Source organism: Pongo abelii, chromosome 8, assembly GCF_028885655.2.
Source record: "Pongo abelii isolate AG06213 chromosome 8, NHGRI_mPonAbe1-v2.0_pri, whole genome shotgun sequence".
Taxonomy (NCBI): Eukaryota; Metazoa; Chordata; class Mammalia; order Primates; family Hominidae; genus Pongo; species Pongo abelii.
In genome coordinates, this window is record NC_071993.2 from 54,992,358 (window position 1) to 55,205,553 (window position 213,196).

Sequence of the window (213,196 nt, forward strand, 5' to 3'; positions counted from 1 at the left end):
TATTTCAAAGGGAGAAACAAAAGGCATTTTTTTTTTTTTTTTTGTGAGACAGAGTCTCGCTCTGTCACCCAGGCTGGAGTGCAGTGGCGTGATCTCCGCTTACTGCAACCTCCGCCTCCCAGGTTCATGCCATTCTCCTGCCTCAGCCTCCCAAGTAGCTGGGACTACAGGCGCCCGCCACCACGCCCGGCTAATTTTTTTGTATTTTTAGTAGAGACGGGGTTTCACCATGTTAGCCAGGATGGTCTCAATCTTCTGACCTCGTGATCCACCCGTCTCGGCCGCCCAAAGTGCTGGGATTACAGGCATGAGCCACCACGCCCAGCCAGGCACATGTGTTTTTATGAGACAGGGTCCTGGAAAGGTTGGGGTCTACTGGGTCCTGCGGGTCCAGGTGAGCTTAGTCAAGATGGAGAATTTAGGTCACCTCAGACAAGTGTCAATCTGGCTGAGCCATGCCTCTTACTGTTACTTGACAGCATCCTGTGTTCTCATCTCCTCTTGATGCCTCACACTGGGATTCCCTGGATGGAAGAGCCTCTCCTACTGGAGATAATGCCTGGCAAGTAGGTGTTCCGTAAATGGTGGGCTGGGTAAGCTAATGACTAGAGCGTATCATTTACACCATTTCTGTCCTCTGAAAATGCAACATTCATGGCCCTCAAAGTGTGACATGAGGACACTGCATGCAGCGCTTTGATATTATAGTGATGTGAGCATGGGCTCCGGTGCCAAATACCCACATAGCATCCTGCCCTTACTGGCTGCCTCACTCCCCGCAAGTGCCTCAACTCTGGGGCTGTGCCCTGTCATCTGTCCTGTGGGAAGCCTAATGTCACCTGGCAGTGTTGCTGGGAGGATTTGGCGTGTGCATGCAGGGCAGGGGGTGGCGAGCGCTTGGTGAGTGCTGGCTGCCGCCATCATCCTGACTGGCACCAGGCTCAGCTCAGCACCCTGGTGTACAGGTTCGTCAAGTCAAGCATCTGTCCTTCATGTCTGCTGGAATGGCAGCTATGTCTCTAGGCAAACATACCCAGAAGAGTTTGATGTGAACCAAGTGCTGTGTTTCCCTCGATTTGATGTGTTGCAAGGAAAAGATATTCTAGAACTTGAAGCCCACCCCCGACCCACTTCCAGTGTGCAGCTGAACCAATGAACCCACGTGCTGACCCCGAGGCTCCCCATCCCCACGGCCACGGCCACCACCAGGCCTGGGCCCAGAGAAGTGCTCTACTCCTCAGTCCCTTGTCTCCTTTTACCACAGACCCTGCCCCTTGTCTCCTTTTACCACAGTGGACAGACATTTATCAAAAGCTCACTGAAAGAAGGGAAAGAGGAAATAATTATAGAAAAACACGTCTCTACCAGGCATTTTGGGCCAGCTGCTGCTGGTTTCCTAAACTGGTGAGCTTTTTAACCAGCTGTGGCATGAGTGCAGGGGCTTGGGATTTATGAAACCATTGGGTTAAGAACCAATGCCCAGATAGCATAGAGATTTAGCTGTCCTGGAGTGGGGTCATCAAGCCAGCTTGTCACATGCAGCAGGGGCAGGATCCGCATCTGGGCAGGCGGGCTCCAGAGCCTTTGCTTGGAAACTGCTGTGTTCTGCTTGAGAAGCTTTATGGGAATAAAAACGTCTCCTGCGCAAAAGCTGGGGGATGCTATGTAAGGTAATCATGTTTGGCATTTTTCAGGACTTCTCAAAGACTGCTGTGCATTCCTATGAACCTGCCTGCAACTCTCTCCCTGTCATCTGGGTCATGCTAAGCAGTGTACAGACATGCTCAAGAGTTCCCATCTTTCAAAAGCTCTCTCTTTCCCGTTCCATTATCAAAATGGAAGTCAATTCATGTGAGTTAATGTAAAGCTCTCAAATCCTTTCCTATTTCCCTTAGAATAAAAATAACCTCTCACCATGGGTGATAGGCCCTCAGAGTATCTGGCCCCTGCTGGGCTTTTCATGACCCCATCCTACCCTACCCCACTTCTTCACAGACTGCAACACATTGTGAGACCCCTGTGCTCAAGTGTTGCGGGGCTTGCTTTGGGAGACAGAAGTAGTAGCAATGTGGCTGGTAGAAAAGGACGGCAATCCTGGCGCAAGTGGGGTTTCTTGGTGGAGGCAGGAATAAGGCGACACAGCAGCAGTGTGTGGCAGTGTCACGGCTGCTTAGCTGGGAACTCAAGACACCCGTGAGATAATTACTTAGGATATTGGGAGGGCTCTGTAGGGGCCTGGGGTTCTGCATCAAAAGGAGAGGGAGAGAGTCCTGGAAACGTTGTTACTGGCTCCATTTTTACCCACAGACCAGGGAAACATGGATATATGGGTTCCATTCCGAAATTCCTTCAGGAATAAGATTCATTCCTGATCCATCATTCAAAAGCCAATTAAGACAAGGAATCTTCCTTTTCTTTCTATTTCTGTTTCTCACACACACATACCCTTAAAATTGTATTTTAACTTTAAAGAACATGTGCATTCATTTGTTATTCTTTTAACATAAGCCAACCTTTGTTTTTTCAGTGTGAGACATTCACAATTTCCAGTATTTCTTTTAAAGTCAAACACAAGTTTTACGACACTGTTGAAGTATTCTGAGAGCAGAATCCCAGATTCTTCCCATTTCTCACTATTGCATGTTTCACTCATCCATACTTAATTTGACAATATTTTTTAGCAACGTGCCTCTACTGAGTCTGTCTAAAGCATTCTAGGGTTTCGATGAATCAATTCCCTACCTTTTCATGTTCATAATTCATGTAATTCATGAGTCTACTTCATATTAAATGATGTAATTACAATAACAAGTACAATGGGAGTCTGTCCGTTTGGGACCAGGTTCAGCAAATGTAACTCAATTGAGAGAAGTGGGTAGTGGTGGGGATACTAGAGCCCCCCGACAGGTCAGCCTCTGTCACTCAGTGTGCCTGACAGTCAAGTCAGATGTTTTACAGATAAGATGCCCAGTGCTGGTTACATAGAGATTGGAGAACAGAACTGAATATTCTTGCCAATTCATTTTGAGATAAGAATGCCATTTGCAGATCCTACTTAGCCAACATGGGGCAGATGTGGCTCAGGCATTCATGAGCTCCTATCCCTAATGGGGACTCAGCAGGAGCCTAAGCCTTTGCCAGGATTAGTGGTTGAGACAGACAGACAAGCTTCCTTTCATCATGGGAAACCCATTTCAGTCTCCTCCGCTCCTTTGATAGCCTGGTGGCATTTTCTCTCCAGGTCAAAATCAGCAGAATTCCATGGCTGTGGCGAGAAAACTCAACAGGGTCATCAGAACGCACTGCTGTTCCCACCCAATTTCTCCAAGCCTCCGTTTCTCCTCTGAATATGGATAATAGGGCCAATTTTCTACTTCACTGTGTTGCTGTGAGGACTCAAAGTCACCTCATATTCTCTTCTCTCTCCTTGAATAGAGGGGAGGGTAGCATCTCAACCCCAGGGAAAAATCCCATCACCCAGATAGCTGGCTCGCTGTGTCAGTGGCCAAGCAAAGACAGACGCCACTCTCCCCAGCCCCTCCTGAGCTCCAGCATCCAGACCCTGATGCTGCTGAGGGCCCTGAGCAGGTGCCCGCCTCCTGGTGGACGAGCCCCTGGTAGCTGCCTGGAGACAATGTGTAGCTGGCCACACTGTGGGAGCTGCCCTGCCTGCCTCGCCCTGCGGGCCTGCCTTCCTAGTAGGAAGCCAGCACTTCCTGGGAGCACTGAGCCCCTGGCATTTAAAGCATCAGATGTGGGCAGCGTTTATACCTGACTCTAGGTGGAGCTGGTTGGGCCTGAGTGACATTTCTAGAGGCTGTGGTCAGAAACTGGGCGCTCTGGTGACCACTGCTCCCTGAACAAACCCCTGCAGGTTACTGCTCAGGGGCAGCGAGGGGCCAGTCACACATCAGGACACCGTGAGGGGAGCAGGTGAAGACAGCGGTCTGACACTGCTGGGCCCAGAGGCGCTGCTGTGCTGCCTCCTGAAGCACAGTCCAGGAGCTCCAGCTGGGCCTGGCCTGGGTGCCTTGTGGGTGGGAAAGGCTTTCTGGAGGGATTTGCCCTAATGGAGCCTTCAAGTCTGTGGATGAGCCAGAGGAGGGAGGTGAACAGCAGGGAAGGGGGGGCTGGAAGGGAGCTGGGCAGGCGCCCAGAGTGAGGCATGGGCACCTGGAGTATGGTGAACAGACGCTTCCCATGGCCTTGGCTCAGCCCTCCTGTACAGTGGCCACACTTGCCCACACCTCGCTCAAGCACAGCATCTGTGCTGGGTGCCCACTCAGGCTCTGGCCCTGGAGCAGAGCTAGGGCCACGGTGGAAAGACCAGGGGACCTCCCAAGACAGAAACTAGATGCAGAGGTCCAGATGGCTAGGGGGCGGGGGGGAGTAAAGAAAGGCATCCCACCTGGAGCATGCAGACGAGAGAACTGAAAGCACAAGGCTGCTGCCCCTCGGGGGGCTTCACATCCCACTTCACAATGCCTGTACTATTCCACCCAGGGGCATACCTCAGGGGGCTCCTAGCCCTTGGAGAAACAGGAGCGGTCCTGTATTGTGCCCTGTATTGCGCGGCATGAAAAACGAGCCAGGTAACAAGGCACCATGCTTTGTGAGCACATTTAATAAAGAAAGCTGACTGTTCTCGGTGGCTGCCTGGATCCTGGGTGCCCTCCATTTCTGTGGCCATGAAGGACATTTCCTGGGTAAGGGCTAAGCGCTACTCTTGGTACCGTCCCCTTCTGACCCTCACCAGGAGCTGCACGGTTGGAGCAGCATCTGATCCCACCTGGAGTGTGTGGGGTCCCAACAGTCCCCACAGAGGTATCAGGATCTCTCTCTCTCCAGCTGGCTCCAGAGCGCCTGGCTGCTCCAGAGATACAGAGGCTTCTGACTCCATACATGGCTGGAGACCAGCAGACGTGGTACAGAAGTGAGCTCTGCCATTCCTTTTACTTTGGGGCCCTGGCACCTTTTGCCCCAACAGTCAAGCTTCCTAGTGTCGAAAAAAACTCCTCCATTTCCCTCTGCAACAGCTGGTTCCTCCTCTCCGCGTCCTCCCGCGCCCGTTCAGAGTTCCGCAGCTTTATTTCCAGCATGATGTATTTTTTCTTTTCCTGGTCCAGTTCTTCTTCTAACCGAGACATTCGTTTTCTCAGGTCAGTACTCCCTTCTTCGATTCTGAAAAGTCAAGGAGAGATGCTGTTTGACACTCTGCGGGCCAGGTTCACTGTCCCATGGGTGTACCCTGCTTGTGTGCACTGTGGGTTGAAGGGTCAGGCCAAGCCATGGTGGCAGGAGGAAACCCCGGCTCATCTACTCCTCACAAGAACCCCAGTACTTCACCCATGAGCAAACTGCCCCCTGCCATAGCTCCCCTAGCTCCCCTGGGCCTGTGATCCCGAAATGCCAACACAAGGATCCATGCCTTCGGTGCCTCGCTCGGTCCGCATTTGCCCCTCCAGTGCAGTATGGGATCCCTGCCAGCTGGTAGGAACAGTACAGGCCCCTGCATGGGGAGGGTGGGAACTCGGACTGTCCCCTGGCCTTTGCGCCTGTGCTGTGGCCTCCCCTCCCACAGCTCCCTGCGGCTCCCCACACTGTCCCCACGATCCAGCCACACGTGGTGACCCACAGAAGATCCTGTGGGGTGGTCACTTCCATTCCTGCTCGCCCGTCATGTTCAGCTCAAGCGCCCCCTCCATGATGCTACTTCCTGTGATCCTCCCCAGCAGGTCACAATGGTGCTCCTCTGCGCCACCAGAGCCTATACCACACGCTTCCATGCAGGCTCATGCCGCAGTGTGCCAAGGTTGGCACGGCCGTCTTTTTGACCAGACGACGAGCTTCTGTCTGTCCAAAGGGACACACCTGAGCCCAGCCCCTGGGAACATATGCTGGATTTTAACGCCCAGCCTGGTGACCTCTGAGCCACATGGCTGTGGACAGGACACAAACCACAGTGAAATGCAGAGGGTAACTGCTCCTCAGAGCACTGGTAACCATGGACTGGAACATGCCAGGGTCCAGCACAGCACCTGATTCGTGGTGCATGATGAACAAACACAGATTCCCCAACCCACCAAAACGAAGCCTCCATCCTCATCACTGAGCCTGAAGCATGGCCTGAGCCCTCCCCACCAGGAGCACAGACAGCTGTCAGAGAGAAGCCACCCACCTCCCCACTGCTGCCCCTGGCTCGGGCCTGGACCTCCCCTCTTCCTTCTCTGTCAGGCTCAAGACTCCAAGCCCCAACTACACGCTGATGACCCTGCACCATTTCATCAGCATCTCTGACTTAAAGGGCCCTGACCCTCATCTCCAGACCACCCTTCCGCAGCCCTGGTGCACTCTTGGTGAACACCTTCCCTCAGCTGCTCAGCTGAACAATGATGTCCTCCCCTGGGTCCATTCTTTTTCTCGGCCCCATATCTGATCAGTTAGCAAAACCTTTTGGCTCTACCTTCAAAATAATGCTCAGCACCTGGCCGCTTCCCCCACCTCCACCTGCTGCCCCATAGGGCCACACCCCCCATAGGTCAGGCCTAGACTCCCACACCTCCTAACTGGTCTGTTCTGCCCTTGTCCCCTGGCAAGCTCTGCTCGGCACGGCATCCAGGTGCACCTGTCAAAGTGCCCAATGTGCCAAGACCCTCCATCGGCTTCTCACTTCATTCTCATCTCACTCCACGAAAAATCAGAGCATTGCCCCCGCCCCACACATCTCCAGTCCCCAGCCCCTGACTCTCCCCGCCTGCAGGGGTCTTGGGGTCAGTGCTGGCTGCAGCTCTGGGGTCTCCTTCCTAGGGCCCTCCAACCTTCTACCCTGAGGCTCCTCTCCGCTCCCCTCCATGCTGCTCTATATTCCCCTCCTTCATCTCCCTTCTAACACACTGTGTATTTTTAAAAATGTATCGTGCTTATGGTCTTTGTCTCCCTGCAACCCAAATAAGAATGCAGACAGAGATTTTGATCAGTTTTCACCCCAACTGTGGCCACCTGCACAGCATCTGGTACTTCACAGAAAACAGGTTCTCTTTTGGGAATGCACGAAGGAAGGCTGACTCCCCAGCAGGGCCCTGGGGAGGGGCTCTGACCAGAGTCCTAGGAGCCAGGACAAGGCCATCCTCACCCCACCCCCCACCCGATGGCTCCATACTTCCAGAGAACAGGACACACATTCCCCAGTCACCTGCTGGACAGGACAGGTGCTAATGCCCTCGCCTTCCTTCCTGTGCTCAGAGACCTTCCTCACTCTAGACCCTCCCTCTAACCAAGACAACAACCCAGACCACTCTGCTAGTGAGTACAGTCCCTCCACAAGGGCTACCACTGCTGTCCCTTTTCCTCTGGGAACCTCATCTTACCTCCAGCCAGCAGGCAGGAGTTAATGTGAGCAGCAAAGTTTCCCGAGCGCTCTCATCCACTGTGAGTCACTTAATACTCAGGACAAATGGGTGAGGTCACTGGGGCCCAAAGATCCTGCCAGGGACACTCAGCCAATCCCTGGTGGAGCTGGGACTAGAATCCAAGTAGTCTGACCCGGAGTCCAACAGCCCTGCATCTCCCTTGAGAAACCAGGCCTCAGAGCAGGCCGGAGGAGCTCCAGGCACTCAGCACACAACTGGCGCAGCTGGTCCAGCCCAGCCTTCTGCATGGACAGCCTTCTGTATGGTAAGACTTCCCACATACCCTGTAGTTTGGTCTGTGAGCTCATCTGCAGCAGATAGCATCTTCTACTATATTTCTGGAGGCCCTTGGGTTCTGCGGATACTATTTCCTTTCTCGGCTCCATCCTATGGGTCCTTCCAGCCCTGCCTGGCTCAGGCACTGCCTGCTGTGACTTCCCCCAAGGCAGAGGCCTCTGCCCTCAAGGTCCCTCTCCTGTCTCTTCCTTTTGCAGACACCGTGCCTGTACGTGCCTGGCACTCTCCATCACCCAGGGAACAGCTGTCAGCAGAGCAAAAGGGCAAGGGCTGCCATTCCAGCTCCCAGTGGAAATCACAGGCTCAGAGTGGGTGGCAGGAATGCCTTCCACATCCATCCACTGCCTCTAATGGATAAAGGAATTCCCTGCTAGTGGGTGGGACCCAGGTGAACAGGTCGGCCGGCTAACGGGGACCTGCAGCCAGAGGGGCCAAGGAGTCTGAGATGCTAAGGGAAACTCCCTGCGCTGGAGAACCTGGTCTCCAGGAGCTGAGGTTCCTCACTGCAGAGGGGAACCCGGGTCCTCATGGGAGGCTGGAACTCTGGCCCTCTGTTAGTGAGATTGTAAGCCTCAGGGTGCAGCACAACCATCCTGTGACAAGGGCGGGCATGAGGGCTTGGTTCAGCAGGGAAACCGGATTCTGATCCCATCAAGGAAGGGGTCCTCACTTCCAGCCTGGCTGGCCTGGGGCCTGGGCACTTCCTGGCGCTCAGCATCCAGGCTATGAGCCCTTATACTGGGACAAGCCTGCGACCTGCCTCCAGGGGCCGCCCCCTCCCTGGCTGCAGACTGCACACTGACTCTGTTTCCACCCCTGCGGCAAAGGTCCCCGGCAGGCTGGGCAAGCATTCCCACTCGCGTGGAGTCAGCAGGCCTCTGCAGCGCTGACTGCGTGCCAGACTGACTGCGTGCCAGACTAACTGCGTGCCAAGCCTGCCAGTCCCAGGGCTTTCCCAGAGCGAGGATTCCCCTCTCTGAGGCTGGCTTCCAGGACCAGCGGCCCAGAGGTCAGGGGCCGACGCCCATGTGCCAAGAGCACAGCTCTCCCTGCAGGCTCCGCCCCGTCACAGGAGGCTCCACGGGGCAGCACGTTACCTTTTCACACTCCTCTCGTACTCAGTCCGCTGGCGGCACAGCTCGGCTCTGAGCTCAGTGACCAGCCCCTGTAAGGCCTCGGAGCGGCGCGCATGCTCCCGGGTGGGGCTGTCCGGCTCGCTGGGCTCGCTGTTGCTGGCACCCGCGCCCGCCTCGTCCATGCTGTGGTCCAGGTCCAGGGACTTGGGGTCCTCGCTGCTGCTGGGGAGCGGGGAGGGCTCCAGGGCCCAGTCGGTGTGCAGGGAGCTGCGGGCGGACGAGTCGCTGGCGCGGCAGGCCGTGCAGCTGCTGAGTGAGCCCCCCACCGACGACTCGCTGGACGAGGCCCCGGACCACGCCATGCTGGCCACGCTGGGTATGCCGGGGACCAGGCCCGGCGCGGGCACATTGTCGTAGGTGGAGAGTCTCTGCACGGAGCCCGAGTCCTTGAGCCGGTCTCCCGACGAGGCCCGGCGGTGGCCGCGCAGGGAGGACAGCCCGTTCATGAGCCAGTTCCCGCCGGAGGAGATGATGGGCACCTCCAGGGATGAGCCGCCCCCCTTCGGGCTTCCCGATCGGGACCCCGGCTGCCGGAAGGAGGACTTCCAACTAGGCAGGGTCTGCACCTTCTTTCCAGGGCTGCACCGGCTCCCCGGCCCCGTGGGGGCTGTTCTGGAGAGCACCGCCACGGCCGCCCCGTCCAGGGAAGAGGTCCTGTGCGCGGGCAGGCCGGGGCCGCTGGGCTCTCCTTGGCTGTCCCTGTTGACCTCCTCGGAGCCCCACCCCACTGCGCATTGCGGGCCCCCGCGCGGGGAGGTGGGCCCTTCTGGGACCGGTGCCGTGAAGAGCTGGCTGTGTTTGCGGATGAGGACGGTCATCAGGTGCTGGACGAGGGAAGTGCCTGCCGGGAAGAGAGGCGGAGAAGGGCCTTGCTGCCAGCCACTCGGCCCAGGCTCGCTCTGCCAGTCATGGAGAAGCTGCAGCTTCGTGGGAGCTGGCCCTGTCCCCAGAGCCAGGCCGCCCCTCAAGGGAGCCTTCATCCGCCCAGAAGAAAGGACCACACACCCTCCAACTCCAGGCAGGACAGCAGGATGGGGCCGCAGAACCGCCTTCCTCAGACACAGAGCCTCAAGCAGGGAGGAAGCACTGTGCCTGCGCCACGCCCTCCTGCTGGGGTGGGGTGAGGAAGCAGGCACCAGGGCTGCAGGGTGAGCAGGTGGCAGGTTGGAACTGGAACCTGGGACCTGAGATGCCAGAACTCTCTCGGCTGCCCCATGTCACCCCCCTGTACTGCTGACAACTGCCATGCCTGAATGTCCACACTCTGGGAGCATAGAGCTCTGGGACAGGGAATAGAGCCATCTTTCCTGTGTGGGGTCACACACATCCAATTGCACACACTGTGCACCCCGCCCACCCCCTAAAATCCCCCCAACAATCACACGTACAATGCACCCCATCCACCCCCAAAGTCCCACACACACAAACAACTGGACAATGCACCCACCCAGCCTCCCCAAATCCCCCAACACACAATCGCACATACAATGCCCACTCCCGAAAATCCCACACACATAAAATTACACACACAATGCACTCTGCCCAGTTTCCCCAAAGCCCCTACACACACACAAGTGAACACACAAATCCCCCACCCAGCCTCCCCAAATCCCCCCATATACAATCTCACAATGAACCCCACCCACTCCCCAAAATCCCCCACACACAACTGCACACACAATGCACCCTCCGCAGCCTCCCCAAATTCCCCCATACACAATCGCACACATAGTGCACCCTTCCCACCCCCCAGAATCCCACATACATATAATCTTGCACACACACAATCCCCCGTCTCTAGGCCAAGGCCCCTGAGATGCAGCCCTCAGTCCTGGGGACTCAGTTCCTGCGGTGGTGGGGTGGGGGCCCGCAGCGGAGGTGGGCAGTGCAGGAAGGACCAGGGCATCTACCCAGCTGCCTCATTCCCTCCTGCCACCCTCACCACAAAGGCCAGACGCTAGGAGGTCCCCCGGGTAGGAGGGAGGGCTGAGTGCCAGGGTGGACTCTCCCACTGAAGTTGACTAGAAATCCTGGAAGAAGTCAAGGAAGGCATTCTGAGGCCAAGAACCTAGGTGAAGCAGGAACTCCATGAAGCAGGCAGGGCAGGCCTCCCCCCTCAAGCATCTGTACCACCAGGCAGGTGGGAGCTTGTGTTTTCCTGGCCTCAAGGGGCCCTGGGGTGGGAGACCCAGCCAGGGCAGACCAAAGTGGGGACTTGAGCAAAAGCACTCCGCCATGTCCCTCAACATGGGATAAGGGGCAAGAACAGCCTCAGCTGTGGGCTTCCTGTCTGAGCAGCACATCTCTCATGCATACTCCACTGGGGACAGTGTTCCATGGGCCCTATGAGGTGGGCTCTCTTTTCTATGGCAGCCTACACCTGTGCCCTTTGCTAAGTCTGGCTGACTGGCCTCAGTTTCCTCATCTAAAGTGGGGGCGATTACCACAGCACAGGCTGGTTGTAAAGCCTGAAATGAGGTGATACAAAGCACTTGGTAGAAGCTTACTGAAAGCGGCTGCTGTTGCTGCTATTTTTCATCACTTATTGTTATTTATCATAGAGAAATTCTCCAGGGTTTGCAAAGCTGACATCCAGGAACCTATGACAATTGCTTAATTGTAAAAGAAAAGCAAACATGTCTGTGTCCAAGGGCAAGAGTGCTGACCTCTCCCATTCCTCCAGCCTCTTCCATCCACAGAAACCCCTGGCCATTCTAATTGCACCCAGTGACCTGCTGTTGCCCATCGCAGGGCAAAGTTCCTTTATATCTTATAGCTGGACCTCATGGGGGTCGGGGGGGTGAGGTCTGCAGAAGTTCCTGCCAAGTCTGCAGAGATGGAGATATGCCACCTGAGCCACCCCTCCTACTGGCCTGGCCCTGGGCTGGGACGGTTCCAAGGACTTGCCCCGGACCAAGATGAGCCCAGACCCCAGCAGCACCCAGGGCCACCAGGTGCACCTCCCACTTACCTTCCATGATGGTCACTGGGTCCTCTACCTGTGGCCGCAGAATGTTAGGTCCAAAAACGGTTGCCAGATTCTGGACACTCATCTTGTTGACGTTTGAGTATGCCTGAACTTCATCCAGAAACCTACAAAGTAAGGAAGCAGCAGTCATCAAAGAAGCAAGTTCTGACGCCCAGTCTCCTGTGCGCGGCCTGGACGCCCCACCACACCCCTGCTGAGCCCTGCTGCCTGTGGGCTTTTGCCCACTGGGTACAGCCTGCCTCTGCCAGGCTCGATGAGGGCAGGCTTCCCCTGGGGCCCAAGAGGGCCATCAGAAGTAAAGGTCACTGGGACAAGGGCCCACTGCTATTTGTGTGAAAGGAGGACAAAACTCTGCACATTGTAGTGGGCGCAAATTCTGGGAAGTCCCAGACCCCAGTCAGCGCTGCCCCTGCATGCCCCTTCTCAGTGTCTAGGATGGGGATACATGAACGGTTGGGGTCAAGGGGCAGATGCCTGGGGGGACAGGATGGCAAGAGACACACAGGAGGGACAGAGGGTATGTCCCTTCTGGAATTATCTACCCAGGGCTGTTTAAAACCAGCTGCTCCCATGGGACTGTAAGCTTCGTGAACTCAGGGTCTGTGCTTTTCCACTGCCTGCTTCGTCCACGCTGGGTGAGGCTGTGCAGGGTGGGGAATGACCCGGGCCCCCCTCTGACAAGGAAGAGTTATGTGTCTCGCTGTGGGGCTGGGGGAGTGTGGAGCCAGTGCAGGAAAGTGTGGTTCCCCTCCTGCCACGCCGCTTACTTGCAGATGTATCTGAGCAGGTTGTAATTTGCCTGAGGAAGGTTGCTCACTTGTTTAGCCAACTCCAGAGTGCCCTTAGGAATGGAGAACAGAATTTCAAACACCGGCAATGAGGCCCCTGACCCTTCTCTGACTGCGAGGAGGGGTAGGCAAGGAGAAGGGAGGTGGGGGCTATGGCAGCCCAGCCCCAACGGACCAGAGGGCTCCACCACCTCCACCTCCCCTCAAGGAGTGGCCAGGGCCCAGCTGTGACCTCCCGGGAATCTAACTTGCTTCCAAGGAACTGGTGTGAGGGGTGAGCCTCTGCGGGGCCCGTGGAGGAATGTCAGGGCCAGCACTCAGCTCACTTATCAAGACACAAATATTTGCCAGATAATGAGCCCTCATCTCCCACATGGCTGCAGGGAAGGCAAACAGTCCTTCCCTGGCCCTGGGCCACCTGGGGCTGCAGACCAGCACCTGCACGGGTGGGGACGGGAGGGCTGGCTCATCTGTCCTGGGAGCCAGCTCAAATTCTTTTGGGAAGGAAGCAAGATATAAATAAAAGGTCTCCCTGTTTCTGAGCCCATGACAGGCCTGAGTGGCCTGAGTCGGGTGTGGGGAGTGTGAACACCTACCGGTGTGGCAGCCAGAGCTGGGGACATCGGACCCACCCCTCCCAGGGACCAAGGCCGCAGACAGGTATGGCTCCAGACAGCAGGATGCCCCAGCCCTCCCCGACCTAAGCAGGATGCCCTGGCCCCTCCCCCACCCGAGCAGGATGCTCCAGGCCCCCACCACACCCCCAACACAGAGCAGGCCTCCACAGGATCCATGTGCCATGAAAATTCATAAAAAGTCAGAGTCTGTGTCCTGAGTCTACAGGCTGCCACCCAGCCAGCCCATCTCCCAGGAGCTATCCCCAGGAGCCACTGACCTCCCCCTCGTCCTTCGTGAGCAGCTGGGCGCAGCTGAGGAAGTCCTCATACCTGGCGAAGGGGACCACGGGCTCGGGGAGCTCCCGCAGGTACAGCTTCAGCAGGGAGGCCACCGTGTGCACGTCTGTTGTGCTGTTGGGGGGAAGAGGACAGGTGTGTGAGGTCTGGGATGCCAGGGGACTTCAGGGGTGACTGGTACCCCCTGACGCCAAGAGGCAGCCTCTGGTCTCAGATGCATTCTTGGGCGCACTGGGGGCTGTATCTGCGGCCAGCTGCCCTGGTCAAGGAAAGGCCAGTGCTGCTTCTGGGAGCAGTGGATAGAGCTGGGGCAGGGACGACTAAGTATCCATGGCCAGGAGCTCCAGCTCAGGGACCACCCATCATGTCTAGGCACCTGCTCAGAATCCCTGAGTCTCATGTCTGTGTCAGTCCATCCAGAACCTGCTCCTGTCCTGCGTAGACTGCGTAGGACTCCAGGGACTAAGAAGCCACAGGGCCCTGCAGGGCACAGCTGCTCCACCCTAGCAGCTGCCCTGGGCCAGAGGAATCAAGTGTGATGCAGGTCAGGTTGCACAGGGGAGGGCCCTGGGACATGGGCCAGGGAGCCCCTTCCACAGGCCTGGTGGCCATCCCAAGGTCCCCTGCAAGACGATGTGGGAGCTGCCTGCTCTGCAGTAGGAACAGCTATCCTGCAGGCCCTCCATAGGTGCTGCCAACCCTCAGCCCGAGCTTGTCCTCTCCGCTACACTTGACTTTGGCTGGAGTGGGAAGAGCTGCATCAAAGGCACCCACAATGCAGGGCTGCTGGCTCCTTGTCGGGGAGCAGGTATCCGGGTACCAACCGCAGGAGCAGGTCGGAGGTCAGGCCCTTTCCTCTCTTCCTGTCCACAATGGTGACACCTAGGCTTCTAAGCTCATCACCCCCTCTCCAGTGCCCCAGGAGTCCACTCCAGGCCTCAGTCTCCTGCTCTGGCTCGGAGCTGCCAAGGCAGAAGTAGACCAGTTGTGGATGGTGGTGGCAATGGGCCGGGCATAGTCCTTCCCTGGGTCCTGTGTGGGGTCTGCAGTTCAGGTCCTAAACGAGAGCCTTGGCATCTCCTCCGAGCTTGCATTCCAAGCAGTAGATGGGCCCCAGGTTGTTCATCGGCTTGTCTAGGACCATGGACTTAAACCCTGGGCTGCATTTCCCTCAGGAAAGATGAGACCGGGGCCAGGAGACTGTGGCTGTGCCATTATGCTATCACCTGACCCCAGATGAATCCCAGGCTAGGCTCACTGAGATAAATACCTTCTGGCCCTGACATTTGGGATTCTGGGGTTCCATGTATCCATATGCACCCCAAATCCATATACCTGGGGGCCCTCCTTGCCTGAGGCTCAATGACTCTTGGTCTGGCTGGGTCCAGGCAGCCCCCATCCCACCCTCCTTCCATCTCCAGCCAGGTATACTGCTACCACACCCTCCTCAGCCTTCTCCTGGGCCATGTTCCTGGCCAACTGCCCTGGGTACCCAGGCTTGAGCCCAGCAGCCCCTTCCCCACTGGGAGCCCATGGCTTCAGTGGCAGCCTGAGTGGAGCGCGAGAGACTGGGGGAAGGGCAGGAGGCAGGGAAGTGTGGTTGGGAGCCAGCCTGTATGTCTTCCTCTTTTCTGCAGCTGGGGGGATGGGAGCATTTCTGCCCTGGGTGAGTGGACACAGAGCCACCCCTCCTCTGCAGACCTGCCCGGCTGCATCCCTGCCCCGCGGGGTCCTGCTGCTTGGCCCTGCCTGACCCCCTATCTGCTCAGCACCTGAGCTCTTACTTCCTTTCCTCGTCCCTCCCTCCCTCCCTCCCTCCTTCCTCACTGCAGTGCCTTTCCTCCAACAGCTGTCGCCAGGCCTTTTCTTGGGACTTTTCCCTAAACTGCTGTCCCCTTCCCCCGCTCCAACAAGCACCCAAGGAGAACTCTGTACAGCCCGTGGCCCTGTGGGTGCCTCCCCAGCCTGTGGGCCTCCCAGCATGTGGCGACATTAGTGCAGGCAGAGGGTGGGGGCGGGGGCGGGGGCGGGGGCGGGACAGAAAGGGCAGCAGCTGGTCAGGGGACGAGGTGCCTGCCCTGGGGGCAAACCGGCCCTGGTGGTCAGTGCAGCCCACAGCAAGGTGACCCTCCATCTGCAGGTCCCTCGTCACCTCTTTGTACCCAGGGAACCCCCCGCCCACGCCAACACCGGCATCTATGCAGGATACGCCATGCCTCCAGCCTGGCCCTGACTCACCTCACTCCCCTAGAGTCCATTTCTCATCACCCAGCCCCACTTCCTCGACCTGCCCCCCAGCCGGGCCACCTGCTTCACCCCACCTGGGTGTCCGCAGGGCTCCTCCCTGAGCAGCCCAGCCCTGCCATCTGCAGCACCCTGGGAGGTTCCCTACCACTAGGCCCGGGACTGGTGCCCCTGGTGTTTACTTGTTATCTGTCAAGACCCACCCCTCTTAGAATTTCTAATGCATGTGGGTGCCCCTCCACCCCTAGGCCTCCCAGTGGTCCCTCCCTCAAAGGATAGCAGCTGAGGGAGTAAGGAGAGCCTGGCGGCCAGGAGTCCATGCAGCCCTAGGCTCCGGCCCACAGGAGGCCATCCTCAGAGCTCAGCAGCAGGGTGGCAGCCCGGGAGATGGACAGCCCAGTGCCCAGGGGACACTGTGCTGGGAAGGGGCAAGTATGGGACAGCTCCAGGCACTGAGGCTTCCAGGCCTGGTGAGGCTTTAGCAGAAGAGAAGCCCAGGACCTGGGGCCAAAGGGGACCTTCTTATAGAGATGAGCAGGAAAGTGAGGAGGGGGCTTCATGGGGAAGGGGCCAGGACAGAAGCCAACACCCTGGCAGGCAGGCAGGCTATGGCCTTGGGAAGAGAGCTCCATCCCGGGACCCTCTGTTGGAAGTGGGTGAGGAGGGGACCCTCTGTTGGGGGTGGGTAGGGAAGGGGACCTTCTGTTGGGGTTGGGTGGGAAGGGGGGCCGCCCTCAGGGGTGGGTGGGGAGGGCCCCTCTGTGGGTAAAGCTGCAGAGCCAGAGGAGCTGCCATGGAAATGGTGGAAAGTGGGAAGGATGGCCTCAGATACCCCAGGAGGAGTTTCTAAAGGGAGAGGAAACCAAAGCCCAGGGCCACCGTGGCAGTATGGGGGTCACTGCTGAGATGGGGGTGGAGGGACAAGGCCAACATGCCCACTGTGGAGATGGCCCTCCTGACACAATTCCAGAAGCAGGGTAGAAGCAGCCAGAGAGGGAGAAGGCAAACAAGGGAGGGCTTCCAAGACATAGGGAAGGCTGCCCCAGGCTGCTGGGAGGCCGAGAGTCAGGTCTGCATGGAACCCACCCTAGGGTGCCCAGCTGCCTCTCAAGGAGGCTTCAGCAGGCAGGCTAGGTGGAGAAAGGAGGCTGAGCATGCCAGGAACCACACCTTGGGAGAGCAGGTGTGCCCAGGTGGAGACCCGCCCAGCAGGATGAGAGAAGCTTGGCAGGGTGAGTGAGGCGCGGACGGCCTGCGCCACTCCAGGGAGACCCAGCAGAGTTTGAGTAGGGGAGTGGCAAGGTCTGATCTGTGTCTGCAGAAGCCCCTCAGGTAGCATCAGGCACTAGGGCAGAGCATCTGATCCTGGGGAGCTTCCTAAAGTCTCGGTTCCCAGGCCTTACCCAGGTGACATTATTTGAAGCAATCTGCAACCCTAACAGGATGGAAGAGGCCTGGCTGGCCGGGGTTCAGAATGGACGACAAGCTCACTGAGCGTCAATACTGGGATGGAGCTTCACAAAGCTCCAGAGGAAGGGTCCCCCGTACCTCCCTGGGCAGAGCACTGCTAGGGAACAGTGGTCAGTCCTGGACTCCATATCTAAGGAGAGGAGCTGACACCCTCCCCTGGCTGCAGTGACGGGCCTGGGAAAGATCTGAGGGGCTGAGTGTTCTGCCCCCAGAGGAGAAGCCCTGGGAGGCCAGGGCTGCCTGCAGGTCCTGGTGGGCCCATCCTGGGGCAGATCCAAGAAGACAGGGCAGAAGCCCCATGGAGGGTAGGTTTTCTTGATGTAGAAAGAACTCTATGAAAAAACTGTCCCATAATGGGTGGGGGCACTGTCAGGGGAAACAGAATCCCCAAACGGCCCTAGGCTGGGGGTATAGTTGGCTCCACCCAGGGGCATCCAGGGCCTGGGTAAGCCCCCATGATGGGTAGGATGGACATGGCCCCAGAGCAGATGGAGGAGACTCGCTCTCCTGTCCCCAGAACCCAAGAGGAGGGGAGCCGAGCTGCTGTGCCATCTTGCCATTGATAGAGCCTGGGGGTAGGTCACTGGAGGAAGCACGGCCAAGAGACAGACCCCGCAGAAGGCCTGGGGTCCCGGATGCAGCTGCGCCTGGTCTGTCCTCACATGGCAGCCAGCAAAGGTCCTTTTCCTCCTGCCTGGGTCAGGTTTATTAGCATGTGCAGGGGAGGCAGGCTGTGTGGATGTGAGCTGGCCTCGTGCATGGCAGGCATCCATCCTGAGAGGGGACCCCGGGCTGGCGGAGTGAGGGTGTGCCCTACACTCTGCCCAATAGGAGGGCTGACCCACCATCCTGTTGCCAGCCCACCCCTGCCCACTGGAGCTGGTGTCCGGGGCAGGAGCCCCTGCAGGAGGAATGGACAAGTGGCTCCACCTTACCCCCAATCACGAGCTCACCTGTCAAACAGTGGCTTCTCCCCACAGTCGAAGGAATCCTGCAGGTCCCTCACCAGGTTGGCCTGGCCCGGCATGCGGAACAGCCCCTCCTCAGTAAGCCCGCGCTCCCGGATGAAGTCCACACACTGTTCCACCAGCAGGGGCGCCAGGCGGGGGCCATACTTCCGCTCGTGGTGGACTGTGTCCTCCAGGCGCTGCCCAAAGATCCCTGAGCACAGAGAGGAGCTAGTCACACCCTCCACCACCCAGCTCAGTGTTGGGTGCTCAGGACAATGGAGGGCAGGCGCACTGTTAGGGCTAAAGGTGGCTCCTCCTCAGGAAGCAAATTACACACTGGGAGGATGCATACCAGGAGGCTGTGCCCTGGCCGCCCGGACACATGCCGGGAGGACGCACACCAAGAGGCTGGGCCCTGGGCTGCCTGTGGACAGACAGCAGGAGGGAGCAGTGAGATGGTGGTGTGACCTGGCCCATGGAGCTTGCCCAAGCCAGGAGCAAATGGCCCCTGGGAGTGTGCATTATGCCTGTCATGGATTGGTTTTGCAGTCATTCCAAATGAGAAGCCATCCAATGCCCATCAACAGCAGATCTCCTGTGTTCTATTCTTACCATGGAACACAGTGCAGCAATGAGAATAAATGAGGCACAGCTCACTGGACAAGACAGATGACATAGTAATGTGAAAACCATAGTCATGACTCAGCATCAATCATCATTAGGAAAATGCAAATCCAAACCACTATCTGATACCACCTCACACCCACTAGGATGGCTACTGTCAAAAGATCAGATAGTAACAAGTGTTGGTGAGGATGTGGAGAAACTGGAACCCTTCCTTGTGCACTGCTGGCAGGATGATAAGATGCTGCAGTTGCTGTGGAAAACAGTACGGCAGTTCCTCAAAAAATTAAAACCAGAATTACCAATAATCCCTCCCCTGGGTATATACCTAAAAGAATTAAAAGCAAGGTCTCAAAGAGATACTTGCACATCCATGTTCACAGCAGCATTATTCACAGTAGCTGAAACATGGAAGCAAGCCATGTGTCCATCAATGAATGAATGGAGAGCCAAGACGTGGTATTTGCATACAGTAGAACTTGATTCAGCCTTAAAAAGGAGGGAAATTCAGACAAGTGCTACAACATGGGTGAACCTGAGAACATTATGTGAAGTAAATCATTCACAAAAGGACAAATACTGTGTGATTCCCCTTATATGAAGAACCTGGAGCAGTCAAATTCACAGAGACAGAAAGTAGAATGGTGGCTGCAAGCGGCTGGGGACACGGGAGATGGCAAGTTAGAATTGAATGGGCACAGAGTCTCAGCTTTGCAAGATGGAAAGTGTTCTGGAAATGGATAGTGCTGATGGTTGCATGATAATTCAAATGAATGTAATGCTGCTGAACTGTGTGCTTTAAAAATGAAGACAGGAAATTTTATGCTAAGTGTATTTTATGAAGTGTTTTAAAAATTAGAAAACAAAAAAACAATCATCAGAAACAAAAGAAGCCAAACCCCAGGGTGCACACTGCATGACTCCATGTATGTAAAGTTAAAGACAGGCCAAACCCATCTGTGCTGTTAGGCCGGGACATGGTTACCTTGATGGGTCAGTGACTGGAAGGGTCTCAAAGGCTTCTGGGGTCCTGGTAACACTGTGTCTCTCCCCCAGCACTGCTTACCCAGTTATGTTCCTCTTGAGAAAATTCACTGAACTGTACACTTATGACTTGTATGCTTTTCTGCATGTTACTCTTAAATAACATTAGCAAGAAATCAGAGAGAGAATGATCTAAAACAATACATGACAAGACACCAAATGAGGAATAGAGGGAGAGAGGAAGGAGGCAGAGGAACTTCTGAGAAAATCTATGAAAACTAAATATATCACTAGGCTAAGAGGTTCCTGGCAGCCCAGGCAAAGAAGGGAAGGAGTTGAGATCCATAAAGCTGTCTATACCATGGCACAGTAACTAGAGAAACAGACTTGTGCCAGCCCCTAAGCTCTACAAGGTGAGTGCCTGACTCTTTGGAGTGCCTGACATTATTCACACCCACTGTGCAGAGACCTTCACTGCAGGGTGGCTTGTGGGGTGTTCCAGGGGCAAGATGCCAAAGCTCCATGTCCAGGCTTGGGACTTCTCAGAGACCTGGGCACTGAGCCAGCTAAAAGTGAGGCTCCATTTGTCTCACTTAGCTTCCCACCCAGGGGCTATTTTGGAATAAGATACATCGGTCCCTGATACAGTGCCTGGCACAGAGCAGAACACAGTAAATGCTCCTCCTCACCCTGCTTGACCCAAAAACAAAGTGTATAAAACCTGAAAGGCGAAGACTCTTCCTTTGAGAACACATGCCCACATGGGCTGCACCTTCTGGATACCAGCAATGCTTTAGGGAGAAGTATGTATGCACGTGTGCATGTAGTGTGGGCTTGTGTGTGCATGTGTATGCACATGTGCTGGATGTGCGCTTATAAACATATGTGCATATGTGTGCATGTGGGCTTGTGTGTGCATGGGCCTGCACACGTTGGGGGGGGGGCACATGAGTGTGAGGAGAGTGCCGAAGTAGCTACACACGGTGTTGTGGTGCCAGGTGCTGTTCTGAGCATTTTACACTCATCAGCACATTTAATCCTACCCATCTGATAACTTAGGGACTGTCACTATCACTAACCATCATCATCATTATCTTGACTTTTGCCTGTTCAGTTTGTAGGATGTCTGAATGGAGAGGCATGGGGGCTTAAGAATGTGCCCAAGTTCACTCAGCATGCATGACAGGGACAACGGTCCAACCCAGGCAGTCTGGCTCCAGGTATAGAGAATGTACTCAGCCGCATGGCTGCTTGGCACCCACGTTGGTGTGGAGATACCTATGTGAGGCATCCCCCAATCCAGCACCAGCAGTTCCTGAAAACATGGGTCATGTGAACAGACAACAGGCAGAGGTTGCAATCCTAACACGAAGGGAAAGCTGCTCCCACCTGGGACCTGGTGGACAAGACCAGGCGCCCCTGCCCAGAAATGGGGCCGAAGGGGCCATTCATCAGCCTTGAGCACAGGGGGTGATCCTGCTGCAAGCGTGGCCTGCTAGCTGCCTGGGACAGCTGTGAGAAGCCAGTCCGAGGAGGTTCCAGGGCCCACCACTGGCAGCATCCTGGCCTTTCCACCATCCCAAGAGTGGCCCGGGCTGGTCCAATGACACTGAGCCCCTGCTCTCTCTCACCTCAGTCAGGGCTCAACATCTGATGCCTAACAGTGGGCCACACAGGTCCACAGATGTGCCTGTTTAGCTCAAATGATGTTTGAAACATTTTTAAATTAGTTATTTACAATCAAGAGATTTCATATACAAATCTGGATTTTCCCAGCTTCTCTTAAAAAATCCAGACGTGGTGACACCAGGCCTGAGTTCCAAAAAAAACAACAGTTGCAGAGCTCAGTGGCATCTGTGCCCTTTTGACAGGACACACACTTGCTAGTTCTCCGCAGTCCCCACCATCCCCTCTCACTTCCAACCTAGCCCATGCTTCGCTCATGTGGTCTTGACAGGTATTCGTTCACCTCTTCTGCTTTGACCTCTGGGGCACAGACTTCCCCCAAGGACAATGGGGCCAGGATAAGTAGGAAAGGTAGCAATGGGAAGCTACACCTCTCAGGACCAGAGGCCTCTGCTAGGACCTCAAATGAGCAGGCAGTGGGCATCCAGGAGGAAGTGCCCATGGGCAGAGGGTCCCATGAGGGGAGGGGCTGACCTGGCAGTGCCCCTGGTGCCTGCCATCTGCCTCTTGCCTCCCTCCCCTTTCCTCCAGCTCTGCCCACTACTTGAGTGGCATGAATCCGTCTGCCTTCATGGGCCTGTGAATGGGTAGGGCCTTCTCCCTGGGTATCGCTTTCCTCTTTGGTCTGGGCAAATTTCCTACTAGCCCTTGGAAGAAAGCTCAGAAGTCCCTCCTACGTGAGCTGCCCCAGATCCTCCCTTCAGCTTTCCCTCCCCTCTGTCACAGCCCTGACTGCCACTACTCCAGACAGCGTGAGGACACTCCCCTCTGCTGGGTTGCTGAACTGCCCAGAGCCACATGCTGGGCTTGCAGCAGAGGCCAAGGAGAGCCAGTGAAGGAGGGGACCGAGCTCTCCAGGGCCGCCACCCATCTCAACTCACAGCGTTCAGCCCCACCCTCAGCTCACAGCTGACTGAAGGCCACAGTCAAGGAAGAGATACATGGGGGAAAAATTCCAAAATTCTCTCTGGAAGCCCATGGAGCATGGGTAATTCCACCCAGCCATCTATTGGCTCCAGCCCTGCCTGCTGTCCCATCTCCTACCCCCAAAACTCCTGCTGTCTATCTGTCCATCCACCTTTCCATAACCCCTATACTTTGTGCCTGGCCCCACTAGGAATTAGAGAGCTGCCCTGAGGGCTGTAAACATATAAATCTCCCTGGGGCCTCCCCTGCTCCCTGTTCCCCCACACACGTCTTCCTCAGGATAAAGCCTAAACTTGGCAGGCAGGCAGGCAGGCAAGGCCCTGCCCCACTCCCTCCACCAGACCCTAGGGGTGCAGAGCCTGGGCCAGCCTACCATTTGCACAGTGCCCGCACATCCAGGCAGCTCCCAGCCCCAGCACAACCACTACCCCTTTGCTCCCCCATGGCGCCTTCCTGACCGCTTTCCCAAAACAGGGATGGAAGAGCCAGGAAAAGGACATCCATAGGGTCCTGGGCACTTCTAGAGAGAACAGGTTCAGGGAGGAGGTGATGCTGAAACCAACGTCTAAAGATGAGCAGGAGGTAGCCAGGTAGGCGGGTGGGGGTGCAGAGCACATGACAGAGGAGCATGGGCGTCAGAGGGCAGGGGTGAAGGAGCATGGTTGGCAGCACCCTGCCCTGGCATGGTGGGGCTGGGGTGGGGACACGGGAAAGTAGACAATGTTCAAGGCCAAAGGTCACAGAGACAAAGATTCTGGGTCTGCACCAGCACTGGTCTGGTGCACGTCCTGGCTAACCCACTGAGGAGACGAGCTGCTTCCCTTTCCTGGGGCTCAGTCTCTCCATCTATGAAATCTATAAAATGGGATGATCACACCTGTCTTTAGGGGGTGCTATGAGGGCGAGACTTCCCTGAGGCCCAGCCCCCAGGTACCACAGGCTGCAGACTGGCCCCACATTCCCAGCTGGCCACTGGAACCCTTGGAGGGGAGCTGCCAGGAGCTGTGAGAAGGTCTCGTTCCAGCTCAGCCTCCCAAGAGGCTTCCTTCCCCGCGGCCCTCCTGTGGGAGGCACCCTGTGCTGGGGCTTCTGGGCCCGGCCTCCCTTATTAGGGGCCTCACCAATCCCTCCCCTCATCAGGGTCTCTCGGGAGCCTGGCAAGGCCTGCCCCCGCCTGGCTGAACTCCCTCAGCTCTCCTGGCACCCTCGGAGGGGAGCCTTGCCAAGAACTAGTTCCAGTAGGTTTGTCAGCTCCCTGGAAACCCAGCCATCGTGTGGGTTCCTCGAGGTCCCAGCCCATGCTCTTCACAGAGCACTGGCTCTGCCACGGCAGGGGAAACTGGCACAGGCTGCCTCTCCTCTTGATGAACTTGCTGCCAGGCCTCCCCCGCCAGCGTTCCCTTGGCAAAGCCGTCCCTCACTCCCCTCCCCGGGAATCCCACACCGGAGAGGAAGCCCAGGCAGAGCAGTCCGCTGGCTCCAATCCGCGTCCTCAATGACCCTGGGCACTGTCCTAAGCCTCTCTGAGCTGGACTTGGCCACCTCCCGGGGTGTGAGCGTCCACGGGAGATCGATCACACCAGGCACCCGGGAGAGGAGCTTTGAAATGCGGCTTTCTCCGGACCTTGCAGGGTCAATTCCTGGACAGGTTCTGCCTGCCTCTGAGTCCCACCCCCAACGCCGCACTGGGGAAGGGAGACCTGGGATTCCCTCTTGGAGCTGATCCCGGAGCAGAGTGGAGCTGCGCAGCAGGTCTGCTTCAGTAATATGCCTGCTTTTCACTCTTACAGGAGCGGGCAATGACATAGTCTGGGAAGAGGCACAATGAGGAAAGTAATTCTAAAATTCTCTCTAGAGACTCCCAAACTTTGGGTAATTCCACAGTTTCCCTCTTGGCTCCAGAACCCCAACACTCACCATCTTCCATGCAACCACCCCACCCTTTGTCCGTCAGTGCAGGGACTCACTGGCCCGCCAACTCTGTCACTTCCAGGCTCTGCGCTAAGTATTAGAGAGCTTCAGAACTGTCCCCAGGGCTGTAAGCGGTAAGATCCACCAGCCAGCCGGCACAGCTGAAAACTCTCCTGCTCCCCACACGTCCAGGCCTGGAGGAGCACAGCAGAAGCTAAGCTCACCTGGAAGGGTCCTGCCCTGGGCAGTCCACCCCAGGGCAGAAGTGATTCCCTCCTCCTGGGGCCGCCGGTCCCACACCCTTTCCTGTGGGCCAGGTAGGCTTAGGGTCAGAGCCCGAGGCTCGGATCCCGCTGGGTCCCCTCCGTAGTTTGGGGTGCGGAGGGATCCTTTGCAAGTCCCTGCGTCCCTCCCAGACTCTTAAGTCCTCGTCTATACATGCGGAACGCCCACAGCCAGCAGGAGATTGGAGGACGCCTCCGGTCCCTGTCTCTTCCCTCGGACACGCACGACCCCCGCCCCCTGGGAACCGTCCGCAGCACCAGATCCGCGGTGACACCCAAACTCCCCCAGGCTCCCCGCCGACCCCCGCGAGACGCATGCGCGGCGCTCTCGCCCGCTGCGCCGGTCCTGGCTTCGAGCGCCTCTCTGGCCCGGAGACTCAGCTTCTCCGGCGGGCCCGGGGGCGCCCGCACCCCGTCCCGCCCCTACCTGGGGCGGCGGGCGCGCAGCAGGCGGGCAGGCGGCAGGGCGGCCGCGGGCAGGCGCGGCACCCGGAGTAGGCCCGCGCGGCCGGCATCAGGCCCATGGCGCGCCCAGGCGCGGCGGCGCGGCGGCGGCTGGAATGCCCGGCACGCGCGCAGGTAGCGTCTTGCCCGCCGCCCGCCCGCCCCGGCCAGCGCCGCCCCAGGCCCGGACCCTGAGGCGAGGGAGGGCCCAGGATCTGTGAGTTGCCTGGGATGCCACGCCCGAAGTCGGCCTCCGTGAGGGATCTCCAGTGTCAAACTTCACACCCTTTCCCCTAATGCCCCACGTTCCCGGGCACCGCAGGAATCCCTTCCCTCTTTGCCCAGGACCGGCTTTCGAGCGCCCGCTCAGCCCTTCGCCTGGGAAGCAGGTGTTCCAGGTGAGGCAATGGACGTCCAGGGAGGTTAGGTAACTGAGTCTGGGTCACCCAGCAAGGAGGAGGTGCTGGCTTCACAGTGGGGGTCCAGGCTTCAGGCCCTCCTGGCCTCTTCCTGCCTGGGCATCCTAGTGCCAGAGATAGTGGTTTGGACTTGACATACAGTATGCCCCTGAGCAATCTGAGGGGTATTAGCTCCCCTATATTACAGAGAATCAGAGAGGTTGTGTGATTTGCCTAAGGTCATACAGCTGGTGATGGACCTTCATTAACACCTACATGATCTTTCTGCAAAGCCTGTATTCTCGGGTTAGGTTTCCGAGACCAGCCCACAATCCCCATACTTCCAAAGGGTGACGGCTGGAATGGGTACACCAGGAAGGCAGGTGGACAGAGAGGCACGGCTAGGGGCAGTGCAACGCCAGTAGCAGGGATGGGAGTCCCAAGGGTAGGAGGCCAGAACTCTTAAGGGAGGGATTTGCGGCCCTGGGGCTGGAAGAGGCTGGGGCCCTTCTTCAAGCTGGACGTGCAGAGCTGGGTCACGCCTCTTGCTCATTCTAAGCAGAGCCTGGCCTAGGGTGAAACAAGCCAGGCGCTCACCACAGGGGCACAAGTTAAGAGGCACCCAAAACCTCACTCAGTAACTAGGATAAACACTTTATTGTAATATTTTTAAGAATAAATATTAGGCAAAAAATCTTTGATGAACAAAAGATCAAAGTTTTCAATACAGACAGGAGCAGCTATGCACTTGCTCAGGCCTTGAGGGTGAGTGCCTCCCACCCCAATCCCACCACACTCCTGCCTTTATTTCACATGTTCGCATTTGACCATGGATGTGGTTGGCTGAATAATGCCCTTCCCCACAAGATGTCCTGATCCCTGGAACCTGTGGCTGTGTTATCTTACACAGTACAAGAGACTTTGTAGGTGTGATGAGGGCTGGAGAGGTTAACCTGGGTTATCTGAGGGGCCAGGTGCAATCATAGGGGTTCTTTTACGAGGAAGGCAGAAGGAAGTTTGACCATAGTGGAGGCGGCGGGGGCAGGTCAGAGGCAGAGACTGCAGTGCTGAAGCAGCAGCCAAGGCCTTGCTGTAGCCCCTGGAAGGTTAAAGATACAAGGAACTGCTTCTCCCCATGTCCTACAAGAAACCAGTCCTGCTGACATCTGGATTTTAGCCTTAGAAGACTGGTTATGACTTCTGACCTCCAGAACTAGAAGATAATCATGTTGTGTTGTTTTAAGCTGCCAAATTTCTGGCAGTTTGTTAGAGCTGCAATGGGGACCTAATATAAGGATATTTTTGTATTAATGTTCATTTTTTAAAAGATTACAATAAAATATCTTGATTACTGAGTTTTTTTGGTGCCCCCTTACATTTTGTGCCCCAGGCCAGGGAGGATCCCTAGTCCTGGCCCTGACACTAAGTATGGGGGCTAAGGTCCTCAAAACTGGGAGTGGGGCCGTGGAGCTGTTTTCTCCCTCCCCAGAGCTCAGGTGGACATGAGGGTGCCAGGGCAGGTTGGTGCAGGGTGTCACAAGCCAAGGAATGTCTGCCCTCCACCTACCAACAGAGCCTGGCATTCCCATGGCCCAGGGACCTGCCAGCCCTGAGCAGCCCTGTCCATGTTAAAGAGCAGGGGCCAAGGGCTCAGCAGAAGCTCCCACCAACCGGGGGCCAGCAGGCTTCTCTCAGGTGGGCAGGCAGGGTCTGGTGCCCACGTTTTCTCTGCTCTGAGCCATGGTTTCCCTGCCTGCGTCTTCAGAGTCAGACTGGCCAGTCTCTGCAGAGTGCCCTCCACCCCTACCCAGGAGCCCCACATGGCTAGAGGCCTGCAGGCGCCACCCATTAGAAGGCTCCGACAGGCACTGCCACATTGAACTCCAGGTGAAGCCCTAGCCCTGCCAATGCCCACCCCACCTCGGGGGTGGTTTTTAGCGGTGGGGCCTGTTGGGGATGGGAGTGCAGAGACAGTCATGAGACTGCCTTCTCGGGGCAGGGCTGGGGAGCTGACAACCTGAGTCTGTCCTCTCACACAAGCAACCCAGTAACAGTTGGCCTCTTCACTCTGGATGGTCTTTGTCTCTGAGCTGTGTGTACAACAGCTCCCTGGCTAGGGCTGGGATCCAGGACCTCAGAGACTGCCTCTTCCCTCAGTCTTAATTATGTCCGCCTCCGCCATCAAGACAACTCAGATCTAGTGGGTAGAATGCGCTGAGGCCTACCTGGCAACAGCATCCAGCGATGAGCTTACCCTGGAGGTGGGCTGCGCTGCCCCCAGCCCCACTGTGTGTTGTTAGGTAAGTTGCTGAACCTCTGAGTCTCTGCTGCCTCCAGATTGTACCAAACTCCTTGCAAGGGCAGCCCATAGCCAGTGTGAGCTCCCTTCCTCTTCCCTCAGGGTGTGTGGGCTGAAGTCCTCCAGGGCCACTTGGAACAAGCTGAGAGACAAAGATCCCAACCCTAGGACACCCTGAGGCTTCCTGGCATCCTGCTCTCTACAGCAGGCAGCCAGCACCCAGGCTCTGCACTCCAGCAGACCTAGGTCGAAATGCCAGCTTCCCACTTATTTGTGGTCTGGACAAAATGCTGGAGCCTCCTTGATTCTGTCTCCTCACCAAAAGTGGGATATAATGGGACTGATTTCACAGGGCTATTGTCAGGCTCAGCAGGGACACAGAGTCCAAGACAGGAAATGCTGGGGTCCCCAGGGGTTCATCCCCATCTTAGCAATAATTGAGACAAACTCTTTTCTGGTTTTGTGATCTGAGGTCTATTGAAACCAGACTGAAACCAAACTGGCCAAGCTGATGGGCATTTCTCATCAGAGCTGCTGAGAAGGAAGGGCTTAATGAACCAGCAAGGTGGTTAAAAGAGTGTTGAACGTTAGCGTCCTGACCTTTGCAGGAAGCAGTGGTGACAGCCCCCTGTAAATCACCCCGACTAGCTTACCAGGCTCTCCATAGATAAGGCAGCTGCTCTGGCCTTTGTTCTGGTAAACAGCTCTGTGGCTGTCCCATCAGCGGCAGGGGAGGGCGGCTGTGGTTGGAGGCCATTTCCTCTGCCTTGGGGATCCAAGTTCTCAGGCTCCTGGGGCTCTGGCAGGGGAGAAGCCTTGAGCGCTGCAGGGGAAGGAGGCCCAAGTGTGCTCTGAACACCCTCTATACCCAGAAGAAGCCAGGCCTGCCCTCTATGGGCCTGGACAGGATCCAAGGTCCATAGGGACATCTTCTCCACTTGAGTACATGGACCCTCAGGGCCCACTAGAATGGACAGAAGGCACCAGAACTAGTCTCAAGTACCCCTTCTGCTGGCTTAGTGACCTGAGGCCTAGCCCAGGTCTGCAAGAGTCCTTTCTCTCCCCTTTTGGAAGGGCTGCCTGGAAAAGCCCAAGCCCACTGGCCAGACAGGTTGACATTCACAGGAACTAGAAATAAGACTGTCTTCTTGAATCTCCCAGTAGGGCTGGGATATAGAGCAAGCAGTGCTGGGGGAGAAGTGGTCCACTTGGCCTCCACCACTGGCAGCCTGGCCTGGGGGTAATCACCTCTCACTCTGAATTTGATTATGCCTCCAGGGCTTCCTTTTAGAGATGTCATTCCATCAAATGATGACCACTACCAGCTAACAAGGTTGCATTGTGTCCCACCAGATTGTCCCAAGGTTGGATTTTTTCCATGTCACATGTCCTGCCCTAGGGCTTCAGGGGGCTGTATTTCTCCCTTTTCTTCCACCCATGATTCCAGAGGAACCCAAGGGCGGGAGAGTTGACTCCTGGGGGTCTGAGAAAAGTCTCCAGAGGCCTGTGATATTCCCACACAGCCAGGCCAGGGCAGTGCAGTTCTGATGATGACCACAGGCCTACTGCCTGTCTCCGGCCCCCATACCCCGCCCCAGCACCAAGCAGTCACTCTGGGCGGGGACACCTTTTCCCAGCTGGGCTCCTTGCCCCAAGACTGCCTTCTGCGCTGCCACTGGTAAGGTTGGGACCAACAGCTTCAGGGCTTTGCTTGGCGGTGCCTGCTGGCCGTAGTGGAACTGTTACCACAGTGCTAGTTAGCACCAGTCCCAGCCCCCAGACTTCTGAATCCAACTGCCCGCTCAGCGTCTCCACTGGTTTAATGACTCATAGACACCTCAAACCTAAACGTGTCCAAACAGAGCTATGGTCTTGCCATAGCCTCCCAAACCAGCTCTGTGCTAAGTCTTCCCTTCTTACTTCATAACAACTCCAGCCTCCAGATGCCCAGCCAGACACCTTGGAGTTAGCCTCCACTGCGACCTTCCTCACATCCACAGCTAGGAGAGCTTATCGTCCTACTTGCAAAATAGATTTGGAATCTGATCACTTTCACTACCCTGACCACAGGGAGAGCACCCCCTTCTCTTGCCTGGATTATTGCAAATTCATCTCCAGCTCCCTCTTGCACAACTCTGGTCAGCAGGCAGAGTGGTCCTCTTAAATGATGTATTACATCAAGACATTTCTTGGTCAAAGCCCTCCAATGCCCCCTCCTCATTTCAGAGTAACAGCAGCCGGGCCAGTTGTGGTGGCTCATACCTGTAATCCCAGCACTTTGGGAGGCTGAGGCGGGTGGATCACGAGGTCAGGAGTTGGAGACCAGCCTGGCCAAGACAGTGAAACCCTGTATCTACTAAAAATACAAAAATTCACCGGGCGTGGTGGTGGGTGCCTGTAATCCCAGCTACTCGGGAGGCTGAGGCAGGAGAATCGCTTGAACCCGGGAGGCAGAGGTTGCAGTGAGCCCAGATAGCGCCACTGCACTCTAGCCTGGGTGACAGAGCAAGACTCGGCCTCAAAAAAAGAAAAAAAAAAAAAAAAAAAGAGTAACAGCGGCTGGGTGTGGTGGCTCATGCCTGTAATCCCAGCACTTTGGGAGGCCGAGGCATGTGGATCATTTGAGGTCAGGAGTTCGAGACCAGCCTGGCCAACATGGTAAAACCCCTGCTCTACTCAAAATACAAAAATTAGCCAGGTATGGTGGTACGTGCCTGTAATCCCAGCTACTCGGGAGGCTGAGGCAGAAGAATTGCTTGAACCCAGGAGGCAGAGGTTGCAGTGAGCCAAGATTGTGCCACTGCACTCCAGCCTGGGCAATAGAGTGAGACTCTGTCTCAAAAATAAAATAAAATAAAATAAAACAAAATAAAGTAACAGCTAGAGTACTGAAAGGGGCCCAGGAAGCCTCTACCTTCTGGCCACCCCCATCTGGCTCCCTTCCTCACTCCCTCCAGCCCATCTGCCTCTGTGCTGGTTCTAGACCACATCGGATGTTCTGCTTTTGCCCAAGCTATGGCCTCAGTCTAGCACACTTCCACTAGATGTCCCCTTGGCTCACTCTCTCACCTCTTTCAACACTGTATGAACAATGAGATAATACTTCATACCTGTTAGGATGGCTATTAAAAAAAATCCAAAAAAAACAGAAAACAAGTGCTGGTGAGGATGTAGAGGAACTAAAAACCTTGTGTACTGCCAGTGGGAACATAAAATGGGGCAGCCACTGTGGAAAATGATCTGGAGGCTCCTCAAAAAATTAAAAATAGAATTACCATATGATCTAGCAATACCACTTCTGGGTATATACCCCAAATAATTGAAATCAGGGACTCAAAGAGATATTTGCACACTCATATTCACAGCAGCATTATTCACAATAGTTGAAACACGGAAGCAACTCAAGTGTCCATCAATGGATAAATGGATAAACAAATGTTGTATATCCATAAAATGGAATATTATTTGAGCTTAAAAAAGAGAGAAATTCCAATATTCCACATAGATGAAACTTGAGAACATTATGCAAAATGAAATAAGCCAGTCACAAAAAGACAAATACTACAGGATTCTACTTATATGAGGTACTTAGAGCAGTCAAATTTATAAAGACAGAAAGTAGAATGGTGGTTGCCCAGGGCTGGAGGAAGGAAGCCAGAGTTTCAGTTTGGGAAGATGAAAAAGTTCTGGAGATGGATGGTGGTGATGGTTGTACAACAGTGTGAATACACTTAGTGCCACTGAATTGTACACTGTACACTGCTTTCTTCCCTGCTGAGTCCTCTGCCTGCATGTGACAGGTCTCAATAAGTGTTTGATGAATGAATGAGGACTGTTTAGTACTGAGAGAGCGCTGAGCACTTTATGTCCATTTTCTCTCTTAATTCTTATGACAATCCTGCAAAAAAGATATTATTCTTCCTATTTTGCAAACAAGGACACAGAGGTACAGCGAAGATAAGAGGTGTGCCAGGTCATGCAGCAAGCAAGTGGCAGAGCCAAATCACACCTAGACCCAAGCCTGTTGCCAAAGCCTCACTCTGCCTCCTCTCACACTTCAATGCAATGGGCTTGGCTAAGCCCCTTCCTATGCATATAAATTCCAGGCTTTACGGGGGCTTGCAGACTCTCTGCAGATAACCAGGCAAGGGACACACATGTTCAAGCACCCACCAGATGCTGAGGCAGCCCTGGGGACCCTGTGACTATTGTCTCCCTTCTCTCTCCTCTCAGAGAGAACTGGCAAGGAGACAGCTGGCAAGGAGGTACTGCCCCATGCATCCTTCTGGGGCTGTGTTCCCTGAACTGGGCGTGGAAGTTCAGAGATCAGTTTGAGGAGTATTGGCCTCTTAACAATATCAAGTCTTCTCATTCCTGAACATGGGATGTCTTTACTCTTATTTAGATCTTTTTCAATTTCTTTCAGCAATGCTTTGTTATTTTCAGAATATAAGTTTTATACTTTTTTTTGCTAAATTTATCCCTAAGTATTTTACTCTTTTGGATGCTCCTGTAGATGAAATTTTCTTAATTTCGTTTTCAGTTTGCTCATGGCTACTGTACACAAATACAACTGGTTTGTATATACTAATCTTGTATCCTTCAACCTTGCTGAATTTTTAATTAATTCTAATAGTTTTTTTGTACTTTCTGTATATGAGATCATGCCATCTGCAAACAGAGATACTTTAATGTCTTCCTTTTCAATCAAGCTTCATTTTATTTCATTTTCTTGCATAATTGACCTGGCTAGAACCTCTAGTACAATGCTGAATAGAAGTGGTGAAGGCAAGAATCCTTGTCTTGTTCCCGATCTTGGAGGAAAAGTACCCAGTCTTCCTCGATTAAGTATGATATTATCAGTGGGCTTTTTGTAGATGCCCTTTATCATAGAAGTTCCCTTCTATTCCTAGGGATAGAATAGAAGTTCACTTCTATTCCTAGTTTCTGGAGTGTTTTAATCATTAAAGGGTGCTGGATTTTATAAAATGCTTTTTCTAGTCTACTAAGACGGTCATGTGTTTTTGTCCTTTATTCTGTTCATATAGTACATTAATTGATTTTCAGACATTAAATCACCCTTCCATTCTTACGATAAATCTCATTTGGTCATGGGGTATAATTCTTTGGATTCAGCATGTTAGTATTTTGTGGATGATTTTTGTATCTATATCCATAAGAGACATTGGTGTTCCAGCAATAATTCTCTGTCCCTCCTGCACCATCAATCTTTTGCAATGATGCTTTGTCTTCCAACTTAAAAAAATAAACAAACTTCCTCTTTACCTCACCTCCTCCTCCAGCTGCTGTCCCCATTTTTCTCTTTCCCTTTTCTGCAAACTTTTTGAAAGAGTTGGCTATGCTGACACTCCAATTCCTCTCCTATCATCCTTTCTCTTTCCCACTATTACCAGGCATTCCACAAAAGCCCCTTTGCTCAAGTCACCAATGACTGCTCAGCTTTCACCCTCTGGTTGATCTATCAGCAGCACTTGGCTGCAGTTGATCACTGCCCTTGTTCCTTCACTTGGCTCAGGGACCCTGGTGGCTTCTGGCTCTGCTCCCTCTTGGGGCTTGCTCTCTTTCTCACCCCCTCTGCTGTCCCTCCACCCGCTCTGTGCTGTCTCATCCAGCCTCATGACTTCAAACCCCATCTATGTGCTGGTGGCCCCCTAAATTTATCTCTCTAGCCCAATCCTCTCTCCTGATTTCTAGGCTGAAATATCTACCTGCCTACTTGACATCTAAACTTGAGCATCTTATAGGTATCGCAAACTAGGCCCATATCTTCCTTCCAAATAGCTGCAGTTCCCGTAGTCTTTCTATCTCAGTTAATAGCTAACCCATTAGCTTCCCATTGCTTAGATCAAAACATCTCAGAATTACCCTTAACTTCTCTCATTCATTCTCATACACCTCTCATCCATCTTAGCAGGGGAATACCACTGGCTCTACCTTCAAAATAAATCAAGAATTCAATGACTTCTTATTGCCACCACCACTGGGCCAGGCCACCCTTACACTGTTGTGTAAGGAGCTCCTAACTGGCTTTGGTCTCTTCTCAACATGGCAGCCAGAAGGATCTTGGTAGAAGATGGGCCAGGCTCTGCCACTTCTCTGTTCCATGCCATGAGGTGCTAACAGCTCTACCATGATGACAAGGCCATTCATTCTTTGGTCTCTCTCCTCCCCTTTGCCCACTCTGCTCTGGCCACACTGGCCTCCTTGCTGTTCTTCCGGGATGGGCCCCCTACTTCTGCCTGTGCTGTTATCCACCCTTTCTTTCCTTCTACTCAAAAGTCACCAAACCCTAACCCTATCTCTTGTGTTCCCCTCCCTGCCTCTTCTGTCCCCACTGTGCCCACCACCATCTAACCTGCCATGTGCCTGCTCAGCTGGTCACCCGCCTCCTCTACTAGCACGTGAGAACCATGAGGCCAGTGCTTGTCTCTCCAGCTCGCTGCTGTCTCCTCAGCCCCTAGAACATTTGCAAGTCCATTGCAGACTGGCTGAATGACCAAATGAATTCCCAAATGAGAGGCACTCCAGCTGTGGCCATAGCTTGGTGGGCTGGGCAGGCCACCAGAAGTGAGGCTCCCCTGACCACTGGCCTGCTCCCATTTCTCAAGGGGATGGCTGGGCTGTCCCATTTGCAGCAGGCACGCTGCCCACTCCTGTCTGTCAGAGGTGGCCTGCCGGTGCCAGAATAAGCACCCCAGGAAGGGCTCAGGGGCTCTGTTACAAAACAGTCAAAGAAGGACTGATCCTCTAAGCCTCCTTCCCGGGGGATGTGGGCTAATAACAGCTCTGCCAGAAAACCTTCAGGGGCTAACTGAGCCCACCTGCCAGCACCGTGCATGCCCAGACATGTCTGGCATCGCTAACTCCTGAGATTTCTGCATTTCTTCTGTACTCCCGGGAGAAAGGAGATAAGTGCCTTTGATGGCAGTTCCTGTTTTAATGGTTGTGAGTTCTTCAGCACACAGCCTGGGAAGGCAGATAAATGCCAGGCCCGGGGAAGGGGTCAGTCTAGGGTCTATGTGGGATTCTGCCAAAGATCCCCAATTCTGGGCAAGCAGAAACGGAGATGGACATGTGGCTGGGGAGCCAGGCCTGCTGGGTGCTGGTCTTGGTGCAGCTCTTGGACGGGCTATTTGGACCAGGACCAAGCACAGTCTTTGAGGTCAGAATATCTAACTCCACTTCTCAGTGCTGCCCCCTAGCCGGCTGTGTCATCTTGGGCAAGTCATCTCACTTCTTTGACCCCAAGTTTCTCCCTTTGTGTCATTTATTTTTTATATGCACACATCTAGAAAAGCACTTAAAGCATAAATGTGCAGATAAACATGTCATTGTAAAAGGAACACCTGTGTAACTACCCAAGCCAAGCTAGAGAACATTTCAGATATGTATGCCCCTCTCCCATCCCATCTTAACCTCTTCCCTCCTCCCTACTATCCTGACTTTCATAGCATTCATTTCTTTGCTTTTCTTTATATTCTGTTGCCTATCTATAAATAACATAGTTTACTTCTGCCCTGTGTTTCAACTTTATATATGTAGATAATACAACATGTTATTTTGTTTGTTTGGGTTTAGTTTCGCACTGCTTTTAAGATTCATGCATGTAGGTGGCACTGTAGTGGATTCATTCCCATTGTTGTGGAGTTTCCCATTGTAAGACTGAGTCATAGTTATTCATCCATTGTACTGTTGCTGGGCACTTGGGTTAGTGTCAGGCTATCATCAATAAGGCTGCCATGAACATCCCATGTATCCAAGTCTCCTGGCATACCTGTGCACACATTTCTATGTGGGACATGCTTCATATGGAATTGCTGGGACACAGGTGTGCACAGCATCAACTTCAGCAGACACTGCTGATTTCCCTAGCAATATGTGCAAGTTTCTATAGCTTTCTATCCTCATCACCACTTGCAACTGTCTTTTTCATTTAGTCATTCCAGTGGGTGCATACAAGTATCCCATTGTGATTTAATTTGCAATTCCCTGATTACTGATGAGGTTGTGCACAGGAGCCTACGTTCACTGGTCATGAGGATTTCTTCTTTTAGGAAATGCCTGTCCAAGTCTCTTGCCCCTGCTTCTGCTGCCTTGTCTGTTTTTGCCTCATTCATTTGTAGGAGTTTGGGGAGTAATTTGATGACCATATGTGTTGCAAACACCTTCACCCAATCTATAGCTTATCTTTTCATTTTCTTAATCTACCTTTTACAAACAGATGCTCTTCATTTTATAAAATATAATTTATCAACAATTTCATAATAGATCAGTGTTTTTTTGTAACTCATTTAAAAATTCTTTCTCTACCCCAAGATTATGATAATGTTCATTCCCTGGTGCTCAAAAGTGCCACCTGTCATACATCAAAGTCCAACTATGTAAGATTCTGCTTCTGGGCTCTATTCTGTTCCACTGGTTCACTTTCAGCAACCTGGAACCAAAGCCACTGCGAGGCTGCAGAAATCCCTGGGTGGGCTCAGACCTTTCCAGGCCATTAATCTAGGGCCCTAAGTCAAATGTGCTGCAACCTTCAGGGATCAAGGAGACCAAGGCTGACAGTGTGATATCATTCATGAAACCTGAGAGAACAACTTTCACTCTCAACATTATATTGACTCTTCCTTGTAAGGGATTTATCATTCAATGAAAGGTGGTCAGGCAGACCATAGCCAGGGGTGGGAGAGGAGAGTGGGCAAACAGAGGAGCAAAGGAAGGGGCTCAGCCTATGTGGCTTGTGAAATCTGGAGATTGGCTCAGAGCCCCAAAAGGTGAGTCCTTTTGCCCAGACTGTGTGCTGATCAAATACCATAGGGAGAAAGAGGACATCCATAGCTTGTGTGGTCAGAGCCCAGCCAGCTTTCAGACCCCCAGTCTCCACATTCAGCAGGGAGTCGGTGGCCCTGGCCCCAATTCCATGGTGATCCCATTATGAAAGATCTTTTCATGACCCCTTCTTATGGACACCAACCTAGAGATAGCAACTGCACGGTTGGGAGTCACCTTTCATTTCTGTCATACCCCATGTCCAGACCATAGGCAAAACCTGGCAGCTCCACCTTCAGGATACACCTGCAGCTGGCCACTTTGCACCATCAGCTGCGTGCCCACCCCATGGACTCTCCTGGCCTGCTGGGTCTACTCCTGTCCCTCTATGGTCCACTCCTCATGTGGTGGCCAGGGAGCCTTTTTCATAGATCTGACTGAGGTCCTGTGTGTCTCCTGCTCTGAGCCCTCCTGGTATCCCACTGTATATAGAACAAAATAAAAAATCCCCACCAGGACTCCATGGCCTTGGTGACCACTCTTACCTCAGGCCCTCCCACTCTCTTGGGCTTCACTCCCTTGGGGCTCCGGCCTTCCTGACATGCCTCGTGTTCCCAAAGCTCGTCCCTACCTCGGGGCCTTTGCACGTGTCCATGTCTCTGCTGGAATGCTCTTCCCCAGCATGCCCCTGGCTCCCCATCGCTGCATTAAGCCTGCTTGGCCACTCCACCTAACCACACCCCCGCCATCCTCTCACTGAGCTTCACTGGCTTTGTGGCATGTCTCACCCCTGGACACCACGAGACACATGTCCTTGTCTACCATCCCTCCCACAGAGAATGGAGATGAGGGAAGGTGGAGGTGTGGCCTATCCTCATGAATTCCTTACCCCTGGAATAGAATCCAGTACATTTAGATGTCTAATACACAGTTTTCAATAAAGGAGGAAGTGAGTACACGGCAGCCGTTGGGTGACTCCTGAGGGCTGGCACAGGCAGGGGGCATGATTACCTGGAGGCAAGGGTTCTAGAGGGTGGGCATGCGATCTACGGGCAGTACCTCCGCCCAGCGGGGCCCAGATGACCCGGCGGATGGCCTGCACCCAGTCCTCCATGTCACGCTGGGAGCTGGCCATGAGTAGGAGCGCCTCGGGGTTGGCCGGCACCTTCTCCCGCTCCCCGGCACCACCTGCAAGACAGGGAGACACAGGCTTACGCAGGGTCCCTGCCCACAGCGCACTCTCCATCCCCGGCACTAGTCAGCGTCACTCCCTGTGGGATATTCCCAAAGTCCTTCCAGCAACAGCTGAGCTTTGCTTTTATCTCACAGTCCATCCCTTTCACACCTCATACCTCTTTTTTTGGAGCCTTTTCCCATTTTCTCTTTTTTCCCTTAGTCTCACTTTGTTATTTTCCCATGCCAAAATAGAAATAATTTAATGCACCCCAGGACACTATTAGAAAATAAAGCATGCAGATGTTAGGCCAACTCAGAGACTTTCGGTGCCCCAGGGTGGCCTCACTTTATGCTTTGTTTCAAATCAATTTTGCCCATTTTAAGAACACAGTTAAACGTCACTATGTGCTTTTAACTTTGGCTCGGAGATTAGGGCCTCCCTTCCCCATCCTGAAGACAAGAGTCTCCGTATATATTAAGGTCACAGAGGCTGGATGTTAAACCAGGATGCAGCACAGTGCCCCAGAATTCTCCACCACACCCATCTCATGGCTAGACAGTGGATCGGCACCTAAAGGCAGAAGAATCGGAAAACTCAAACAGTTGCTTGTGAACTGACTTTCTCCTCTTTGGTTCTCAAGTTTTCATGTGTAAGCAAATTGGTCTTTGGGAAATACAAAAAACTATTTATACTGAACTTTACAGGTAATTTTAGGGTTTTCAAGAACGAGTTTGTCTTTATACATCCTATCCCTGACATCCCAGGACTATCTGCCAGTAGGGTGTGAGATCCACAGACCTGTGTTCCCAGGGGGTGGGTGGGCCCAAGCCATGCTTTGCTAGAGCCTGTGACCCAGGGATGGAGAGCAGACAGGACCAGCACTTACTGAGCACCTGGTACATGCCTGGGACCCTTCTGGTAAGCACAGCTGCCACATACATGCCCTCCTGGGGTTCTTTATCCTCCACAGTGACTCCGTGAGGAAGGTACTATTTCCAACCACATTTTACAGATGAGAAAACTGAAGCACAGAGGAATTAAGTAACCTGTTGAATGCGCACAGCGAATGAGTGGCACAGCCAGAGATTCAAGTCCCGGCTCTGGGCTCTCAGCCACCCCACGCTCCCTCCTGCCATCTCTCCGCCAAGAACTGGGGAAACCAAGCAGGCTGCTCTGAGGGCTGAGGCAGAGGGCGGGGCTATGTCCCGGCTGAGGGCACCACAGCGGGCCTGGGGGAGAAGCGGGAGAGGCCGTGGTGCCTAAGGCTCAGGAGCGTGAGGAGCAGCCAGGGCTCTGTGATACCCTCTGGAGCCCTTCACTACGCAGGTAAGCCCTGCTCGCCGGGGCTCAGGCAGCCGCTGGGCAGCAGAGCTGTGGAGTTGGGTAGGAAGGGAGCTGGAGGCTGAGACAGCGGAGCCCGAGACAGCGGAGCCCAACTCCAGAGGCTGCTCGGTTGGCTGCTGTGGTCACTCACAGGACTGTGGGCACTGCCACCTACCGAGGTTGCCACCTGGAAGCAGCTGTGTCTTGGGGACAGCAGTGCTGCACAGCATTTGGGCTACGAAGGCTGGAATGGCTGAGTGTGCGAGATGGAGAGAGGAAGCCAGATGCCACCAGGAAGCTTTTTTATGTCAGCATTCCTAGAAAAATATCTCAAGATGACTTTGAAAAAAAAAAAAAAAAAAGGAACCTGGAGATCCACAGCTCCAGGAATTTGTGGTTACTTGGTTTGTCCTAAATATTCACTTTTGTACCTAATCTTGAATTTCTTGTTTGAAAATTATTTTCCCTGAAGAGGGCCACCCAAGTCATACAAGCTTCAGGCCCCACAAAACTTGGATCTGCCCTGCCCAGAGGCTGGCAGATACCCTCATGTCCAGCTGTGCCCCTGTCCTGGGTCCCGCCCCAACGTGCTCTCAGCCTGTCTAACTTTTTAAGTATTTATATATTTTTTATATATGCATAACTGTTAAGGAAATGGCCACACACTGTTTTGCAAAGTGACTGCTCCATTTTACTTTCCCGCCAGCTGTGTATGACAGTTCTGGGACCCCCACATCCATACCAACACTAGCTACGCTCAGATTTTTTACTTTCAGCCATCCAAATAGGTGTGCAGGTGTTTGAATTTGCATTTCCCAAATGACTGATGATATTGGACATCTTTTATGTATTTAGTTGCTATCTGTGTGTCGTCTTTGGTGAAATATCTTTTCAAATCTTTTGCCTATTTTTAAAATAGGTTATTTATTTTCCATTATTGGTGTTGAGAGTTCTTGACATATTCTGGATATAAGGCCTTTACCAGACATTTTCTTTGCAAATATTTCTCCCAGTCCATGTCTCTCTCTTTTTTCATTCTATTAACAGTGTATTTCCAAGAGCAGAAGTTTTTAATTTTGCAAAGTCCAATTAATCATTTTTTTCTTTTATTGAGTGTGCTTCCTGTATTGTATCTAAGAAATCTTTACTTCATCTAAGGCCATAAAAGTTTTCTTCTAGGTTTTCTTTCAAAAGTTTCACAGTTTTAGGATTTACATGTAGGTCTATGAGTTACTTTTTGTATATGGGAGAAGGTATAATTGAAGTTCATTCTTCTGCATATGCACGTTCCAGCCCCACTTGGTGAAAAATCTATCATCTCTCTACAGACACCAGTGAACCTCCATGTGCAATTGTGCTATCTGCAAATAGAGAGAGTTTACTTCTTCCTTTCCAACTGGGAATCGTTTCTTTCTTTCTTCTTCTAATGACACTGACCAGAGCCTCAAATACCATGTTGAATAGAAGTGGTGAGAGCAGACATTCTTGCTTGTTCCTGTATCTTATGGCAAAAGCATTCGGCTTTTCACCATTAAGTCTATCTGCTGTAGGCTTTTTGAAGATGTCCTTAATCAGGTTGAGAAAGTTCTTTTCTATTTCTAATTTGCTAAGAGGTTTTTTTTTATTGATACATAATATTCGCACATAGTTATGGAGTACATGTGATGTTTTGCTACCTGCACAGAGTGTGTAATAATCAACTCTAGGAATTTGGGGTGTCCATCACTTCAAGTGTTTATTATTCCTATGTGTTGGGAACATTTCAAGTCCTCTCTTCTAGTTATTTTGAAATATGCAATACATTGTTGTTAACTATTGTTACTCTACCCTGCTATGGAACATTAGAATTTATTCTAACCCTATGTGTGTACACATTAACCAACCTCTCTTCATCCCCCTCTCTGCTCGACTCTTCTCAGCCTCTGGTAACCATCATTCTAATCTCTACCTCCATGAGACAAACTTCTTTTCAGCTCCTGCATATAAGTGAGAACATGCAATATTTGTTTTTCTATGCCTAGCTTATTTCACTTAATATGCTGGTTCCATTCATTGCTGCAAATGACATGATCTCATTCCTTTTCTATGGCCGAATAGTATAACATTTTGCATATATACCACAGTTTCTTTATCCATTCATCCACTGATGGACATGTAGGTTGATTCCATATCTTTGCTATTGTGAATAGTGCTGCAGTAAACATTGGGGTACATTGACGTATTTATGCCTAGTGTTCCATTATTGGAACGCTAAGCTTGTGGGAGTTATGCGTATCCTACTGCTCAAGGTCACTGCCAAGGTCTGATTTTTCCCCAAAAAATTTGCAACCTCTGGCATAAATGGGTTAATTCCTTTGATATACTGATTTCCTTTCCTTTGGATAAATACCAGCAGTGGAATTGCTGGATCACATGGTGGTTTTACTTTTAGGTTTTTTGAGAAATCTCCATACTGTTTTCCATAATGACTGTCTTAATTTACATTCCCACCTACAATGTATAAGAGTTTTCTTTTTTCAGTGTCTTCTCCAGTGTCTATTATTTTTTGTGTTTTTTATAATAGGCTTTCAAACTTGGGTAAGATGATATCTCACTGTGGTTTTGACTTGCATTTCTCTGCATTTTTTTCATATACCTCTTCACCATTTGTATGTTTTCTTTTGTGAAATGTCTATAGGATCCTTTGCCCACTTTTTAATGGGTTGTTTTGCTAGTTGAGTTCCTTGTATATTCTGGATATTCGTTTCTTGTCAGATGAACAGTTTGCAAATATTTTTCTCCTATTCAACGGGTTGTCTCTTCACTCTGTCGATTGTTTCCTTTGCTGTGCAGAAGATTTTTAGTTTAATATAGTCCCACTTAGCTATTTTTGTTTTTGTTGCCTGTGCTTTAGGAGCATTAGCCATAAAGTCTTTGACTAGACCAACATCCTGGAGTCTTTCCCTCTATGTTTTCTTCCAGTAGTTTCATACTTTCATGTTTTATGTGTAAGTCTTTAATACATTTGTAGTTGTTTTCTGTACAGAGAAATGTGAGAGATGGGGTCTAGTCTCAGTCTTCTGCATATGGATATCCAGTTTTCCAGCACCACTTATTGAAGAGGGTGTCCTTTCCCCAATGTATGTTCTTGGCACCTGTGCTGAAAATTGGTTGGCTGCTGAGCCACGTTTTTATTGGGAATGGATGTTAGATTTTGTCAAATGTCTTTTCTGCATCTATTGTAATGAGAGTATAACTTTTTAGTGTGTTAATTGATAAATTACACTAATACATTTTCAAATGCTGAACCAATCTTGCATTCCTGGGAGAAATCCCGCTTGGTAATGATGTATTATCCCTTTTATATATTGTTGCTTTGATTTGCTAAAATTTTGTTAAAAATATTTTATGTATTTTCATGAGGGATATTGGCCTGCAGTTTCCTTTACTTACAATGTCTTGGTCTGGTTTTGGTGGCCTCACAGAATAAGCTATTAAATATTCCCTCATTTTCAAACCTAGAAGTTTGTAGATAATTGCTATTATTCCTTCCTTAAATATTTGATATAATTCACCAATGCAGCCATCTAGGCCTGGAGTTTACTTTGTGGAAAGGTTTGTAATAACAAATACAATTTCTTTAATATATACATCTATTTCTTCTTGAGTAAACTTTACTAGTTTGTGTCTTTCAAAGAATTTGTCAGTTTCATCTAAGTTATTGAATGAATTGGCATAAAGTTGTCCATAATGTTCCCTTATTATCCTTTTACTCTCTGAAGAAGCTGTAGTGATATTACCTCTCTCACCTTGATATTGGTAATTTCTGTCTTTTTCCTTTTCTCCTTCAATCAGCCTTGCTGGAGGATTACCAATTTTATTGATCTCAACAAATCAGCCTTTTGCTTCATTGACTTTGTTGTTTTTATGGTTAGCAAACTTGTTTTTAAAGGACTAGATGGCAAACATTTTAGGTTTTTAGGCCATATAGTCTCTGTCACAACTACTTTACTCTGCCACTATAGTGCAAATGCAGCCAAAGACAATATGTTAAGGAAAGGTCATGACTGTATCTGTGTAAACTTCATTTACAAAAACAAACAGCCAGCCCGCAGGTTGTAGGATGCCGACTTGGGTCATAGTTCATTGATTTCCATTCTGATATTTATTTTTTTTTTCTTCTGCTTACCTTGGGTTTAATTTGGTCTTTTTCTAGTTTCTTACAGAGTTCAGTGCTATAATTGTCCCCTGAACTACTACTTTAGAGGCAGCCCCCAGATTTCGATACGTTGTGTTTTCATTTTAATTCAGTTCAAAATACCTTCTAGTTTCCCTTTGGATTTCTTCTTTAATTTATGGGTTATTTAGAAGTGTGTTAGTTTCCAGATTTGGGGGGATTGTACCAGAATATGGTATATCTTGCTAAGTGTTCTGTGTGCACTGAGAAAAATTATTCTGCTGTGGTTGGGTGGAGTATTCTATAAATGTCAATTTGCTCTAGTTGAAAGTTTTGTTCAAATCTTCAATATCCATACTGATTTTTCTGTCTACTTCTTCTATCAATTATTGAGAGAAGGCTATTCAAATCTCCAATTATAATTTTAGATTTGTCTATTTTCTCTTTGTATTTCTATCAGTTTTTGCTTCAGGTAGTTTGAAGCTGTTATGGAGCATAAATATTTAGGACTGTTATGTCCTCTTGAAGAACTGACCTCTTCATCATTATGAAATGACATTATTTATCCCTAGTCATATTTTTTACTCTGGTCTGAAATCCTCAATATAAATATAGCCATCCAGTTTTCTTTTGATTAGTGTCAGTATGATGTTATCTTTTTCCATCCTTTTAACTTATTTGTGTCTTTACATTTTAAGTGCATTTTTAATCAGGCATATAGTTGGGTCCTGCTTTTTATCCAATCTGATAAGCTTTCTTTATAATGTGATTATTGGGATGCTTAGATTTAAGTGTGGCTTGTTTTCTATCTGTCCTTTTTTCTTGTCTTGTTTTGGATGGAGTTTTTGTTTTTTGTTTTTAATGATTTCATTCTATCTGCTTTGTTGGCTTATTAGTAAAAATCTCACTCTCTTCATGCTATAGGAATTGCTTTAGGGTTTATGGTATACATCTTTAACTTATCAGTCTACATTAAGTGATACTATACCCCTTCATGTATAATATAAAGATCTTACAAGATTCTACTTCCATGTCTTCCTTCCTGACCTTTTTTGCCATGGTTGTCTTACCTTTTACTGGTATACTTTGTTATACATCCCATAATATATTGTTGCTATTTTTATTTTATCATTTTATTATTATTATTATTATTATTTTGAGACAGGGTCTTGCTCTGTCACCCAGGCTGGAGTGGAGTGGTGCAATCTCGGCTCACCGCAACTTCCTCTGCCTCTTGGGTTCAAGCGAATTCTCCTGTCTCAGCCTCTTGAGTAGCTGGGATTACAGGCACGCACACCACGCCAGGCTAATTTTTGTATTTTTAGTAGAGACGGGGTTTCACCACGTTGGCCAGGTTGGTCTTGAACTCCTGACCTCAGATGATCCACCCGTTTTGGCCTCCCATGTTATTTTTACTTTAAATCTTAACATCTTTTGAAAATATTTAAATTATAAGAGAAAAGCATATATTTACCCATGTAGTTACCACAGTGCTTTTCATTCTGTTGTGTAGATTCAGATTCCCATACGGTATTATTTTACTGCTGCCTGGAGGTCTTCCTCTAACATTTCTTGGAGTATGCAGCTATTGGTGATGAATTCTTTCAGCTATTGAGTGTGGGAATCATTAATTCATCTTCATTTTTGAAAGATATTCTCACTGGATAAAGTCTTCAAGGTTGGAAATGTTTTTCTTTCACAACTGTTAAGATGTTGCTCTACTTGCATTGTTTCTCATGAGAATTTTGCCATCATCCTCATTTTTTGATGTTTTGTGTCTTTTTTACTGTTTCACTAGTTATGGGTAATTTGATTATGACGTGCCTCGGTGCAATTTTATTCAGGTTTCCTATACTTGGAACTCACTGAACTTCTTAGATTTGTGAGCTTATAGTTTTCATAACATTTGGAATATTTTGGCCATCGGTACTTCAAATACGTGTTTCCATCCCCTGTCCCTGCTTGAGATTCCAGTTACATGTATATTACACAACTTGAGGTTATCCCGCAGCTCGCTGATGCTCTGTTTTTGTTAAATTTTTTTGTCTCTGTGTGTTTTATTTTTGTATAGTTTGGTAGCAGAATAACAGCCCCCCCAAAGACATCCACATGCCTGTCCCTGGAACCTGTGATTAGGTTAGGTTACACAGTGAAGAATTAAGGTTGCAGATGGAATTAAAGTTGCTAATCAGCTGGCTGCTTTGAACTAGGAAGATTATCCTAGATTATCCAAGTGGTCCCAAGGTAATCATAAGGGTATTTAAAAGTGGAGAGGAAGACAGAAGAGGAGTGTAAGAGAGAGATGTGACTATAGCAGAAGGGATAAAATGTGAGAAGAACCTGATCTGTCATTTTTGGTCTTGAAGGTGGAGGAAGGGAGTCAGGAGCTGATGAATGCAGGCAACCTCTAGAAACTGGAAAGCTCAAGAAAAATGGATTCGCCCTCAGACCCTCCATAACGGAATTCAGGCCTACTGACACCTTGATTTAAGCCCAGTGAAACCTGTGTCAGACTTCTGACCTACAGAACCATAAGGTAAATTTGCATTGTTTAAGCCACTAAATTTGTGGTAACATGTCACAGGCCAGGCACCAGGCACAGTGGCTCACGCCTGTAATCCCAGCACTTTGGGAAGCTGAGGTGGGAGGATTGCTTGAGCCCCAGTTCAAGACCAGCCTGGGTAACATGGCAAGACCCCAACTCTATGAAAAATAATTTTAAAAAATTAGCCAGGCATGGCATGACCAAGCCTGTGGTTCCAGCTACTAAGGAGTCTGAGCCCAGAAGTTCCAATCTGCAATGAGCTGTAATCACGCACTGCACTCCAGCCTGTGCCACAGAGCAAGATCCTGTCTCAATAAATAAATAAATAGTAAACAATGTGTCACAACAGCAATAGAAAACTAATACAGCTAGTTGCTATTGCTATGTCTTCACAAATCTTTTCATGTTAGTGTGTCTAATCTGCCATTAACCCCACTCAGCATTAGTTTTCATCTCATACATAATAGGTTTGATCTCTAGAAGTTTAATTTAGGTCTTTTTAAAAAAATAACTTTCATGTGTCTACTTTTTGATCATATACAACACAGTTAGAAAAACTGTTTTAATGTCTTTGCTAATTCTAAAATCTGTGTCATTTCTGGGTTTGTCTCAATTGATTGCTTTCTATTTTTCTCCTCATTATGGGCTACATTTTCCTGCTTCTTTGCATTCCTGTTATTTCTAATTAGTTGCCAGACACTGTGATTTTTAAATGGTTGGGTGATGAATGTTTCTGTATTTCCGTAAATATTCTTCAGCCTTTTTCTGGTATGAACTTAGATTCTTGGAAAGAGTTTGATCCTTACAGATTTTGCCTCTAAGATTTGTTAGGTGGATCCAGAGTACTCAGTACAGAGCTAATTATTTCCCACTACCGAGGGAAAACCCTTCTGTGTATTCTGTCCTACGCCCTACAAGCTGTTAGGTTTTATGGTCTTGCAGGCAGGAACAGGTGCCATGCTTTGCCTGGCATTAGTGTGGGTGCTGTTGCCTCTGATCCTTTCTGGTAGTTCTTTGCCCAACCTGGGGTAGTTTTCCTCACGTGCATATGGTGATGAGTGCATGGCTCAATTCTCAAGGCATTTTTCTCTCTGTGCAGCTCTTTCCTCCTCAGCAGCTACCCTGCAGACTCTAGATGTTTTGGTCTGTCTGGACTTTTAGCTCTGTCTCTTCAACTCATGGAGTCCAATGGGCTCCACCTGGATCTCCCCTTCCTGCATACAGCCTGCAAACTTTCTCCAGGCAGTCAGCTGGGGCACATGTAGGGAATCACCTTGTTTCCCATCTCTTGGGGGTCACAGTCCTTCCCTAACGTATCTTGAAAGCATTGTTTCCAATATTTTGTGCTTTTTCTTTCTTTCTTTTTTTTGGTTGTTTCAGGTGGGAGGGTAAATAGGTCCCTGTTACTTTATCTTGTCCAGAAGTGAAAAACCTATTACCATGCCTAAGGGCCTACTCTATATGAAACACCCTGCAAGGTGCTTAATAGGCACAGTCCCAGGCAGTCTTCATAGACACCCTAGGAAGGAGCATTGATGACCCCATTTGACAGGTGGAAAAACCGAGGCTCAGAGAAGTTAAGAACTTTGCTCATGGACAGGCAAGTGGAGGTGTTGGAATTCAAACACGGGTTTGTTCGCCCATAAACTCATTCTGTTTTCTCAATATAAAATCTTCCTTATGGCAATAAAGGGGAGTGCAAGGAAGATGAAATGGGGGATTACAAGATTACAACAAACTTGGGGACTTTCTACAGTGTTCCATGGTTTATGCTGACCTTCTTCTCTGTAACTTAGGAAACATTAGTATTAGCTTTACTTAAATGAATAAGAATTACACTGGCAAATATTTCAGGAATAAATTCATTATGAAAGATGAGGGTCTATTATCACAGTTCCTGGTTTTTCCTCTTTTTTAATTGTCTGTGTGGTCACTGTGTTTCCACCCCATCCCATTACACATGACAGACTTCTGAGGCTCTCTGTCTCTTTTTTTTTTTTTTTTTTTCTTGAGACGGAGTCTCACACTGTAGCCCAGGCTGGAGTGCAGTGGCGCGATCTCGGCTCACTGCAAGCTCCGCCTCCCAGGTTCACGCCATTCTCCTGCCTCAGCCTCCCAAGTAGCTGGGACTACAGGCGCCTGCCACCACACTCGGCTAATTTTTTGTATTTTTAGTAGAGATGGGGTTTCACTGTGTTAGCCAGGATGGTCTGGATCTCCTGACCTCATGATCCACCCGCCTAGGCCTCCCAAAGTGCTGGGATTACAGGCGTAAGCCACCGCGCCCGGCCCTGAGGCTCTCTTAAACAGTGCTTAGGGTCCAACGTCTATGGGTCAAACCTCAGCTCCCTCAATGTGGAGCACAGTGACTTAATTTCCCCAACTGTCAGACTCATGCACCCGTAAGGGGATGAAACGAAAGGCACCCACCTCATCAGGAGAATGAAATGGGACAGCCCCTTAGCTTAGCCCCTGGCAGCTGGCAAGCACTCTCTAAGTGTTCCCTTTTATTATCATATTTAAGTACAGGATAGAGGGGGATTTCTCAGCCTCAGCACTACTGACATGTTGGATGAGATCATTTTTCATGGGGTGTGGGGGCCTGTCCTGTGCATAGTAGGATGGGCAGCAGCATCCCTGACTTCTGCCAACTCTCGCCCTCCCAGGCTATGACAGCCAACAGTGTCTCCATACATTGCCAAATGTCACTTGGAGCCCAAATGCCCCGGTTGAGAAACATTGATACAGAAGAGCCAGATCTCTATTGCCTATGAGTCTAAATGACTTACAATTCTATCGTCCTGTGACTTCCCACAGGCACAATGTGGCATGTCCAAAAATTCTAAGTGCCGCTTCTATCAAACTAGCTCCTCCTGTGTTCCCACTTCGGTGGCCACAACTAGGTGCCCAATGCAGGACGTTGGGAGCCCCCTGGACTCTTCCTGTCCCTCACCTTTACACTGACCCCAGTCTCCCTGGTGGGCCCATCCGTTCTCAGGCTTTAAATGCTGTCCTCGTGCTGATGACATCCAGATTCACTGCTCCCCTGACCTCCAGACCTGCGGGAAGTCCACCTCCCATCTGCCTACACCCTCCGCTCTCAGGTGAGGGCAACTCCATCTTCTGGTTACTCAAGTTGAAACCGGACACATCCTTGCTCCACTCTCTCTCACCTCTCCTATCCATTCCTCTCAGCAAATTCTATTAGCTCCTCCTTCAGAACATAGCTGCAATCTGGTCACTTCCCACTGCTCACCTGGTCTGTGCCACCAACACTCCTCATCTAGAGTGCTGCACAGTCTCCAGGCTCCTTCCTTTATCCCGACAGTCTATTCTCAGTTGAGCAGCCACAGAGACCTGGTAGAGGCCTGAACCAGCTCCCCAACCCCTGCTCAACATCCCCCAGCAGGCCCCTCTCAGCAAAGGCCTCACAGTGAGCCTGAAGGCCCCTCACCCCTACTCCTGCGACGTCATCTCTGGCCCCCCTCCCCTTTGCTTTTGCCAGTTCTCAAGCACACCCGGTATGCTCCTGCTTCACGGTTTTTGCACCTGCTGTTCTCTTGCTCCTGCTGTGGCCCAGAAAGCTGTCCTTGCAGCATTGGCCCCCTTCAGGTCTTTCCTCAGATATTATTGGGGAATCTTTCCTGACCACCCTATTTAAGCCTCACCATGCATCACCCACCACACCCCATGCTCCTTCCTGGCCTGAATTTTTCCATAGCACTGATTGCAATCAATACACTCTGTATGTATTTTATGCGTTTACATGACATGCTTATTCATAATGTTTCTGTTTGGCCCACCCCGACTCTGTCTGTTTTATAGGCAACTCCAGCACAGCCAGCAGAGCCTGGCATGGAGAGGACATGTGCTGAGCCTGAGATGAATAGGAGGTTAGTGAGGGTGGCAGCGGCAGAACAAAGGAGACTGGCACACAGGAAACCCTCGTGTAAGGCGGGCATGACACAGACTGATGAGCGTGAGTAGTGTGAACACTTGTGGGATCTTGAGGGAAGCAGTATCACTATTCCCATTTTAAAGAGAGGAAACTGAGCCCAGAAATGTTTAGAAACAGCCCAAGCTCTAACTATGAGCTGTGTGTGTATGTACCAGGGAACTATGACCCCAGGAAGTCTGGCTCCTATCCCAACCCCACTTTTCTCACTGCTTCTGCCTATGGCTTGTTCAAGGGCACCAGCCCCAGGTGACCAGCACTTTTTGATTCCAGCCAGGCTTTCTCCCCTCTGAGCTCCTGAACTTAAGGATTTCCTTTTGAGACTCGGGGAGAGGGGGAGGCTCGAAAATGCAGGGGTCCCAGGACAAGAACTGGCTTTCAACTTTTCCATATAAACATTTTCATAAGAAAAAGAAAAAAGAGTAACTGATATGTGTGAAAGCATTTTGTAAGCCACTGGGACTTATTCCATGATGTTCAGGTGAAAAAGTTGTCAATTGATCAAATTATATATCTGACTTAACCCTTCTTTACCAAGGTTTATTGAAAAATATTAAAAAAAAATTTTTTTTTTAAAAATATTTTTTAAAAGTGGCAGCAGCAATGTATGATTTGTCACAGGGCCCACTGTCACTCTCCTGGCTGCCTAGAGCATAGAAGCCCTCAGAGGGCCCTAGCAGCTGGGTGTCAGGGGTGAAGGCCAAGTGTCTAGATGCAGCCGTCTAGAGCAGTGTGATCCAACAGAGATATAATGTGAGCTACATGTGCAACTTTCAAATGTTTTAGCAGCTACACTCAAAAAGTAAAAAGGAACAACTGTATTTATGTTTAATGTATATACAAAATAAATTACTTTCTTTTTTTTTTCGAGATGGAGTTTCACTCTTTTTGCCCCAACTGGAGTGTAGTGGCACAATCTTGGCTCACTGCAACCACCGCTTCCCGGGTTCAAGTGATTCTCCTGCCTCAACCTCCCGAGTAGCTGGGATTATGGGTACCTACCATCACACCCAGCTAAATTTTGTATTTTTAGTAGAGATGGGGTTTCATCATGTTGACCAGGCTGGTCTCAAACTCCTGACCTCAGGTGATCCACCCACCTCAACTCCCAAAGTGCTGGGATTACAGGCCACTGCACTCAGCCAAAAATAAATTACTTTCAATGGCAAAAACAGCAATTACTTTTGCACCAACCTAATATTTTGTTTATTCCAATATATCTACAATAGTAGTATTAATTTCAACATGTCAATTAAAATTATTGAGATATTATACATATATTTGTACAAAGTCTTAAAAATCTAGTGTATATTTAGCACTAACAGCACATCTCAATTTGGACTAGCCACATTTCATGTGCTTAGCAGCCACATGTGGCTGGTGGCTACAGTGAGGGACAGTGTGGACTGGGGCTGGCAGTGTATGTTGCCTTTGATGGGCCATTATTTTGGCAACCACACTCTCAGGCATCCTGAGACCTGCCTGTGTGTGTGGTGTTAGCCCTGGGCAATGAGCCAGCTGGAGGTTCCTGCACAGGATCCCCAGCGGCGGCCTCACCCTGCCAGATGTACCAGGCTGAACCTCCCTGCTGTCCTCCCAGTCTTCATTCATGTCTTTCATTTCTCTTTACCTGGTTGCAGCCACCAAACACCACTTCCCTTTCAAGGATTAATCGCCCTCCCCAGTCTCCTAGCCTGGTCCTCGCAGCCTGCCAGTGACTCCAGCTATCCACTTACCCCTGGGCAGACGCCTACTCCTCTTCAGATGCCTGATGGGCCAGAAGGGCATGGTGTGGAGCAGTGGGGGCTGCAGCGGGAGGAGCAGTGGCCAGACACACCTATTGGGGTGCAGAAAACCACCAGGTGCACAAGGCACTTCTCCACTGTGGGGCTGCGGCCACTCGGCTGCCTGTGTGCTCTGCCTGTGGGCACCAGGCTGAGGCCTTTTGTCTCTCCTGGGGAACTTCTGCATTTATCAGTGCCCAAAGGCTAGGACTGTCTGGGGCGGGGCAAGAAGGACCTGCTGGGATCCCCGCCAGTGGGAGGTCGGCGTGATTGTTCTGCATCCGCATCTGTGCCTGCCGCCCCGTGCGCTTGTCCTGCTGTGTTCTTGACTCCCTGGAGGTGGGGGGAGTGTCCATCCTATTTATCTGGCATGTGGGAACCCCAGCTCAGTGCCACTAGCTTTATGCCTCAGGGTTCTCTCCAGGTGGACCCACCCACCAGGTGGTGGAGGTTAATGAATGCATGGGAGAAGCCTGATATAAGTGCTTAGTTGCCACATGGTCTTGAGATAGTTACTTAATCTTTCTGTTTCCATTTTCTCATCAGCAAAACAAGGCCAATAACTAAACCCACCTCCTGGGACTGTGGTGAAGATGGAATGAGACCAAGAAGCCAGAGACTGGGCACAGCACCTGCACGTGGTACTTGGTAAGCACCCCCATATCCTCTAAGATAGGCACATGGTCTGTGTCACAGAGAAGCTGACGCTCCATGAGCTTTCAGTGGCCTAGGGTCACCACGCTGGGAAATGGCACAGCCAGGATTTGAACTAAGCTGTTGTGGATTTTGTGCGCCAGTCAGCTGCCACCCTTATGGTGTCTCCTTTGCCTCTGGGACAAAGGGAGCAGGAAGCAGCTCCTTCACCTAGCCTGGTCTCCTCTCCTCCAGCAGCAGTCGCTCCTCCCAGGATGTGGTGTCAGGAGCTCACACCTCAGGCAGCCCTGGAGGGCAGAGGGAGGCAATGGGCACCAAACTTTGCTCAGCAAGTACAGAGCAAGGGGCTACGCCTGTGCCGATGCCACCTGTTCATCTGCCCATCTCCCCCATTTCTCCATCCATCTGTCCACTTGTTCATCTGCCCATCTATCCATCTGCTCATTTGTCTACCCATCTATCTATCCATCCATCTGTCCATCCATCCACCCATCTATCCACCTCTCCAACAAAGAAAAGCAGCCTCTTAAGGGCAAATCACAACTGCTGGAAACCCTTCAGAGGGCCTACTGTTTTTGGAATAAAACCCAACTCTGATGTGACCGTGGGCCTCCAGTTCCCTCGGACCACCTCTCCTCCCCCTGGCCCATGTCCTGCTGTCAGCCACTCTAGCACCCTCTCTCCCTCAAGCTCACCCTCTTCCCACCAGAAACTTTGCATTGTCTCGGGTGCTCCAAATGCCCTCCCACCTTCTTGCATGGCTGACTCCCTCTCATTTTCCAGCCTCAGCTCAAATGTACATTACAGAATCCTTCCCTGGGTGAGAGCCTTTGTCAAGGAGCTGCCCCCTCCCACCCAATTAGTCTTACACGACTTTCTCTATAGAACTTATCCTGATTGGAAAGCAGCTTGTTTGTCTGCATACGTGTTTACTGCCTGTCTCTGCGAAAGGAATGTACGACTTATGAAGGAATGTATGACTGTTCTTCCTGGTGTCCCCAGGGACTGGCCTAGTGCCTGGAAAAGGGTCGGGGTTCAGTGAATGGCAGCAGTCACAGTGGGGGATGTGGAGGGCTCTGGGAGGTAACAGGCAATCTCTCTTAATTAAAATATCCAGCTTTGATTGAATGCTCACCATATGCTGGGCACCATCCTAAAAGCTTTCGTGTTTTATCTCGATGTCCTCACAACCACCCGATGTGGTGTTACAATGATGATACCCAATTTACAGATGAAAACACAGAGGCTACAGAAGGTTGAATAATTAGTCCAAGGTCACATGACTAGTAAGATATATCTTCCCAACTGCCCCCGGTCACCCAAGGGAAATTAGTTGCCAACTGGTGCCTAAAGCACTGGCCACTCACAGCCTACTCTTAATAGCTGAGGATCTGAATGCCCCAGGCAGTCTGGCTGCAGAGTAGGTGCTCCAGGCTCCATCCCTTGGTGGGCAGCCTCTGCAATGGCCCCCAGTGAACCTGCCTCCTGGTAGTCAGACTCTTGTGTAATTACTCCTCGTGAAGGTGGGCAGGACCTAATAACTTGCTTTTAATGAATAGAATGTGGCAAAAATTGACAGGATGTCACTTCTGAGATTAGGTCACAAAGAGACAGTGGCTTCCCTCTCACATTCCCTTCGTTGTTCTCTGGCTTGCTGGCTATGATGAGGCAGGCTGCCCTGCTGCGAGCTGCCCGAGGCAGAGGCCCATGTGGTGAGAAACTGAGAGAAGCCTCCAGGAACAGCCAGCAAGGGACTGTGGTGGTCTGTCCAGCAGCCCTCAAGGGACTGTTCCTTACAAATAGCCGTGTGATTCAGCTTGAAGTGGATCTCCCACCAGTCAAGCCTTCAGATGAGGCCACAGTTGCAGCCAATTCTGTGATGAGCCTGTGAGAGCCCCCAAGCTACAGGATGCAGCCAAGCCACACCCGGATTCCCGACCCACAGAGCTGTGGGATAATAAATGTTTGTGTTTTAAGCCACTAGGCTTGTGGGGTAATCTATGATGTAGCAAAGGTGATGTATGCAATACCCATTTTGTCAAAACATAGCCTGAAGCACAACTGTCCCCCTTGTGGTCGGTTGCTTTCAGAGGCCTGGACAGTGGGGCTCTGGTGGTATGAGGATATACAATCCTCACATCTCTTCCTGTACCAATAAAGATGGGGACGGTAATAACATTAAATAACAACAGCAGCCTACTATGCACCAGTCGTGTGCCACATATACGCAATCACATAGACTATGGCATTTTATCCTCTCCATAGCTTGTGAGATAGATGTCATGATTCTCATTTTACAGATAAAGAAACTGAGGCTCAGAGAGATGGACTTTGTTGCTCATAGTCACATAAGTAAGAACTGGAAGAGCAAGAATTCCCCAGAGCTGCTGCCTCCAGGGCTGCCTGTTCTGGCCGCTCTCTTCACCTTAGCTGCTGGACCTGACCTCCTTCTCTAGAATCTTACCTAATCCTTATCCCCAGGTGCCTGCTGAACAATCGCCTGGTGCCTGCCAGAATATCTGCAGGAAGACAGCCGGTAACACTAGGTAAGGAAGTCTGTACTGCCGTGTGCCGGTTGCTACTTTATGGAGTCCCCCTCCTAGTTCAGTGCAGTAATGGAGGGGGGCTGCATCTTGCCGTAAGGAGTTCACAAACCTGGCTGTGGAGGTGCTGTGTAATACACCTCTGGAGATTGGGGGGTAGGAACCAAGCTGCCCTATCTGCCACTGGACCATGAGCTACTCATATTCGGCTTTCTCAGGTCCTAGCTCAGAGTGAACTGGGTGTACCGGATTCCTTGGGGCTCTGTGCAGGGGGTCCAGGGCCCACTGCTCCATCCCCCAGGGCAGCACTGCAGTGGGCCCTGGGCCCTGACTCTCCCAACTGCCCATGGCTAGTCAGGAGAAACTGCATGCTGCTGACCTCCTAGGGGGTTGACACCTCCCACCTGCCCTTAGGTGGTGATCATGGGACCTGGACAATCCACTGCCTGCACATACAGGGCTAGGGCCTCCCACGGAAAAATTATCAAAATGGCAAGATATGCTTGCTCAGCTGCAAAAGCAAAGCCCACTCCTGAAGGAGAGCAGGATCCTGACCTTGTCTCCCCAGGGTAAGCCTTGGGCCACAGCTCTGTCTCCTTGGCATGGGTGAAGAGTAGGTGGGGTTCTCCAGGGCAGCTGGGCTTTCTGCTTCCTGCCTGCCCCTCAGCAGCGCTCAGCCAGGGATGGGAGGAGGCCGACGACTCACTTCTATGTTTCCAGAAAGTGTTTTTATTGCCATAAATGCAGAGAGAAAAGGAGACACAGAAGGCAGAGGGGAAGGAGGGAACAGGAGGTTGAAGAAGGAGTGCTGGTGGTCAGTGGACGCTGTGTAAGGAGTCGGCTGTCTGAGGCCTCACAGTGTGCTGCAGTACAAGCTGAGCAGGCTGGGGAGGAAGGAGCCCCTCCAGGAAAACAGCTCTGGAAAGAAGAGGCAGGGCACTACTGGGGACACAGGAACAAAGCCAAGGAAACCTGGGGTCTCACCATCCACCTGCCCTGTCTTCCAGGTCCCCCTTGGCCACAATACCTCAGTCCCAGGTGCAGCTCCTGCCACTCGCAGCAACCACAAGGCCCAGGGGCTCAATAAGCGGACCCCTCTCACTCTGCTCCATCCCCCAGGGCAGCACTGCAGTGGGCCCTGGGCCCTGACTCTGTTGCTGTCTGTCATGGGGTAGGAGAAGGTGGCCATTCTAGGGTCCTCCAGCAGGGCTGAAGAGATAAAGGGCAGAATATCAGGAGGGGAGGTGATAGGCTGAGAGCAGCAGAAACTTCAGGTTTCCATGGTTCCTCTAGGGCTCTGCCTCTATCTATCCTTTAGAGTTGCTGTGTGTGCACTCCAGAGAAAGAGGATGCAGCACCTCGGGCCAGTCCCCAACTTTCATAAGGCTCTCTGCAGGTAACATCTACCTTGGCCTGTCATCATGAGCCCACATGCTCTGTTTTTTGAGAAGGAAGATGGGATCCTGTGGTGAAAGGAGAAAGCTGGCCCGAGCAGGACAGGGCCCAGAAGAGTCTCCCATTACCTACTCTCGCACCTCTGCAGGGACCACGGCAGCCACACTGCATAGCTGTACCAGGGCACCTAGAAACCTGGTGAGTCCCTCTCCTCCTTGGGGTGTGCTGGCGAGCAATGAAGGCCCCTGAACAAAAATACTGGGCACCTGTTGGTCCTCAGAGCCTCCGGGTTCTCCACATGATGGCCCTTCTGGGCCCTTGCCCAAGCCAGAAGCCAGTGAAGTGAAGTGGCCTACATGTAGAGGAAGCCACCCCAACACCCCCACCAGTCCCAGCACAAGGATTTAGAGCCCTCTGCATCCCCAAGCAGTGGCCCCGCTGCAGCCTCCCTCGGCCCGGCCCCTTTGTGGAGTTCTCATACCTTTGTGCCCTATCCTTTGTGGAGTTCTCATACCCGCTCTGCACACAATAGCACCTCTTGATGTGCTAGAGCCAAAAGTACAATTGTAGCTGGCCTAAGAAGGGCAGCAGCCACAGAGTCCATACTCAACATTTCAGAACCCAAAACGCGCAAACAAGCAGGCAATGACAAAAGCCAATCCAATACCAGAAGCAACATCACGACCAAAGCAGGGGAATGGGACACCAGGATACACAAAGGTGATGGAATGACAGGCAGCCATTGAAAGAGGTGCATACCTATCACTCATTAAAGAAGATCTGGAAAGAAATGAAAAGCAGTTCTATTTTATAGGCTGCCCTAAGACTAGAGATGCAGCCACTGAGACCCAAGGGGAGCTTCTTGGAGGGACATCTGAGAAAGGCTCCCTCCTGTCTAAGAAGGACTCCACCAAGAGACCCTCTCCATGGAAGGGACGTGTCCTGCCTGTTGGTTACTTGGTGGTCATCTTGCAGCCACTCCAGCCAGCAAGCAGAGCCAATAGTCCAAGGCGGGTGAAGGGGCAGGGGGAGGCCATGTCCTCATTGACAGTGCTGGGGCCCTGAATCACCAGCCTGGGGGGCCGCCTCCCTCTGGGTTTCTTGGTCTGTTAAGAATAACATAGCTCCTTTGATTTTGGAAGGTTACATGGGCTTTCCTGTTTCCTGCAGCTGGAAGCAGGATGGTACAGACGGTGTGAGAGCCACAGGCCGCCTGCGTAGCTGCACCACCTCCTCCCCAAGCTGCCAGGCATGGGCAGGCCTCGCTGGCTTGCTGGTGCACACTGGCGGCCTGCAGCTCACCAGTCTAAGGGGAAATCTGAAAAGACACTTGACAAAACTGAACATCCATTTTGATAAATATGCTTTGTTAAATGAGAACAGATGGATTCTTCACCTGGATATACTCAAAGCCAACACTGCATTCAGTGGAGAGACAATGGCGGCATTCCCATCAAAGCCAGGAATGATACAGGCACGTCTACTGAAGCCCCTGGTATAGAGCATTTCCCTGGAAGGGTTCACCAATCAGACAAGAGAAAGAATGGAAAACTGTGAAAGCTGGAGAGGAGGGTGAGCTGTTATTACTCCTGCTGTTAAATTATTTTTCAGGGTACTTGTTTATATGTGTGGAAGTTCTAAGTCAATGAACTGAAAAACCATCATAATCAATAAAAGAATCCAGTAAATCAACTGGGTACAAAATTAATATATAAAAAGACCAATCTATTTGTAAATTAGGAGAAACAGAAATGCATTCTATGTATATAAGTAGGAAAACAGAGATGCCAGCAGCATAATAGAGATGCCAATTCTCCCTAATTTGGTCTATTAATTTAACACAATATGAATAGCATTTCTTTTTAAACCAGATAAGTTGATTCTTAAGGTTCATAAGCAAAAATAGCAAGTGCACTTTTGAAAGAAAACATAGTGAAGTCCGACCAGCCCAACCAATTATTAAAAGAGAGTATAGAGGCTGGGCATGGTGGCTCACACCTGTAATCCTAATACTTCGGGAGGCCAAAGTTGGAAGATTGTTTGAGGCCAGGAGTTCCAGGCCAGTCTGGGCAACATAGCAAGACCCCACCTCTGTAGACAATAATAATTAAAAAATTAGCCACATGTGGTGGCACACACCTGTAATCCCAGCTATGCAGGAGGCTGAGGTAGGAGGGTAACTTGAGCTCAGCAGAGCAAGAAGCTGAAATAAGCTGTGATCTGAACTCCAAACTGGGTGACAAAGCAAGACTCTATCTCAAAACAAAACAAAACAAAACAAAACAAAACAAAACAACAACAAAAACCTGAGTAGAGCTACTCAGAAATTAAAACAGCACTGGGTGGCATGACCAGAGAAAGACTCACACACATATGGGAGTTTGGAATGTTTAAGGAGCTCTTTCAAAGGGATGAGGACAGGTGGGATTCTCTAATAAATGGGATAGGGACAATGGGAGAGCCACATGAGGAAAAATCAAGCTGAATCCTTATGTCACAGCTTACAACCAAATAAAAATACACAATAGATCAAAGATTAAGGCCAGGAGCCATGGTTCACACCTGTAATCCCAGCACTTTGCGAGGCTGAGGCAGGTGGATCACCTGAGGCCAGGAGTTCGAGACCAGCCTGGCTAACATGGTGAAAAAAACCCGGCTCTACTAAAAATACAAAAATTAGCTGGGCGTGGTGGCGGGCACCTGTAGTCCTAGCTACTCGGGAGGCTGAGGCAGGAGAATTCCTTGAACTCAGGAAGCGGAGGTTGCAGTGAGCCAAGATGATGCCACTGCACTCCATCCTGGGTGACACAGTGAGACTCTGCCTCAAAAAAAAAAAAAAAAGATTTAAAGTTGAAAAATGAAACTATAAAAGTGCCAGGCTCAACCATGGGAGAAATTTTGTATAAAATTTTGGAGAAGGCCTTTCTAAGTATGACTCAAAAACAAGAGACCACAAAAGAAAATGTAACTACATAAAAGTTAAAAATAGTTGCAAGGCAAAGAAAAGAAAGTGAAAAGACAAATGGCAGAAGGAGAGGGCCCAGCTACATATCCATAAAATGGGATGCTTTGCAGGTATTAAAAAATGAGGGTGTACTTTATGCCCAGATTTGTTTGAATATGTACAAAGTATCTCTGGACAGAGAAAGAAAACAGTGACTTTTTCTGTGGATGAAGGTGAGTGGCTGGAAGGCAGGGAAAGAGGGAGACTGGCTTGTGCCTTCTGATAGTTGTACTATTTGTTACCTATTTTAAAAAACAAATGAAAATGAGGTTTAATATAAAGTGACAGGTGAAATAAGCCTTCTCACACCACGTGTTCCAGGTGTGTGGGTGAGGCCAGTGCAGGGCCCCTGAGGCCTCCCCATGGGAGGTGCTCTTGGCTGGTTTACCAGCATCTCAAGGGAGGGGTTGCAGCTGAAGGCACCCACCTGATGGGGTTGGTGAAGAAAGTGGGCAGACCTTCGAGCTGTTGCTAGAAGTAGATTTTGGTTTTGACAATCTCTTTGGAAGAATAATTTGAGATCTATCAACCTTTTAAATGACCCAGTAATCTATTCCTAGAAATTTACTCTTCAGATAAATTTGTACATGTGCATAAAGAGGTAGTAAAAATAACTGGGAACAACTTAACCTTTCTTCAAATTAAATAATGTATTGATTAAATTATGTACATCCAAAAAAAAAAAAAGAAGGTGGTGAAACTGTGTGAAGTGATACGGGATGCTCCGTTACTATGTGGAAAAAGTATATGGATGATATATACTCAGAGGTGCACAGATCTGCATGCCTATTTCTGGAAGGAGGAGCTGGACACTGGGCCCCAGGCTGGCTCCCAGAAGAGAAAGGGGGGTCTCAGGAGTAGGGGAGGAGCAGCTTCCTCTCAAGAGAGGCTCTGAAGTGCTGGCATGTGGATTCTCATAGGCACAGATAACTGTCTTGAGTGAAGATTGTGTTTACTTTCATTGCTGAGAGAGTCAGGAGCTCGTGTTTGGTGCTGGAGAAGTTAAGCCAGCCCTGTGTTTTGAGTACTTTTAATTTAGGAAAATGCCCCAAATGTCCTCCAAATGGTTTCAGCTCCGTTCCCCTTTCACTAGCTTATAATCATAGCAGAGTTTCACTTCTTAAAACCAGCCTCTCCCTGAGAATCTTCCTTTGTGATTCTGGGGATGGTGGGGCTTTTAGGGGGTTGGTGTGTGACCTTGCCCTGGGCAGTACCCCGTGGGGGAAGGAGGACTCTGATTTTTCTCCCAGGGACAATTGCAGAAGTGAAGAGTGTGGGAACAGCTGGGGAATGCCCAGGCACTGCCAAGGGGTGGTCTCTGCAGTGCAGTCAGAACTTTCCCTTCTCCATTGAGAATCTTACATCATGGCCTTACCCTGTTGTCTTCAGGACATTTCCCAGTTTGCTGCTTCCCACTGGGCTCCTGCGTGATGAGCGGAGAGCACCTTTCCAGCCCCAGCCAGCTCTCCCCATCTCACCAGACACTCCAGGCGCCCTGCCGTCTTGCTTATTGCCAGGAAGCACCACATTCTTCTTGCCTCCAGGTCTTTGCACATGCTGGTGCCTTTCCCACCTGGCCACCTGGCAAACTCCTACTCATTCATCAAGACCCAGCTCAAATATCCCTACTTCTCCCTCACCTTCCCCAACTGTTGCCCCTCATCCACTCCCAAATTTCCATATCCCATTCTTCCTCCCATAAATATTTATTGATGGTCTACCATGTGCCAGACACTGTGCCACATACTGGGGACACAGCAGTGACAAAAGCAAGAGTCTCTGCCTCTCAGAGAATGTGGCCTGGTAGCGGAGACAGGCATTAACCAACATCATCAACAAACTCAAAGCAGCCAATGCTAGGAAGGATCCTGGGGGCCTGCTGGGGTTGGGGATGAAGCCATAAATTCAGAACAGCATCCTCTCGGCCACCTCCACCCACGGCTTGGGCTCGCCTGGCTCTGAGGCTGATTGGATGAGGCCCCCTCGTCTCCTGACCTTGGAGAAGCCAGGACTTGGCCAGGCCTCAGCAGTAAGAATGCGTGGCTGAGACTGGAAAACACCAAGGAACGTGGTGCCATCGCTGATGTAAAAATATTCGGAGGGAGAAGGAAATAAATTAAAATAGCAGCATGTTAAACGGAATATGTTAACTGTCAGCTGAAGACCATGTTCTGAAATGTTCAAGAGAGGGGTTGTGGGGACGAATGGGTAGCCTGGTGGTTAGACTGAAAAAAAATGTAACTGATGCTGAGTGACCTGGAGGGAATAACGGATGGCTCAACTCATTATTCTAAGGAACAAAAAAGGAACATTTATGAGGCACCTACTCAGTGCCAGCTTCCAGTGTCAACCTGTCCAGTGACTCTGTGGAGGGGAGGGGTATTTATTTCTACATTGGTACAAACGAAGTCAGTCTCAGAGATTAATGAGGCCCCACACCTGCTGCTGCGGCTACTGCTGCTACCGTCACTGGCACCACCACCCTGCTAACACCACACACGTGCTTTGTGAAGCTCCTCTCCCAGCAACTCTGGGAAGTACAGGCTATTATCACGCTGTCCTTCCCTACCATCCCATGGTACAGGGAGAAGCCCAGGCCACTGGGGTGAACTTCCCAAGCCCAGGAGGCTGGTAAGTGATGGAACTGCAATGTGCATCGATGTCCCCTCCTCAGCCCAAGTCCTGCTGGCACCCACCTGGAGTGCCCCTTCCCTAACTCCTGCTGGAGTGCTCTGCTATGAGTGAACACATCAACATTTGCTAAATGAGTAACTCCGAGCAATGTGGCCTAATAGGAAGCAGATATGAACCCCGGCTGGCCTATGCCTTTCTCTACTTTGGGTTGCTATTGAGAATGTTTTCCCCCAACTAACAGTGTGTCTTAACCTGGGTTCCCTAAAATCAAAGCCTGAGGAAAAGGTTATTGTTCAGGAAGCTATCCCAGGGAGAAGTGCAGGATGGGGAAGGAGGAATGGGAAGGAGGGAGAGCCCCACAGGGAAGCTGGATAAGCTGCCTGCTGCCCTGGGGGCCTGGGAACTCCATCTGGCCTCATGAAATGTGTGTCAGGACTGCCAGTCCTGGGACGAAAAGGGGAGGAGGGATCCACTGGCTCCAGTCGTCCAATGGCCAAGGGTGATCCCTTAGCTCCCCACTCTCCAGAGGGCTGGACCCATGCAGGAAACCTGAAGGGCAGGGAGGCTGATTCTTCCAGTGAGACCACAGGTACTTCCCAAGACTCTGGTGTGTGCAGGATGCTGTGCTTGACATATGGGGTGGCCTGGAGGGGGTGTGTGGGTGAACAAGGGAGACAAGGCCCCTGCTGTCCTGGAGAACCAGCCAAAGGACAGGGAGCCAACCAAGGTTGCAGGGAAAGCTCAGATGGATGGGATAACAGAAATGGGGTGGGTCAGGAAAGGCCACTCTGGGGAGGGGATCTGGCTTTCTTGCACAGATCTGGTCTGGGCACAAAAGGATGAGCAGGGGAGGCGGTTGGCAGATGGGCAGGAGAATTGCAAAGGCCCCGAGGTGGGAAAAGTCCTGAGCTCTTCTGTGGGGCTCCGTGGGCTGAGGAGGGAAAGAGTGGGTCAGGAGCTTAGACAGGAGGTTCTGGTAGGTGTCCAGGGGAGGGAAGCAGAGGCTGGGGCCACATGGGCTGGGATGCAGGTGGTGACAGGCACCCAGGCTCAGTGCCTGTCTGGATCTGAGACTCACCAGAACTTGTTCATAAGTTGGGGGTAAGCTGAGAGAGGGGGTGGGAAGAGTCCTGGTAGTGATGAATTGAGAGGAAATTTGAGACCATGGGGTTCAAGCACCTGGGTGTGAGTGGAGCCTAGGCAGGCAGAGGGGCCCAAGCAAGCAATGGGGAGAGGGGGTGCCCCAAGTCCCACCACACCCTGCTTCCTCTGTCTCCAGAAACTGTACATTTTATTTTATTATTACTATTATTTTTTAAGACAAAGTCTCACTCTATTGCCCAGGCTGGCATGCAGTGGCACAATCTCGGCTCACTGCAACCTCCGCCTTCTGGATTCAAGCGATTCTCCTGCCTCAGCCTCCTGAGTAGCTGGGATTACAGGTGCCTGCCACCACGCCCAGCTAATTTTTGTATTTTTTAATAGAGATGAGGTTTCACCATGTTGGCCAGGCTGGTCTCGAACTCCTGACTTCAGGTGATCTGCCTGCCTTGGGAAACTGTACACTTTAGACTAAATATAATAAATAAATAAAAATCAGTCTGTAATTGTAAGCATCAAACAAAATATGCTGGTGGCATCACCCCACTCCCATCCCACTCCCCTAATCCATCCCCACCATGAGACCACGCCCAGCAGCTCCAAAAGTACAGATGCAGGAGTCCCATGCGCCTGACTCTGCTCTCCTGGCTGTTGGCCACTGAGCTCCATCCCCAATTCTGCATCACAAAACCTCCCAGGGCCAGGCTGGAGGTGGCTCTAGAACTCCTCCTTGTGGTTGGGGCAGGACCTGGCTGGCCATTCCCAGTTCCTTCCTGGAAACCTAGGGTGGGTGGATGGGGATCCCCTGGGAGGATTTTTGCCTCCCCAGAGGTGTGTTCAGACCGCTTCTCCTGGCTGGGATGGAGAGAGGGGTAGGCCAGGAGGGCTGCCTGGTGGAGGCATGCTGGAGATGTAGCCAAGGCCTGTAAGGAGCCTGTAAGGGCTGGTTGGAGAAGCTGCAGCCCAAGGGAAAGTGGCTTGCCAAATGGCAGAGGCCACCAGGGCCTGTGGCTCTCCACACCTGTGTTCTACCGGCCCAATACTCCATACCCCAGTTCTGCCCCCTCTCTGGCTTGTCACGCAGACATTTGTTGAACCACAAAATCTACAGGCATCTGAGAAACTTCCCTAATTTGATTTGGCCACCATGTATCTCTCACCGACGCTCCTTCCCTCTTCACGAGGGGTTCCTGTAAGGTCAGGCAGCAGTGGGCCCTCCTCGGCAGCTGGATGGGACCTCAGGGCCTCAGCTAATGTCCTTCCCACTCTTTTTCACTCAAGTTCTTTAGGTTCTTATAAAAGCAACATATAGTCAGGCACCGCTTAGTGACAGGGATACATTCTGAGAAACATGTCATTAAGCAATTTTGCCATTGTGCAAACCCCACAGAGTGTGCTCACACAAACCTAGACAGTACAGGTACTGCACACCCAAGCTCTATAGTACAGCCCATTGCTCCTACAGTACAAACCTGCACAGCATGAGACTGTGTGGAATACTGTAGGCAATAATAACACGATGGGAAGTAATTCATGTATCTAAACATAGAGAAAAGGTGCCGTGAAAATACAATACTATAATAGGATCACTGTCACATATGCAGCCTATTGACTTAAATGTCATGATGTGGCACATGACTGTACTACTTTTATAAGCTGCCTCCTTCCTGGAGGCCAGGTATAAGCATCTAGACACGTAAGAAGTACCCTTGCTAGTGCTAGGATAGAAGTTTCACAGGTTCCCTGTCATCCAGCACCATTCCCTAGCACAACACCAGGAGGCAGCCATTCGCATGGTAGTCTAAGTGCACGCACCCCCCCACCAAGGCAGCCACTCTCACTGTAGTCTAAATCAATGGTGCCCTCTGGAGGCAACATGGTAGCTTATGTGAATGGTGCCCCCTAGAGTTATGTGATACGAGGGCCTAGATGTTCTCGTATTCAAGCCTGTAGACAACCTTCAGGAAGGTCTTATTTTTCCATTTTCTGCAGAAGGAAACTGCTCAAGCAAGAAGGCCAGAGCTAGGATTTTATGCTTTGTCTGCTAGACTCTTAGTTCAGCGCTATTCCCCTTTGCAAAGCTCACAGGGCTGCGGAGCAAAACCTGAACTCCTCCAGCCTCTCAGGGCCTCCCACGCCCCCCCACCAGTCCCCTGGCAAGATAGGGTTCAGCACTAATTTTGGGAAACACGCTCAAAAATGACCTTGTTCCCAAGGGCCATCATCATCTTAGCCATCCTCATGTGAACTTGCAGAGCCAGAAAAGCTGCCAGACCCAGGGTGAATCCTGTCCCTTCCATACACAGAGCATCACAGTAACACCTGGTTTATCTAGAAATCACCCATCTGTCAACCTCATCCATCTAGAGTCCAAGGGCACGCAAAACAATGATTGGGAAAGGCCAAACAGGTGAAGGTCCCCTATGAGCCAAACGACTGACCTTCGAGGGCCTTACTTGGGGCTTGCTGACTCTTACTTTGCATACATTTCTAGCAAGTGCAGTTCACTGCTTTATGATATGCAGTGAATTAGAACAGGCAGTTAAAAAAGGACTGGGAGAGCTGACAGAGGCAGCCATGCTGATATCAGGAGGTGATGGCTGACAGCAAGAGAAGAAACAGGAAACGCCAGGACTCAGAAAGGTTAGCCTTTTGGGGAAAGGGTGAGTAACATCAACATAAAAAATCAACCGTGCAGGCACACAGAGTGAAAAGTGAAAAGTCAGCCTCCCTCCTGCCCCAGACTTCTGTGTGCTGGGTCCTCTCCCACAAAGCGGCACCTGTGAGCAGTTTCACGTGTCCTCATGGGACAGTCATCCACCCATGTATCCATGTGCTGAGGACACCAGAATAACAAGCAGTCAATCCTGAATTTGCTCACAACCTCAAGTGGGGGCAGCCACAGGCTAAAGAAATCACAAAACCTCCCATTTACTTTGTAATTCACTTAAGGATAGGATGCCACCAGTAACAGCCCCCACTCAGCCAGACACAGTAATTACACCATGAGCAACTGAGGCTCGGAAATGCTGGGGCGTGGGGGTGGGGGTGGGGGGGATCTGAACATAGAAATGCCAAGTCCCTTGCCTGAAGCCCTGCAGTTGCTGAGTCATGTGGACCTGCTTGTCTTGGAGGCACCTGCTTCTCAGGGCATCCCTGCCTTCCACTGGGATGGTCAGACTCCAAGTGTCAGGGCTCAAAGGCTGGGGTGGCCACTCTCCTTACTGAGGCGGGTTTTGTTCATTACACAGTAATGCTTTGAGAATCCCAAAACCACCTGTGGGACTTCAGCCTCTGGCCTGGCTTTCACCCCAGGCATATTTGCACTCCCAGGCAGAACTTCCCCATCAAAGGTCACTTTTCCTGCTGCAGTTGGGTGTAACAGCCTCACCACTGCTCAGGGAGCGGTCATGTGTGCCTCATGACCAGCTGTTACTGGGGACATGTTGGGGACCTGCTGACGACACGTGGCTATACTTTTAGAAAACTCAAAACCCCACTTCAGTGCGGCTGGCATGGCTGCCCAGCGAGGGCTGCTGGGTCCTGGCTGCCTAAGCCTTTCCCACCTGGGAGGGGGTCCCAGTCCCATCAGCCACTCCCAGATCCACTGTGAGGTCCACTGCAGGCCCTTGTCTTCAGGCATGGGCCAGGACCAGCAAAGTCATCTCCTTTTGGAGCAATGTCTGGCTGCCTATGCAACTCATGGGTAGGTATCCATGGGAAAAGACAAAAAAATGGGAAGTCATCAAACCCTTTGAACAGATGGGCACACTGCCAGGATCTCTAGCCACACCCGCATCCTGCAGGGCGAGGGAAGGCCACAGCAGGCTTCCCAGCCAGGCAGCTGTGTGAGGAAGGGCCTGAGGGTAAATTGTGTGGGAGGCAATGCCCAGGGCAGGGTACATTCACATAGCAAAGGCTCTGACAGGTCCAGAAGCTGGGAAAGCCCTCAAACTGCTATACTTATCCCAGATACCACAAAATGCATTGCTAACTAACAGTGACACCAATCAACATGCCAGGAGCAAGCGTTCCTAAGGATGCCCTGTGGGTACCACTGGGGCAGGGGAGAGAGATGCAGTTGGTGAGGATACCACTGTTATCTAATGGGAAACAGAGGTCTGCCCACAGGGGAAGGCAGAGAATGCCCGCGGCTTTGAAACTGAATGCTAAATGCTTTATTCTCCTGGGTTCCCCCTGTTATTCTTTGCTCATTGTCAGTCCACCCAACTGTAGCTGAGCAGGCTCTGGGCTGAAGCCTGACATCAGAGCTGGGGGTGTGGGGACAGTCACGAGAAGGGCAGCGGTCTCACTTGCAGAGTGCAGCATGCCATCCTGCACTCAGCTGGCAAGCCTGGCGCAGGACGTGCTCCTGGCCAGCGTGGGGGACCAGAGTCTCTGCTGGACCCCATGGGGCCTCGCTCAGGAGCACCCAGGACAGGGAGGACACCAACATCCCCAGTCAGTGGAGCAGAGGGGACACCTCCAGCAGAGGCCAGAACGGGATGCCAGGCACAGCGGAGCTTTGTTCTGTCCGCCATCGGTGGCTGTGCAGACGCTCCATGAATGACACTGTTGTGGTATTTTAAGAAGATTCTACAAATAGCACTAACTTGGAATGGGCCTCAGAGCCAGGCTCATGAATGCTCAAGTTGAAGGCGGGCCAGCCTGGGAGCTCCAGCCGGGACAATGGGGCTTCACAGCAGAGGCAGGGCAGGATGCTGGGTGACCCTGGCCTCTTCCGGGGCTCCACAGTCTCATTTCCCCCAGACTTGCTGGGCCCTCCCCACACAGCCCCATCCTCCCCACCATCAGTGCCTTCCCAGAAGGTTATTGGAAAGGAGAGGCTCTCTGAATAAAGGGAGGGGGCCGTGACATCCTTTCAGTGCCTGCTACTCCGGATTTCCAGGGACTTCCAGGCTCTGAACACGCCCGACGAGTCATGGAGGAGGGGGCACAGGAAGGAAGGATGTTCTCAGATTTTCATCAGAAATCACTTTATTAGGAGAAACTCAAAGACCTGTAGTCCCACAGTCAAGAAGTACTAACAGAACGCTTTCCAGACAATCCATTCTGGACACTTGGAAGACAGCCAAGAGAAGAGAAAAGAACATGAATTTTGGAGTTAGTCCGCAGTGGGTTCACACATAGCTTCACCAGCCACATCTAGGTGGCCTGGGGCAAGTTTTTTACCTCTTGGAGCCTTGATATTTTCATCTCTTTAAAACCAAGGGCATTGCACCCCCTCGTGGGGACAGCTGAGAACCCAGGGCACAGTGAGCCCTCAGCAAATGTTGGCCTCTCTTCCTCCCTGAGTGAGAGACCACTGATTTAGCGCATGAGCATGCTCCACGCATAAAACAGTTCTGTGCTATTGCTGAAAAACACAGCAGGCATAGAAGGAACTCCTCTTGACCAAGTGAATCTACAGACATCAGGGCAGGCAGCAGGAGCCTGGGTGGGACAACAGAAAGCACTGGGGCCTGCGGCAAAGTAGAGACGCTTACATCTAAGCCATTTTGTCCTGGCTGGTACTTGGAGAATGTCTTGAGACAATGGAGGAAAGATCATTTAAGAAAGGGGTGCCTGACCCCACCCCTGGCACATTCTGAACCAGGCTGCAGCCATGGAGTGGCTATGCCCTCCAGCATGGAGGTGGCATGGAAGGGCTCAGCTTCCTCCCTGCACCCTCATCCTTGTCTTGACTAACTCTTGTATGTACTGTCTCCACCTCCACCATTCAAAGGAAGGAAGGGATAGCACTGCTCTGTAAGTGCTGTTAGTGGCCTTACACAGTTTTGTGTGCAGAACTTGTGCTCAAGTCACACAGACTAAACTAAAATGAAGTGAGGCAGCCTTGCTCAGAAACAGCACAGGGATGCCCAGACTCAGGGGCTGTGGGTGGAGTCCTAGCTGGCCTGCTGACATGCTGTGTGGCCTTAGTCAAGTCATTTAGTCTCTTTGGACTAAAAAAAAAATCATCTGGAAAACGAGAAGGCTGAGCCAGTGATCTCCATGGACCTCTCCTCCAACCCCTCCGAGGTTGTATGTTACATCTAAAAGTAAGCGCGATGCCATCATTAGCAAGAGGGTGTCAGGGTTTGAACAGCAGATGCCCTCTTTGACTCTTCCCTGGGGGCTCTTCACTGGAATAGACCTTGCTTGTTTTTCAAACTGGACTGGAGCAGGATAGAGAGTGGCTGTCTGCAGGCAGGTGACTCCATGCATGGCATGGCAGCCAGGACCTCACCAAGTTAGAAGGTGCTGGTGTCTACAAAGGACATTGGTTGCCCTGGCCCTCATCAGGAAGATGGTGTGTGGTACTGGTGGACACACATCCTGCACAAGTCCTGCTCTCGGTGCCCTCATGGCACACAGCAGCCCTGAGATGCCGCTCACCCAGCCAGCATGAGACTGAGGCCCAGAGAGCTCAGGCACATGCTCAGTGGCACAGCAACAGTCAAGATTTGAGCCCAGGGTGGCCTGACCCCAAGGCCATCCACGCTGCCCCTGATTCTGCACCCTCAACTCCCAAGGAGCTGCTGCTCCCTCCACACAAGCCATGTGCCCCAGAGGGTGATGCAGGCCTCTCTCCATCCGACTCTCCCTATTGGTAAATGGAGGAAGCAGAAACAACCTAATCTCAAATACCTCTCCTTGCTCCAAGGTTCAGGGACTCTCTGCTTCCAGAAATTGTTGATGCAGACTGGGTGCTGCTGGAAATCCTCAACAATGGCTCCATAGGGCCCAGGACTCATCATAACAAAGTGGCCCGTAAGTCCCCAGCAGAGGACTGGTGCGTCCATGCTGGGCCAGGCATGAATGCACCAGATACTTGATAATGACATCATTGACTGTTCAAGTCATAATGACTGAAAGAATCCCAGGGTGGGGTTGCCTGGTCCTGCACGGCCCTGGCCTGTAAGGGTCAGCACTGAACCGGCTTGTCAAGATGAGCACTCAGTTAAAAGTCCTCTCTGCCGCTACTGTGGGCTCCCAGGTGGATCTGACTGTGACAGGCTGAAGCACAGCAGTCCCTACCCACCTCCCCCAATTAGCCCCCAGTCTCAACAACAGCCTGAGCAGACTTAGTGGGCAGGGAGGAGGTTGCTCCAGGGACAGGGCCCTACCTCAAGAGGAACTCCAGTGGTGAGCAGGCTCTCTGCATGACTGATTCTCAGAGAGGAACCTGGCCAGGCTGAAGCCACAAAGGGGAAGTTTGTATCTGACCTTTAACTTCTTCCAAATTAGATTGACTAGGGGATGTCCCAGGCCTTTTGTTGCCAGTTTCATTGACAAATGACATATGCTGCTTTTCTTATTGTCCTTTGGTGTTCTCCATTGCTATTTGTCAAAGTGCACACCGGCTTCTCAGTTATGTAGTATTAACATGAAACAGATGCAAGAGTGCAGGCTCTGGTGCCAGATAGCCTATGGGAATCCCAGCTGTGGGTGGCCTTAGGCAGGAAACTGCACCTGAACTTCCTCATCTCTAAAACAGGACAATTAATAAAGTCCACTTGAGGGCTAGCATGAGGATTAAATGAACTCTACATAGAAAGTGCTTAAAACAGGGCTTGACACATAATGTTTATGTGTTAAAAATGCTTTTATTTCAACAAAACAATACTGGTCTCATCACTTTTTAGTGTTTTAACCTAAGCCTCAAGCCAAATAATAATCATTCCCATTTTGGGACATTTTCTGTGTGCTAGCAATCTTACACACAGAGGCCAATTTAACTCTTCCCTTAATACAACCTAGTGAGGCATCCCAGTTTACAGACAAAAGTCTCCCTCTGGCTCAGAGAAGCATCCTATCCAAAGGCTGCACAAACAGTAGGTGGCAGAGCCAGAATTCAGAACCAGGTCAGCCCAGCTCCAAGCTTCCAGAGCTTCCAACATTTCACACTGCTTCCTTGAGACCAAGCCCTCAGGTCCCTTAACTCACCTCCATGTCACCACTTAGCATTTAGATAAAGATTAGATAAGGGGGGCAAGGCCCCATCTAGAGAAGCCTTGAGAACTTGTTCATATACCTTGGTATGAATTCATTTCTCAAAGATTCTCATTCCTAGAGCACTGTAAAAATTTGATCTGTTTTGCAACTTCTTAAAAAAGCCCCTTTTGCAGAGCATTGCTTTTTCTCTGTTTCTCCCCCACCCCCTCTTTTTTAATCCCCTGTGCTTCCACAGACACTGAGAGAGCATTGTCATATTTGATCTGACTCAGACCTCACTCTGCAGGAAAAGATCTAATTCCAGGGCATTTGTCAAAAATAATCAGCAGCAATTCCTTAACATTACAGCTGCCTAAAGCTGTGATACCAATTGGGGCAAACAAGAGCTGGCCAAAACTTACAGATCTGGGGAAGGAGATATCCACTGGGGACTTTGAAAACCCATGATATACTCCTAGAGATCCAGAAAGCCATATGCCTGAGCAGCGCTATGCCATTGTGGAGGAAAGACCTGAGAGGCCTCTGTCTCTCATCTCTGGCTGATTTTGAGTCCCTGCACAAGCAGGAAGGGAAGACTATGGCAGAGTCACAAACTTCCTAAGCAATGGAAGTATGCCCCAACACACAAACATACATGTGCAAACACACTCTCCTCAAAGGGTAGAAGACTTATTGCTTCAAGACACTTAAGTATATTTGTGACAAATCATTGGCTGACCAATAAACTAACCAAGAGACTTGGGTGACTGCATACAACAGGGAACACAAATTTAATTCAGGAAATTCACTAAACAAAATAGCTACAACAGCAACCTGAGGAGGGAGGGTAAATATGATTTGCAGAGATGCCACATTATATTATTTACAATGTCTAGGTTTCAACAAAAGATTGTAAGATACCCAAGAAAAATAGGTAAGTATGGCCCATACACACACAAAATAGCAGTCCATATGAACTGTCCTTGACCTAGATGTTATACTTACTAGATAAAGTCTTCAAATCAGCTACTGTAAATATGTTCAAAGAACTAAAGGAAACTATGTCTAAATAATAAAACATAGTGTGACAATGATGTCCCACCAATTAGAGAATGTCAATAAAGAAATAAAAATTATAAAAAGAAACAAATATAAATTCTGGAGTTTAAAAGTACAATAACTGAAATACATAAATCACTATTTGGGCTCTAACAGCAGATTTGAGCTTATAGAAGAAAAAAAATCAGTAAACTTGAAGATAGGTTAATTGAGAATAGCCAGTCTGAGGTCCAGAAACTAACAAATAATGAAGAAAAATGAACAGAACCTCAGAGATTGATGGGACACCATAAAGTGTACCAAAATACACAAAATGAGAGTCCTAGAAGGAGAGGGGAGAGAAAAAAGGTAGAAAGAATATTTAAAGGAATGATGGTTAAAACTTCCCAAATTTGTTGAAAAAAAGAGATTTACACCTAGACATATCATAGTCAAGCTGTCCAAAGACAAAGAATCTTGAAAGAAGCAAGAGAAAATACAACAGATTCTCAATAAAATTAACAGTTGACTTCTCAGCAGAAACCATGCAAACCAGAAGACAATAGAACAACATTTTCAAAATACTGAAAGAGAAAAAAAAGACAGTCAACCAAGAATTCTATATCCAGCAAAACCATCATTCATAAATGGAGAAGACATTCTCAGAGAACTAAAAACCAAGAATATTCAGTCCTTCGTCCTAGCTGATCAGACCTACAAGAAATCCTAAAGGGAGTCCTTCAGGAAAAATAAAAGGACATTATGTTCATTGAAATCCACATTAAGAAATGAAGATCACATATATAGTTAAACATAAAAGACAAAATAAATGTATTTTTATAGCTCTTCTATTTAAAAGATAACTGCATAAAGCAATACTTACAAAACTCCAGTAATTCATAAAGATATAATTAGTATGGCAATAATGGCACTAATGAGTCAGGCAGCGGGGAGAACAAAGTTATATTGGAGCAAAGTTTCTGTAAACCACTGAAGTATTAATCTGAACTATACTGTTTTAAATTAAGAGGCTAATTGTAATGCCCAGAATAACCACTAAGAAAATAACTAAAAAAATACTGTGAAGAAACAATAAGGGAATTATATTGGTATGTTGGAAAATTTCTATTTAACACAAAAAGAAAGCAGTAATGGAGAAATAGAACAAAAAAGATATAACATGTATAGAAAACGAATTCCAAAGTGGCTAACATAAATCTGTATTATCTGTACTTATATTAAAAACAAATGGAATAAATACTCCAACAAAAAGGCAAAGATTGGCCAATAAATTTTTAAATAATCAAACCATTACTGCTTATGAGAGAAACATTACATTAAAAAACACACGTAGGTTGAAAGTAAAATGACGAGAAAAGATATACCATAAAAAAAATACCCAAAAGAGATCTAGAGTGGGTATACAAATATCAGACAAAATTGACTTTAAAACAAAAATGTTACTGGATACAAAGAGAATGAACATTTTATAATGATAAAAGGGTAGTTGCAGGAGGAAGATAAAACAATTATAAACATATATGCCCCTGTAAACAGAACCCCATAATTCACATGACAAAAATAAACAGAATGTAGGAGATTTTAATAATTGTTGGAGACTTCGATATCCTACTTTCAAAAATAAAACTAGGCAGAACATCAACAAGGAAACAGAAGACTTGAATAACATAAGGAATCAAGTAGACCTAACATAGAACTGTAGAATGCTCCACCTAATAACAGCAGCATGCACATTCTTCTCAAATGCACACAGAACACATTTGAGGATAGACCATTTACTAAATCATAAAGTAAGCCTTAAAAATTTTAAAGGATTAACCAAAACAAAGTTTGAAAGTATATTCACTGACTACCAAGGAATGAAATTAGAAATCAATAAAAAAGGACATTTGAGAAATTCACAAATATGTGGAAACTGAACAACTCCCTTCTAAATACTCAAAGAAGCTGATCATAGCGGCATCTGTGCTAGCATCTTTGGGTATTTAGGCGTGAGGTGGGAAGTGTAGTCCCAACCATTCAAGAGGCTGAAGCAGGAAGATCACTTGAGCCCAGGAGTTAGACGCAGCAGTGAGCTATGATTGTGCCACTGCATTCCAGCCTCAGTGACAGAGCAAGACCTTAACTCAAAAAACAAAACCAAAAAAACTAGAAAAACAATAGGAAAAATTTAAAAATCTATAAAAACAAAAGTTGGTTCTTTGAAAAAATTACCAAGTTTGACAAACTTTAGCTAGACTGACCAAGAAAAAAATAAAATTATTAAAATCAGGAATGACATAGGGAACATCACTACCAAACTTACAGAATAAAAAAGATTGTAAGAGATAATATGAAAAAGAGTTTGTGGCCACGTACAGCGGCTCATGCCTGTAATCCTAGCACTTTGGGAGGCCAAGGCAGGAGGATTGCTTGAGGTTAGGAGTTTGAGACCAGCTTGGGCAACACAATGAGACCCCATCTCTAAACTTTTTTTTTAATTAAAAATTAGCCAGGTGTGGTGGTATGTGCTTGACTCCCACCTACTTGGGAGGCTGAGGCAGGAGGATTGCTGGAGCCCAGAGGTTTGAAGCTGCAGTGAGCCATGATTGTACCATTAGACTCCAGCCTGGATGACAGAGCAAGACCCTGTCTCAAAAATAAATAAATAAATAAATAAAACCTATAACTGTTTGCCAACAAATTAGATGACTTAGATAAAGGAGACAAATTCCTAGAAAGGCGCAAACTACCAAAACCAACTCAAAAAGAAATTTAAAATCTGTATTACTGAACATTTTAAGAATTAATACCAAATGTCCACAAACTCTTCCAAGAAACAGAAGAGAGGGAACAGTTCTCAATTCCTCCTATGCAGCCAGTAGTCCTCCGATATCAAAAACCAAGACATCACAAGAAAACTACAGACCAATATCTCTTATAAATACAAATAAAAAAATCCTCAAGAAAAACTAGCAAAATACAATCCAAATCTACTGATGAATGGATAAACAAAATGTGGCATATTCATACTATGGAATATTACTCAGCCTTAAAAAGGAATGAAGTAGCCATACAGAGATGAACCTTGAAAACATTATGCTAAGTGAAACAAAAATACAATATATTTATTGTATGAAAACAGTTTCATGGTTGTCTAGGCTGCAGGGCTGGGGACGAGGGGATACAGGGAGGGTTGTTTCTGGAATGAGACATGACTACTAACGGGCATGGGGTTTCTTTCCGGGGTGATGACAATGTTCTAAAATTAGATTTTGGTGATAGTTGCATAACTCTGTGACTACATTAAAAACTGCTGACCGCTGAATTATATAAATTCAAATTCAATTCAATTGAACTAATTTATATAATACATGAAATACACCTCAATACAGCTGTTTAAAAGAGTCCAGTGATAGGATGTTTAGGAGAAGAGCCAGCAAAAGACACCTTAGGCAGGATAAGCATTAGCTACATAGCTGGCTGGGGGTGGGCGATAGGGAGAGATATTTTAGGATTCATTTCATTGAGGTGTTCCCCATTTTGGTCCCAGGATTACTGGGGACCAAGGAGGGTCCCCTACAGGTACAAGGACCACAGAGTAACAAGATGAGAAAACACACCTCCAAGCCTCTTCTTCCTCTTCCCTTTGGGAGTTCAGACCTCTGAAGCTCTCTGGGAGGCTTGCTGCCCTAAGGGCCGAGGTCAGGGACTTAGGGCTTCCTCAGGATTGGTTCCTCCCTGGAGCCATGAGAGCCAACCCCCTAACCCTGGAGGCCAGCAGCGTAGACCCTGGCTATGTGCTGTCGAGCCCCCAACCTCCAGCTGAAAGACCACAGGACTCCTCTCCAAGCAGGTAGGAGGGGGTGCCGGGACTTCTCCCGTCCCGTTGCTAGGCGCACACAGCAGTTCTGGGTTTCCTCGGAGAATCATCAAGGTTCAAGCCCCCAGGGACCTAGAGATCATCAAGTCACGCCTGTTTCCCTCTTTCCAGATAAAGAAACTAAAGAAACTGAGCTTCTGAGTGGCGGGGAGCTGGGACGACTGCTGGGCTTTCTGACAGTCTTGAGGCCTGCGTGCCTGTCCCCATTACAGGTGGGAGGGCAGAGTCTCAGAGGGGTGAGGGGGAGGCCTGGCTAGGAAATGAAACCAAATTTCTCTGCTGGATGCTGGTTCCCTTTCTGAAAAACCCCCAGGGCTGCTGTGCAGGACACCGAGTGGAGAAGAAGTCACAAAGAGCGGCCCTTCTCAGAAACCGAGTGGAGCCAGAAGCCTCAAGGTTCAGTCTCCTGAGCATGGCCCTCAGGACAGCAAGGCTCGACCACATCCCAGCATGTGGTTCCAGGCCTCACATCTGTCCACGTCAGTCCACCACTGCTTTCAAAGTCAAGTCAGACACGAGGGCTGCCACCTCGCCTGGCCCCTGCCAGCCTTCCCAGCAGCAAGCATAAGACAGAGTCTGCCCTGGCCTTCAGGGAGCTTCTGGCTCACTTAGTGAGGGAACAGATTGTGCAAAGTAATGACACATGTATATTTACACATTATGGAAAGTGTTTTAAAGGAAAAATACATAATGGCAAGTGAGCAAATAACAGGGGTCAGAAAAGGCCTCTCAGGAAATAGTGACACTTAGGCCCAGACAAACGAGGAGCAAGGTGACTTCAGGCAGAGAGAAATGAGGAAAGCAAAAGCAGGCCACGTGTGAGAGGAGGATGGGGATGTGGGGAGCTGGAGACCACATGGCCGGCAGTGAATGGCACTGAGAATCAACTGTCACTGCCGCTGGAACCACTCAGCATGCATAAGTAGGGAGCAGTGAGACCCCGCAGGTGACCTGCACAGCCCACACTGGCTACTGGAGAAGGGACTGGAGTTGGGGATGGTCCATGTGGGAGGCCTTGTCGGCAGAGGCCACTGCAGCAGATGGGGCCGCAGGTGCTGGCATAGCATAGAGACAGCAGAAAGATTCAAGTGCACTTTGGAAATAGAACTGGCAGGATGTGGGGATGGCAAATTGAAGGAAAAGGATGAAATTGAGAATTCAGTTTTAGCCCGATTAGCTTTGGCCAATCTCTAGCCCAGGAGACATCCAGTGGAGGTGTCCAGGGGCCAGAGGCCTGAGCCGGGAAAGTGACTGATGATTCTGATGAGTTTGCCAGCCAGAGCGCCGAGCAAGCAAGCAAGAAGCATCAGAATGTGCAGGCCCCTGGGGACAGGAGCAGAGACGGAATGGCAGAGCAGGAGGCAGCCACCGTGCTGGCCTGAGGACTGTGGCTCCCTGAATGCTGCAGCGGAACAGCAGAAACGGTCCTATCACCCAGTCAGTGACAGCCATGCCTCCTGACCTCTCCCTCCAAGACAGAGCAGGGCACTCTGTCCACTCATCTTGCACCAGACCAGCAGCAGCATTCCTGCCCAGGCCCACTGGCCTCTGTACCCTGGCTGCTGGGCACCCCAGTGAGCCTAAGCCTGGCAGAGCCTAAACTTTGTCCACCAGCAAAGGGGCACTGGGTCTGCAGGAACCCATGCCCAGAGCTCATCTATTACAATGCAGTGATAAACACAGTGGACTGCCACTGGGATCTGCTGGGTGTTGGGTGACTCAACAATAGGCTGGGTCCAGCCAGCAGGTGAGCTTGATGGTTTCCTGTCTCTGCCCACACTCTGCTCTTGCTAGTGTTCACAAGTACAGATTCTGTGCCAGTGTGGTGCCAGGCCACATAGGTGACAAGGTGATCACCAGCAGCAGACCCAGGCTCACCGCACCAAAGGGAATGAAATGAACTGGGCCCGAGGGCTGGGGCTCAGAGACGGATCCGGGCACAGGCCACCTGCCCAGGCTCGACTGCCCTCAGGCCCAATTGATGGCATCTTGAGAGGAAGTGGTGTGGTGCGGAAACCAGAGAGGTGGTCTGGGGAGCCTGGGAGGGGGAGGGGGGAACACAGTGCCAGCAAGGCTGGGAAGCTGAGCCTTTTCTGCAGGCAGTGTGGGGCCAAGGTGGGGTTTGAGGAGGACCATAGTGTCACCAGAGCTGTGGGTGGATGCTGGCTTGGGCGGTGGACTAGAAGGGGCAAGGGTGAACTCAGGATGGCCAGCCAGGAAGCAGTGCCATCAAGGTCATAAGTCGATGAGGGAATGCACAGGTGTTGCGGTGGCCTTCAGGGCAGGAGCACAGGAGCCATCAGCCATTGGTTGTGAGAAATGAAGACAGCGGGGTCAAGAGCCAGGAAAGCAGAAGAGGCAGTGGGAGTACGGGACTGCACTGGAGTCTAATGAGGGGCTCTGGATCTGCAGGCCGCAGACAGGCACTGCAGAGCTTGGAGGGGGAATTTCGGGGGCATTTGTTTAGAGGCAATCACAGTCATCAGGGCCTTGAGGGAGACAGCTCAGAAGGTGAACAAATTTATAGCCAAAAGCCAGCAGGGCAGGGCTGCCTTCAGCCCTGGTTCTGCTGTTCTGCTGCAGCATTCAGGGAGCCACAGTCCTCAGGCAGCCCTCAGCAGCCCAGGAGGGGCCTAAGGGGAGCAGGCTCGCAGGTGCTCAGAGCATCAGGACTGGTCATCTGATCCAGTGCAGATGATCTCCTTCAAGGCAGAGCCTGACAGGGGGGTCAGGATGAGTGGGGAGGAGGACAAAGGGGAGTCAGGGCTGGGCACACTGTTCCCTGATGCTGGGAATGGAGGGGAGGAACAATGGGCAGGGCTTATGGAGCATAGACAGGGACAAGAAATTGGTCTTGTTGGTTTTGTTTTTGAATTTTTGGATGAGCAATTCAGGCAGGTTTATGGGCTGACAGGAGTTGACGGGAGTGGGGGTGAGGATGTTGGGAAAAGCATGGGACCTTGTCATGGGCAAAACCCCAGAAGGCAAGGAAGAGCTGCTGCTGCTGCGAGCAGCGGGAAGGGTGAGGGGTGAAGAGCTCCAGAGGCAGCTGGAGATGAAGCGGTGTCACAGAATGAGTGCGTGTCAGGATCTAAGGACCTACCAGTCCGCTCCTGCCCCTCGCTGCCCTGGAACAAAAGCTGACTCCATGCTGTGCTCCAGTACCACCTTCTTCCTCCAAATTTCCACCTTGGGTAACAATGCAAAGCTGAAGAAAATGAAATTTGCCACCAAACAGACCCATCACAGAGCTCTAAATACAGATGCACCTGGAAACATGCCCCAGAAACAATACCCTCAGAGTTCAGACAAGTACATGAGCCCTCTGCTTTTAGGGGAGGCTTATCCTCTACAAATCAGATCCTACTCACTGAACTTTCAGCTTTTTGGGAGCACCTAGAACCCAGGATTTCTCTATTTGTGACAACCTGTCTTGCATATGATACTAAGTGGGATTAATGTCACAGCATATCACACCCTCCCCTCCCCGAAAAAGGCATGCAACAGTCCCTTCCCAGACCCACTGTGCCCACCTGCAGCTTTGCAGCCAGCAGCAGAGCAAGGGGCTCCTGGATAAAGCCCAGGACTTGGGTTTTAAAGGCATGATGATGACACCTACTAATGTGGCTCTGGCTCTTGATATATTTTTGCTGCTCTCTTCATGAGATTATAGAATATTTGAGCTTTTCTACTTTATCAAGTAGCTTTTTACACAGGGACAAACATGCTAAAATGTTCTGTTGTAAGAGTTTGATTCATCCAAGAATGAAATCAATAAGAACAACTGTTGTCTTAGCTGTTGCTTTAATTGAAATGATATCAATGATTAATGGACTCTCTTTCAACCTTTTCTTTAAAAAAATGCACATACACATCTCTAGGCTAGAGAGTCAGATATCTCCTTAGGTGGGTGGCAAGAGCTAAACACACACATGGATACATACACAGACATACTGTGTTACTGCTATTACAACTGAAGAGTTTAATGTCCAAAGCAGCATTTCTCAAAGTGTGTCCACACATATGTGTGCCATGAAATGCTCTATGAAAAGAAGGTTCCCTAGGGAAAGGTGTGGAGACCATACCTCCAATCCACCTGACTTAGCGGGCACAACTGTGCCAGTATGGCAAAGGCTCTGTTTGCTGTGAAACATCTTCCAAACTTTCATAATTCCTGATGTCTAAGATTATTTGACCAAATAACCCTTCCCGTGTTTGTTGCAGAACTAATTGTGAACAATGGTTCGGACTGTCTACCACCCAGCCAGACTGGCCACATGGGTTCAAATTTGTTAAATGAGTCTGCAGCATTTAAACCCTTAGAGATTTTGCACACTAAGAGATCAAACATCTGTCTTCCTTGAACCACAGACTCTCCAACAATTGCATGGGTTCTCTCCCCCCTGCCAGACAGTGGCTGGTCACACACTCTGGCACCACAGTGCTCCCCACCCACTTGGCCAGCTTGGCTAACTTCCATGGGCTGCAGAACCTTGTGGGCACTTCAGACTCAGTGCCTACTCCCAGGCTGCTGTGGCCAGCCGTCTCTCGGGTGGGTGGGAGGGTAGGGCCCAGCTGGGGAACACTCCCGGACCAGGCTTTTTCCTTACCTGGATTGGTGAAGCCAGCAGCTGGCCTTGGGGGTCCACAGCCCCAGAGGACAGACCTAAGCAAGAGGAGGTGCCCCTGGCTCCCTTCTGGGGCTGCTTAATGAGTCTATGTCCTCTCTAACCAAGACTTTGTAAATCCACCCTTGCTTTTGGGACACCGTTTGCCATGTTTACTGAAGAGGGGTCAGGAGAGACTAAAGCTGCTCATCCAGGCCCTGGCGGGGGTGAAATCCTGGGCTCTGACCTGCCCTCGGGGAGCATGCAGCAAGACCTTGCCCTCTAAACCCTACTGCAGCCCTAGCTATTGTCATAGTGAAGACACCACACACAGGGCTCTCGGCCCCTGCTTCCAAGAATGAAGCCTCATGTGCAAAATTCTTTTTCATTCTTTCTACAATCAGAAGCCTAGAAAACTGTTGCTCTGGGACAATGAGAACCTTGCAACTACAGCACTCACATTTTTCACTTGGTTTTGGTTGCAAAGAGGCTCAACCACAGATCATACCTCATGGCCAGATTAACTGGGCTCCATTTTCCCTTGACCTCTCTATTTCCTGTGTAAATGTAGGGTCCTGTTTAGGTTTTTAAATAGTTAAGTATTATACATGTTATAAGCTACTTCAAACCCTTTGTGAAACCAGCCTGTACATTGATGGCACCATTTTCACCTGGACAAGGTCGAAGGCTGTCTGACTTTTTCTGTATCTGGATGCAGAATACACTTTTCGGAGGAAGAAAGACCTAGTGCTCATTCTGGCAGAGCCTGCCTTACCCTATATGGTTTACAGGCAAGGCTTCCCAGACTCACCTGGCGATAGGAGTCACTTGGGGAACTCCTTAAACACAGTTTCCCAAGGCCTTCCCCAGAGCCTATCCAGCAGGCCAGGTGGGGCCTGGGAATCTGCATGCTTAATAAGCGCGGCAGGTGTGTTAGGGTCAGGTGAGTTTAGGGAGCGCTGCAGGAAAGGGATGCACCACCATATTCCCAACGATCAACAGGGATCATTTCAGTCAGTCAAGGGTTAAGTCGGCCGGGCCCCAGCCCCCGGGAGGCCGGACCTCCGGCGGCCGCCAACGTCCTAAGCGTGTTTCTGGGCTTTGGGCCCTCTCCAAGACTGCTACATTCCTCAAGCAGCTCTGCTTGCAGGTTCCGCCGCGAGTTTTGGAAAACTCTGAGTCAGGGCCCCACCGTCCAAGTTTGTGACAGAGGCGGGCGAGAATGAATGGTCCCTCTCCCGGCGGTTAAGCCGCAGGGGCGGCGCAGGGCGCGGGCCGGGCTCGCGGTGCAGAGACCTGCGAGCGGGTCTGGGCGCCTGGGGTTTCTCCGCCCCGGCCGTGGACTTGGCGGACCTGCAGCCGGCGCCGCGGCCAGCCCCGGGCCCTGGAGGGCGGACCCTCCCCTCGGCTCTACCCACTCCCGCCCAGGGGCCGGACCCCACCCCCACTCCCACATGGGGACCGAGGAGCCCCAGGATGCGCCCCCGCGCCCCGAGTCAGGGGGAGCCTCCCCTTCCAAAGTTAGGAGACTCAGGGGAGCAGCAGCCGCACCTGAGCCCTTTCCAAAGCTGAGGCAGGTGCGGGCGGCCCTGGACACCCCGTGGCGAGTCACCGAGGCGGGGCTGGCAGCCTCTGGCGGCGGCCGCAGGGAGCGGGGCGCACGTGCGCGCCGGAGTTACCTTTGGGCGCTCGCAGGTGTCCCCTCCAGTCCTTGCAGCAGCACAGCCCCATGGCAGCCGCCCGCGGCCCCGCCGCTCGGCTACTCTCCCCGCCTGCCGCCTGCGCCCCGGGGCGGCGCGGCCGAGGTCCGGCCCACGGGCAGTGCCCAGCCGGGCGCAGAGTGCGCGGGGCCGCCGGCCCGCGGCTACCGGGCCCTCACACTTTACTGCGGCCCCGCGCAGCGGGCATCCCGGCCTCCGGGCAGACCCTGCTAATCAATAGGAGAACGCGCAGATCGCGACCGCCGCGCCGCTGCCCGCTTTTATCTCCGCGAGCCAGGGCGGCCCCGCGCTTCTCCCTGCCCTCGCCGGCGCCCTCCCCACGGCCCGTTACTCTCCCGAGGTGCCGGGCCGCGCACTCGCCCAGGAGCCGCCAGGGGGCGCCGCGGAGCCGGGGCTGCCTCCGTCTCCCTGGGAGCCAAGCAGGGGTTGGGGGCCACACCGGCCTGGCCTCCCCGCGCAGAATGGGAAGAAGGGGCGCCCTCGCTGTGCAAGGGAGACGCCCCCCACCACACCAGCATCCTCTGGGCAGTCATCTCAAGGGTGACTTGGTCGGGGGTGTTCAGGACCACCGAGCTCTCAGTTTCCCAGCTCACCTGTACTGTGCAGTAGTAGGAAGAGGGAGTGTTTGCCCAGGCTACCCTCAAACCTGGCGGGCTACCTATGAGCTGTGTGACTTTGGATAAGTCATCCCTCTGAGACTGTTTCCTCACCTGAAAAGTGAGGAAAATGATACCGGTTCAGATGCTACTTAGCACAAATTAAGAATTAAGTTATTCAAACTCTCTCTGTGCCCAGTTTCCCCACCTATAAAACAGAGAAGATAACAGAAACTGCTTCACCGGATGGTTGTGTCAATTAAATGAGTTGATATATACAAGGACTTAGAACCCAAGTGGTCTGTAGCTAAGTGTTTTGCAAGTGTGAGCTATCATCATCATCAAGTCTTGGCGAGGATTTGGGCACTTTTTCATGAGTGTGTGTTTGGTGCAATCACCTTGGAAGGTAACGTGGAAGCTGCTTTATTAAAACTAAAAATGCTGATGCCCTGGGAGCAAGCTATCTCATTTCTTAGTATGCACCCCATGGAAATGTGTGCCCACATGCCCAGGAAAGTCTATGGAAGGCTATTCATGGGAGCCTTGCTTGTGATTGCAAAAAGTTGGAACCACCAAAATGTTCATCAGTAAAAGAATCATCGGCCAGGCATGGTGCTCGTGCTTGCAATCCCAGTACTTTAGGAGGCCAAAGTAGGTGGATCACTTGAGCCCAGGAGTTTGAGACCTGCCTGGGCAACATGGCAAAACCCCATCTCTACTAAAAATACAAAAATTAGCTATGCGTGGTAGCGCACACCTGTAATTGCAGCTACTCAGGAGGCTAAGGCATGATAATCACTTGAACTCGGGAGATAGAGGTTGCAGTGAGCCGAGATTGGGCCACCGCACTCCAGCCTGGGTGACAGAGCGAGACTCTGTCTCAAAACAAACAAACAAATGAAAGAATTATCAAGTACACTGGAATTTTCATAAGATGGTATATGATATAAAAGGAGAGTGCTATGGCTGAATGTTTGAGATTTACGGATTCATGGCACTTATGTAAAACACATACCCATACTCACAAAATATTACTATAGTGTTCACTCTGTACCATGCTCTGTTCTAGGCCCTTGGGCTTAGAAAAATATATGGGAGGAAAACAGGAAACCAAGAGTGATTCCCTTTGGGGAGAGGGTGGAAGAAGAATGGAGTAAAGTGGGTGTCAAGAGACTTTGGCTTTTTTATAATGGCCTCATTCTGTAAAAGGAAAGCATAATCATGTATTATTGTGTAATTAAAGTAAATAATCAATTTACTTTGATTGAGATAATTATATTTTTAAGTGTTTGGCACAGAGTAGGCTTCTTCATGTAAGGTTCTTTGTCACCCCCCAGTTCATAGGATCTGTTCCTGACCCTGAAGCAGGGCTGTGGTCCAGCTCTGATGGCCTTGACTTGACTGGAATTTTCTCCCTCCCTACCACAATTCCATTTGGGGAGATCAGAGGTGGTCTCAGAGGAGAATCTCAGCAAGGGCAGGCTGGAAAGCAGAGGCTGCCCAAGGCACGGAGCAGAAGAGTTAAGTAAATGTGGGGGCAGGAAGGAATGACTTAGAGCAGGGAAGAGGTTTTCCCAGGAGTTAAGTCTTCATTCAAAGGAGAGATTAACAACAGCGGGGCAGATTTCTGCCTCCCTCTCTCTCCTTCAACTCCTCAGAAAGACCAGGGTGAGGCTTTGGGGAGAGAGAAGGGTCGTCCTGCGTTAGATCCGGAAAGAAAGATGTTTTCACTTCATGACATGTAGGCGGGGGTTACAAAGAGAGAGTAACTGAGAAAAAACAGAGAGACCTGACTTCTGGTTGCTGCCAAGTCATTTTAAACAGTTTTAGCACTAGGCAAGATCACTTAGTCACAGCAGGCTTAATGAGGCCCCAGGAATTCCAAGCTAGAGCTCCCTGCATTCAGGGAGAGCATCTGCGGGGAGCGAGCCCCTCGGGTGATTGTCCAACGGCCAAGTCCTACATTTGGAAAGCAAGATTTAAAAGAAAACATCACAGCGGCCATTGTGGGCTGCTTGTTTATCTTTCTAAGAGGAAGTAGCAAAGCAGGATCGTTTCAAATGAGCCTATTATAAAGGGTCAACGTCCCCATTGAACCGTTTAAATATATTTTGGGATACTCGACTTTTCAAAGCGGCTTTAAATATCAACTCCCAAGGCAGTTCAGCAGACAAATAGGAAGGCAAGGGCTTCTTGTTTTATTGCCTTTGGTTTCACACAGTTTAATTCCTAATTACACATTGTCTTTTTACAGTTTTTTAGTTGTGTGTTCTTCCTCAAGGGGGAAGGAAAATAACATTCACTATGTGTTTCCCACCATGTGCCAGGCAACTCACAAAGGTTATCTCAGTTAACCACAGGACAATGGCATGAAGCAGATGCCATGAAATTCAGTTTACAAAGGAAGAAACTAATATTCAGAAAGGTGAAGAGACTTGCCCAAGACCAATGAGGTAGTAAGTGGCAGAGCCAAGATGGATGGGTGGATGAATGGATGGGTGCATGGATGGATGGATGGGTAGATGAGTGGGTAAATGGATGGATGGATGGATGGATGGATGGATGGATGGATGGATGGATGGATGGATGGAGAAATAGATGTTTGGAGGGAGGTGTAGGTAGGGGAATAGATGGATGGATGGGTGGATGGATGGTTGGTTGGATGGAGGTGTGGATAGGTGAATAGATGAATGGATGGGTGGATGGATGGTTGGATGGAGGTGTTGATATGTGAATAGATTGATGGATGGGTGGAGGGATGGTTGAATGGATGTGTTCCATAGGTGAATAGAAGGATGGACGATGGATGGTTTAATGGTTAAATAAACAGAAGAATGGGTAGTATTTCCCTAGTTAGGCCTAAAGTCATGGGCTGCAACTGGCAAAGCACCCACTTAGCATAGAATTTGTCTGAAAAATCAAATTTTCTGAACATAGCTCTGCCACTCAAATTGATGATGACCCCAAACTAACTAGAATTTAGCCAAAACATGAGGATCACACATGCTGCAAGGCTCTAGCTGTGCTCAAGCCGCCTTGCTCCAGAAGAAGGGCCAGAGGTGGGAGCCTCTAAGACATGTTTCCCAGCAGGAAGGCCAGCCTCCAGCCCACCACCAGGCACAGGGCAGAAGAGCTAGAACCAGGGGGTGGATATCCAGTGGGCACAGTGGGCTCTGGGAGGAGGCTGGACACTAGCTTTGAGGACAAAGTTTCTATGGGATAGAGGCTGCCCCATTCATCCAGAGCTCTACTTTCTGCCACTTTACTCCATTTCTCTGGGAGACCCACAGTTGGGTGGTGAGGATGTCAAGCTGTTTCTAGGGGGTGCTGCTGCTGCTGCTGGGATCCTGAAGCCTGTGCAGCCTGAGCCCCTGGTCCCAGATATGCCCCAGGTCATTCAAGGATTTTCTTAGGAGACTCAGGACCTGCCCTCCATAGTTCCAATGCAGGAGTCTGGATTGCTCCTCCCCAGAATATCCAAGGCACCCTCACAGCACTATCTCAGGTGTGAGCTCAGCCCTGGGTAGCTCAGAGGAAGGGAATAAATGGGAATGTACCATCTTAGCCACAAGCATAGCTTAGGGAGCCTATAATGATCATTCTTTCCTTCACTCATGTACAAATGATGACTGAACACAGCTCAATGCCTGACACAAGGCCCAATGTGGGGCGGGGGATAGGAGGTTGCCCTGGGAGCTGTAGGGGACAGAAAGCCAGTCTGCTGAGGGTGGTAAAGAAAACTCTGCAGAAGAGGATGCTTTGAGGTGGGACCTGAGCTGCAAGGAGGGGTCCAGCACCTTAGGGGATGGCACAGGAATGGTCCCTGATATGGTGTAGACATATGTCCCCTCCAAGTCTCATGTTGAAGTATGACCTCCAGTGTTGGAGGTGGGCCTAGTGGGAGGTATTTGGGTCATGGGGCAGATTCTTTATGAATGGCCTGGTGCCATCCCTGTGGCAATAAGTGAGTTCTCACTCTGGTAGTTCACATGAGGGCTGGTTGTTTAAAAGAGTATGAGACCTCCTCCTCTCTCTCTCTCTCTCTCTGTCTGTTACTTTCTTGCCATGGAACACATATGCTCCCCTTTGCCTTCTGCCATGATTGTAAACTTCCTGAGGCCTCCCCAGAAGCCAAGCAGATGTTAGTGCTATGCTTGTACAGCCTGCAGAACTTTGAGCCAAAATAAACCTCTTTTCCTTATAAATGACCCAGTCTCAGGTATTCCTTTATAGCAATTCGCATGGACTAACACAGTCCTCCAAAGGGTGCAGTAGTATCCCATTAAGAACTTGCTCTTTACTTGGGTGGGGGGAATCACAGCATGGCATTTAGCGTAGGAGACATGATGCAGCCTGTGATTCTGACTGGCTAGCCTGGTGGCTAGAGCGAGATAGGGACTGGAAGGGGGAGACTGGAGTAGAGAGAAATCAAAGATGCAAAAGGCATAAGCCAGGTGAGAGATGTGGGCCAAACACAGGTTGGAGGAGTTGGAGACCAGGCAGGGCAATGTGTTAGCTCAGGGGCCCCAGCTAACCACACTTTCCAGTTCTTGCATCTTATGTAACCCTCTCCCTCGAATCTAGGCTGCCCTATGAGCTGCTTTAATAGACAGAAGGTAGCAGAAGTGACTCTGGACCAATTCTGGGTCTAAGTCCTGAGAAAACTTGGCAGCTTCTGCTTTTCCCTGTCATCAGGGAAAGCACCCCCTTGTAAACAGTGGAATTGTCCTGAGACTGTTGTGCTGCAAGAACCCCAACCTACCAATGTGGAGAGGCCAAATGGAGAACTGAGGTCCAAGCCAGCAACCACATTGACTTCCAGCTGTGTGAGTGAGGCTGTCCTGGAAGTGGATTCTCCAAGTGATACCATGTGGAGCAGAGAGAAGCTGTCCCCACCAAGCCATGGCCACACTGCAGAACAGTGAGCAAACAAAATGTGTTTTGTTTTTAGCATGGTACTGGTATAAAAATAAGCATATAGACGATTGGAACAGAATAGAGAACCCAAAAATAAAGCCAAATACTTACAGTCAATTGATCTTCAACAAAACAAACAAAACATAAAAGTAGGGAAAGAACACCCTATTCAACAAATGGTGCTGGGTAATTGGTAAGCCACACATAGAAGAATGAAACTGGAGCCTCATCTTTTACCTTATATAAAAATCAACTTGGCTGGGCTCGGTGGCTCACGCCTGTAATCCCAGCATTTTGGGAGGCCAACACGGGCAGATCACCTGAGGTCAAGAGTTTGAGACCAGCTTTGCTAACATGGTGAAACCCCATCTCTACTAAATATACAAAAATTAGCCAGGCATGGTGGCGGTCGTCTGTATTCCCAGCTACTTGGGAGGCTGAGACAGGAGAATTGCTTGAACCCAGGAGGCAGAGGTTTCAGTGAGCCAAGATTGCACCACTGCACTCCAACCTGGGAGGCAGAGCGAGACTCCATCGAAAAAAAAAAATCAACTCAAGATGGATCAAAGACTTAAATCTAAGACCTGAAACTGTAAAAATTCTAGAAGATAACATTGGAAAAACCCTTCTAGACATTGGCTTAGGCAAAGACTTCACGACCAAAAACCCAAAAGCAAATGCAACAAAAACAAAGATAAATAGATGGGTCTTAATTAAACTAAAATGCTTCTGTATAGCAAAAGAAACAATCAGCAGAGTAAACAGACAACCCACAGAGTGGGAGAAAATCTTTGTGATCTTTACATCTGACAAAGGACTAACATCCAGAATCTAAAAAGAACTCAAACAAATCAACAAGAACAAAACAAACAATCCCATCAAAAAATGGGCTAAGGACACGAACAAACAATTCTCAAAAGAAGATATACAAATGGCCAACAAGCATATAGAAAAATGCTCAACATCACTAATGATCAGGGAAATGCAAATCAAAACCACAATGCGATACCACCTTACTCTCGCAAGAATGGCCATAATAAAAAAATAAAAATAAAAGAGATGTTGGTGTGGATGTGATGAAAAGCAAACACTTCTACACTGCTGGTGGGAATGTAAACTAATACAACCACTATGGAAAACAGTGTGAGGATTCCTTAAAGAACTAAAAGTAAAACTACCATTTGATTCAACAATCCCACTACTGGCTATCTACCCAGAGGAAAGTAAGTCGTTATATGAAAAAGATACTTGCATACGCATGTTTATAGCAGTGCAATTCGCTATTGCAAAAATATAGAACCAGCCCAAATTCCCATAAATCAATGAGTGGATAAAGAAAATGTAGTATATAAATACCATGGAATACTTCTTAGTCATAAAAAGGAATGAAATAATGGCATTTGCAGCAACTTAGATGGGACTGGAGACCATTATTCTAAGTGAAGTAACTCAGGAATGGAAAAGCAAACATCGTATGTTCTCACTCATAATTGGGAGCTAAGTTATGAGGATGCAAAGGCATAAGAATGATACAACGGACTTTGGGGAATTGGGGGAAAGGGTGGGAGGAGGGTGAGGGATAGAAGACTACACATTGGGTACAATGTGCACTGCTGAGGTGATAGGTGCACCAAAATCTCAGAAATCACCACTAAAGAACTTATTCATGTAATCAAACACCACGTGTTCCCCCCAAACCTATTGAAATACATTTTTTTAAAAAAGGAAAATGTGTGTTAAGTCATTAAACTTTGGAGTAGTCTGTTAGGCAGTTACAGATAGCTGAAGCATAGGAAGTGATGCAAAATCCTCATGGCTAGCACTGCCTGGCCCTGACAATGTGCCAGGCTAAGAGCTTGACATGTGCACGTTCACTTAGAATTCAGAGCAATCCTATGCATTCAATGTCATCATTATTTCCACTTTCAACAGGAGGGCACCGAAGTACAGAGAAGTGAAGTCATTTGCACAAGGCCCCAACAGCTAATTAGTGGCTAAGCTCAGATCGGAACCCAGCCCATCTTGCTTTCTAGCCTGTGATCTTAACAATTCTATGATAAATGTTTTTAGGGGAAAAGGAACAGGACTCGATGGTGAATAAGATGGCCTGTGGGACAAAGGCACACATAACTGTAGTTGAGACTTCCAGTTAAAAAAGAGAAGCCCTGTGGAGTGCTGGATTGAGACCGCGGGTCATTGCTCCTAGCTTTTCAGAATAATGTCTGTCTTCTGCCAGCCCTGGCCTCTGGTAGAGGGAGCTTGTTGAAGAAGGGCGTGATGAAGACACTTTGTAGACAGCTTATTGCAAAACATAGCTTTGATTGGCACTAGTAACTCACGGGCATTATTTTGTTTAATTTTCACAATAGCCCGTAAGGGTGATATGTCATCAGATCCAATCTACAAGTAAGGATATGGACACCCGCCCAGGTTATGCGAGCTCTCAAGATCACACAGCTGGTAGGTAGAGGGTAGAGCCTGTCCTCCAATCTGGGCAGTCTGAACACTGCTGGTCACCCTCTTAACGACCACTCACTGCTTCCTGCCTCTTGGCGGTGAGGGTGTCATCTGGTCCTGCCTCCCTAACCCCACCCCCTTCTCCCATCATATTTCTGATCTGTATTAGGAGTTTGGCTGAAATTCAGTGTGCACACACACTGTATGTCCACATACCACAGACCCACAGACATTGGAATTGGAAGGTTCTCTTTTAACACAACCTCCTCATTTTTCACAAGCAATTTTTTTTCTTTTTTTTTTTATTATACTTTAAGTTCTAGGGTACATGTGCACAACGTGCAGGTTTGTTACATATGTATACATGTGCCATGTTGGTGTGCTGCACCCATTAACTCGTCGTTTACATTAGGTATATCTCCTAATGCTATCCTTCCCTCAACCCCCCACCCCACAACAGGCCCCAGTGTGTGATGTTCCCCTTCCTGTGTCCAAGTGTTCTCTTTGTTCAATTCCCACCTATGAGTGAGAACATGCAGTGTTTGGTTTTTTGTCCTTGTGATAGTTTGCTGAGAATGATGGTTTCCAGCTTCTCCATGTCCCTACAAAGGACATGAACTCATCCTTTTTTATGGCTGCATAGTATTCCATGGTGTATACGTTCACGAGCAATTTATTGAGGGCCTACTTTGTGCCAGGCACTGTAAGGTGAGTTAGTGACAAGTTGGGGCTGTCCTTATTTAACTCCAGTTTTTGCTCTGAAACAAATAGATCTACAGAAATGATAAGCAGAAATGAGGCTTCTTACACCCTCTCAAAATGTTTTATGCACTTTTAGCACAGTGCATGGAAGCCAACTGCTTTGCCTTTCCATATGTAGCTCAATCTCTGGTCAGACATATTAACAAGAACCCCTGTCCCCATACTGACCCTCATCAACAGCATTGCTGTTGCTATTCATTTTGCAGACTCATTGTTCTGTTTTTTTGTTTTTTTGTTTTTTTTTAAACTAAGTATATGATTCTGGGGAAGGTGGGTATTACTCTTTTTCTGTTTGAAGCAAGCCCCATACATCTTTGTGCTAGAAAAAGCTCTAGATCCCATAAGGACTGGTATTCCTTTTTCTTTTCTTTTGATGAGACTTGTCTCATTTCTCTTTTTCCTTTGGCTTCCGGGAAGCTCAAGAAAAATTTAAAGCCTGGCTTTGGCAAATATGTGGGTCCTAACAGTCTTCATATTTGTGTTGTGGTTAATGATTTTGCGTTGCTACTTTTATTTGCATTTTCTCGGGCTCTCAATTATTTTAAACTATTGTGTTATCACTATTTTATTCTAAGTCTTCTCAATAGAGGCCATTTCAAATCCTGTGTGGAATAACAAAGGAGTAAACCAGAAGTCAGTAAACTTTCTCTAAGGGGCAGATAGTAAACATATTTAAGATTTGAGGGCCATACAGTCTCTGTAACAACTACTCAACTCTGCCATTGTGGCGTGAAATCAACCATCGACACTACATAAATGAATGAGTGGGGCTGTGTTCCAATAAAACTTTATGTACAATAGCAGGTGGCAGGCCAGATCTGGCCTGTGGACTGTACTTTACAGTGTTTTAAAAGAATTTTAGAGCATCTGGGAAGTAATTTCCTCTTAAGTCGGGAAGTATTTGGCTTAGAAAAAAAGTGAATGGATGGGAATTCTCTCCAAGATGTCTAGTCTCCACTTCCGGGTGATAGATTGTGGAAAAGCAGCTGTGAAAGCTGTCTGGGCAGTTTGGCTCAAGAGAAGAGAGGGCTGTGCCCAGGAGGGGTCAGTCCCTGACAGAGCAAGCTGTGAGGTCTGCCAGTGAGAGTGCATTCTCTGGCACACCGGCAGTGCCTACTCCTTGAGGGGGGGAGGCAGTAGGGGCAGAGCTCTAGAAGTGCCCGGCCAGCCAGGTTCCCCAGCTGGGGCCAATGGGCCTTCAGCTGCCACGGATGCTGTTCATGGAAGGAATGTGTCTGCAGCTCCAAATTCCCACAGAGAAAGACAAGGGGAATCGTTGGGGAGAAATTCCTGGGCCACATTTTTCTTGCTGTTCATGTGGCCTGAAGCCATTGAACTTGGCCAGCCTGCCCAGGGAGGGATTTACAAAGCCCATTGTCCTTTCCCTGAAGCTTCACCCCCACCCTGCCCCCACCTGCTCTTTCCAACTTTCTTACCTCCCCACCCCCAGGAGAAATGCAGCATGGGAAAGAGCAGGAGGCCATGGGGCCAAGAGGGCTCTCTCTCCTTGCCATATGGACAAACACAGCAGCAGCTCCCAAAGGGGACAGGTACTTCCCAGCGGCTGTGATGACATCAGACCCTACCATGCACTCAGGGTGGGAGGCGGTCTCGGTTGCCTGAGCAGGAGTCAATTAGTGGCATACATGCCACTTACTGTATGCCAAGCACTGTTCTGAGCATTCTGCATAAATTAACTCATTAATCCCTGCAAGAACCCTATCATAATCTCCATTTTACAGATGGGGAAACTGAGGCTTGAAGTGGTTAAGTGATTTATGTGGGTTCCAACTAGTAAGTGGAAAAGTCAGAATTAGAACTGAGGTGTCTGCCTCCAGGGTGATCCTTAGTTTCTTACTTCTCACTTTTACTACGTGTGACCCCTTAGCTTAGCATTCTATTTACAGATATCACCTTAATGGTCTGCAGTTATAGGAAAAATTCATTTTACAAAGCATTTGCAGTCAGTCCTGCACACCTTTTAAGGCTCCCAGCACCCCCATGCTATAGAACATGAGACCCTGTATATGAACTAGGCCCATCTGGTGTGTGGTCCACTTAGCTGGGGCATAGTACTGTGCACACTGGGAGTCAACTAGTGCTCCTTGCACTGTTGCTGCTGTGGCTGCTGCTGACACTGTAAGGAGGGACCTCAGTTACCTAGAATGTGTCAGATCCTGGGTTTGTGTTTTCACTGCATCGTAAGTCATTGACATAACAACCCTGAGAATGATGTTGATAACCTCCTTTTACAGATAAGGAAACTGGGCACATCAATCAGGTAATTCATGCTTGCTGCTCTAACAACTCCCAAGTCTCAGTGGCTTAATCCCCTAAAGACTCTTCTTGCTCAGGTCACTGGCTCCTGCAGGTCAGCATGAAAAAGGAGGAGGGAGTGGGGCTGCTCCATGTGGTCACTCAGGGACCCAGGCTCCTTCTAGGACCTCAGTGTCCTCCTCTGAATCCTCTGCTGTGAGATGCAGGGAGAGGGGGCAGGGAGTTTCTCAGGGGATTTTAGGAGCTGGTGCTGACAGCAGCCTCAGAAGCCTCAGAGGTCACCTGTCACTCCTACCTGTGTTTCCTTGACCAGGGTTTAGTCATGTGACCCTGTCTTACTGCAGGGAAGATGGGAAGTGGAGTCAATCTTCGCGGCTGCAAGAGAAGCAGAGGCTTTGGCTGCCACACGGGTCCAGAGGGGTGAGGTGCTGTAAGGGACAGTCAGAACTTTTGGCACCCAAGCTGGTGCTTTGCCACCACACTGCCTTGACTGAAACTGATGCCAAAGCTATCTGAATTGAATTCCAACTTCTACCATCTTGAAAGACTCTCAGTTCATGTGGACAACGAATGGGGTGGAAGGCCCTGAGGGTTGTCAGCATTGGCTGTGATATGAAAAAAAGAGAATGGCACATGGCAAATGCCCGACACCCTTCCCTTTCTCAGTGGAGCTGTGGCCAGGTGTGCTCACAGGTGGAGGGGTGGGAATTGGGAGAGTTTCTGCCCTGAGGAAAGGGGAGCATGGGCGCTTGCTGCTGCCACCTAGCTGTGGAAGGAGAAAGGCGCAGGACGGGCCTGGCAGAGGCCGGCCTGGGTCCTGTCCAAAGCGTAGATAGATGTTGGGGTGGGGAAGGTCCCTTGTTCCTCGGGGTTTTGCTGCAGAAACTGCAACCCTTCAAGGGTGTTCTGCCTTCTGAGAACACCTCCGCACTCTGCTCAGTCTTGGGGGGGAGGTCCCTGCCAGACGAGGGCACTGGGTTGCCCCAGGATGATGGGCACAGGGCTGGTATCTTCCAAGCTGGCCTTGGTGTTGCCAATGAGATGACAGCTGTATAGAAATAGGGGGTTGAGCCTGTGGAGCTGCCAGCAGGGGAAGGAGAGGGCTGCCAGGTCTCTGCAGGGTCAGGCAGGGGACCTTCATGCTAGAGGACAAAGTTTGCAAGCTCTTGTGCCCTCGCCACTATTTTCCAGGGTGAGTTGGCCTCAGATGGCCAGGTCAGACCCAGCTCTACTGTTGCATAGCTCAGAAGACCACTGTCCCCCCACCTGCTAGTTACTCAGTACCAGGTTGGCTCACTCAACCTCCAGTGCCTCTGTTTCCCCACTTCCTACAGCCAGGCCTCAATCCACCCAACAGACCTCCTGTAAACCAAATCTCAAAATCATTTTTCAGACTATGAACACCAGTTCATTAGAGGGGTCATGAAATCAATTCTGTGGGCTTTGTCTGGAATTTTTAAGAAGGAGATAGACTCACATAGGACAGGACATGCCAGAAGGCACTGCATGTAGGAATAGCAGTGTTTCCTGAAGCCTCAGCTTCTGTTGCCCTGGGCTCCCAGGGGGCAATGTAATGTCTATTTCTTGTCAAAAAAGTGTGAAAACACTGTGTTGGTGTATTTGTCTCATTCCTTTCAGAAAACCTGGGCTCTTTGTGCCAATTAGTCCACAAATTTCTTTTCCTCCCCGAGCTCTCTCAACCAATCACCCCTCTTCTGCAGGCCAAAGAAGGGCACAATCTTTGCCAGGCCACTCAGTAAAAAATAAAACCCATCACCAAGGGCTGCAAAAATTCCTGTTATACAGGAATCCCAGGAGGCCGGCTGCTTTCTAGCCTTGCATTTGCATATCTAAGAGGGCCACTTAAGTGACCCTTCACAGGACAAAGAAGGTTAGCTTCTCTTAATTTTTAAAAAATGAAAAGAAAGAAATCCTTCTGGTTTCCACATTCCTTCAGGGCAGCCCTTGCGGGGTGGCTGGTCTTGCAGCTCTGCTCTGGTGCATCAGCCAGAGGGTCCTTTGCTTCTCCAGCATTATTCCTGCGACCAGGATTTGTGGAACCCTGCTCTGTGCCAGACATGGAAGACTGTGGACCAGAGCCCCTTCCTGGAGCCCTCTCCTCATCCTCGGGCTGTGTACATGTGATGAGGATAAGCAGCTCACATCCCTCTCCAGCCTCACTATGGGTGTGTTGCTCCTGTCCCCACATGCTCCAGCTCCGCCCCAAAGCCCATCGGGGAGGCCTGGTTCTCCAGGATGCTAGAATTCTCAGTCTTTCCTATGCTGACTTGACGGGAGGTTCTCATGTTTACTGAGCATCTGCTGTGTGTCAGGCACTGCTGTATTCCAAAATGTCTGCCAAGGGCCTGCAAAGGTCATTACTGTCACCATCCAGTGAAACTCAGGGAGATGAGGTGACTTTCCAAGGTGGCGCACACGGGCAGGAAGCAGCAGGTCCTCTCCTGGGTCTCTTGGATGCCTGCAGCTCTGTTCTTCCCACCTGACTGCAGGCCTCCAGGAGCGGCACTGGAAGTCCCGGGGCCGGGCCTCGGGCCAAGTAAATGATACAGCATGGCTGGAGCAGCATGCTGCATGGATGGAGGTGCTAGGCAGAGAGGGGGTGCAGGAAGATGGGAGACCCACCAGGAGTGGACAGCAGGAACAGGAGCTTGGTCTTCTGGCCCCTGAGAGTGTGGACTGGATTCCAAGATTGGTGAGCATGGGCCCTGATGCAGAGGGCCAGTGGCCCTGGCAGTATCACTCCCAATGCCACAATGGTATGAGTTTTCCATAGGGATGCCATAACTAACTCCCACAAACTGGGTGGCTTAAAACAACAGAAACTTCTTTGGTTAGAGTTCTGGAGGCCAGAAGTCCAGGATCGCGGTGGAGCTCTAAAGGCTTGAAGGAGGAATCCTTCCTTGCCTCTTCCAGCTGCTGGTGATTTCCAGGTTCCCTAGAAACCCTTGGCTTGTAGACACATCCCCCAGCTTCTGCTTCTGTCTTCACATGACCTTCCTCCGTCTGTGTCTCTGTGCATCCTGTCTGTCCTCTCCTCTGCTTATAAGGACACCAACCATCGGATTTGGGGCCACCCTAATTCAGGATTACCTCCTCTTAGCTCCTTGCATCTGCAAATACCCTATTTCCAAATAAGATCACATTCTGAGGTTACCAGTGGGCATGAATTCTGGGGGACACTATTCAACTCAAGACAACAACTTCCCTTCTTTCCCAGCCTTGGCCTCCCAAACTCTGTCCCCTCAATCTCAAGTTAACAGAAAAGCATCAGGGAGACCTATGTTCTTGGAACCCACGAAGGCAACTGACTTGCAGAAGACTCTCCAGACCTGGTGTTATTCAGTAATTGTAATTCCAGTTTTTGGGATTCTGGTATTCCAGAATAATGTGCTTTTGAGAAATGCTGAACTATTAGTATTTTTGTGACATGTTTTTTAAAAATTAGAACCATTTACACCTGGGAATACACTACAGTAGGTGTTTGGATCCAGTAAAGGAAAGCTTGTTTAGAAAGCAGTTTCCTATTCTTCCACAACCCAGAAGGAGGGGAACTATGCTGCCTCCATCATGATAGAAATCTTCACTGTGCTTCAGAGACTTTCCAGCCTGGAATTTGCTCCAGGTGACCCACTGGCATCTCCACCTACCCACATTAACACTGGAGAAGATGACCACAAGCCAGGAACGCTTTCTCTGAAATAAAACCAAAGCTCATGATCAAATAAAAAAATTTAGTTCCTGCCAACAAAAAAGAAGGGAGTTTAAAATAAAAGATATCTTCTAAAGTGGGGAAGAAGAAATGGAATTACTTGAAGATGAAGAACTCAAAGGATAATATTGGAAATTAGTTTGAAATTTAGCTTGGAACATCTCACCATTGCCTTGACCAGCCTAGAGTAAAAAAAAGGTTTCAGCAGCCGGAAAAAATGGGCACAAAAATATGCTCATGATCCAGATAACATCAAATAGTAGATTTTCATTCCAAATATTATTAGAAGTTTCTTTATCTTATAGGGTTTAGTTCATTACTTTTGAATTGTATTTTATTCATGTCATCTGCTAACAATTAGTATGAGAAGGGTAACATTTTTAACATTTATATTTCATAGATTTTTGTTTGCACTTAGTGCTTCTAATATTTATTTTTATTTGAAATGTCTAATATTTTAGCTGAATTTTAAAATGTTAGGCATTCTGAACACCTTTCCACAGAAAATATTGATAATCAGTGTTGGTATTTTAGCAATGTAGGGAATAAATACTTGTATTCCTTCATGTTGTTTTGCTCTGGTACTGCAATTATAATGCTGTGCTAATTAGCTATTGTTAAATAGCTGTAAATTAATTTAAATACATTGACTTATAATAAATTTTTTAATTTAAACTAATTTATAGCCTTTACCAATAACTAACCATGTGCCAGGCAACACGTTTAACATCCTACATGGAACTACTTTTGTCACGGCCATTTTTCAGATGAGGAGCCTGAAGTTTACAGGGTTCTGTGACTTGCTCTGGACCTCAGATCTGGGGAGAGGCTGAGCCGTGATTGAAACTCAGACAGTATGACTGAGCACCTCACCCTTAACCATGACCCCACAGGACAAATAATTAAGGGTGTCAAATAAGTCAGCCAATACATAATAACCATCATTTTCTAGCCATCTTTGCTTTTGAGTTTGTTATGTGCACTAGTACACACAGAGTCTAACCCCACAGAGATCAGGCAGGTAAGATAAACTGAAAAAGCAGCTTTTGCTCTTGCTGCCAGGCTGGAGTGCAATGGCACAATCTCAGCTCATCACAATCTCCGCCTCCAGGGTTCATTCTCCTGCCTCAGCCTCCCGAGTAGCTGGGATTACAGGCATGCGCCACTGTGCCCAGCTAATTTTGTATTTTTAGTAGAGATGGGGTTTCTCCATGTTGGTCAGGCTGGTCTCGCACTCCTGACCTCAAGTGATCCTCCCGCCTTGGCTTCCCAAAGTCCTGGGATTATAGGCGTGAACCACCATGCCCTGCCAGCCCTTGTCAATTCTTTATATGGAGAAAGCAGGCCCAAATTTACTCTATAGAAATCTATATATTTTTAGTGGGTAAAATCCTGTGCATTGAAAAATATTGCATGAGCCAAACAAAATATGTCTGTGAGCCAGAATCAGCCCATGGATAGTCAGCCCTGGCTGCAGCTCAGTTTGCAGCCTGAGAACTAGACTCCATTTCTTGTTATTGTTGCCTCTCCCAACCATGACTTTTAGCATTCTTTCTGCTTTTGGATGATTGCTCCTTCATTGGTTTAATTTATCAAACACCTTTAAAGAACCAGGCACCTTAAAAGCAGCGCTTTGGAGCAAAACAACATCAAGGCTACTCAACCCCGGACTAGGAGTTCTTGAGGGAGGGGATCACATATCAGGAGCTCCTAGTCCAGGGTTGGGTAGGCTTGATGTTGTTTTGCTTGACAGTGCTGCTTCTCCAATTTTAAGATGACACAGAGCACCCAGGACATACTGCAAGAACACAGATTCTGTTTGAGGTGGCATGGGTGGGGCCCTAGGGTCTGTATTTCCACCAAGCTCCCAGGTGATGCTGATGCAGCTGGCCCATGGACCACACGTGCATAGGAAGAACCTACTCTGGGGAGCAGCCTGTGTCTCAGAAGGTTCCTGAGCTGACAGTTGGAGGAGGCTCTGTACTTGGGCTTGGTTTCTCAGAGGTGACCTGGGTCATTCAACCCCCACCTACTAATCCCCTGCCACATTCCTCCCCACATCCTAATTTATCTAGGGATTTAGTCTAGCTGAGATCACTCGTAAAGAATTTTATCTACATCTTTGTTCTGCGCTGGCACCAAGCATACCTCCTCCTGCGCATCACCCCTTCCTGCCCGGTGCGCTATCACCATCTGAGGGATTTCTGTGCACATCCTTCTGTGTCTCAGTGTCACAGAACTGTAGTGCCCAGCACCAGCCTGATCTTCTGTGAGCCTCCTGCTAAGAGCGTGACCCTGCTGAGAGTCAGCCTGGAGTCTAGATCCATGCAGCTAGCCCACTGCAGGACAGGATGCATCCTGGAGCCCCCAAAGGCCATGGAAGTGTCCCCCTGCGTAGAACAGGCAGTGGGGCCAGGCAGGCAGGCAGAGTATCACACTGAAGAGAGAGGCTGGGCCAGTGCACTGGAGTATAGACCATGTTATGCACCCAGGAAGCCAAGCTGGTCCTATTGGTGGGACACTAAAGGCACCTTCCAGTTGGCATCATTCAAGAGATGTGGCTGAAGTTTAATCACCTAATTGAGACCCTGGCCTCGATCTGCAAGGATGAAGGTGCAGGCCACCCTCCAAGGGTGACATTCCCTATTGCGCTCCATGTGGGGAGTTCAGTTAAAGGCCCCTTTGCCGTATTGGATCAGGAAGAGCCACCTGTGAAGTGTGTGCTGCAGCCTTGCTATCACCAGGTTGGACAGGAGAAGGCTGTAGGGCAGGGGCCTGGTGCTGGAGGGAAGAGCATGGCGCTATAATGTGGTGGGAGCTGTGCATGCCCAGCCCTTGGAGAAGCCACTTTCCCTCTCTGGATGTCAAGTTTATGAATGAGATGAGGACCCTGATAATATGTGCACCAAACTCACTCAGGACTTGAGCTCTGAGGGCCAGTGCATTTGCAGAAAGAGACCAGCAAGGAATGGTCGAAGGTTGTACCCACAGGATGGAGCCCAGCAGGTCAGAACAGAGGGCCACTTCCTGCATTTAAATTCAGAAACTCATGGTCAAGGCCAGTTTCATGGCCTTCAACTAGGGCATGTGCTCAGTGACACCCCTGCCTCTTGAAGGGCTCTGCATTTAGAATTGAATGCTCTGTGGTTACTGTCTTGAAATTCTTAATCATTCTATCTTTAAATTTGTGTTTTTTAAGTGAAGTTGAGTGGGCCAGTGGAGCGTATGCTGAGGGCTGGGGCCCTTCTGCAGTCCTGCCTCCTGCTGCCTCTGCCTCAGCCTCCTGTGAGTGGGTTTTCCTGGCTCCCTCCTGCCTCCTGGTTCCCAGGCCGCTGCCCCGCCTCTCCTGGCCCTGCCCAGTGGCTGTTGCTGTCTTCCTCTCATGCCCAGTGGAGGCCTGACCACAGGTATGAGGAGGGCTGGGGTTGGGGTCACGCACCCCAGAGTGTTTTGGGGTGGAGTACGCTCAGGGTTGGCAATGCCAGTGCCACAGAGTGGGTATCTTTGTGGGGATGGGTCTGTTGCCCATCCCCAATCCAGGTGCCTAGTGCATGGCAGAGTGGAGGCTGAACACCCTTGGGGGTGACCTGTCCACTGCAGGCGGGGTAGCAGGCTGTGGGAAGAGGAGCTGCCTGGCTGGACTTCCTTGCCCAGGATGGTGTCTGTATGTAGAAAGGAAGGCTCCAGAGGAGAGCTGGGGAGGCTGAGCCCAGGAGTCATCTCGCTATTGGTGCCCATTTTCAGTACACCCTCAGCAGAGCACCACGGTCCCAGTGACTGGTGGGAGAGGGACCTGGCTGCTGGTGGGCGTGTATGGAGCAACTTGGGGGCCCCTGGGTGTCTGTGAGGGTCTGTTCTCACCCCTTGAGTATCCATGTGCCCAAGGGGACACACCAGCTAAATATCAGCTAAAAACCATGGTGCAGGGGCTAGCCCTAGGCCTGCACAGAGATGTGCAGCCCTTCACATCCATTTGTGTGGCCATTCAGCCCCACAGAGTCCTCCTTCCATCACAGTGGAGCAGCTCAGAGCTGCAGGGAAGCGGGGTGGCCTCCAGGCTCCTCACTGCCTTGGGGACAGCCCTCCTGAGCACAGTGCCTAGAATCAAACACAGTCCAGGGACATCTCTCTGCATCCCAGATTCATACCACCCTGAGCACAGCCTCAGGGCCCCTGCTTCTGGGGTGGCTCACCCACTCTGCTCAGGACCAGCTAAGAGAATTTTTGGGGACTCAAGGCAAAAATAAAAATGTCCTGTATTAAAAAAAGGAAAAAAGTGCCATTAAAGGGATTAAGTATGAAGTTTTTTTCCTTTTTTCTGCTGTCTCTTGACCTGTCAGTGAGTGGTTCTCAGACCAACAGCACCAGTATTGTCCAGAGTTCATTAGAAATGCAGATTCCTTGACTCACTCCAGGCCTCTGGAACCAGGGAAGGGCCAGCAGCCTGGGGGATTCTGATGCACCAGGAAATTTGAGAAGCACAGCTGTAAAGCTATGATTATTAGATTTTTTGTTTGTTTGTTTTAAAGCAACACAACTAAAAAATTAAAATCTCATTGGAAGCTTGTTTGTCTATGACAGATAAAAGAAGAACTGAAAAAAAAAGAGAGAGGCTGGGCATGGTGGCTCATGCCTGTAATCCCAGCACTTTGGGAGGCCAAGGTGGGCGGATTGCCTGAGGTCAGGAGTTCGAGACCAGTCTGGCCAACATGGTGAAACCCTGTCTCTACTAAAAATACAAAGAAATTAGACGGACATGGTGGTGTGCCCCTGTAATCCCAGCTACTTGGGAGGCTGAGGCAGGGAATTGCTTGAACCAGGGAGGTGGATGTTGCAGTGAGCCAGGATCGTGCCACTGCACTCCGGCCTGGGCGACAGAATGAGACTCCGTCAAAAAAAAAAAAAAAAAGAGAAAGGACTGGGTGGGTCAGGGGAGAAACTGTCCTGCTATCTGCAGTTCTGCATATCGTACTTCACATGATGATTACAGCCGTCTTGCCAAGTAGGCAGTTTCCCTTCTATGATCAGATGATGAAAATGAAGCTCATGGGATTTAAGTTATTGGTCCAGGTTCTTTTATTGAGCAAGTGGCAGAGCTCAAATGTGAATCTGGCTCTGTCTTACTCCAAGTACGAGGCTCCCACCCACTCCCCATCCCTGCCATTCTTTCTTTGTTCATCCTTCCTTCTTTCTCTTTCTCCCCTCGCTTCTTTCATTTTTGCATGTAGAGTACCTGTTCTATGCTGGTGTTCTCATCTAGGCCTGTGCTGTCCAATACGCTGCCACGACACATGTGGGTCCTGAGCACGTGAATGAAGCAAGTGTGCCTGAGCAACGGAATTGTCAATTTAATTTAATTTACATTAGTGTAAAAACTGACATTCAGTTCCATTGCTGAAAAACATTTAAGTATGTTTGGAATAACTTGGGTATGTGACTCTACTTTTCAATCACACATTTTATGAAATCTAAATGCAGATCAAAGATGGCTATAGTTAATTAATGTATTACATCATTTCAAATTGCCAGAAGGAGGACAGTGAATGCTCCCAACACAAATAAATGGTAAATGCTTGAGATGGTGGACATGCTAATCACCCTAATCTGATCACTGTACAATATACGTATCAAAACAGCACTATGTACCCCATGAATATGCACAATTATTATGTGTCAATTTAAAAAATTAAAAAATTAGAATAAATAAATATATATCAAGTACTCCCAGTGAAAATTTAGTGTCTGCATGGAAATGTGCTTTAAGTGTAAATATCAATTCAGACTTGGAAGCAAAAAAGAATGTGGAATATTTCACTAATGTTTATTTTGATTACATATTGAAATGATAGTATTTTGGAGCCAGTAGTTTAAATAAAATACACAATTAAGAATAAATTCACTAGTTTTCTTTCCTTTTAGTTTTAAAAAAATTTTAAATTTTTAGTCTTTGTGAGTGTGTAGTAGGTGTATATATTTATGCAGATGTTTTTACATGTGTACTCACTAGAAAATTTACAACAACAAAGATGGCTTGTGTTACATTTCTATAGAAGAGCGCTGCTCTAGGACACGATTTTGGCCAAAGGAATGATCCTGCTCAAGGGGCCTCTTTCCAGGGAGCCTGCAGGAGTTTCCCACACCTGGTCCTGTGCTGAGCTGAGAGAAGTGAGGCTAAGACAGGAGAACCCCACTGCAAAGCCAGGAAGTGTAAGAGCCACTCCCATCTCAGGGGTGGGGATCACTCGCAAACTTCTCATCTAATTTCATTTCTGTCATTACCCATCATCTGGCGCTCTGCAGACAACCTCAGCAGGGGCTGTGCGAGGTCAGGCCAAGACTCAGGCTGGCTGGTACCAGGTGCCGAGATAGGCCGGTATCAGCATCCTCCCCGCTCAGGCGGCGGCTAATGTGATCAGGGATGCTCTGGGCATGTCAGACGCACAGTATCTGTCTCCTCTGCGGAGTAATCTGTGCACACTGGCTCCCCTTCAAGGTCAGGCCTTCCTTCAAGACAGCAGGCAGCAGTCTCCTATCTGCTCCAAGGGCAGGCTGGATAAGGCCAGGCAGCTACAAGCTCCATGCCTGAGGGCGACTTCAATGACCTTGTGTAGCCATAAGACAGGCAGGAACTGGCTCCCTCTGGGCAAACTTGGCTATAGAATGCCAGCTGGTGCCATTCTACTAGGTCAAGCAGACACATCGGAGGTCACTGGGCCAGCCCTCTCATCTTACACAGGGGGAAACTGAGATTCAGAGAAGGGAAGAAACCTAATCTGGTTGCCCTTGAGAGCTAGGATCTGAGCTGAGTCTGGAAGCCACTTAAACAGGCCCCAAGGCAGAGATGTTGTTAGTGATCAGGACTCCCTGGCTTGATCCTGGAGAACTTGGCCCATTGACTTGTAAATGCACAAAAGACTCAGGGCTCTACTTTAAGCAGCCTGGCTTCTGCGCTGCCTCCCACAGGGGTCCCTGTTACTCCTGTGGTCTTTTCTGTCGACACTGCCAAGGTGGGGGTGGGAGCACAGAGTAGACATTGGTGGAGATGCGCATCAGACATTACAGTCCTTTTAAGCCCCTCAGTTGGTCTACCCTGAGTGATCTTTCTAACACATAGTTTTGGTTTTATTTTTAAGGATTCAAATGTACTTTACTTCTTCTATAATGCCATATTTTGATGGGCACATGGAGCTTTTACTGGACATCAATTATGATTTGTGTTTTAAACAATTCAGTATGACACCAGCTGGGATGATTGCTGATCTCTCCATTCCGTTAGGGGTGACCCTGGCAACAGGGCACAGATTCCATCCGATTCCAATTTGCGTTGCAACATAGGTCCATACGGGCAATAGAGAAAGAGGCTCCGCTAGCTAACATGGCATTACCATATCTGTCATGAAAATCATGTGTACATTTCTGGCGGCTCTGCCTTTCCATTGTTTGTTGAATGCTTTGAACTCCGAGGTTACTTACTGTGCTGTTGGCCAAGGGAAATCCTGAAGCTGAAGATAAAAGTGTCTCAGTCAGGGACACCTCTATCAGAGCACTCATCACACGGCATTGTGATGGGATTGGGTTGCTGTTATTAATCATAACGATTAATGATTAGAGAGCATGCAGGGAGGACGGGAGCTTATCTAGATCAGGTACCTACTATGAGCCCAGATCTGGGTTCTCAGTGAATCCTCACCTCAACCCAAGGTGCTTGGCAATATTCTCACCCCCAGTTTTTGGGACATTGAGGCTCGGAGCCCTCTGTGACTTGTCAAAACCCACACAGTCCCTGAGTAGCATGGCTATGCTTGCATCCAGCTCTCCCTGACTCTGGCATGGAGAGATGGGTGGTCTGGAACAGCACTGACTAGACGCTGTGAGGCCCTTGGTGTCTGTTGAGAGTGTGTGGAAAATGGGCACAAACAGGAAGATGGCTCCCAGACTTGCCTCCCCAGCTCTTCCTCGGAAGCTTCTTTTCTACATGCAGACACCAGCTTGCCCAGGCAACATCTGCATCCGTGTATGGTGTGTCTGGCGACAATCAACCCTATGGCCCTGATTCCCATGGGACACAATGCTAGCTTTGCTACTACCATGGTCTCTGAAGACTGGTCGGAGCTGAAAACCCAAGACCTCAAAGCCATCCCTGTCCAGGCCTCCTATTGCCTGCAGGATGCCCATCTGGTGTTTGGGGAGTTGGGGGGAGGCCCCATGGAGCCCAGTGGGAGGGAAGGAGCGTGGACCTCTGTGGGAGAGCAGAGAGCTTGCCAGGCCTCTGAATGGTACAGCTGGCCCCCAAGTCTCCTAACCCTGATCTTGAGAAATATGCGGCTCCCAGCCCAAAGCAGACAGGTGCTCCAGAATGGGGACTAGACCCAGGCCTCAGAGGAGCTGTGGTACCCTTCACCTCCTTTTGCACCAGAAAACAGAGCACTCTCCTCCTCCTCCTTTTCCTCAGATCCAGGGTGGCCATTCACGTCTTCTTCGGGCTAATCCTCAGCACTGCACACTCAGGTCCTTCCCCACAAGCAGGAATTGCTCCTGAGTGTGGGGGGCCGTCGGCTCAGTGCAATGTTGAAAAGGCACCCCGTCCTGGCCCCTTGTCTAGCACTTGGAAAGGGCAAGGCCAATGATGTGACATTCAGCCCTACAGAAATATAGTCATGGACCATCTGGAGCAGTGAACATTTGACAGAGACTGGCTGTTTGTCATCTACTCTCCCCTCTGGAAGGCACCCAAGTTGCTTTGGCGTCTCCTTGCCCCTACTAGGCAAAGCCTTGGGAGGGCTGGTCCAGATGCCAGAGTGGATAGGCCCTTCCTCACCACCCCAGTGTAGTCAGGGGTGGGCATGTAGCTTAAGCACAGATACTGAGACTTTGGGCTTTCGGCAAGTGAGCCATGCCGGGATTGCAGAGCCAGGCAAGATTCAACCTTCCCAGCACAGAGCACCACCCGCCCGCCCCTCCCAGCTCCTGGCCCCGCGACAGCCCAGCCGCCTGCCCCATCCACAAGTGTCACTCCCATCCCATCCCACCCCCTGGTTTCTGGTGAATTTCCCCTTTGCTAGAGTTAGCCAGAGCTGGATTCTGCAACCCGCTCCCAACAGGACTCTTAATCTCCACTCCCCTGGCCCCACCCCATTTACAGTTACTCACTAGAAAGATTTATGGCTCTGGTCTCAAGCCTGCAGCCAACCCACTTGGTTCCCTTTGATAGCACCAACCCACTTGGTTCCCTTCAATAGCATTGTGCTAATTCCAGAAGACGGATTTTAGCAATGAGTTACAAAGCTTAACAGATGACCTAATTCATCTCACCAAACATGGCCGTTTTTTGGGGACAGGCCTGCTCTGGGATCTTAGCAACTCCTTTTGCCCAGAGTGCCAAAGCAGGCCTCTCCACTCCCCACCCGTTCCTTGTGAATTTAAAGGGAGGCCTAAACTTGGCCTGGGGCTGGATGCCCACATCAGCAAAAAGCCCAGGTCTGAGAGGCCCCCAGGATCAAGTCTGCAAGGAGCAGACAGCTTTCAAAGGGCTGGGAGGGGCAGGGTTTGCCAGGCAGCTGCCCCGGCAAGAGAGAAGTACCAGGTGGGCAGGACCTGGGGGTCCTTGAGTTTCAGTCCCTTTGTGGGGCCTGGCTCCTTCATGCCTGCCCCGGGGGAGCTAGCCTCAGCAGGCTGAGGAAGAGCAGGGCTCTGGGGTTAGGGTTGGCTCAAGCTGCAGTTCCACCTCTCACCAGCCCTCGGATCCCAGCAAGTTACTTAGCTTGTCAGAGTCCCAGGGGCCTTGCCTGTTAGATAGGTTAGTAGAGGTTAGTCCCAGGAGTGTGGTGAGGATAAACGTGGTGTGCTCAGCTTCATTCCTTAGAAGGAACTCAGTGAATGTTTAGCCCACTAGCACTCATACACACCTTGGTCTACAACCTCAGGCACTCAACAAATATGATATTTGTTAGAAAGAATCATGTTAATTCTATCTCCAAGCCCTATGCTCCCAGGCTGGAAGGGAGCTGAGTCCCAGCTACTATTGAGATGGAGGGAAGGGGTCCTCTTTGCTGTGGTCAGGCTTACATGGGGCCTGGCAAAGGGATGGGCTGTTCTTGGTCCCTCCTGGTCACTTGATGTCTTTACCTGCAGTCACTTGGGGCTGGAAGCTAGGTAGCTCCCCTGCCTTTCTTGACCATGGTGTGTCTGTCTGAGGTGGGACCCTGGTGCCTGGAGCCAGCTTTCCTGGTGGCACCATGCCTGTCACCTTTCTGGGGCATTGCTGGGGGCAAGGTGACCAGTCTAGGGGAATGCCTCTTTCCCGACCCCGTCCACATCAATTATCTGGGGTGGGAGAGCAGGCGATTTCTGCTTTCTGCTCCAGAGACCTCACCTTCCCCTGAGGCAAGTGGCCTAGGGATTAAAAAGGGCCAGGAGATCAAAGCACAAACCAGCATCTTATACATTATACGGTCCTCCTCCTCCTGGAATAGTAATTATTAGAATTAAAACATTGGTTATAGCTTTACCTGCCCCCAATTAACTCAAACCTCCTCTCACTCACTCCCCCTGTGAGGCCCATCTCATTCACCCTTCCAGGATTCTAAGTCCCCCGCTATCTCTACACCAGGGGCGGCCTCTCCACCTTGGACCCTGAGCCTGCTCAGCAGTGTTTTTTGCAAGCCCTCCAGATGAGGCGGAGTCTCGCTAAAGCTTGAGAACCACTGCCCGACACCATTCTCCTGCCACAGAGGACAACTTTTCATTCTGGCAGAAAGCTTAACCTCCTGTTGCTTCTAATCCTTACATTAAATTCAGTTACCTATGTGCTGAGCGCCTTGGAACTAAGGTGTGAAGGAGACACACAGCCCCCGTGCCCACTGTGCTTGCCCATTGCTGCTTCTGCCCAGCTGCTCTCCCTGATTCTTCACCTGGATGACTCTCATTTAACCTTCAAAGAGCAGGGTCATTGTCACTTTATCCTGGAAGTCCCGTGTACTCCCTGCGTGCATCAGGGTCCCCTCCTCCAGGCTCACACAATTGCCTTTTTACTCTCCTCCTAGCCCTTCTCATCCTGTGAGTCAATGCCTGCCTTCCTGCCTGTCTCCCCGACCTTGTTAATTCTGTGAGGGTAGGAAGGTGTCTTTCTTACTCCAAGGTAACAGATCATTATACAGAATGGCAGGACTACTGACTGTTCACCAAACCAGCCTCGCCTTCCTCCTGGAAAGAGCTGGACTGCATTTCCCAGACTCTCTTGCTCCTAGGTGTAGCCACGCAACTGCATTCTGGCCAATGGGCTGTGATGGGATGATGGGGCCACTTCCAGGCCTGGACCAACACATCTCCCAGGCATGATGGCCTCCTAGCATGGAAACAACTAGGATGCTTTTTCAAGCCACAGGTTTCAGATGGCGAAACCATGAAACAGGAAGATGCTGGGAGACCAACTGCCTGCCAATCACAAGTGTTCATTTTTGACTTTATATGAAAGACAAATAAATTCTTGCGTCAAGATCCTGAGATTTGGGGGTTATTCCAGCAGTTCACTTACCCTAATACAAAAAGCTAAGCTCACTGGAGAATAAACATGAAATGGTTTTACTTTCCCAATAACTATGCTTATCACTTCCCACCTTCCCTTTGAGTCGCTGCTCACTTGGTGATTTTCCCAGGGTCCAGATTGTGTGCCACTCTTAGTTATTCTAACAGTCTCATTAAGGATCTCTCCAATCCTTAATTCTGTTCCCTCACATCTGGTTCAAAGCTCTTTTTGTGCTGCTCCCCCAGCACTGTGGCCCTCGGGGACTGGGGTGTGCTGGCATATATGGGGGTTGCTTCTCCTAGACTCTTCCCTGAACTGCACCCTGGGCACTGGGGTGGGAAGGAGGCAGAGGGGAAATGCAGACCTTTCTTTGCTTGCCAGGCAAGGTTGCAGTTCCCTCCCTGGTGGATGGTGTTGTGAACTGGGGCAGGGGCACCCTCCCAACCAGCTCCTCTGGGCACTGGGGATCTGTTGTGAGTTCTGACCTCAAGTCTCAGTTGACTTCCTGCAGGTGGCATCTTGCCTATCTGCCCTGCACTATGAGAATTCTAGAAAGTCTGACGGCCCATGTCACCCTCTTTTCTCCATCAGTGCCCAGGCCTGTGGTCCCACAGAGGCTTCACATTCTGCTCCTCTTGAGAACTGGATGCTTACGGCAGGAGGTGTGCCTGGCCCCACTCTCTGCTTGGCAGAATCCCATTTGCCATCAGTCCTCAGTTAGATTTTCCTTGCCTGGTAACCATGAAAAGCAAATCTTGTGTGTAAGCAACTGTCCAAGCAAGACACAAATGCCAGTCACCCTTTCTCTCAGCCTCCCTTAAACTTTATAAGTGGTTTTCCTGCGTGTCCCCACAGCTTCAGGGAGGAGACCGTCACCTCTGCCTAAAGCAATTGCTCCCACCTCTCAGTATGCTTTATATACTGACCATGTTGGGGAAGCAGTGGCAGGCCACAGCCACAAGAGGACAGAAGTCCCACTGGCACTAAAGCCCCCTTATAACAGTGTTTTCTCTGTGTCTTGCTCAGTGGCTGGATGTGCAGGTTCTCAGGTGCTTTTGGAACCAGAGGTGTATGCTGTATCAAGTTCCAAGACCTCCCAGCCCAGATAGGAACAATGCTAGAATCTGCAGGAGGCCCCATATGGCCAGATACCTGTGTTGGAGGGCAATTTTAGTGTGTGGCTTTGGAAGCCAGATGGCTCGGCCTCAAGCTCCACTCCTATCTAGCTGTGCTGTCTGAAAGGCAGGGGGTGGGCAACAGGGCCTGCACTTTCTGGCCCAGAACTGGCAGATCTCTCCACTAGATGGCACTCACAGTATAATATTTCCTCATTTTTAATTCTACTTTGAAAACATTGTCATTTTTTATATCGTTGAAGAGCACAAATAGAACTATGGCTTAAAATTTACGTAGTTGATTCTACGCATGACCATCCTTGGAATTCTGTCACATTTCCAAGAGTTGTCAAGTTTTTCCTCCTTTTGGGGGTGCTGGCTGGAGAGTGGGGGACCCACTGTGGTGTGACTGGTGCCACAGGCCAGCACAGGCATAGCCTGGAAGTGATCGGGGGTTTGTCCTCCTTCCTCATATTCTGCCCTGATTTCCCGGCCTAGGCCCAGACCCCAGGCGGGGCTGTTAGGCTCCTTCCTGCGCCTGTTAGTTCACTGCTCTCAGAGCCTGCCACCCGGCACCCTCGGAACTGTAGGAGAAGCCCCTTGTCCCCTCAGCTGCACCTGCCGCCCTTCACCCACCCAGCCTAGATTTCCTCTTGGTCTTTGCACATTTCCCCCGGGGGCTGTGCTTGGTGCACACTGACACAGCCCACTTGGTGATACTTCCTGCTCCTGCCCCCAGGTAACTGTGCTTGGCCTAGTGAGGATAAGTCCTTATTGTGCCTTGAGCTCAGGAAGAAAATGTCCCCAGACTTCTTAATGGCAGAGACTGACCCCTGCTCGTCTCAGGACCCCACAAGGCTGGCTCAAAGCTGAGGTCACACTAGAGATTTGCTAAGTTGGATGTGAATGGGTTTCTTGGCCTTCCTGTGACTGCATGTTACTGTGGTTTAAGGTAGATTCATCCAATCTTCTTCTTATTCATTTTTAGCCCCAACATGGCCTATAGCGGAAGCCTCAGTCAGCAACAGCTGTAACAGGAAGCCCACCCTTCTGGGGTCAGGCTGACCTGGGAGGGTCCAGGCTCCCCTACCTTCCAGCTGTTTGGCCTCAGGAGATTCACCTTACCCCTCTGGCCTGACACCTTCATGGGCTGTGAAGGATGGGGAGCTTTGCCAGCTGCAGCCAGAACCAAGCATGAGCTTCCAGTGCAGGCTCCCAGGTCCCATCTGAGCAGGCTGATAGGAAGCACCCTAAATCCGGAGTCCCCAGTGGGAGAGGAGCAGAGAGGACCACTCTTGGGCCCTGGACAGCACTGGCATTGTGCTCTGCTCTGCAGATAGCTGCGCCGTACTCTGCAAAGGCTGACTGGACCACTCACCGCCCACCACCCATCCTGCTCTCCCTGAACTGCTCAGCAGCTGCACAAAGGCTGGAGGGCAGAGATGGGCAGCTCTGGGGAGCAGCTCTCAGGATCTGCAGGAACCTCGTGCAGGCAGGTTACTGTTGCTGTGCTTGAGACAAAGGAGTTCAGGAACTTTCCTTCCCGTAACAAAGTCCTTAAGCCCAGGTGGGGAAAATGCTAGAATCTGTAGGGGTCCTCAGATGGCCAGATGCCTGTGTTGGAGGGCAAGGTAAGTGTGTAGCCCAGAATGTCTGGGCTGAAGCCCCAACTCCGCTACTAGCTGTGCGTCTCTCTAGGGATTCTTTCTAATCCCCATGGTTTGTTTTTGTACAATAATTCTGACGACATTCCCTATCTTAGAGGGATGTTGGGAGTATTGTGGGAGGCAGAATAATGGTCCTCAAAGATGTCCATCTTCTAATTTCTGGAACCTTGTGACTATGTTACCTTATATGGCAAAGGGTCTTCTCCTACTACCCCCCCATACCCCCAACACCACTGGCAAGAGTCAAATAAATTCTTGTAAATAGCTCTGACCCAGATAATGAACATGCGCACAGGCGATGTCCCTTATCTGGTCTATGGGGCACACACTCAGTGCCTTTCTGAATTGATGGCTGGAGTGTGTTGACCTCTACCTTCTAGTTCTGGCCTCGACTCACTACCCCTCTCCCCAGAGCCAGGGGCCACACCCCTCGCCTAGATGGCAGGGCCCTGCCTACCTCACTACTTGCATTTCTTCTCTATCTGAATAGCTGAGGCCTTTTCTCCTGGTTCCACAGTCAACCTCTGTTTTCTACTCCATACCCCAGGATCCCTTTGTTACCACCTTCTGATGTGCAGTTTTACTACAAAGATTCTTGCATTAGATGAAAAGGAATACCCAAGTGAAACCATAGGTACTTGAATTTTGCACAGGTGCATACAGTTGGAAAGGGTGTTTCTGCACTTCAACTTCAGCCTGTGCCCCTGTGAACTCTAGTATGGACAGGACAAAGGTAGACATGCCCCTATCCCAGGCAGGATCTGCTCATACCTGTTCCCAAAGAGCCTCTGCTCGTGGCCTGAGCCTGGGGTGCTCCCTCAGTGGACAGCCAATAGATCATTTCTCAGGATGGCTGGGGTGGCTTTACTGCTTTGCGACCAGTCATAGACTTACTGGTTCACTGGGCCACAGTGAGGCCCTAGCACACTCAGTTCACAGCCACCACTTCCCAGGATGTCTAAATTCAGCTGACACTCTTGGTACCCTTCCCAGACCCCTCAGCACTCACTGTTCCCATCATGCTGCCAGTGGTCTCCTTCCTCAAGCATCTGCAAATGTTCCTGAAGGCTGTCTCTGTCTGCAGAGTTTGGTCCATGTGAGGGTAGGCCAGAAATGTCGGTTACTCCCCAGAAAGAAGTTCTCAAGGACTTGGGGGGTGGGAGTGGGTGGGTAGAGACCCAGCCTCACTTCTTGGATGAGACCCCTCTGAAGCCTGTTCTGCACTGTGTCCAGAAGCCCCTGTGGGAACTGAGCCAGGATGCCTGCAGCAGCAATCCACTCACTAGCATGCCCGGGCTGGCTTTCTTCCCTTCTCTGACTCCCTTCCTCATGCCAGATCCTTGTCTCAGGCTCTGCTTCTGGGGGAGGCCAAGCTAAAGAAAACACTGGCTGACAGCAGAGCCGGCCCTGCTATGTACACTGGCTTCTCTGCAAGGCACTTTTACTTAGTGCATTAACAACGACATTGTCAAACTTGGAAGTTTAAAATATTGTTTTGTAACTGCTAACGTGACAGTAGAGCAGTTCTTTAGGCAAAATTATTCCTCTTCCTCCTGCCACATCCCAATTCTCTGCCTTGGAATTTATAATCATCCTTACTTAAATATTCTTGATCTGTGCTAGTGTTCTTCCCTGGCTTTATTTCCAGGTATTGTGTTTAGATTTTCACCCTGAGATGTTCCCATTGACTAGTTTCTTTCCTTGCATTTATCGTGAATTTAAAAATCCTCATTTTGCGTTACCCAAAAGCTCATTGTCCAGATAATTGATGGGACTTTCTAATTTCTTCCCCATGTGAGTATCCTGTAGATTTGGCCCACATTTCCGAGTCATGCCTGGAGACTGCGCTGTGGCTCCTGCGGGAGGAGTGTCATGAAGGTCTGCCCTTCCCAGGCCAGGGGCATGGCAACACCCCCACCAGGGCTGCAGAGCTGGAAGGTGCTCAGGCCTACCTGGGCTGATCTCAAAGAGGTGCTTCCCTGGGTCCTCGGGGCCAGGAGGAAGTTCAGTCACCTGTGTCCCTTGTAGAGAAATAAATCCCTAAAAAGGAGGCAAACACAAACACAGGAGCATGAGATGATGGGGAGGGGACTGCTGTCGTCAGGGTCCCTGGAGAGGAGAGGTTAGGACCTGGGGCCCTCCAGGCCATGGCTGGGAAGGCTGGGCCTCAGGGCTTGGCACACACCTCCTCTCTCAGGGAGAGATGAGGCCTACTCAGGGCCCCAGGTGGATTAAGGTGGACACTGTTGTTTGCATACATGCTTGGAGGAGCTCTCCCCATAGGCAGGGGGAACTCTGGAGCAGGGGGGAAGGCTCCCACCACTGGGAGTGCCCGATCCAGTGTGCCACCTAAGCCTTTCTGGGCCAGCAGGGTTTTAGGCTGGACAGGGTCAGGGAGAAGCCTGGCACTCTGGCTCCTGAGGCAACATGGGGGAAAGGATCAACAGATCTGTGTGCGTCCAGTCCTGCCACCTCTTGGCTGGGTGAGATTTCATTTCTTTATCTATGAGATAGGAGTCAGCTACCATGTACACGGTACCCCACTACAGAGAGTGCCAGGTGCCTGGAGTGCGTGTGTATGCATGACAGAGGGCGGCTCCACCTGCTCTCTAGTGCTGAGGTCTGGCAGCCGGACTGAAAGGTGCAGAAAAAGAGCATGAGGTATCGGGATGGGGAGGCTGGCTTTGAGTCCCAGCCTTGCACTTCCAGGCTATGTGACCTCAGGTAACCCGCTCAATGTCTCTGAACCTCAGTTTCCACATCTGCACAATGGGACACTAACTCACATGTCTCAGGAGGGTTGAGATGCCAGATTCCCACGTGGTAAGTCCTACTCAAGAGGATGAGGTGTTAAAACCGCTGTGATTGACCCTTCCCCAACCGCCAGGCTAGGCAGGGCCTCCTTTATCCTCCTTCTGTATGTCAGTGACTGTGAACTGTGCTGAGGCCTTTATTTCATTCATGCTTGGTTTTGCTCAACTCAGACTTGGTATGGCTTCACTACCCATTTTTGGTCCTCTCAGTGGGAAACCCATTTTGAACTCCATCCCTGAACCAGCTACCTGGGTTCAAATCCTGGCTCAGCTACAGGAACGTTGTTCAACCTGTCTGTGCCCCAGTTTCCTTATCTGTGAAACAGGAATAATAAAGTAATTTGTGGGGATGTTTGGAGCATCAAATGAATTAGTACTTGGAAGTTCTTAGCACTTAGTACTGGTACACAGTGAGAACTGTGTAAGTGTTTGCTAAATAAATGCCTGCTATTATTGTATGTCAGGGCTCCACACCCAGTGGGGCACCGCATCCCTATGTCTGCATTTACCCAAGTGAGGGGCAAAGTCACCTGCTGTATTCAGGTCACCTCCTGCCCCTACACCCCTGTGTACTCACAGAGTACAGCCCCCCAATATTTTCCAGGCAAATCCTGGCTTTCACAGGGTGATGGGAGCCTCCCATGTGCTGCTGGAATCTTGTGCTGCAAGGACACATGGAAATGCCTCTTCTCATTTAAGCAACGTTAATGTGGAAAGGCAGAACATCGTCCTTACCCGCAGATGCTTGCTTTAGAGGAATTACAGCAATAAACAAGAGAAGCAGCTGGTAATCTTTGTAACTGAATTAATGGTTACTTTCTTGCTAGAGAACTTGGAGCTACTGGAAATAAATTAGGATCGCAGCCCCAGGATGGAGAAATGTGCTCATTAGAGGGTGTGGGTGAGATCCATCACTGGCTAATGGGATGCATCTCGGGCGTTTGCTGTTTCAGTAACAGAGTCCCTGTGTCATTCTGGGTACTTTGCTGTCTTTTTTCTGTGTCCCAAAATCTGTCATCCATACAAGGAGAGTAACAATATTGACATTGACATTGCTTTCTACTATAGCTAAATGGAAAAGCAGTAATAGCTTCTGTTTATGAAGACTGTACTGTATTCCTGGCTCTTTGCCTAAATTATTGGATTTAACGTAGAGACCCCGGGGGGTAGATACTACCATTCCTGTCTTCCCAGACAAGCAGACAGAGGTCAGGAAGGTGATGCAACCAGCCCTGTGCCCACCACCCACAAGGGTGTGCTGGGGACATCGGCTCAGGTGTGCCCAATGCTGGAGCCCCAGGCTTTATTCTTTGCTTCCATATCTTTATCATGGCAGCCACCAACTGACTTTGTTTGCAAGAAGCCACAGTGGAGAGCCAGGCTGTGACTGTGGGATCCACTGTTCACTTCTCAGGGGAATCCCAGTGTGCCCCCCACCACTGCAGGGGCCCTAGCACTGGCCCTCAGCTGCCCAGATTCCTCTGCCTCCCACAGGTCAAGAATGTGGCTCTGGGACTGGCTGGGGGTTGGGGGCCTGGGGAGCACAGGGAGTCTGCTCTCTGGTCCCTGATATGACATTTGCTAAGACTGTGATGAAAAGATGTGAATGAGTCAGAATATAGCATTCAGCTGAGACACTCAGGGTAGGTCTCAACATTGAACGTGCCTTGGAGTCACCCCAGGGCTTGTTAAAACACAGAGAGCTTGGTGTTTTGGTGGTATTTAACAATGGGGTCTCTGAAAACTATAAAGTATCCTGATTTGGAGTGTTTGCTAACTTCAGTGATATAAATACCCTCCCCCTCCATGGCCCATTTTATGACGTCATTGCATGTGGAGCTGAGAAGAGATGCACCATAGTGTTTGCACCACATGGATGCAATGGATGTCAGTAACCTCCAGAGCTTAAGACAGTATGTGAAGTCATAGTACATTAAGTTAGGAAATGATATATTTTGAATACTTTTTAACCTTTGTTTTTACTATAACTTATTTATCGGTAGTTTTTTGTGATTTAATGTTTTTGTTTTTGTTTTTTTGTTTTGTTTTTTTGCTTTTTTGGGTCTGGCTCTGTGGCCCAGGCTGGAGAGCAGTGTTGTGATTACAGCTCACTGCAGCCTCTACCTAGTGGGCTCCAGTGATCCTACCATCTCAGCCTCTATTTGGGACCATAGGTGTATGCCACCATGCCCAGCTAATTTTTGCTATTTTTTAATTTTCAGTAGAAACGAGGTTTCCCTATCTTCCCCATGCTGGTCTCGAATTCCTGGGCTCAAGCAATCTTCTTGCCTTGGCCTCCCAAAGTGTTGGGGTTACAGGTGTGAGTCACACCACCCAGCCTGATTTAATTTCTAATAATGTAAGTGTTCAATCAGAATAGTGCTAGACCCCACCCTTGAGTTTCTGACCCTATAGGTCTGGGGAAAATAGGACCATTTGCATTTCTAACCATTTTTCTGATGCTGAGAGCCCTGGGGAATACACTTTGAGAACCACTAGTCTAGGGACACTAAGGGAAGGTGGCAAGAGGATGACACCTTTTTCATGAGCTCACTCAGCACCTTGGTTTCCTTACCTGGAAAATGAGGACAATAATAGTATCTGCTTCATGAAGCTGTCCTGAGGATTAAATGATTCGATATCTGGCCCCAGTGGCCTTTGAGAGACTGTTTTTTGCCAAGATTCTGTGCTTTAGACGCATGCAGGTCACAAGAACCAGTACCTGCTTCTAGCACCTCAGACAGCGCCCTCAACTATGAGGGTCCTGGGAATTCTTTGAGGAGCCCAAAGTGAGTGTCAGCACTTTGCCAGCTGGCCTTCCTACTATAGTGCCAGGTCAGGGCTTAACTGTTTGTATCTCAGAAGGAACCAGGCACACAGTTTGCACCTAGAACGGCAGTTTGCAGATGGGCACCTAGGTACAGAAAGAGTGTGCAAACTCCAGGCACATGATAGATTTCTACAAATATTGGGCCCTTTCCCCCTTCCCCATGTGTCCGAGCTCATGTTAATTTGCTCTGTTAGGGAATTGCTCAGCCTATGTATCTAAGTTCCTCCTGAGAGGCTGCAGCTGACTTAATGCATCTCTAGCTCCATACAAATGCAGTCCATTGGTGTAAGTAGCTAACGGACAAAGGATGTGCCATTTCATCTGCATCTAGGAGGGCTCAGTATTTGCAAGTTTTAGACATTGCAAAATAGCTTTCAAAAAGTATTTATCAAATGATGTTTCATCAAAAATGTATGAGAATGCCCATTTCTGTATGCTGTTCCCATTGCATGGTCATTAAGTGCTGATTGGCCTTTTAAATGGAGAATCTTATGACATATTTATTGACCATTTGTATTTCTTCTATTAATTCCTTGTTAACATCCCTTATCCACTTTTCTATTGGGTTGTCTTTTATTTTAACAATATGTATTTTTTAACGTATTTATTTATATTGGATAACCCAATATGTCAAAAAAATCAGCATTTCAACAAGTAATCAATATAAAAGTATTAGTGAAATAGTTTACATCTTTTATAGTAAATCTTTGGAATCTACTTATAGCATATCAGATTTACATTCCAAGTTTTTATCAAATATATGTGACCTGTATTTCGATCTTATCAAATTTGAAGTAGATTCATACACCCAAATTGTTTCAGATATACTGTAGTAGGTAGAATAATGGCTCCCCAAAAGATATGCCTGTCCTAATCCCTGGAACATGTGAATATGTTATGTTACATGACAAGCATTCAATTAAGGTTGCAGATAGAATTTAGTTTGCTAACCATCTGACCTTAAATCTAGTAGTATTAGAACTCCAACTTAATTATTCTATTTCAAAATTGTCTGGCTATTCTAGGCCCTTTAAATTTCTACATGAATTTTAGAATCAGCTGGTCAATTTCTATTAATAGAAAAATGCTTACTGTGATTGTGATTGGGATTGCATAGATCAATTTGGGAAGAATTGACATCCTAACAATAGTAAGTCTTCTGACCAATGAACACAGTATAACTCCTCATTTATTTAGAACTTTCATTTTCCCCAACAATAATAACTCATTTTTTAGTTCAGTAGATTTTTGCAGGCTTCATCAGATTTTTGACATAAACAATTATGTCGGGTATGGATACAGTTTTACTTCTTCCTTTCCAATCTGAACAACTTTCATTTCTTTTTCTTGCCTTATTACACCAGGCAGGACTCCATGAAAGTGTTTTATGGAAGTGGTGAGAATAAATATCATTATCTTTATCCTGATCATAGGGAAACAGCTTTTAGTCTTTCACCATAAAGTATGATATTAGCTTTCAGTTTTCCATAGATGGCTTTTCACAGGTTTAAAGAAGCTCCTTTGTATCCCTGGCTGGTTGAGAATTTTTATCAGGAAGCAATATTGAATTTTGTCAGATGCTTTTTCTGAATCCATGAGATGATTATTTTTTCTCTTTCTTCATTTATTAATATGATGAATTACATTAATAATTTTCAAACACTAAATCAACCTTGGATTTTTGGGATAAACCCCACTTTGTCATTATGTATTTTCTTTTTATGTATTGTTAGATTCAATATGCTAAAATTTGGTTGAAAATTTTTTCAACTGCATTCACAAAGAATATTGATCTACAGTGTCTTTGTCTTGTAATGTCTTTGGCTAGATTTATATAGGGGTAATGCTAACCTCATAAAATGCATTGGAAAGTATGCTCATTTTGAAGTAGAATAATCAAGTTGGAGTTCTAATACTACTTGATTTCAAGACATTGTAAAGCTACAGTAACCAAAACAATGAGATATTAGCATTAAAATAGACAGATTAATGAAACAGAATAGAAAGGTCAGAATAGACCCATATATACCTCCATATCTATCTATCTATCTATCTATCTATCTATCTATCTATCTATCTCCATATATGGATAATTGATTTTGACAAAGGTGTAAAGGCAATTCATCGGAGAAAGGATAGTGTTTCAACAAATGATGGTGGAGCAACTGCATATTTGTGTGCAAAAAAATGAATCTCAATTCACACCTCACACCATATATAAAAATATACTCAAAATGAATTATATACCTAAACACAAAATCTGAGACTATAAAACTTCTAGTAGAAAACCTTTATGACTTTGGATTAGACAAAGAGTTCTTGGATACAACGTCAGAAGCTTGACTCAAAAAAGAACTAATTGATAAATATGACTCATTTAAATTAAAAAAAACTGCTTTTCAAACACATTAAGAGAGTGAAAAGACAAATTACATACTAGGAGAAATATTTGAATATCATGTATCTGATAAAGGACTTGTACCCAAAATATATAAAATACCATCAAAATTCTATAATAAGGTAACAATCCAATTTAAATAAATAGGCAAAAGATTTAAACAGATAATTACTATAGAAGATATAGGATTGGAAGATAAGCTCAAGAGATGATCTTCAATATCATTAGTAGTTAGGAAAATGCAAATTAAACCCATAATCAGATACCGCTACATATCTATTAGATAAAGTAAGAAGACTGACCAGACTAAGTGTTGGTGTGAGTGCAGAGGACCGAGAATTCTTGTACAGTGTTGGTGGTAATGTTAAACGACAATCACTTTGGAAAATAGTTAAGCAGACTCTTAAAAGAGTTAAACATACTGCCGGGGGCAGTGGCTGATGCTTGTAATCCTAGCACTTTGGGGGGTCAAGGCAGGCAGATCACGAGGTCAGAAGTTCGAGACCAGCTTGACCAATATGGTGAAACCCTGTCTCTACTAAAAAATACAAAAATTAGCGGGGCGTGTTGGCACGTGTCTGTAGTCCCAGCTACTCAGGAGGCTGAGGCAGGAGAATCTCTGGAACTCAGGAGTCAGAGGTTGCAGTGAGCTGAGATCGAGCCACTGCACTCCAGCCTGGGCAACAGAGCGAGACTCCGTCTCAAAAAAAAAAAAAAAGAAAAAAGAGTTAAATATACACCTGGGATATGACCCAGCCATTCCTCTCCTACATATTTACCCAAGAGAAATGGAAGCATATTTCCCTACAGAGATTTGTATGCAAATCATTGCAGTTTTATTTCTAATATCCAAAAATTCTCTATAACGCAAATGGCCTTCACCAGGTGAATGGATAAACAAATTGAGGTGCCTGCATACAGTGCAATACTACTCAGCAATATGAATGAATGAACTCTTAATGCACGCTGCAACATGGATGCTTCTCTAAATAATTATGCCACAGGAAAGAAGACAGACAACAAGCCAGAGTACATACTGTGTGATTCCATTTCTATAAAATTGTAGAAAATGAGAACTAAGAAGACCAGCCTGGGGTCAGCGGTCAGGAGGGGCAAAGGGAGTGGGAGGAGGGATTACAACAGGATACAAGGAAGCTTTTGGCAGTGATGGATATGTTTGCTGCCTTGATTGTGGTGATAGTGTCACAGGTGCGCATCTATATTAAGACTTACCAAACTGTGCCCATGAAATGCGTGCAGTTCATTGTATGTCAATTATACCTCAATAAAGCCATTAAGAAAAACAGAATTTGATTCAGTGATCAAAAAACTTTTAGAAATATGTATTTGTTTCCTAACAGATTACTAAAAACGTAGTGGCTCAAAACAACAAAAATTTATTTTCTTACAGTTCTGGAGGTCAGAAGTCTGCAATGGGCCTTACTGGGCTACAGTCAATAGCTGGCACGACTGTTCCTTCTGGAGCTCTAGGGGAGGATCTGTTTCTCACTTTTCCAGCTTTTAAAGTCTTCCTGCACCCTTCCACCATCTTCAAAGCCAGCAGCCTCACATCTTCAAATCACTCTGACTCTGACCTCTTTGTCTGCCTCCCTTTCCACTATAAAGAACCCTTGTGATTACATTAGATCCACTTGGATAATCCAGGATAAATTTTTTTTTTTTTTTTTTTTTGAGACGGAGTCTCGCTCTGTCCCCCAGGCTGGAGTGCAGTGGTGCGATCTTGGCTCACTGCAAGCTCCGCCTCCCGGGTTCACGCCATTCCCCTGCCTCAGCCTCCCGAGTAGCTGGGACTACAGGCGCCCACCACCATGCCCGGCTAATTTTTTGTATTTGTAGTGGAGATGGGGTTTCACCGTGTTAGCCAGGATGGTCTCGATCTCCTGACCTCATGATCCGCCTGTCTCGGCCTCCCAAAGTTCTGGGATTACAGGCGTGAGCCACCGCGCCTGGCCAATCCAGGATAATTTCTTTAAGGTCAGATGGTTAGCAACCTTAATTCTATCTGCCCCCTTAATTAAATGCTTGTCATGTAACATAACATATTCACATGTTCCAGGGATTAGGACAGGCATATCTTTTGGGGAGCCTTTATTCTACCTTATACTACAGTAGACTACAGTATATCTGAAACAAGTTGGGTATGTGAATCTACTTCAAATGTAGATTTGAGAAGATCTAAATACAGATCACATATATTTGATAAAAACTTGCAGTGTAAATCTGATATGCTATAAGTGGATTCCGAAGATTTGCTATAAAAGATGTAAACTATTTCATTAATAGTTTTATATTGATTACTTGTTGAAAGGCTGATTTTTGGACATATTGGGTTATCCAATATAAATAAATAAAATATGTTGTTAAAATAAAAGACAACCCAATAGAAAAATAGGTAAAAGGTGTTAACAAGGAATTAATAGAAGAAATACAAATGGTCAATAATTTTGTCATAAGATTCTCAATTTTAAAGGACAGTCAGTACTTAATGACCATGCAATAGGAAGAGCATACAGAAATGGGCATTCTCATACACTTTTGATGGAACATAATTTGATAAAGACTTTCTGAAAGCAATTTTGCAATGTCTAAAACAATTTTAAAATAAAATGTCCTGTAACCTTGTATTGAATTTTAAGAATTTGTTCTAAGGAAAAACAAATGCACAAAAAATGGATGCATAACAATCCTCAATGTAACATTTTTTACTACACAAAATGAGAAATGACTTGTTCATCTGTCAATAGAGGAACGGTTAAATCATTTCTGGTAAGGCCATACCAGAATGAGGTACATAAAAAGATTTCTAAGATGAATTGCTAAGAAATAAGACCACCAGAAAAATAATTTTAATACAATTCCATCCCAGTGTCTGTTACTGTCCTCTTCCCAGAGCCCATGAGTTACATGTTAATGTATAGAAATAGCACGGAAAACTTACACTCTGGGAGGGAGTGGTGGGAATGGTGAAGGAGCTTTCATGTTTTGCCCTATAATGTTTGCATCAACATAAAATTTAAACAATGTTAAAGTTGAAAAGGAAAGCAGTCGGCTAATTCATGCAGCACTGCCCATGCCCAACTCACGAGCTCCTGCCATCTGACTACCATCATACTCTCCGACCTCATGTGTTGGGGCCAGGCCAGCCTGCACAGTGTTTCTGCAGCCCAGAATGCCCATCCATCATTTTCAGGAAACAAAGAGTGATTTTCCCTCTCTCTTCTGCAAGCATTTAGGGTGACAGTCCCCTCAAGCTTCCTCAGACTGAAATAAAGTGGCAAGTACTTTCCAGGTCCTCTGATCGGGGTCTGCACACATCCCTGCCTGCAGGGAGCCCCTGCCCACATCAGGAGACTGCCATAACTCATTTTGCAAAGAATGATCCGTCTTGGGAACAGCTCCCAGAACACCGGAAGGTCTGGAAGCCTCAGCTAAGTCCAGGGGAATAAACGAGATTAACAACAGCAACAGCGACAATGATTTCTACTCACATATCTCTAGTCAGATGTCTCACACCCAGAACTCACCCAAATCGTAAAAAGATAAGCACCCATTACATAATAAATCCGAGATCCTGTAAGACCGTCATGGAAACCTCACAGGTTTTAGCCCCAGACAGATCTGGTTTCAATCCTGACACCACTGCTTAGTGATAGTAAACTATGGGACAAGTTTAGCCTCAGTTTCTCTCTCTGTTAAATGGGGTAGTGGCATCTCCCTCACAGATCTCTGAGAATTAAACGGGATCAAGTGAGCAGAGGGTGTGGAATGGAGCTGGGCTGTAGCAGGTACTCAGAATGGCAGCATCCTAAGAAAGGGCAGTGCTGCAGAGGTTTTGTGTGAGCTCATGACTGGGTGTCAGGGTCAGACAGGTCCTCCACCAACCCAGCTGAACCTCCATTTCCTCCTCTGCAATGTGGAGGTGTTTTGAGGATTTCCCCAGGTTTAGTGCCCAGTGAGAGTAAGTGCTGTTGCTGTGATCATGCATTATTATAGGACCAAGGAGTAGACTCTGTGCATGAACATTTTATAGGAGTGTGAATAGATAGAAACACTTAGAATTATTATAGGGTTTGTAATTACTGTGACATTGCCGCTTACGTAGAACACAGATAGGTGTGTTCCAGCCTGTTCCACCAGGTTGAGGCCTGGTTTCTTTATGTGTAAAAATGAAGATATTTGTCCCAGATTTGTCACTGGGCCATCTGAGATAGTGCTGTATACGCACTAGGGGCCTATATAAATATGAATTATCATAATAATGACTTCAAACTCATTTTGGTCGCTGTATCATTTGTTTGGTCTGTTTGTAGAAACAATCTCCCCTCCCCTAATAATACCATTGCTTGTGCCGTGAAATGAGGTGTGAAACAGACTTCAGGAGTCCTAGCATGGTGAAGGCAGGGCCCTGCTTCCTAGTGTGTGATGACAGTCCATGGGGACCTCCTGCAGGGCCCGGGATGTCTGTAATCCTCCTATTGGCCAGCCTTTGGAGTTTGCGACAGTTTGAGGTCTTTGCAGTCTGAATTCAGCTCTTTTCAACATGATCAAAGACTGGCTCTCTGGGAAGTCTTCATTTTTCACTTTGTCTAGGAGACTGCCTGAAGAAACAACTTCTGCAATTCTTTTTACCAAGTCTCCTGATAAAATCCTCCACAGGCAGCATCTTGGAAAACGGCAGGCATGTTTTAGAAAGCAATCGCTCAGGGTTCCTTATCTCTGTTAACTCTGATTGGGGTCTCAGATCAATCTTAAAAACCTTTATCCACCTGACACCCAACCAGGAACTGAATGTCTCTGAGTTGTACATAAATAATACAGATGAGAATGAAGTTCAGTGCCAAGGAGGGAAGCATCCTCCTTGCTTCCTTATCACACAAGCCTGTAGCCATGCCCCATGACTGTCCAGAACACAGATTTAAAAAGGCATTGTAAAAATTGGAGACAATTGAGTTCTTGGTAAAAGAACGTTCCCTCCCTAAGGAGTTGAGATACATCATTTGTCCAGCTTCTTTCCTTGCCGATGACTTTGTCTTGAAGCTTCTTCCAACAGATTCCACAGTGATGCTGCCACCTGTGAACCTGTGAACTCCAAATGCTCTTGTATGATCTACAGGTCTGAAGTCAGCAGATCAGCCCTGGGAACGCTCTGCTTCTTCACTGTGTCCTGAGGCTATCCATGGTCCTCTCAGAAAATCTTCAGCACATGCGGTGTGCCACAGGGACAGTGTGTTGAGGTCAGCACCATGTTCTGCAGAGAGCAGGGGCTTTGAAGTCAGAACACTGGCTCCCGGCACCTTCCCTATCCCTCCCAACGGGCCACAGCCCCTAAAGCCCTTACTCTCAGGGCTGCACAGCTCAGACCCTGAGCCTGTGGAAGTCCAGCTGGGAGCCAAGAATGAGCCCAGGGCCTGGGGCCTGAGACCTGGGATAGACTTGCAGCCTAAGCTGGAAACCCTGGTGGAGCCCTCAAGAACCTTCAGGTCTCAGAGCTCACAGCCTCTTCCAAACCCTAGGGAGTGCCCTTTTCAGGGTGAGTGGGTCCTCTTTGCAAAGTTCTGGTTGCTCTGTGGTAAGCCAGGACCTTGCACTAGACTCCGTGCCAAACAGCGTGCCCGTGACTTTCCCTGAGTCGCTCCTGGGGTCTACCCCTTCAGGCAGTCTCATCTCACTGGATTCCTGAGCCCTGCAGAAGACCCTGTAGTTGAGGCTGCACTACTGGTCCTCACCCAGTGGCCTTGGGCTCAGCCTCTCTTCCTCTCAGTCGTGTCATTCATGTGAACATTCTAATGCCTGCGACCATGCTCATGGGAATGAGATGCCATGCCACGTTGGGAAGAGTCACTAGTACTAGTGTCCCGGCCTTGGTGGCAGCCCAGGGCTGGGTGCTGAGTAGTGCCACAGGGATGCAGCAGGATTAATGTGGAAGTGACTAGTGAACAGAATGCTTACCCAGGGGAGCTCCTGAATCCTCTAGTGTTTAGCTTGCCCTGGGAGAAGGGAGGAGAGGCCAAGGTGCACGTGATTTTACAACACATTTGGGGCAGACCATTAGTGTCATCAAATCTCCATGGGCTGCTCTCTGAGTGTCCTTTGTGCTTAGGTTGGGGCCATGGGATGGGGTTCTGGCCAGTGGGATTGGGCAGGAATGACAGCATCCACTTCCAGGCCTGGTCCTTTAAAAACTGCCAGTGACCTCCAGTCCTCTCTCCTATCTCTCCCCCGAGTCAACCTTGGTGACCACAGAGACAGATGAGGCCAACATCTGGCCCACCACAGACATTACTGCAGTGAAAGGTAAACTTTTATTATGTTCAGCTGCTGGGATCTCAAGGACATTTAACGTTGTTCATTTTACTAATTAGATGTTATTTTGAGAAAAGTGTTAGAGAATTTTGTCCTTAGCTGATCACCTGGCCACATGAACAAAGAAGTTATAAAATCATAGCACTAATTAAACATTGTATTTCCATGCTGGTAAATCCATTTAACTAATAATGATGATTTCCTTTCTCCTTGGGTTGGATGTTGGGAAGGAAAAAGAAAGGAGAGGTCAGTCTCATCTACTTTGACTCTGGGGGCCTTGGGCTGATGGGAGCTGTCTTACTCTGATGGTTAGAAGCACTGAGCATGGCATGTCTAGGTTCTGGCTCAAGCTGTGATGGCCATGTAGTACCCGCTTCCTGCCTCACTTTTTGGACTGGAGCATTGGAGGTAGCCCAGAAAAGACTGATCTAGATCACTGTCCAAGAGGGGTTGTGGACTCTATGCCCATTCCTGGCTGAATGACATGCCCTGGGCAGCATGAGATCCTGGGAGTGTGCAAATGACCCTGCTTCCTCCTTGGCTTACTGGACCATATGGTAGGCCTCTTTGCCCCCTGAAGTACCTTTTGTTCCATGTGGAGGGGCTAAGGGGGAAACTCAGATGAGCTGAATCCCTCTGGCTGCCCATGGCGTTTGGTGGCTGCATCAGACACTGCAGTCGAGGCAGGTGTGTTCACAGGGAACCAGCCCTCAGAGGGCACATGCTCTGAGCCTCTCCAGAGGGAGTGACCACCCACTTTTTAGTATTTTCTCTGATCTCGGACTCAGGTGGATATGGGCGTTAACTGCTGCACCACTGTGATGCTCACCGTCTCCGCTGCTCTTCAGAGCCTGCCGACTGGGTGTGAAACAGCCTCTCCTGTTCCTCCAGAACTGGGAGCTCTTGGTAGGTGCTGCTTGGCCCCCACCCCCACCAGGAGGAGCCCATGGGGACACAGGGCCTCTCCACTGCCTGCGTTGGCAGCACTGAACCACCGGCCTGCTCTTCCATGCCATGGTCCCTGCCATGTTTTCCGGGGTTGCACAGTGTTTCCAGTCTTCTCTGTCCACGATGAACAGACCCAGCTGCTCAGACTGGGAGCACTGGTGCTGTCCCTTCTTGTCCTGAGCCTAAGAGCACACTCTTGGAAGATTTTTTTCTGCTCAAAATACACCTTTGGGACATGTTGATGCTGGGTCCAGGGCCCCTCCTTGGAGTGGGTGGGGCCCTCCTTTGGCTGAAAATGGTTTGATTCTGTCTTATTTCTGGGAGGCCCTGAAACTAGTGTTATGCTCTGGGGTATATGGTGTCTCTGTGAGAGAGGCTGCCATGCTGCTTAGTTGAGCACAGGTTAGCCTGAGTAACATGGTATAGACACTTTTGCATTGACCTGCCCTGGCTGTGCCAGGCTGACCTGCTGAGCCAACTGCTGCCAAGGGGCACTGGCTGCATTTTGCTGAGGAAGGCACACCTCATCCCTGTCTTTAGCAAAGGCCACAGTCCATTTGGGAAATGTACCCATCATCCTCGGCAGCCCTCCCAAACCACCTCCATTATGCTGATCAGCTGTAACTCAGTATTCCACCAATGCATTAAGGAGCTAGAATGCTCCAAACACAATGAAACATAAGTTATGCTCTTCTGAACAATGAATAAAATATGTTTCCCATGCTGCTTCAATGTTACTTGACTCATTTTTCTGCCTTGTGATTGATAAAACTCATAATTTAACTATCAGTTTTCTACATATTACTGTAAATTAACTGGGTTGCAATGAAAGCCAAAGGATTGCTCTATTGTAAGTGGGAGACCTTTAAGTGCTGTAAACTAATATCCATGCTGACTTAAATTAGCAGACCCTGAGAGAAGCTCATTACTACCGGTAACACTGGAGGAAACACAAAAGTCATTTTTAGAAGGTGAAAATCCGTCTTGTAGGCAGTATATCTCTGGGTGCAAAACAATTCGGGGGCAATCAAGACATTGTCACTTGTGATTTATTTGGTCCTGAAGTGTCATCAGGCCTCTTCTAACTTGATTTCCTTTTCCTAGAACAGTGGCAAAATTTTGCTGTCCATACATTAGTCCCCAGATATTGCTGATGCTGTCATTTCAAGGGCCTGCTCTCAGAACCCTGCAGGATGGTATAAAATAAACCTTAAAATGTATTTTTGTATGATTACTTAAATCTTGTGTTTTTCTTTGACACGCAGAAAAAATGGTTTTAACTAAATATTGTTTGAAATTTGTTTAAAAACACGGCTGCTACTGCCAATTTCAATTTAGTAAATAAATTTATATTTGATTTAAAATAACTTGCTTGAATAGAATTTTCATTTTGATATGTTTAATAGTGGGGAATTATGGTTCTAAAATAGCTGCAAAAATAGAGCATCCCTTTAAAAAAGCCACAAAGTCTCATAGTTCAACCTAAATAAATGATACCCCTCTCTCTTTTTATGACTCCAATGAGTAATTCTTCACAGAAGAAGCATTTCAAGTTGTCCCCCAGGACATTTTAAAAAAGGAAATATCTGTTGTTTAATTTTTCTTCTGCAGCACTAATGGGAGTGTGAAGCTCAGTTCCTAATTAACTCAAGGTGCTCTCTAACGTGCTGCAGAAGACACTTTTCAATCATTGCTGGCTTATCCTGGGGCAGAGAGGGTCTGGGGGATGCACCAAAGCCTGTCTTTTATGCTCAGGTTTGTTTTTTTCTGAGTATAGATAGATCGACTGAAATTTGCTGTGGCAAGATCTATGGGAGCAGCTTGGGAGGTAATCAGCTGCTTGTTCTTTTGTGGACAGAGACTTGCAGGTGGGAAGTAGGAAGGAGGGAGTGAAGTTAGATTCTTCAGGGCTTCTCAGGAGGTCAGGGGCAAATTCACCAAGAGCAATGAGATCCATGAGTGACCCTATCTTCAAGGGTCCCATGGCATCAAGGTCTGCATCCATCAGCTCTCTTGCCACCAACTGTGTCTCCCCAGAGACCTTCACCTGGCTCAATAGTGGAGCCAGGGTTCCAAACGCTCTGCACAAAATGGCTATTGAGGACAGCCAGGGGCGCCCACAGTGGGACTTCTGGGAAACTGCCCTGCTCTGGCCAGACCTCCAGAACATGCCTGCTTCTTTGGCCTTGTTTTTGACTCATCTAGGGTGGAACTTCTGAAAACTGCTAGGATTTGGCTGAATGTAGTTCTTGTTCCTCTATTCCTCTTTGCCTTATAAGGTCTCGGATGAACTGTTGACTTTTGGAGTTGAGAGGGCTCTTGGAGATCATCTCTGGCCAACTTGCTACCCAGTGGTCAGCTCTTCTCCAAGCCACTTAGCCTAGTGATAGTCTGGCCTCTACTTGTCCAGCACCAGGGACTGGAGCCCACTACCACCCAGTAGATCACTCCATCAGAATGAAGTGTGGAATGGAGTGTAGAAGACAAATCAGGGAGTCTGTCCATTTGTCTTCTGGTCTTGTTCATATGAGGATTCAGAGCTTCATATACTGCCCCTTGGCAAGATTTCTTTTCTCCAGATGACTTATTCAGTTATTCCTCCTATGGACAGGAGTTTGGACTCCTCTCCATCGTTACTGCCCTGTTCTTGAAAATATAGTGCCTTGAGGGGACTGTCACTCTCCAGAAGTGACCTGGTCTGACAATGGAAAAGCTTGGTGGGGCTTCCCCTCCCTTGTTCTAGTTTCTGTGCATCTTAAGAAAGTCACCTAATCTCTTGTGCCTCAGTTTCCTTATTGGGACAGTGGTGATAGTACTCATTCTTAAATTGTTTCAATCATCTGCTGCTGTGTAAGAAAACTCCAAAACTTATTGCCTACAAAATAGTGATCCATTATTTGTCATGATACCATGGCAGGGATCAGTGGATGGTTCTTCTGCTCTCTATAGCTTGGTCCAGAGTCACTGACACAGTTGCATTCGGCAGCTGAGCTGGGCTATAAGGTCCAGGAAGGAAGGCCTCACTCATTCATCTAGGCTGTGTGGTTTTTCTCTCGTCCATGCTTCCTCATCATTCTGTGGTCCATTCAAACATTTTTACAGCATGGTGGCGGCTTTTCAGAGCAAAGCAGAAACATGCTTGGTTTCTTAGGGATGAGAACTAAAATTAAATCCTAAGGCTCCCACCTGACCAAATAAATACACTCTTGGCCAAGGGGAACCTAGGGAAACCTTAAAAACTGAGTTCCTGGCTGTGAGAGGAGGTCAAACATGCCTTGCTACATCCTTCTTCAGTTTAGACACCACATCCGACCAGCAATAACATTACAGTAGCGATCATACAACTGACTTTATGGCAATAAGATACCAAATTATAAATAAGACCCAAGGCCATTCCAACCCACAGTTAAGTCATACACCCCTACACTTAAAGAATAAACAATGTTCTAACTGCCACAGGTTTTTCTTTTTCTCTAGCAGTTAAACAGGCACTGGCCCTAAGAAACAAGTGCTAAAACAATTGTAGTTCACCATTAGACCTTGACTAACTGACCCCCAACCCCTGGTCCACAAGTCACAACTACAGCTTTGATTGGACAAGAGATGGATGTCAGTAACTTTCTCCTGATAAAAGACCACCAACCATAGGCTGGCCCTGACTGGCTAACAAGAGGCTGCACACGGAGGGCCTTCATGTCCCTGCTTCACCTGTTGCTGTATAGGGCCTACCTGCAATGCATTTAAATGTTAAGCCTCTGCTCCAGAGTGAATATGAGTCACATTTAATATGGATGTTCAGTAGGCATGCGTCAGGACCCTCTTTGTGAATATTCGTAGCTCCTCCTGTAACCCTACTTAGCTAATCTGTTCAGCATAAATTCCTGCCTTACCATCCATTCCCTCAAAGTGCCTGCCTTTCCGGGTCTATCAGAGGCTATGCTTCCCAGTCTGCAGATGGCCAGCCTGCAGGTTGTAACTCTTTACAAAAAATAAGATCTCCTTTCTAAATTTATAAATTGTGTGATTTTTAAGTTAACAGAGACTAAACCTGGAAATGGCACAGCATCACTTCTGTCTTATTCTGTTTGTCAAATAGTCACAAAGACAGCTCAGATTCAAGGGGAAGGGAAATAGACTCTGCTTGTTGGGAGAAAGGGCAGGAATGAGTGGCAACCATCTTTGGGATTATCTACCATATATCTTGCAGAGTTGCTGTGGGAATTAAAGCAAGTTAATACATGCAAAACACTTAGAACAGAGCCTGGTTCATCAGATATATAAAAGTTAGCTTTTATTTAGATTCAAACTGTTGATCAAACTCACGAAGTAAGGCAGAGGTGAGGTTGGAGCCATATTGCCTGCCCCTAGATTCCACTGTTTGATTGTGTTGCATGATTTGCTAAACCTTCATTGGGTAAAGTTTCACCCAGGGGAGAAGGCCACCACTAGGGTATTTCCTACATGATTTACAGCATGAGTTTATTCTCACCACACTCCTATAAGGTAGGTGTGGTTATTCTCAATTTATAAGGAGGAAACTGCGGTTCAGAGGGTGAAATATCTTTTCTGGTTACCAGCTAGAACCATCCTGGTTACTCACAAGAAATCTGCCATTTTTCTCTATCACGCAAGATCCTGTAATATGACATGCTAAAATTTAGACACCAGGTATTCGTGGCAGACCTACCACCCACTAGTCTGGACTCCTAATCAAGAAAGGGAGTGAGGACCATCTGAAGGGCTGGTCTCAGGGAGCTCTACATGTTCAGGCAATCACTGTTTTCTAGATCTGCATCTTCCTTTTTATATTTCATATTTGATGCCTTTGCATGCTTCTTGAAGGTCTTTCATTTCAGAACCCATTCTAAGAATTGTAACAGTCTTATCTCTGACTGTTTAGGCAGCATTGACAACACTATCAACCACAGCAGCTTCCATTTGTCCAATGCTTAGTGAAGCCACAGCCTCAAGGACCACACCAAAAGTAGGAACAAGAGGGCTTCAATGATCTTCCCAAATCTATAGCTAGTAGGTGGTATAACTGGGACTTGAAGCCAGGTATTCTGGTTCCAAATATTATGGTTTTTTCCATTATAGTATGCAAGCTTTCATTCTACCTTGTTGAGCCCCACATTCTCCACCAGTACAATGGAAATTGATTGTGCCTGGCCTTGTGGAGATGCTGTGTGAATGTTTATTGAACAAGTGTTTATTGAGCTTCTAATATGTGTCAGACATTGTTCTGGATACTGAGACACAGAAATAAACAAGATAGACAAAAACCTCACCTTGATGGGCTTACAATCTAATAGGGAAGGCAGTCAATAAGCTCTTTGCCAGTTCTCAGGCACTTTACAAAAGCAATAAATTATTTTTCCATTGAGGATCTAATACAAATCTGGGTCACACTATGCACTCATTCATTCCATTTATTTTTCTTCGTTCATTCATTCATTCATTCAATTATTCATGTAAGCATCCAATATTACTGGATACCAATTATGTGTCAAGTACTGCTAGGTGATAGGAAAAGAGAAATAATAAGACAGATTGAAGCCCTACCTGAATGAGGTTTATGATCTAGAATGGAGAACAGAAATTAAATTGAGGAAGTGTTATAAATAACAACAGCAATATCAAAACAGTAATGTAATAATAATAGTAGTGACATCCTCTTGGCTGGTTTGAGTAACAATTTACAGCTTACAAAGGATGCACAGTTAGGGTTTGCTAAATCAACTTGAGCTGGGTGGAGGTTATGAGGTCTAGAAGTGAAGGGCATCTGACACGGGGGCGGTCCTGTGAGCTGTGAGCACAAGATGAGCTCCGACACCTGACGGCATCTTCATCATACCCCCAGGTGGTGCTGAGATGAGGGCCATGGAAGATAGAGCCAGCCAAAGGTGTGAGGTTTTTGTGGGCAGACATTAATGGCACAGCAAGGGGTTGTCCTAGCAGTCTCACTGAACTTGTGCCAGCCTTCAGGCGCTATCTGAGAGTGAGTACCTGTTAGTCTTGGCCTGATGTCAGTCCTTCAGTTTCCTCATTTGAGAAATGGAGACAACCCAGGCATCTACTCCAGGTCAAGGACTCAGGGAAGGAGCATGATATGGTTTGGCTCTGTGTCTCCATCCAAATCTCATGTTTAATTGTAATCCCCAGTGTTGGAGATGGGGCCTGGTGGAAGGTAATTGGATCATGGGGGTAGTTTCTCTTGAGTGGTTAGCACCATCTTCTTGGTGCTGTCCTCAAAATAGAGAGTGAATTCTCATGAAATCTGGTGGTTTAAAAGTGTATGTGGCACCTCCCTGTTCTCTCTTTTGCTCCTGCTCTGGCCATGTGACGTGACTGCTCCCTCTTTGCCTTCCGCCATGATTGTAACTTTCCTGAGGCATCTCCAGAAGCAGAGTAGAGGTCAGCATAGTACTTCCTGTACAGCATGCGGAACTATGAGCCAATTAAACCTCTTTAAAAAAAAAATTATCCAGTCTCAGGTATTTCTTTATAGCAATGGGAGAATGGACTAACACAGAGTTCATGAAAGCAACATTTTGTTTTTTGTTTTTGTTTTTGACGTGCAAATTTGGTAAACAATGGGCTGGGGAATGAAGATTCCCTGCAGGCTGAAATATTCCTGTGACCTTCAAGCTATGGGATAGGATGGCCTCTCTTTCTTCCCCTGAGGTGTCCTCTTTCTTAAAGGTTTCTGGTTTCCGACTGTCCAATATTAATGTTCCACTCCTAGAAGTGCATGTGCTTTCCCATCCATCTTGTCTTTCTCCCCACCAGTCGCAAGCTTTTACTCAATTACATCAAATTTTAAATCAATCTTCTATGGCTCCTTATTGCTGAGCTTACCTCACTTATTCTCCTGGAAAAAAAAATAAAACATACAACAGAAACCTAGCCTGCTCTCAAAGTGATTTTTAAATTGCGTCTTCTAGAACATAATGTTGCATCAGGCATGGCAGGTAGGTGGGAGGGGGAAGTGTGGATTCCAAACTCCACCTGCCATGTTCCCTCCCCTGCTTCTTCCAAAGCCCCCAGCCCTTGTTCCAGCATGGTGAGGATTTTCTTGGCCTCAGCTGATATTAGAACACCAGCCCCATCTAAGTGGCCTTTCTGCTTCCAGCCTGGTCCTAGCCAGCCCCTATCTGTGCTGCTGCAGGATGACTCTCCTCTTGAGGCTCTGATGGCCAAGTATAAGCAACCCACAACCTTCACTGACCCCTATCGCAGCCCACAAAGTGAGGACCTAGATCCTGGGTGTGGCAGTGAAGCCCCTCTACAGGCGTCCTCTAGTCCCACATCTGCATTTTGTGTTCCCGCCTGTAGGATGAGCATCCTATGCCCTACATCAGAGACTATGGGCTCCCCACTGGGTGTGGGCTGCCAGACACATAGCATCCGTGGACCTCCCACCCCATTCCTAGGTTCATTCTAAACACATCTTCCAAGAACCTCCAATATGCCAAGCCCTCTTCAGAGGCCAGCGTGGGGCTCAGTGGCCCTTTCTAGAAGAGGGAGCCCCTGGCCTGGCCTCCCCATTCTCCTGGTCATCCAAAGAACCTCTAGCACTGTGGCCCTGCTGCATTCTTTTTTTTTTTTGGTTTTAGTTTTTCTTTTCTTGTTTAAATTTTTAAAATACTTTAAAATATGGACTTACATGAAGATAGTCTCAACGTGAGAAATTACAATGACACAGAAAAAATGCAAGCTGACCCTGTCACCAGCTCACTCCCCTGCCCCGTGTCCCTGCCCTATGGCTCTGATTTGTCTTATTTGTATGCTGAAAATCTCAAAAATAAATTATTTCCATCTTATTTCACTTTTTTTTTTACAGTGAAAGTTACACTTGCACACAGTTTGAAGAATCAAGAGTTCTACACAGCTTATCATGAGGCAGCAATTTCTTCCTCTGCCATTGCCTGAATCTGTCACCACGTTCTATGCTCTCAGATGAGGTTTCTTTTCTTTTTCTTTTTTTTAAGATATTTATTTCTAATCAGTATGCTTATGTTACTCCCTTTTGATTTTACATTTTAGTCATTGTCTGTGGAATTCCTAGCATGGGCAGTGAGATTTTGCTTTCTGCCCCTTCTCCACCCACACCACCCCCTCCCCCCACCTCCACCCACCGCCACCCAACCACACGCCTTCCCAAACCTCCACGGTAATTTTGGTTATCTCAGTTAGTATTTAGTGTTTATACTCCCATCCTGGGGAATTTATTTCAAGCATTTCTCTAAAGACTCTTTTTCCTTCATTTCTCTCTTCTCTCTTTCTAAAACTCCTTCTATTTGGACATTGGGTTGTCTCTCTTATTGTCCTCTTCTTCCTAGGAGTGTCAAGTTTTCATCCAACCCTTCTTTGGAGTTTTTTATTCATGATATCTTATTTCTGACTTCTGGGGATGGGTTCCTCCTCTGACTCTTCCGTATTTACAGATTCTCTCTGAGGATATTACAGTAGTTTTGTATAACAGTTTTCTTCCCCCTGCACAGTATCTGCTGCCTGCAACTTGCTTTTTGTTTTCTTCCTGTTTTTGTCTTGGTTCCTCAAATGAGAGTCTTTCCTCAAATGTCTGCTGAACCAGGCCTATCACTCCCACTTGGGAATGGTTCTCTATGGAGCTGACTGAGTGGCGTCGGAGGATGGGGAGGGCATACACAGGGGGGTCCACCTCCGCCATTTTACTGGAGAACCTCTGGAGAAATTTACTGGAGAAAATTCATCAGTTTCCTTCCTGGGGGCTACTCCTGACTGCTGGGTCTTGGAAACCAAATGTGGATGGAGACTGGGGGCTAAGGAACTGGTCTGCACACTGATGTTCACCCAACCTTCCTGTTCTGTAAGATATTCCACCAAGAAAAGGGCCAGAGTCCCCATTCTAAAGGGCTCCCTTTTATTCTCAGAGAATACAACTCCAGTTTTACAGCTGAGTGCGGGCGGGCAGTCACCTCTTGGCACTGGATTGTTCAGAAAATCTGAGATCTAACTGCTCTTTTTTCGTTTTATTTTTTTTTTTTTTTGGAGACAGAATCTCACTCTCTTGCCCAGGCTGAAGTGCAGTGGCGCAATCTCGTCTCAACCTCTACCTCCCAGGTTCAAGCAAGTCTCCTGTCTCAGCCTCCCGAGTAGCTGGGATTACAGGCATGTGCCAGCACACCTGGCTAATTTTTGTATTTTTAGTAGAAACGGGGTTTCACCATGTTGGCTAGGCTGGTCTCGAACTCCTGACCTCAAGTGATCTGCCTGCCTTGGCCTCCCAAAGTGCTGGGATTAGAGGTGTGAGCCACTGCACCTGGCCCTAACTGCTTTTTTTAAGTTAACCTTCACCCAGTGCTCCTGTCCTGAGCTCCTTTTTTGCCCTCATTTCCAGAGATATCTAGTCCTGCGAAGCCCCAAGTCTTTGAGGAGTTTTGTTTTGCAAACCAGACAGCTTCCGTGCTCTCCTTTGTGCTGGTTTGGGATTTAGCTGTCTTGGATCAGCTAAATAAATCAGCAGCCTCTCTCTCATCTGTTTTCCTGCATCCAGAATGCTTTCTCCCCTCATGTTCTTTCCATCTAGTTGTGCTTGTGCCTTTAAAAACATCCTTTAGTGCTGTATCATGAAGTTTTGTGATGTGGAGGAGCCAAATGTGACTTTTAAATGTCACCCTTAACTGGAAGTTTGAATTTGAGTTTTGGTTTTCTCATTAGCTACAGAAGTACTATGCCGCGTATGTGTGTGTGTGTGTCTGTGTGTGTGTGTCTGATCCTCGCTCTCTCATGCCTGCACGCTCTCCTCAATGTCATTTTGTTATTAACTTGTCTTTTTTTGCCTTAGCATTATTGACAGTAAATGGGTCTCTGATTTCATTTTTTTGAAAAAGTTTTTTTTTTTTTTTTAAAGGGAAACAATGAGTGTTCTTTGTTTATGTCTTCCTCAAAGCTATGTCATTAGGAGTATAAAAGTTCACAGCTGCTCTCTTTTCTCAGTAGGTTATCTATATTAGGAATTATATCTCTCTGTTCCCCTTTTTTCTTAGCACTTTGAATCTTACTTTATTTGATGTTACTAAATTTGCTTTCTTTTTGCTCAGATTTACTTGCTTACCTTTTTTTTTCTGTTCTTTTGCTTTTTAATCTTTTTGTTTATTCCTCTCTCTTTTTTAGACCCAAGCTCACACTTTCTATTTTAAGGGATAGATGAATCTAACCTATTCATGTTTATTATGAGAAATAAAATGTTTGTACCTTCTTTTGCCGTCTTATTTATTTGTTTTTTACTTGTCTTTCTTTCTTGTTTTTTTTTTTTTTTCCTTTCCCCCATTTTGTCCCATTTGCTCAACTGATCACATTTAATTTTTTACTTTTTTTGTTGGTCTTAGGTTTTGGAAGTTATACTTTCCATGTCTATTTTGTTCCATTTCAATTCAAAGCCAAGAAACCCACAACAAATAAAGGACCGAGATAACTAGACTTAAAGTGAGTTCCCAACAGTGGAAATAGACCAGGCTGATCAACAAAGAATGTGGCAGGAGTTTTCATGACTCAACATTCTAAGCACAAGCTAAAATCACTAAGGTTTAAAAAACCTGGAAGCCTTTACTTGTGAGACTGTGGGATCTGTCTGCTGGAAACCCTCAGGGACAGGTGCTGGGAAAAGCTGGAGGGACAAGGGTGCACTTTCAGGCTCTGCTGTGACATGCCTTTGCCTGGTCTTTCCATCTGAGCTTGTGCAAGCTGCTTCCTTTTTCTCCGTCTTGAACTGTCTTGTCTCTGTGCTCTCTGTCCTCTGCTGACCCTCCTGCCAACAAGATGGGGAGAGGGGAAGAGATAGGGCTTTGGAGAGAGAACAAGGAATGTGGGCTGGGAGTGACTCTCCTCCTGCGTTGTGAGCTCTGCGCAGCATCAAACGTGGCTGGATATCCCTCTTCCCGACAGTTACATCTGCTGGTGCAGCCCGTCCTACGGGAGAGTGCTGACTGCCTGGGCCCCCTGTCACTGAGAGAACAGTGAACAGGGCATATTTTTCCAGGAACCAGATATTGAGAATTAGTCTATTACATGCCGTTCATGCAATTAAATAGAAATTTGTGAGGCTATGTTGCCAGCAGCTGTGCAAGTTTGAGATCATACCGTATAAGCTGAATGAATCAAAATTGACCGACGGTTGCCTTGAGATTGGGAACCTGGGCAGTGGGGTGCCATAGAAGCCAGGCTTTGTTGGGGGAAATGGGAAGAAGTTTTATTGTCCCAAGAGGAATTGGGAGTGAGTGCCAGCCAGACCGAGAAAGGCCACAAGACCTCTGGGCAGATACTGGCATCTGCTGGGAGATACTGGCCCCTCTCATGATTCAACGTGCTCCTTGGCAATAAATGCCCTGGTCCAGTTTAGATTGGGCTTGAGGGCTGCTCTTGTGTCCAGGCTGGTGACTGCGGATGTCCATGCCTCCATTTTATTAGTTGCTTCCACCAGAGGATGTGGAGGTCTGGGAAAATGTGGCAGGGGAGGGAGAGGAGTGTCTGGCTCAGAAATTTCAAGAGATTGAGGTTCCTTATGGAACTAGCTGATGGGTGAGGGCTCCCAGGGCCACTTCAAGGCTCACTATAAGGAATACGTGGGGAAGCCTGTGGCAGAGGAGGCGCTGTCCGTGTGTGGCCTGGGTGGCCTCAGGGTCATGAGCACCCGGGCTCTCCCAGCGTCACAAAGTCCTGCTCCCAGGAGGCAGCGCTGTGGGCTGGTACAGGAGGAGGGTGACAGTAAGGGTCCAGGCAGGGCTCTGAAAGGCTGGGAGCACCTCTGGCAACTCTGTTCACAGTAATCAGAGTGACAGATCACCAACAGGTCAGCCAGGAAAGCCAAGACACTGTTGAAGGGCCAAGGCTAGTCTACAAAACTGGGAGGCCAGAAGGAAATGACTGTGGGGAACCAGAGGTGTGGTGCCCAGCCTAGGAGTGAGCCTGGGGGACAGTTGGTGGCCAGGTGAGGGCAGGGCTGGGTGGGCTTATTGGCTCAGATTTGAGTATCCAGTGTGCTAGGATTTGTACCCAGTTATGTGTATGTTATACGATTTAACCCCTGGCTCATCCCTGTGATGGAGGTAATATTGTCTCCGTTTTACAAATGATACAATCTAAAGTAAAAAAAAAAAAAAATGGACTCCCCATTGTAAACCAATGTGAACCTGAAACAGCCAGTCCTTCAAGATGAGTCCCCAGGGGCTAACTGGACCTAAATTTAAAATAGGGCCAAGTGGACATTGGCTGACTAGGGATCACACATGTACTCTGCCTTCCCCCAAAGACCAGACTCCTGTTTAACTCTGGAACTCTCAGATCTCACCTGAACCAACCAATCAGAGTTCACCTGAACCAACCAATCAGAACTCACCTTCCAGAGCTCAGCTGTATCATCCCTCAGAACTAAATAAGTCCAAATCCTTCATTTGCATAAACAGACCTGATTGGGAACCTGGGCTGCCACGTTTGCTATAAAACCCTCCCTTATGTTCTCTGGAACACATCTTCACCTTTTGCACGGAAGCTCTGTCTCCCCAGTTTGCAAACTGTTCACTGGAATAAAGTCTCTTTCCTCCATATTCCATTTCAGAAAATTTTTGTTCACACTGCACAGCTAGCATGCTAGGCCTCATTCAGATCTAGCTGACTCCAGAGCTCCTATCTGGCTCACTTAACTACTTAGTTCTCCTTTCTCATACAATCAAGGAGGCTGGACAACATCAGGGTTTTCTGAATCCACCTTCATGATTTTTGTCATACTCACGTTTCATCTGTGCTATTATTTGTGTAAAAGTTTTCCTGAAGCAGTCTTACTTCTCATTAATTTATTTTTATTGTGGTAATGTATGTGTAACACAAAGTCTACTATTTGAACCACTTTTAAATATATAGGTAAGTGCCATTAAGTGCATTCACGTTGCTGTGAAACACTTTTGGTTTTAATGTCAATATACAGTATTTTAGAAAGGAAAACTTGATATCTCTACCACAAGTGGGAACTTTCCATAGAGGTAGCTATTGGAATTACTTTCCATAGAGGTAGCTATTGGAATGGACAGAACGAAGACAGAAAGTTATTCATGAGCAGCCAGTTCCTGTTGCACTGAAGGCTCTAAGTAAGATGAGGCCTGTTCCCTTTTCACCCCCGTACCCCCATATTTTGTTTAAAAGGAGGATCCAAGTGTTTGAGAAGTGTCAAAAGTAGGCTCACAGGGTTGACACTTCATCCTTGACATGCTTAGAAGAACTGAAAGAGGAAATGAACATTTTCTCATGCCCAGCTCCCCCTTCACCCCTTGCCCATCCCAGAGTCCCCTCTCTGCTCCCACGCTGTGGGGATGGCTGGGATGTGAACCAGGTTCCTTCCCAGCAAGATTCCATGACCTGTGACCCTGAACAGGGGATCTGCCCTCTTTGACTGGGACCCATGACTAGAAGCAGCTTTTCGGACAAGTCCTTTAAGGTCCCTTCCTGTTTTTTCCCCAAGAGATACCCTTTCTCTCTCTGAAATCCATCACAGGGACTGGATTGCCCAAGTGCTTCTGGCCCAGGTGTTTTGGATGGCAGCACACAGAGTACCTCATTACAACGTTTGCATGGGCCGCTGTGATGAGGCTACACTGTGATGGGCGAGGCTACTAGCTGCTCTGAGGGAGTAAACTTAGTGCAATTTGGATGAAAGGCAGATATTTAAAGCACCTTCTTAAAATGTGGGTCTCACAGTGCTGGACACAGAAACCCTATGTGGGAAGGGCGCAAGGGCTTCAGAGTGAGCCAGGTTTCAGTTTGAGGCTAGATGTGTCTGGTGACCCATTTTCCTGCAAGATAAAAGTAATGAAATGTGTGCATGTATGTCCTTCTTGGAAGCATGAAGGGGCCAAAAAGAACATGGAAGAGTTGTTTTCTTAAGTTGGGCAGGGACATTCTCTATCAACATTTTAAGGAAACATTTTCATTGCAGAAGTTATGGACATGTTCCAGTAAAACAGGCTGTGATACCAGGAACATGGGGGATAAGAATGAAAATTACTTTGGAAATCCTGGCAAAACATCACTGTGATGGAGTCAGTGGCTCTGTGCCTTCCTCCCTTCTCCTGGGCATGGTCTTCCCTCTTGTGGAGCCCTGCCATGATGCCCACGGCTCACCGGACATGCACTTCTCACCTGGGGCTTGATCTCATCTTTGTCCTTGTAGTAGAAAAGCTGATCCCCACGCAGCACAAACCAGCGCTGCTGCCAGTTCTTCATGATGCTCCTCTGCTTCTTCAGCCAGCCCGCCTTCAGCACGGGGCCCAGCCTGTGAGGGCACGGCGTCCGCCCAGGGCTCCGGCTCTGCTCCCCCATCACTAGGCTTTTGGAGCGGGCTGAAAGCCAAGGACACACACAGTGAGCATGAAGGCAGCGTGCCTGCTATCAGTCCTGCCCCCATCCTGGTGTCCCAGCTGCCTTGTGACTGAGGCATGGGAGCCCAGGCCACCAGGATGGGAGCAGCTGGGCCTACTTCCCCTTGGCATTGAAGGGGCATGGGTTGGAGCATCTGCGCAGCAGCCTGCAGTGATCCCCCTGGTGTAGGGGTACAGCCTGCCCACCTGGTTAGTTTCTGCTCTGTCTCTGGGATCCTAGGTTCTTCATTCTTCCACGTTTGTTCATCCATGCATCCATGTATCCATCCATGCATCCATCCATGCATCCATCTGTTCATCCACGGATTCATCCATCCACCCGTTCATTTGTTCAATGATTCATTTATTCGTTCAGCCATTGCTTATTGATTTCTTACTATGTGTACAGAACCGTTCCAGTTTTCCAGGGGACAAAGTAGTGAAATAAAAAACAGATAAACATCTGGATCCTCCTGGAGCTCACAGTCTAGCAGGGTTCCTGTTGCTCAGGTCCAGAAGGAGCTGGCCCCACCCAGATCTGGTTTCTGCTTAGCCCCTCTCCTCTGGAGGCATCCGAGCCCCCAAAGCCTTTGTATTTGTTCCCTGGGACCATCCCATAGTGGGGCTTCTGCTTCAGCTGTTTGCTGTGGCTTGTTGGTGGCTTCCTGGTAGGGCAGAGGGGCCAGTACTCCTACCCCAGAGCCTCTGAGTGCCCCTGAGCCCTGCAGGTCCTTCTTCTGGTTGACGGTGCTGGGCCACACCTTGCCAAGGTTGGTGCTGCCCTTCACAGGGATGACTGAATTCTTGTGCCCTCTGCCCCTACTCCTTCCCCTTCTGTCCCCCTCCTTCATTCTCCTCTGTCCCCAGGGAAGCTCCTCTCCTCTCTCTGGCCAGTATCAAGGTCATTGCCACAGTGATCACTAGGAGGGGCCATCTTGAACTCTGGAGAAATAATTCTGAGTTCAAATGTAATCACACCTGTAATTCTTAGGCCATGGATCCTAACTTGTGATTGGAAAGCACAGTGCCTGTGACCTACAATTCTTGCACTGTATCTTTGACTCTGTGTGTGTGTGTAAGCTCTTCCCACTACACTAGTGACTGCAGTTCCCTAAGCCTGGCCTACTTCTGCCCATGTGGTCACACTAGCCTGGACTTTTCTTCCATCCCTCTCCCATCCATACCCTGGCATTAGCCGCACGGTGAGCTCCTATATATCCTTCAAGAGCCAACTCAAAGGACACTTCCTCCAGGAGCCTTCTTTCTGAATCTCCTCCAAATAGTCACTCCCTCCCCTACCAGGACAGGTGGCCCATGGCTGGTGATTATCTGTGTGATTGTCCTTCTGCCACTCTGGACTGAAGGGTGGGGACTGGAGGAGATGATGTCTTACCCGCTTCTACATGCGTGTCCCCGTTACTGTGGGGGGCAGGGAATAGACGTAAGTCATGGTGGTCAAATATCACTGGATACTTAGGGTCACCCTTATTGTTAGGTATTTTTTGTATCTTAACATGACATTAAATATTACATAGTACTGGCTGGGCGTGGTGGCTCACGCCTGTAATCCCAGCACTTTGGGAGGCCAAGGCGGGCGGATCACAAGGTCAGGAGACTGAGACCATCTTGGCTAACATGGTGAAACCCTGTCTCTACTAAAAATACAAAAAATTAGCCGGGCATGGTTGCAGGCGCTGGTAGTCCCAGCTACTTGGAAGGCTGAGGCCTGAACCCGGGAAGCGGAGCTTGCAGTGAGCTGAAATTGTGCCACTGCACTCCAGCCTGGGCAACAAAGCAAGACTCCGTCTCAAAAAAAAAAAAAAATTTACATAGCACTTAGGCACTGTCTGAGGACACATTATAGCTTGGTGTGTTGGGAGAAAAGCTGAGTGTTGAGAGACAAGCTGAGGCAGGGCTTGGAACATGTCCAGGGTCCAGGGTCTAAAACGTCTCGTGGCCTTTGCAATGTGTCTAGACTTGCTGGCTCCTTGCTTCTAGCACTCCCATTATCTCAAGTAGCCATATGTTTCAAAGAAAATTCTAAACCATCACAGCTATAGCACATTTGCGTGATACACTGCTTCCTTTCAACCTCCACATCCTCACCACCAGTTTTTTTGTTTGATCACCAAGAAATGGTGTGGGCTCCCAGAGCTCGGGGCCTTTGCAGCCTCCATACTAACATTGGCCCCCTGGTCCCACTTTCTCTCTTAACTTGTCTTTTCTCATTCCTTTGACTCCGCTGGACTTCATCGCTCCCACAGCCTGGTGTTGGGTCCGATCACCCCAACACTCGTGTTCACACCTTTACCTCAACTGTCATACGGCCTGGGGTATAATACTGATTCTATCACTTTTACACAGGCCCCTGCTCTGGAAGGGGCTGGCTCATGGACAGCAGCAGCCTTCACAGGAGGCCTCATCTCTTCTCTCTGGCACCCAAGTAGCTGTGATGGATCTATGGGTGCCACTAGCCACCCCGCTGTCAGACTGTCTAGGTCCTCACCCGCTCCACCTTGATTCCCTGTTGTTGTCCCTCTGCTGCTGGAGAGGTTGGGGTTGAATGCTCTAGCCTTGCCTTGGCTGTGTTTTGGCCCAGAGAGGAAGTGGGTTGTTTGCATGCTTGCCCCTACACACTGAAGCTGGATTGGTGATTCCTCAGGACAGTGGGTTTTTTCCAGAGACTAACGGGAAGGCAAATCAGGGAGCTGAGTGTGGATCACATGGCCCAGGACTTTCAAGGAAAACAGCCCCCTCTGAAGCCCAACAGTGCCCTGAAACTGGGCTTGAGCTTCACCTTATCTGTGTTTCAGAATGATCGGCACTTTTTTTCCCTCCTCTCTGTGGGGTTGGTCCCCACACTTGTTCATGTGGATTTAGAGTGTGCTTCCCTCCTTTATTTCTATGGCTGGTTATTATCCCTGCAAATGGACACACCATACATTGCCTTTAGATTCTCACATTGATGGGTATTGGCATTCTCCTCAATGTGAGTTATTTAATTAAAAAGACGTTGGGACCCAACTGAAGAAATACAGGCTTTGGACTAAGGCTTGAGTTTGCATCACTGCCAGCTCTGTGAACTCTCTGTGCCTCAGTTTGCCAGTCAGAAAACTGGGCCTATATGAGATAACAACACCTCACCCAGCAGGGCAAGCTGGCAGAGGGGAGACACCATAATTGCAGAGTGCTTAGATGTACGGGTGCCTAGTAATGGGTTACTATGGTGATGAGGATTAGGATAATGGAGATGGCGCAGTGGATGTCTCCATGCAGAATTTGTTTCCTAAAGCTGGGCTCCCAGCAGCGAGGTCACAGGGCAGAGAATGGACTGCTCTCTGGCCCCTGGCCCTTTAAATGCCACTATACACTGCCTTCTAGAGAGGGCGTTTGGCTGTATTCCACCAAACAATTATGCCAATGTGCCACTTTCCCCATCACCACCAACATAAAATAGTATAATTTGAGCATTCCTACTCCATAATTTAGTAGGTATAAAATGGCACGTAGTTATTGTCTTAGCTGTTCTGATTTTGAGTGATTAATCAGCTGGAACATCTTTGCACGGGCTTCTACCAATTGTATGAGACGTCTGCTCGCTCCCTTTGCCCATTTAGCTGATTGCCCACAGCAGGAGGAGCACTGAGTCAAACTCAGTGGCATAAAATCCTGGAGTCCTGGAGGCTCAGAGCTACCAGGCCCCCTTTCCCTCTCCATAGGAGCCCCAGCCCTTCCTTTCAAGTCTTCCTACAGCCTGGAATTTCCAGACACCTGTATTTCCAGACACCTGTAGCACTCTATCCCGCATCTGTGCTGCACAGCCCTGGCTGCTCTGCAACCTCAGCAGCCCTGTGTGGAGGACACAGACTTGGAAGAAACCACCCTGCGCAGATGAGGGTGAGCTGAGCCTCTGATAAGACAGGTGGGGTTGTGCCAGAAAAGACCCAACAGCAACAGAAGGGGCCTTTCTGCTCCAGGGCTGCTGCCTCCCCTTCTCCATCTCAAGCCAGTGAGGGGTTGAGCAGGGCTGGATTCAGCAGCACTCACCAGTCCCTTTCCAGGGTTGAGGCTGCATCAGGCCCTGGGAGGTGGAGCTGACAAGGGTTGTCAGGACCCCTGGGCTCGAGTGGAGTCTGGCAGGGGACTGAGGAGGACAGGGAGAGGTGTGCCCCTTTGATTACTGAGTTTTCTTATCTGGGTCTCAACTAGCTCATCTCTAAAATTCCTTTAATGGGTTGAGAATTGCTGGTCAAATTAGGTCACCAGTGCCTGGGTTTTTTTTGTTTAATCACGTGAGATTCCTACCATGAGACTTCACAGATGTTGTTTCCCCTGGCAGTGAGGAGTCTCTGGAGCTGGTGGGTTGGCTCAGGCCTCCACTCTCTATTCTTGAATTCTCCTTTATCTCTTATCAGAGAATCTTCAAGGGCTATGGAGAATATTTTGTCCTTCCACAGATGTTTGCAGAGCACTCTTTGGGGTCTTTAGTGGGGACTGAAGTCACGGAATGTTCTAGAGCTACATCCCTGATTCTGTCTCTTGTCTTCTATTACAACAGGGCCTGAAGCTGGCTCATTAAATGCACCTGCTCTTCTTTCCACATCTCCCATAGCATCCTGTGTGGGGCTGATACACATTAGGAGCTCAACAAAAACTCGGTGACTCATCAGCACAGTCCAACTCCTCTGAGCGCTGCTGTACCCTCTGTCCCAGTGGTGGACAATGTCTGTGAGGTGCTCTCTGTCCAGGCATGCCTGCCCCAAGAAGGATGAGCTCCCTGTGCATAGGACCATGGACGCTGAGCCTGGCTGAGAGCAGGATGTTGTGCAATCAATACGTGGCTGACTGTGGGACTGGCCTGTAGTCAATGTGGCAAGACAAAGAAGGTGGGCACATTCTGTGCCCTGATGCCCAAGGCCCAGGCATCAGGCCTTCTGGGAGCTTCACGTAAGGAGGGAGCAGGTATGGGGGGCCATGTTCACTGGGGCAAGGGAGCTGGTAGGCAGGAAGCTCTGGGTGGTCTCTACTTCAGTAGATGTAGGCATCCCCGAGGGTCCCACCTGCCCCACCCTGGAGGATAGGAAAGGCTGGCTCCAGCCCCTCTGACAAGGAGGCACTTCCTGCAGATGCTACTGAAACTGCCAAACCAGCCTAGGATTTTCCCCAGCTGATCAATCACAAACATATTAGGCTGATGGAGCTTCTTGAAAGGAAAATAATCATTGCTATGATTTATTAATAACTGCTGTTCCGGTCATCAGCACTTCCTTTAATCAATTTATTTGGTCCTGTTAATATTTAAACCAGGCCTCAAGTCAAACAGCTCTGGCGTTCTAAGTCTCCAGAACGGATCGGAGTTTCTGGAGGGTCCCCAGGAGCAGGCACAGGCAAGCTCAGGACCCAGAGAGGAGGACGGTGCCCTTCACCCTCCACCCTTCCCAAAGGTGGCTCCTCCATGCACACGCAGGACCATCCATTCACTCATCCATTTATTCCAAATCTATGGAGCTCCTCCAGGTACAGAGCCCAACTGACTTGGTGTTCCCTGTGGGGTCCCGCAGTCTGGCAGGGGAAGTAAATCACAACCACCACGGAGGGATGAAAGAGCACAGGCCTTGTGGGGCAGGCAAAGGCTGTGGATGCTGACCCTGAGGTGCCGACCCTTCTGCTATAGCCCTCTGCTGAGGTCCCTCCACCCCGTGGAGGGAGCCCCCAGGCCAGGCCTCGAAGGATACTAGAGTGGGGGATGACCTCAGGGGAGGTGGGGCTCAGGCTTGGGAGGAAGAAACTAGCCTGGCACTTGCAATCTCTTGGCTCACATGAGTGCATGTGCCGAGGGGCCGCTGTCACCTACTCTTGCTGACAGGCACATCTTGAGAGGGTGGCCCACATACCCGCCTCTCCTTCCTCACCCCCTAGTCCCCACCAACTCCTTGCATTTGGAGATTTTGGCCTCTCCTGATATTGCTCTGACCAAATCCAACCTGAATTGGATCTCAGGGTCTCATCCTCCGATGCCCTGTGGTGGCTCAGACACTGTTAATCACCCTCTGCTTCTGGAAGCTCTTCCTTCCTCCCCCTCTGCAGAGCCCAAATACCAGCGTTTTTGCCCAAGTTTCTTTCCGCCTCCCCAGCCTGCTTCTGGCCTCAACTTCCTCCATCCTCCCAAATCCTGCTGTTGCCCAGGGTTGTCCCAGCTGTCTCTATTTCATTATGAATCCCAGGGCGTTATTTCTGCCCGGATCTTACTCAGGAGCTTCAGACTCATGTGTCAAACCATCTGCAGGACACTCCAGAGAAATGTCTCATGGTTATCTGGGCCTATGTCCAAATTCAACATGTTTCTCCCCAACCCACTCCTCCTCCCCATTCTCATCCAGGGCTCCATGACCAAGCAGACTTAACAGCTTGGACTTGTTCAGACAAATCCCTCCCCGTCAAGCCCTATTTGTTCAGACAAATCCCTCCCTCCCCTACAAGTCCCTTAGTTTCCAAATCTGAAGATTCTCTCTGTGCATTCTGCCTTCTTTTCATCTCCCCTTTACTGAACTGATTTGTATATAACCATCCCTTGCCTGGGCTACTTCCGGACTCTTAGCTCCTGCCTTCCACAAGATTCTCCAAAATAGATATGCAGCTACTAAGGGAGCTACACACAGATCTTCCTACACACAGTTCTAAAAAATCTTATTCTTTTCACAGAAGTAGTTATGGTATTTACTACACACAGAGGAAAATCCAGCCCCAGCCTGGCAGTCATCACTCTTCCACAGCACAGGATTTTCCTGTGTGTAGCTCCCTCCACACTGCACCCCACAGGCATGTACAATTATTATGTGTCAATTATAAACAAAATTTTCAAAAGCAGGTAAACCACGCCAAGGGAAGAGAGTTAAGGTCGCAGTGTCATGGGTGGAGGGGTGAGGGTACACAAAGGCCACTTTACAAAGAGAGGGTAGGGGTGACAGGAGGGGGAGTACAGCAAAGAAGCCTGGAGAACTCTTTCAGGAATGTTCCCTGCAAGCAGGAGAGAAGAGGGGAGGGTGGTATGGAGGGGCAGGGTGCCCCTTGCTAGAATGGGAGGGACCTGAGCCGGTTTAAGTGCATTTGGACTGGCAGAGGTAGAGGCTGTGGGTGAGGGTCAGGTGGGGTGATGAGTCAAGAGGGAGCTTCCTGGGAGGTGACAGGATGTGGAGCCTGAGCTCAGGTGGTCAGAGGTTAGCATGAGATGGCAAGACACTCTCCTCAGTTGTGGCAGGGGGCAAGGAGGTGCCCTGTAGCAGGAATGAGGCCTTCGTCTGCTCCGAAGTGCCCCCCACCTGAGGCCCTACCTGCTGGGATTAGAGAGTCTACCTGTTCCCCATAGCCCTCCTTGTGCTCATTCTGACAACGTCCCCATCCCCTCTATATTGCTGCGGCCCTGAGCTGCATCTGTGCCAGGGTGCCCATAAACCCTTGGGTGGCCTGGTCCAGACTGCAGGTTGCACTGAGCTGGGCCATCTGGCCTGTGAGGGAGGACGCGGGCTGCACGCCTTCCCAGTCACTGAGGATGGTAAACTTGGTGCTTGCTCCATGACTCTGGCTTGGCTGTCCTGGGGACTCTGGAGGTGGTCATGGGGGTATTGCTTCCTCTTGGGGTGAGATGAGAGAAAGAAGAAATTCAGCGCATGGGCAGGGTAGGGCTGGGGTGGGTGGGCAGTGGAAGGGATGGACGTTCACAAGAGCATGTGACTGCCAGAGCTAGGGCCAGGTGGGTGACCTGAATAATTTCACTTATTTCTCAGAGCAACCCTGATTTCTCAGATGTTCGAATTGAGGCTCAGAGGAGAGAAGAGCTTCCTCAAGGTCACACGACATTGCTCTTATGTGGCAGAGTCAGGATTCAGGCCCTGGCTGGTCTTGCTCACTATGGACACTACGGTTCTGAGACTGCAAATGGAGCCTGAGTAGCCCTTAAGTGCTTTAGCTCAGAGCCTCCAGAGAGGAGAAGTGCCAGGCTAAGAGGGAGGGTGCCTGTGAGCCCACAGGCTCAAAAAGAAATGAAGCCTGAGATGAAAACACGTTAACACAAACAGAAGACGTCAAAACCCTGGTGTAGGCAAATGGAATTCAAGTACCCAAAGGTTCATTCATCATTCGAGGAGAGCAGAAGGACTGTGCCACGCGAAGGCACCCTGAGGTGCAGGGCCAGCAGAGGAGGCACCGTTTCACGCCATTTTCTCATTCAGGAGGGATCCTTCATTTCTCAGAATTGAATAAATTAAAGAAGTGAATATGCAATGGAAGGGAGAGGAAATACGAATAACTACCAGCATGTATGGGTATGCTGAACTTCAGCAGTGAGAGGGGAAATGCAGACTACAGCCATAATAAGATACCGCACTGTGTACCATTTAGATAGGTACTTTTTTTTAAAAGTTTGGCGATATCACATGTTGGCGAGGCTGTGAGTAATCCTAAGTCACATATAGAGAGTAATTGGGCTGTATTCATTAAAATTAAAAACGTGCATCCTGGGCAACATGGCGAAACCTCATATCTACAAAAAATACAAAAATTTGCTGGGCATGGTGGTGTGCCCCTGTGGTACCAGCTATTCAGGAGGCTGAGGTGGGAGAATTCCTTGAGCCTGGGAGGCAGAGGTTGCAGTGAGTCGAGATTGCATCACTGCACTCCAGCTTGGACAACAGAGCAAGACCCTGTCTAAAAAAAAACCCCAAAACAACAACAACAACAACAAAACATGCATACTCTGCAATCTAACAATTGTGCTGCTCACCTCTGTCCTGCAGAGAGAACTACAAATGCATGGGTAGTCACAGTCAAGCATGCCCATTGATATCTAAAAATGCAAAAACCTGAGTGCCCATTAGTAAGAAAATGGACAAACTGTGCTATATTAGAAAAGACTTGAAAAGAATGAGATCAAAATATACAAGCTAATATGGTTAGCTTCTCTTTTTATCCAGCACCTCACTGTCTTCAATCCTTGTCTCCAATTCCTGCCTTGTTCTCTCTCTCTCTCTTTTAGACAGAGTCTCACCACTACGTTGCCTAGGCTAGACTCGAACTCCTGGGCTCAAGCAATCCTCAGCCTCCCAAGTGGTGGGGCTACGGGTACCTGCCACCGCACCTGGCTTCCGTTCTCTGTTGAGCTTCAGTCAGGCTTCCCCAACATCTGTCCCACCAGAACTGCTCTTACCACGTTGGCAATGACTCTCACATTGTTCAACCCAAGCATCCAGTCAGTCCTCCCATTCTTTGGCCCTTTGGCTACACTTGATTGTGAGGCTGATCCCTCCCTGTCCCAGGACCACTTTGTACCCCTGGGTTCCAAGATTATACTCCCCCACTTCTTCCCTCCCTCACCGGCTGTCACTCCCATCTCCCCGTCTTCCTGACCTCTCAGTGCTGAGTGTGCAGGGCTAGTCCTTGGCCCCCATGTCTCTCTATATCTCTGCCTCATGGGTTTGGACACCATCCGTGCACAGAAGGCCCTCATGTGGCTCAACCCTGGCCTTGACCCTGCCAATGCTGCATGTCCAAAGCAGAACTCCTGGTCTTTCCCTGCCCCAGAACCCACTCCTCCCACGGTTCCCCCATCTCAGCCAGCGGATACCCCATCCTCAGACCTTCCCTGCTCCCAGCTGCTTTGTTTCTCACCCGAGATACTGCTGCAGCCTCTTCAAAACAGGGCAGCCAGCAAGAGTTCTTAAGTGTGGGACTTAGATCACGTTGCACCCTATGAAAACCCTGCAGGCTCCTGAGCTCGCTCAGAGCAACAGTCAGATCTGACACTATGGCCTATGAGGGTCCTGGGGACCGGCCACATGCCCTCTCGGCCTCCTCTGTCCTCTCTTGTCCTGGCTGCACTATCTCCTGCTGTTCCTGCAGACATATGCCCAGCACCTGGCTCTACACCTGCCATATGCCCTCTGCTCGCTGGGCCCTCCCGGATGCCCTAGGGTTCCTCTCTCAGCCCCTTCACTCTTTACTGAAACATCACTTTTTCAATGACACCTCTCTTTCCACTCTTCAGAAACTGTTTCCCCCACTGCTCCATTTCTCCTTCCTGCTTTACCTCAACATTTACTTCAATTATATTATAGAAGTGGAAGAAAGTAAGTTGCAGAACAAAATACAAAATATAAAACTACAGTAGTCTCCCCTTATTCAAGGGGGGGATATGTTCTTAGACCCCCAGTGGATGTTCCCAGACCCCCTGGGGATGCCTGAAACTGCAAGTAGTACTGAACCCTGTATACAGTTTTTCCTATACATACATATCTATGACAAAATTTAATTACTAAATTGGCACCACACTTTTGTGCTCTGGAGCCATTATTAAGTAAAGTAAGGGTTACTGGAAGACAAACACTGTGATACAGCGACAGTGCATCTGATAGCTGAGATGGCTACTAAGTGACAACAGGCAGGTAGCTTAGACAGTGTGAAGATGCTGGACAAAGAGAGGAGTCATGTGCTGGGCAAGATAGAGTGGGACAGCGGGAGAGTCCACCACGCTACTCAGAACAGCATACAATTTAAAACTTATGAATTGTTTATTTCTGGACTGTGGGTGTCTATTGGTAACTGAAACTGCAAACACGATACTGTGGATATGGGGAACCACTTTATATAAAAAGGAAAGGAAAACAAAAATCCTAAACAAAAGACATTGCAATGTATTCTCAGTGGGTGCTCGTGTTCATACACAGTTAGGTCTGGAAGGAATATATCCCACCTAGAACGGTGATAATGTTCCTAAAGGGAAGCCCGGAGCTGTTATATTGTACATTTCATGAAGGGAATGAATTTTTTTATTATATAAATTACAATTAGAAGTTTTAAATGAAAGAGCTCTTTTGGAGTGGAGCTGGATCCCCTTACAGGAGATCTAAAATAGCAATTAAAGGATCATTATTTGATACATGCTTATGAGCATTTATCTGAGACAAGCATCACACTAGGCTCTGGATCACAACAAGCAAGAAGGACAGAGCCTCTGCCTGCATGGAGCTCCCAAGCTAGTGGGAGAGACTAACACCGATCAGCTCACAACGAACAGGCCAGGATGCTGGTGGAAGCCTGGACCAAGCCTATCTGTGGTCCTCCCATGGGAACACCGTCAGGGAACTGTGAGTGAGCACACTGGTCCCTCTCTGCAGGTGAGCTGCTTGGGTGAGCCTGGGACTCCAGCCTGCCTCCTCCACCCCATCTCTCTCTTGCCAACCAGGGGCTCAGTGAGGCTGTGTGGCTCACTCATGGGCCCAGCCCTGCACTGACAAGAGCACCTGGCAGCTGCCAAAGCTCAGACATTGCTCTCTGAGATCATATGGACCATGATGGAGCTCTGCCCAAATTCTTTTGGATCCCTTTTCCTGTGTCTATTCCCCTCCCCACCCGCAACTGTACTGACTTTCCAACAGTCTTCCCAAGGGTGGGTGGTGGTTTCTCAGGATTGCTGGCAGGTTTTGGAAGACTGGCCTTGGGCTACTGGAGCCTGTTTTGCCCATGTACTGGGAAGACTGGGAGTGCCTAGGAGTTTATATCATCCACCCCTTGCCCAATTTAGGAGCTTAAAAACCCCTAACCAACCTTATTTCTAGCTAGGTACAGGGGTGTACTTCACTCTTCTGTTGGGGGCTCGGGCTGATACCTCCCTTTCCTGTTACACCTGAAAGGGTAACAGGGCCTTGCTCAAGTCCTGCTTTTGGATCCCCCTCCCCCCACCCCCCAACTGTGTCCCCTGAGGGTCTTTTTAATAGATTACTGCATGTGAATCCTTATCTCAGGGTCTGCTTTGGTTTGGAGATCCCCACTGAACATATTCGATTGTTTTCAGGACCTTTTGAATAGACTGTGGCAGCCTTTGAATAGACTTGTGCCTTTGGGCAGCTGCTGGGCTCTCAGCTCTGGAGATGCTCCCTGGGGTGAGGCGCCCTGCCGTGGGCCAGGGATGTTTCCTATCTGCAGCTCTGTGAGTGCAGCCCCTAGAGCATGGAGAAGTGGTTGCAGGACAGGAGAGCTAAAACACAATTGATTTATAAAAGTCAATGAGATTTTAAAGCCGGGCTGGGAAAAGAGCAAGATGGATCTCAGAGCTGAATTGATTTAAAGGGTAAGTATTGAGGCCAAAAGATTGATTGAGGAGAGAGAGATGGGGTATTGGAAGAGGCACTCTGGAGGGGCTGGGAAAAGATGGTTTCATAAAGTTAATACAATTTGCCGCCAAGGGGCAAAGGGGACCTCCTTCAGGGTCCCACACTGTCCTGGGAATTCTGTACAAGCATCAGATGTTTTATTACCTAATGGTTCTTGAGTGCCCCTACTTTTAAAAACTTGTTTATATATATATGTCTATAATTTTATTTGTTTTTTTTTTTTGAGATAGGGTCCTGCTGTGTCACCTAGGCTGGAGTGCAGTGGCATGATCATAGCTCACTGCAGGCTCAAACTCCTAGGTTCAGATGATTCTCCCACCTCAGCCTTCTGAGTAGCTGAGATTACAGGTGTGTATGACTATGCCTGGCTAATTTTTTTTTTTAAAGATGGGGTCTTGCTATGTTGCCCAGGCTGGTCTTGAACTCCTGGCCTCAAGTAATCCTCCTGCCTCAGCTTCTCAAAGTGCTGGAATTACAGGCATGAACTACTACACCCAGCTTAATTTGTGACTTGCATTCTTCCTGGCTCTAATTGGCCACCTGTTTGTTCCTAGGTCTCCATCTAAGGGGTCTAGAGAATGAGCCAGGCCCTCCTAATGAGCCTCACCTCAGCGTGAAGAACTAAAGCCAGTAGGGTGCACAGCCTATCCATTCCTGCCCGCAGGAATGAAAATATTAATTTTTAAATAATGATTAGGTAGATTAGAGAGTTTGGATTTTTTTTTTCATAGTGAATACTTTAATGATTTAAAAATCAATATAAAAGATTGCATTCTTGAAAGTTATTTTAATCAATGCTTCCTGGGTCTGCCTCCTGGCTCAGCTGAGGCTGGTATTCAGCAAGGGCAGTGGGAAGCCAGGAGACACCCGAAGTGTTTACTCTTTACTTCCGTGCAGGATGCTGACCTAGATTCAAGCGGATCTGGTGTTCATTTATCTATTCTTGAGATTATGTGGCCTCCCGTATGCCCACCTGTGAGAGCCACTGCACATGGAGACGCAAGACACACACCTGCCCTGGCAGAGCTAATGGGGGACAGATGCCCCAACACCAGATCTTGCTGTCATCTATAAAGGGAGAGGGGAGTGTGAAGGCAGCAGCAGCAGTGAGACAGTCGGGTTTGGGGTGGGGCTGGCTGGAGGGGGCAGGGAGCCGGGGTGAGGTGAGGAGGGATGAACGAATGCGGTGAGCCTCACTGAGGGGAGGAGTGTGCCCAGCAGGGGAACAGGAAGATGCAGAGAGTGAGAGGGTGAGTCCAGACCAGGAAGTCTGGCTCCACTCCCAGGCTTTTCACCCTGACTGTCATAGGACCCACATTCCTGCCTTAGGAGAGATCATACCCTAAGCCCTTGCCAGACTAATGAAAACCCACCCTCTGAGAAAAAGCAGCCTGTTGGACCTCTTCCAACTTCTGCCGTCAACCCATTCTGGGGTCTCTCGCTGTGGTTCCTTGGAAGAGACCGTGCCCCCTTTCCAGGGTGTAGACAGTTTTTGCTACAGCCTTAGCCATCGGAGACATGGGTCTGATGTGGCTGTGATGTGGAGGGCCTCTGTGAGCTGGTGTCCAGCTTCCTCCCTCTCACACCACACACCTGGGTCTCTCCAAGCTGACAGGTCCCACATGGGCCATTGTGCCACATCTCCACCCCTGTATGTCTGCCTTTCCCTTTCCCTGGACTCATGACTCTGCTGGTGAATCCTGACTCACTTTTGAAGCATCAGTGTCAGTGCAGTTACTTCCTAAGGTATGAAGACCCCTCTGGTAGGCTCTCAACGCAGAATGATTGACTTCCATCCCTTATGCTGCCCCTGGGACCTTGCTGACACTTCTGGCTGGACATGCACCTCTCCTTCATAAACATGTGTCTCATATCTGCGAATGTGAGACAGGAATCCTCAAGTTTGAAGAGGATGGGAACTCATCAAATCCAAGAGACTTTGTGGCTCTGTAGATGATCCGCTTGGGTTGGAAGAAATCTGCCAGCAAGATTCTCCTACCCATGGCCTGTTTCCACACATGAAAAGCTAAAGGGCATGAGATTACTGATTCTCTGCCCATAATCAGAGAAGCAGCAAGCAGGAGAGTGGACAAGCGAAACTGTAGCTTAGCAGTGGGTGTGGAGAGGCAGTGGGAGGTCATGGAGGATGCACAGGATTCCGAGTCCCGCGGCCCTTTAACTTCTTAGAGCCTCAGGTTTCTATCTATAAATGGGGGCCAGATACGGATCCTGCTGCTTCCTAGACTGTGGTGAGGATGAAATGAATGGGCAATTTTCTTTGAGAGCAGTGAAGTGCTGAGTGAACAGTGTTGGCCCTGCTTCTTGCTCCCGCAGGCTGTGCCCCTTGGAAGCCTCTCTCCTCTCTTCTGGACTTTGTTCAGGGGGCTGATGGCCCAGGACCCCAGGTGCTTGCTGTTTCTTCTCTGTTCAGATAAGCAGGCCATTCACCAAGAGCCTGGATCGGTAAAATCAATATAATTCCATGTCGATTATAAATTTCATTTTCTGCCTGCCTATGAGCCATTAGCTTAGATCAATATATTCTCTGCCCTTGGTTAAGTAATCACCGGGGCTGGTGAGGATTTCAGCAGAGTTAGGGCAGGGTCCTGACTGCCTTGCTTCCTTGGATAGTGGAGTCCAAGGTGGCCTTCTGGCCCACGCCTAACTTAGTTCAGGCCTGTCTTGCAAATAAATCATTTATCCCCACCTTCAAACAATAAGGTCATGGCCAGTTCTCCAGCTGTCTGGGTCTACAAGGCCAGCTTGGAGCTGCTCCAGCCCAGCACCTAGCAGCACTGTGGGTTCTGAGTGTCTAAGAGCACTGGTCAGGTGGGGGCACTTATGGATGTCTAACATCTTCCATGGGAAGAGAAACTCTGTTTTCCCATCAGTTAGTCGGAGTTATCTGGGAAGAAGAAGAACATGAAAGTTGGTGGGGGAAGAGGCTTGAGTTCGCAGCGCCCCTCTTCTGGGTACAAACAGCCACCTTCATCTCCCGGCATGAACCTCAGGCAGCAACAGATGGACTGGTGGCCTAAGGGCTGGGTGGAGGGTGGAGGGTGGTGGCTGGGAGTGTTTGTTCTCAGCTTGTGGTGCTGAAACACTCTGGTACTTACAAACTCTGCAGGGTGGGGAGGTGCCAGCTGCTGCCCAGCACACAGCTGGCACTGGGGGAAGAGTGTCTGGAAGCAGAGGAACCCAGCTCTCCATAGATCTGCTTCAACAAAGGCCCCTGTGTCTCCCTCTCCTTCTCTGCAGGTGGCAGATGGGAAACACAATTGCTCCCACCAGCATTTATCCTCTCTCCCTGCCCTCAGGGCCACTCCCTGCACACCTGCTGCCCCCACTGCAGCCTGAATCATCGACTAAGGCTCCAGCCAGGCACGCCACTCCATTGTCTAAAACCCTGCCTGGATGTGGGACAGGCTCATTCCCTCACATCACCTTGTCCTCCCACTGCCTTCCTGCATTGCAGCCACTGCAGGGGCACACCGCTTGCCCCAGGTTGCCACCTCTGGGCCTTAGTACAGAGGCTTTCACAACCTGGGGCAGCTTTCCTCTCTTGCTGCCTGGCTCCAAGCCTGGCATGTAAATATGAAGGCATGCACTATATGTTCAGAAGTCTTTGGGTTCTGGATCCCAGCAGTACCCCTTCCTGGTTGGGTACCCTTCCTGGCTGGCAAGTTCTTTATCCTTTCTGGGACTCAATTTCCTTATCTGAAAAATGGGGCAATAGTGGTCTTTTTCTCAATGGGAATCTTTTGAGGATGAAGGGAGATAATGCATGTGCCTGCACATGATAGGTGCAATAGGACTTCAAGCAGAAAGTTCCAACAGGGCTCCAAGCCACACGGGATGTGGCATTCTAAAGTGAGGGACAAACCAGGAAGTATGCTTTCAAAGAGGTAGGTCAAAGCCAGCTACCATGGACCTGGAAATGTTGACCTAGTCTTATATGTTGCAAACAAAAGTGACCCTGGGGCACCTCTATCCAGGCATGCCCAGAGTTAACCCAGGGACTGCCAGGTGGGGACATTGGAGGACACAAGTAAAGTCATTTTGTGTGTTGTGCTTGCTTGACAGCATGTCCCATGAGCTCAACAGGCATTAGTGTGGTTGTTGTGATTATTAAGCACTTGATAAGTGCATGAAGAGTTAAATCAGTGTCTGACTCCTCATGCGAGCAGGGAGTGGAAGCTATCTGAGCCTGCAGTGTTTGGAATAGCCAATCTTTTTTCCCGGAAATATGGGAGTTGAAGTAAAATAGCCGCCAGATCTGGGATTCCTCAACATCACCAGGTGGCAGGGGCCAGGCCCATCTGAGCCCACCACACACCTTTGCATCCATGGCCAACACCTGGCACCCCTGGTGAGGGCTAACTCCACAGGGTGCCCACTGCTCTGTGTCCTGTCAATTCCCCTCCCCTTTCCCACTAGCCTGCTGCTTGGCCAGGCTGACTTTCAGGGGAACAAATCTGGGACAGGCCAGGACAGAGTGGGTGGCCTGTCTCCACCTTTCATTTTGGCCCCTGCACCTAGTGATAGCATTGTGCATACCTGCCATGGAGACAGGTGCTTGTGAGGGTTGGACAGGATCTGACAACTTTGTATTGCTGGCATCGCTGGGGGCATGTGCTGCTCAGTGACACGTCAGCCTCCATCTGCCTCTGCGCAGCACTAGATTTGGGAGGGAGGCTTCTCAGACCTCAGAGTCTTGTGTTTAAGGGGCTTCTGCTCTTATTAGTGGTGCAGTTTTGAGCATTTTACTTATATTATTCTGCCTCTGTTTTCTCCCTTGTCTCACAGAGTTGGTGTAAAGATTAAAATAGGACATTTGCATGTAACGGAAGGTCCAGCTTGCATCTGGCACATTCTAAACACTCAACAGAGATTCTCTCACTTTCCTTCCTTCCTTAAAGAGGAAAGTGGAAGGACTGTTTGTGGCCTTTAATGTATTAATAGTGGAAAGTCATATCCTTGATTGCATTTATATAAAATTGAAGAATAGGTAATATCACTGTAGGGTGCTAGAAATCAGAGAAGTGTCACTCTGGTTGGGAGAAGAGTCAGGGTGACTGGGAAGACACAGGAGAAAACTTTCCAGGCTTAAGGAAAATGCTTTATATCTTGATCTTCAGGCTGGTCACTGAGAGAACACTTAAGATTCGTGCATTTTACTCTGTAAATTATGCCTCAATAAGAAAATGTTAAAAATTTTAGAAATAAACAATGAAAATCCTAGAAGAGTATTAAAAAAAAAATCAGGCTGCAATGTGATTTGAGGCCACTCTTGTTCAAAGATCCCCAAATTGGAAACTTTTATTTCCTTGAATCAGGTTCCCCAGGGTTTGTCCTGGACCCTTTGCTGATCTGAGGGCCTCTGTAACTTCATTTCACTTCTGAGCAAATTTTTAGAAGGGACTGACAAGAGACAGCTTGGTTCTGTCCATGGGGTGGAGTACCTGGCTAGCGGCAGAGGATGTCCAGGCTTGGGCACCTCTGCTGTCACGGAAGGTATCAGCTACAAACAGTGGTGCCAGGGCCTGACCTGGAAGTAGAGACTGCTGGGTGAGTTCCCTTTGGCCCTCCTTCTCCAGAGCAGGTTCTTCTGAGGCCTCCAGTCCCTGGCTAAGCTCCAGCCTACATCCTGGATGCACCCCTCCATGAGCGGTTCTAATACGCCCCTTCCTCAGCATACCTCACTGACCATTCTACTAGACCTCTGTTCTCTCTCTGAATCAGGCAAAGTCAGATGCTGTGTCACCTATTAGGTGACTGCTCCTTAGCTGCTTCACTCTCAGGGCCATGAAGGTGGTGAGAGCTCTCACAGGGAGCCATCATGGTACCTGACAAGCCTGGGCAGGGGCATCATGGCATCGCCAAGGGCACATCTTGGGAACCACAACATTCATAACTAAGCAATCTGAGGAGGCCTGCTAACCCTATGAGTGTCCCTGAAGGGCAGAATCTTCCAGGGCTCTGAAGGATCCCCCAGTCTGAGCAGGTATGAGGTCAGTTGACCTCTGGGCAGTGATTCCCTAACCACTTTTCAAGTAGTCCTGCAGCCTTGGGACAAAACCCAGGAGTGTCCTATCCCTTTACTTCCATTCCCCACCCCACAGAGGCAGCCACTTTCAACCTTTGTCATTGGTTCTTTTGGTATTACTTCTATGTTTCCAGATAGTATTTATTTATTACCATTTCTTGATTTTTTCCTTTTAAGTGTTATCTATTAACTTCTTACTATAAAAGATGGAGATTTTGTTTCTTTTACACCCTTTTCCCCACCATCCATAAGCACCCACTCCACCCTCCCAATTAGTTATATTATAATTTTGGTTAGATTAACAACAGAATTTCCATTATTAGCACCATTTAATTGCTAGTCCCACTTGAGGTATGTTGTATATGATAATAATTTTTCTTTCATGAATCACTTCTGTTTTCTGTGGAGTTCATAATTGCCTTACTTTTTTATTTGCTTAGTTTTCTGCTAGGTATCAATAATCCAACCTTAAACATTCTGTGAGTTGTCTAGATCTAATCTCCATGTGTTTAGATGCACCTTCTTAAAAATATCATTGCATTTTATCACTGAAAGAACTTACAGCTCTCATGGAGATGTACAGGGCCAGGTGCAGTGGTCTTCAGATAGTGTTGGGTTAGGGAGAAGGCAGAGGCCTTAGCATTGGACAGACAAATTTACATCCCACATTTATTGGCTGGGCAACCATGATTCTTCTACATCTGTCAAAATGGTAACAATGATATCATATTATAGTGTAGTCATGAGAATTAAATGAGGTACAACAAAAGTGTCTGGAGCATGGGTGCACAATAAATGTTGTTTTACTTTCTTGTGGGACAATCACAAGAATAAGGCCATTGAAGGTACTTCATCACACTAATAGAGCTTTCTCTCCCCACCCTCAAAGTATTGTCCAGGCTCTGAACATTCATCAAGACTCCTGAGACATTGACACTCCTGCTACAGGAGATGGTTAAAGCTCCTATAACTTTGCCCATCAGTCTGATGATTTCCTTTAAAAGAAGGAGCCTCCTTAATAGCAACAACAATTTTATTTTGAAATATTGCAAAGACAGAAATTCTAAAAGGAAAATATATACAAGTTAAAAACAAGTAAATCTAGAAAAAAAACCACTCTAATATAAAAATAAAGGGCAAGCAACAAATTGGGAAAATATTTGCAACATATGAGTCAGTGAAAGGTGAGGCCAAATTTCCTAAGTACTGGGCCAGCTTGGGTAGAGACAATGCTCCAGCCACCCAGGCAAATGCTTTCTCCTCTATCCAGCTATTCATCCACTCATTCAAAAAACACAAGTTGAGTGTCCACCAGGTACCTGGCATTGGGGGTATAATGATGCCCCCGAACAGAAATGGTTCCTGCTCTCATGGAGCTCATGGAGCAACGCAAGTGACAGATATTCACCAATCAGTCACACTCAGGAGTATACAACTGCAACCTATGGTAAATACCATAAAGAAAAGGAGAGATGGAGCAGAGGATCCAGCCTAGACTGGGGTGTGTGGGAAGACTTCCCTGGCTGGCAACACTTGAACTATACTATAACTGGAGGGTGAATAAGAGTTAAGATGTGTGTATATGTTTGCATGCATGAATGCATGTGCACACACATACATGCATGAATGTGCACACATGTGAATGTGGGAGGTATTTCAGGGGAAAGAAGGTTGTGCAAAAGCCCCATGGTGGAAGGCTTATGGAACACTGAGGACTGGAAGAGGGCTGTATGGCTGGCCTATATGCACTAGATGCCAGTAGCACCCCTCAGCTGGAATAACCAAAAATACTCCAAACAATGCCAAATGTTCCCTAGGGGGGCAAATTGCTTCTGGTTGAGAACCATTGACTTAAAACAAACATTTATGAGAAATCTTGGATTTCAAAGACAGGCTGCCTGTAAGCCCCTTTGCTGAAGCACTGGTCTCTTACTAGTACTGTCCAATAGAAATATAAAAAATATAATATGAGTCACATATGTACTTGTAAATGTTCTAGTAGCTATAGTAAAAGAATGTAAAACAGGTAAAATTAATTTTAATAATAGATTTTATTTAACCCAATATATCCAAAATATTGTCATTTCAGTAAAATAATTATTAATGAGATATTGTACATTCTTTTTTTGTACGAAATCATCAAAATTTGGTGTGTCTTTTTCTCAATTTGGACTAGTGACATGCCAAGTGCTTAATAGCCACATGTGGCCAGTGGCCAGCTTATTACACAGGAGTGGGAGGGTGGAACTAAGCTCTTGCAGAGGCATCTGGCCTGTCCTATCCCTTGGGTCATCACCAGACTTGCCCCCTCCTCAGCAAAGCCATGCAAGGTCCTCCTTTGCCCATTGGGGTACACAGGGTTCAGCCCATCTGAAAGCACCCCACGGCTGTGGAACACACTGGAAGGCCGGTCCCATACAGGAAAATCATCCAAGTGCTTGCAGTGTGCTAATAAGACGGGTGTGTTCCCTGTGAATCCACAGGAGACTGGAGGCCCCCAGCTGCAAACACCTGGTAAGACACAAACTGTTTCCAAGCTCCCAGGCAAATGCTCCATCCACCTCCAAAGACCCATCCTCCACTTCATTGTTTACAAAAGGAGCTCAGCCCTCCCAGATACTGGCCACCTGAAAAGACATTCTATTTTTGTAAAAGACAGATGTTCTCATTCAAAATGACACTTTCCGTGGCTAAGAAGTTGTTGTCCGTGGAGATGCTGTCTCTAGCCTCATACAGTGGCCAAGTCTTCAGGTCACTGTGCTGGGTCGCTGGCTGGACACAGGCTGGCTAGCCCAGTCCTGGACTCTCCTGACCCCCATCTCTTGCTGGTTTGAGTCTGCTCCCCCATCCACCCATCCTGCCCCCAGACCCTGCAGCTTTCTGGGTGTTCTCCTGGCAAGAAAGCCTGCCTGGCCCTGGCCTGCTTGAGGAAATACTGTCTGCAGAGCAGCAGGAATGAAGACCCTCGCTTGCACCCAGCTGTCTCTAGAAGCCAGGGCATTGCCTTCCCTGGTAAGGGGTGCTTCTGTGTTGGCCACAGGGCAAATCTTGGGCATTTCCTTTTTAGTGAAGAAGCAAAGTTTCCTTAAAGTTGCCACCAGGTCACCTGGAGCGACCGAAGGCCTCTGTAAAATGTGGAATATGGGGCGAAGTGTGCACACCCACTGGGGCACTAAGCCGGCCACCGCCCTTTTACAACTTCAGGTCGCGTCCCCACCCAGCCCAGGAGTTTCACGAGGAAGGGCACTTCCTCGGGAGGATGCTCACTATTCAGCGGCAATGGTCCCAGAACGCCCGCCCCATGTGACACACGGCGTGACAGCTGGCCAAGTGTCCGCGCACGTTTGCCAAGAGGCACATTCGGTGCCCAGAGAAACCCCAGAAAGTTGGACTTACCCCTCCTGGCCTGCCTGATCTTTGGGCTCAGCATGTTCTTGCAGCCGTCCGGCCAGCCCCGCGGGGCCGTTCATGCTGTCATCCACTTGCTTTTGCTCGTCCTCGCGCCCAGTCGCCCCTCATGCCCTGCTCGCTCGGGGACCCGTGGCCGCTGGCGTCACCCGTCAGGCTCCCTCGGCTACCTCTCCCGGCTCCGGACGGTCTGCTCGCCTTGGACTACCTAAACCTCGATGCATTATTTATCCATCGCAGAATTAATTCCCATCCAAGCGGACCATTAAAGCCTCAGTAATCACTGCTGATCAATCACTGGACCAGGGCGGGGCAGTCCCTCCGCCTGGCCTGGGCGCACGCGTGGCTGTCCAAGCTGAGCGCGGGGGCGGGGCGGGGCCGAGAGGGGCGGGGCCACCCAGAGACGCCGGGCGCGGTCCTGGCCCGGGAGAGGGTACTGGGGTTCCGGCCATCCTCTGCTGAGGCTGGAGGAAATTCGCCGTTCAGCTGCCGCCAGGGAGCCGCACTCCCTGCCAAGCCCGGGTGGGAGAACGCTTTGGTGAGAAGGTAGCCGAGACCCCCCCAGGGCCCAGCCCGCGGGGACCCGCTTATGAGCTCACTGTTTTACGTGTTGAAAGTCAGGTGTGTCTGGGAAGGAGCAAGCAGCCCAGCAATGTAAACTCCTCAGGAGACTCCCAACAGGAAGATGCCTGTTAGGGATACTATTTGTGCCTCTTTAGTAAGGTGACAGGAATAAGAGGGCAGGAAGCACTTAACTCAGGGCTCTTCATAGGAAGATCTGAATTGAATAGTGAATCTCTGCTAATTGCCATGTTTCTGTTTGATGCTGGCATAATTTTAAAGGGTGCATACTGGGGCTTTGTGAGGAGGGGAATCCAGCCTCAAGATGCTAAAAATTACCCACGGAATGCAATCATAAAAATAGCTATCATTTATTAGGCACCTACTATGTGTCAGGCACTGAGGCTGGTGCTTTACATTCAATATCTCATTTAACTCTCAAACTCCTGAAGCAGGTGCTATATATATAGCGTTTCAAATCTGGAAAATAAGGCACAGCAAGGTTGAATCACCTGCCCAAAGTCATACAGTACCGAGCGGCAGGGCGGGCACCAGAACCCAGGGCTGTGTCTACAGCTCCTGCTGCTCTGTGATGCCAGCCTCTCCACCCTATTCCCATCACTGCATGGTAACAGCTCCTGGCTTGAGCCCCCGATGAACTTGCTGAATGGTGACCTGCTTCTGTGCCCCTGATAATCACTCCATGTATCCTCTTAGGCATCTGAGCTTGGGTCTGGCTATTTTGGCCTGAGAACTGTGTGACCCTTTCAGTAGCTTGTAAAGAGGGATTTGAACAATGCCCTCCCCTGCTCAGATGGCCATGGCCTCCATCTGACCCTCCACACTCCCTCGAGTGCCCCATGTCCACAGATCCCCAAGTGTCCTATTGGTATGTAATCAACTTTAGCAGCTGTAGAGGGAGAGAGCCCACCAGGAGATCACTGTGGCAGTCCTCCCTAGGGAAGAGTGTGCCCTATGGAGAGGGGAGGACTGCGGAGTAAGAAGAAAGACTCACCAGGATGTGGTGAGCCACATGGCCGAGTTGGTGGGAGAAGGTACAGTCCATGGACACAAAGCTCTCTTACTCAGCATCACGTCACTTGTTCTGGCCTTTAGCTGCTCCTCAGAGGGATGAATGAGTACCTTGGCATAACATTCCAGGTTCTTTCATGGTAGCATCCATGGCCTCCTCTCTGACCTATCTCTTGCCGATTCTCTATACAACCATATGCACATACAGCGCCTGCTCCTGTGTGCCCCAGTGACTTTGCACATGCCTTGCTCCTGTGTATTCCTGTTCTTGCATGTGCAGCCCCTGCTCTCGTGTGCCTCTGTGTTTTTGCACATGTAGCTGTGTCTTTGCACGTGTAGCTCCCTCTGTCTGGAATGCCCTTCCTCACATTGCCTTGTCCTTCTTTGGTCAATTCCCCAATGACATTCTCCTGATTCTACCAGCAGAATTAGCCACAAAGCACTTCCCCTGGGCCCTTATCTATGTCCCTGGACTGCCCCTCTTGTACGCCCTCCCTGAGTCCCAGGCTGACTCAGGCCAGAAGCCTCACAGGAAATTCTGGCTTGATGGGCAGATCCAAGAAACACCACTGAATGACAGAACTGACCTCCTTTTCCTTTAAGGCCAGGTACAAGCCCTGGTTGGGACAGGGGCCACCCATGAGGAGTGGGGAGAATATCAAGCTAGAAAACCTCATGTTGACACCAGGGTCACAGGGCAAGTCCTGTGGCCTGTGACAATGTCTTGAGCAATCAGGAAGCCATTTGTGAGTAATGCAGCCTGGACCACTTTATCCAAGTCAGAGGCAAGAAAATGCCCTGAGACTTAGTCTGGGTCCACTCACGCTTGTTTTGGTTAAGAAACCACCCCCAGGCGCTTTTCCTGTGCAGCTGTTTTCCCTGATGATATTAAGTCACTGTGTTCACTCGCCTGCTTTTCTGGGGATCAGAGCTGGAAGTGGACAAAACCACAGGCTCTGGGCTCACACCCCAGAAGTCAGGCTGGGAAAAGGGCAGGAGTTGATTTGGGTTCTGTGTCTGAGAAGGCTGGGGGAATGGGGCAGGTGGGCAAAGTAGCTCTTTTCTCCTCTCCACCCTCAGACTGTGCTCTCAGTATTTCCTGAGATGAAGGGTCCACAGAGGCAGGAATTGGAGCCCCTCCATCCTGAAGTTTACCAGCCCTGATCTGCAGGGCCCTGGGAGCCTCCCACTTCCTCTGGGGTGGCTTGTGGGAGGATGGAGTGGGGACTAGGGCAGGGCAAGGGGATCTGTTGAACATGTGACCTCCTATAAGCTTTTATTTGAAGAACCAGCCCTACTCTTCTCACTTATAAGTGGGACACCAAGACCAAGGAGTGGGAGATACAGGTCTAGCTTAGCAGTGGAGACAGATGCCTCCTTCTCCACTGCCCTGTGCCTGTCTGCACGGTGCTGCCCCTTTCCAGCAGTGGTCCTAGGTCTGCCTTCACCTGGTTTCCTGCCTTGAATCATTCAGTATTTTCTAAGGGCTGTTCAGGGACAGAAGCTGAGCACTGAATGGACAGAAGTCTCTGGAAGGCATCTATTGAAATGCACACCTGTTGGTGGGATGGCTGCCAATCAGCATCAACCGGCCTAGAGCCAGGATACCTTCAAAACAGTAGTTCCTAACCTTGGCTGCACATTAGGGAGCTCTGACAGTGAATTCCTGTGTCCCGCCCCCAGTGGCTCTGATTTAACTAGCCTGGAGTGTTTATTGTCGTTGGGAGTTGTAAATGCTCCTCTAGGGATTCAGCCGGGGTTGAGAACCACGGCTTTAGAAGACAACTGCACATGGGGTGTTTGCTGGCTGCCATCCTAAGGGAGATTCTTCTCAGGGAGAGGCACATCTGCCAATAAATCTCCTGGTCAGAAAGTGGAAAGGGCATCTGTCCCAAGCCCCAACTTGAGACAACTCCACGCAGAGCCACAGGTGCTGTTGGATAGTCTGTGCACTGCGCAAAGGTGTCCAGTAGAGGGAGGTAAGGAGGCTGAATTTGGGCTCCATTGGCAAAGCCCTGCGTTCCAGCATGGGGAGGTGGCGAGGTGGGGAGGTGGGGAGGTGTGCAGCTAGAAGAGGGAGCTTTCCTCTAATTTGCACAAAGGCGACATATAGATAGCAGAGCCCTGCTTCCCCTGTTCCAGAAGCTGCACAGGGGACCAGAGTAAGCCCTTCTGGAGGCAGAGGAGAGAAACAATGCTACTCTGGCTTTGTGATGCCTGCCCAGGGGTCACCAGCACCTGGGTCCCCAGCCTGCCTGCTTAGCGCACTCTCTGTTCCTGCTGCCAGGAGGTCGATCCTTGCATGCCACTTGCATGCCACTCAAGGTCTTCATGGGCAGCTCCCACCCTCATACTTTGGTTTCTCCTTCTGTCTATCCCAGTAGTGGGCTGGACCAGCTGGAGAGTGCCAATGACATAACTGATTGTTAAATTTTCAGGAGTTTTGTAAGCAAGTTGTTTAGCAAAAACATCATTAGAAATTAATGTATATAAACTTATAAGTAAATAAACTATTTAAGACAAAGGTAACAAGCACTAAAAGCTCATAATTTCCAAATCATTTTACTACATTTTATTACTCTTAAGGTAATTGACATCTATTGTTTCTACATAGTGGATAATATATACTGGGTTGCTGCCATGCATCTCTTCTCAACTCTAATGTTCAGTGACATCATGCTGGTAGTTTGAAATTGAATGTTGTGGGACTATTTACACCAAGAAAACCAGCAAGTGCAGTAAATCAGAGCTTAGATGTTTTGTTTTGTTTTGTTTTTCTTCTACAGAGCTGGTTGTTAAGCATTTGTCAGCACACCTCTGGCCCGTTTCCACCACATTCACTCTGTCTGCCCCAGTCACTGTAGACTCCCTGTTCTAGGCAGAGGATGCCAGCTCTCCACCTGAATCTGTTCTCCCCTTCTTCCTGGGAACACACAGATGTTCTACATTTCCAGCATCCTTGTAGTTAGGTGTGACTGCATCCTGGCCATTATACATAAGCAGAAGTGATGTGGTTACTTCTAGGCCTGGCTTCCAGGACTCCTTCTCTTGCTACCCTTCTAAGCTCATTTCCCTTTTCTGGTTGACTGGGATAGGACCGCTTTGGAATTCCCATGTAGAATATGGTAGAATCCCTGCAGTCTGGGGCCCTGAATGACTGCATGGAGCCAAGCCCTCACTGTCAACCCAGAAGCATCTTGAGAGAAAGAGAAATTAACTTATACTGTATTGAGTCATTTCATAGTTGGTCCTCTTCATTACTATAGCCAACATTCTCACTGGATACACACTCCACTCTGCCTGCCCTTTTTTGCCTCTTGAACTTTGATGCATCCCTCTAGATCTTGTTCCAGCACCACCTCCTCGCTCAGTGCTGTATGGTTAGAGTTCGGCACCTTTAACATTTCCCATTTCATCCATGCCCAAGGCCACGGGGACCTTCTACAAGGCCTGTTGCGAGATCTTTAGAGGAGTATGAGTTTTTTCTGCCCCCTCACCCATAATTTAAATATCATCTATATACAAAACCTATCATATGCTGAATTAAAAAAATTCTTCCTAGATTTTTAAATTGGGAAACTGTGTGGGATTCATCAAAGGTGAACTTTTGCGCCACTTTGGTGGCCTTGCCCTGCTTGTACTGTAAGCCTGTCCTTGGTCTTCCTGCCATTGGGCACTTGGGCACTGCAGGCTGCTCTGTCATAGAGGGAATGGCCTTTCTCTCTACCCACTGCTCCTGGCTTCAGCTCTGCTGCCTTGGGCCTAAAGTCTGTCTCTGCCTTTTGGCTCCACCATCTCTGTCCCCTTGTCTTGGCTTTTCATTTCAGTTTTTCCCATACCCTGCAGCCCATGGCATACCCTCCCTTTGACAGCCCAGGACCCCAGAAGGGGTCTAAAGCCTGGACTTCTACCTATCTTGGGTCTTTGTTGTCTTGGGATCCTGGACAGAAGGACAAAGACACAGAATTAGGCACTAGGAAACCACCCAGACATACCAAGCAAGAGACTTCAGACCGGAGAACAGAGGCTTTGCTTGGAAAGCCCCTGGATTGCAACCTGTATCCTTGGGCATGATTTCTAGAGTCATTCAGCCCTGGTCTGCGGGAAAGGTGGCTTAGGGACACTGCATTGGCTCAGGCACCGTAACCATAACCTTTTGTTCCAACCACTGTTGTAGCACTTGTCACACATCACCTTTAACTTTGCAACAGTTAAGTCAGAGGATGCTTAGTGTGTGCTGAATAGATGAATGAGTGGTGCCTCAGCTGGGTTCCAGTGGCAGATGCTGAGATAAGAGTTTTTTTAGGGATTAACATTTTGCTCAGGAAAGGAGGGAAGCAGGGACAGGGAGGAAGGTATCAGAGCACACTGCATACCTGACAGTATTGCTGCCAGCCCAACTGGCACTCCGAGCAGATAACCCACTGGAGGGGTCTGGCTTTGGGCAGAGGTGGCCAGGACTTGTGCAGTCATTGGCTGGGAGCCACCCAAGAAGAGAGTGAAGTTGGCTGGAAAGCTAAGGCTCACCCTAAAAGAGCTAACAGCTAGCAGCTGTCAGCTGACTTCACTCCTGCAGTTGGGCAGTGAGTCCTTTTCGGAAGCAGGCTCAGAGTGGCTCAGTTCCATGCCTACTACACTTGGGCTTTAGAGCTTGCAGACTCAATTTTAAGCCTCTGTAAATGTTGGATTCAGGGAAATACTACTCACTTAGGACTCTTTGATCCACTTGGACAACTATCTGGGCTCCTCATTGAATTGAACAGCTTTCAGGTAAAGAATTTACTCAGCTGTAAAGTCTGTGGGTTTCTCACAAGGGGAAGCTTGTATTAGAGTGAGTGTGGGACTGATAGTAGCACAGGCTCTGCCTGTGAGTGCTGGGTTCTCACAGGGTACCTTGGAAAGAAGCTTCGGAGGGACCCTAGCTTAGCAGGTCTGACACCCTGGGCTAGGCAGGGTCCCTGCTTACAGGAGTCAGAGGCTGAGATGAAAGAGTGAAACATGTCCTTGCTATATGGCAGTCCTGTTTCTGGGTCCTGGGAACATGATGCACTGAGATTCCCAAAAGCTGCTCCCCTTCCTAGAAAAGAAGAGGGGTGGTCACTGCATCAGCTGCCCAGGCTCCAAAGGCAACCCCTGCCCTTCCACAACCATACCAACAAGGAAGTGGGTCTGAAATGATTCCCTTCCTTGAAACTTAGGTAAAGAGTCAGATTTTAGGTAAAGAGTCAGATTTTAGAAAATGATAAATCACCATTTTGATCAGCTTTGCACTATTGAAAATCAGGCCTTCTCCCTCGAGAAAATACCTGCTTGTTGAACAGATAGAAAGAATGGAAATTTCCCAGGTGCCTTCTCTCATTGCTCACACCTCTCGCCACAGTCAAATTCTTCCCTGCCCCACTCTTCTGAGCAGGTGCCACACCCTCGATCCCTCCTGTAACTTCCTCCTGCTCCCTTCCCTGCCCTTCCCTTCCCTCCCCCCTCCCCTCCCCTCCCTTCCCTTCCCTTCCCTCCCCCCTCCCCTCCCCTCCCTTCCCTTCCCTCTCCCCTCCCCTCCCCTCCCCTCCCCTCCCTCCCCTCCCTCCCCTCCCTCCCCTCCCTCCCCTCCCCTCCCCTCCCCTCCCCTCCCTCCCCTCCCTCCCCTCCCTCCCCTCCCTCCCCTCCCCTCCCCTCCCCTCCCCTCCCTCCCCTCCCCTCCCCTCCCCTCCCTCCCCTCCCCTCCCCTCCCCTCCCTTCCCCTCCCTTCCCCTCCCTTCCCCTCCCTTCCCTTCCCTTCCCCCTCCTGCCTTCTGCCTCCTGGGTCCACACAACTGTTCTGGCTCAGCCTCCTGAGTAGCTGGGACTACAGGTGCGTGCCACCACACCCGGCTAGTTTTTGTATTTTTAGTAGAGATGGGGTTTCACTATGTTGGCCAGGCTGGTCTTGAACTCCTGACCTCATGATCTGCCCGCCTCGGCCTCCCAAAGTGCTAGGATTACAGGCGTGAGCCACTGCACCCAGCCAACTTCCTCCTGCTTTTCTATCCATTTCCCCTCCTTTTGCATCTTTAATCCCTCCCTCATTGGTGTTTTTTTTCCAAGTTGACAAACTCCCTCAAGTCTTTCCTGCTCTCAAGATTACGCCTCCTCTTCACCTCATCTGTTATAGTGGAATGGAATTTGTTTTTTGGCTGTACAATATCTAGCCCCTCCTTGTTTTGGAGGAATTCCCCATCTCCCTCTTCGGAAGCTACAAGAATGGATCTGCTCTATCCCTGGCAGGCAGTTGGATATGGTCATGTGACTGAGGCTCAGCTGAGCAGATGACCCTGCCTGGATTTTGAATCTCATCTTGAGTGTGACCCAGAGATGGACAGTCGACTTCTCAGCACTGGTGGCAGTGATGACACCTGCTGTGATGATAAGGCTTTTCCACAGGTGGCACTCTGCAGAGGTGTCCTCCCCAGGCTCTTCCTGCAAGAAGACTATACTTGTGCTTCTTGCTTTTAGGCTCTCTGGAGCCACTACCATTCTGTCCATTTTCTAACCTGGTCCTCCAGCTTACAAAGGATTTTTCCAATAAATTCTCTTTTCTGGCTTTAGCTGGTTTGGATTTCCTTTCTGTGACTCATAACCCACAGAATTCTAACTGATGCCCACATTGTGCCTCTCTGCCATGTTCCCCATTCCTGTTCTCCTCTCTCACTTCCTAATTCTTTTAAATTGGCACAGATGGTGCAGTCCCCCACTTTTCCATCCTCTCACTGATGGCATTTCCTTCCCTATTTCCCCAGTTATACTGTCAACCTCATCACTGTATGTCTCAGGCTGGAAACCACAGGCCGTCCTTCGAAACCCTGGACTTTCGGTTAGGACCGATAGTAATCTCAGCTCACCAGAAGGTGCTGCTGGATGACGCCCTCCTACCTCTGACCAACACTTCTTTTCTTCCAACCTTTTTTTTGTCCTCATCTGTTTCAAAATCCAGCTCCCATCTCAGTGCACACCTTTGGCCTTTGTGAGAGTCTCATGCACATGTGCTGCCTTGTTTTAGTGAGGCCTCAGTGACTCTTCTTTTAAGGCTCTCTTGTGCATCACAGGCTTCTTAATGGAGCAGTTTATACTCATCATCATGATATGGCCTCAGTAACCACTGCCACTGTCATGTGACAGAAACTGTTTTCTTGGAGGTCACTGATGAGCACCTAGTTGCCAAATACCCTCAGTACTCATCTAACCCAGTTAAAAAAAGACAAGGGCTTTATAGTTTAGTAGGAAGATGGTACGTTTGAAGAACCCTTGGTGTGAATTTCTTAAACCAAGCATTCACTTTATCAGTTGATCTTCTTAATTTCTGGACCATTATTGGAACCAGATAGAAGGAAACTTAAGCCAAACCCAAGTTTCCAGTCTTGCTAGTTCTTAGACCTAGGCCAGACTTCATGGTGCCATGCCCTTGTGGTATATGACAGAAATACATCTAAGTGGAGAAGTTTAGAAGAGAATTGGATGTAAGACTATATTGTTTAGAGGAGAGTTTTGGCTAGGAATATAACTTTTATAGACCGCTGAGAAGAATGTAAAAAAAAAAAAAGAATAGAAAAATAGAGAGGCCAGGACCAAACTATGAGAAACTCCAACATCTAAAGATTGTTATAAGGAGGACCAAAGTTTACTTAAGGAAGTGCTATGGTTTGAATGTCCCCTCCAAAACTCATGCTGAAATTTAATTGCCATTTTGATGGTATTGAGATGTGAGTCTTTAAAGAGGTGATCAGGCCATAAGGACTCTGCCCTCATGAATGAATTAATGTCATTATTGTGAGATTGGATTATTATAAAAGCAGGGTTGATGTTCTCTTGCATGCTCTCTCATGCCCTAACTTGCCCTTCTGTCTTTGCCTGGGGCTGACATAGCATGAAGGCCCTCACCAGATGCTGGTGCCATGCTCTTGGGCTTCCCATCCTCCAGAAATGTAAGCCAAATACATTTATGTTCACTATAAATTACTCAGTCTGTGGTATTCTGTTATAGCAGCACAAAATGGACTAAAATAGGGAGCTAACCAAATATGGGCAGAGAGATGGGAGAAAACCCTGGGGAATATGGTATCATAAAAGCCAAAACAGGTTTAGTGTTTTCACAAGGTAGTGTCTCACTCTGTCAAATGCTGATGAGAGAGTTAGACAGTTGAGAAGAGGACAATATTTACTAGATTTGACAAAGGAGAGTTGTTTATAACCTTAACAAGAATAGATTCATTGTAGGAGTGGAGTAGGATGCCAAACTGAAGTGGATTGAAAATGACTGGTGAATTCCAGTTCCAGGAACATTATGGATTACATGCTCCCCAAATCCCCTCATGAAAAAAACCCCATACTCAGCATGCTAAATATAATACAGAACACTCATTTTTAAAATAAATAGCTGAGGAAAATGGTGTCAGTTAAAATGGCAGAGTAAGACATTTCAAAATTCTGTCTCCTGTAGCAGCAGCAACAACAACAACAAAAAAGTGACAAATCAGTGTTTTGGAACTCTAGAAACTAACCAACAGCTTGCATCAGCCAGGGGAATGCTTAATCAGGAAAACCCAGCTAAGTCTCAGTAAGAACAGCAAGGTTTGCTGCATTTTAACTTACCCTAGTCCCATTCCAACTCTCCAATTAGCAAGAGTCTTGCAAATGACAGCCCTGGTGACAGTATCATTACTGTAGGAAGCACAATGGACCTCATTTGCAAATAGCTAAAATTATTTGTTTTGACCTATTTGGTAGTTACCCAAAAGCTGGTTCAAAGGCTTGCCTTCATCTCACCTAACCCAGAACTCTTCCAATGCTAAAGCAGATATCTGTGGAATTTTGTCAAAAACATTTAGAGGAAAATGTTTTACTCACTGCTGCCTCAGGCAGTGGATAATAGTTGGAGCAAAAAATAGACTAACCTAAAGCTCTGGAGAAAAGGCTGGTAAACAAGATGCTTTGAAGAGTAAGGACTTTGAAAAGCTCTGACATACACATACCCATGCCAGAGTTGTGTGAATGATCAGGAAAGACCCAAAAAGACCTGAAACTCTAACCTAAGGCCAACCTCTAGACTCTGCTCAAGCAGAAAGTGAAAGCTAAAACACGGTTGTAAACTTCTGGGCTGAGTCTTGAAGGCATGCTTCAACACACCCACACAGCAAAGATATGCGAGCACCCCTTGCCCCCAGGTATTTAAAGAAATCTCTGTCAAATAGCTAACTGATCATTAAGCTAATGGAACAAAGACTTCAATGGCCACAGATGATAAAGAATACATAACTCACAAAAATTATTTCAGAAAAGTTATTAAACAAATAAATGATGGAAACTACAACAAGCAGCAACAACAAATCCTGGAAAGAAGAGAAAATCTGATTTCCAGAATTGCCATATTATACAATTCAAAGTGTCCAGTTTTCAACAAAAAATTATGAAGCATGCAAAGAAACAAAAAATATTGTCCAGAAACAAAGCTACACAAAGTATGGCTTTTTTTTTGATGGGAAAAATCAGTCAGTAGAACTGTCCATAATGGAGCTCAGATATTGGATTTACTAGACAAAGACTTTAAATCAGCTATCTAAAATATATTTAAAGGTTTAAGGAAACCATGTACAAAGATCTAAAGGTAATTGGGAGAATGATGTATCATCAAATACTGAACTTCGATACAGAGAAATTATATAAAAAGACCAAACAGAAATTCAAGAGTTGGGAAAGTACAATAACTGAAATAAAAAATTCACTAGAGAGACTCAAGAGCAGATTTGAGCTAGCAGAAGAAAAAAATTAGTAAATGTGAAGAAGGTCAAATGAAATTATTCAGTCTGAGGAACAGAAAAAAAAAAGAATGAAGAAGATGAACAAAGCCTAAGATGCCTGTGGGATATTGTCAAGTACAAGAATACCCTGTTTTATTGAGCTCTGCTTTATTGTGCTTCACTTTATTCCACTTGGCAGATATTGCATTTTTTACAAATTAAAAATCTGTGGCAATGCTGGGTCAAGTGAGTCTATCAGTGCCAATTTTCCAGTAGTATGTGCTCACTTAGTGTCTTGGTGTCAACATTTTTTGGCAATAAAGTCTTTTTAAATTAAATTGTATACATTTTATGCTCAATGGACTACAATATAGTGAAAATATAACTTCCATTTGCACCGGGAAACCAAACATATATGTGGCTTTCTTTTTGTGACATTCACTTTATTGTGATGGTCTGGAATTGAACCTGCAATGTCTCCTAGATATGCCTACATATGCATAGAGGAAGTCCAAGAAAGAAAAGAGAAAAAGGAGAGAAGAATATTTCAAGGAATAATGGCCACTTTCCAAATTTGATGAAAGACATGACTGTACATATCACAACCTCAATGAATCCCAAATAGAATAAACTCAGAGATCTGTACTAAGTCATATTATAATCAAATTGTCAAAAGCCAGTGTCAGGGAGAGAATCCCAAAAGCAGATAAATGACTTGTCATACACAAAAGATCCTCGATAAGATTAGCAGCTCATTTCTCATCAGAAACTAGGGAGGCCAGAGGCAGTGGAGTGATGCATTCAAAATGCTGAAACAAAAACCTGTCAACTGAATTCAACATCTGGCAAAACTATCCTTTAAATGTAAAAGAGCAATCAAGACATTTCTAGATAAACAAAAATTGAGACAGTTAATTGCTAGCAGACCTAACCTACAAGATCTATTAAAGTGAGTCCTTCAGGCTAGTGTATGAAAATACACTAGACAGTAACTGAAATTCACATGAAGAAATTAAAAATAGTACTTAAGATGACCATATAGGCAAATACGTAATTATTAATTTTTTTGCAACTTCACTTTTTCTCATGTTATTTAAAAGACAACTACGTAAAACAACAATTATAAATCTGCATTAATAGGCCCACAATGTATACAGATGTAACTGGTGATAATAACATAAATTTGGCAGGGGGGAACAGAGATATACAGAAAAAAGTTTTTGTAATACTACTGATATTAAGTTGGTATTGGTCCAAACTAGAGTGTCCTAAATTAAGATATGATCCCCTATGCACTCAACACTGGACCACTCAGATATACAAAGCAAATATTATTCAAGCTAAAGAGAGACATAGACCCCAAATACAATGATAATTGTGAACTTCAATACTTCAGTCTCAGTGTTAGACAGATAATTTAGACAAAAAATTAACAGAGACATTGAACTTAAACTGCACTTTAAAACAAATGGACCTAACAAACATTTACAGTACACTTCATCCTAAAGCTCCAGAATATACTTTCTTTTCATCAGCACGTGGAATATTGTCCAGGATATACCACATTTTAGGACATAAAACAAGTCTCAACAATGTAAAATAATTGAAATTATTTCAAGTATCTTTTCTGATCACATTAGAATAAAGCTAGAAATCAATTACAAGAGGAGCTTTCAAAATCATACAAACACATGAAAATTAAACAACATGCTCTTGACCAACCAATGGATTGATAAAGACATTTAAAAAACTTTCTTGTAACAAATGAAAACAGAAGCACAACATATAAAAATCTTTGTGACACAGCAAAAACAATATTGAGAGAAAAGTTTATAGCAAAAAATGCTACATCAAAAAAGTAGAAAGATTTCAGATAAACCTAGTAATGCATCTCAAGAATCTAGAAAAGCAAGAACAAACCAAACCCAAAATTAGTAGAAGAAAATAAATAATAAATATCAGAGCAGAAATAAGTGCAACTGAGGCAAAAATACAAAACATCAACAAAACCAAAAGTTGGTTTTTTGAAAAAATAAACAAAATTGACAAACCATTAGCTAGACCAAGTATGAGAAAAAGAAAAAAGACTCAAATAAATACAATCAGAAACAAAAGAGGAGACATTACAACTGAAACCACCTAAATACAAATGATCATTAGAGATTAATGTGTACAACTGTATGCCAACAAATGAAAATAAATAAATTATTTTCAAACCTAATGGAAATAAGTAAATTTCTGGACACATACAACCTACCAAGATTTAACTAAGAAGAATTGGAAAACCTGAACAGACCAATTACGAGTAATGAAATTGAATCTGTAATTAAATGTCTCCCATCAAAGAAAAGCCCAGGACCTAATGCAGAAATCTACCAAACATTTAAAGAAGAAATAGTACAATTTTTTTCTTAAGCTATTCCAGAAAATACAAGAGGAGGGAATTCTCCCAAATTCATTCTATGAGCCTAGCTATACCCTGATGCCCAAACCAGATAAGGACACAATAACAGCAACAACAAAACTACAGGTCACTATCTCTGATGAAAATAGATGCAAAAATTCTCAACAAAATACTAACAAACCAAATCCAGCAGCACGTTAAAAAGATCATTCACCATGATCAAATGGGATTTATCCCAGGGATACAAGTGTGGTTCAACATATGCAAATCAATAAATTTGATACATTAGATCAACATAATGAGGCACAAAAGCCATGTGATCATCTCAATAGATGTATAAATAACATTTGATAAAATTCAACATCCCTTCATGATAAAAAATTCTCAACAAGTTAGGTACAAAAGGAATGTACCTCAACACAATGAAGGCCATATATGACAAACCACAGCCTACATCATACTGAATAGGGAGAAGTTGAAAGCTTTTCCTCTAGGATCTGGCACAAGACAAGGATGCCCACTCTCACCACTGTTATTTAACATGGTACTGGAAGACCTAGCCTGAGCAATTAGGAATAAATTGAGAAAGATGTAAGGAACATCCAGGTTGCAAAGGAGAAAGTCAAATTGTTCCTCTTTGCAAATGACATGCTCTTATATCTAGAAGACCCTAAAAGCCCCACCAACAACTCTTAGAACTAATAAACAAATTCAGTAAAGTTGTAAGATACAAAATCAACATACAAAGGCCTATAGCATTTGTATACACCAACAACGAACTAGTGGAAAAAGATATGAAGAAAGCAATCCTGTTTACAACAGCTACAAAAAAATACCCAGGAATAAGTTTAACCAAGGTGGTGAAAGATCTCTACAAGGAAAACTATGAAACACTGATGAAATAAATTGAAAAGAACACACAAAAATAGAAAGGCATCACATAGTCATGAATTGAAATAATTAATATTCTGAAAATGACAATCTTACCAAAAACTCTCTGCAGATTCAGTGAAATCTCTGTAAAATACCAATGACATTCTTCATAGAAATGGAAAAAATGAGCCCAAAATTGTATGGAATCACAAAAGATCCCAGGTAGTCAAAGGAATACAGAGCATGAAGAATAAAGCTGGAGGCATCACACTACTGAACTTAAAAATAAACTCAAAGTGTTGGAAACCAAACAGCATGGTACTGGCATAAAAACAGACACATAGACCAATGGCAGAGACTAGAGAGCACAGAAAAAAATCCACATATTTACAGCCAACTGATTTTTGACAAAGGCACAAGAGCATACATTGGGGGAAGGACACTCTCTTCAATAAATGATGTTGGGGGACACTGGATATCTATGTGATCTATGTGCAGACAAATGAAACTAGACTTCACTCTCACACTGTATACTAAAATCAACACAAAATGGATTAAAGACTTAAATGTAAGACCTAAAATTATAAAACTACTAAAAGAAAACATCGGGAAAATCCTTCAGGACATTGGTCTGAGCAAAGATTTTATGAAGAAGACCTCAAACACAAAGGCAGCAGAAGAAAAAATAGACAAATAAGATTACATCAAACTAAAAAACTTCTGCAAAGCAAAGGAAACAACCAAAAGAACGAATAGACAAGCTGCAGAATGGAAAAAATATTTGCAAACTATTTATCTGACAAGGGATTAATATCCATTATCTACAAGGAACTCAAATACCTCAAAAACAAAAGAACACCAAATAATTTGATTTGCAAACAACCTGGAAAGCTAACGAGCAAACTATTCTAATGTGTGATACACTTTAGTGTATTACCTTTGATCAGTAAGAAAATAGATTTACTTCAAGCTATGAAAATACAGCTTTCCGGGCCAAACTCTTGGGAAAGAATGAATCAATACAGTTCCTCATAGAGTTTATTGGGTTGGAGCACAGTTGATTCTTGCTCATCCTGAGCCACGGAGCTGTATGTTTATACACATGCTTGTACATATGTTTTTTTTTTTAAAGTTTTGACAGTTTCTTAAATGTTTTTCATACACTGTCTTCCCATCTCAGATAGGTAGGGCAGACATTATCATATCCATTGGTTGGATGGAGAAGCAGGCTCAGAGATGTTAAGGGACTTTCTCGAGTCACTCAGATCAAGAGTGACAGAGCCAGGAGTCACACTCATATCTTCTGGCTCTTTATCTTCATGGATTCCCGCTGTGCAATGCCACAGGGTTGTTTTCACCTGGCCATGGAAATCATTTCCATTTTGCTTCAGTTGAGGCCTTGATCATTCCTTGCCTACACTATCCAACTCTTCTGCTCAGTTCCCAGCCTCCCAAAGCTCTGACTATACCATCTTGTACTGCTCAGGAGCCACACTGGGATCTGAGCTGGAATCCAGCATGGGGAGATGAACTGGCTCATAGGCTGTGGGTGGAGAGAGGGAATGTTAGTTCTCTCACAGAGGTAGTGAACAAAGTACACAGGGAGCCATCCCTCTGCCCATAGACAAAGACATTTAGGTCGGAGTTTCACATTAATTTCAACATCCATGACAAGACGTCTCCCCACTCTCTGGTCAAATTCACCAGCGCACTGGGGCTTGAAGCCCAGGCTCCAAGGCCTTGCTGCTTCACCTTCCTCCGAGGGAGGAGTTCAGGCTGCCAATTACAAACACCATGGCCTTCACTGTCACTTCACAAAAGTGGGGGGCCCACATCAAGAGGTGAAGAGCAGGATGTGCAGAGCACTCTAGCAAGCTTGGTGTGTTACTCGCAACTGATGACGGCTCTTTCCAGAAAGCCCAATACATGATTGCCTTTGCATGGCCATCCAGGCTATTCCTACATACCTTTGTTTAAGACTCTTTCATTGTATATGAAAGTACATTATACTTGCATTTTTAGTAAGTTATCTTTTTAAAGTCATGTACATCTCCATTACAGCTTTATATTTCTTTATTTTTTGCAATAAGTTGTCGTTATTTTTACATTTTTGCCTCATTTATTTTGGTTGGTTTAAACTTGCCTCATGTAAACATGTTGTCATCTCTGTCATTTTGATAATACTTTTCAGATCATTTATAATCTTATATACTCAGCTTCCTATGCAATTCGTATTATAATATTTATTCAATTACACACTGAATACCTTAAGTTGGATTCTTATTCAGAAAGTAATTTAAGTGAATGGTAACTATTGTGTACTCCAAATGGTGGAGGATTTAGATATGCCAGATTTGTTAAAAGTATAAATCACACTATTGTTTATCCTAGCATCCTCCATCTAAAATCTATTCATCCCTAGATATTACATTTGGCCCCAGGTGGCCTCAGCCTTCAAACTCAGGGCACATTGGGGCATGGAGTGGTGGCTGTAGAAAAAAGGTTTAGTTGATTTATAATGTTGTTGAAGTCTTATTTCATTGCTGGTCTTTCGTCTAGTTATTCTATTATTGGAATTGAGATACTGAAGTTTCCAGTTATTATTGTTGCACCATTTATTTCTCTCTAAGTCTTTCTGGTTTTGCTTCATGGACTTTGGTGCTCTAGCTAGGTGAATATATGTTTATATTGTTATATCTTCTTGAAAGATTAATGCTTTTACTAATATATATTATCCTTCTTTCTCTTTTGTAATAATTTCTGTCCTAAAGTCTCTTTTGTTTGATTTTAGTGTAGCCACTCCTCCTCTCCTTTGGTTATTCTTTTCATGGAGTATTTTTTTCGGTCACATTCAACCTATTTGTGTCTTTGAATCAAAAGTCTTCCTAGACAGCATATTGTTGGATCATGTGGCTTTTTAAAAATCCATCTTGCTTGTCTTTGCCTTTAAATTGGAGAGTTTAATCCATTTGCATTTAATGTAACTGCTGTTAAGGAAGGACTTACTTTTGTTATTTTGCTGCTTGTTTTCTATGTGTGATGTATCTTTTTTTGTTCCTCAACTACTGCCTTCTGTTGTGTTAAAAAGACATTTTCTGTCATACCCTTTTAAGACCTTTTTTTCTTTTACTGTATATTTTTGGGTTATTTTCTTAGTGGTTGCCTTGGGGATTACATCTTCTTTTGTTTGGTTGGGTTTGAGTTTTTAAATTTGCATTTTCTTGATTACTAATGAGGTTGAGCACCCTCTTTTTGCTTTTATTATTATTTTTAATTAACACATAATTGTATATGTTTATGGGGCACAGTGTGAAATTTCAATACATGTATACAATGTTTCATGATCAAATCAGGGTAATTAGCATATTCATCACCTCAAACACTTACCATTTCTTTGTGTTTGGAACCTGGGTTTTGGAATTAGACAGCCCTGGGATCAAAATCTGACCATCATATACTGGCTGAGTGGATCAGACTAGCCACTTTATCTCTTTGTGCCTCTGTTACCACAGCTAAAAATGAGGATAGTGATAGTCACCTGCAAGGGGTGTTTTGGAGATTAAATGAGATCAAGAATTTAAAGCGTATAGCATGATACTTGTTACCTATTTGGCCCTCTACCAAATATAGGCATATGGCTGCCTTTACACTGGTTATTAAACAGATAACTGGAGAAGCAGGTCTCCTGCTCTTAAGAGCCACTAAAGTAGTGGGACAGGGAAACATGCAGGCAGGCTCCTCATCACCCACTGGGCAGATACAGCTCCCTGCTTCCCCATACTCAACGCTTATTCTCAGGATATTTTACTCTGGTAAATAATAAAATCTAGTCAATTTTTCAGTCCTTTAAAAGATCAAAAGCCTCTGGTCCTAGGGTGGCTACTTTCAAAATGTGCCTCTGTGACCCATGCCAGGGACCGCCAGCCTGCAGACATAGCCATCAGCTCTGGAGACAGTCCTATCTTGTTCTCCAGTGATGAGCTTGGCATTCCCCTCCTGCCTTCAACCAGCCTGCCATGGTTGAAGGCTGACAGTCCCTGGTTCAAGAGACCTAGGAAGTGCCCATTGTTCTCTGCTGCCCAGCTGGTCAGCCAGCATTGGCCAGGGCAGCCTGGGTCTGACTGGCAATGTGAGGGAGGGCTGCGTGGTCACAATTTTGATTCTAGCTCTGTGTGTTTTAGCTTTCCTACTGTCTTTGTCAAGAAAAGATTTCATCCTTCATACGGCTCTGTGTCTCCAGGGGCTTTAATCCACTTAGTTATCTGTTGAGTGAATGATTGTCATCTAGGGCATACTTGCAATGGTGCCTCAGTTGAAGGTTGGATTGGAAGTGGCCATGAAAACTGAGTGATCACTTCTCTCCAAATGCAACAATGTGGGCTGCATGACAGAGAGTACATCAGGCACCCAGATTGTCCAGGTCAGGGAACACCTCTATCCCTCAAAGCCCTTTGAAGTAAAAGGGTGACCTGGATGCTAAAGAACCCTGGACCCCTCACCAAACTCCTGGTTAAGAGGAGCCCACGTCTGATCTCCAGGGCAGGTCTGGGGTTGGCATGGAAGCTGCCACAGTGAGAATGTTTTGGGGAGCACATCCTGAAACAGGAACTGGCACAGGGGGTCACTGTGACTCATTAGTTCTCACATTTCCTCTCAAGAGAAATTCAAATTGGTGACAAAATATGACTTCCTGAAATTACTAGTGCTTGAAATTACTTTGTTCTCCATGTGAAACTAAATTCCTTAAAATCGGGCTGTGTGAGTGTATTTTTTAGTTAACTCTTCTTGAATCAGCCTCTGCAGTCACACTTGGCTTCCCACGCCTGCTTGGCCACTGATGAGCTTGGCTTGACCCTTGATGAATCAGTTAATCTGTCCATGTCTCTTTTTTTCTCTTCTTTAAAATGGGGACATGAACACCATCTGGCAAGGATTGTTGAGAGCATTAAAAGAGAGGGCCTAGGCCGGGCGCAGTGGCTCACGCCTGTAATTCCAGCACGTTGGGAGGCTGAGGCAGTGCGGATCACCTGAGGTCAGGAGTTTGAGACTACTCTGACCAACATGGTGAAACCCTGTCTCTGCTAAAAATACAAAAAAACTAGCTGGACATGGTGGGTGTGCTTGTAATCCCAGCTACTCAGGAGGCTAAAGCAGGAGAATTGCTTGAACTCGGGAAGCAGAGGTGCCATGAGCCAAGATTGCGTCACTGCACTTTAGCCTGGGCAACAGAGTGAGACTCTGTCTCCAAAAGAGAGAGAGAGAGAGAGAGAGAGAGAGACAGAGCGTGTTCAGGTCATTTTCCGGGAATATGTGGGCTTTACACTCCTGGTCTCCCAAACCAATGTTTTGGGCCCCATTTAAGCTCCATCCCAATGTTTTGCACCCCATCCAGCCCAAGTCCCTTTCCTTCAATACATCTGTTTTCTCTTTTGGAAATTGCAGGCATTGGATTAGATAACTTCCATGGCATATTTCAGGTGTAAGAGAACACGATCGGGTTAACCAGAAGACAGCTATTATTTTGAGCCAACTCCAAGAAAGATAAGTTCTCATGCCACGAGGAAAGCAGCACAGGTTGGAGATCAGCTCAGTAAGAGTGAAGTGATTCCACCACATTCCAACCCTAAGGGCAAGTTCCAGTCCTAACAACAGTTACAGCTTCTCTGAAAATCATGGTGATCCTCTAGATAGGGAAACCCAAGCTACAGAGATGAGAGAAGAGCAGATGGCAGACCTATGTAAGGTGGACAGTGATGCCTGGTGACCACCTTCTTCCTCTGGTGTCTGTTGGCATAAAGCTTTTTAGAAAGAGTCACTCCATGGAGGTCTGCAGAGTCATATGGAGTACTTAGATTTTGGGGCCCAGGAGACCTGAGTGTAAATTCTTCAATGCCAGTTCACTAGCTCAATGAACTTGGGCCAGTCTCTTGTCTTCTCTGAGCCTCTGCTTCCTCATATGGAAAATAGGGACAACAATACCTACCTCATAGTGAGGTCATAGAGGAAATCCCAGATCATGAGCTCCCTTCCCTTGACTCATCCCTTAACAGCAGGGATGAATATTTATATTGTTTATCAAATCACATTTATGGAACAGAAACTGTGTGCCAGGGAACTCTTATAAGTATCTTAGCTCAAACAGCTCTCAGAGTTAGATGTGATTGTGACCCCCTTGTCTAGCTGAGGGGCTGGAGTCCCACAGAGAGTCTGGGAGGGGTGATGATTTGAATTCAAGTCTGTAAGGTGCTCTAGGACTTCCACCCTAATCATGCATAAGGCTGCCCCATTATGCTGTGTTGCAGTTCATGACCAGTTTTAAAAACATGTGCTTGATATTTGCAATACACTCAAGTGAAGAGCCATGCCTTCCAGTGCTGTTATTTTGCATTTTCACCCTGAAACACTTTTCTTCTGTTTAAGGATGTCTGATTCCAGCAGGAGCTAGACCAGACGGTGCTCACGTTGCCCCTTTTTGCAAAGGAAGGGCCTCCCTGCAACGTGTATACACACACACACACACACACACACACACACACCTGCTTTGCTGGGCTTTTCTTCTGGGTCAGGTCAAACTCAGAGGAGGGAAGATTTGAATGTGCCTCAGCTTCCATGCTTCCAGGGATGATCTCTGCTCCACACCTATCCACACCCAGCCATCCCGGGACCCTAGCAAAGGAGTGTGTTTATATGTGCACAGGACTTAGCTCTATGACACTGTTGTCACCTAGAACAGAAAGTGCTTCCCCAAATGCTCAGCTCACCACCAGTATATCTAGTCCCAAGAGAGACCTGGGCAAATCAACATCCAGTTCTCAAAAGCAGCCATGTCCCTTCTTTGGTAGACTGACTGTAAAAGTCTCCATGAGAGACATGTGGTCCCATCAACCCCATTTTTGGCCCAGCAGCGTGGATACTAGCATACTATTTGAAGCCCTGATATTATGCTGGTTTGTTACACTAACCCTATCCCACCCCTAAATCAGAGCCAATTATAAGAGAGACTCACCCAGGGGGCTTTCTTGGTTTTGTCTTTTTCTTGTCCTGATTCCAGACCAGGAGCCCGGCATGGAAACTGGAGAGGTGTTGTCAAGAAACAGGCTGAGTATGAATTCTGATGCCCCCAGGGTCTTAATCTTGGGGACCTCATCAGGACCAAGGACATCTACCCCTCAGTGTCTTTGTGAAAACTTGTGAAAAACAGATGGAGCTTCTAGATGGTGCTGAAATCCAGTAAGCTGTTAATGGTGGCTGCTAGGAGGTGCTACATTGATATTTGTTAAGCATTTGCCTTCAGAATTGAAGCTCTGGCCGCTGTTCCAAACCCATGGCACATTCGGAAATTCCTGAATATCCTGGCAGATATTCAACCCTTTCCCTCCATGCGCATTTGCTAATAACCAACTCTGCATGAAGCCCAATATCCAGCCCTGTGGAAGGTGCCCACGCAGGAGACAGAGCCGCCTGTCCCCAGGACACTCATGTGGAGGGTGTGGTACGATGGGAACTAGATATTTGATATTTGTACCAGGCACAGAGCTCCTAAAACCCTGGGAATTTCCTGAGTGACAGAAGTGAGGGGAGCATTTTTGGTTATTCAGAGAAAGCCCCTTTCCAAGGCCCCTGAGGCAAGGTTAAGGAGGTGACTGTGGGAGAGTGGGAACTGGTTGGGCATGGGGGTGAACCAGCCATATGATTAGAGGGTTAAAAGTTTCAGCCCTATCCTTGACCTCCAGGAAGGAGAGAGGAGCTGGAGATTGAGTCCAATCACGAATGACCAATGATTTGATTAATCACGCCCACGTAACTAAGCCTTCATAAAAACCCCTAAATGATGGGGTTCAGGGACCTTCCAGGTTGGTGAACACATGGAGGTTCTGGGAGCGGGGTGTGCATGAAGAGTGCATGGAAGCTCCATGCCCCTCCCTCTTCCCTGGCCCTACGCATTTCCTGCAGCAGGCTGTCCTGAGTTGCGTTCTTTGTCATTAACCTGCAAATGTCAGTAAAGTGTTTTCCTGAGTTTTGTGAGTCATTCTAGTGAATTATCAAACCTGAGGAGGGGTTGTGGGAATCTATTAATGCATAGCCAAGTAGGATGGAGTGTGGATGGCCTGGGCACCCATTTGCATCTGAAGTCGGGGAGGTCCTGTGGGATGGAGCCCTAACCAGTGTGGTCTGCACTAGCTCTGGAGAGCTAATGTCAGAATTGAATTGAATTGAATTGAATTGAATTGAATTGAATTGAACTGTTGGACACCCAGCTGGTATCGGAAATCAGAGAGGGCAAGACAGGTGTCCAAGGATGTCTGTCCTCACTCTAGGTTCAAGGCACGGTGGGCAGGGCCTGTCCCATTCCCATCTGGGCTAGCAGCCAGGACAGGGTTTGGGAGAGAGCCGGCACTCCACACAGAGTGGGGACACAGGGCTGCACAGGGCGGGCCACTGGGAAGCTTGGGCTCATGCCCACAGCATCTTGCTCCTCTGGTCAAGTTTTTAGTTTCGAATTTCAGTCTCCTCTGATATTCCAAGGGCTTTATGAAAGATCCCAACTCATAATGTGAGGCATGCATTGTCAGGGCCCCTGGATAAGGGGCACTTTGGGCCTGGCCTCTGGTGTGGCTGGCTGAGGTGCGTGGGCACTTCATTCAGGCCACCAGGTGCTCTACTGGACAAGCTACGGGGTCTGGTGTGAGGCTGGCTCAGCCGAGAGGAAGGGGCATCTTTGTCATTTGTAGAAGTGTACTGTCTATACTTTGGTTCCTTACCCTGCACAAGAGTTGCTTGAAGAATCAGTCCCAAGTAAAACATATTAACACAGTGCTCTGGGACTCAAAGAAGGAGGGCAATGGCCACAGCTGGCATCACAGGGACAGACATCTGGCCTCCTTCTCTTCCTTGCAGTGGGTGAGTGAGTCTATCTTGGGAGTCCTCAGGGTGCCTGACTGGCCACCCTCTGTTCAGGATGGCCCGGCCTTCCAGTTCTGCACTCATGCAGTCTCAGAACCTGCCCTGATGTGGCCAGGAGCATGCTGTGCCTGGTGGCAGGTCTACCATTAGTGCAGATGTTACAGTCCTTGTTTTAGCAGTTACCATTTGCTGAGCACCTACCAGGCACCTACCATGCACCAGGCCCCAATATCTTGATTCACACATATGGCCACCCAAAGATGTCTTGTTAATTCTTATTTTAAGAGAAAAGTGAGGCTCAGAGCCAGTGTGTGCAAGGTCACTGGCTAGCAGATGGCGAAGTCTGCTGGGTTGAGTAACACCAGGTGGCCCCTGTCTGTTTCCATAGCAAGGATGTGGGCACAGATGTCCACCATATGGTACTTGTATGATGGAGTTGACTGCCTGTTCTGTTGGCTCTACCACCTTGAGGCTCCAAACCACTCCATAGGTCCAGAAATCTGCTTTCAAGGCATTTGTTTCTGCCTGTTGACTCCTGTTAGCAAATTTAAAGCATATGAACTTTTTGCAAGTTATTGAGTCATGGCCTTGACAATATAGTCAAAGTATATTAAACCAACAGGATTTCATCACAAAATGGACCTAAACCCCTTCCCATTCCCCAGGTGGCCCCTTGGAGTCATCATCTTTGGTGCAGATAGGACATGGGGCCACAGTGACATATCTTGCAGTAAGGGGAGCAAAGCTTGCTTTCCCATCCATCAACCTGGGGAGTCCGAGCTGAGAGAGGCCACCCCCCTCAAGGTGCAGTGGTGGCTACTGCTGTGACTAAGGGAAGAACACAGTGCACACCCCGACCAATGTGTCTGCTCTTTGGAGTTTATCCTGCAGGGAAAGGTGCATTCACAGCATTATGTGTAACAGTAAAAATCTAGAGACACATGGAGTGGGCTCTGTTGTGCTACCCAGATGGCCCAGGACTAGCTCCCAGCTGCTAACACCCAGCCCTTTCAGCCTTTGCCGCCACTGGGAATTTCTCAGAGACACACTCTCTTCCTAGGGGCAGCCACCACCAATGGCTGGTCATTATGGGGGCATAGAGGCCTGGCCTTCTTGCCCCAACTTAGGACAGCCTGGAAAGCCCAGCTGACCCTCAGAGCTAAGTATGGAGTCTACTGAGGCTGCTGTTGTGCCTGCATTGCAGTCTGATTTCACCTTTTGCTCACTCCTGCTTCCTGCCCTCTCCATGGGTGTCAATCCCAAAGTTATCTAGATTTTTTCCTGTTTTCTTCTAGAAACTTCATCTTTTGTATTTTTGTATTTAGGTCTACCATCCATCTTGAGTTGATTTTTGTAAAAGGTGTAAGGCCTATCCTTTCTCCATTGAATTACTTTGGCTTCTCATCAAGGGTCAGTTAGCTACATTTGTGTGGGTCTATTTCTATTTCTCTATTTGATTCCATTCTTCCACGTGTCTATCCTTTTGCTCATATCACCATGTTTTGTTTACATGTTTATTTTAGAGTAAGTCTTGAATTTAGGTTGCATGCTTCCTTCATTTCTGTGTTGGTTATTCTAGATGTTTTGCCTTTCCATATAAATTTTAGCGTCAGTGTGCCAATACCTACACAATAGCTTGCTAGGATTTTGATTGAGAATTCACTGAATCTATATAGATCAATTTAGGAACAATTGACATTTAAATAATATAGAGTCTTCCAATCCACAAACACAGAATAGCTCTCCATTTATTTCAGTCTCTGATTTTTTTCCATCAATGTTTTGTGGTTTTCTGCAATAGATCCTATGCCTGTTTTGTTAGTTTTATAACTAAATATTTCATTTTTTTGGTGCTATTTTAAATGACAGATTTAAAAAAAATTAATTTCAACTTTCAATTGTTCATTGCTGGCGTATGGAAAAGCAAAAAATAGCTTGCTAGGAGTTTGATTGGGATTGTACTGAGTCTATATACCAAGTTAGAAAGAAGTGACTTTTTTTTTTTTCAGATGGAGTCTTGCTCTGTCGCCAGGCTGGAGTGCAGTGGCGCTATCTCAGCTCACTGCAACCTCCACCTCCCTGGTTCAAGTGATTCTCCTGCCTCAGCCTCCTGAGTAGCTGGGACTACAGTCCCCCGCCACCTCACTTGGCTAATTTTTGTATTTTTAAAAGAGATGGGGTTTCACCATGTTGGCTGGGATGTTCTCGATCTCTTGACTTGGTGATCCACCCACCTCAGCCTCCCAAAGTGCTGGGATTACAGGAATGAGCCACCGCACCCAGCCCAGAAATGACATCTTAACAATATTGAGTCTTCTAATCCATGACAGTGGAACATCTCTCCATTTGTTTCGATTTTCTTAGATTTCATTAATCAGAGTTTTATACTTTTCTGCATAAAGATTATGTACATATTCTGTTAGATTTAAAGGTATTTCACTTTTATGCTAATGTAAATGGTATCGTGCTTTTATTTTCAAATTCCAGCTGTTCATTATTGGTACAAAAAAGGCATTGACTTTTGGATATTAACCTTATATCCTGTGACTTGCTATAATCACTTATAAGTTGCAAGAGTTTTTTCCATCAATTTTATGGAATTTTCTGCATAGACAATCCTGTCTTCTGTGAAAAAAGGCAATTTTATTTCTTCCTCCATTCTGTATATATATGGTTTACTTCTCTTTTCTTACTGCATTTGCTAGGACTTCCAGCACAATGTTGAATAAGTGTGGTGAATTGCCTTGTTCCCAACATAGTGGGAGAACATCTAGTTTCTCACAATTAAGTATAAATTTTGCTGTAGGGTTTTTGTAGATGTCCTTTATCAAGTTGAGGAAGTTACCTCTATTTCTAGTTTGCTGAAAGTTTTTATCATGAATGACTGTTGGATTTTGTCAAATGTTTTTTCTGCATTACTTCATATGATCATATGATTTTTCTTCTTTAGCCTGTTGATGTGGTGGGTTACCACATTGTTTATCACATATTAACTACCATGTAATAGTTTTTTGACTGTTCAATCAGCCTTCCATATCTGGAATAAACTCCACTTGGTCGTGGTATATAATTCTTTTTATAAATTATTGGATTCAATTTGCTAACATTTCATTAAGGACTTTTACATCTATATTCATAAAAGATACTGATGTGTAGCTTTTCTTTCTTGTCTTTGTCTGGTTTGGGTATTAGGGTGCTGTTAGCCTCACAGAATGAGTTAGAAAGTGTTCCCTCCACTTTTATATTCTGGAAGATACTGTAGAGAATTTATCTAATTTCTTCCTTAAGTGTTTGGTAGAATACACCAGTGAAACCATTTGAGAACTAGTGCTTACTTTGTTGGAAAATTGTTATTTATTTAACTTCTTTAATAGTTATAAGCCAATTAAAATGATATATTTCTCCTATTATACTTCTTAAAAATATTTTCTTGTTGCAGTAGATTTTGCAATATATATTTACAGCTAATCTGAGTCCACTCTCAAATAACACTACTACTTAAAAAATAGTACAGTTTCCTTATATCAGTATTCCCAGTTCTTCCCTCCTGTTCCTTATAATATTACTGACATTCACTTTGGTTATCTACATGTTATAATCACCCTACACATTGTTGCTATTGTTACTTGGACAAAAAGTTACCTGTTAGATCCATTAAGCCTGAGAAAAATGAAGACTTTGTTTTGCTTTCGTTTATTCCTTCTCTGATGTTCTTTCTTTATGTAGATCTGAGTTTCTCACCCATCATTTTCTTTCTCTCTTTTAACATTTCTTGTAGGACAAGCAATGAATACTCTTGGTTTTTGTTTGTCTGGGAAAGTCTTTATTTAGTCTCACTTTTTTTTTACAATGAAAATTATTTTTCTATTTCAATAGTTTTGGGGTACAGTTGGTTTTGGTTACATGGATGAATTCTATAGTGGGGAATTCTGAGATTTCAGTGCACCTGTCACTCGAGCAGTGTACACTGTACCCAATATGTAGTCTTTGGTCCCTTAATCTCCTCCCAACCTTCCCCACGAGTCCTCAAAGTCCATTATATAATTCTTATGCCTTTGCATCCTCATAACTTAGCTCCCACTTACAAGTGAGAACATATGATATTTGCTTTTCCATTCCTGAGTTACTTCACTTAGAATAATGGCCTCCAGCTCCATCCAAGTTGCTGCAAAAGACATTATTTCATTCCTTTCTATTAGCCTTCACTTTTGAAGAAAAATTCCAGTAGGTATGCAATCCTATATTGGTGGGGAGTTTTACTGCAGAACTTTTAATGTACAAACTATTCAACATATTTTTATTTCAATGGTTGAAATATTTCCCTTCACTCTCCCCTTGCTTGCATGGCTTCTGTTGTGAAGTCTGATATAATTCCTATCCTTGTTCTTCTAAAGGAAAGGTGATCCCCATACTCCTGGCTTCTTTCAAGATTTTCTCTGTATTTTGTTTTCTGCATTTTGAATGTGAGACACCTAAGATGTGTATATTTTTTGTTTTTATCCTGCTTAGGTCTGTGGTTTGTTGTCTGTCACTGCCTGGAGTTGGCCAACTCCAAGTTTAGAGGGCACACAGTTCTTCACAAGACCAGCCTGACTTCCAACACCAACTGCAAATTTGGGGGTGTTCCCAAAACCACCCAGGCTAGGAGCTCTGCTGTCGTTAATATTCGCTGTGTCTGCAGATGCCAGAGAGAAATCACTGATTTTAAGTTTGCACAGCTTTTTACTTGTTGTAAGGATGAGAGTGAAAATGTCTAAGCTTTTCACATGTCAAAGATGAAACCAGAAGCCAGAGTCTTTCCATTTTCATCACTGCTGCACAACGCTGACTATTCTTTTCCTTCATCTACCCTTGGAAGATCCTGAGTCACCTGCCAGAGGTCCGTGACCCACACGGAGGACATCAGTGGACAGTTCCCTCAGGCCTTTCCATTGGATGATATGAGAAGAGCATGAGCTCCAGAAGGTAAGAGTTTTTGCCAATTGTGTTGCCTGTTGTATTCCAGTGCCTAGAGCAGTGCCTGGCACAACTCATGTTTGCTGGATGACTGAATAAATTATCAACCCTTAGGAAACTTTTGAGATCATTTCCCAGGCCTGTCCACCTTTAATGGCCCCAGTCAGCTCTCATTTCTGCAGACAATCTACCTTCCTCTGAGACTCCCAGGTCTGAGGTTTGCAGTGACTGCATGCTGGAGAAGTAAAACTGGGAGAAAGCTCCAAATGTAGGATCCCTGTGTCCAGAGTCTCCATCATACCACTTGGTTTTCAAAAAATTCCCAAAGGAAACAATTCTCAGCCAGAGATTAACAGTGGCATCTGATTGTTTGTCTGGAAGGGAGTTCCCACTTTTTCAGGGTTTACCCTGTGCCTTTCCTTGAACTCTCTGCTTTTAATTAGACATGTAATCCTTATTACAGTCTTGTGAGATATGGCCTATTGTGCTCTCACTTTTACAATGAGGAACTGAAGCAGAGAGATTATATCACTTGAGTAAGGGCATAGAGTAAGCAGGTGGTAGAACCTGCATCCACACCCAGGCCTGGCTTTCTCTAGACTGTTTTTACATTTTGTGGGAAAATGATGCCAGCAGCAGGGAGGGAGGGCTGGCTTTCCCTGTGGACTTTCCACAAGAAAATCCCTGTTGACATCCATCTGCAGAAGGAGACGGGCACGTTAATAGAGACAGGATCATTCCACAAGGCTAAGAGGAGGAGGGAGCAGAGGGCTGGGCATGGGAGGAGGGAGAGCCTTTCCTAACTGAATACTGGGCCAAGCTGGCTGCAAGATGCCCTGACTCCTGGAAATCTCCAGGGCAGGTGTCTGAGGGTTGACACCATGGGCATCTATGCCCTATGTTCTCCCTCACCTTCTTCCTGGCCACCAGGATACTGCTTCCTCCCACTCTTGTTTCTATGATAACTGGCAGGAGGTGTTATCTGCCAGTCAGCTCACCTGTTGAGAGAAGCCAGTTTGCACTAGTAGCTCAGTAGTATGAATGGGTACTTTCAGGTTTGGGTGGCGGATTTGATGGCAGCAACCAAAAGGTGCCATCAGTGTCCCTAAAAGCAGAGGTACTGCTGTGAGTGAGCACTAAAGATGGGTCAGCTCAGATCTGGGTTGAGTCCTGTCTGCCACTAACTAGCTGTGAGCTTTTGGCAAGTCAGTAAACTTCAGATCTTCTGCTTCCTGATCTAGCCAACAGGGAAAAGTGCTCTGCTCCCACAGAGCTGGGCCGTAGGAGAGGATAAGCTGCCGGGTGCAGAGGGCGGTGAGCCTGCACTGTGGTTCACCCATTTCACAACCATTTCCAGAGTCAAATCATTTCTCCCAGATGTGCAGAAACAGAAACCATTGTAGGAAACTGGGTTTCTAAGAAGAGCCGCTGACTCAGCCCTTATTTGGTTCTGTGGCTGGGGGTGGGTGAGCCTGGGCTTCCGCTTGGCTCCCTGGAGGGTAGTGTGGCTGGCAGAGCATCTGTCTAGACACTCTCTGAGGCTCTGCCCAGCCTGTTCCTTGGAATAGACTCTCCTCTGCTCCTCAGGGCTGACAGCTCTGAGCCCCGGAAAGCAAGAGGGCTGAATTGTGTCCCCCGAATCCAGTTCATGCTGAAGCCTAACCCCCACTGCCCCATACAGAAAGTGGCTGTATTTGGAGATAGGGCCTTTAAATATCAAAGTTAAAATGAGTGATTAAGTTAAAATGAGGTCATTAGGGTGGGCCCCAGTCCAATATGACTGGAGTTCTTATAAGCAGAGGAGATAAGGACACAGACACCAACTGTGTGAAGACACAGGGAGAAGGTGATATTTACAAGCCAAGGAGAGAGGAGAAAGAAGCTTGCTAACACATTGATCTTAGACTTCCAGCCTCCAGAATGGGAAGAAATACATGTGTGTTGTGAAAGCCCCGGGGCCTGAGGTACTTTGTCATGGCAGCCCGAGCAGACTCATGTACCTGCCCTCCCTCTTCCTCAGTGTGAACAAGGAAATTCCAGCACCCATGGGAGGCTCTTGGAGGCAGGGCTCCTTCTGGGTCCACCGTGAATGAAGCACTTCACCTTGTTTCTGGGCCTCTGTCCCTACCCCCACTTCCGCACTGGGCCTGGTGTTTCCCTGGACCCCAACTCCCTGTCTCCTCAGGCATGACTAGTTTCATACTCCTCCAAGGTTGGTAAGAGAAAAATGCCTGGGGTTTAGGTCACACTTGAAGCACAGCTTTGGGTGCCCCATAGCTTGTCCCAGCCCCTTGGCCAGCTCTAAGTTCAGCCACAGCTGTGGTGAAACGTCCCCTCTTAGGTGAGCCCACTGATGGCTTCCTGCTCCAGGCTCTCAGCCCTGGGCTTTCTCTGAAGCCACAGGGACCCTGAGCCCTGGCAAACAAATACAGTCCAGAAGGGCTGGGTGTCCCTCACCCAGAAGGCCCAGTCCAGAAGGGCCCTGGGGTGGCCCTCAGCCAAGGGAGAAAGGGGGCCGGGTAACCCCCACCCTCTCCCCTTCCAGGCTTATGGCAGGTGAGTCTGCACTCTTCCCAGAGTCCCTGTGGAAGTGAGTCTTGGGACAGCAGCAACCTTCATTATGCCCCTCACACTGGCCTTCCCTCCTTCCTGGTGTCACTCTTTGCCCCATCAGTCCTGCTTCCTGGCATCACCTCCCAAATAAACCACCTGCACCCAAGCCCTTGTCTTAGGTTCTGCTATTGGACAACATAAACTTAGACCACTTCCTGGCTGGGGAAGCAGGATGGAAGGACTGCACTTTTGAGCTTCAGTTTTCTCCTCTGTAAAATGGGAACATTAATATCTTGCAAGCTGGCTACAGGAATTAAATGACATCACCCCTGTGGATATTGAAGGGAGTTGTAAACCGTGCAAGGTGATCTCAATGTTGTTATTTATTATTATTTATAGTTTGGTGGTAGCATCAGGTCCTTACTCTCTCTCTCTTTTCATTAAAGAAAGAAGAAGGAAAATCTCCATCTTCAGACTCATTTCCCAGGGTTCCTGTGCTGCCAGGTGCAGGTGAACATCCTGGAGAGGCTTGGGGGTTAAGGGGTTAATGACATGGCTTCTCCTTCTTCCTCTGCCCTGCACAGCTTCAGCATTTCTCTGGTGGCTGTCGATAAAGCCATGTTAGCTGTGGGGACACTGCATGAAAGAGACATTCGGGGTGCCTGGGTCTTTCCAGCCCAGCCCTGCATCCATGCTGTCTGTGTCCCATGCTTGGTGCTTGTGCAGGGAGACTGGGGTGAGCAGGATGGAGGCCTTAGAGCTTGTAGTATGGCCCTGGTCTTCTTCCAGGAATGTCTGCTTGAGTCTGCCCACTGGGCTGCTCCTGCCCAGGCTCCAAGAGCCAACAGGGATTCTCCCTGCTCTGGGACCCTGCCCTGAATCCCTGGGTTGCATCGGGGTCCTCCTGTTTCTTGCTGCTGCTTGTACCCCCTGCACCACAGCCCTGCCCTTTTGCAGACCACGATCTCCTAGAGAGGAGGGGATATATCTCTACATGTGTTATATGTGTCCAAGCTTTAGAGCCATGACTGCTGGCAAACAGTACCAGCTCAAGACCCATGGCTGTAGTCATCGCTAGTAGGACAGTGGGAGACCAGCGAGGAGTTCTCACCTGAGGTCACCACAAAGAGGCCACAAAGTGGGCAGGCAAAGCCCAGACCTTGAGCGGCATGCAAAACCCAGAGTGCTGGGAAGGAAGTCAGAAGGGACAGGACAAAGGGTTCAGGAAGCAGAGCCACTCGTAGAATCAGGATATGAAAGTAAAAGGTAACAAGTTGGAATAGTACATTGGGGTGGGCAGAAGACATATCAGGGAGGGCCGGAGTCTGAGAGGCTTTCTCATGATGGTCAGGACTTTAGCTTCATTCTGAGAGCTCCAGCGTGAAGGGCCAGAGTGGGTGGTTGGGACAATCAGAAAAGCTGCCTGCATACACATTGCTGCCATCCCTGCCAGGCCAGTCTCTGAGAAGCTGATCTCCCCAGAAGCCAACCAGGCCTTTAGATGAATGCCACTGAGAGTTTGCTGCCCTGGGCATCCATATTTCTGAAGCTGCAGATGGAGACAGGCTCCAACTATTGTGTTGAGGTGGGGGGCAAGGGGTAGAAAGGAGCCATGAATTATTGCTTGTGTGAGGCCACACAATAGGTGTCATTCATCACTCACAGAGCTGTTGTCCAGAGACAGCTGACAGGGGACACAGGTATACAGAAGGATGGATGGATGGTGAATGAATGAGTGGCAGATGAGTAGCAAATGGATGAATGGTGAATGAGTGGGTGGATGGGTGGGTGGATGGATGGGTGGATTTGTAGGTAGATGGATAGATGGTAGATGGGTGGGTAGATGGATGGATGGTAAAAAGATGGGTGGATGAATGACTGGTGGATGTATAAATGGATGGATGGATGGGTAGATGGATGGATAAATTGTGGATGGGTGGGCGAATGGATGGATGGCAAATGGGTGAACAGATGGATGGATAGATGGATAGATGGATGGTGGATGAGTGGATGGGTGGATGGATGAATGGTGGATGAATGGGTGAATGGATGGTGCTGGGATCAGTGAGACGAGATGAAAAGAAGACAGAACCTGCTGGAAGGGTCAATAAGAAAAGGCACAAAGTATCCTCACTTCACCTACCCCTTCACCTACATTCCCCTCCCAACAAGGATGTCTCCATCCTCCTCGTTGCTAAAGCCAGTAGGCTGGCCTCAACTTACCTTCTTTCTCCCCCTTTTCCACATGCTGCCAGCCACTTGTGCATTCCATCTTCTTAGACTCTGTTATGTTTCTACCACCACTTTTTGGCCTATATTCTCATAAGCTCTCCCTCGGACTGCTTAAGTAGTCTCCTGCCTAGTAGCTCTCCCTGCTCTGGTCTCTTCTCCCTCTGCCCATCCACTACCCCTCCTAGAGCCATTCCCTTAGAATCTTAGAATGGCTTCCAATCTTCCACTGTTTTCCCCTAACAGAAACTACAGAATGAGGTCTTGTAGCTGCTTTGTAATGCAACTTGGCTAGGCTGAATTACACTTCCCAGGATTCCCTTTTGTGCATCTTTCCTATAAGTCTGTGCCACGGGGAGACTCTTGGGGGGATTTGGGAGACATACATTGCTGCTGATCAGTGGATTCACCTCATCAGTGTGAAGCAGCAGCTGGACCTGCCATTGTTCCACTTTCCCATGAAGCCTTGGGCAGCTTCTTCAACTCGCGCGCCAGGAGTGTGTGTGTGTTGTGTGTGTGTGTGTGTGTATTTAACTTAATGATGAAGGGCCCTGGCTTCTGCAGGATTACTTTGTACCACTAAAACTAATCATCTCATTACCCAGCTAGAAACCCCAGACACCTGAGTGCCTCCCCTGCCCAGTACTGTCAAGTGTTGTCCATTTTTCTTCCCAGTATCTCTTGAACCTCGTTTTCCCTCTATATTCTTACTTACTCAAGCCCTCAGGAAGGTCACCTGACCACCATTAGTCCCATCTCCATGCTATTTATTCATTCATTCAACAAACAACTATTAAACATATATTATGTGCCAGGCATAATTCTAGGCACTGTGCAAAGAGCTCTACCTTTAACCTTCCCCTTCCCCTCCTAATTCTAGTGGTGCTTAATGAGCAAAGGGATAATGGCAATAATGCCTGCAAGGTGTGCCTATATCCTCATAAGAAAGGGGATATGGGAAACTTGAAAAAAGGAAGTAAAAGGCAGGACTTCCAGCTATGGCTAAATGATGAAGTCAGCAAATTCTCTCCCCAAAACACAACTATAAAGCTTGAAAAAACTGACATAAACAACCATTTCTGTACTCTGGAAATTGACCAAAGACATGCAACAATCAGAAAAGTAGTTATGCTTGAAAAACTTCTAAGCTTTGAGTAAGAACATAACAAGTCTGCTTTGCACTGTGGTACTGTTTGTTAGGGCAATTCCCATCCCACTTCTCTAAGCTCAGTCCTCACACAGGTTCTGTAAGGGTGGGGCATTGTCATGGGGAGCAGCAATTTTGCTGATGCAGTCCAAAGTTGCTTACTCAATTATGATGTCAGTACTACTGACAATACTGGCAGCTAGTGAATGGGGAGGACCAATGCTCAATTAGTCTGAGGTTGCAGTCAAGGTTGGGGCAAATATATTCCTGGCTTGGACTGTATGCATGTGCAGTGGAGACCAAGATGGCTCAAAGTATCCACACATTCTTGCCAACTCTAAGACTGAGGGCATGTGCAGAGGTCATATGAAAGGTCCAACAGAAAGTAAAAGCCAAGGCAGTCTTGAAAACAACCTGAACTTTGAGAGTATTTCCCTACCCATGCACAGATCTATGGGCAGAGAATAGAGGACTTACTGGCTCATGGTTTGTATATGACATCTGTCTCTTCATTGGCTGATTACTAAATTACACAGAAACAAGAGTGACCCCTAGGAAGGCAGGTTTAAAGGTACGAGCAAGAGTAAAGGCAAATATAACAGATATTAGTTGCTATGTTCTGTGAGGGAGACAGATTTCACAGATTTAGGCCAGGCAAGTAATTAAACAAATGAACAATTTAACAACAACATTAATCATGTGAGAAAATCAGAATTCAGGGATCTTAAAATATGTTATCTAAAATGCCCACTTTCTAACAACCAAAAAACAAAAAGGAAATACAAAGGAAAAGTGTGACTCATATGTAAAAAAAAAAGTCAGTTGAAACTGTCTCTTTGAGTATTGCCGGATTTTGGATTTAACAGAGACTTTGAAATAGCTACTGTAAATATGTTTTAAAAAACTTAAAGAAACATGATTAAAGAATTACAGGGACACAGGACAATAAAAAATCAATAAATAGAGAATTTCAATGAGATAGAAAATATTTAAAACCAAATGGAAATTCTTGAGTTGAACATTCAATAACTAAAATAAAAATTTGCCGGAGGAAGAAGATTTGAGGAAGGAGAAGAAAGAACAGGTGAATGTAAAGACAGAGTTATTGAAATTAGCACACCTGAAGAACACAAAACAATTTTAAAAATTGAAGCACAAAGAAAAGACTTTCAGAGACCTGTAAAGCAACATAAAGCATGCCAACATATGTGTAATGCAAGTCTCAGACAGGAGGAGACAAAAGAGAAAAAGACAGGAAAACTATTTGAAAAAGATAATTACTGACAACTTCCTAAATTTGATGAAAAACATTATTTTTCATGTATAATTATCTCAAAGAATCCCAAATAGGATAAATACAAAGAGATCTACACCTCAGCACATTAGAGACAAACTCTTGAAAGTCAAAGAGAAAATCTTGAAGTAGCAAAAGAAAAATGTCTTGTCGCATGAAAGGGAGTACTGATGCAATTAACAGTTGCCTTCTCATCTGAAACAGTGAGGGCTACAAGTGGGGGGACGTATTCAAATTGCTGAAAGAAAAATACAAACTGTTAACTAAGAATTCTATATCAAAAAATATATCCTTCAAAATGAAGGCAAAATAAAGATATTTCCAGAAAAACAAAGACTGAGAGAATTCCTTGCTAGCTGATCTATGTTATAAGGCATTAAAGGAAATTTTTTAAGCTGAAAGGAATTTCACTATGCAGTAACTTGAATCTATAGGAATAAATGAAAAACACAGGAAATGGTAAACATGTGGGTTAATATGAAGGTCCCATAAATTTATTTTTCCTCTTAACATCCTTTAAAGACATAGTATGTATAAAGCTATAGTTATAACAGTGTATTTTTGGGCTTATCATGTATAAATAAGTGTTATAAATGTTATATATGATAAGCCCAAAACAATAGTAGCACAAAGGAAAATGGATAAAACGGAGCTGTCTTGGAGCAAAAGTTTGTGCATTTTACTGGAATTATTAATCTGAAGTAGATTAAGGTAAAATGCATATTGTAATCTCTAGAGCAAACACTAAGACAACACAAAAAATACAGTAAAAAATAGAAAAATTAAAATGGTATACTAGAAAATATCTAACACAAAAGATGGTAAAAGAAAAACAGGAACAAAAAAGAGAGGACATACATAAAATAAATTATAAAATGGCAAATGTAAATTCAAACATATCAATAATTATATTAAATGTGAATGGTCTAAATACCTCAATCAAAATACAAAGACCATCTCCATAAAATAGCAAGATCCATTAGTATGCTGTCTAAAAGAGACACATTACAGATTCAAAGACACAAACTGGTTAAAAGAAAAAGAACAGAAAAATATATGCCACATGCTTCATCCCTGGGATGCAAGGCTGGTTCAACATACCAAATCAATAAATGTAATCCAGCATATAAACAGAACCAAAGACAAAAACCACATGATATCTCAATAGATGCAGAAAAGGCCTTTGACAAAATTCAACAGCCCTTCATACTAAATTAATTAGGTATTGATGGGATGTATCTCAAAATAATAAGAGCTATCTATGACAAACCCACAGCCAATATCATACTGAATGGGCAAAAACTGGAAGCATTCCCTTTGAAAACTGGCACAAGACAGGGATGCCCTCTCTCACCACTCCTATTCAACATAGCGGTGGAAGTTCTGGCCAGGGCAATCAGGCAGGAGAAAGAAATAAAGGGTATTCAATTAGGAAAAGAGGAAGTCAAACTGTCCCTGTTTGCAGATGACATGATTGTATATTTAGAAAACCCCATTGTCTCAGCCCAAAATCTCCTTAAGCTGATAAGCAACCTCAGCAAAGTCTCAGGATACAAAATCAATGTGCAAAAAATCACAAGCATTCCTATACACCAATAACAGACAAACAGAGAGCCAAATCATGAGTGAACTCCCATTCACAATTGCTTCAAAGAGAATAAAATACCTAGGAATCCAACTTACAAGGGATGTGAAGGTCCTCTTCAAGGAGTATTACAAATCACTGCTCAATGAAATAAAAGAGGACACAAACAAATGGAAGAACATTCCATACTCATGGATAGGAAGAATCAATATCATGAAAATGGCCATACTGCCTAAGGTAATTTATAGATTCAATGCCATCCCCATCAAGCTACTAATGACTTTCTTCACAGAATTGGAAAAAACTACTTTAAAGTTCATATGGAACCAAAAAAGAGCCCGCATTGCCAAGACAATCCTAAGCAAAAAGAACAAAGCTGGAAGCATCACTCTACCTGACTTCAAATTATACTACAAGGCTACAGTAACCAAAACAGCATGGTGCTGGTACCAAAACAGAGATATTGACCAATGGAACAGAACAGAGCCCTCAGAAATAACACCACACATCTACAACCATCTGATCTTTGAAAAACCTGACAAAAACAAGAAATAGGGAAAGGATTCCCTATTTAATAAATGTTGCTGGGAAAACTGGCTAGCCATATGTAGAAAGCTGAAACTGGATCCCTTCCTTACACCTTATACAAAAATTAATTCAAGATGGATTAAAGACTCAAATGTTAGACCTAAAACCATAAAAACCCTAGAAGAAAACATAGGCAATACCATTCAGGACATAGGCATGGGCAAGGACTTCATGTCTAAAACACCAAAAGCAATGGCAACAAAAGCCAAAATTGACAAATGGGATCTAATTAAACTAAAGAGCTTCTGCACAGCAAAAGAAACTACCATCAGAGTGAACAGGCAACCTACAGAATGGGAAAAAATTTTTGCAATCTACTCATCTGACAAAGGGCTAATATCCAGAATCTACAAAGAACTCAAACAAACTTACAAGAAAAAAACAAAAAACTCCATCAAAAAGTGGGCAAAGGATATGAACAGACTTTTCTCAAAAGAAGGCATTTATGCAGCCAACAGACACATGAAAAAATGCTCATCATCACTGGCCATCAGAGAAATGCAAATCAAAACCACAATGAGATACCATCTCACACCAGTTAGAATGGTGATCATTAAAAAGTCAGGAAACAACAGGTGCTGGAGAGGATGTGGAGAAATAGGAACACTTTTACACTGTTGGTGGGACTGTAAAGGAGTTCAACCATTGTGGAAGACAGTGTGGCAATTCCTCAAGGATCTAGAACAAGAAATACCATTTGACCCAGCCATCCCATTACTGGGTATATACCCAGTAATATAATATAAATCATGCTGCTATAAAGACACATGCACACGCATGTTTATTGCGGCACTATTCACAATAGCAAAGACTTGGAACCAACCCAAATGTCCATCAGTGATAGACTGGATTAAGAAAATGTGGCATATATAAACCATGGAATACTATGCAGCCATAAAAAAGGATGAGTTCATGTCCTTTGTAGCGACATGGATGAAGCTGGAAACCATCATTCTCAGCAAACTATCGCAAGGACAAAAAACCAAACATCACATGTTCTCACTCATAGGTGGGAATTGAACAGTGAGAACATTTGGACACACGAAGGGGAACATCACACACCGGGGCCTGTTGTGGGGTGGTGGGAGGGGGGAGAGATCGCATTAGGAGATATACCTAAAGTAAATGATGAGTTAATGGGTGCAGCACACCAACATGGCACATGTATACATATGTAACAAACCTGCACGTTGTGCATATGTACCCTAGAACTTAAAGTATAATAAAAAAAACTATATATATGCCACACAACAGTAATCATAAGACAGCTGGAACTGGTCATGTTAATATATGATAAAATAGACATTAAGAAAAGAAACATTCTGAGCCAGGCGTGGTGGCTCACGCCTGTAATCCCAGCACTTTGGGAGGCCAAGGCAGGCAAATCACCTGAGGTCAGGAGTTTGAGACCAGCCTAAACGACATGGAGAAACCCCATCTCTACTAAAAATACAAAATTAGCTGGGCGTGGTGGCACATGCCTGTAATCCCAGCTACATGGGAGGCTGAAGCAGGAGAATCGCTTGAACCTGGAAGGTAGAATTTGCGGTGAGCTGAGATTGTGCCATTGCACTACAACCTGGGCAACAAGAGCAAAACTCCATCTCAAAAAAAAAAGAAAGAAAAAGAAACATTCTGAAAAAGAGGAACATTTAACAATGAAAAACAGTAACGGTATTAGGAAGCTGTAACAATTATGAATGTATGGAGATAACATGAGAGCCCCAAAATGCATGAAGCAAAAACAGATGGTATTAAAGGAGAAACAGAGGACTAATTAATTAAAGCTGGAGATTTCCATATCCCAATCTCAATAACTGATAGAACAACTAGACAGAATATCAGCAACTATATAGAAGTCTTGAACAATGGTATCAACTAATTTGACCCAATCAACATACATAGGGCACTCCTCACAATGACTGCAGAATATACATTATTTTCAAGTACATTTAGAATATTCTCTAGGAGAGACCTATGGTAGGCCATAAAACAAGTCCTGATCAATTAAAAAATGTAAATCATATAAAGTACATTATCGATCTTGGAATTAAATTAGAAATAACAACAGAAAGTGATTTTGGAAACCCTCAAACATTTGGAAGTTGAACAACACACTACTAAATCAGCCACACATTACACAAGAAATCAGAAGGGAAGTTGGCACATATTTTGAATGGAATGAAAATAAAAAATAATATGCCAATATTTATGGTATACAGCGAAATCACTATAGGGAAATCTATAGCTTTAAACATGTATATCAGAATATAAGGGCTCAAATCAATAAGCTAAGCTTTCACATTAAGAAACTAGAAAAATTAGAAACTAAATCTAAATCAAGCAGAAAAAGAAAGAATAAAGAGAAATAAAATAAAGAAATAAAAAGTCAATGAACTAGAAAACAGTAAAACATTAGAGAAAATCCATGAAACAAAAAGCTACCTTGTTGAAAAGATTAATAAAATGGAAAAGCCTTTATCTGGACTGACCAAGAATAAAAAATCAGTAATGAAAAAGGGGACATAATATCAACTCAACTGAAATTAAAAAGATTTATCAAAGAATACTATGAACAACCTTATGCCAACAAAGACAGAAATAATCATACATATACATGCACGCGCCCCCACCTCCCGCCACAGATGTATAAATAGATATCACACCAATACTTCACAACATCTTTCAGAAAATGAGAGAACACTTCCCAACTCATTCTATGAGGCCAGTATTGCCTTGATATTAAAGCTAGACAAAGACCTCCTACAAAAAGAAAACTACCAGGCTAATATCCCTCATTAATATACATAAAAATGCTCAACAAAATATTAGCAAAGTAAATTCAGCAAGATATAAAAAGGATTATACACCATGACTCAATGGGATTTATCCCAGGAATGTAACATTAGTTTGATACCTGAAAAAATCAATTAATGTTGTACATCTATTACACATCTGTATATTTTACTAATACAAATAGAATAAAGGACAAAACCCATATAATCATCTAATGGATGCAGAAAAGCATCTGACAAAATCCAACAGCCATTCATGATTTTAAAAAACAACAACTCTCAACAAACTAGGAGTAGAAGGGAAATTAATGTGTTAAAGGGTATCTATGACAAACCCAGACACCAATATCATATGTAACCGTAAAAATACTGAATGCTTTCCCCTTAAAATAAGGACAAAGGCAGAGTTAGCCACTTTCTCCACTTCTAGTCAACAATATACTGTATTATTCTATCCAGTACAATAGACAGTGAGAGACAAAGAGAAAAAAGAGGGTCGGGAGAGGGAAGGAGATGAAGAGAGGCAGAGAAAAATTTAAAGCCAGATTGGAAAGGAAGAAGGAAATCTGTCTTTATTTGCAGATGATATGATACTGTATTTGGAAAATTATCACAAGAACTAATTTAAAAATCTGCTAGAACTAATAAGTTTTTCAAAGTTGCAGGATACAAGATGGACATAGCAAAAATCAATTGTATACCTACACATCAGCAACAAAATCCCCATAAATGAAATTAAGAAAACAACACCATTCACAATAATATCAAAAAGAATAGACTATTTAGAAATAAATTTAACAATGATGTGAAGACATGCAGAAAACACTTCTGAGAGAAGATTAAGAAGGTGTAAATAATTAGAAGTACATTTCTTTTTCATGAAGTTAAAGAATCAATATTGTCAGGATGGCAATTATCTTCCAATGAATCTACAAATTCAATGTGATTCCTATCAAAATCTCAGAAACATTTTCTGGGGTGGAGAAATTGGCATGCCAATTTGAAATTTTATATAAAAACACAAAGGGCCTAGAATAGGCAAAATAATTTTGTAAAAGAATAAAGTTACAGACTACCTATTTTTACATTTTCTCCAAAGTTATAGTAATCAAGATAGTATGGTATAGGCACAAGGATAGGTCTACAGGTCAATAGAATATAATTGAGAATCCAGAAGTAAACCCCAATATTTGCGGCTAGCTGATAGTTCACAAAGGAGCTTGGGCAATTCAGTGGGGAAAGGAAAATCTTTTAACAAATGGTGTTGGGACAATTGGCTATCCGTAAGTGAAACAGCAGCAGCAACAACAATAATAACAACTAAAACCCTTCAAACAAACAAGCAACAAAACAACCCTTTGACTTTACCTCATACTGTATACAAAAATTAACTCAAAATGGGTCTTAGCTCTAAATGTAGATGCTAAAACCATACAACTTCTAGAAACAAACACAGGAGAAAATGTTTGTGATGTTGGGTTAGGTGGACTCTTAGATACCATATCAAAAGCATGATTCATAAAAGAAAAGATAGAAAAATGGAACTTAGACAAAATTAAGATTTTTTGCACTTTAAAATTTAAGTACACCATTAAGAAAATTAAAAGCCAAGCCACAGACTAGGAGAAAATTTAGGCAAATTATATATCTGATAATAGATTTATATCTAGAACATGTAAACATTCTTACAACTCTAATAAGACAGACAACCTGATTTAAAAATGGGCAAAAAATTTAAATAGGCACGTTACCAAAGAAGACATGTAAACAAGCTGGGCTTGGTGGTTTACACTTATAATCCCAACACTTTAGGAGGCTGATGGGGGTGGATCACCTGAGGTCAGGAGTTTGAGACCAGCCTGGCCAATGTGGTGAAACCCCGTCTCTACTAAAAAGACAATAACTAGCTGTGCGTGGTGGTGGGTGCCTGTAATCCCAGCTACTCGGGAGGCTGAGGCGGGAGAATCACTTGAACCCGGAGGCAGAGGTTGCAATGAGCCGAGATCACGCCATTGCACTCCAGTCTGGGCGACAAGAGCAAAACTCAGTATCAAAAAATATAAAAATGGAAATAAAAAGACATACGAATAGTTAATAAGCACAGGAAAGTACATTCAACATCATTAATGGTTAAGCAAATGCAAATCAAATCCCCAATAAAATACCACTTTACACCCACTAGGATGGCTATAATAAAACAATAGCAAGTGTTGGTGAGGATGTGGAAACACTGGGACCCTTATGTAAGAGGTGGGATTGTATGACAGTGGGAATGTAAAATGGTACGGAGATTTCGGAAAACATTTTGACAGTTTCTTAAAAATTAAAAGAATCAATATTGTCAGGATGGCAATTATCTTCCAATCCGTATGGGCCCCGCTGCCATGTGACCCAGCAAGAGAAATGAAAGCCATGTGTTCACAGAAACATATGCATGTGAATGCTCATAACAGCATCATTCATAATAATCCCAATCCAAAAACAACCCAAAAGTCCATCAATGGGTGAGCGGAGAAACAAGATGTGCATCCCTACAAGGGAGTATTACTCAGTGACAAAGGAGCACACTGATCACTGATTCACACGAGAACATGAATGACCCTCAAAACCTTATGCTACATGAAAGAAGCCCAATGCAAAACACTACACAGTTTATGCTTCCATTTATAGAAAATGTCCAGAAAAGGCACATTTATGAAGACAAAAAGCAGCTCTATGGTTTCCTTGGGTTGGGGTTGGGAGGAAGGATTAGTTGCACATGGGCTTGAGGGAATTTTTTGAGGTGCTGGAAATGCCCTAAAACTGGATTGTGATGATGGTTTTACAACTCTATGAATGTAGTTAAAATAATTTAGCTGTGAACCTCGAATGGGTGAATTCTATTGCATGTAACTTACATATCAATAAGGCTGTTAAAATACATAGAATATGATAATAACCAATGCTATGAAGAAAATAAAATGGGAAAGGAGTATGGGAAGGCAGGGCAGGGTTTCAATTAGTGCGGTCATTAAAATCTCCAGGCCCCCAGGATGTGGTAGGACTGCACTTCCTGGGCCCCTTGCAGTTGATTGGGGCAGTGATTAGCGTGGGACAGAGTTGTGAGCAGAGTGTGATGTGTGTCCCTTCCAGGCTGAGGATTTAACTGCTGACAAGAGACCATTCACAAGCTCACTGTTTCTCGGGCCTCTGGTCTGGCAGCATCAGCCTGGGTCTTTAAGTCACTATGATTGACAGGGCAGGATCCACCCCTCAACTCACCCAGGTGACCCGGTGGTTGTGTAACTCATCCCATTCAAACTCACACAGGTGGTCAGAGAAAGCCTTAATAAAAGCTTTGGATAAAAGTCTGAAGGAGGTGAGTCTGTAGGCCAGGCGGCTGTCCTGGGGGACAATGGTCCAGAGAGTGGGCAGATCATGCAAACACCAGAGCAGCAGGGAGGCCGGCACTGCTGGTGCAGAGCAGGCGCAGTGGGGCGGGGGAGCGTGGGGGGCTTGGCAGGAGATCCTTCGATGGGCAAGGCGGGTGCCAGAGGAGGGTGGGCAGCCAACAGAGGCAAGTGGCCTGGGCATCCATATGGATGTTTTGAGCAACATGGATGCCCATGGATGTGACAGTGCTGATTGAATTTAGGTTCAAAGAGTCTTGCTCGGTGCAGTATGGAGAGATGGAAGGGCCAAGGGTGGGAAGAAGAAGAGCAATGGGGAGGATCCTTTGCAAAGATCCAGGTGAGAGCTGACCTCTTGCCCCGCTGCCATGCAATTATTCCTATGAACATTCTCATCAGATCAGTCCTGTGCTTATAACCATCAGTAGCTCCCTATGCCTCACGAGAATAAGTCCAAGTTTCTCAATATGGCATCCACCCACCATTCCTCCCTTATTACCCCATTCCAACTGCTTCAGCGCCCCTCTCTCTAAGTCCCCTATTCTCCCAGGACACAGTCATGCCCCCATACCTGGGTTCTCACAGTACCCTTACATCTCTGCCAGCAGTGGGGGAGAGAGTCTGCTCTGGGAAAGGCCAAGGTGAGGACAACCACAGAGTCAGGTAGGCGTGGGAGAGGGTTTCGAAGGAGTCTCCCTACCCCAGGCTGCTCCCAGCCTTGGTCCCAGCGTGCAGGTCAGGGATTTGGAGACTTGAAGGAGTGGTTGGATTCAGAGACGCCTTCTCCTTCTCTTTGGGCACTCTGGCTGGGTATGGGCAGAGGCCACTGTCTTTCTCTCCACTGTAATCCTGAGGCACAGTGGCTCCTTGGCGTGGGGAGTGCCAGGAGGGTCAGACAGGGAGAAGCCAGCAGTCCTGGGAGACAACCAGGCAGACCAGTGGTCTGAAGTTTGGGAGCTGGTGAGAAAAGAGGCTGCAGCTGGTCCTGCTGGCGGGAGAGTTCCCTAGGAGGAGCTGAGGCCCGCAGTGATGGAGGTGAGGGTGCTGCCCACTGCTGGGTGAGACCTTTAGCACAGAACTCACCAAATGAGAGGCCAAGAGGCTCATCACCGGCTCCTGCTGGAGGGAAAGTGCTGGTAGGTTCTCCATGTGGCAAGATTGTGGACAAAGTGAAGAAATGAAGCATAGCAGTACAATTGAACCCATAAGAACCTTTCATTTGCCCTCAATCCTTGAAAATGACAGTTAAAAGCAAACTTAAGTTTCTCAATAATCTCCATTAGCTGAGAAAGACAGAGGGAGGGAGGGAGAGAGAGAGAAAGAGAGAGAGGGAGAGAGAGAGACCAGGAGGTGGCAGGTGGAGAGAAGAAAGATAAACACACAGAGGTGCTAACCGAGAGACCAAGGATGGGGAGGAGAAGCCCCCTCCCCCTGTGCTGGAGACTCTTTTTTTTTTTTTTTTTTTCTGCAGCCTTTCATGAAATGGCATTGCCAGTCCATTTTTACAGAGTTGTCAAAGTGTTTGAGATTAGGTAATCATTTACAAATTAATCCAGTGTCAAAAGGAATGAATGTGGATGAACCTTGGAAAAATTATGCTAAGTGAAAGAAGCCAGACACGAGGCTTCATAAAAGGATACATATTGCATGAATCCATTTACATGACAAATCCAGAATTGGAAAATCCATGGAGGCAGAACACAGATTGGTGTTTGCATGGGGTGGAGAAGAGGGAGCAACCTCTTAATAGGTACAAGGTGATGGAAAAATTTTGGAATTAAATGGAGCTGGTGGTTGCACAACATTGTGAATGTATGAATTGCCACTGACTTTTACACTTCAAAATGGTTAAATTCATGTTATATAAATTTCATCTTGATAAAGATATTAATTCAATCAAATTCATTAAGTTCAGGTATGTCATGCAGTATGTCCTCTGTCCCTTTCTCAAAGGATTTGCACCTACACTATCAATCTGGGGAAGAATTTATTTCATCATAGAAATCTGGTGGCTGGAACCTCCTACAAAAGCAAGTGACTGTTCCTTCCAAGCCAGATAATGCAATAAACCTAGCACACGGAAAATAATACCTGGAGATATTAGGTATTAGGCTTGAACAGTTAAAGGTTAATCTCAGCTGCTCCCCTACCCCCTATTTTCTCCTGTGGAAAGTGAGATCCAGGGAAGTTGACAGTGTGAGAAGTGTCTGCAGCATGAGGCCAGCCCAGGTGTCCTGGCTTCTAGCCCACCCCGTTCTTCATGAACACAGAGCTTTACTCCTCACCCCATGAATATCTACTCAGACCACAGCAAAGGGGCTCTGTGGAGTCTGAGCCCACCCTGGGCTTGGTCCGCTATATCCTGAACCTGGTAGCACATTACATTACATCACCTGGGACTTTAAAAATATGCTGATATCTTGGATTCATGCAAGACCAATTAAACCTGCATCTCTGGAGGGGGATCCTGGGAATTTTTAAACGCACCTTGGGTGATTTTAATGTGGAGGTTGAGGTCTATGACTGCATTTCGCCCACTAGCTTCTAGAATTTCCAATCTTTACCAGTCCTGGAGGGGCTCAGGCAACATCATCTCATAACTGAGCCCATCAGGTCATGCATGTGACCTGACTAGCAACTGCCAACCATCACCTACACAGCCCACGCAGCCCAGCACCTGCACACCCCATCCAATCATCACCTGCATAGTCCACCCAGCCAGCACCTGCACAATCCACCCAGTCAGCACCTGCACAACCCGCCGAATCCTCACCTGCACAGCTCACCCAGTCAGCGCCTGCACAACCCACCCAATCATCACCTGCATAGTCTACCCAACCAGCATCTGCACAACCCACCCAATCAGCACCTGTACAACCCATCCAAATAATCGCTTACATAGCCCACCCAACCATCACCTGCACAATCCACCCAATCTTCACCTGCACAGCCCACCCAGCTAGCACCTGCCTGTGACCCACCTGCATAACCTAGCCAATCATCACCTGCACAGCCCACCAAGACAGCACCTGCCTGTGACCCAAACAAACAGTCATCCCACTTGGTTTAACAATTATCTCCCAGGCACTTTACTGAGGGACCCAAACAGACAGTCACAGTCATCCCATTTGGTCTAATAGTTACCTCCCAGACACTTTACTGAGGGTTACTGAGATGTCCTCACTTTCTCTACTAGCCCCTTGGCTGGATCCTTTCCAAGCAGAGACGCAGAGTAGCCTTCAGCTGCACACAGCGTTCCCCTGTGAAGGACTTGCCTACTGCCCCAGCGGTCCTTGGACATAGGGGTTCTTACAGACTCTGAATGCAATCAGAGCCCTGAGTCATTAGAGCCCAGGACCCTGAAGCCTCTGTTTTTCAGGCAGACACAGAGCAACTGCCATAGTTCAGGGGTGGGGTTTGTGCCATCAGCCATTTCCAGGAGCTGAAGGAGGTCAGAACCCTGACCACAGATGCTGCCTGGTGCTCTCAGCCACAAGACCAAGACAGCCTCCGAGGACCCCATCCCTCAAGCAAGAAGTCAAATGCAAAGGTAATCATTTCCCACATAGAACATAAAAAAATTCTTACTGAAATATCTGGCTGCAAACGTCCTCCTTTTGCTGGAAGCTGTCGGCAGCATAATGAAGCTGGCAGTCTGTGCAAATTTCTTCTATATCCTTTTTATAAAGAACCAACCACATCCTCAAGAAGACAAGCTAATTCCTGTTTTCCAGTAACAGGAGATCCACATCTATAGAAAAGAAATATATTTAGAATGCCCTTTATCTGGTATTTTCTTGGATTTTAAACAACAAGCCTCGCTGTGAAGAATTAGTTCATTAAGCGTAAGTGCATCTAGGGATCTTGGAATGGCCTTGAACAAGTCATGGGGTCTTGGGGTATCAGCTCCTCAAATCTGTAAAATGGGAACAATAGTGACAACCACTTCACAGAACAGAGGATTGAGAAGTGGAAAGAAGGGGCTTTGTGAGCAAAGCCCTCAGCACACATCAGATGCTATATTTGATTTTTTTTTCCATGAGCTGACCTGGATTTAAGGGGAGCTGGGTTTCCAGAAAGCCTTAGAAATAAATACAAACAATACTGCAAATTTGCAGCATGACTTCCAGGATGCATTTATGGCCTTTGTCTGGTGGGCACAGCAGTCCTGTTAGTGGGGAGAGCAAGTCGCACAGAGGGACAGTCAAGGCCCAGGAGCACCCCATGTGAGACCCTCACCAGGCACACAGGCTGCTCATGGCATGGTCCTCCATTCCATTTCTGGAAATTTAGCATCATTACAGCATAATTTACAGTTGTGGAGAATCAAAAAGAAAAATCCCGTTTATGAAACAGCCAAGCGATATTTACGCAGCCATCAACATCATTGACATAGTGGTCCTGGCAGTCCAAGGCAAAGGCAGGCTCCAAGGCAGTGGATACAATGTTATCTAAATGAGGGCAGCATTGATTCAGATGGAGCAGTGACTCCTGGGAGGGCATGCATCAGGATTTTCTTCCCAGCACCCTCCTTGTCTCCTCTGTTCTATTGAGCTTGCATCACATTTATTGATAGTGACCTGAAATACCTTTCAATTGCAGAGAGCATAAAAGCAGTTAAAAACCAATCACTGCTATAAAGATAAAACAAGCATAGCCAGTGCTCAGTGGCTCAGTGCAGGGTAGATCCTTCCTACACCTGGGCTTGTGGGTGCAGGAATTGGGGCTGTCACCACTGCGGGAGGGTAGAACCTGGGCTGCGGGACAGCGCTTAGTGGGGTGTGTTGGGGGAATGTCATCTTGGCCCATGCCTTGGGGATCTGTGGACAGTTCCCGTTGCTAATGTTCTCAGAAGGGATCGCTGGAACAGCACAGAGAAGGGGGCCAAACTGAGCCTCTGGGGAGTGACCAGGGACAGCTGGAAGCAGAAGGAGGCAGCAGGCGAGCACGCAACTGCTTGAAGAGAGCAGCAAGGGCCAAAACCCAAGATGCCAGCATGTCCTTGCAACAAAGCAAGCAGTAATTTGGGTTGCAAAGGCCAGAGTGCAAGGCTGATAAGATCCCACAGGTACAGAGGCAGAGAGGAGTGAGAGGAAGCAGCCCATCCCACGACCTGGTGTACAGGGGGCTTTGGAACTAAAAACTCTAGGACAAAGTCCAGGTTTTCCTTTTTCGAGTGCTGGGAATTTAGACATGGGCTAGATTTAGCAAATAAAGGTATAGGATGCCCAGTTAGTTTTGCAGTGTAACTGTGTTCTAAATATTGCATGGGACATAATACCTGCTAAAAAGGTATGTATAATTGACCTGAAACACTATTCAGATTTAACTGGGTATCCTGTATTTTATCTGGCAAACTTATACCTTCTGAATATCCATTTTCTCTTTGATCAAAAAAGAAAACACCACCAGGTAAGAAACTTTCAAATGCAGACAACAAGAAAGCCAGTTAAAAAGAGGGGATTTATTGGCTTCTTGAGTAGGAAAGCCCTCATAATATGGACTTCAGGCATGGCTGGATCCAGCAGCTTGACAATGTTAACCAAGTCTGGGTTTTTTTCCAGTTCTCCTGTTTGCTTCTGGAATGCCTGCTTCATTCTCAACAAAGTCCCCTCATTATTAAAAAATGCTGGACATCAGCTCGCTTCAGGAACTAATACTCTTTCTTTCATGCAATGTGCTGATTGGCTAAAGCCAACCTGGTCTCATCCCAGGAATAGGGTGTCTTGGCTTCACAAAAGCCACCTCAGCTGGTATGGAAAAGAGGTGGATGCTAGAGTGGATGCCAGGCACTGCAACCAAGGGTGGGGAGAAGGGGTCCAAAATACAGTGCCCACAGTGAGGTTCCCCTAAGGATAAGACACATGAGACTGCCCCGCTGGTGTGGTGTGTGTGTAAGTGTGTGCTGTATGAGAGGAGAGAGAGGGAGAGACAGAGGGAGAGAGGGAATGTTAGTTCCTCTCCTTGGATATGCTGATTTCTTTCTTTCTTTCTTTCTTTCTTTCTTTCTTTCTTTCTTTCTTTCTTTCTTTCTGTCTGTCTGTCTGTCTTTCCTTCCTTCCTTCCTTCCTTTCTTTCTTTCTTTCTTTCTTTCTTTCTTTCTTTCTTTCTTTCTTTCTTTCTTTCTTTCTTTCTTTTTTCTCTTTCTCTCTCTCTTTCTTTCTTTCTCTTTCTTTTTCTTTCTTTCTTTTCTTTCTTTCTTTCCTTTCTTTTCTCCCCTCCCTTCCTCCCTTTCTGTCTGTTTCTGTCTCTCTCTCTTTCTTTCTCTCTTTTCTTTCTTTCTTTCTTTCCTCTTGGCCAGGTCGGTGACCTAATCTCCTTCCTAGTCTCAGGCCCCTCCCCCGAACTGGCCCGTGTGTGCCGGGGCAGGTCCCTGCTCATCACTGACCTCCACCCACACCGTGGAGAGTGGATGTGTGTGTGGGGGGGGGGACGCTGCATCTGGAGACCTCTGGTTAGGGAAGTTTTATCAGGAACCACCTCTGTGACCTTTACTAACCTCAGCCTATAGTGGGGACAAGGTCCTACAGCGTGGGTCTCTCCTTTGGAAGGCTTGGGGACAGAGTTCTGCCCACCAGCTGGAGGACAGTGACCTCAGGGGGAGAAGGGACAGGAGACTGCTCTCCAGTCCCTCACCCCAGCCCTCGCCTTTCCCTCACCCACCTTTCTTTGCAGCAAGTTCAAATGCAGGTCATACACCAGATAAGCGGGCACAGCTGGGCACAGTTCCCGGGGCCTGCCGGGCAGCGCTGGG

At 47.7% G+C, this 213,196-nt stretch overlaps 1 protein-coding gene across 8 annotated transcripts; it reads right to left on the minus strand.

Moving 5' to 3' along the window:
• Positions 1-4,606: 4,606 nt before the first annotated feature.
• On the minus strand, positions 4,607-162,837 carry ARHGAP22 (Rho GTPase activating protein 22). 8 transcript variants are annotated; one of them, XM_024253374.3, is made up of 10 exons: positions 162,354-162,837; positions 140,530-140,729; positions 112,997-113,084; positions 37,601-37,729; positions 18,201-18,408; positions 13,515-13,647; positions 12,599-12,672; positions 11,814-11,935; positions 8,804-9,683; positions 4,607-5,181 (listed from the first exon to the last, which is right to left on the minus strand). In XM_024253374.3, the coding sequence occupies exons 1-10, from the start codon at positions 162,385-162,387 to the stop codon at positions 4,953-4,955; spliced, it is 2,097 nt and encodes a 698-aa protein (XP_024109142.2). In that variant the 5' UTR covers positions 162,388-162,837; the 3' UTR covers positions 4,607-4,952. The 8 variants fall into 8 exon arrangements, with proteins under 8 accessions (XP_024109142.2, XP_024109141.2, XP_024109143.2 ...); XM_024253373.3 differs by having other exon boundaries at positions 37,553-37,729; positions 162,354-162,745; XM_024253375.3 differs by lacking the exon at positions 37,601-37,729 and having other exon boundaries at positions 162,354-162,745.
• Between the last annotated feature and the right edge of the window lie 50,359 nt (positions 162,838-213,196).

Bases quoted from the DNA above. Each gene is read 5' to 3' on its own strand.
- ARHGAP22 (XM_024253373.3), bottom strand. From the start codon at position 162,387: ATGCTGAGCCCAAAGATCAGGCAGGCCAGGAGGG. The intron at 37,730-112,996 runs GTAGGCCTGAGC...CCTGTCTTGCAG, and splicing joins CCTCTTTGAGATCAGCCCAG to GTGGTGCCGGGGAGCGGGAG. The intron at 12,673-13,514 runs GTCAGTGGCTCC...TCCATTCCTAAG, and splicing joins TCACGAAGGACGAGGGGGAG to GGCACTCTGGAGTTGGCTAA.